Source organism: Taudactylus pleione, unplaced genomic scaffold, assembly GCF_031769625.1.
Source record: "Taudactylus pleione unplaced genomic scaffold, aTauple2 ptg000256l, whole genome shotgun sequence".
Lineage (NCBI taxonomy): Eukaryota > Metazoa > Chordata > Amphibia > Anura > Myobatrachidae > Taudactylus > Taudactylus pleione.
The window spans coordinates 11,605,068-11,889,407 of NW_028284658.1; the positions used below are offsets into that span (position 1 = coordinate 11,605,068).

Genomic DNA, 284,340 nt, shown 5'->3' on the forward strand with positions numbered 1-284,340 from the left:
GGCAGTGCGGCCGAAGAAGAGTAGGAGGAGGTCCGTCCCCTACCCTCTCCTCACCACACCCCCGGCGCTTCTTCTCTAAGTTGGTGTGACACCGCACTTCCTGCTTAACCAAGGCGCCCTCGAGAGTTTGAAGTCCCATGCACGAAGACCACCATGGTAGCCAGTGAAGAGCCTTGCCCCTGCCTGCCAGACCATCTCAGCCCTGTACATCACATCACAGCCCAGCTCTGCCTGCTAATGCAAATAGTAAATTTGCATCTTTTTATTTGTGTGTGTGTGTATGTATATATATAACAAATAAGCAAACATACAATGAACAAGGGTGCTTACCTATATAGGAGCTTACATCCAATGGGCTACCTGGAGCCGGAGTCGTGCTGGGCATGCCGTCCAGGCGATGAGCGGGAGTCCCACAATGATGACGCCGTGGCGCCAACAGGCCGCTATGGTAACCCGAATGGTTGCCGGAACTGTCTCCCCGGCTCCAAGGCCACTGTAAAACACAATAACTAAATATGTCAATGAATCAAAGAATCAAATGCAGTGAGATAGGAACAGAAGCATAAATGGCACCCAGGGCCAATGTATATAGTAGAGTGCCAGTCCGCCCCCCAACATATATATATATATATATACTGTATATAGCATACCTTCTCTTCTAACTGTCCCCATTTCAGCGGAACAGTCTGACTTTTTGGACATTGTACCACCTGCAGGCCACAGTCGCGCATGTGCCTGTCATCTGCATTGTGATGGGGCTTCCCCACAGCTCCCGTAGCTCTGGCCAAGGCCCTAGCATGACAAGAATGGAGTCATGGGGCCTGATTCAGCAAGGATCGCAATTGCAAAGCTGCACGCAGGCTGTAGGTATATGATGTATGCACGCAGGCAACTTTGCAAATTTGATCCTTGCAGATATGGTAATGCAGCAGGAGACGTCACGGCTCCTGTGCATTACTTATCCGAGCCGCATTGGATAAACTGCGTCACATTGCCCGAGTAAGGTGACCAATGGCTTCATGCAGCCGACCGGAGATCCTGGCCTCTTTCCTCCCCTCAACGGCGGTGACACGCCTCCGTTTCGGGTAACAGAGGCTGTTACCGCCCCATCCCCACCCCCAAATGGCAGCAAACTGTCAAGTACTGACAGTCTGCTGCCAGTTTACTTGGGGGCTCGCAGAACGGTCATGCACCTGCACAAATTCTCGAACACTAATGAATCAGGCCCATGATGCACAGCCCCACTCCCAAAATGTGCTCACGAAGCGGCGGGGCTGCGAATCAGAATCACAGAGTGGGGGGGGGTCGCTAAATTACTCTAGTTTTGGTCCTGGTTAGGAGCTGATTGGCTGGTACCTTATCACTGTTCACTTTATCTCCTAACAAAGCTTAGTAAATAGACCCCTAAGAGCAGTACTTTACCAAGATGTAAACAGGCAGTCAGTTTAAGGCACCTAGTTTGTACACTAAGGCAGTGCACTGTGATGTTCATGTACTCCTGTTTATCTGATAAGCAGGGGTGTATCTATAATGGGTACAGGGTGTGCGGGCACACGGGCCCCTGGGTCAAGGGTGGCCCCGCACCGCACACCCTGCACCCATAGTATTACTTACCTCTCCGTAGTCCACGTCGGCGTGGGGGTCCGGCGCTGTAAAATCAAATGGAAAATGGCCTCCGCGGCCATTTTCCCATCATTTGCACATGTGCAGTATAGGGAAAATGGCCGCCGTGCCCATTTTCCAGGTGACCTGCGCATACTATATAGACTCTGGTCGCACTCTGGTGCTCAGAGACTATAACTCCGGCGCTGGCCGCGCACAGCTCAGTGCGCTGCCGGCCGCCGGACGGAGAGGAGGGGGCCCGTGCCGGAGACTGCACACGGGCCCCCTCCTCTCTAGAAACACCCCTGCTGATAAGGTTAACATTGCATAAAGTAGCATTGAATTACATCAAACTAGATTCAGAAGGAAAGATCAATACAATTATATGGAGCTATTAAAGTGGTGTCTATGGGAGTTGTATCTTATACCAGGAGAATGTAAACTTGCCTTCCCCTTTGCAAGTCACAATGCTTACAGAACAGAAAATGTCTATAATGATCAGGCACACGTATTTTGTGCTGCTGTATGCTCTCGCAGAGCTAATAGTCTTGTCCCATCTTACACATTAGCTGTGGCTAATTGTGGGGTTATTTTTAGACTGCTCCATTTCCCTGCCCTTTCTATGTTTTCTTCATTTTATATGTGATGAAGAAGAGTTTATCCCCCGAAGGGCCATCTTTGCTTAGGATCAAAGTGTTTTGTCATGTCACAGAGATTGAAACATGAAAATGCTTTTTAGATCTTAGAACGTGTGTCATCTCCTTTTCCCAATCTTAATTAAAATGCAAAAAAAAAAACCAAGAGTACAAGTAATTACTCACAGTAATATATGGAATGCTGCTGTTCCGCAATAGTTTGCAATCTAGTTTCACATGTCCTCAGCACACCTATCTTTGTTTTGTTTTTGTTTTTAGTATGTCTGTGTGTCCAGTACTGAAAGATTTCTGACATGAAAGTTTAGGTTTCAAGATTACACATTCATTTTAAAGAAAGCCTGAGAAGAATATGAGCCTCAATGATGCTGCCCGCCCCTTTTTGCCATCATACCGCTCATTCAGCTTCCCTGTGTCTAAACAACTCTTAATATACGGTAGGCCTTCTCTTGTTTTTGGTTTCTACTTGCAAAATAGGTGTTTTCACAGGCTATATGGATTCTCCCTATTTACTATCACCTGGAGGCTGCTATAGCCATCGCCATGTATTGCGGTCAGTGTCCATAGCATGTAGTCTGAGCATGGGGAATCTATTACCAACATATTTATTTCTAACGTAACCTGTCTTCCTATTATAATCGCCATCTCAGGATGACAATAGCAGAAAATAAAAACTGCTTTCCTATTAAACTAAAGCAATTTTCATTCGAAAGTTGTATTTTTTTTTTCTTGTTTTTCCTTTTTATTATTTTTTTTTAAAAATCTGCACCATGAAGCCTGAGACAGTTAGTTCTATTAACTATCTTTAATTTTAATTTTTCTAATCACTAACAGTACCACCAATATTCCCACATTTAATGCTATTTATCTTGCAGTCATACTTGACTCTGCAGCCGGGCAAACATTATGCAATTATTGTCCCGATCCGTAGATTATCGGCTGATTGGGCAGACGATTGCATAGTATATGGCCGTGACCGATCAGTCATTATTGGACATAGGAGAATGAAACATCTTTCATCATGCCAGACATCTGATCATTGGTCGGCCGCATCTGCCAGTGTATGCAATGGCTGACCGTCCAACATTTCCTCTGTTGCTTCACAGGGGAGGATCATGGAAATGTCTCCTCCCCAGGGGAGGAAAGCAGAAATCGAAGACCATACACTATGAAATATCTCACAATGTATGTCTGTGATATCTGCAGGGTGTCAGTCTGTCAGATAAAAAAATGTCTGCCTGTCTGACAGACATTTTATCTGACAGTGTACTATGATGGTGGCTGCAAATTGCTGGCGAAATGGTCCTAACAGCAACAATTTACAGCCATTGACGAGAACTGAATTGCCCTCTTTAAGACACAAGTGACAGAATATGTCAGAATCACCTTTAGTGGAGCTCATGTATAAGTCTACGGAGTAATCTTCCTGACATCAAACTGATTTGCTTCACTTTAAACCACTCTACTGAAAACACTTAGGTCTGCATGCAATTCAACATCAGCATGTGTCACCAGAATGTGCTGTGATAATTAGTGAGCTTTGTTAGTCTAAAGGTGCATACACACGTAACGATTTTTTGAACGATTTAGTTATTACGACGTCGCTATCGTTCAATCGTTGAAAAAATCGTTCAGTTTCTGAGTTATAACGATGAACGCGTTCCCGTTTGTAGTTTGTTGTTCATTCTGACTGACCAACTGAACAATTTTCATTAAGGGAAGTTACAAAATTCGTTTGTAGTTCAAAAAATCATTCATTACACTTTAAAAAATTTGACAGATAATCTGACAGAAAATCGTTCAGAAAATTTTTGATAACAAAATAGTTACGTGTGTATGCGCCTTAAGATCTTACTTAATAAAACTACATTTGCTTCAGCTGAATCTAAACGAGTCAGTTAAACCTCTCCAGCTGACATAGCTTATGACATCAGCACATGATGTCATAGTAGTGAGTTAGTTTAGTCTGGGACCTTTTATGAAACATTAATGTTTAGGCACCTTATGTTTAGCAATGATTATAAACTGCTGATCCAGCAGACCCAAGCAAGATTTGCGAATGAGCCATATTAAGACTAAAGAGTGAGACTAAAGAATGAGACTCTCATGGCCACATATGGATGTATTCTAGGCTCTTTTACCTGATGAGGTTAGGAAATACCTAGTCAGTGGACAGCACAAATGATGAAGACAAATAACTATCCTGAGGAATTCTTAAATATCTGCAGACCTGTCAGATGCTAAGGAACAGTGAGGATTCATAAGTCAACAGCAAATCCACACCATAAAGACTAACTCAAGTTTCCAAGAAAAGGTAGGTTTAAAAAATGTGGGTTACCACCTCATGAATAATATATAACAGCACATTGTTATAAGTTCTCTGTTTAAAACAATTTCATAATTGATTTTCACCATTGTATTCTCTATTATTGTTTGTTTGTTTGTTGCTTAATGGCTATTAGATTGTACCATGCATGCCATTCTAAATTGTGGAGAGATTGAATTGTGTAAACTATGTTCTGTTTGTTAAAGGACCACTGTTTGTTGTATGCAGAGTTGGATTATAGACAGGGAAAGAGCCCGTAAGCATTCGTATCATAGATACCATTGTATATCATTGTATTTGTGTGCAGTGGCATTATAATGACCCTATATTATTGCATCTTGCTATATGGTATAGTTGTTGTAATACTATGGTATTATCATTTCGTGTTAGCATTATTAGGCTACCTGGTTGTATAATGGGGATATATTGTAGCATGTTGGGAGATCCATGCTGGCATAATGGAATTGTATGGTCACATGATGAGTTGTAAATGAATATAATGTATGGGTCTTTTATAAAGTCAAATTGCCGTGCCATGGGAACGCTCCCGTTTGGGCTGCCACCCCCCGGCCCGCCTTCCAAATGGGGCGAGCTGTCAATCAACATCGACAGCTCGCCCCCTTTGGATCGAGACCCGCTACGACCGGCGCTGTCAGTCGTAGCGGGTCTTACGCATGCGCACAACGGCGCCATCGTGCGCTTGGTCTGTGGGGGGCCATCTACGCGGCCCGAGCGCATTGGCGCTAACGACTGGGTCTGAATGACCCCCTGTGTCTTTATATAAGACTTAGCAGTCCACAACAGCAATCCGCAACTGTTCATGGGTACTATCTGAGCATGGCACTAGGGTGGCCTTATGTGGCTTTACAGTGACTTTATAAATACACATTTTGATGTATTTAATGTGTTAACCACTTAACTGACTATTTTTCCAGCAAAATCGGTCAGAAATTGCCGGGTCCACAGGAAAGTCCGGGGAGTCAGAGAAGATCCATTCTGCACATTTTCTCTTCAAAAACACAGCGGGCCGGTGCGCTCACATCTTATCAGTTGAAGCACAGCTGGCTGTGTATACATTCCATACGACCACATCAATTAAGTGGCTAAAGATGTATATGCTGTTTTAGTGTAACATTTGATTCACATCCTGCTCCCTTAAAACAAACTGAGTATTGAATTAGACCTTGGTCAAAGTCACTGTAGGGAGTTGTGGGTAGCAGCTAGATTTAAAGCGGCATTTTGTTTTAAAATAAAACCAGGTTGGTTTTGCCTTTAAAAAATTGCCACTTTAAATCTAATAGCCACATCTCTGAAATCTCGTCTTTACACCAACACACAGACTAATACATTTGAGACCATAACTCTTTCTCATTTATACATAATTTTTCAAAAAGAAAGAAATAGCATTTAAAACAGGTTCAGCAGTCAGAAGATATGGGTAGCTAATAATACAGTTGGGTGATGATAACCATTATCGATAGTCTCTATGACCTTAATTTAATGTCATTAATTTGACAAAATATTTCCCCAGTCCTATTAAAATGTAGATTGCTAGTTGTTTGGGCCTATATGAGCAACAGTTTGAGCTAAAGAACATAGATGGCTATTGGAATCAGTGTGTGCATGACATGTGTAGGGCCTCATGAGAAAGATAGTATAAGATGGCTAAAGGAAAATTTCTATACACATTTAATGAATAACCTTTATAGAATTGCGTGAAACAACAAATATATTGTACCAAGAGTAGGTATTGCTATTGTGTGACAGCCTTTCATGAAACTATAACAAAAGCTCACATACTATTAAGAACAGATATACACTTAAAATGGTCCTATCTAATTTATTTTCTAGAAAGTGGATGCACTGTCCTGCATGATATGACATGCCTAGTTCACTGTACAGTCTGAAGAACTGATGAAGTGAGGTGCGCTCTTATTAAAATGTGTTTATTGAGGGTCAGAATCACCTTCACCTCTTGCAGGCACAGATGTTATAAAGCTTGGATGGAGAAGGGAAGAGAACTAACTGTAGCCAAACAGATCATCTGATTGTTCAAAGTAGCATAAAGTATTTGAGGAGACGATTGTGTTGATCTTTTAGAAGGCAGCCGCCTTTCCACTGTAGCGAAGACAGCCTACTTGCCCACTATTTCAAGAGTCTATTGGATGCCCCAAAAAAGTGTCAGTCTTTGGAAGTGGGCAAGTATGGAGGACATGGCTGCTTGTGATGGGGAGTGTCATGATGTGAATAGCAGAATGAAGCAAAGTAGGCAGCTACAGACTGGGAGTTTAATAAGAGAAATAGTAGAGCCTGTAAAAAGTGATTGGGATTTTTAGAAGCATGGTAAACAGGCATGGATTGGCCATCTGACAATTCTGGCATGTTTAAGAACTGATATGTGTTAGAATATTAATGGGCATCTAGAGACCCAAACTTTTGTCACCTTTACCAATCAGGACCATGTCTGTGATTGTGCCAATAAAGTAAACATTACTCAACCTCTGTATGAGTCCCACCATTAATGATGGAGCGCATACAGTACTGTGTTATTTTATCTTACTTTTATGTATAATAGTACAAGCTTTCGTGTTTTTGTAAGCCAGGACTGCTTTTTGGTCCAAATCCAATCCTGCTCCATGATAAATTTCCCAGTGATAATTTAGTACTTTTTAAAACTCCCACTTTAGGGCAATTGAATTGATAAAAAAAAAGTGACAAATTTATCTTTATTGCTCTCTTATTTTACAAACCACCATTTAACGAACTTTGCAGCATATGACATTGTACTCAAAATGGGGTATTAAATTAACTAGATAAGATGTTAACATTATGCATTTTTCTCACATTTTCTTTTGTACAAAATCCTATCAACACAGGCTTATAACAAGGAGCCCAGTTAAATCAAAGCCTCCGGAGCCTAATTAAAAGGTCTGATTTATTACAGCATAAGTAGAGAGATTTTCATTTCAACATTTACATAAAGATCATCTTTGTCTTATGAGATTTTGTAAGGCTATGGAAAGCAAAAGGATTTTCCCCCTTAAATTCTCTTGGCATTAAATCCCCCAAACTTGAATTTTATTTGTGGCCGTAAAAACGTAACCGGATTATGAATGGGTCAGATGGCTCAGAACGTTAAATGTGAAACTATGCAATTTCTACTGTCTCTGGTTTTACACTCAGTGGCAGAGTTTAACACTTTATTCTATCCTCCTGCCATAGCATCTGACTGGCTGTCGGAAACTGTGCGGCAGTGATACCTTTAAAAAATAGTTCAAGTTTAGGACACAGTAATGTTCATTTGTGTGCAAAAAATGCAAGCCTACAGCACGAATGCTATTTTGTGACAAATGCGTCCAGTTTTACAGGCTTGCTACGTATGGATTAGGTGCATGAATAATCCTACTATAACAACCATGTGCAAAATTACATTTCATTTTGCAGGACAACTTCATTTAAATGAGATAAAGGGCAAAATTTACTAAACGGCGGTTTGACGGCGGTTTCTATTCTAAACCCCAGCGTTTTGGTGGTGGGTTCTATTCTGTTCTAAACCCTGGGGTTTTGGTGGCGGTTTTGCAGCAGTTTCTAGTCTATTCTAAAATGTGTTTTGACTGTGGTGTGGCGGCGGTTTTGCTATCTGCAGATTTACTAAGGCCAAAACCAGTGCAAAACTGCCATCAAAACACATTTTAGAATAGAATAGAAACCGCTGCAAAACCGCCACATGTCATTTAGAAACCGCTGCAAAACCGCCACCAAACCCCCGGGGTTTAGAACAGAATAGAACCCGCCACCAAACAGCCGGGGTTTAGAATAGAATAGAACCCGCCGTCAAACCACCGCTTAGTAAATTTTGCCCAAAGACAGACAGGATACATCTATGTGGTAGCTCCCTGTCTTTCAGGCAGGAGAAGGGCCTTTTATGTCCCAAAACGTTGCTTTTCGACCATATCTGAGGGACCACAAACCAAGACTTGTCCTAACTATGTAGGAACATATTTACTGATTATCAGGTTTCAGACCCAATTATTAGAATTTCTCATTGCGGCAATAAGAAAATATCTTTCCCCCAAATGTACTAAGATTTACATGCAGGGACAGAGGCTGCAAAAGCAATCACTTCCCTTCTATATTGGGAGCCAGGGCCGTTCTGCACATGTGCAGTCTGCAGACCATGCATGCAGGTCGGCCATTGCCGGGGAGTGTGCCAGAGGAACCCTCTACCAGTAACTTTTAGTGAAATAGTAGCCCATAGGCTAAGCTCTGAAATGCTTCTCATTCCGGGGCTTGGTGAATCTGACAGCTTCGCAGCCACCAAAGAAATATATGGGGGTTGCGGCTGCTGTCGGAAATGGATGGACCACTGCAGATATGGAGATATGTGCTGCGGTCCCTCCTTCATACATTCGGGGGATCCTTTATAGTTGCGAGTTGTCCTTCGAAAATAGGTGTTTTTGGGAAACATTTTGCAAATATAATTTGATAAATATGCCCCCTAATGAGATGCCCTAATGAGATGTATTTTCAACTACAAGTTACACTTCTGTGTAAATGTCTCTGCACACTTCAACAAATATAATATTACTCAAATATCCAAAGGTTACACAGTTAATAAATAATTCAGACGTTCTATAATCCTCACAATGAGCAGTTTGTTAGAGTTCAGATGAATAAATGGGGTGCTTCTGCATTATTAGAGGATTGGACTATGAAGTGACATGTAACTTGTACCAAAACCATTGCCATCAGATGCAAGCCATCAATGGTTTGCATCTCTCGGTGGTTGATGTCCATCTCTACCACATGCACATTTTGAGGTGTTTATACAAACCCACAAACCTTTCTTTGGCCACATACACTCAACAATACAGGATCAGCTCAGCTTCGTAAACACCATATCCCAGAAACAACTTCCCCATACTTTCCTACTCTCTGGGAATGTCCAGAATTCTCAGCTTCTCAAATCTCACCCACTATTCATGAGAAGTGCACAGTCCAGGAACTTGATGACAGGATTTGCAGTGAATTGTATCATCATGCTCCCCTCCCCCCCTGCCCAATTCCCATCACAAGGTCACAATGATGCAAGTCACAGCACCACACACTTCTCATCTTTATCTCACCTTCTGGGATCTCTTGGAAGCAGTATGAAAAAAGTTGGAAAGTATGAACTCCCCAAGTGGGTTATGTTCAGTGTAAAACAAATTATTTGGCTATTTTAAAGGGGGCTAAAGAAAAAAAATGGATGAAACCCGGGAGGACAAGCTGTAGGAAAGAAAAACAGAAAACATGGAATACAATATGCCTCTTTATTCGGTAATACTGTATTCCTCACCTACAGTGACTAACGCAATCTGTAGTCCTTTAGGAGAGCAGACATACAGTATGACTTGTACAACGCAGTTGATAATGCACTTAGACCCCTGTTTTTGGTGGTAGTCAATGTACTAAGCCTTGGAGAGAGATAAAATGGACAGAGATAAAGTACCAACCAATCAGCTCCTAACTGCCACTTTTCAAACACAACCCCTAAATAACACAGTAGGCATACGGAATCTGTATGTAATACCGACACACGGGACCCAGGCAGTCAGAATCTTGATGCCTGGATCCCGACAGGGTTAACATACTGACACTTCGGCATCCCGGCGGTCGGGATGATAGCGCCGGTATTGTAAGTGTTGTTGTCATCCCCTCCGCCGGGATGCCGAATGCATACCAGGCATACTATGCTTCTGCAGGAACCTTGGCAATAGATCCTACACCTACAAGACAATTGGCAAAACAAAATGCTTGTCTGCCTTTAGTTTGACAGCACTTCAAATATGTTTTGTTTCAGTTTTTATGTCTATGTATTATAATCTGTAATTGTGAGAGAGCTGATACGTCTTGATGGAAATGTCTTTATCCTTTTATTTCTCAACACTTCAATACACACCTTCAAACATCAAGTGAGTGAAGAAGACGTCAATTGCAAAGTGGTTTCTCTTCCTCTATTCACTAATAGAGGCCTCAGTTTCTGACACACTTTGCAGCTCCTCAGAGGTCTGTTGACTTGATAAGCAGCTCTTTTTTTTAGCGTCAATCTGCGTTCTGTTGAGTATTTCATGCTCTCCCAAATATCTCATTTATTTTTATATCTCCTGCCCAGAGAAATGTTTGCTCATAAACAGCTCGTTGATTTTACGTCCAGTGCCTGTAATGTTGACACTTTCGTCTGTGCTGTGCTTTGGTTATTCCCACAATCTTCTCTATGCTGGTAACTATGTAATGTTACTGATTCGTGGGGTACTATAAGAGAGAGAATAAAAAAAGAAGACTTATGGAATTAAATATATTTTTTTTATTTATAGTATGTTTGCCTTTGCAATATGAATCACAGTCCACTCATAATTTTGTGAAAATAGGATGATTTGTTCTGTGTAGACAGACTTCTATGTTTAGGGGGAAATTCAAATAGATGCAATAACCCATTTACGCAGCTAATGTGGGGAAATGCGATTTAACTTGGCCGGATGTAAATTTTTCACTATATATTTTTCACTATTCAATTAGCTGCACAAGATAACCCACGTTAACTCTCCACAAAATTTATCACACATTGACCCCATTTGTCAGCGATGGTAAACACCAGTGCAGTTTTTCATTTAGTGTCACTGTTATATAAACGAAAACTCGACTGGTGATTACCAATATTTACCTTTCCGGTGAGGTTCCGTGAAATCCTCCTCCTCTGTAAGGTCCTCCGCTGGGCTGCTGGCAACCTAATGCTGCCCGTGACAGGGCTCCTGTGTTATGCGCATGCGAGCTGGTCCGTATGCGTATGTGCATGACACGGGGACCCAGCAGTGCCTGGAAGGCTTTGCTGAAGCTGGAAAGGTGAGATGCTTGAGAAGCAGCGGTATTCTTAGATTACCACTGTTTGTTAAAATCCCGAAAGGGTGGCATAAAGCGCTAAAGGGGTTATGCTCCGTTGATAAACGAGGGCCATTGTTATTTTCAAGTGAAAAGTTGGGGAATATCCCTATCTTAAGATAAAAATGTTAGGACTTGATTCAGAAACCTTGGGACCCCCCCCCAAATGGTTATTAGATTAATTTCACCAGTAATACCATGTCATTTTTGGGATGATATGTTGGTGGACAGGTATATGGGTGTTGTATTGATGGGACAGGTGTTTTTTTTGCTTGCAAGAAGAGTTACAGGTGTTTTTTTTTTAACACTTTTTTAAAAGTGGTCTGAAATGACACATGAATCAACTTACATGCATTTTTATGCACCCCAAATATATTTAGAGTATTTAATTTGCTTAACCACTTAACTGGCTAATACTTTTTCCAAAAAACGCTCAGAGATTGTCAGTGTTTTTTTATCATTGAATTAGGTCAAGAACATCTATTTATAACTTATCCAACATGATTTTATAAAACAAAAAAAACCCAAAAAAAACATATATATAATTATATATATATAATTTTTTTTTTATTTATTTATTTTTAAACACATAACATTAGTATCGAATTGTTTAAAAAATATCGATCAATGATATATCGTACTATCGATGATAGGAGCATTGTGACATTGCGACTTTTCATTTCCAGCACAGAAACAGGCAAATCTCAGGTGCACAACTTCAAATTACTGATAATATACAAATGCAATAAAATTTTGCAATCAATAGAGGTTTTTAGCATAATCATGGCCAAGGTTATGGGCCTACACACCATATCCAGGTAACCTCTTTAGGGTAGGTCCCTAGCATACTAGGGTTCAAATCCAGAGCGCACAACAACCCCAAACTAGCCCAGCTAAGCCGCCCCAGGGCACCGCCATAGTAAGAAAAGTGCAGTGTAAAAGAGATAGTTAAGAGCAGCCACAGCTGCTGCTCCACTGAGAAGCTGCCGTATATGCACTGGGGAGCTGAGGGCTGCTTCACTTACATTTTCCCAGTCGGCTGCTCCTCTCTGCATTCGCTGGGTGTGGATTGCTGCCAGGCTGCCCGATCAGCAGTGACCAGCAGTCCGGCAGATACTGGGGGAGGGTGCAAAGATGCAGGGGAGCCGTGAAGTCCCTCTGTGATTGGCGGCTGCTAGAGGATTATTTTACGGCAGCTGCCCAGTGGGTGAGTCTGACTGGTCACATCAGATGCGACCATGTCAGGGAAGGTCCAGCCTGGCATGGTCACATGATTAACAACTTTTTGAAAAGTCCTGAGAATTATACCTGCTTTTCGTTTCAAATTTGTAATAATTTTGTAATCGAATGAAATAACCGTAAATGTGCTCCACATTGCTGATTCCATTCCTATGCAGGCAAGCATTCTAAATCACTTATAAGCCACATAATGTGCCTTATTCATAGTCAGACGACAGGCTCGAGAAATGTGGATCTTTGCAACCTTTTTAGAGTCAGCCACAAACGCATTACAGTTAATGACCTGATAGAGCAGATAGTAAGTATCAAAGTGGTTTGGAGCCTGTGATATGCGAAGAGTAGCAAACGCAACAAATAGCAAATTGTATTTTTTTATTTAGCACATCCACTGTTCACCCTCTGCCTGTGATTGCATACCAGCCCCGATCTCAGCCTCCTAGCCATACATAATCACGAGCCACTTATGTGAATGAAAAAAAATGTTGATTGAGAAAACTTACTCGTACCATAAAGTGAAAACGCAACTTAAGACAAATCGCATTACTGACTATGAATAAGGACTATTATGTTGATGCATGGAATATTTTATGTTGCACAAATGCTGCTTGTATTCTGGCTCTTGCACAACAAATAGCATGCCCACATTCCAGTTTGTGGAATTACATGCATAAAATCAGTCTCTACCTACTTTTGTGGAGGTGGTCCATCCAGCTATACTATTTTGTCTGCAATCTCATAAAAGTACACTTTTGTGCAATAGCAGTATGCGACTGTGGGTCAATAGTTTTGCACTTTCATAAATAACACTTAAGAGAGTGCGAGTTTTTAGAAATTGAGTTGTTGCCGATAGCAACCAATCAGTTTCTAGCTATTATCTTCTAAAAAGTGCTAGATAAATGATAAGTTGCTGTGGGTAACATCCCCACTTCTATAAACCCACACTTTAGTAAATATAACCCTAAGTGATGACCACTAATCTTGAACATCCAAATAACATGTTTTATCTGGAATAACTTTTATTTCCTATTGAATTTGTCTTTAACCAGGTAAAGTTTGGAAACACCGATCTTTTTCACTGCATATTTTGTGTGCTCTCTAGAGTTGTGACTCAATAGTTAATCTCTGTCAAGGTGCCGCCCATGCTTCAATTTCATATTCCAAACAGCGACACTTTAAAAATGTGAATTCTGAACAACTCAGAACTTGCTCTGTACCCTTTCACATTCTACGTCTGTTTTGTTTCCAATTATAATTTGTTAAGCATGAATTGCAGGCTGAGTAATTAAATTTGTCTTAATTAGTATGTATTGCCACAGAAGGCTTTTCCAGCGAGAGTTTTTTCATGTGCAGCTGAAATTTGCCTCATGCGTAATCCTCATTTCCATAATTGCCAACGCAAGATGTTGAAATATTGTAACCAATCTCTAATGCACTGTTTTAAGTAAGTTGATTAAAAATGAGGAATGTTTTTGTGAGCTTCTGATTTAAATACATTATCAATGTAATCTTTTCTAAGGCTATTTACTTATCCTCGGGAGAAGTCAGGCACTGAACTTTGCTTTTTATCAATAATTATGCAACCTTCAATATTGTTTTAAATCTAAATGTGTGTATTATTCTTTATTTCCTAAAAAACATATTTTCTTCTTGAACTGAATTCTAATACCATGGGAACGTGCAACTGACATGATTTAACTTCGCTAATCCAGATTTAAATCTCTGCAGAACATATTGCAATATTTTAGATTCCGACACAGAGCTGGATACATTACACTCTCTGGACGGGTGTCTGCAAGCAGTGGCTTTGTAATTGTATACAGAAACGGAATTGGATTTTTATTTTTCCAGGTTCAAAACTTATCTTATAAATTTGTCTTATCCAGAACCTCTTAGCTCCTCTTTTGCAGACTATTTGTTTATTACCCTCTTTGGATATCTGCAGAACAGAGCACTATTCCAATTATTCCTTGATATATATTTATACATTTTGAAGGCACCTCATAGATAAAAATAAGTAATAGCTTCCAAACTGCAGTCAATTTTATTACTTACATCTGGAGTCCTTAAAGTGCACGTGGCATCCATACTGCAACATACAGCAACTTCCTGCTCCTCAGTGATGCCATTGTTTTCTTGTGATATTAATGATAGGCTGTATTCTTATAAACATTTGTCCAAGCATGCAAGATGGCTGCCACCACTGTGCAAAGGACAAAAAGGTACACTTAAATGGAACATTTCCTGCCCAGTCCCACATACTTAGGGCCTGATACAGAGCTGTACGCTAATGCCGCTACTGCGTCTGTGCATGCAGCTGCTGTGCGGTAATATGCAAATGTGGCAGACACCGAGAAACATATTGAGACGCCCAACTGCGGCTATTGCAAGTCCAAGCATCTGCGTGCAGAAACGCATTATCGGTCACATATCCTTCGATATCGGACTTCTGAGTAGCCCTACGGAAGTTAAGGAATCTTTATTAGAACCTCTATACACTCCTTCCTATACCTTCTAATATCCTGTCTATACCTTCTAATATCCTTCCTATACCTTCTAATATCCTGCCTATACCTTCTAATATCCTGCCTATACCTTCTAATATCCTGCCTATACCTTCTAATATCCTGCCTATACCTTATAATATCCTGTCTATACCTTCTAATATCCTTCCTATACCTTCTAATATCCTGCCTATACCTTCTAATATCCTGCCTATACCTTCTAATATCCTGCCTATACCTTCTAAGGATGACGCTAATTTGCGTACGCAGTCATACAGTAAATAGAGACTTCAGACCTGGAATCTGTGGTTCCAAAGCACAAGTGTTATTTAAGTAAAAGTACAGACAGTTACACGCTATTGATCCAGACACCATTCGGCGCAAAGGAATTATACAGACCCAAGTACAGTATACATACGCAGCGCTTCCGGACCAGATGTTAGGCATCAGCAAGAAACCCCTTCGTCAATCAGCATTCAGCACAAAGACTAAAGACCCAGTGTTGGAGCACACATATTTATACCCCCCAGAAATATACAACACAATAGAGAAGTTTGTTGCTGATGCCATTGGTTGTCAAGGGGGACGCATCTGTTACAGAGCATTTAACAGGTTGATTCAAATGGACACAGAAGAGCCTCTAACAGCTTGTTGTCTCCTCTATTTCCCCTGCATGCACAAAAATACATTTTGGTTCTTTATGTCTTTACGGTCCATAAGCTGCGAACGCATGTTCCGATCTTCACACCGTTGATACCGGGAAGCTGTGGATAAAGTGCGGAACAGTATAATATCAAACATGACTTACTTATCATGTATTAAACCTTAGATACCAAAATAGTCCTTATTTCACAGCATTTGTAATAAATGAATAAAACCTGAATCTTTTACTTTATAGCTATGGAACCTTTTGTGTAAGTGTGCATTATGTAAGTATTAGGGATATGGGTAAAGACACTAGTTAGGTTTATCTGATTTGGGGCAGATGTGCACGCATGCAGCTAATAAACAGTGTTCGCATGCAGGATATTGTGCATTCGCTACTGAGCGTCATGTTAGCAGCTCAACTGTGCGGTGTTCATGCATGAGATTCCATACACACATATATATATATGTGCATACATACATATATACATATATATACATATATATATATATATACACACACACATATCTCATTCCTTATTTACAGTTTCAAACTGTAATGCAAATGTGTTACTCCCAGCTGTGAAGCTGGGGCCATTCTGTCTGGGTGTGGGACTAAAACCTGTTTAGGATTCGGACAAATTCAATTGTGTAGATCAATGCCTGGGTTATATTACAATTGCCACAACTATACTTGCCTACATACAGGGATTCCCAATTTGTATGTAAAACACTCACAGTATTCTGGTGCATTGTCTATTCTATTTACTTTTTCTCAGGGGCTGTTCTTCCAGTTGCCCTTGGTAGATTATCAAAAACATTGCCATCTGTACTTAGCTGGTGAGTTGCAACTTAAAAATGGCGCTGGTCGCAAAATGGTGTCTTGCAGACTCTTGTTTCTAAAATGGAGTCTAGCTGTCATTCGCAAGATGGCGTCGCGCACGCTAATTTCTACGCTGATTCCGTCTCAGCCACTAATCCAGCTTCGACAAATTGCAGAATAGCTGCATGTACAAAGATGCCGGAGCCACCTTTCATTGCGTACGTGATTGCAGATGCAGGCTATGACACAGCTTGAAACTGGTCGTTTAACGCCTGCGCTCTTTGCTGCCACTCCACGTTACTTCCCACAAATGCTCATTCACACTGTGAGTAAAAAGTTGCTGCAAGCGACTACAATAATGTACCTTAACACATGCACAGTGCAACTTAGACGCATGCGCAGTTACGGATAGTCGCTCAACTGCATCAACTCTGAATCAGGCCCTTAGTCCACTGTTTAAATAGTGTGTATTAACTACCAAATTATTATACATTTCTATGGTGCCGCCAATTTTGCAGCACTGTACAAAAAATATTTGTCACTCCCATCCGTCCTTGTCCCAGATGAGCTTACATCCCCCAGCATTTAAGTCAACAGTCAATTAAACTACCAGTTTTTGGAGTGTGGGAGGAAATAGGCGTACCCTAAAGAAACACTCACAAACATAGGGAGGACATGCAAACTCCACACACATAAGGTTGTAGTAAAAAATCAAACTGATGTCTATGTGCTGTGAAGCAGCAATGCTAGCTTATGTGCCACCATGCTGCCCAAATGTGAACACCACTGTACAGTATATTGACAAAACAATTTTTGGGGGTATGTATATGTAGTGATATGTAGCTTGAAAGGTTTGGTTATTCAGGCTCTTAGAATAAGTAATACCAAGTGGCTTTTAAGAAAGTTCTAAGAGTGCAATTGAAGATACCGGCCTGATTTGGATTTATACGCAAAACCAATGGGTTACGTACAAATCTGAGGTTTGGGGACCTGTGCATGCGCAGGAACTGGTCTGCACATATGCAGAATGGGTCCTGTGTGATCGCATGCAGACCCCCTTAGCCGCAGCATGATTGAAATGCTGCTGCGCTTGGGGGGTGGAGATCAAGACTATTCTACAAAACGGGGGGTTTTCAAGTGACTTCTCACTAAGGAGAAGGGATATCCTCAGTCACCAAGGGTTCCCTTTCAGTGCGATCCGTCCACGCCGTATTCTGAATCCTGAGAAATCAGCGGAAGATACACCCCCTCATTGCCCTGGACCAGTAACCACAAGGAACTAACCACTGGAAGAGGAGAATGGCTGGAGGCAGGGTAATATACGGAGAGGGACATTGCTCATACTACACCACTGCACTATTACAGGCTACTCTAGTGCCAGCCACAAAATAAACTACTGTACAGCAGGAGCATCATTGAACACAATGTACAAGTGTCACACTGTATCTCTAAGTAAGGAAATTATTTATACATCAACAATGCTATGTGATATTTGGTGCTTTTCATTTAAACTTGGGAACCGCTACTGTTTCTATATAAATACTAAATACAGTAGTATGATTAGATTGCACTTGTGGACAGAATATTGAGTCCCACCTAAGACGGCAACAGTATGATTATATTAAGAGGGTGACAATAATGGTTTTAACACTGCATATGAAACTTTTTAAGATTGTTTATTTGTTTAATAAATACTCACATATTTTGCCTATACTCAGCGCCAATTACTATTTTTTTTCTTGTTTCACATCCTTGGAAAGGGAGTTCCTGGGGGGTGGACCTCATCAGCTTCCTTCATTCTCTTTGATCAGGAGATTCTTGCACATTTGAGGGACAACCCACTGCTCTGGACTTGAGTTTGGCAATTGCTCTGCCATAAGCATGGGTACTGGGTAGAATGCACACAAGTCTTTATTTCTCCCCTTTCTTTTTAATCCTGATTCTCAGGACGGACGTGCCTTTTAGCCATGCAACATTTGGCGAATTAATGATATAGGTGCTCTGGTACATAAAACTTTGAGGAGGCCTCTTATGTTCCTGGAAGCTGTAGATAAATTTGGGGTGTTGGTGTCCTATCCCATGGTGTTTCTCCAAGTGCTGCATTATATACCATTATAGCAGTCTCATGTGCTGATTGGCAGAACCCTGCTGATCATTTGTTGCGGTGTATGACTAAGAAGGCAATCTGAACCTATTACATCCACCATAGGTATTTATTGGATTACTCTAGCAGGCCATAAACTGTGCAATGTCCCAACATTCAGATATGTTTTACGATTTCCCTTGAGAATCTTCCCTTGAAATTCTCTATATGATTTGTCAAATGGTGTACGATTATATATACGAGCATACGATACAGATGCGTCGTTTCCGATTGTTAACCGTTAAGGATGGATCGTTTGCAGCAAATAACCTCACGATGAATCTGCTGGACTTTCAATAGCGGAGGGATTATCTAGGGGGTATAAAAGGCAGCCCCCCTTTGCCTGTGCATACTCTGTGACTAGTGAGGCTTGGATTTATACCTGCTGAACGCTGTACAGTGCTCTTGTTCTTTGCTTTGTTTTAAGGCTTGCCTTTACAAAGTGTGATTATTCTACTTTCTATTGTCTGCTGATGGATTCCTATCGCTATAAGCTTCTGCTAGCCTATGGCTATGTGAACCTGAAAGGTGAAGGAGCTGAGGAGAGAAGGAGGATGAGGTCCTGCTGGACCAAGCAGTGGCTGACGAGGAGGGAGACTCGCTCCCATATACACCTGCTGATGGAGATTAGGGAGAACAATCCGACGATTATCGCAACTACAGTACCTGCGTATGGATGACGCCACCTTCCAGGAGTTGTTGCGTCTGGTGACCCCCTATATCCAGAGGCAGGACACCAATATGAGGAGGGCAATCCCGGCTGAGGAGAGACTCATTGCAATGCTTAGGTACCTGGCTACAAGGAGGTCCTTTGAAGACCTGAAGTTTGGGACCCTCATTTCCACCCAGGCTTTAGTATGCATCATCCAAGACACCTGCAAAGCCATAGTGAATGTCCTGAAGTGGGACTATTTCAAGGTGAGTAAAAATACTACACTTTTTTTATTTTTTGGGTGAAAGAAAAAGTTTTTTTTTTATTTTATTTTTTTTTTCACATTTGTTAAATTAAACAACCAACATTGTTGTAAATAACCAAGAAAATGTTTAAAATTCTAAACAAAACCAACATGGCTGCTTTTTAACTTTTACCAAAACCAACATGGTTTGTATATTAAAAGAACTAGTATATCAACCAGTTTTTGTCGCCCAATAGATAGCCAGCTGCATGGTATACGGTGTGTCAAATGATGGATTGAATAAGCCAAGAAGCACATGGCGCAAGTGCAGATTGAGGCAAACAACAATCTGTCCTTTCGCCATGCGTTTAGTGACCCTGTCCAATCCGCATCATCCGCACCGCATACCATGCAGCAGGTATTGGGAGAGAAAAACTGGCTGATACTGTAATTTTAATATCATTTAAAAAATTAACCAATTGAGGAGTCTCATCATCCTCTGCCAACATGGTTCTGTACATAACCTGAGAAGAGGAGGATGTGGAGGGCTTGGTGGTTTCGGGAGTAAGGTAAATGGGGCGAGATGGGGTTGGCCGCATTTCTGCTGTGGCCTGGTAGCTTGGTGGCTGGTAGGAATGGGATGCGGTATACCCATGGGACGTATGGGACGTAGACGGGAGCAGAGGCTCACTGGTCAACCTCGTTGTGCTGCCCAGAATTTTTAATTTGCCACGCACAATCACATCGTAAATTATACGTGGAACCCATGTTGCTAGCTATTTAACTGGTCAGGTGGTTTTGCAAGGGGTTGGCTGGCTTCTGGTGGCTGTCTTCTACTTGTTCTTGGTGGCTCACAAACTTCAGCTCCAAATTGGCTGAGTTAATTGCAGGCTAATACTCCACTCCAAGTCAGGCGTAAGAGACTGTAGGAGGAGTGAGAAAAGATTCATGTTTACATACTGTAAAGTATAAATCTTTTTTTCTTTTTCTTTATTTTATTCTAGTTTCCAATAAATGTTGGAAGACTGGCAGACCATTGCTGAGGAACTTGATCGCCGGTGGAATTTCCCCAATTGTGGAGGAGCTATTGATGACAAACATATTTGCATTACCCCACCTGCCCACAGCAGCTCCTTTTATTTTAATTGTACGGGGTTTCACAGTATAGTGCTGATGGCGGTGGTAAATGCCAATTATGAATGTATTTTTGTCGATGTGGTAAAAAATGGCCATGCTTCTGATGGTGGATCTTTTAAGCAAACTGAATTTTATGAAAGATTCTCCACCAACCATCTGAATTTGCCAACAACAGCGGTTACGAAGCACGGACTGAACTATGTCTTTGTGGCAGACAAGGCATTTGCTCTACATGAGCATTTATTGAAGCCGTATGGACAAAGGGGACTGACAAAATAAAAACTTATATTCAATTACCGCTTATCCAGGGCCCGGCAAATAGTTGAAAATGCATTTGGGATTATGAGCAGCCGGTTCCAGATATTCCATATGGCTATAAACCGTGTGGACAAAATAAATTCTGTCGTCTTGGCCTGTTGTGTTTTGCACAATTTCTTAAGGGAAAAAAGTTTGATTCAACAGCGGACAATATGGATGGTCATCGACATCCAGGAGCAACCACACGAGGGTATAGAAATTACATCTGTCGCCACACCCACAGTAACGGAGACAACAGCGAGTGCGCGGGCTAAACAGGTCAGGGAGCAATACCTGGACTGCTATAATGGAGTGGGGGCAGTACCATGGCAGGAGGACCATATCCGCTAAAGACCTTCAAAAGAATGTGGACTTATGAACAATTTCCAAACAATTACTAATGTATGTACTTACAACATCAAAAGAGGACAGTGGTTCACTCCCGGGGTTCTCCACACACTGCTCCTCGGGGACACTATCTACCAAGAGGGTAGTTGATGCACGCTGCGGCTCTTGTTCATGAAGGAACTTCAAAAGGTCGTAATACCACAGCGTACTTCTGTAAAGATCATCTGGCCCTGCTCCAGATGCCCGTGGTTCTTGCTCATTCCTACCTTACTTAACATAACCGTTTGCAGGTTTGAATGCGAATTTTGACCCACTTGGGACATGCCTCATCGTGGTATTTGAGGCTAAAATTCACCAGGTCATCAATGGCTGCTTCTTTTTTTTGTTTATTGCTATAGCCTTTACTTTTCACTCACCATAGACATTCATGGGAGCGATACAATTCCAGAAAACCCGTAATATATTGCTGCTCCCTAGCGCTTGTCATATCTGTGAAAATACAAAACATAAACTACTTTAAAATATATGTTTAATGTTGGAATGTTTGCAAGTTTTAATAAACATTGATGGCACAGTGGTATAAATAATGGTGTGCCAGGGCTTGGCAGGGTTGTACAATGAGGTTGTATAGTACAGGCGATTGTATATACTCACATGCCACTGCTCACAGACCATGTATAGGATGCTGCTGTCTCTTCTCTGTTGTGTCGTCTGTGGAAAAATAGGGGAGTGGCCACGGATTTTGCAAGACCTCGTATATCGCACATCGGATCTTTCGACTGCAAAACAGCGTACGATGTGTGTCAGATCATACACGATAGGTCAAAATCCTACCGCTTTTCCATAAGATCTACAATGCAGATTTACGACGGCGGGGACGCGCATCGTAGTCGTACAAATACCACACACGATTTACACGATTGGTCGATACGATTGATCTAAATCAGCCATATCGTGCAAAAATCACACCATGTATGGCCTGCATAGATCTTCTCAGGGGGCTTACTAGCTCTCCTACTTTCCTTATCTACGATTGGAAGATTTGCTCATGACCTATGTACATTCCTGCATATGACTGCCTTCCACAGTGTATACTAAAATGTTGTTAAATATCTTGCATAAGACTTGCCTCTCTCCCCACAGAGGTTTTGTTATTGGGCATTCTGCTACACATAATTGCTATAGGCGTGGAGATCACATAGTTGATTTGTATCATTGTTTGTGGCAATGCCCTTTGATTAGGAGTTTTCGACTGCAGGCTCAGGTGTACATGGAGTCTTAGTTTCTGCCGTTCACACCCTTGTGGGTTGTTTACGGAAATATTCCAGCACATCGCCGTATTACCCCTGATGGCAGACAGCTGCTGATGGCTGTTGGTGCTGCAGCTCGATAAGCCATTCTCCAAATATGGAATCATCCTAATTCTCCCTCCCTAGCACTGCTTGAGGCCAAGCTCTATTTATCTCTTCCATATGAACTGGGTGGAGGTAATTCTCAACATAGAATTCAAAACAGCACAATTTGTCTAACTGGTAGATGGTGATCCCCCTATTTTACCCTGATGTAATTAGTGCTGTAGTTCGTTGTTGTGCTGAGGGGGAACCTCAGTGGGGTGGGTAGGGGATAAGATGAGAGACAAGGTTTTCTGCCTTGTTGTTCTGATATAACCTATTTTTTTCTCTATTTTGTTTTAACATACTATCGAAAAGCTTTTCTGCTGATATAGCGTGCTCTATTTGATGACAATGTGACATGTTTTTTTCTTTTGTTTATGTTGAACTCTCATCATGTATCATTGTTCCACTTCATATTTCTATACATAGTAATTCTTCAATAAAAATTATTTAAAAAGAAGGAAAAAAAATCCTTACATCACGGGCCCTAGATACCATTCAAAGCCGCAATGGCATCCATGTACGGGGCAAGGTTAGTGGCTAAGTAAGAAGAGAAAAAGAAAGAAATAGGGGATAGGTTACACAACTCCTCTTGGCGTGTCAAGTCCTGTGCGACTCTGCTAGTGCCAAACGCACAAGGAGACTGTGCTGATCAATATTATATGCAATACTGGTATATCTGTGTGTGACTGAATCTGTGTACGAAATGCTACCATGCAGCAGCCGCGGTTTTTTTTTTTCTCCAAGTTCTGTTGTGCTTCATATACAGACTTAGTTGCTCACAGATATACAAGTGCTGCATATTAAATTAATCAGCACAGTCGGCTGGTGAATCACAGTCGACTAAGACGCTTTTCGAGCAAGAAAGATGCCCCGCATGGGACCTAGTGGCTCACTCGCGCCATGTTCCTTGCGCCACATGGTGTATTAAGGTCAGATGTATGAAGACACATCTGTTGCCTCACTTTACTCCTAGAGATTGAGACAACCTATTCAGTACAATTATATTACATTGCATCTTTTTTCAAGTCATGAAAGTATCCCTTTAAAATAGTTTGAAAGTTCATCTTCTTGACCTTAACATAATTAAAATGTGTTTCTAGGAGGAAGAGGTTAAATCAAGCTGCAGAAAAAAGATAATTGGGGCATTTCTTGCTGTCTGTTAAATGTCTCATAGCAGAGGGAAATGTGACATAAGATGCCATACTTTGTGGCTCTGTTGATTCGGAGGCTTGCCTGTATTACTGACCCTGAGTATGAGCCTTGCAATTAAATGCCAGGGGGACGCAGCAACATGTGGATCTCACATTCACACACTGGGGTCATATTTACACCAATGGCTTCTGGTCTCGGAGGAGGAATAATCACATCTTTGCTCAGCAGAATAACCATGTAAAATGTGTCTGTCTCCCTTTCCACTATCTAAATATAATCAGATTTCTGTCTACTCTAACAAATATGATTTATTTTTAAAAGTAACTACTTTATGTATTCATGGTATACACAGTTCAATCAGAGGTGTTTGATCTTTTGCATTGAAAATATGTTTTGTGTTTAAACTAGCTTAAATGTAGTCCTTTAATTGGGAATTAGATTTCTTTGTTTAATACTTGTTACCTTCCATAATTACTTTGCAATCACAGCTTAGCCTTGACCATTACTATTCTATCTATGTGTATAATAGAGATAACAGTATGTGTTTGATAGATATAACAGTCCCCACTTATCGCGGCAATAAGAAATTAAAGATCGCCCATATGTATAAAAAATCACATCCAGGGACAGGGACTCCAAAAGGAGCCCACCCCTGCAATGTGTAAAAAGTGAAGTGATCACTAATGCAATCACTTAGCCTCTTCGAGGACCCCGGCGCGACTGCGCATTCGCAGACTGCTGACCATGCATGTGCGGGTGGCCATTGCTGGGGAGGGATCTACGGATCCCACTCCAATTAAATTGTGCATTATGTAGCCCATAGGTTACAATGGCTACTGCCATATGAAGATGGCATTAGCTACCGGGCCAAACTTGGTACATAAATTCGGCAATAAAGAAATCCCCGTGGAAACCTGTGGAGGCTGCGCTTTGTGAACGAAAACAAGGGATAGTAGATACAGTATCTCTATCTGCTGCAGACCCTCGTACTGAAATTCGGGGGAAATTTAATATTTCCAGGTACCCCTCTAAAATGGATGTTCTTCACAGGATAGCCTGCAGATATGATTTGATAAACTGGCCCCTTAATCATCAACTTGCTCCATGCAAAGCTCCAGTAATAGTGCATGTACTGCTTCGTGCTTATTAAATACAGATAACAATAGCCCCATATACAACTTTTGAGAAATTCTAATTGTTACTTAGTACAAGGACAGACATTTATACAATAATGTATGATACCTATGTTTAATTAATCTTATTGAGCATAATGAACAAATATATTAATTTACCCAGTTCAGGAAATAAAATGCAATACATTGAACACCATGTAAGCACACATATAATAATTAATTTGATTAAATCTGCATTTCCATGTAGTTCATTGCAGTGGAGGTTTATACAGAGAGAATAGCAACATTATATAATTGCGAGGTGCAACAAATGTTGCAAGGACAAATAGATATTGGTGAGCTTATTACATAGCCTCTGGAGATATTTACAGGAGTGATACCAAGAAAAGATTTGTATTTATGTGTGCTATTCATGAATTCCTGTCACGGAATTTAGAAATATTTTCTCTCCCTATTCATGTGAATATGATACAATATATATAGGGTATGTGGATATGTTAATATTAACTTATTGGTGTTGCAATTGTTTTAAATAAATTAATAAAAGTTATATTTTAATGCATTGAGGTGACCAGTGCACCACTATACTGTTTCTCTTCCTCATATAAATAAACTACTGTAAACTCCTTTCTTGCTCTCTCTCTCTCTCTCTCTCTCTCTCTCTCTCTATCTCTCTCTCTCATCTTCAATCTATTCTAAATGCTGCTGCTTGTAAACCCTTATTATCCTCTCCTGTAACATGGCATCTTCCTCCCTTCTCTGCAACATGCTTCACTGGCTCCCTATCCCACAGAATTCTGTTCAAGCTACTCACCCTCACTAACATGGCCTTAAACAATTCTTCCCATCCCTATATCTCTAACCTCATCTCTCTCCATACTCCTTCACGCCATCTCCTCCTCTGACTATAGCCTTTCCTTCATCCTGGACACTTCCTCTCATACTCACCTCCAAGAATTTGCTTGAGGAGCCCCCATCCTCTGGAACTCACTCCCTCACTCTCAACCAGTCTAACTAGCTTAAAACAAACAGTTTTATTAAAACATACTAGCTCTCCTTATTACTCAATACTGTTCTTTTTCACCTCTCCACAATATATCCTTCCTAGTTCACCCTCTAACTGGTCACCCATTTCCCTTAGTATGCAAGCTCTTACTAGCAGGGCCCCCACCCAGGGGCGTAGAGAGCACCGCTGGGCCCGGTAAGAGGGGGCGTGGCCTAATCGCATGCCCCCTTGAAAAAAAACACAAAAAACATACTTTTGCAGTATGTGAGCCCATCAGCCTGGCGCAAAGCCAGGGGGGGGGCACGATCAGTATGATTGCTCTCTCCCTCAGGCATAGAAGATTTCTGTGGCTGCTGCTTAGTAGCCATGAGCAATCTCTCCCTGCCTCCCAGCACACGCTGTGTGCAGGGCTACTGCGAGGGAGGAAGGGGGGTGGGGGAGCCGCCGAACCCGGGCCCCCACCGGGACCCTCTGGAAGCCCGGGCCTGGGTAAATTGTACCCACCCACCCCCTCTCGGCGCCCCTGTCTCCACCCTCTTGTTCTTCCCTAGCACTAACCTTGTCACCAGTGCACTGCTCTGTCTTCTACTCCCAGTCAGTGACTCCGACTGCTTGCTCAGCCATATATTGAGTACAGTATTGCTGAGCATTAAATTGGCTTGCTTCTGTATGCTCCTGCTAGCTTCAACAAGTTGCTCTACCCATGCCCCTGTAATCTTTCCTACCCAGTTCTGTGGTGTGTTTGGCATTTTTACTGTACTTATACTTTGATTTGCTGTTGCATATCGTGTTTTAGCTCTGATATACTGTTACTGTTTTCTAAGTATACCTTATACGGCGCTTCGTACACTTTGTGGCACCTTAAAAATGAAAGTTAATAATAATTATTATTATTATTATGCTTTATTTATATGGCGCCACAAGTACAAAGTACATAAACAAATAATTTGACAAGTGACTTACAGTACAATACAGCACAAGGATATGGATAATATACATTGCTACATTAGTGACCATAACACCTAGATATGCAACAGAGCATAAGCAACTAGGGGCCGTATTCAATTTGAGGCATTAAGTCCGGATTTGCGGTAATTTACCGCCGATGACGTCATTATCGCCTATTTTAGTTTTCCTCTGTATTGAATTTGAAAGACTTTCCGCCTAGGCGTTAAGTCAATGCAATGTAATAGGCGGTAAAGTATCGCCTATGAATGGCAGGCGTTAAAAAGTGCAGAATTGGGGTTTTGGGGTGCAACATTTCAGGAACCCCCATGCAGCCTTCAGACAGTCCCCCAAAGGTAATCTGTGTTAAAAAAAAAAATTAAGGGCACATCAAAAATTTACTTTGAAAAAGGGGGCGAAAAAAAAAAGTTGGGGTACAAACTTAAAAAATAGCAAACTTAGGCCCTCATTCAGAGCCACTCGCTAGCGGCAGTACGCTCGTTCCGAGCGATGTTCGCACATCTGCGCATGCATACGGTTTTTAGTATGCATGCGCGAACCAGTCAGTGCGGCTGAAAATCGTTTGTACGCAATATAGCGAGTGCCTGCTATTTTGAGTGACAGAATGAGGCGTATGTGGGTGGTAACAGGGGAAGGTGCTTGAAAACGGGGAGTGGAGATCAGAACGCAGGCGTGCTTAAAGGTCAAAAACGGGCGTTTTATGGGTGTGCATAATTAATATAGCAGCGTCATTGACCCGTCACTTGGTTTTTTTTAACTCAGAACTGCTCGCAAAATAGCGGTTGAAAAAACCAACCACAAGAATAGCGAGCAGTTCATATCCTGTTCGATGTACTCGATTAATCTAATAAATAGCGGACATGACGTATGGTGCGAGCGGCCAGGGGGCGTTTTTAACAAATAACCGAGCGTATGTTTTGCTCGCTCGTTCAGACTTAGAGGTGTGAACAGACTGCAATGTGCGAACGGATCATTTGAATAGCCACCCCTTGTTTTTGAACGAACGCAAATAGCGAACGGCTCTGAATGAGGGCCTTTACTCTGGGGGGGGTCCCCAAGTATGCCCCAAGTATGCCCCAAGTATTTTTTTGATTGCAGGTGTTTGCGGCAGGTGGGTTTTTTATGTTTTTTTTAAGTCACTTTAGCAACTTTAAAATATGCTGAACCCCATTTTTAAGTACCCCAAATTTGATGCCCATAGTTGTTTTGGCCCAAAAAAACTTCTAAATGCTCTTCTGCATGACCTTATTCAAAGCCGCATTTATGCACCTGCCGCGGCTATTAGAAACCCCGACTTCCTTCAGTAGTAAAAAATGGGTGTACCCATAGTGATCCCCCATGTCTACACATCTTTAGGGGGGTCCCTAGAATATTTCCCGAAAATTCCCATTTTTTTTAAGCTGTAAAAAAATGTAAAAAAAATGTACAAAAAAAATGACATGAGGTCCCCCCCCAAAAGCCAAACCAGCCCCAGGCTTGCCAGCCAGTGGCAGTTTCTAAAAATATGGGGAACAAAATGTGTAGGGTTCCACCGTATTTTAGAAACCAACACCAGGCTGCAGGGGCTAGTGCTGGTTTTAAATATAGGGGGCAAAAAAGACGTGGGGTACCCCCTATATTTAAGACCAGCACCAGACCCGACCGACTGGGGTGTAATGCCACAGCCCGGAGACCCAATCACCGGGGCTCCAAGTCCAAAGCATTACACCCCAAGTCGGTCAGCACAAGCCGGTGATCTCGGGGGAGTCGGGGACCCCCAAAAAAGGGTCCCCCCTCTCCCGAGCACCACAGGCTTACTCTTCCCGATACCCCTGGAGCGGTGGGTATGGGGGATATAGGGGGGCCATATAATGTAACACTATTGTATTTTACAGTGGAACTACAAGTGCCAGCATGCCTGCCATTTTGCACTTGTGGAACTACAAGTGCCAGCAGACATGCGGCACCTGTAATTTCACTGTAAAATAAATATTTTAAAAAAGACAAAACACACACCGTGACAGTATAATTTTATTACACACACCTACCCATTCACACATACTTACCTATACCAGATGAATCTGTCCCCTTCTCCACATAGAATATCCCAAAACATGGCCCTGCAAATAAAAAATCATACTCACCTATAGCCTTGCGCTGGTCCCCACAGTAATCCACGTACTTGGCAAAAAAAAAAAGACTACACGATCCACAGACTAGCTATGAGTATGTGTGTTGCCACACATACTCATAGCTCCCGAATGCCAGCTGACGGCACATCCACGGAGCTGGCAGTCCCGAGAGCCAATCAGCGGCCACGCTGACTGTAGAGCGGCCGCTGATGCCTCCGGCTACTGACAGTTCCCACGTGGGCGAGTCACACCACGTGGGAACTGGCAAAGCTATTTAAAAACCCGACTTTCTTTGGCAGGCAAAAACAGGGGTACCCATAGTGATCAACCATGTCTGGACATCTTTAGGGGGGTCCCAGGCATATTTCCCGAAAATTCCCGTTTTTTTTTCCGTAAATGGGGTCAAGGGTCATTTTTAAAAAAACAGGGATCATTTTTTAATTAACTATAGCAAGTGAAATAAAGTTTAGATTTGGGGTTTAGAGGTGCAGGCTTATAAAAATTAGCCTGTACTTTTGGGAATGCCCCCTTAAAACGAAATGTTGCAAAAAAAATGTAAAAAAAAAAAATTTGGGGGTGACAAAAAAAAATGTCAAACAAAAAGCCAAACTAACGAATTTAATACTGGTGGGGTCCCCAAGTATGTAGCAGGTGTTTTTTTTATTGCGCAGAGTAGCGGCAGGTGTATTTTTGCTGAATTTTTAAAATTACCTTTAGCAACTTAAAAATATGCTAGTACCCATTTTCATGTACCCCAAATTTGATGGGACCACTTTTAAAAAAAAAAAAAAGCTAAATGCGCTTCTTCAATGTCGGGAAAAAAAACACCAGACGCGGCTATTTAAAAACCTCGACTTTCTCCTGCAGGCAAAACGGGGGTACCCATAGTGATCCCAAGGTCTAGACATCTTTAGGGGGGTCCTATCATTATTTCCCAAAAATTCCCGTTTGTTTTTGCCGATCCAAGTATCGCCGGGTGCCATTTTCGCCTACTTTCAAATTGAATACGGGGATACGCGGGCACGCGCGAGATATTTCAACGCTTGGAAAACAGGCGAAGCCAGCATTAAGTCCGGGCAGCGTTAAGTTAACGCGGCTCGGCTCAAATTGAATACGGGCCTAGGTGTTAGGTGCCCTGGTGGGGTTAAGAAGTAGATGAAAGTAAAGTAAGGAGAAGCAAAAGAGGGTAGAGGCCCTGCTTTTAAGAGTTTACATTCTAAATAATAATAAATAAATAATACTACTCATAAAATTAGCCACAGATCAGAGGATTAAACCAAGTGTATAGTTTTACTCAATTAACAGAGATGCAGGGGCGGATTCTGAGTTGAATGGATCTCTATGTATAGAAACAGCTCATGCTCAGTTGCATATTTACGCATCTTTCGTATGCCCGTCATATTATGAGTCAGACGGAACTTGGACAAATCTGTCTTTCCATGAAATTGGGTGTTTTGGGGCAGGAAGTGGGCGGTGACAATGTGATTGCATGTTACCGCCCTGACTTGTGAGAGTGCCATGTTAGTGATGTGGGCATGTATAGATGTGTTTTCACATATCTTTGACAAAGTCACACCAAATAGCCCCTCTCGGCGCACCAAGTCCCGCTAGCGCAGGGCATCTTTTTTCCATCTTTTTTTTCCCACAAATGTATCTAAGTCACATTGTGACTAGGATGCACCAGCAGACTGTGCTGATTAATTTGATATGCGACACTTGTATATCTGTGTGCACCTGTGTGCACCTGAGTCTTTGAATCTGTATACGAAGTCTCATGATGCAGTGGCAGCAGATTTTTTCCATGTCAAGTTCTGTTTACAGACTCATTCACACACAGGAGAGCAGCGTGATATCAAACCCAGCATTCCGACATGGTACTAATGCAATGTAAAGCACTGCAACCATATCAGCTTTACAACTTTAATCATGATGCTTTAAATCATGCTCACAGTTATCAAGCCGTCACAGTCACATTAGTCAACATCAAATTATTAATATGTCAAGCGTGTCTGATTCCACATCACTCTGCCCCCTTCTGATTGTCAACATTGTGATGTTCACACATACCGTACTCATCCCTTTCCTTTGAAAACCTTGCAGTTTGTGGGACAAGCCCCACTCACCCATAACAGTGAAGTGTTTAAGGAGGACTGAATTGTATTTATACCATGCAAAATTGTGTGAGCCTAAAAATGGGACATTTTATATATCCAGTATAACATCTATTTGCTTATACAAAGGCAACCCTTCCCCAAAAACAGATACTAATTTGAATATATGATACAACAATGCAGCTGGTTTATTATAATCAGTTGTAGTGAAGTGGTACATATGATACAGCAATGTGTCTGGATCATTTTAGTTATTATTAGTAGTAGTAGAAGTAGTAGTAGAAGTAGTAGTAGTAGTAGTAAATATAGGTCTCATAGGTGTATTTATAATGGTTGTAGGGTGTGCAGTGCACATGGGGCCCTGGTTCCAGATGGCCCTGGCATTGCACACCCTGCACCCAGATTATAATTCCAGAACCTTGTGCTGGCAAGCAGGTCCCTCCTCCGTAGTGCTATCTTCCCAGTGACCTCGTTCACACAGTGAAAGCAAAGACTCTGGCACATGCGCCATCTTCCCGAATATCACTGGGATGATGGCGCAATGGAGGAGGGACCTGCTTGTTGTCCGGCACACAAGGTATGGGCGCTGCTCAGAGAAGGGGTCCAGCAGCACACAGGCCCACTTGGGCATTAATATGACTCTAATAGGGCTCCCATCATTTTAAAGTGAAAAATACAATCCATAAAACCCATGTGACATGAAGTCTCCTTAGTGCATACAAATCTATACCATAGTTCATATTAGACCTCAAGCAATGTAAAACATTTATGAAAACCTGTCCCCCCGTATCCTGTTAAATTGGATTCACGAGGAGATAATGGGAAAATAAGTATTTGTTTTAAAGGTTGGACACAGTTAGTGTTTACTGCTATATTTTTTGCCTACAGTTGAAATTGATGGTATCTACCTACTGTATGAAGTGTAATTATTTATTTAAAACTACTTGCCATAATCTTTTGATTGACATTGTGTCCACGAGGATGTAAGCCAATTCCTTTGTGGTTGTGAATTGGGACAACTATTGTACCAATTCAAAAAAACACCCTTTTCTTAAGCAAAATTCAATTCTGATATAAATTCCTGTCTACTCTGTTCTAAAGTTGCTTTACTTTGTAGGAGCAATTGAATAGTTCTTTCAGTAATTCACCTTGCCATCTATGGTAGAGTAATCATTAGCTGGAGCATTGATAGCAGTGGTGTATCTATATTGGGTGCTGGGTTAATACAGGTTGAGTCTCCCATATCCAAAATGCTTGGGACCAGGGGTATTTTGGATAACGGAATATTCCGTATTTTGGAATAATTGCATACAATAATGAAATATCTTGGGAATAGGAACCAAATATACACACAGAATGCATTTATGTGTTATATACACCTTATACACACAGCCTTGCTGGTAATTTTATACAATATTTTCAATAATTTTGTGGCTCAAACAAAGTTTTTGAACAGAAATGAAATTAATTTGTTTCATATACACCTTATACACACAGCCTGAAGGTAATTTTATACAATATTTTTAATAATTTGTGCCTTAAAGTGTATGTACACTGAACCATTAAAAATCAAAGGTTTCATTATCTGAGCCATGCCAAAAAAAAAACATATTTCGGAATATTCCGTATTTCGGAATATTTGGATATGGGAGACTCAACCTGTATTCACCTCTCCGGTGTCCAGTGTCGGTGCTTCAGTAGTAGCGCAAATTCTTGGGATAATGGCGCTGTGGACATTTTCCCGGACATTTGCACATACGCAGTAGGGGTGCCCCCATGACCATGGCATGGGCACCATGTTGCCGGAGACCTGCACATGCACCATAGACTCTGGCATCTACTGCACCACATATTAGTCTGCACACTGCCCCTACCTCTCTTAAACCTCCTTTTTAGAGCCCCTGATTGATAGGTTTAGAAAAGAACAGTTGTACTATCTGCACAATAAAAGTTATCAACAACCATTTACGGAACATCTTGTTACAAAAACACTGGTGTCTGACTGGTCTTATCAGTTTCTTAAGAAAACAGCTTCCATGAAAAATCATCTGATAAACACTATTGTTTGTTTCTAATACATTTTAAAAGTAAAATAGTGATCTTTTCTAAGTACAATGCCTTCCCAGCTACTACATTAAGTGACAATGATTGAATTGCCATCGCTTCAAGGACACTTTGCTGCTGCACAGGTGCACTTAAATACAATGGGCCTGCTTCAGAGTTGTATGCCATGCCAATGTTCTCGCAGTTGAGCGATAATTGTCAGTTAGCGCATGCATCCAAGTCGCATAGCGCATGCGTCAAGGTACATTACTGTAGTCGCTAGCAGAGACTCTTTACTGACGGTGTGATTGGCAGTCAGGGAAAGTTTGGGGGAGGTAACGGAGAGTCACGTGTCACAACTGTTTCAGGGGGTGTCACACCCAGCGACTGCGATCCCATACACAAGAAATATGGCTCCGGCGCCTCAATTCCCGCGGCCGTTCTGCGGGAGCATAGACTCACTCAGGACTGCAATAATCGAATGATCTGCGATCGATGCTGTGTCTTTGGACGCAGATGCTGCAACAGTTTATGCAGATGCTTGGATTTGCAAAGCCGCAGGTGTGTGTCTCAAGACATCTCCAGACAGCTGCGACATTTGTATATTTTTAGATTGCAACTGCATACACAGACGCAGCAGTGGCGGCAATAGCATTCAACTTTGAATAAGGCCCAATGTTTGTTGAGTTGCAGACGTATAAATCTAGAAGCCATAAACTACTGTAGATCTCAATGAGGCTTATTTAGATCTGAATCCATTAGTATCATAGGTATGTGGTGCAAAAAAACTTTAATTTTAGTTTTATATTTAGAGTGCAATTTCATTAGGCATGAGTATTAGGAAGAGCCCTTATTTTTTTTGAGGGTTCAATTCCTGTTGAAAATTCAACTCCATGCTGCACTGGCTAGGGCTGGTTGACATTAAGAGAGGGTGTTCCCATGCCAAGGATTTACTTAACACTGTGTCTCGCCAGTCCAGCCTGTCATAGCCTAGAGCTGGTAGCAGCTTTCTCAGGGTGTACTGTGCAGGCACTGTCTGTTACAGGCTGGGAGCAATTGGGAGGGGGGGGGGGGGGGCGAGTGTATAATATTATTATTATTATTATTATTTATACACTTATTTAACCAAACTTGATGATAAGCGACAACTCAGGAACACGCAAATAGTGTAATATGGAGTGGACACAGAAGTATCAATTTTCATGCCCAGCGCTATAAAGCATATTTTATGGTTACGTCTTTTGCGGGCCAATTTTTAATTGCAATATCACTGGAGCAGCCAAGGGATACTCAGTTACCTGGTGATACTGACTGGCAACGATAAGAAACTTGCAGCTTTGCTAACCAGATACAACAAGAAACGAAAGATTCCGCACAGAACAACTTCTACTTAATGAAAACCAACCATATACCATCACAGAATAAATTGTATCATTAAGATTTGTTGGTGGTGCTCCCAAAGCTCAAGATTAAACATGCAAAGACAACGAAAGAAAGAAAGAAAGAAAGAAAGAAAGAAAGAAAGAAAGAAAGAAAGAAAGTAGAGCTAGTCGCTGGGGCACGCTTGTAAATAATTAGTTTATGAATAAATGGATGTTTTTAATAAAACATAACTTTTAATATTCATCAATAAAATAATGAGGCACCTTGCATTCTATACATAAAGTACAGATGATATAATAATCATCTGCTGGGTGTAACGGCAAAATATTAAATAAATCTCTATATCAATGGATACAAAGAGATATTGGTATTGAACAGATGAAATTAAACATATAATAGGTTTAGCTGCTCTGCCTGTGCATAGAAATCCCAAACATCCTCTTTTAACCTACAGCACCTGGTATTCCCAGGAGGTCTCCCATCCAAGTACTAGCCAGGCCTATCACTGGTTAGCTGCCAAGATCAGACGAGATTGGGCAATCATGTGATGTAAGGCTGTAGGTATAATAATAATGGGTTGCAACAGCACTGGGTCAGAGCAGTAACCATAAATGTAGGGCTATCTTAGTGAATAGTCCATTTATTGTTTTAAATATAGTGTTCAAAGAAAGTGTTGCATAGGCACACCTCAATTGTTACACGTGCATGCATCAAATAGGATTATCCATATAGCGATATAACGTGTAACATAGGGTAGATAAATAAATGATTATCAAACACAGACTTATTTATAATAGTCAATACATAGGTGTAGCATATGCCACTTTCGATCGATAGAAACTCACAATGAGATGCTATAAGGTTGGTTCTGTAGTGTAATTACATTGAATGATGCATTCAGTAATTAGGATTTAAGTTTAAACAACAAATCTCACATGATAAATCCTCATGCATGTAACACACTCGGAGTCACCCACAAACCATGTTTGTATTATTGGATAACAAGATGACCTTAATCAATGATCATAATTTATAGTAATACAATCTCATATAAATATAGCATACACAAGTGGTACTGTAGGACGGTGTTTTCCTAATTAGAGAGGTATAAATCAACTAAAAATAAAAGCATAACCACTAAAGTCCCAGACCACATTGGAGTTCTTATACAATACCAATCCCAAAGTTGAGATAGCCAGGAGTCCGATCCGTGCACAGATTGATTCCCCCAGCAAACTGTATACCACAGTACAGGACGTGCGTTTCGCCCGAATGAGGGCTTGTTCACCTCATGCATCCAATAATACAAACATGGTTTGTGGGTGACTCCGAGTGTGTTACATGCATGAGGATTTATCATGTGAGATTTGTTGTTTAAACTTAAATCCTAATTACTGAATGCATCATTCAATGTAATTACACTACAGAACCAACCTTATAGCATCTCATTGTGAGTTTCTATCGATCGAAAGTGGCATATGCTACACCTATGTATTGACTATTATAAATAAGTCTGTGTATTGACTATTATAAATAAGTCTGTGTTTGATAATCATTTATTTATCTACCCTATGTTACACGTTATATCGCTATATGGATAATCCTATTTGATGCATGCACGTGTAACAATTGAGGTGTGCCTATGCAACACTTTCTTTGAACACTATATTTAAAACAATAAATGGACTATCCACGAAGATAGCCCTACATTTATGGTTACTGCTCTGACCCAGTGCTGTTGCAACCCATTATTATTATACCTACAGCCTTACATCACATGATTGCCCAATCTCGTCTGATCTTGGCAGCTAACCAGTGATAGGCCTGGCTAGTACTTGGATGGGAGACCTCCTGGGAATACCAGGTGCTGTAGGTTAAAAGAGGATGTTTGGGATTTCTATGCACAGGCAGAGCAGCTAAACCTATTATATGTTTAATTTCATCTGTTCAATACCAATTTCTCTTTGTACTCATTGATATAGAGATTTATTTAATATTTTGCCGTTACACCCAGCAGATGATTATTATATCATCTGTACTTTATGTATAGAATGCAAGGTGCCTCATTATTTTATTGATGAATATTAAAAGTTATGTTTTATTAAAAACATCCATTTATTCATAAACCAATTATTTACAAGCGTGCCCCTGCGACTAGCTCTACTTTCTTTCTTTCGTCGTCTTTGCAAGCTTTGCTAACCAGTCCAGGGACGGGATTCTTAAAGAATCAGATTTTGATGCATATTGGGAATGCGGACAAATCACCGAAAACAGCATTTTCGGGGATTGACCGCATTTTTGAGGATAGTGCAGCCTGCCCTAGATTCCCTATGAAAATGCGTGAGTCAGCTTTCCCAGGCCACACATGCACACTGCATTGGATGCTTGGCCTGGGTTTCAAGTAGTAGACTCTAGTTTTAAAAAATGGAACAAATGTATTTGTATATATTTAACAATAAAAAAATGCTTTATTTCACTAATAAAAGTATCTTTCCCGTTAATGCTCCCCACTTGCGCCACCACCATCCTTGTTAATTGGTGATAACTAGCGTCCCTGTACATTGCATGGGAAAGCTATTACCTGAGATAGCTACATTAGAATTATGCAGCCAAAGCCATCATTGCCTATTGAAAAAAAAAATCCTTATTACAAGCTAAAGCAGCCATCTTTGTCCCTGGAGATAGGTCTATACCCACACCTCCCCACATTAGGAGATTGCCAAATCAGGACGGTGGCATGGCCACGCCAATCTGGGTGCATGTTTAATCCTTCAGCAGGATTTTTTTCTTTTTGCAAAACATCATTTTTTTTAAAGATGCATTCTACCAGTGCCAGATTCATGTCCACATGGGGCTGGAGCTGAAATTTATGATGGGCCTATTGTGTGCTGCTACAGGGGGTGTGACAAGTGCCGTGGTAGTGTGACTTGTCATTTGGGGTCATGACCAGTGCGGTGTGGTTGGGTTTACATAGTAGTGCAGCGTTCTCCAGGCAGTGCTGCATTTCCAAGTGCCGGTGGCCTCAGTACCTCTGCGCAACAGCATTATGCTCATTTATCAACGAGTTTATCACTCAAAACTAGTGATAAATATCACTTTTTATGATAAATGCTGCTCCAGCCAATCCGCTCCCAACTGTCAACTGTTAGAAAAATGACAGTTGGGAGCTGATTGGCTGGAGCAGCATTTATCATAAAAAGTGATATTTATCACTAGTTTTGAGTGATAAACTTGTTGATAAATGAGGCTGTTTTTAGGAGACATGGGGCCGACACACGGCGCTCCAGAGCCAGTCCTGCTACGCCGCTGACTGTGTATGTGTAGGCCGGCACTCCTGTGCAAAGTATAGTGCTATGGCATCTGGTGCCCTCCTAATTACCTCTACCTGTGAAGGGAGGGAATCATGTAGCTGTCGAAAGGGCGGCACTCTGGACGGCTTGTAGAAAACACACTAAAAATCCATTTAAGTTATCAATATTACAGAACTTGTATTCGACCGTTCAGTAACCCTGATGGAAGAATGAATACTGTACAAGTTCTGAAGCATTGATAACTTAAACGGATTTTAGTGTGTTTTATAAAAGCCGCCCATTTGACTAATGTCTGCTAGATATATATATGTGTGTGTGTATGTGTAAATATATTTATATATATATATATATATATATATATATATATATATATATAGCAACAAAGTCCAAATAGGGACAAATCCAGCACATCCAGTAAAAAAGGTTCTTTAATGCAAAAAACACCAACAGGGATACATAGCCATATATCACGAAAATGTATACTTAGCATATAGTTTCAAGTGTAAATAGCCTCCAATGGGCTCGGGGAGCCATGCTCATGAACCCGATAAGTCCCGACAGCAGCCGTTTTGCATCCTTCGTCAGGGGACTATCCAGCTATAGTGCCACAAACACCACTAAATACCCCTACCAATCACCCACCGATGAAGCTCACCTGTACCAGATCACAAGCCGCGCCATCCGGCCACCGGGATCCCCGCATCTCCAGAGAAGCACATGACGTGTCTCACCACCTGTCGCACCGGAAATGGCGCAACAGGCAGAACCAACACTCCACGGCAACTCAGAAGGGAAGACACAAAGGTTCCCTGGCACCGGAAATGACGCCGGCGGACCCGATAAACATACACCAAAAATACCTAATAATAATAACAAGTAGCTTATAGTGTCTCTAGACAAGACATCTATATAAATATCTGATACATTATTCAATAATTATCTATAAACACAGGTATAGATAACACAGATATATAATGCGCTGCAAGTCTAGACAAAGAATAAAGCATTAATGAAGGGACAAACAGATGACACACAGTACATGGAACACATAGCACAAATATTAAATATTTTGTTAATATTTTTTACAATGTTTTAGAGGAGTCAAAATAAACTCATCAAAAGGAAAAACTGAATCGGCACGGGGATCAACCTATAATACAGACAAGCCTTTAAATATTTAAGAATGGAGCAAAAGTGAACTCCTCATTAAGTCCATGGGAAACCATGGTTCCAAGTTTATGGATCCACTTGCATTCCTGTCTAAGCAAGAGTCCATGTCTATCGCCTCCTGTACGAAGGGGTGGCACATGATCGATAGGCATGAAGACAAAATCTCTCAGGGTATGACCCTCTGTAACAAAATGTCGAGCAACCGGAAGTGTACTGGGTTAAATTTTCACATAGGCTTTCTTAATGGAGGACCGATGCATCGCTATTCTCTCTTTAAGCATCCGGATGGTTTTGCCGACATAGATCTTATTGCAGGGACAAATAATTGTGTAGATGACAAATTTTGTATCACAACACATTTGGTGTTTAAGGCGAAGGGTCTGAACCGGATACCGGGATCTATTAGATTTACCTATAGATACAGTATACAATATACTTTTGGCCCCTTAAAAAGTGGGAGGCACATATAGAAACCGTTGTAATTCCTACATCGTTCACCTGATTTGGATGTAATTACCCTCAAATTAAATCTGAAAGACTACAGTTAAAGCACATCTTGTTTGTTTAATTTCAAAGCCATTGTGGTGGTGAATAGAGGCCAAAATATGAACGTTCTGTCAATGTCCAAATATTTATGCACCTGACTGTGTATATATATAATTATATATATATATATATATATATATATAATATATATATATATATATAGTATATTATGTACATACATATATACACAGGGGCCAGACGCACTTACCTCCATGGTCTGCTACAATGCCTGCCAACCATCCCGCAATTTGGGACAAAAGTTCAGATCATGGCATTGCAGCACTGTCCCACTGAAATCTAGAAGGTTGGGATGTATGCCTTAATAAATAGGCCTCTTAGCAGCTAAAATGTCACTAGAATAATCTACACTGAATGAGAAGGGTAATGCTAGTTCAGAGATCTTCCTCTGTATATTACACATCACCTCTTCCTTTCAGAGATAGTGGGGGGAGGGAGCTTTTGATCTATACTTGTAATTATCACTGGGAGTTGTGATAAATTGTCAGAATGTCACTGTTACCTGAGACAGGAGGACATTACTCTGACACTGACATTGCAGATAACTCAGTGCTAACTGCATCTTTTTTTACAAGTAAATAGAGAACAGAGAAAACAAAGGGAGTGATTCAGCACTGGACGGAATTGCAGAGCTGCACACAAGCAGTTTTGCAAATCCGTCTTTTCTATTATGTTAATGCAGAAGGAGGCATCAAGCTTCCTGCATGCATTAATGATCAGAGCTGCGCCCACAGACACAGCATCGGATCATCTGTGTGATCCTTGGCCGACTGAGTGAGCATGGGTCACATAGGCTGGCTATCGCAGATGTTGAAAAGAGGCCAGGAAATCTCCAATGGCAGCGACATGCTTCTGTTTTGGAAAATGGAGGCCGCTGCTGCCCTACTCCCCGTTCCCAAACGGCAGCAGACTGTCAATTGCTTACAGTCTGCTGCCACTCTGCGTCCGATCACACAGGACCCGTTCTACACATGCGCAGAATGGGTTCTGCGCAGGGGCAGATTCTCGACTATTGGGAATCTGCATTCATCAGCACACTGCTGTCTGCTGCTGATTGAGGCCCAAAGACAACAAGAAGTGGATCGTACTATGGACGGCACATCACAGCCAGCAATATTGCAAGTACCCTAAGTGAATCGGTCACTTAATTTGTGGCCTATGGGCCTGATTCACCATGGAACACAATATTGTGTGCGCACGCATTTGAACTGCGATAGTATGCTAATCCATTGCATTCGCAATGCAATCTCAGCACTACAGAAGGACGCCCACTGTACATTGCACACAACCGTAATACTTCACAGAATAGTGAAACCATCGGTACAATCGAGTACCATCGCAGCCTCACGCACACTTACACAAGCTCCGACCTTAATCAGATATTGATAACAACCACGCACACTGAGACCTCACACTGCGTATGGCATTGCAGTGGATAAGTTATGCACGCCCCTGCAACAGTGTGCGAACGCACTGGCATGCCTGCATTCAGCCAACCACCCCACCGTCTCCACCCACAAACAGCACTTTCTGTCAATCACTCTGCAATGGGTCTGCGTAGTCACTGCGATCACAGTCCCCATCACATCGGCCGGTTTGCGCACTGCGATGCGTACGCATGCACAGTGCAAAACAATCGGCAGATGGTGGCATACTCACAGTTGCATATACGGTAGTGAATCAGGCCCTAACACACTTCTCAGTAATACATTTTGTATGTAAATATATACAAATTAACTGTACTTCATATCTTTACTGTTGAAAACAAAATGAGTTCAATATTTCTGACAATATGGTGTAGATCTATACTATATGTCTTCAGGCAGTTATTGAAGGCGAATGCAATGCATAGTTCTCCTTTTGAGGAAATTAAGTATTAGAATACGTTTATTATTTAAAATAAATTAAAAAATTATATAAAATACACTACAGCGGAGGAACTTTTCATCTAGATTACCACAGACTGGAGTTTATTGAAAATAAGTGTAAGACATTAGCATTGAGAACTATCAGCCAAAATGTGAGACGGTATCTCATGTGCTGAGGTATAACCAAGATCAAGCACTGCCTACCTGTGTGCCATTTGCCCAATCTTCTTCATTAAGGGGTCTATTTATTAAGAATCACCAAAGTGCCTCAATATTTTTTCAGTTTGTTTCGGGGCGTCTGCTTCCAATTCTTACAAAGTTTTCCCAGCTATGTATTAAATAAATATAGTAGAGACAGTGGTTACAAGAATCAGCTGTCTCTGCAAACTACATCCTGGGACATTGGAGGAGTCTTTCAGAGTTTGAAAAGACTCCTCCACACTTTCTGACATTGCACATGTGCACAGTGTCAGTTCCCGAAACACTTTGGCACAGGACCGAGGCTGCGGGAGAGGGATCACAAGATCCCTCTCCTCTGAAAACACCTCCATAGGCATAAAGCAGCTACAGTACCATCATCTGATGATGGTGGCAGCCTTGAGACTAAGCCCTGAAAGGCTACGCTTTTTGGACCTTTTTAGATGGTTTCAAAATGCAGTCCCCATTGAGAATAATGAGGACAGCGCTGTGTTTTGAAGCACTGATTAGCCTTTTGCAGATTTATGTAAAATCTCCTGCATTAGGCTGTTGCTTCTGCCCCAATTCTTTAAGTAGTTGAAATTTTAAACTGGTTTTCTGCATGATTTTCAGTAAAAAAAAAGTTTGATACATGTGGGTTTAGATGAGGCATTACATGCCTTCACACCACAATATGTTAGATTTGTTTAATATGCAGAGTAAAACATTTGAGTATGAGGGTCACTGGTTGTTTCATTTGCAATACTGCTTTTCATTATTTTACAAACTTCATGTCATCACAAAACTTACAATATTCCCTGTATGCTCTCCTATTGCAGTGTTTTGTTTTGTTTTCCAGTGAAACTTTTTACTTTTTTATGGTGAAACTTTTAGGACACCAACATTATTTTGTCAATCATGAAATTTTATGAAATATTAACAATCATTTATAAAACGCAAATTCTGCAAAACCGCAATGCTGCTTTGCTTATTTGCCTAACGCATGTCAAGGTTTACACACACTGCACAATCTTTGGAAATATCCTTGTACAATCAATCTACATCTAGCTTTGCAGGCTTGCGAATAAACCATAGAATGCACTTGGGGAAACAGTAAAATGTCACATTAAAGCTGCACGAGCATCTAGTAGAAGGTGGTCGTGCATGCTCCCCTAGCTGGAACCCCTGCTCTAGGTTGCTTGGTTTATCAGTATCTAGCAGCAAGTGGACATTGTTATCACATATAAACCTGTTATAAAACATGAAACATCTCAATTAACCTTAATGAGCTTTTAGCTTTGTGCAAAGCTTTTTTTTATATTTTAAATTAATTGTGAGTGGAAAGGGACATCAGGATTGTCTTTATTACATGGTATTTGATATGCATCTAAATTCTCTTATTCATGGATTGCTAAAGAAAAACTCTCAGTATAAGCCAGCTCCTGGTTATATGCACTATGCAGTCACCAAAAAAAAAAAAAGAGTTAAAAACAGCCCTTTTGGCCAGCTTAGTGGCTCTGCAGGGCTATTCAGACAAAGGGCTGAAGTAATGATGGAAGCCCCACTACAGGATGAATACCCAGCTGCTTCATTGCAACTTTACACGTCCCATTGGCAACAATTGTATACAGCCTTATAGCTACTCACATTGAACATATCACATTGCCAGTTACATTATACAGAACCCATGCACAATTAACCCTTTTCACAGCATCTAACCCTTTTGTAGCTCTGGCTTCAAATGCCTGCACAGTTGATTTCAATTTTGGTTCAGTAAATATCTAACTGGACAGGCTCCAGAGGCACTTACAGTAGGAGCAAGCCTTAACAATGTATAGGAGTCTACAAGTAGTACTGCCTCATATTTGCTGCAAAGTTTTATCCAGTTGCAGATTCATATCTTGTGTCGCGTGTAACATTTAAAATAATATATGGTGCCTTAATAAACATTAAGCCATTTCTGCTGCCAAGTCAAATATGCAGTAATACTTAGTGCCAAGTCTAATATACAGAGTCATATTTGGTATTAAGTCTAATTTACAGTAATATTTACTGTCAAATGTAGTATGCAGAGCCATATCGGCACTAATTGTAATTTGGATAGTCATATCTGATGCCAAGCGTAATATGCAGTGTAACACGTGTTGCCAAACTTAATATGCATTGCCATACCTGCTGCTATTTTTGATATAGAGCCATACCTACTGTAGCACAAGGTTTTTATACAAGACCATGGGCAAAATGTAATAATGGTCCAAGTTTGGAATATGTGCGAGTATAGAGCTATACTTGCACTTTTTCAGAACTCACCCTATGTAATAGGGTGCGAGAACATGCAAACTCGCATGTTTCTTACACCCCTGCAATTTGCAATGGCAAAACACGCATCCAGACGTTTTGCTATTATGAGGATACAAGTTGAGCAATGTAATAGAGTATGGGTGTTTAGCTCACACAATATTACTGCCTGAAAACTTGAGAGAAAACAGACCTACTTCAGGATAGCGAGTCTAGCCTAAGCAGGTCCGAGTTACACAGAAACATGCACATATCCGTGATATCCATGCATGTTTCTATTTGTTAAAAAAAGTAAACAGTAAATTAAAAACAAAAACTACATGCGTGTGTCCCTCCCTTCACAAGCATAACCAGCCCCGGTCTCTGTGAGCCTGTCGTGTTCATAAAATATAGGGGAAAAAATGTGTAGGGTTCCCAGGCTGTTTCTAGCAAGGGTGTAATGCCACAGCTGGGGAACCCTTTCAACGGTCCCCAGGCCAAAGCATTATACCTGACTGCTAGTCAGCCCAGGCCAGGGAAAATAAAGGGGTTCCCTTTCTCCAGTGCACCCCAGGCCTGGGCTGAAAGCCCAGAGCTATCCCCGACAACCCTGGCATAAACAAAAAGTATGGTGGTCGCTCACATCAGCTTAATGACATTGCACAGGTGCTTGTAAAGGGCGGGGTTTACACTGAACTACAGAAAAAAAGGGAATTTCCCCCCAGCACACTGCAGCAATATCAGCAAAAAAACTTGAATCCTACATAATAATAGAAATTCAGAGGTATTAGTTACATACATTTGCAAATATATGAATAAGCGCCAGGCCAACGTCAAGGCTCCTCTATACCAGCATCCCTAACATTATGGGGTTCACGTCCGAGGCGCAGGGAACCCCAAAAGAATCTAGCCAAGGACCATCCCCAGGGCATCACACGAAAAAGGGAAAAAAGGTGATAGTGAAGTGTAAAGTATAGATGTGTAAAGATAAATCAATAAGTGTTAATATAATGAGAGAGAGTTAAAATAACATAAATAATAGACAAATAAATACAAAAGTGATGAAAAAATAGCTATGTGAATTAAGTGGTGATGCCCTGAAAAAGGCCCAGCCAGAGCAACTCCGTGGGCCCCACGCCCAAATGCTCACCCCAAAATAATTCTTGCTACCTAATAGTAGCACCCACTCTGGGTCATATAATTACAAATTAATGTACTGCATGATAACAGCACATGTATAAGCCGAGAGCTGACTCACCTAGGAGGTACCCCAGAAACCTCCAAATGGCACTATACGGACTGATTGTGTAAATGTGTGTGTACAAAATAAAATTAATAATATTGTCTTTTGCTTAAGAACTAGAGGTCCCAGCAAGCCTCCCCCGCATGCTGGTACTTGGAGAACCTTAAGTACCAGCATGCGGGACATTAAGGGTTGCTGGTACCTCTAGTTCACCTGCAAAAGCAATATTAAAATAACCAGAAGACACACACACCATGACAGTAAAATTTTATTAACGCAAACACTCACATTCACATTCACATTCACGCATACTCACCTATAATCCTTGTAATCCCTGTAGCCATTCATGTCCACTTGTCCATTAGCATCGACATCACCTGTAAAAAATAAAATAAAATAAAACAACCTCACCTACCCCTTTTACCAGTCCTCTTCTGTCCGTGTAGGCATCCAGCATCTTCAGAATATAAAAAAAATATAATTTAATGAACCCACGTACAAGCACTGTCCTCTAAGGACGGTACCTAGTGAACGAAGGGCTCAGCCACTGCATTTCCTTTATGAATGCATTGGCTGAGCGTTCATTGACTTAGAGAAGCGGTTCCCACCATTGAAGTCAATGATGGGAACCGCTCATTGGCTGAGAGAGGCAGAGGCCCACCTCTCTAAGTCCATGAACGCTCAGCCAATGCATTTATAACGGAAATGCAGCGGCTGAGCCCTTCGTTTACTAGGTACCGTGCTTAGAGGACAGTACTTGTAAGTGGGTTCGGTAAATTGATTTTTTTTTTATATTCTGAAGATGCTGGATGCCTACACGGACAGAAGAGGACTGGTAAAAGGGGTAGGTGAGGTTGTTTTATTTTATTTTTTATAGGTGACGTCGATGCTAATGGACAAGTGGACGTGAATGGCTACAGGGATTACAAGGATTCGGTTAGGTTACTAAAGGTTACAACCATGTCATGTTATATAGTGGTCCCCCTGCATAGGTGATTACCTTACTTTAAGTTACACTGCGCTTATCTGTTTCTGGACTGCAAGGCTCTTCAAACCTTCTCCAGTCTCCATTGACCAGCACTGGCAGCGTCGCAACGTGATTACATTATGTCATCAATGTTGCCAGGGGACTGTCTCAGGACCTATTAGGGAGCCTGGGAGTGCTATCAGGAGCCGTCCCAGGTCCCAGTAGCATCGGGAGACTGGTAGGTCTGCTACTGAGGTGCTTAAAGATCATCACAGACTTTGTAGGACAAATAAAGGGGAAGGGGAAGTCAACACTCTGTAAAAAGTATACATTGGTTATAATGGCAGGGGTGAATTCAGTACCCAACAAGTCATTACAGGAGAGTAGAAGACAAGGGAGCGAAGCTCTGGTGACATCACTAGTGCAAAGGTGCGAACAAAAGGGAAGAGGGCCCTCATCATGAGGGCTTACATACTAAGGGTAGGGGTGAACAGTTGGAGGGTAAACTGGGAAGGATACATGTCATTGGGGTAGAGTAGATGAGTGGCTAGCTATTCTGAGGGTTATTGGGAGTCAGTGAAACAGGCTGCAAAGGATGGAGGCAGCCACCATACTGTGGGATAAGAAGATGAGACGAACAGTAGCATTAGGAATAGACTGAAGTGCGGATAGGTGAGTGAGTGGGGGAGGCCAGAGTGGAGTAGGATACATTAGTCTATGTGGGAAAGGATGAATGCATGGATTCATTAATAATAATTAATGCTGTGATTAGTAAGGGATGATTATGAAAATATTTTTGACAAGTTTGAGAGATGGCCTGAATGTGGGGATTGAATGAGAAAGACACCAAGGCAGCAGACTTGGGAGGCAGAAGAGATGGTAATGTTATTAGCAGAGACACTGGGAGGTAGAAGGACATTGGAAGGGTGGAAAACATTGAGTTCAGTGTTAGCCATGAAGTTTTAAGCTGGCCATCCACTATACAATTTTCTGTCAGATATCTGTCCAATCTGGCTGGTGGGAATGAAAACCTGGTAATGAATGGGAACAAATGACAGTCGTCCATTTGCTCACAAACACTGGAAAATAGCCAAAAATGGTTGTTCAGACAAATTGGTTAAAACACACAAATGTAACCAATTTGAACAATTTTTTTTGTCCTTTTTTCAGTGTTTAAAACAATATGATCGACTGTGGTGGGGGAGGGGAAGGGTAGATTTGAGTGTCATCAATGTACTATATAAATAAACAGTATCAATGTATGTATAAATAGTATTGGAGGCCAAAGGAGCTGATGAGATTTCTAAGAGAGGAGATATAAAAGGTGAAAAAAAGGGGCCAAAAAAATTACCCTGTAGATACAGGAAAAGAGAGGATTATGGGCCTGATTCAGAGCCGCTCGAAAGCGGCCGCTCGTTCGCTCCGAGTGATGTTCGCACAACTGCGCATGCGTACGGGTTGTAATACGCATGCACGAACCAGTCATTGCGGTCGGAAATTGTGTGCTCGCAAAATAGCGAATGCCTGCTAATTTGAGTGACAGAATGAGGCGTTTGTGGGTGGTAACAGGGGAAGGTGCTTGAAAACGGGGAGTGGAGATCCGAACGCAGGCGTGCCAAACGGACAAAACGGGCGTTTTAAGGGTGTGCATAATTAACAAAGTAGCGTCATCGACCACGTCACTTGGTTGTCTCTTAGCCTGAACTGCTCGCATGATTGCGGTAGGAAAATGCTGCCACAAGCACTGCGAGCAGTTCATACGCCTTTCGATGTACTCGAGTAATCTAATAAATAGCGGAGATGACGTAGGATGCGAGCGGCCAGGGGGCGTTTTTTAAAAAATAGCGAGCGCATATTTCGTTCGCTCGTTCAGACATAGAGGCGTCAACAGACCGCAAAGAGCGAGCGCTCAATTTAAATAGCCGGCCCCTTTTTCTGAACGAGCGAGCGCAAATAACGTCCGGCTCTGAATCAGGCCCTATGACGCCAGAGGTAGACATTGAAAAGGAACGATTAGCAGATCTTCGTATCTTTAGATTCAGAACTGGTGGATTTTCTACGAGGTACTTGTACTCTTTGAATTTGTTACTTCACTTTGTTCCTTAAAAAATAACCATACACCATCCTTGTAACATAATCCACACAACTGAATGCACTAATTCCAATGGCACTTGTTCTCTAGATTCAAACTTGGGTAAGCTGCATGTGCTTGCCTGCCCTTCATGCAGCTTTCACATTCTGGTCTGACAGGATTGTCCACTGACATCCCAGTCACCATTTCATTCTTGAGTTTATGTATATTTTTGTAACCTAGGTGTCCTAGTCTCCTGTGCCACAGCTTCATTGATTGTTTGGATTCAGCAGCTACCATTGCATGACATCCCACTGTGTCTAGGGTATAGAGTTGTTGGTACCAGATTGCTGCAGCAATTATATTCCCTCTTTGTTTGTACACTGGGCCAGATTCAGCAAGGAATGCAGTTGCTAATACGCACGCAATCAGCCAATTGTTGCGTACTGCGCATGTGCGAACTAGCTATTGCAATCTTGACTGTGATAGCAGAGGCTACACAGACCCCTTGCAGATTGATTGACAGGAAGCACCATTTGTGGGCGGTGACGGGGGAATGGTTGGGGAAACGCAGGTGTGCCAGTGCACTCGCACACCGTTGCAGGGGCGTGCATACATTGTCCACTGCGATGACATAGGCAGCCTGAGGTCTCATAGCGTGCATGATTGGGGGCAATTTCTGAGAAAGGTCAGGGCTTGTGCGAGTGTGCGTGAGGATGGTACTCGATTGTACATTTGTTTTTGCAGTCTAGCTAAACATTACGGATGTGTGTAAGGTAAAGTGGGCGTCCTTATGTAGTGCAGAAGCGGCATTGCAATCGCAATGAATTACCACACTATCGCAATTGAACTGCTTGCATACACAATATTGCATTCCATTGTGAATCAGGCCCACTATGCACTAACCTTCCAAGATTGGACTCTGTAGCCTCTCCTCTCAAGTCCACTAATGGCAATTAGATCAGTTCCTAAGTCCCGCACAAATAGCACATGTTCAATGTCTGTGACAATTGCTTTGTCTTTAACTTTCAAGCATATAGTAAATGTCCCAACATTTGTGGCATTTAGGACCTTGTCTCCTATTCCTCTGACTTTTACTTACTCGTACAGCTTTAATGACTTGACCCAACTTTCATTACAGCTAAAATACCTTGTGGCTCCTGAGTACATATACCAGAGGTCCTTGCAGTAGCTATCTTCTCACATTGAAGACTGACTCATTCCCGCTGTCACATTCAAGTAATGAGGTGCCACTTGAAACACTTGATCTGCAATGTGCTGCCCTATGTCCCAACTTGTCAAATTTAAAACACCCATAGTTAGGCTTTCTGTGCTTTGAAGTTTTATACAGTAGGACAGAATTTACATCATTTCTGAATTATTCGCTCTTGAAACTGCAATAATTTATCATGTACAGTCTCAGTGGTTAGCATCGTAGTACTAGACTTTAATGCCACTTCCAGAAAGTTGTACTGTTGCATAAAGTTTTCCAACATAGCCATTGCAACCTCTTTATCATCTATTATGATGCCCACTGAAGTCAATTGCTGAGCGATGGATAACATTTTGTCAATAAACTGATTCGTGTTTATGCATGCACTAAGCTTTATTGCATATAAAGTGTGCCTCAGGTTAATTCTTTTCAATAGCCCTTTATCTTCATAAGCCTTGCACATATCATGGGCCTGATTCAGCAAGGATCGCAACTGAGATTACGCACGCAATCGGCCAATTGTTGTGCTCTGTGCATGCATATGCATTGCAGTGTGCATGTGCAAACTATGCAGACCCATCGTAGAGTGATTGACAAGAAGTACCGCTTGGGGTAGTGACGGGGGGTGGTCAGAGAAAAGCAGGCGTTTGAACGCCATTGCAGGGGCATGCATAAATTATCCACTACGATGCCATACGCACCTTGTGTACTCACTGCGTGTAATGAGGTTAGCAATTCCTGAGTAAGTTCAGAGCTTGTGCAAGTGTACATGATGCTGCGATGGTACTCGGATGTTACCAATAGTTTTGCAGGCTTGCTAAGTATTATGAATGTGTAAGGTAAGGTAGGCGTCCTCATGTTGTGCTGCGACAGCATAGCGATGGCAGAGGTTTAGCATATCATTGCAGTGAGACTGTGTGCGTAATTGCTTTTGCGATCCGTACTGAATCAGGCCCCATGCGTGGTCCATTTACCGTGGATGATGGAATACAGTATACGTGTGATTTCACAGCTAGACCTATTGTCCCCATAGCTCTATCTACTTCTTCTGAGCTTGGATTATCACCAGGATTGCTAGTAATTTTGCATACCTTTTACTGTTTTAACTGCATCTCCTAGCAAACTTCCATGTAGCATAATTTTCTGCACCTGTAAGCTTCTCAAAACTCATGCTTCTCTCTGCACTTTACATTCTTTATAAATGTGATTAAGGGTCTCTCTTTACTCACTCAGATACTCTTATTCTGTGTCACTGCAGTTTGTTAATCTTGGTAAAGGCTTGTCCCACACCAAGGTACCTGGACTTTTGGCAGCCGGAATCCTGCATGGTAATGGCCTTGGTTCAGATCAAACTTCGTTAGGCTAAGCCTATGACTAGGCTGATTGCCTATTAGAAGAGTAGAGTACTGGGCTTATAACCTCATAGCCTATTAGCAGAGTATAGCGGAGTGCACCTGGGCACATGACCTATTGGCAGAGTGACCAAGTAAGGACACTGGGGTCCGTAACTTGATGTAAATAGATGTATACAACCACAGACAATACACTGGGAGTGCACTGGACTCTGGGTGCAGTGAGTTGCAGAGCAAAGGTGCTGGTGGCATTTGGTCCACATGTGGTACAACTTAACAAGGTTTCAGGTTTATTTAACCAGTTACGGCAACAAGGTGACATAGAGACACAAGGTGAACAGGTACAATAACCATGCTGGTACTCTGTAGGGCTGTATGTGGCTCTTATGGCTGGGAGTCTCAGAGGGCATGTCCAGTCTCCACAAATGTTGAAGAAGAAAGACTTACCAACAGGACTCATCTGCATAGGAGTGCATATCGAAGGTCAGGCTTCCTGCTGAGCCATGGCACAATTTGTTGATATGCATCGCCAGTGAGCTGCAGAGGGAGTGACTGGCACCTATGCCGATCTGAGGTCTCGGTGCTGGCAAGGACAAGGGGTGCTGCCAGAGTCTGACTCCCCATGAATGTAGCAAGTGACTGGCAGGATCATATTCCCAGTCCTGGCAGTGGAAAAGCTCTGATATGGGGAAACCAACTGAACCTTTATCCTGCACAACCATTCCCCCCAGACTAAATCTGCTGACCACGCATTGGCTGCCACACAGCATGAGCTCTGAGACCTACCTAGCTTGGTGCTACACTGAGCTAGAGAGACGGCGACACTGTGGAGATTTTACTCCATTAATGTACGGGCTGTTTCCAGGAAAGACTGAAATGTTGGGTACCGATATGGTTTCTAGTCTTTATTTAACCAAGCTGCCAGAATGCTTTTTAATCTCCTCTTTTCTGACTAACACACCCTACATATTAATACTCTGATGGTGAAACTCTATTACCTGTGAACTAGTGTGGGTCATATTTCATTTCAATCTTACTAGAGGAACACACCTCTGGGGATCCTATTTTTCTATGTTTGCACTCCCTCATTTCAAAAGCTGGCAACAGCACTGCTGTGGATGCCTGTGTAGAGAAGCCTGACACACACACAGTACCCGCTGTGCAACCCAAGAGATGACAGGTTAGATTCCCTCCTCCTATGACTGTTGTCAGGGAATGAGACCTAGGGGTCTATTCAAAATTCCTTAATTTATGCAAAAGCAGGTGAAAATTAGCTTTTTCTCCTACTTTTGTATACATTAAGTATTGGGGCTACTAATTATAAGGTAATGCAGGAGATATCACTGATATATACTGCTTACCTTTCGACCCCAACCTGGCCCGCTGTCCTCATACACTAGTATGGGGACCTAAATTCATCAAGCTCTGAAAATACAACATTTTCGGAGCTTGACTTCGAGAACATTCGCCATCTTCAGATGGAGTTTGTTCCTTCACCCTGCACATTCCCTATAGGAAAGAGTCCCGGGTTACAAAGATAGATCTGGCCTCCGCCACTGCCCGGCTCCTGACGCCGGGTCTCTGTGAACCCCAGTTCACCCCCAACCTACTGACATCTCTATCCAAGCCTTCCTGGAAAGTCTTCATTTGCCCTCCCTGTCTGCTGATAAGCTTCATTATTCAAATGCTCTTTAGTCTCAACAAGAGGTGGAACTGGTTATTAACCCCCTCCTACTTGATAAGGCCTCTGGCCCAGAGGGGTTTATTAATAACTTTTATATTTCTTACTGGGACCAGTTGGTTCTTATCCATACCACTTTGGTTGATGTGGTCACTGGCTCTGGTGCGTTCCCTCCGTAAATGCTAGATGCACAACGTAGAACCATTCCTAAACCTGGGGAAGACCCGACAAATTGAAAGATTTACCGCCCCATTTCATTTTTTAATGGTAATGTCAAGATCTACGCAAAATGAACTGCTAACCATCTTAGCCCCCTTGCTTCCCACTTTAGTACATTCCGACTAAGTGAGGTTCGTATCAGACAGGTGAGGATCAAATAATACCAGCAGGGTCTTTAATGTGATTGACATTGTTTCTGTGTCACAGGAAGGGCATGGGTTTTGCTTTCTCTGGATGTGGAAAAAGCTTTTGATACTTCCACTGGTGGTACATGTATGTTTGGCTTTTGTAATCAAATTCTTACCTCTATCTTGGTCTTGATTAATGCTCCTTCTGCTTGTGTATATAATGTTAGATTCTTGTCTGATACATTCCCCATAACTAATGGCACTCGCCAGGGATGTTCTCTTTTCCCTATTATATTTGTTTTAGAAACTGAACCTTTGGTGGCTAGAATTTGAGTTCTTGGAAGTGATAGTGGGCATATGACTAAAATTTTGTCTCTTTGCTGACAATATTCTCCTCTTTGTCCCAGAGCTACTGACCTCATTACTCTACTTACAAGACTTGTTATATAGCTACAGTAGACCTTCTTACTACAAACTGAGCATCTCCAAGTTGGGTGCCTATATTCCAGAAGCCATTATGCTCTGTCTTCTGGCTGAATTTAATTATAATTGGCAGTTAATCTCACTTTGCTACTCACTTTGGGTATTTATATTATTTATATTCCCTCGTCTCTTTCTGTAGTTTATGTTAATTTTCCTGCCCTGCTTACCCAACTGGAGACCCTCACTAAGGGGTCTATTTACTAAGCCTTGGATGGAGATAAAGTGAAGTACCAGACAATCAGCTCCTAATTGCCATGTCATAGGCTGTGTTTAAAAAATGACAGTTAGTAGCTGGTTGGCTGGTATTTTATCTCCGTCCACTTTATCTCCATCCAAAGATTAGTAAATAGACCCCTAAATCCTTGCTTTCTTATGATATTTCATGGTAGTTGCTTCTAGAATATTATTACTTCCTAAACTTATGTATATTTATCACACAATTCCATATACTTTCCATAGGAAATATAAGGGTAAGTGTCAGTCTATACTGTTTAAATGTTTGGAAGAACAGGTCCCCAAAGATTGTTTGTCCTAGGATGGTTCTCTCTAAGAAACACGGTTTGTTGGCCTTTCCTTGCCTAACTAGTTACTGGGAAGATTCCCTACTTGCTCAGCTAAGGAATTGGGCTCACCCTATTGCAGCTAAATGCTGGGTGGCTCTGGAGACAGCAGCCTATGAGGGCTTTCCATTGGTGAACCTCATGTGAATATCTAAAAGCCATCTTTCCACTCTCATAACACAGATACATTACCCTTCCCACTGCTAATATTTACTTATTGGCATTGTCCAAATTAATCCATGACCTGTATCTTTCATCTCGGCAACTTTGTGGAATTGGGTCTCTATGAAATCTCCTTGATGGTGACTTCCTTCACTCTCATACCTTCTTACAAGACCGCTATTCAATTACCCCATGACTTGATTAAGTATTGCCAAATCAGCCATTGGCTTAAAAGTGTTGCCCGCACCCAGGGACCAAAATGCTTGCCTCCTCAGTGCTTTATATAGTATACCCGTCTAACATCAGGTAATGATATATCCTACTGGTACTGTTATTTCTTTCATTTAAGACTCCTGGACTGTTCCCCTTCCTAGTCCTGATGAACGCTTGATTTGGATCAAGTCATTTCTGATGCTCAATGGGAGTTAATTTGCACTACATCTTACATAAGTCTCGATGTTTGAACCACTCTAAGATGCATGTTAAATTGCTCTATGGGCTATACCTTACACCTTGTTGTTTGCATACTATGTGACCCTCACAGTCCAAATAATGAAGAAACTGGAGAAGTTGGTCATATCTTGCATGCTTTTTTGGTCTTGCCTCCCTCCTCCGCAGTTACTGGGCTAAGGATTACGGGTTGGTCTATAAAGTGTTACAAGTACATTTTACCCCTGCTCCTGAATATGCTTTACTTCACCTTTATCCTCCTCTCCCATCATAGATATGTTCTTGGTCACATTTGTACAGCTGCATGGGCGGCTATCACTCAGTAAGACCCATTGCCCCCTTCATTGCTCAAAGTGTGTCTCAAGGTTCAGTTCCACTTTGAAATGGAGACTGTCTGTGCTCCATATTCACAGCGGCTTCTTCACCTAGTAATGGTTTGCCTGGATTGAATTTGTCACAAATGATGACAGTGCCCCACAAGCCTCATTTGTTTGATCCTCGTCCTTTTAGCCTAAAGCGATGCTTCTAGTATATTATATATATTAGTTTGCATTTTTATTGTTCTTTTTCATTATTGTTTTATGTTCATCGGATTTCCCATATGTATTCCCACCCTGAATTCTTCGTTTTTTTCCTTTCTGTACCCCAAAAAACTGAGTACCCCAAATAACAATGAGTGTGTTGGATGACCATTAGATGAGACACCGTTGAACATTTGTCAGAGGTTGCTAATCTGTAGTTTGGATGGAACAGATGGAATCCCAAAAAGAAAGTGTTTTATGGAATCCAAGTTTCAAAAATTCAAGCAGCAAAATGTGGAATGAGCAATAAAGACAATGTAAGGTCACCAATGTTATTAGCAGGTTATGATAACAGGTTATGCCACAGGTTATAGAAAAGTCCACTATGTATCGGCGTGTAATAAGATACACATAAGAGAGGATAAGCTACTGTACATGGAGTGGTTGCTATGAGTTATAAAAGATGAATATTTGCCTCCCTTATTTTCTCTAGCTTTGCATGATCATAAGTGTACTGTACCTATTGTAGCCTTTATAAATGCAGGTAGGGCTGCAGGAGGCATTGTTTCATTAGAGGCCTCTCTCCACTTACATAAGAGTAGTTTGCATATAAGTAGAAGTACACTCATTTGCTGTTGATTAGATCTTTCTAAGTACTTAATTTGCAATTCTGTTTACCTCTGAGCATTGATTAGGCCATATACTTAACAACATTATAATGAAGGCGCCCCTAAGAAAGTTAAAAATATATACAGTGTGCCAATGTTAGGATTTGTTTCTAGTAACTCATACACTTCCCCTTTACTGGCAAATCAAAAATCTATAGGCATTCTAATTTTTAGCTAAAATTCTAATAGCTCTAATTTCAGTATACCCAGTGCTGACTTCACTAATTTAACAACCTGTTAAAGTTACCATTTGAATCACTACTATATCTGCTGGGCAGCAGAACCATGTATATTATCCATTACTCCTGTCGTTTTTAACTACTACCTAAGTAAGTCAACACACTACAACTTTTTAAAATACTTTTTTCTTGTTATTTATCTGTCATTATTTAAAAACTGTATTTTAAAAAATAATGGACAAATCATTTACTCCATTTATGTTTAGATAAACCCCATAAACAGAAAATATCTCAAATATTCCTTGATTTTTCTACTAAACTTTTTTTTATTCCTAATTAAGTAGGATAAAATACAAAAGTAGTAATTGATGGAGATGGCATAGATTCTTCAAATAATTTTGTTACATTAAAATTTTGAAAACTTTTAAAAGTTTCCAGTTAATTATCCTACTATCTTACAAAGGGCTTGATTCAGAGATGTACGCTAACTCAATGGTTAGCGCACATTGCCGATTGTTAGAGCACTGCGCATGTGCAGGATGTGTACTGCGCATGTGCAGCCCTTCATCTGCAAGTCCATTCACAGTGCCTCCCAGTCGCAGCCTGATTAACAGGCTGCAGCATTTAGGAGGCGGAGCAGTGGCGTTCCTTGGCAGCATTGCCAGAAACGATGGGGGGGGTCCACATTTTTCAGGAGGAATGAGGCCAGGGTCTGCGTCGTTGGACGCAGATTTTCTGGCCTCGTTAGCTGCCAGGGCCCGGTCAAACTGCGGTAAGCTTCAGCTACCGCAGCCTGACCGAATGGTATCACAAAGGTGGTCCTAGGCTCAATCGCAGCAATGGAATCACAGATGTAGCAAGCATTCGGATTTTAGATGGACGGAATTGCACAGCCACCTGTGTGCAACTCTGCAATTCCCTATAACTCTGAATCAGGCCCAAAGTCCACTAATTACTTCATACATCTAATAATCCTTTTTTTGCTAATGCTGGGTACACACTTCAATGGAATGGGCGATATATTTGTAGTGCATCGGTGGGTGTGTACAGATGTGCATCGGCGGGTGTGAACAGCACATCGGTTCCAGCAACACCACTTATCAGTAAGCAGGAAAACTTGCGATGTTACTGCCCAATGTAATAGGCACATCACATTTAATTGAATCAACCCTAATGTGTCAAATTAGCATATTGCTTAGCCATCAAAGAACAAATATACAGATAACCATACAGCAGCACTATCATGGTAATTCCCAAGTATTATGCCGATCTCCCTCTTACACTTTAGAACACATTTTATTTGTCTTTAGAAGCATCCTGACTGTTGATCCTATCCTCTAGAATAATTGAAATAAAATCAATAAGATAAAAGATGTATAAAGTCTTTTTCAGTACAATTTTTATAAAATAGTGCTGCAAAATCATGAATAGCAAAAGATAAATAGAGGATAATGCTGTCGTTGGCCATATGAAGAATATTTTGGGATACATTTCTTGTTGAATTGTTAAATAGTATACATCACTTCACTTCAACTTCTCATGGAACATTCAACCTACGCTGTAACACAAATAACATTATCAATTATTTTCAGACATTCTCTGGGAGCTCTCTTTTAATTAATTTACGTTGATCATTCAATGTCTACAGTTTTATTAAGAATATATCATTTGTGTCCTACTCTTTCACACGTAGGGCAAGATGTATCAAGCCCTGGAGAGTGATAAATAGAAGTTGCCCAAAGCAACCAATCATTTCAAAGACTGCGCTAGATAAATTACAGGAGATGATTGGCTTCTATGGGCCACTTCTCCACTTTTCTCTCTTCATGGAGCCTATTCATCATTGGGGGCCACATGGCCCATAATGATAAAGTTTCCATGTCACCGCGGTGAATACTTAATTATTGGCCAATTTCAGCATTGCTCTGGTGCAGGGACAGCTGCTCCGAAAAACAGATGCCCCCTGCAATCAGTAACACTGCTACCGAATTAGCAGTGATAATTAAAACCTGTGTGCCAGCCTTGTGCACATGCATAACCTGAGATCACGTATGCGCACGGCCACAGGCGGTGGAGGGATCCACTCGGATCCCTCTTCACAACCGAGGACCACCTTCCAATAGGAAGGACTGAGGCTCTGGAAATCAATGCCATCTTAAGATGGCGTTCGTTCCAACTTTCAGTTTTTGGAGTTTGCTGAATGCTAGGTGCCCTATCAGACCCCTAATAATGAAAGGGCCCATTACTTTGTAACGTGCCCCATTAGTGATGACGAATAGGCCCCAAAGGCTTAATACATGATCTACCCCATAGAAAAATCGAACCAGTCATTAAGGAATTATATCAACCTTATTAATCATAGCTAAGTTTAGCATGACAATTGTTGCAATATTTTATATATTTATTGACTGCGCGCATAGATACTGCTGTGCCTATTAAGACCTTTTAGTTTCTCATTAGTGATCCAGATGTCAATGCAGTCGTTCAATACACTGACCATTACGATGATAACAGTATACAAATAGACATACTGACTTCAGTTTGATAGCCATAAACAATAAAATTACACCTATTTGAAGTAATTTGTAATCATTACTTGTGCTGGCCAATAAAGTTTAAGTAATCTTACACACGATTCTAACTACAAACAAATTAAGGGTACTAACTGTTAACCTATCAGAGATGATTTTGTCACTAACAATTAAACCATTTGATTGGCTATCAATCTGCTGCATACTATTGGCGGTTTCTAAAGTAAATATTTACTTCCTCATTTATTTGCCAGTTTCCTTATCCACTCCATGTTTCAATATATCAATTACCTCATGTAACCTCAGCACTTCAGGGGATCATACAGGAAGCGTGGGGGGCCTCGGGAGCTACCTAAAAGTCTGTGTCCCCCCCCACTTATAATAGTTGTTGCTCAGACCTGGGAAAAAATTCCCTTTTCTTGCAGATTTTTGGATCGAGACTGTGACAGCAAATAAGGAGTAAATTTTAAATTAAATTTAGAATGTAAAAACTGTAATTGAAAAAATAAATAAAAATAAATATATATATATATACACACACACAGGTTGCTAATTCAGACACCGTAAAGTTCATAATAAGAAATGCACATGACATACTTCTCAATAACAATACATTAGCTAACAAAGAATCTGCATGTTTCTTAAAATAATCTAAAACCTTTTCTTCATCACAGACATGATTGCTCAGTCAGTGACGTATCTATAATAGGAGCAGAGTGTGCAGTGCACATGGACACCTAGACCAAGATGGTCCCCTCACCCCATCCCCTGCTCCCGAATCATACCACTCTGTGTACCATGCAGAGGATCCCCCACTATGTAATCTGGTTGGGTATGAAATCCCGGCGGCTATATACCCGCCGGGTGAAATACCGACACTGGAAGCCCCAAGCCCCAGAATCCCGATGGGGCAGGTAACTAGGCTAACCCTACCCTTCTCATCCCACCTAACCCTCCCTTGGTGGTGTCTAACCCTAAAACTCCTGGGTGGTGCCTTACCCTAAGTCCCCCTGGGGGTGCCTAAGCCTAACTCCCCCTCCCCGCACCTGAACCTAACCCTCCTGGGAGGGGTGCCTAACCCTAACCTCCCCTTCCCCTAGCCTAACCCTCCCTGGCAGGTGCCTAACCGTAAGTCTAATATTCCCTGCTTACCTTTGTTCGGAAGCCATCTGTCGGGATTCCGGCATCAGGCTAAAGATAGTCGTCGGTATTTAGATGCCTATCTTTAGGATGCTGGGATTTCGTCAGACGGCTTCCCGAGCATCGGCATTCTGACTACATCCCATGTAATCTGCTGGCAGTACTTTCAGGGATATCTTCGGAAACATGGTGCTGGGGCAGGTGATAGCTAAGCCTCTAGTATTGTGCCTTTGCTATCTTCTGTGCATCCGGCATATTTCAGAGGATATAGCTGGAAGGATGGAGTCATAAGATAGGGTGAGGACTCTGCACAGATGGGTTCTGCTGCACACTGGTTATTCAATAGCATTTCTGTCTATTCAGCTTTGCTCAAGCTTTCTTTGGTGAAAGTAACTAGACCTAGTATATGTCATTGAAAAACTGTGTTAGAATTTATATATACAACACATTTCATATTTAATTAGGACATATAACATTTCTTAACATTCTGCTCTAATAAACTTTGATCCTCCCTCTATATATATAAAATAAAGTCCCTGGTTTAGGGGTCTGTCTGTTCGCAAGACAGCATCTAAAACCGAGGCTTCAGCAAGTCACAAAAAAACTGAAGAGCCATGTGAGTGACTGACTGCTGCTGCAGGGCCAAGGGCTGCACTCTGAGTGGCTCTCTGAGACAGTGAGAGCCAATCAGAGATAACAAAGTGCCATTTTGCTTAGCAGCAGCATAGAGAGGGCAGGGAGTCACACCTGAGGCAGACAGAGAGTGAGAGACCTGAAGATGCCCTGATGCAGACACATTAGTCAGGAATGAGCCAGGGAAGGCATAGCTATCACCCTCCGGCCAGCACTCCACCGTGAAGTGCTCCCTCTCAAGCATGATGTTTCCGTTCAGCCACACAGCCTCAGTGAACAGGAGGCACCTCCCATGGAAGTGAGTACTGTTCTTGGGCAGGAGCACCATGGCGAGGAAGCTCAACAGGAAGCCCAGGAAATAAAGGGTACAATGTGCAATAAGGACATTGCTCATCGCCATGTTTGACAGGGGTGTGCATAGAGGCTGTCGAAATATACACAGGTGCCCCAACGACAGGGATATGCTGCTGATAATGCTCATGGTAGCTGCAATACAAATCTCTCATCCATGGTCCTCCTGCCCTTCCCAGCACATCCCAGTGGACGGGTGCCAGCCAGCTGCAGGGAAGCAGCAGTGGGGGTTATGGTGACACTGGTGAGATGCAGAAGGGCAGGAGTGAGAAGCAGGGGGTTGAGTTGAGAAGCAGGAGACTGTGATGACACGATGTAGGTTGTTATGAGAAGCAGGGGGCTTTGGCAAGATTAAATTGCTCCTGTGCAAAGCCATGGACTCCGGCCAGCACTCCTCCACTGTGAAGTGCTCCTTCTCCAGTGTGATGTTCCTGCTCAGCCACATGCTCTTGGTATTCAGGAGGCAGCTCCCATGGAAGTCAGCGCTGTCCGCAGACAGGAGCACCATGGCGAGGAAGCATAATAGGAAGCCCAGGAAATACAGGGCCTGATTCAGACCCGGACGCTATTTGCGGACGGTCGTTCCAAAAAAGGGGCTGTCTATTTAAATTGAGCGCCCGCTCTTTGCGGTTTGTTGACACCTCTATGTCTGAGCGAGCGAACGAAAAATGTGCTCGCTAGTTTGTAAAGACGCCCCTTTGCCGTTCGCATCACACGTCACCTCCGGTATTTATTAGATTAATCGGGATCAACGAAAGGCATCAGAACTGCTCGCAGTGCTTGTGGTGGGTTTTTCCTACCGCAATCACTGCGAGCAGTTCAGGCTAAAAGACAACCAAGTGACGTGGTCGATGATGCTCCTTTACTAATTATGCACTCCCATTAAACGCCCTTTTTACCGTTAGGCACGCCTGCGTTCGGATCTCCACTCCCCCGTTTTCAAGCACCTTCCCCTGTTACCACCCACAAACGGTACATTCTGTCAATCAAATTAGCAGCCCCTCGCTGTTTTGCGAGCTCACGATTTCTGATCGCAATGACTGGTTTGCGCATGCGCATTACGACCCATACACATGCGCAGTTGTGCGAACATCACTCAGAGCGAATGAGCGCCCGCTTACGAGCGGCTCTGAATCAGGCCCACTGGGTACATTGTGCAAAGAGGACATTGCTCACCACCATGTTCGGCAGATGGGGAGAGGTGTGCATGGAGGCTATGAAAATATGCACAGGTGCCCCAGTCCCGGGGACATGCTGCTGATAATGCTTTTGGTAGCTGCGATACAAATCTCTCATCCATGATCCTCCTGCCCTCCCCAGCACATCCCAGTAGCCAGGCCCCAGCCAGCTCCAGGGCAGCAGTAGGGGAGGTTGTTGTGACACTGGTGAGATGCAGGGGGCAGGAGTAAGAACGGGTTTGTGGTGATATGCAGGGGACTGTGGTAAAAAACAGAAGTGAGATAAAGGATGCTGTGGTGAAATGCAGGGGGCAGTAGTGAGAAGCAGGAGGCTGGTGTGAGATGCAGGGGGTTGTGGTGAGATGCAGGGGGTTGTGGTGAGATGCAGGGGACTGTGGTGCAGTGACGTGCGGTGCCTCCCCAGCCAGGTAAATGGCTGGGGAGGCACTGGCTAGTATCAGAGCCAGATTTAAACATACATATATTAACCCGAGGGTTCATGTGGGCATTACAAAGGTGCAGCAGTATATAGTGTTGGAAATTTGGTGTGTTTTGATCAGGGATGTGCGGAAAATATTGACATGGAAGGCAGTGCCTCATCTACCATAGACTCTTTACTCCAAAGTCTTGAATATAAAAATTATTAGAATGATACAAAGCAGATATTTATAATATTTTCTTCAAAGTTTTGATTATAAAAATGATAAGAAAAAATTAGAGTATACCTGAATATGACAGGAAAGGATCTGCAAACCTGCCTCACCTGACCGCACGTCACTGCTGTGGTGACATGGCGTAGGTTGTTATGAGATGCAGGGAGCTGTGGCGAGATTAAATTGCTCTCATGCGAAGCTGGGGCGGGTAGCCAGTTTTATATATAATGACTTACTATATATGAAGATGATCAGTGTAAATACCTTCTGTAGCTGTGATTATTATTGATTTTTACTGTTTTCTTCTAGTTTATCGTGATACAGAGTTATGTCATTTAACCCCTTGATTATTCCAGCAATTAATGAGTTAGACTAGAATTCTCTCAAATGGTTTACGCATCTCATTAGCAGAAGCATTCAGAGAATGGGAAGTTACCCTCTAGAGAGATTAGCTGTTAATTAAAGCCATTTCTGGCACTTCAATAACTGCACATTACAGTAAAATCTGTTTAACAAAGGAAGGGAAAGGAAAGGCAGCCGGGAATGAAAAATAGCTATTAACAGGAGGAATGGTTCTTGAGTTCCGATACACTGGACATAACATGTATCAATGCTGCTTAGAGCTTAATAAGAGGAATGTCTGATGTGTCTTTATGAGGATAGGTTGAAATGTTGGAGATTTGTGACATGGGACCAGATTAGAGGCAATCCCCATTGTCCATTCCTGCATAATATGCCAGCTGTTTAGTTACTGTACATTGCCTCTAATCTGGTCCCATGTCACAAGTCACCAACATTCCAGCCTATACTCATAAAGACACATCATAATCCTTTTATTAAGTGCACCTCTTTGTGGGTAGGTCTAGCATATGAGAAGCACCCACTCACAGGGGCATGGCATAGCACCCAGCAGCTGGGACAACAGTATTAACTATTAGGATGGCGGGACAATCCCATAATATCTGCATTTTTAGCTGGATGTATTTAGATGCCATAATGTAACAGACAATAATTCAAATGCAACAACTTTATTTTGTAAATAACATAAATAAAATCTATTTTTTTTCTAGAGATAGATGAACGAAGAACTTAAGCTGGATATAACATAAGGTCATCTTAAAACACACATTCTGCAGCATATATCCTAACTCACTGCTCTATGCTCCTTCCTCACTATCTACCCCATCTGCCCCTCGCCTGTCTGTCTGCCCCTTACCTTTAGAATGTAAGCTCTCGCAAACAGGGCCCTCGTCCCTCATGTGCTTCTCCTCCCCCTACTTATACTATCATGTACTCCTAACTCCCCAATTGGAACCTAACACCTGGTTGCTGATGCCCTGCTGCTTGTGTTATGCAGCTGTATAGTGTATAGTACACAGACTGTATAGTGTGTACCCACCTTAAGGCGCTGCGGAACCTTTGTGGCGCCATATAAATAAAGGTTAATAATAATTAAGCTCTAAGCAGCATTGATACATGGTTGGGACTGACTTGTTTCCTATCCTAGATAGATTAAGAAACAGGTTAAGGCATCTCAATAGCGACCCTATTCTAAAAGGTTAACTTCAATATACGTTCAGTAAGAACGATTGTTGAAAGCAAAACTCCTCTAGAAAAGAAATGCAATATCTTCCTTAATATTGTCTTATATAATTTGAGAAAAGCCATGACACGTAGATAACCTGCAGTCATTGCCCTTTGCTGCATGTGATAAGTTACATTTTTCATTGCAGCAAAATAATACCTGGTTTCATTTTGTGAGTTTTGCCTAATTTAGTAACCACCAAACTCCTCATATTGTCGCTGTATTCAGATATCATGGAACAACATGTGTTCCCTTTTAATGTAGTGAGGGAAACAGCTAAACAGCCACTTATGTGTGTGTGTCGATATGCAGTCACCATGGTGACATTCACTATGTCAACATTCAAAAAGTTAACATCATGTCAGTGTTGACATGGAAACATTTTTGACATGTGACATGTTAGCATTAGGGTTAGTGTCGTTATGCGTATATAGAAATACTGAACATTATGCCCATAAGCTATACTAGGTGTACTCTGGAGTATTCAATAGTAGATACTAAGAGCCCTATTTATCACACTCCGCACCAGGATTCACAATGCAATATTTGAATACATTGCAGGGAGGTCTGAAATATTGTATTCGTATGCGGAGCAGAGCTTGTGAGAAAGCTCTGCCTTGCGAAACCTGTCTGAACACTTTTCAGGGTATTTTTTTCCCCGCAAAAAATACCCTGACCGTGGTTCTGCACATGTGCCATTCCTGCCGCAAGCGGGGGGGAGGGCAGGGAGCTAAGCTCACACCCTAATCCCTCATTTTAAACATAATAAGAGGTGCTGCCATGCTGACACTTTGCCTTAAAAAAGAAAATACAGATGCACACTTTAAGCAAAGGACTATAAGTCTCAGCATGGTGGCACCTCTTATTATGTTTAAAATTAGAGCGTGCAGTCTACCCCCCATTTCCTCTGTATTTGTGTGTATTAAGTACACTTTAAGGTAGAGACACCTTCAGCCTTACTAGCACCCCTCCCGCCTGCCCTTAGGTGTTTTCATTAGTAATATTAGTATGGGTCCTTGCATTTCAAACTACACATTGAAATGGGCTCTATTGTACTTAAGTCCTAAAAAAATGATATATTGTGTCAGTGTTAGGGACCCACCTGATGAGGTTCACCGTGACGTTGTAAGTGGGCATGCAATTTTGGCCAAACGTGCTTAGAAACCTTTTAAATACTTCATGAAACTTGTAGAGTTTATTATAATTGTTTTGATTGTCAGTATTCTTAGTGCTTTGAGTGTACACCTGCATTTTCTTTCTTCAGCAAAGCACTATTAGCACACGTGCCTACTCTCACGGAATGGCCGGGAGGCTCCCAAAACTCGGGTGAGAGGGCAATTCTTACAGACCGGCCACCACCTTGCCGCACCTACCCCCGCCCCCCCCCCCCCACCACCACCACCACCACCAATCACACACACTTACTTGCCAAAAGTGGGCTGTTCAAAGGGGGCCCGAAGACAAGATTCACGCTGAATCGCTCCATCTTAGCCCTGCTCCTGAATTACAACGACAGTAATATTTACATTGTATAGCTGGGCGGGGCCACAATGATGCCACGCCCCTGCACCGCCCACCTATGCTGCTGCCAGAAAGTTTGCAAGTATGACTATAAGCCTCTTACTATGCTTAAAATCAGATGTGAGGTAACAGCTGACAGGTTCCGTGTAGCTGCCACCCATGCTGCTCTAAGCCCTGCACAGGTTTTCCCCTTCCATCACTTCTTTTTATCTAATACATGATTGTAGTATATCCAAAAAGCATTCTTTAAATATTTTTCATTTCTCATATAAGTGTTCAAAGACCACAAACACTGTACTGCTTGCTATTGCTATGTCAACAGGTGTATTGTTTTATGGAAGTAATTTTTTGACAGAGTGGAGGCAGTCAGTGGGGTTCTGGAGCAGTACGAGTACAACAGACCTTTGTGTCAAGCGCATTAGAAAAAAAACAGTTTGTTTCTTAAAGGAGGTAGGAAATATTCTAAGAACAAAACAGATTGCTTTTAGGAAATACGAGCTAATCCAGAATATGAAGATAAAGTAGTATATTTGGTTATATAGAATGTGACTATGAAAAATATCAGATGTGCAATGGATCAGTCTGAGGAAATAAATGACAGTACTGTTGACAAACTCCCTTAATGTCCTTGGGGTGGCACGGCCGGAGCCCCAGCCCATGATGCTGCTGCCCACCTTCTACTGTTGGCCTGGTACACTGCAATACGGGGGCAAAGCGCCCATCTCTCCCCTGCTGTGGGCAGTCTAGATGACTGTGGGGATGAGAATGATTTTATGTAACTTTCAAATTCAGCCTCAACTCAATACATGTACCTATCCTGCACTAACTAACACAGAGGTGAGAAATTATTGGGGGTAGATTTACTAATGCTTCTAAAACAGACAAGCGGTGATGTTGTCCATAGCAACCAATCAGATTATAGCTGTAATTTCTCTATTGCATTCTAGGAAATGATAGGCAGAATCTGCTATGGGCATCACCCCTTGTCTGTTTTATAAGCTTTAGTAAATCGACCCCTTAGTCTCTTTTGATTCAATTATTTGCCTTTCAGCATTGGTAGCTCCTAGCTTTTCACTTGAGAGGGGCTGCTGTCACCTGCCCTATCCATTGCGTATGCACCAAAAAACTAATCGGTAAAAAATATGCAATCAAAATTGCAGCATGTCCACAAAAATCTGATTCTATTTACTGCATTGGCTGCAGCCCCTAGAACGGGATGTAGTTATTAGACCGCCGGACAAGATGCCGGTGGTCTAAATGCAGACGGTTCAAGCCCGACGCAAGACTTAAGATAGGCGTCAAAATACTGACGCCTATCTTAATCCCGACGCCAGAATCCTGACAGACGCCATCCTGAACGAGGTAAGTTCGGGGCATCTTAGGAGTTAGTCATGGGGGTGGAGGGTTAGGTTTAGGCACCCCCGGGGGGGACTTAGGGTGAGGATAGGGAATGGAGGGTTAGTCGCCACTGGGGGGAGGTTAGGGTTAGGCACCCCCTCGGGAGGGTTAGGTTTAGGGTGCGGGATGGGGGGTTAGATTTAGAAGCTCCCAGGGGGTCTTAGGATCTGATTCAGGCCCGCTCGCTAGCAAGCGGTTGCTCATTGCAAACGATGTTCGCTAATGTGTGCATGCGTGTAGTTTACAGTGTGCGTGCGCAAACTAGTACGAGCGATCAGAATGTGCTCGCTCTCGCTGCAAAGACAGCCCAGTGGAATGAGTGACAGGAGAGGCCTTTTGTGGGTGGTAACAGGGGCAGGCCAGTAGTAACGGGGCAGTGGAGTTGCGGACGCAGGCGTGTCAGAGTGTTTTCATGGCGTTTCTGGGGCGTGCATAATTAACAGGCAGCATCAAAGTACAGGTCATCTGGTTGAATATTACACTGAAGTGCTCGCAGTGCTTGCGGTAGGGTACAGTCAACCGCAAGCGCTGCAGACAGATTCGAGGAAACCTGATGTACTGATGATTGTACATACTTCCTGGAGATGATGTACGCTAGTGGGCAGCTAAAGACAGGCTGGGCTTCTATAAACACAAAGTGATTGCTCGCCAAGACATAGTGGGCGTACTTATGCCTTGCCATGTGAGAGGCTGCCTTGACGTCACATAACTGAATTTCCGTTTGCTGGAAGCGAGCGGCCGCATCTTGTGAGCGGGGCCGAATCAGGTCCTTAGTGTTAGCCACCACCCCAGAAACAGCCGCCGGTATTTCAATCCCATTCCCCTAGAACAGGCATGTCAAACTCAAAATCCCTTTTGGGCCAAATAATCAAGGTCTAAGATTGTGTGGACCGCAAGAAAAAAAAAGTCTTGTATGCAATAATACCACATATCGGTGTGTGCTGGGAGTTGATAATTAAATTAATACTGCCTCCCCTTACCATCTCTGCCAGGTAGAGGGGACACAGGGGGCATGTGGTTGGAGGGACACATGTTCCCTGTTAGAGAGAAACCACCATATACTGTAAGTAAGGCTTACCTATATGGTGGTTTCTCTCTAGGTGTCCCTTCCAGCCCCCCACTATCAATCCAGCCACATACCCGATGTGTCTTCTCTTGCTCCCTGTGTCCCCTCCAGCCACAAGCCCTCTGTGCCTCCTGTCCTGTGTCTTTTCAGCCTCTAACCCCTGTGCCAGCCCCCTCCGATTTACCTTCTTCTTCGACAGCCATCTGCTCCTCTTTTTTGCAGAATGCAGAGGAAACTTCCTGCTCTTTGCGGCCAGCCGGGACACACACTGAGGGTGCGGACAGTGTGAAGTCACCAGTGCTACTGGCCCTAAGCAGGCAGGATGCGGAGGAGGGCAGAGGATTGTGGAGTAGGAACTGCAAAGGTCCATGGGAGTAGCTGTTGCAGCCGGGCATGCGCAGCAGCTCCCCCTGTGGTCATTTTACCGTCTCTTCATAAAGCTTCTGCGCAGAGGCTTCCTGCGCAGGCAGAACGATGGATGCTGCCTGATCGGATCATTCAGGTGCATATCCACTTATAGACATACAAGCGAAAGCATGATTACAACATTGCAATCGTGCGTTCGTTTGTATGTCTTGTGATGTGCCTAGACTGAACGTCCACTCGTTCAGTCCAGGCACATCCATCATCCCCGCACATGCTGAACCTGATGGGAACGTCAGGTTGATCAGCTTGTACGGGCGATGATAGGCGGCAAAAACGACCAGCGGGCACGCACACCGCTGGTCATTTTTGTCATTTACATGCCCGATTTGCGGGCAATTGCACAATAAGGACGTCGTTATCATGCAATCGCCTGTCAAAATCGCCTAGTGGATACTCGCCTTGGGCTACAAAAAATATGCATTTGGGGCTGCATGAGGCCCATGGGCCGTCAATTTTATACGTCTGCCCTAGAAGCACAATAAGGCTGGTAGAATAGAAAAGTGGTTTCCTATTGGAGGAGCTTTCTGCTATTGGCGACCCGGGATCCACCTGTGACTGCTTGTCCAGCGTGTGATTAGCTTTGAAAGGCTTCCAATGTGATTTCAACCACTGCCAGTGCACATACTGGAGGACTGGGGGCTCAGTGATGGCAGTGCTTGTACAGGGGACCAGCAGCTGCAGCACAGTATCAGATTCATTAGATGGTTTTCCTGAAATCCCATCTGCTGCCTTAACATTTTTCCTATGACAGCTTTGTGCCCTTGGCTCTAAGATGTTTTTTTTATCTATCTTATGCTGGACATACACTATACAATTATCCATCTACTATTGGTGGATCATCCAGATAATTGTATGTGTATGTGAGCAACCAATCTGAAAATATCATCCAGCATGTCCGTCTGAAGCAATATTTTGAAGTCTGCTGCACCTGGCAGTATATGCACTGCTGCGGCCGACCGCTGGGCATATCCTGTTTCTTTATAGGGAAGGAATGGGAAAATGTCTTCTCCCCAAGGGAGGAAGCCAGATATTGTGGCCAATATGCTGTGAAATAGCTCACAGTGTGTAACCTGATATCTGAGTGTTAGCATGCCAGATAAAATGTCTGTCAGTATCGCACACATTTTATCTGTTAGTGTATATTCAGCATTAGATGTGGTTAGTTAGCCTAATTGTTTACTGTTCTTTAATAAAATGGTACTATTTGCAATTGCATTAATATAACTAATAGCAGCCAAACAGGGTGATGTATCAGGTAGTGTAGTGAGTGAGGGGTATTTCTGTTGTGTTTGATGGATGGTATCTGTGAGAAGTAGTGGGTGGGACATCCAGGGCAGAATCGGAATGATTTACTGACGGACCCCTGGCCGGCGGTTCAAATCCCGACAGCGGCTGCCCGAACAGGATGAAAATCCCGATCATCCCCAGGTAAGTATTCACTAACCTAACCTCCCCCCCTAACCCTAACTCTCCTTTAGGGTGCCTAACCCTAACCTTCCCCCCAGTGCCTAACCCTAATCCCCCCTCTAGATGTAGAAGCCGGTCATTTAACCCTCGACGGGATAAAGCAGTCGGGAAACCGGCTGTCGGGATTAGGTCCGCCGGCTTCCCGACTGCATACCATCTAGTGTATGTACCCTGGGCTCCTTCATGTGGTGGTGGTGGTGTGGTGGTATCAAGACTTGGTGAGCATGCTGATCGCCCCCCCTGGCATTCTATATCCCTCGAACAGAATGCCCACGGCGCCGTACTGCATGCTCACAGTTTTCCTTTCCAAAAATAAGACTCTGTCAGGTCTCAGACTGCCCTCCAGTATTTCTGTGACAGGTCCCACCATCAGGACCAGCCACCGAGCTGCTTTTCTTTTCTCCCCGACCCACCTCTACTTAACTCCTCTCCTCCTATTTTAATTTCCCTTCCCCTGCATTTACATTATAAGGCTGCTGACCATAGTTGCCAATTCCGCTTACAACAAGCGGAATCGGGCTTGCTATTTTCTTCAGGTTTTTTTGCCCAGTCGCAGGTTGCATTTTTTGGGGGCATGTGCTTTTTTTTGTGCATAGGGCACAAGTGGCCGCCATTTGCCAGGCAGAGGGGGTGGAGCCAAAAGGTCATTTACGTTACACAGGTATGCAGAAAGTGGGCTCATGGGTGTTCCTGACTTCCTGTAGCCAGATAAAGTTTAAAGGAGCAGGCAAGAGGGGGAGGTACATGGGGGTTAAAACTACTGAGGTTGTTAAAGAGAGGGGATAATGGAATTAGGCAGTTGAAAGAATGAGGGGGGTAAAAAAGAGGCAATACAGTGGGCCCTAGGTGTCTGTCTGCCACCTGTATATGCTGACAAGTGTGTGGCCAGTCTGACATGAGGGAAAGGGGTGAGTCTGAGGCACCTGTAACCGCACAGCTTGCTGACCAACTGGAGACCAGCGGTGGGAGACCCCGACCGTGGATGCGCCCCCGGCAAAGAAACTGCACTGAGCACGACCACCACTGGAGCAGGTAAGCAGAACAAAGTGAACTGAGAATTTAGGTATCAAAAGAACATTGGGCAAACCAGATTTGTTCCAGCGGACCACATTTGATATGCTTGTTTCAACAACTGTGCAGTAGGGAATTATTTTTATTACAGTTCAATGGGTTAACCTTGCTGGATTCCCTGCTTGCCGTTCTATTGTTTTAATAAAAGAGCATGTATTTGTTGGAAGTATGAACGATGGGTTGTTTTTTGTTTGTTTCCCCCATGCTACTGGAATGTGATGTGCAAGCACGAATACAAGGGGGATGAGTTAAAACAAGAACATGTTTTATGCATCCTATGTGCTGATATAGAGTAAGCATACTCTAAGGCTTTTAGACTAAGGGGGATTTTCTCACATGGGAAAGTAAGACACTTTCTTAGGAGAGGGCTGGTATCCATTTATTAGCAATATTTCCTGCCAACGGCATCTTTTGTTTAGTATCACAGTGATGCTAACAAATATGCTAATGGTATTTATCATTAATTATCCCTCCGGCAAGGTCTCTCTCCCCCATGTCTCTGTCCTGTCTCTCTCAGCGCTGACAATAGCTTCCACCCAGCCATCAGTGCAAAGGATGTCTCACCAGAACCCGCGGCTTCACTTGGCACCTACATTTTCATCATCTCCTCGGCCTGGCCAATGGGGATGCTGCTCAGAGTCTGAAATGCCCATTCTGTTTCTTGCCTGCTCATAGCTGGTGCTGTCATTCTTTGGAGAATGGTTTGTCCTCCCAGACTGGAGGCTCCTTGCTCTGAATGTCTGCTGAACTTCAGTTGGGGAATATATATATCACTACAAATGGAAGCAGTCCTACATGGGGGGGTGTATTGGGGGCAGGGTCCATGGAGGGGAACTCCCATCCCAGATGCAAGACATTTTTTAACATTGAAACTGGGAACTGACAATTTTTGCTGTCCTGGAATCTTTTGGCAAACTGTACGAAATAAACTCTACTTGTAGTTATTCTCATCTACATAAAGAGCATAAACAGCATAATCCACCACTTTTAACCCTCACTAAATACACCTCTTGCTTAATGAAATACTTCTCATTTATCTGTCAATACCCTATTCAGTACCTCTTACCCACTTCTACTCACAGACACCACCACCCAACCACTGTAATACCCCTCTCTCAGTACCGATCACAGACACCATAACTCACCCACAGACATACCCCTCACTCAAACCCACTTCCTGACAACTTACCTCATCTACAGAAATAACCATTACTCACTTCACCATTCCCTGAACCCATACCTCACAAACCGTAATTCCATTCAATCACCACCCTGACCCTATACATCACCCTGATTGGCTGCTATTGAGCTATATTAATGCATAAAATACAATTTCATTAAATAACAGTAAACAATTAGGCTAATTAACAACTAAAAGATCAAGAAAAGCATCTTAGAACTTACTGTTTGGCAGAAGTCAATATGAGCAATGACCAGCAACTTTATACTAGTTCTATCTATGATACTCAGGACCTCATTCAGAGTCGGTCGAAGCGGCCGCACGTTCGCACGGGAAAAGGGGCCGGATATTCGAATGATTCCCTCGCAAGATGCGTCCCTAAGTTCGGATCAGTAGCTGGCCGACCAAGGGGAGGAAGCGGTCGGAATTCAAAAAAATACGCCCCCTTCTCGTACGCATTGCACGTCATCTCCGGGCATATAAGGATTAATCGAGACCATCGGGAACCATCAAAACTGGTCATAGAGCTTAAGGTTGACCATACCCTCTCTTAAGCTCTACGATCATGTCAGTGTAAAAACCTCCCATGTCACATGTGCCATGACGCTACTTTGTTAATTATGCACTCCCATAAACCATATGCACTCCCATAAAACGCCGTTCGCATAATTAGGCACGCCTGCGTTCGGATCTCCACTCCCCCGTTTTCAAGCACCTTCCCCTGTTACCACCCACAAACGCCTCAATCTGTCACTCAAACTACCGACCTGGCTGTGTTCAAGCAGAGAGAAATTTCTGATCGTAGCAGCTAGTTTGCGAACACGCATTGCGAAATTTACGCATGCGCAGTATAGAGAACATCGGTGGAGTACGACCGTGCGGCCGCAACGACCGACTCTGAATGAGGTCCTCAGTGCTTTCCAAAAATATTCTAAATACTTTTTTGGCAATTATTTTTTCTCAGCTTCTGTGTGACGCATAAATATTTATGTAGAAAGAAAATATAAATCTATGGGGTTTTTGTGTTCTTCCATGAGTATCCCATTGATACAGTGAGTATTTTCTAAGGGTAAGAATGTACATATTTTACATTAACTTATTATCTGTCTTCAAACAAATGAATTCACATTAATCTTTTGGCAAGAATACCTGATACCTTATTAATTGAGCAAACAGACTCCTCCCATGCTTTTCCCTTACCCCACACTTGTACCCACCAAGGTAACTGCACAGAACAGTAACCATGATCTCAGGAGACTTTCCATGATAAACCTACTGCTTGATTCTCTATATAATATACACAGGATGTAATTACAAAAATGTAATATTTTGTTTAGACAGTCATACAACTTTCTAATAAAACAGTGTGCTCATAGAAACACAATATATACTGTATTTGTTTTACTAAGCCTGGTGGGAGAACAGGATGGGGAGTCATGAGATCAGACTGGGGCAGGATAAGACCACACACAAATGTAAAAGTTTTATTTTCTATATAATTTTATGTTTATTGAAGAACAGTGCAAAGGGAGGGATGTGAGGTACAACAGACAAAGTAGGATGACAGTGCGTGTATTGGGGCATATTTATTACAATCCACATTGGATGTGATACATTTTGTATGCCTAAAATCCGGAAGATTCCTCTCCGAAAGAATCCTTGATAGAGTACCCCTAAGGCTACAATAGGATAACAACATCTTCAGATGGTCAAATACCAGGGCCAAGCTTGGTAAATCCGATTACATAGCAGCCCCCATAGAAACCTAAGGATAATGCTCTGCAGTTGGAAAAGGAAGAACCACAGAAGATATTGGAAATATCTGCTGCGGTCCTTTCATGTTAAATCCCCGAGAACCTTAATATTTGTGGGTACCCCCGAAAACGGGTGTTTTCCTGGGATATTCCGCATATATTGTTTAATAAACATGACCCACTGTGAGCTAAAAATGAGAAAATAATGTTAAATTATTGAATGTGGTGTTCTACCAGTTATTGCAGCAATCCTACAGAGTTGCAATTGCAATGATTTCAAAGTAATGCTACTGTAGCCTAAGTACACCCTGTGCAATAATTGGCCGATCAGCCAATTCTTGGCTGGTCAGTCCATTCATTGCACACATCATCAGAAGTGCTGCAAGACATTCGTTGGTCCCGACGAGCCAATGTCGTGCAGCAAGTGCAGTGTGTCCAGACGGGATGCGGTCAATATCCAGACGGTGGGGATTCCGGCGCTCAGAAGGCCAGTGGTAAGTAGCGGGGTTGGGAGGAGGGTTAGGGGTTAGTGTTAAGCACTAGGGGGGTGTTAGGGTTATACACTAAGGGGGAGGTTAAAGTTTAGGGTGCGGGGAGGAGGAGGTTAGATTTAGGCACTAGGGGGGGATAAGGTCAGGCCCTGGGGAGGAATGGTTAGGGTAAGGGCAGGGAGAGGGGGAGGGTTAGAATATTGACCGACAAGTGTCGGTATTCTAACCCTGTCGAGATGCTGGCATCGGGATTCTGACCGCCGGAGCCCCGAGCACCGGCATCCCATACCCATCCTGTGCAGACATCGTCTGACAAACTGCATGAAAAAACATCATCTCAATAATCTATAGGGGGCGGGATGTACTAAGCTTCGCATTAGCATTGCGGTACATCCCCTCTGACTGTGGGTACATACCCATAGGCTTCTATTGGGTAATGCCACCCTGCATCGCATTCCAAGTGCTTAGTACATTAGGGGAATGCCGTAAAACCCCCGAAAATGTAATTTACCCTTCCTTCTGGCTTTTTACGTGGATCTGGCTTTTTCAGTATATTTTATGTGAATCTCGCTTTTTCAGTGTATTTTATGTGGATGTGGCTTTTTCAGTGTATTTTACGTGGATCCGTTTTTTTCAGTGGATTTTATGGGGATGTAGTTAAGTGACCAGTGGCCACAATCCCAATGAGGTAAGTCTGGGCGCCCGTCCTCTTAGTCGCGGGGGGAGAGGGTTAGCTTAGAGGGCTACTGGAGGGACTTAGGGTTAGGCACCCCCATGGGAGGGTTAGGGTTAGGCTAGGGGAAGGTTTAGGCACCACCTGGGGGAGGTTAGGGTTAGGCTCCCCCCCAGGAGGGTAAGGTTTATGGAGCGGGAAGGAGAGGGTTAGGTTTAGGCACCCCTGCGGGGAGGTTAGTGTTAGGCACCCCAAAGGAGGGTTAGAGGGGAGGGGGAAGGGTTAGCGTTACTTACCTCCGCTGTCGGGATTTCCTCCTTTCGGCCTCACGTTGTCGGGATTTGAGCCACCGGCTTTACAATCCCATTCCTATTTTATGTGGATGCGGCTTTTTCAGTGTATTTTATGTGGATCTGGCTTACTAGTTGTATTTTATGTGGGTCTGGCTATTTCAATGTATTTTATGTGTTCCGGCTTTTTATTTATATATATATATATATATATATATATATGGATGTGTTCCTTGCGCAATACTGATATGGTATGCCATCGCACCCTGTGGTTAACTGCAGATTCAGCACTCTCACAGAGAGAGATTGCTGTCATTCACAAAATAGTGGAGCTGCTAATTCACAGAATTGTGTGCTCATTGGAATGCACACATGCAGTCTATGCAACTGAGGTCTGAGCAGTTATGTGGCTCCCACATCCCACTCAGTGCCCACAATCTTCCCATTCTATCATCACAACAATCTCACTGGGTTCCAACATCCTTCTCACTCCATACATCCATCTTGTTCAAAATACACATTCAGCTCCCGAATTGCTAAAACTATCATACTCTATGCATGTAGACTTTCTTCCCCTATACGCCTCTATGCTGCTATGTCTTCCCCATACCCTACTGCTGTGTGGCCTCCCAACTGTTCTAGTCTGTGTTCCCTCATCCGTACCAATCTGTATATCCCCATCTGCGCCGTCCTGCACCTGTGCCACTCTGTTTCCTTCAGCACCATTGCCTTCTCCCCAGCCACGCCACTCTGTCTTCCTCTCATGTGTGGCACTCTTTCTTCCTCCATCTGCACCACTCTGTCCCCCCCAACCTTGCAACTCTGTCTCCCCCCTCCCATCCGCACCACTCTGTCTTCCTCCCCTTCCACACCAATTTGTTTTCCCCAATCCCTACTGTTGTGTGTTCTCCCATTTGTGCTACTCTGTATTCTCTCATCTGCACCAATCTGTCTTTGCCAATCTGCACTGCTCTGTCTTCCCATGTTTATGCCACTCTCTTCCCCCATCCACGTCACTCTGTCCCCCAAACCGTGCCACTGTTTTCCACCCATCTGCATGACTTTGTTCCTCCCCCCTATCCACACCTCTGTTTTTCACCCATCTGCATAATTTTGGCTCCCCCCTTCTGTACTGCTTAATCCCCCCCCTCTACATGCCTTTCTGTCTCACCCATCCATGCCACCCTGTCTGCTCCCCCTATCCACACCACTCTTATCTCATCTGAGCAGCTCTATCGTCTGCTCAGACCTCAGTTGCATAGACTACATGTTTGTATTCCAATGAGCACACAATTCTGTGAATTTAGCAGCTCCACCATTTTGTGAGTGACAACAATCTCCCTCTGTGAGAGTGCTGAATCTGCAGTTAACCACAGGGTGTGATGGCATACCATATCTGTATTGCCATCATTAAGGTGTCAGCCTTAATGATCAGAATTTCATTACTTTTTTAAGTTTGATTGCCAGAAATTCCATAGGTTTTGTAAAATTTAAGATCATGTCTAAGAAGCCTTAATGGAACATGTGAACCGTAAGGTTTTTTGTATATGGAAATTCATTGCTTTTTATAATTTATTAACCATCAGGGATGGGAGCAGCAAACCAGGCCACCTTCAGGAGAGAAGGGGCAACAAATGGTACACTAGCGCTGGTGGTGGAGGGGACAGCACACAGGAGGTGTTTTGGGGGTGCAGAGGGAGAGACAGCTGAGGGGGCAGGCTGCAGGCATGCAGGGCAGTGGCAGCAGTGGGGCAGTGCACAGGGGCAGCAGCGGGTACAGAATGGCTCAGTCCCAGCCCTGAACTACTTCTTAAGATCCCTACACATGGAATGATGTGCTCATGATGCGATATTGTGAACAATTTCTCTTGAACACTCCCCAGTACTCCAGGACACGATATGGTGCTTAAACAGCACATTTTGACTTGGGAACTATCGTGCAAGATCTAAAGACAGCTGACTGCATACACGGATCAGTGAGAGCCATGATGCAGGCATCTGTGTAAAATAAATGATTCCAAGATGCACGCACGAATCAGTGCAATCTGTGTGGCCTGCATCTGAAAAAAAAAATCAATAAGACACAGATGCATGGATGGATCAGTGAGATCCGTACATGCATCGGTGTTAAAAAAAAAATGAATAAAAGTATACTTTAAAGAAAAACTGCGTGCCCTGCCCCCCAGGAACAACCAGTCTCGGGCTCTGGAGTTCTGGTTGTGCTATATACAGGAGACAAAAGATGTAGGGGTCCCTCGCATGAGGCACAACCAGCACTGGGCTTGTCAGAACCAGTCCTGGTTGCCAAAATACTGGGGACAAACGATGTAGGGGTCCCCCGTATTCAGCGCAACCAGCAAAGGGCTCTGAGCTGGTCCTGGTTCTGGAAATACAGGGGAAAAAATGTGTAGGGTTCCCCTGTATTAACCAGAACCAGCATCAGACTTTTTCTAGCGGGGGAGTAATGCCACAGTCAGGTGAGCCTATCACCGGGCCCCCCAGCTGAAGCATCACCCTTGACTACTACTCAGCCCAGGCCTGGGATCCTTGGGGAGTTGGGGACCCCCCATAAAGGGGCCCCCCTCTCCAGGGCACCCCAGGCCTGGACTGATAGCCCAGAGCTATCTCCGGCACCACTGGCTGGTGGGTGCTGGGTTGATAGTGTAGTGTGGTGTATATGAAAGTACGAAGTCAATGGTGAGAACCACTCATTGGCTGAGAGGCGGAAGGCTCGTCTCTCTGTCAATGAACGCTCTGCACCAGGATTTATATATCGTAAAATCCCACTACAAAGCTGTCATTCAGGTAGTACTGCCCTTAGAGGACAGTACTAATGTCCGTGGGTCCGCGTATTTAATTTTTTTTTTTGCCAAGACCCTGGATTGCCTACTTTGGAACGAAGAGGACCTAATCCACGCATAGGAGGAGGGAAGTATGGATTTTTTTATTACAGGTGCACCATTGGATTATCTACATGGACAAATGCACGTGATTGGCTTCAGGGATACATACTGTATGTGAGTATGGGCTCTGTTTACTACAATCCACATTAGTAATGCGGATTGTAGTGTGATATTATCGACTGAATTCGCATTGCGAATTCAGGCAATATCACAGGGCTTTACTACAGCGAAAAAGCTCTGTCCCTGTGAATCCTCTCCGCACTCTAGTCACGATATTTTTGCAAAAAAATACCATGACTAGTGCCCCGCGCATGTGCCGGCCGGCCACCGCTGCTACCCCCCGGCAGCACTAAACCTCGCCCCATCACTAAGCCCCGCCCCACGCAACCACCCCCTGCCTTAATAGCACTTACCTGCAGTCATCGGTGCTCCGGTGATGTCTTCCATGACTCCAGTCAGCAGATATCCCATACCGCACTGGGACCCGATCACCTGATGACCGGGCCGCAGAGCAGCATGGGAGACCAGCTGACCGGATGGGAGTCATCACCGGAGCCCCGACCACCGGTCCCTGAATTTTTTTTTTTTACTATTTTTTTTTTTGCAGTGTATCAGCTTGCGGTCTGATTTCCACACAGCTGATCACTGGGACCGGCTCCGGGCTCTGCTCTGCCTTTTAGAGCAGAGTAGGAGTCCAGTAACCGGGGGAGACCCTGGATAACGCCACCTCCAGGTGGCGTTATTATCACAGGGCTTTCCCCGGTATTTTTTTACAATTTATTTTTAGTAACTTTGGTCCGATCACATATGCTTACTAAAAATAAGTGATGCTAGGTTGGAGTAGAATTCTACTCCAATTGCCCTGTAATAACTATAGGTGACACTAAAATAATGTGAAAACACCCTTTTCACTTTATTTTAGTAAAAATAATGTTAATAAATAGGGGTGAGAGGGTTCGGATTTCTGAAATCCGAACCCCCCCCGAGCCCCCCCGATCCGAGGCCGATCCGAGTCAGGCTCGACTTTTCCCGTCTGACTCGGATCTGAAATCGAGGCAAAACGTCATCATCCCGCCCTCCGGGTCTTGCGGGTTTTGGATCCTATATAAGGTACCCGCGTCGGCGCCATTTTCTCACTCGGCTGTGGACAGTGAAGAGGGAGGGTGGGAGTTAGGGCTGGCTGGGCTGTGTAGTGTAGTGTAGTGCAGTGTAGTGTTGTGCTGTGCTGTGCTGTGCTGCGCTGTGCTGCTGTTGTCCATAGGGGCTGTGTCCACTCCTCCAAAGTCGATAGGGGCTGGCTGGACTGTGTTGTGCAGTCAGTTGTCCATAGGGGCTGTGTCCACTCCAAGGTCCTGTGCAGTGTCCCAGTCCTAAAGGGGTGCTGTAGTGTTGTCCAGGGGGTGCTCTGTCCATCAGGGGTGCTCCCACCAAGTGCAAAAAAAATAATAATTTCTGTGTTTGTGAATTGTTTGCACAGTAGTCGCACGTACATCAACAAAGTAGTGCCAAGCGTGCGCCTGTGTCATAAGTAAAGGGCCGGCTGGCTTGACCGTTAAAGGGTGCTGTAACCCCCAAAGTGCACTCCAAACAAAATAAAAAATATTTTCTGTGTTTGTGAATTGTGTGCACTGTGGCTGCACGTGCATCAACAAAGGAGCAGCGCCAAGCGTGTGCTTGTGTCCCATTTGTAAAGGGCCGGCTGGCTTGTCCGTTAAAGGGTGCAGTAACCCCCAAAGTACACTCCAAACAAAAAATATATATATTTTCTGTGTTTGTGAATTGTGTGCACTGTGGCTGCACGTGCTTCAACAAAGGAGCAGCGCCAAGCGTGCGCTTGTGTCCCATAAGTAAAGGGCCGGCTGGCTCATTTCTTAAAGGGTGGTGTAACCCCCAAAGTGCAATAGTGTCCAACAAAAATAAAAAATTATTTTCTGTTTTTGTGTGCGCCTTAGCCGCACGTATATATCAATATAACATAAATGGAGGACCAAACTTTCTCCGATAAAAATAAAATAGGGAAAGATCAAGAACCACTTCCTCCTAGTGCTGTTGCTGCTGCTGGGAGTTGTTCATCATCCCAGAGAGGAAGTAGGAACACCACTACTTTTACTAAACAATTGACCCTCCAACAGTCCCTAGTGAGGAGGATGAAGTACGACAGCAGTCAGCCTGAAGCAAAACGTATAACTGAGGCCTTGACTGCTATGTTGGTGTTAGACGTGCATCCGGTATACGCCATTAGTGCAGTGGGATTAGACAATTGATGGAGGTAGTGTGTCCCCGGTTCCAAATCCCATCTAGTTTCTACCTGCATCCTCAAAGCAGTTAAAGGGTGGTGTAACCCTCAAAGTGCGCTCCACAAACAATAAAATTTCTTCTTTTTTTTCTGTCTTTGTGAATTGTGTGGGCTGTAGCCGCACCTGCATCCTCAAAGCAGCAGCGACAAGCGTGCGTCTGTCTGTTAAAGGGGGGTGTAACCCTCAAAGTGCGCTCCACAAGCAATAAAAAATAATTTTTTTTCTGTCTTTGTGAATTGTGTGGGCTGTAGCCGCACCTGCATCCTCAAAGCAGCAGCGACAAGCGTGCGTCTGTCTGTTAAAGGATTACATCGGTGACAGTATCCAAGTAGGCATGTCAGACAGTCCGTACATGTACTGGCAGGAAAAAGAGGCAATTTGGAGGCCCCTGTACAAACTGGCTCTATTTTACCTGAGTTGCCCCCCCTCCAGTGTGTACTCCGAAAGAGTGTTTAGTGCAGCCGGGAACCTTGTCAGCAAAAGGCGTAGGAGGTTGCTTCCAGAAAATGTGGAGATGATGTTCATAAAAATGAATTATCAACTCTTCCAGGGAGACCAGCCTCCAGAACGCACAGAGGGACCTGTGGTGGTGGATTCCAGCAGGGACGAGTTAATAGTCTGTGACGATGAGGATGTACACAACACTGAAGAGGGTGAGGAATCGGTGGATGAGGAGGATGAGGACGACATCTTGCCTCCGTAGAGCCAGTTTGTGCAGGGACAGATTAATTGCCAGCTTGTTTTGTGGGGGCCCAAACGAACCAATCATTTCAGCCACAGTCGTGTGGCAGACCCTGGCGCTGAAATGATTGGTTTGTTAAAGTGTGCATGTCCTGTTTATACAACATAAGGGTGGGTGGAAGGGCCCAAGGACAATTCCATCTTGCACCTCTTTTTTTTCTTTGCATTATGTACTGTTTGGGGCCTAGTTTTTCAAACTGCCATCCTGTCTGCCACTGCAGTGCCACTCCTAGATGGGCCACGTGTTTGTGCCGCCCATAAAAACATTATTGTGAGGTGTTCAGAATAGACTGGAAATGAGTGGAAATTAAGGTTAATAATAGCATAGGAGCAGAAAAACCAACACATTATGTGATTTTAGCTGTTTTTATTCTTTTTTTTTTTAAAATACAGATCCAAAACACAAATCCCAGAACCCAAAACACGGAAGGGTGGTTTTGGCAAAACCTATCCAGATCCAAAACACGAAGAAAGATCCAGATACAAAACACAAAACACGAAAAGTGGCCGGTGCACACCCCTAATAAATATAGCCCTATTTGAGATAGTATGTACATGTGTGCATGCATGTATGTGTTAATAAACTTATACTTTGTATGGTGTGTGTGTATCTTGTGTTTATTTTAATATTTCTTTTGCTGTGGAACTACAGGTACCAGCGGGCCCGCAATGCCCCACATGCTGGTACTTGTGGTTCTCCAATTACCAGGGGTGCCATGGATAGCCCTGGGCTATCAGCCTGGGCCACCCTGAAGAGGGGGACCACTCTATTTGGGGGGTCCCCAGCTCCCCAGGGATCCCTGGCCTGAGCTGACTAGTGGTCAGAAGTGATGCTTCAGCTGGGGGGCCCGGTGATAGGGCTCCCCTGGCTGTGGCATTACCCCCCCCCACTAGAAAGGGTGCAGTGCTGGTTTTGGTAAATACAGAGGGACCCTATGCATATTTTTCCCCTGTATTTCCAGAACCAGGACTGGCTCAGAGCCCAGTGCTGGTTGCGCTGAATACGGGGGACCCCTACATTGTTTGTCCCCTGTATTTAGCACCACCAGGACTGGGTATGCAAAGCCCGTGAGGCCATGCCTCCTTCTCACGTGGCCATGCCCCTATCTGCGAGGCCACTCCCCTTTTCATCAGCACCATGCGCATTACGTCCCTCCCCGCACCAGGTGACACCGATGGGAGGGATGCCACTGCTGTGAGTTTTGTATATTATATTGACATCATGTCGACATTCATTTCGACATAAGAATGTGGACAATGGTCATTATGTCTACATTGTACATGTCAACATCTTCATAATGTCGACTTTCACATCGACACTGATGTAATGTTGACATGGTCGGACTGTCGACAGTGTTTTTAATATGTGTATATCTCTAACCTTAACAGTAACCCTAACGAAAGTCCTACCGCTGATCCTAAGTGTAATGCAAATGTTGACATTTTCAAGGTGTCAACATTTATGATGTACATTTTAACCATGTTGACATCATGAATATCAGTCTTCTGGAGTCAACATTTTGAATGTCACCATTATCACTGTCCACTTGGTGACTGCATCCCGTGCAAGCATGTTTATGACTGCCAAAGCATGCTGAAACATGTGGAATATTATACATGCAACAGTTACAGATATATAGGAGCTTATATGTGATCTCTTCAAGCTTCATGCAAATTTAACTAGAAGCGATGTTCACTTTAATTTTTGCCAATCCTCATCGTCCAAGGATTCACCAAGATCTGCCTCCCAAGCTAACTCACTGGACTCTCGAGAAAGATCTGGAGGGTCTAAGGCCCTGATTCAGAGCCGGTCGGTCTGACAGAGCACTCGCTCTGAATCAGGGCTGGTCTTTTCTTTTTTTAGAACGGCCTCCTGGCCACTCGCATAGCTGTGGGTGACCACCCACAGCTATAGCGAACGGCCAGGAAGATGGTCGCGATGGTCGCGATGGTCAAGACCATCGCGACCATCGGGCTTGTGACAAGACCCTTGTGGTAGGGTCTCGTTGCCGCAAGCCCCAGAGAGATTTCGGCTCTAACAGAGCCAAAATCTCTCCCACTGACATCATGAGTGATGTCAGTGGGGCCGGCCCCAAGCTGAGGCATTCACATGGGAGCGCCTCCATTTGGGCAACCACTCCCCCGGCCCACCCACCAAAGGGGGCATGCTGTCACTCAACATCGACAGCACGCCCCCTTTGGTACGAGACCCGGAGCAACGGATTGCCCGTTGCTATCCGGGTCTCACGCATGCGCATGACAGAGCCGGCTCCATCGTGCGCATGCGCTCTGGGCCACCATCGACCCGGTTGCGAGCGCTCAGCGCTTGCGACCGGGTCTGAATCAGGCCCTAAGCTCAGTATATAAGGTAAAGGCCAACATTTAAGGTGAAGCCTATCTCAAGCAGAATGGTTTAAATATAGGGCCTGATTCACCAAGGAACGCAGTTGTTTATACGCACGCAATTGGTCGATTGTTGCGTACTGCGCATGTGTATGCATCGCAGTGCACGTGCACAAACTAGCAATTGCGTTCGGAACTGCGATTGCAGAGGATACGCAGACCCATGGCAGAGTGAATTGACAGGAAGTGCCGTTTGTGGGTGGCGATGGGTGGTCAGGTGAACACAGGCGTGCCAGTGCGTTGCAACGCCGTTGCAGAGGCATGCATAAATTATCCATTGTGTGGCCATAAGCAGCCATAGCACTGATAGCGTGCGTGGCTAGTAGCAATTTCTGAGTAAGGTCAGAGCTTGCGCAAGTGTGCGTATGGGTCCGATGTTAGTCGATGTTACCGATTGTTTCGCTATGTTGCCCTAGTATATGGATGTAAGGGGAAGTGGGCATCCTTTTGTCAGGATGCGGTTGCAATATGAATGCATACATTTAAATAGCACCGCTGATATTAGCAACTGCGCTACGTGCGTATAAGCAGAATAGCAATCTGTAGTGAATCAGGCCCAGAGATAGCAGCTGGCTGTTTAGTTGGTCTTTAACTTTACCTTAGAAGTGTTTGAATTGTAAATATTAAAAATAACAAAAAAAATTTTATTTAAGATTTTAAATTTCTCTTGTAGTTCAGAAAAGGAAGGAAATTAGGTGCCACAGGAAAAGACATTCATGTATTCTATACCACCCAGCTGCCATGATAAGGAGGCAGGGTGCATTACAGCCAGGAGAGAAACCAGGATTATTATTTTATAGAACATTTTATTGTAGCATGCTAAGAAGACAAATATACATTGAATAGTTAATAGGCAGGTGAAATAAGAAATACTCAAATGAACAAATACATCAAGTAATGAAGGTTAGACTAGTCAGGATCACTAAAAGCCTGTGCAACCATACTTGAGTACTGTTGGACTTGGATGAGCGCCCGGTTAAGAGGAGTTATCCCTATATAGGCCTCACATACCTGACTATGATTCAAGGGTTTTTTAGATTGCTTGTGCAAGAGCTAGCCAACAGTATGGATACCCATAGCTTTGCAATAAGCCAGGGTTGTTAAGGAGGGGTAAATGCACAAACAAGTCTTGATGTAGCTTAAATTCGTGATGTAATATGAGTGATGTAATATGAGTGATGTAATATGAGTCAGACTTTTCTTGTGGTCATTAATAGAGGGTTAGAGATAACAGAGAGCGGAACCTCATATAGAAAGGACCAAAAAATCATATTGAATGCATTATTGGTGTTTAGTAAGATACTGGGGGGAGGAAGAAGGATGGGAAGAAGAGGTTATGGCTTCAATCGCCATCCATATTTTCTTGACTGAATGCCATCCTGATACAAAGCAGAGCTTTTGCTCAGTCAAGAGAGCTTGGAAAATGGACTGGAGTCTATTAGAGTCTATCTATAATTTAGCCAAAAGCTCAAAGTCTAAATTTAAGAGTGTGATGAGCAGAAATGAGGAGTCAGACCAATGGTCCTTTAGAGTCTTTAAAAGGAGAATAGTGAATGTGAAATTATAGGTAGGGTAATCCGGACAATGCCTTTCGAAGATGTTGCAAGAGCTCATGCAAAATAGTGACAAGGTCCTGTTGAAGGATCTTGTAATATTCCACTGACAACACATCAGATCCAGGATATTTATGTAAATGTAGAGAGGAGAGAATGGCTGGCACTTTGTCAACTGTGATATTAGTCAAGTAGGTCTGTTCTGGGACTTTGTTAATTTAGGAACCTGTGCTTCAGCTAACAAATGGTTCATGAAAGGAACATGCGGCAGGGGGCTAATATAGAGACAGATATGATAATAAAAAAGGTCAGACTTAGTGGGAGCACTCTCGGTGACAGGGTCTCAATGACGTAATATTTTTTTTTTGGCCAAATTAGCCAAAAGTTTGCCCATGCGATTACCCCACCAATAGAATTGATTCCGGGAAATATCGAGACAAGTCCTGGCTTGGGATAGTAAAAAAACTTTCAATAAGTTGTCTTGCCTATTTATAGGTCTGAAAGTTTGTCTGTCTGAATAGAAATATAAGTATTAAAACTAAGAGAGACATTCAGATGAAGAGAGTTGTATTTAATCCTATTTTTCCTGGCATAGTAGACACCAAGATATAATATGGTCATGGAGGACCGCCTTAGATGTCTCCCAAAATAATATCCCAGTGTTCCAGATTATCATTTTGGTATTCAAACCATTTGTGTCTAAGGCACAGGTTCTCAAACTCGGTCCTCAGGACCCCAAACAGTGTATGTATTCCAGGTCTCCTCACAGAATCATAAGTGAATTAATTTAGTCCACCAGTGGATTTTTTAGAATGTGTCAGTGAGTAATGAATACACCTGTGCACCTGTTAGGTGACCTGGAAAACGTGAACTGTTTGGGGTCTTGAGGACTGAGTTTGAGACGCATTGGTCTAAGGTATCTACAAAAATCCTCTGAATGATACAGGTAGAGAGGAAACCTCCAGAAGTGGGACCCCTCACCAGGATTAGGCAAACTGAGCTGAACAGGAATCAAAGCATGATCTGAGATCAGTGATGTCAGTCAACTTTTTTTCACTAATTTGGCAGAAATATGCGGTAAAGGGATTTGTGGACCCCCGAATAATGAAAAATGTAACCGTCGGATTAAGTAATCTCCAGTGGTCTACAAATCCATGTGTAACTTTTGGTCGGGAGATGGGCCGGTCCCTGTAAAACTGTGTGATGGGAGGAACAAGGTACAGTCATCAACTTGATTAAAGTCACCCCCAAAGGTAATGTTTGTATTATCCCTCTGCAATGAGAGATGGGAGAGAGATGAGCAATGGCTAGATTGGAATGAGTTGGGTGCGTAGATATTTAGTAAAGTTTATTTGGTAGTATGGATCTGGACAATAGTCAAAATAAAGCGGACCTCAGGATCAAAAATACGCTCCAAGATGGTGTAGGGTAAAAAATGTTGTGCCAAAACTATTGCTACTCCTCTAGCATTAGTACTATAAGGAGCATAAATACAGTTATCTTCCTCTTTCCAATGTACGGGGAGGGAGGATATATGTAAGAAGTTCATATCTTATTTATAACATTTTAAATATGCAACAACTCTCTTCTGCTAAATCTGGGTATTAAACCCCCTTACATGGGCCCAGGGTAAACAAGGGCCCAGGGGACCTGAATGGAAGAAGAGGTATCTGAGAGGGCATAATTCATCCAACACAAGTAGGAGGGAATACAAAAAAAAGGAACCCATAACCTAAAACTGTGGCCAATAGTGTCCCAGCCACCGAGCTGTGGCCCTACTACATACAACCTACAACAAGATCCACCATAACTTAATGGAAACAATAACAAAAGCGTAGAGTTATATAGAAGACATAAAGGCCCTCATTCAGAGCCACTCGCTAGCGGCAGTACGCTCGTTCCGAGCGATGTTCGCACATCTGCGCATGCGTACGGTTTTTAGTACGCATGCGCGAACCAGTCAGTGCGGCCGAAAATCGTTGGTACGCAATATAGCGAGGGCCTGCTATTTTGAGTGACAGAATGAGGCGTATGTGGGTGGTAACAGGGGAAGGTGCTTGAAAACGGGGAGTGGAGATCCGAACGCAGGCGTGCTTAAAGGTCAAAACGGGCGTTTTAAGGGAGTGCATATTTAATACAGCAGCGTCATTGACCACGTCACTTGGTTTTTTTTAACTCAGAACTGCTCGCAAAATAGCGGTTGAAAACACCAGCCACAAGAATAGCGAGCAGTTCATACGCTGTACGATGTACTCGATTAATCTAATAAATAGCGGACATGACGTATGGTGCGTGCGGCCAGGGGGCGTTTTTATCAAAAAAACGAGCGTATGTTTTGCTCGCTTGTTCAGACTTAGAGGTGGGAACAGACTGCAATTTGCGAACGGATCATTTGAATAGCCACCCCTTGTTTTTGAACGAACGACCACAAATAGCGAACGGCTCTGAATCAGGCCCCAAGTCTGATTCAGAGTTTTAGCATCACTGCTGCTTCTTTGAACGTAGCCCCTATGTTAAAATATGCTAGAGGCGAAAGCAGTCTGGCTCAGCCCATAGAAATTGCTCCATGGCTTCCCAAAATACCAATTGTTAGACATCCCACTATAACACCAACATTACGCGCTTGGCAGAAATTGCGACGTCTCCCCCATATTTCATCTAATGTTTCCCCTCTCACTTCCTTTCTTGGGAGTTTGGACTTCCTTCCTGGGCTCTCCACACTGTCCTTTAAAAACTGGATGAGCGATGGTCACTTTCGACTGGGTCAGATGGTTTGTTCGTCGGGGGTGCGCCCGTTTTCAGAACTCCAGGAATCTTGGCATCTCCCCCAATCCGAATTCTGGAAATATCTCCAAATACGGCATTTTATCACCACTTCTTGCAAGCTTCCTGATCTCTCCAGGACACTTACCTTATTTGAATCCTTATGCTCTACCTCTCAAACTCCATCCCATACTATATCCAAATTGTATTCACTAATTATTGGAAATTTGTATAAACTACTTCCTCAATTTACTGTAGTGTGGGAAAAAGAACTCCAAGATACAGTTCAGGATATTGATTGGGAGATTGTTTTTAATAACACCTTTGCCAGTTCTTCTTGTATAGCTACTCTTGAAACTCTCTACAAAGTCTTAACACGTTGGTATAGATATCCAGTACTCTTAAATAAAATGTACCCGCAGGTCCCAAAAGTCTGCTGGAGATGTAACTCTGCACCAGGTAGCCTTCTCCACATATGGTGGGATTGTCCCTTCCTGGCTACTTTTTGGTTGAACGTATTTGAATGTTCCAAGATAATTCTTGGGGGAGAGGTCCCTAGAAATCCTGGGTTTTGGCTTTTAAACATGACCTCTTCTCATACAGCTTCGTACAAGAATTCCTTACTGAGGCACTTAAACAATGCAGCTAAAGCGGTAATCCCTGTTTTATGGAAGTCCACCTCACCTCCCTCCATTAAAGATTGGTTCAAGAGAATCAATTATTACATGGATATGGAGGACATCATATCCTTTTCTAAAGGTAATCCCACCGACTTTACTGTTTTATGGTCCCCTTGGCTGCTGTTCAAGGGCTCTACACAATATTCCATGTTTAATGGCTCTAACTCTGTACCCGTATCTGTCTCTTCTTGATTCTGATATAATCTATTTGAGATTATGAAAATTTGCCCCAATAGATCACCAATTCATCCCCCGCTTAGTTCCCTTCTCTCCCTCTGACCTTCCTTCCCCTGAACTTTCCCCTTTATTGTTTATTTATTGTCTATTTTTGTTTTTTTTCTATTATTATTATCGTTTATTGTGTATTTTATTCTATTGCATAATCTATTATATGTTTTGCTTACATTGTATTGGAATTTTGATTGTATTATTCAAAATGGAACCTCCAATTGTCAACTGTTTGAATCCATGTGCTTTTTCCATTTTGCTCTTTACAAAATGTATGACTTTTTTTTTCAATAAAAACAGTTTGTGTAAAAAAAAATATGCTAGAGGCATCTTGTATATATAGATGCCTCCTTCTGGCTTCTGTAATCCGCTGCTGCATCTGAGGACGCAGCCATAGGATCACTTTCATGGACATTGGCAATCTGAGTAACCCTCAGGAGGATGGAAAGGAATATAGTGACCCAGGTAATAGGGACCTCCTGGGGGTAGATGGGACAGCACTTGTGACAATCCGGAGACCCAGTGCAGGCTATCACAGGAGTGCAGAGTCATCAATTCAAAGGTCCACATGACCAGAGCAGCCACAACAGCAGTCAACGTGTATCCAAAACAGCAAGTTAAGTGGGCCACCCTCCTGCAATGCTTGATCCCCGCCAGCAGAAATCTCCCTCCTGCTCTGTACCAGAACCACAGCAGAGGCAGCAGACTAAGCAGTCAGAGCAGTCGGCTTAGGTGACAGTAGGACAACACGCCACTGGACACACACAGACAGGCACTATAATAGATGGGAAGGGGGATTAAAGTCCAGCCCAGCCAGCAGATGAGGGACAGAAATTATCAGCCCATCCCAGACAAGAAGTGGTAGGCTGCAATCAGGGAGCAGAGCAGTAAGCAGGTCTGCAGGAGGAAGGGTCTTAGAGTTCATAACTCTAAGGAAACCACATCCTCTTCCACGATGACCCGAGGAGAGCAAGAGCAGCCGATGTGGTCAAGAATGAGCAGGCGATGAAGCTGCCTAGCTGAGCTTAATATTCACCAGCAGAAATCATCCAGTGGTCCGCAGAGAACCCCCAGCCAGGGGAGCAGATTGAACAGGAAAGGAGGCAGAGGCGGAAACTGAATCCATATGGCCAAACACACCAGTGGGTACCCCAGGAGAATCACATCTAGCAGCAAAGCCCTGACAGGCAGCCAACCCTAGCTAAAAGACCTCTAATGTCACAACCATGTGACCCACAAAGGCAGGTGGAGGGGCAAGGTCGATGGACTTGCAATTTTACTATTCACGGGGATATCTATTGGGAATACTAACCTGCGGTGAGCAAAGCGGATCAAGCCAGCCTGCCTGAAGTGTGGCGAGCGAAGAAAGCACACGATGGCACACGTTGGATCCCATGTTCTGAACTTGCTCCCCCCCTTGTCATCGCAGGTCACATGGTTGTGACATCAGAGCTCCTTTAGCGTACTTCAATTTAGTCCTAACCGTAGATGAATAGGCGGCAGAGGAGGGAGATGTCAAAGGACCAACACATGGTGGCCCAGATGCATGCCGAACTCCGGGGAAAGAGGCAGTAGCATGGCTCCACAATTAATAAAAGTACAGCAGTGTGCAGTAAGCTTACAGGGACCAACCTGAGGGTAGTAAGGCAATGCTGAAGGCAAATACAGGCAAGATTGCTACAGATTAGATGCCTGTGTGTGGAACCCAGTTAAAACATGGCCATCATGGATGTGCCACCCATCAGAAATCCATCTTAAGGATGGTCATCGACCATTGATAATTACAAAGCATAGATGGTTATCCTCCAATGGTTGATGGTTTTGCCAATGGTTCTCTGCCATCAAAGACACACAGCCCTTCCCCTCCCCAATATTTTTTCTCTCTCCCATACCTGGTGCCGGCACATGGAGCATAGCTCCAACCCCCAGCACTACCTGCAAAGCCCTGCCCCCAAATCTGATTGGCCCACTGTACCATAGATCAGGGCTGACTAATAGAGTAGGGCTGACCATCAATGGGTGAAACCATTGATGGTTTTATGTTGATAGTTACACACCATCTATGTTAACCAACAATGATACCATCAATGGTTAACCCATCAATGGCCACCCCTAGTCCAACCAGGATTATTAAATAATGTGATTAGACCTCCAGGAAAAAGGGCCAAACTGAGTCATCTGTTGGCAAGGTCCCTTAAAGCAAAAGAAAGGGAGACCAGTTGGACAATGAGGAAGCTAGCCACAGTAAAGAGGTAGGAAGCTATCCCAAGCCCCTACCCCACTAACAAATGGTCATGCATATATAGTTCATGTGTAATTGATTTAACATTTAAACATTTTCAGAGAGAGTCTGATCAATTATAGTAAACATGTCAGCAGTGTGGGCAGTGTTTCTCCCTGACGCACGTTTCGCTTAAACAGCTTATGTTTAAATGTTGAATCAATTACACATGAACAATGTATGCATGACCATTTGTTATGTACAGGGCAACTGTTATTACTATCAGTATGGAAAGTAACAAATAACTGCTAATGCTGACAATGAATCTGCTATGGCTATAAAATAATCCTGTTGTTTATACTCTCAGTGCTGTGTGATATGAATGTATAGTACTGAAGAACACTGTAAAGAGCAGATACTGAATGGAAACAGGATAGATATATTGTTGCAATATAAAAGGCAGCACTGGGCAACAATTTAAAATGAGCACTTAGAGCCTCTCATGATCACAGAGGGTAGACATATAAAGGAGAGCTAGCCCAGTGCTGGATAGGAACGAGAGGATTCTGTATACTGGGACAGTGAGTCATAATATCTGACTGATATATATCAGTGTGCCTGACTAATTAAAACAATGCCATATTTTACAATCCCAAATAATAAGTGTGATAGTGTTTATGACATGCCTAAATATACATCCATACTGGTTGACTAATATTAATGAAGTTGCTAATCATATGTACTGCAACTATCCTAGTACAGTAGGTACCTTTTATGGGGACTAAAGGAGGAATATAATATTAAAAATGAAACTGGATCATATTGGGGAAATGATTGTTTATCCAAAACCACTACTGATTTAATTTGTGGATTATTTGCCCCTATTTTGGGATAATCTAATGTAATCAAAACGGTCACTGACATATAATTAGCTATGGCTAACAACATCATGATGTTTTGAGAACCAAAATCATATATTCTACTGTCTCCTTGGACCAATTCAATCTTAATAGAGAACACTCTATAAGAATTATTATATACAATAACAACATACTTTGTTACATTATACCCAAAATGGGAGATGTGCTTCATGTGTAATACAAACTAAATCACTGAGGAGTTAATACCTATAATTAATAGTCTTGAGATCATCATAATTATTTTATTTCACTTTCACTTTTTGATTCACAATTGATTTTAATTTCAATATTTCGCTGGCATTATTTTAAGATAAGACATTAAAAGTTATATTTTAATATTATGTCATATTCCTAATTTGCTGTAATGTTGCTTTAGATTGCATTTGCATAATAGCAAGGATAGAATTGCTAAGATGCCTGCATACAGGTTGCAATTGCGATCCTTGCTGAATCACCCTCTCTATGTACGCAGTGGTATTGTGAATACATTCTAACGCCGCAGCCGAAGAAATTTGCACACTGGCTGCATCTCCAATCCGCCACTTGCGTTCAAAGATGCACCATTCGTTTTACACCGTCCATCTTCTGAGCAGTCTTAAGGTTTCTCAGAATGTCTGTTGGAACTAAGCCCCGGGACTTGAAACTGCATTCACAGATGCAGACGCTAGCTGAGACACGCCCACGAAAGGCTCATGACATGCCCATGTTTGACTAGCCACCCCCCTGTTACCTCCCATAAATTCACACTGACTACCAGTATAAAAAACATTGCTCAACTGTGCAAACCTCTGAATCAGGCCCTTTGTCTCATTTGTAATCTGAGAGGAAGTGATACTGTTCAATTTCCTTAGAAAGGAGTGGTGAGGCAAAGCCGTGTCTATTGCTCTCAGGAGAATATCTTCTGTGTACATTTTGTATTCAGACTTCTCAACTGTAATACCATCAATCACTTGGTTATTCCACATCTCTTTGTCAAAGGGTTCTATCAGCAGATCAGTAATATTGAGGAGAGGGGCAACCTTGCTGAGTACCATTAGAGGTAAGAAATAAGGAGGAGGACTTCACATTGGTAGACACTGTTTCTTAGGGATGGCGATACAGAGCTGAGATACAAAATAAGAGTTTACCATGAAAGCCCATGGACAGAGCACTGTAAATATGAAGGACCATGAAACTTGACTGAATAAATTTTCTGTGTCTAGCGCTAAAATCAGTGTAGGCCAGATGTTCCCAAATGCAGTCCTCAAGGCACCCCAATTCAGGTTTTAGAAATATCCATGGTTGAGCACAGGTGGTTAAATCAAATTGACTGAGGTACTAATTAAGTCACCTGTGCTCAACCATGGATATCTCTAAAAGCTTAACTGTTGGAGAGCCTTGAGGACAATGTTTGGGAACCTCTGGTGTATGCCATTAGTTTAAATGAATGAAGTGAAGCAGATCTATGGCTCCTCTGATCAAGGGCGTCTTTAGAGAGGAGGGGGCCCGTGTGCATTCCCCGCCTGGGGTCCCCTCCTCTCTTCCCGGCGGCTGGCAGCCAACTAACGCAGCTGGCCATCCACCGGAGCATTAGTAGACTTTGGGCACTAGAGTGTGCCCGGAGTCTACTGCGCATGCGCAAAACGCCGGAAAAATGGCAGCTGCAGCATTTTGTACAGCGCTGACACCCAGCGCGGGACCTCGGAGAGGTAAGTTTTAAGTAATATGGGTGCAGGGTGAGCGGTGCGGGCCCCCCCCTGGACCTGGGGGCCCATGTGCACCACCTCTGATATTATAAAGGACTTGCCTGCCTACAACAAAGGTTCCCAAACTCCGGAATTATAGTCCAGGTTTTTTTATTTTAGAATATCCATGCTTGAGTCCAGATGGTTTAATCACTTTGACTGAGGTACTAGTTAAGTCACCTGTGCTCCAGCATGGTTATCCTTAAAACTTGGACTGTAATGGCGGAGTTTGGGAAATTCTGGCCTAGATTAAAGCCAGTTAGGTAGGTTTGAAAGTGTAATGTCTAGGACAGTGGTTCCCAATCTCGGTCCTCAAGGCGCCCTAATAGTCCAGGTTTTACAGAAATCCATGCTTGAGCAATGGTGACTTAATTAGTGCCTCATTCATTTTGATATAACCATCTGTGCTCAGCCACTGATATCCTTATAACCTGGACTGTTAGGGTGCCTTGAGGACCGTGATTTGGAACCACTGGTCTAGGATGTTGCCTGCAGAGAGCAAAAAATTGTTTTTGTGTCTAAAGAGTTTACCTAGAGTTTGCTTTATAAAAAAGTCTGAATATTGTTTGTCATTTCACACCCTTTGGTACATAGTTTAATATTTATTCTTGGCACTGAGTTAACTGCTGATTCTGCTTCAAACTAATTTTTGTTTATGTTCCTCAAATTATTTGCATATCTCACTTATTATGTACAATACCTGCCCCTGCTGGTAACAGTCCATCTGTCTGGTCATGTAAGGTACCATTTAGCACTGGAATGCTGCCGTCAGCATTTAACCATTGATTATGAGCAGATACATAACAACCAGAGTTCTTTTTGCAACTATCTACTGACTGCCAAATAGACATTAATGTGAATCCAACTGCATGAATTATCATTTTGTGATTAAATAGTGCTTTAAACAAATTTAAATAGCTAGCCATTTGTTCTACAAACTCTTTTTTAATTAGAAAATACAAATAAGGTGTCTGCGCTAATCACTATATAAAAAACATAGGCTGTGAAAGTTATAAATATATTGTTATTTTATTGAACATATGAAAAAATGAACTGCAGTTCAACTCTAAAAACATATATAAACATTAAATGAAAAAAGAAATTAAATGTTACATTAATAATCTAAACACATACTGTTTCCAATATATCATAGGAAAAAAGATAGATGTTTTAAACTCTATGTAGAGCCTTGATGGTAATCAGCATATGTTGCTATTGGCAACCAGAATGATATCAATCTGTAAAGTAAGTAGAGTCACTCTGTTGAAACCTGATATAGGGTATCGTGACTCTCTAAATACCGGAACCGTGGAGCTAACAAAATCTTGGTATGGTGGATATAATAGCGGGGGGTCTCCAGACCAAAACCCGCTGTCCAGTATCTCACCTGTCCCAGTGGACTCAAAGCTCCAAAGATTCCCTAGGAACCAACTGGTCCTGCGACTCCAAGACAAATAGAAACAAGTAGGTGTGATGTTGGTCCCTGTGACCAGCGCCGCTCCGGCAGCTAACTGCGGGACTGTGCGTAGCTCCAATGGCTCACAGGCAGGGAAGTCGTGCAGGATGGTGAGCCGTTCACACCTCAGCGACTACCAATCAGGCCGCAAGGGGTGAATCCTGGACAGTCTGCCCCTGTGGGGATTCCCCCATCCAGCGGATGCAACAGATAGCAGAAATGATGGTCCATACAAACAGGCTCAGCAATGTCCCTCAGTGTACCCAGCAATACTGGGAGGTAATTAATATGCAGGTAGTGCAAATCACCAAACAATGGTTCCACAGATGGAATACAGCCGCCGGAGCGGCGCTGGTCACAAGGACTAACATTCAGGGGTGCCGAGAGGGGGGGGAGCGGGTACAGATTACCCGGGCCCGGGCTTCCTGAGGGGCCCGGCGGGGGCCCAGGTCCGGCGCCACCCCCCCTCACAGCAGCCCAGCACACAGCGTGTGCCGAGCTGCATTTGGAGACTGCTTGTGGCTGCTGAGCAGCAGCCACAGCAGTCTCCTATGCCTGTGCGGGGGAGTGATCACACTGATTGCTCCCACCCTGGCTTTGCACCGGGCTGAGGGGGCTCAGAGCGCCCCCCTCCCCAGCGCGCAAATTTATTTATTTTTTTTCCTCTCGGCAAGGGGGCGTGGCCACGCCTCCCCTATTAGGCCATGCCCCCTATTACCTGGGCCCGCCATGGCTCTTGGCGGGCCTGCTAACATTACACCTACTTGTTTCTATTTGTCTGGGAGTCGCAGGACCAGTTAGTTCCTAGGGAATCTTTGGAGCTTTGAGTCCACTGGGACAGGTGAGATACTGGACTGCGGGTTTTGGTCTGGAGACACCCGCTATTATATCCACCCAAGGCTGGATTAAAGGCAGGGAGACAGGGGGCCCCCACACACTGTCCCCGACCCCTGGCCACATGCCTCAGGTCAGGTCCGGCTAAGGTTGGTCGCGATCTACTAGAAGCTCGCGGAGCTCCTGCATGTAGATTGTGACCAACTAACTGGGAACGCTGGCCTCTGATCGCTTCAGAGGCCAGCGTTCCCAGTGATTCATTGCGCGGGTGACGTCATGACGGCACCCGCACGATGAGAGGAGCCTTGCACGCCTTTGCTGGATCTAGTTAGATCCAGCAGGCAGCGGCAGCCACGACGGCGGGACCCGGGAGCCCTGACAGGTAAGTTTTTCACAGGTGTGTGGGCGCGGAGGGGGGGTTAATACTGGGGGCACTACTTTAGGGTGCACGACTACAGGGGGCATTGCAGGGGGCACAACTACTGGGAGCATCGGACAAGTGACACAACTACAGGGAGCATTGAAGAAGAGGCACAACTACTGGGGGCATTGCAGGGGGCACAAGTACTGTGGGTATCGGACAAGTGACACAACTACAGGGAGCATTGAATAAGAGACACAACTATTGGGGGCATTGCAGGGGGCACAACTACTGGGGGCATTAGAGAAGGGGCACAACTACAGGGAGCATTGAAGAAGAGGCACAACTACTGGGGGCATTGCAGGGGGCACAACTATTGGGGGCATTGGAGAAGGGGCACAACTTCAGGGGGCATTGCAGAAGGGGTATTATATGTGTGTATATATGTATATATATATATATATATATATATATATATATTTTTTTATATATATATATATATATATATATATATAAATATAAAACCTTTATTGATAGGGGCCCCCACAGAGCTTAATCCGGCCCTGTATCCACCATACCAAGATTTTGTTAGCTCCACGGTAGGGAGTCACTATACCCTATATCAGGTTTCAACAGAGTGACTATACCTACTTTACAGATTGATATCATTCTGGTTGCCAATAGCAACATATGCTGATTGCCATCAAGGCTCTACATAGAGTTTAAAACATCTATCTTTTTTCTTATGATATATTGGAAACAGTATGTGTTTAGATTATTAATGTAACATTTAATTTCTTTTTTCATTTAATGTTTATATGTTTTTAGAGTTGAACTGCAGTTCATTTTTTCATATGTTCAATAAAATAACAATATATTTATAACTTTTACAGCTTATGTTTTTTATGTAGTGATTAGCGCAGACACCTTATTTGTATTTTCTGTTTCCTTTTGAGGGTGATTTGCAGGTATCCCTCTGGTGTCAGCAGCAAGTCTCTATATTAGACAACACCTGAGTGATTAGTGCACCAGTTTTTCTTTCTCTTTTTTAATTACTCTGCTCTCTACTAACATTAGAATCTATGCAGTGGAAAGAGAAGGGCCACAATAGGCAGGCATGTATTATGTTTAAAAAATGACCTTAAACACTGTGTTGCAGAAAGTTGTAAAAGGTACTTTATGAAACGGTTATGTGTTCTAGAAATATATACTTCTATATTATTATTTTGCATCTGTCTCTCCTGTGTTTGCCGGTACACCTTAACACCAGTGACATTCTACGCAAAGGAGATGGAGATGGAGCAGAGGGCAAAGAGTCAGGAGTTTAGCAGTTTAGAATGCAGATGGTTCCTACACCTGCAGCTTTGGGGAAAAGCAATAAAAGGTGATTACACATATAGGGCCTTCATATTTTTGTTCTCACTCATTACTAATCTTAAATGGTGCTCCAACCAATCGGCTCCTAACTGTCATGTGTTTGAAAAATGACAAGAGCTGATTGGTTGGAGCATCATTTAAGATTAGTGGGTGATAACAAGCATATCACTCATTGATAAATAAGGCCCTCAGTTTTAACACATAGATAATAAATGATTATTGGATGTTTTAGCACACCTATGTGGTTTTATCTGATGACATATGCAATAGAAAGTAGACCCATAACCTGTACACAGCAGCAGGACTGTATGCCACCCTGTACCGGCCCCGCCTCCAAACCTGTGATTTCATGATGTCACGCCTAGGAGGTGGAACCCCCGGCACTAGGAAGTAGCACCCTTAGGACACTCCGGAAATCTCTACAGGCTGCAGGTTGTGTACCCGGAGCATCCAAGGGACGATCCTGGGAGCTCTGCAGCAGTGCTACTGCCTGCAGGGTGCCATTCCATGCACTTTGCAAGCCAAATTAAGGTGCCTTGGGGCAGTGACAGTGCTGCCCCCAGGGCCCCACATACTGGGTGATGGCACTGCTCATATACCCCTAGTTACGCCACTGTACAGTGGTGGCAGCCATTTTGTAGACTGGACCGAAATACATGAGGTCTTGAATATAAATGCACTGGTTTACTGGAATCTCATGTCACAGTGATGTCATTACTGCAAGTGAATTCTCTAGGCTGCACTATATCATGAATGTTACAAAATGCATAAGCCTTCTTTCCTGTAACTGATATTATATAAAATAATAATTGTTCAAATAGGAAAAACAAACTACCTGCATATTGAAGGGAAGCTGAAGTGTCCCTCATCCAGACTGACCTGAGTAAGTTTAAGTAAGTAACACATAATATGACCCAATAATGCTAGTGCTACAGTGCAAGCCAGGGACAGGTGACTGGTGAGGAATACAAAACTAATGTTGGGCAGTGGTGTATCTACAACGGGTACAAGGCAGGGTCAGACTGGCCCAGCAGGGTGCGGGTAAATCCTGCTTAAGAGCCCCGCCCTCTACTATGGGGAGCCATGGCCCATAGTGCTTCACAGAGTGGACCGTGCCGATAGTCACCATACATCTCTACTATGCACTGCCGACTGTCAGGGCTGTCACCTTGCAGAAAATCAGAAACACAAAGTGGACTGTGCTGTGAGAGGGGAGGGGAGGCGAAGAGAGAGGGGTCTGTGCTGTAATGATAGAGGGGTGAATGCTGTAAGGGGAGAGCAGTCTGAGCTGTGAGGGGAGAGGGGTCTGTGCTGAGAGGGGTCTATGGGGAGAGAGGTCTGTGCTGAGAGTGCAGAGGGGTCTGTGCTGAGAGGGCAGAGGGGTCTGTGCTAAGAGGGCAGTGGGGTCTGTACTGTGTGGGGAGTGGATCTGTGCTGAGAAGAGAGGAAGGCTCTATGCTGAGAGGGTTCTATGGGGAGAGAGGTCTGTGCTGAGAGGGTAGAGAGATCTGTACTGTGAGGGGGGTCTGTGCTGTGAGGGGGTCTATGCTATGAGAGGAGGGGGTCTATGGGGAGAGAGGTCTTAGCTGTGAGGAGAGAGGGGTCTGTGCTGTAATGATAGAGGGGTGTATGCTGTAAGGGGAGAGCAGTCTGAGCTGTGAGGGGAGAGGGGTCTGTGCTGAGAGGGGTCTATGGGGAGAGAGGTCTGTGCTGAGAGTGCAGAGGGGTCTGTGCTGAGAGGGCAGTGGGGTCTGTACTGTGTGGGGAGTGGATCTGTGCTGAGAAGAGAGGAGGCTCTATGCTGAGAGGGGTCTATGGGGAGAGAGGTCTGTGCTGAGAGGGTAGAGAGATCTGTACTGTGAGGGGGTCTATGCTATGAGAGGAGGGGGTCTATGGGGAGAGAGGTCTTAGCTGTGAGGAGAGAGGGGTCTGTGCTGTGAGGGGATGGGGTATGTGCTTAGAGGGGAGAGGGGTCTGTGCTGTGAGGAGAGGGAGGTCTGTGCTGTGAGGGGAGGAGGGTCTGTGCTGAGAGGGCAGAGGAGTCTGCTGTGAGGGGAGGGGGTCTGTGCTGAGAGGGAAGAGGGGTCTATGGGGAGAGGGGTCTGTGTTGAGAGGGCAGAGGGGTCTGTGCTGTGTGGGGAGGGAGGTCTGTGCTGTGAGAGAGGGATGCTGAGAGGGAAGACGGGTGCTGAGAGGGGTGTTGTGCTGTGAGGAGAGGGAGGTCTGTGCTGTGAGGGGAGGAGGGTCTGTGCTTAGAGGGGAGAGGAGTCTGTGCTGAGAGGGCAGAGGAGTCTGCTGTGAGGGGAGGGGGTCTGTGCTGAGAGGGAAGAGGGGTCTATGGGGAGAGGGGTCTGTGTTGAGAGGGCAGAGGGGTCTGTGCTGTGTGGGGAGGGAGGTCTGTGCTGTGAGAGAGGGATGCTGAGAGGGAAGACGGGTGCTGAGAGGGGTGTTGTGCTGTGAGGCAGGCATTGAAGGGGGCAGTATGTGGTGTTGTGAGGTGGGTAGTAACTAGGTTAGTGTGTGTGCTGTGGGGGGCTCAGTGTGCTATGAAGGGGCATGAGTGAGCTTGGGATGGAGGTCAGTTTGCTGACTGAGTGATTGCTGGGAGAGGGCAGTGAGTCAGTGTGATATGGAATTGACTGGCAGTGAGAGCTATAAGGAGGCAATCAGCAGGCCAAAGCGTAGCAAAACTTAGCAAAATTCAAGTGTATTTTACATTCATAGTCAAAGTTTCAAGGCTGCGGCGGACCTTTTCTTCAGGGTGCTGTACAGGGGCATGAATCAGGAATGAAAATATAGTGCTATGGATTGTTTGAGGGAGGGAGGCCCCAAAACTGGTATCTTGCCTAGTGTCCAACGAGGTCTAAATCTGGCTCTGTTGCCAGTTGTCCTGAATCTGATGGGCCAGTCCTAAGAATTGTCCCAACTGCCGAGACAGTTTGAATTATATAACCTGCTTGTGAAGAGTGAACTTTGTGCAAATTAAGTAGTACACACTGCACTGCCAGTGTATTGGTAAAGAAGGATTAGGGGTGACCTAGCACTTAATAAAGCGATATAAACACTTTGCATACTTGACATGCCCACTCCAACCATGCATTAATTCCCCCGCATCACGATCATTTTAACCTATCATTAGGCCATTTTCAGAATATTTTCTAGGGTCACTTAAATATACATACCCATTAACATGTTATAAAAGCAAATCATTTGTCTCTATTGAGTAACAAAAGGCTAGTTGAGGTATCAACGTGTGACTAGGGTGATCATATCACTGATTTACATCATAAATAGGTATTGTGATGTCACTTAGCTCAAAAGTTACTGCTTGCACAGAACAGCCAATTATCAGCACGTGTTTACTGCACATATTCCCTGTTTATTGCTTTGACAATTATTGTCCTTTAGTCTGAGGTGAGGTTATTTTTTTATTTAAAATTATATATATGACCAAGGGGGAGATTTATCAAAACTTGTAGACAGATAAAGTACCAACCAATCAGCTTATAACATTTTTTTAACACTGATTGGTTAGTACTTTATCTCTTTCCACTTTATCTATGTCAAAGGTTTGATACATCTCCCCCAAGTACCTTACTTATAACAGTGTATTAAAAGAATTTAGAATAATCATTTTTTTTAATTGTTACCATTAGTATGAAGTTATACTTTATTACAACTGTATCCCATAATTACAGTGTATCCAAATGGTTAGATTTGTGTAGATTCTCATATAATTGTAGCTATGTCTAGGTGAACAGTTGTAATTGATCCTACACCATGTTTAATTGCAACTAGTTGGCTGGTTGGAATGATATTCGGGTAGTGTGTGGGAACAAATTATAATCATTTGTTAGCTCCCACATGCTGAATAATGGCCAAAAACGTTCAATCCAACCAGTTGCCCACTAATCGTTCTAGTGTAGAGGTAAAGTTTCCAACTTTCCACCCATCTGAATGATAAGTAGGCGGTGTCCACCTGCATTATCATCATCCTCATGGCCATCACTGCCTGGGTTGCTCCTGTCAGCACAGGATCCCCAGAGGAAAGTGGTGCTGGATTAGCCCTGCTGCATGTCCGTCAGTAAGCGAGTGTCTCTGAATTTTTGTGGAGTGTTCATGAACACTAGTACACTAATTTCACCCCTGGAATCGATTATCTCTTGAACCACTGGATGTATTTTGATGGGATTTTCTCTGTTCTATACAGCATTGGTTGAGGAAGGTTTATGTGTGTGAACCATTCATCTGTGACAAAAGAAAGCCAAGCAGTGACTATTTTAGTGAAGCAGTCACAGAAAAAAAATCTAATAGCTATCAGAAATTGAATAAAAACAACAATCGGAACACCATTAAATAATTTCCATTTGATGGTGTCAAACATCGGACCGCCATCATCAAATGGTAAAAACACTACCATCGAAACACAAACATCTATGGTTAGTAACCATCGGATTCCGATGTCCATCACTACGCTGAACCTGTAGGCTGCTCTGGCCAACACTCCACCGTGAAGTGCTCCCTCTCCAATGTAATGTTCCCACTCAGCCACACACCCTCAGTGAACAAGAGGCATCTCCCATAGAAGTCAGTGCTGTTCTCAGACCGGGGCACCACAGCGAGGAAGCCCAGGAAATACAGGGTACAGTGGGCCTGATTCATTACGGATCGCTATTGCGATCGCAGTTTCGATTACACACCCAGACCAACTGCGAAAATATGCTAATGTTTGCAATCGCAAAGCCATCGCAGCCTAACATAAGGATTCCTAAATCCCCTTACGCACATCCATAATACATTGCATGTCTGCGAAACCAACGGTAACATTGAGTACCATCGGACCCTCATGCACAATAACAACAGATCTGATCTAACTCAGAATTGCTAACCTTATGGCATGCAGTGAAAGCTCAAGCTGCCTATGCCATCGCAGTGGATAATTTATGCATGCCCCTGTAACGCCATTCAAACGCACTGACGCGTCTGCGTTTTGCTGACCACCCTCCCCGTCACCCCCCCCAAATGGTCACTTCCTGTCAATCGCTCTGTGATGGGTCTGAGTGGACACTTCGATCACAGTGTGATTGCAGTGTAGCCTTCGTGCACACGCACTGCGATGCATACACATGCGCAGTACGCATCAATCGGCTGTCTGCATGCGTAATCGCAGTTGCGATCCGTATTGAATCAGGCCCATTGTACAAAGAGGACATTGCTCATCTCCATGTTCGGCAGATGGGGAGGGGTCTGCATGGAGACTGTGGAAATATGCACAGGTGCCCCAACCCCGGGGACATGCTGCTGATAATGCTTGTGGTAGATGCAATACAAATCTCTCATCCATGATCCTCCTGCCCTTACCACATCCCAGTGGCCCAGCTGCAGGGCAGCACAGTGGGGGTTGTGGTGACACTGGTGAGATGTAGGGGGCAGGAGTGAGATGCAGGGTGGTGTGATGCAGGGGGTTGTGGTAAGAAGCAGGAATGAGAAGCAGGGGCCTGTGGTGAGATGCAAGGGGCTGTGGTGAAATATAGAATACTATTGTGAAATGTAGGGGCAGCAGTGAGAAGCAGGAGGTGGCTGTAAGATGCAGGTGGGCAGTAGTAAGAAGCAGGAGGCTGTTGTAAGATGCAGGGGGCTGTGTCGACATGAACTTGCTCCCGTGCAAGGCGGGTCACTAGTGTGTGTATATATGTATAAGAGAAAATAAGCAGCACCTCAAATCGGGACCCCTGTTAGTGGGCCTCAAAAACATACAACACAATGATATAGATTTGAGAGCGCTGGAAACACACAAATATAAATAATGTCCCTTTGTCGTAAAATTGACAGATTATTCTCCTGACGGAAATAATTTCTTCCTTTATTGTAATCTGATTCCTAAGTGGTAGTTTCTTCCTGTATCAATTCAGGAGGTGTCCCTTAAGTGAATAAACTGGAGCATCCTGGAATTAGACCCTCTCACCAGAAAATCACCCGAAACATGGCCGATTGGCCTCTTATTAGTAAAGCAGCATAATATTTACTCTTGATAGAAAAATTATTTTCAAATGAATAAAATGCGCTTACATAAAATAAAAATGGTAACCAAAACAACCAACGTCTTTGTGGGGCAGATGTAACTTCACACCAGCACCCCTGTCAATTTCACGACAAAGGAACATTATTTATATTTGTGTGTATTTCCAGCACCCTCAAATCTATATCATTATGAATATATATGTATATATATATATATATGTGTGTGTATATATATATATATATATATATCTACTTATGTGCCACCCCGTGTTAGGATCATGCCTTCCCCCGCAACACATCCAGTCCTGTGTCAGACATGCTGCAAGTACCCAGGACCTTGTATAGTGTCAGTGTGTATATGGATCCCTGTGTAGTGTCATTGTGTGTATGGAACCCCGAGTAGTGTCAGTGTGTATATGGAAACCTGTATAGTGTCAGGGGTTGAGTATGAAATCCCGGCTGTCGGGATGCCGCTGGTCAGAATACCTACAGCGGCATCCCGACAGCCAGGATCCCAACACCCATAGGGAAGATCGATGAGTGTTTTTCTAACCTGTACCCTAACCTTCCCCTCCTCACACCCTAAACCTAATACACCCTACCCAGTGCCTAACCCTAACCTCCCCCTAACACCCCGATACTTGCCTTCGGGATGCCGGCAGTCGGGATACTGGTGCCGGGATCTCGACCTATTGGGATTTCGGTGCCGGTATTCAGACTGTCGGCATCCCGCATGCCGGGATGCCGACTACATCCCAGTGTCAGTGTATATGTGGAACCCTGTATAGTGTCAATGTGTGTATATAATGAACCCCTAAATAGATATACCCCACGAGAACCACCAGCAACAGCACCTTCAGTGCCACCTGCCTGCACCAAGCCCCCCCTTCCACGATCACCACCCACAGTGGCACCATCAGTCTCCTCTGCTCACACCCCGCAATCACTTCCCCACGATCATGCACACCTCTGCAATCACCCTATTGAACATGAATTCATATTTTCACTTGAATTTACCATTCTGCTCTTGCCGGGAGACAGGGTCTGATAAGAGCCAGTGGCGTATCTATAATAGGTGCAGTGTGTGCGGGGCACACGGACTCCCAGGTCCAGGGGGACCCCGCACTGCACACCCTGCACCCAGATTTTTTTAAAACTTACCTGTCCGAGGTCCCGCGTCAGGTGTCACTGCTGCTCAGAACACGGGAAAATGGCCGCCACGGCAATTTTACGGTGTTCTGCGCATGCGCAGTAGACTCTGGGCACTAGAGTGTGCCCGGAGTCTACTGCGCATACACAGAACGCTGGAAAATGGCCGCCACGCCCATTTTTTTGGCATTCTGCGCACGCGCAGAAGACTCCGGGCACACCCTAGTGCCCGGAGTCTACTAATGCTCCGGTGGCTGCCAGCCACCAGGGAGAGAGGAGGGGGCCCCGCACGAGGAGTGCATACGGGCCCCCTCCTCTCTTAAAACGCCTCTGATAAGAGCCCATCGCGCCGAAGAGCTGGAAGCAGCATGATAGCTTATGCTATCACAAAGCTTCCTGGTTTGGGTCCTTGGCGCACACTGCGCATTCGTTACTTTAATCCTTCATTTTGTCCTGCTGTCCAGAAGTAGACTAAAGGGTACATTTTAACAATTTAAAATAATAAATAGATATGCAACAAAAAAAAGTATTTAAAAAAAAAATTATTCAAATCAAGCAGAAGTAGGCAGAACCTGTGCGCCTTCTTCTGTGACATCACAAGTTTGAGAGAAGTTGGCTGATCTGATGAAAAAGTTGGTTAGGTGTGTGGGGCACCGTTTTAGTTGGATGGTTGGAGCAAAGTTTCTGAGATAAGGCCAACATAACTGGATACTCTCTGAATTAACCAGTCCTTTATCTTCCTAGGTAGCCTGTGGGCTGAGACACAGGTTTCTTTATTAATCCTTTATTTACACAGTACTGACATATTATACAGCGCTGTACATTGAGGGAGATCATGATACTAACAAATTACATACTGGTGATACCATACTGGTAGTATGATACTATTGGAAGGAGGGGAGACAGTGTGACATGGAGACATAAATCATGAACCAGTCTTTGTAGATATCCTAAAAGGGTCAGCTGCTGGCAACCACAACTGTCCTATAGAATTTACCATAGCTGAACCTCCTATCTCTTCCAGTTCAGGATATGGCTATTGGTTTAGTGCAGCACAGGTGCTCTAGTTGTCATACGGCTGCATGGTCTTAGCTAGTGTTTATCTCTATATCTCGCTTTCTACTGAAAAGAGAGACAGGACACCTATTCATATTTCTGTGGCAGCTGCTGCCACAAGGGAGTAAATGGAGATCACCAAAGGAGGAACAGAGATGGCAGCAGCAATGACAGCTTACAGAAACAGTTCAACTCACTGGGTTCAGCAGAAGAACTGAGATGGCAATCAGCAGGTCTTCCAATCAACCTTGTCCTTGATATGATGATGCTCCTAGGCATTACTCTGTAATTTCCCACACATTTTTAACTGTTTTATATCTGAGATGTTTAGAGATACGACAGAGAAATGATCTGTAGTGTAGTCATCACTAACTCCCATCCAAATGTAAATAATCCTTTACTGCCTATCCTATTTGGGCCCTGCATCAATATTATTAAACCTAGCAAACTGGACCTGCCATTCAAAAAAAATAAATGGGTATGTATGAGCTGTACTTTTGTTTGGATCTGCTCGGGTAAGTGTCAGTGACTGTATTCCCTTCATTCCTGGCAGTTCTGCTCCTGTTGCAATACTCAGAGTGTGCACCTGCATTTGTTGCACAGGAAAGTAGTAAGAACAATGATAGTCAAAATAATCCTGATAAACTCTACAAGTAACATGTAGTATAAGTGAGGTACTTAGTACATGTTTGCCCATCAACCACGTCAAGGTGAACCCCATCAGATGGGTCCCTAAAATAACACTTGAAGGCTGAGACTCCTTCTGCTTAGCACCCTCCCATCTGCCCATAGGTGTTTTTAATCAGCACAGGTTCCTACATTGCTGCCTACATATTAGAATGGGCACTAATATAGGTAAGTCCTGGATAAATAGACATTATGTGTTAGTATTAGGGATGTTAAGGACCCATCTGATGGGGTTCACCTTGACATGGTGGATGGACAAACCTCTTTAGCCAAACATGTACTAAGAACCTCACTTATACTCCATGTTAATTGTAGAGTTTATCAGGATTATTTTGACTATCCTTGTTCTTAGTACTTACAGTGTGCACCTGCATTCTCTGTTTGCTGCAAGTCCCCCTTTCCTGTTTCAACAAATGTTAGACAAATAAGATCCTCTTACAAATGCCTCATTAATATAATATCAGCTGATGTGTGTGGTAGATTTACATTTAAAGACATTGCAATGTGATATTTTCTGCCATGTAAATGAATTTCAGAGGTGTTTAGCATTGTGTTGTTTGACTGATGTGCCACAGATGCAATGCAGTCTTGCCTCTAATTTTATGCTCCTTATTGTATAACATATATTTAGTAAATTAGATCTTGCACATCAGCACAAGCTGTCATGTCCTGCATAAAATATAAATATTTCTTTTGAAGACTAGATGTGGTACAACAGCTCCCTCTAATGATCACTAATAATGATGACAGAGCCCTCAGTCTGTCATGTTAAAATCACCAGGGACAGTCGATGACACTAAACATACAATGTTATTCCTGACTGTCAATCTGAAAAGCACCAGTGGTTGCTGACAAGACAAAGTGACTGACTCGCATGCAGAATTTTTCCAATTGTTAATCCTACAGCTTTTCATTTTTTTCTTTTGAGTTAAAAGAGATGAAACAAATATATATAAAGTGGATACATTGTATACAGCACATACATTATAGGTAACTTGCACACAAAATATAATACACAATGAAACAAGAAAATTCTAGGCCTTATAATTGTGATGAATGAAAACTACCAAGGGCCCTCGGGCAGTGCTCAGTTCACTGACCCATGCATCATAGTTGTTTTATATTCCAGCAGCCACGGAAGCATCCATCATTTTTTGGAACCTTTATTACAATACCCAGTAGGGCTTATACTGCCAAGTAAGTACTATAAAGCGCAAGCCCTACAGCCGGAGGTCAATATACTGTCCCTATTATCATACAACATATGACAAACACAGGTCGCAGGCAGCATAGTGCAAGTGGTACTAGCGGTTTCTTACATTGTCTATATTTGTAGTACGAATTAAGCTTGTAAAATAATTGAAATACTATTATTAGGCTCTAGAATTGAAAGAACATTCCACCAATCATCATTGTTATTGCAGATATCACGTGGTTAGGATGGAGGTGAGCTACACCCAGTTTCACCAGAACAAGGATCAAGTCAAGGTTACAGTGGTTCAAAGGCACCAAAGACATTAATTTAATTTCATTCTGTCCTGCCAGAGAAAGCTGTAAACAATGTTGTTAGGACAAGTGGAAGGCTGCTTTGGTTTCAATTGCAAATGTCTGTGTTTATAATTATTAAGGGGTTTATATAAAGAATAGATAAATATTATCAATACAATTCTTGCCACTTTTTGCCGCATCTTCCGCAAAAATATTCATATATTTTATAATGCCTGGACAGACCAAGTGCTGTCTGTTCAGTGGGCTCTTTATCACTAACGAGCTGACATCTTTCGCATTTTCTAAAGACGATGTTAACATTACTGTAACGGTGAAGTCAGATGTTGATCCGAAATGCATGAGTCAAGATCCTAGAAGGGAGATCAGGAAGACATCATTTTAATTTGTGGAAGTGTTCAGAACCCTAGGGGCACCGAGAAAGGGGGGGAGGGGAGCAGGTACTTATTACACAGGCCCAGGATTCCCGGTGCTGCAAATACTATTTTTATATTTTTTCTTTGGTATGGAACCGCTATCCCTGTGAGTTTGTTAAAAATTAAAATATCACCGCGATATGGATCCTTAATAATCGTGGTAGTTCCATAATTATTAATACATAGGCCCCTAAATATTAATAAAATGGACTGTTTTACACTATCATAAATAACCTCCATATTGTAAATATGAAAATACTGAGTTGGGGATAAGGATGTGTTTCAATATGGGCAAATGAAAAGATTAGCGTGGCTTGTAATCATTACGTAATGTGCTGTCTGGTTTGCACTGCCAAGACAGATAGTTTAAGATCTCCAATCCTGTTCTTGTGATACAGTACTGTATGTACAGCGCTGTGGACCACTTGTGGCGCCCAATAAATAAAATGTAATAATAATAATAATTGCATGAACAAAATAATCTTTTATTCCTGCTATAGGCTTTGTGGTATAAGGTCAGAAATGTTTTCATTTTGGTAAAGCTCTTCTGCCTGGAGGGATAGTTATGCTCAGTACATAGTGCTGAATGTTTAGGTAAGGTGGTCAGTTGTTCTAATGGAGAGTGTACGTTTCTTATGCTCTTTACACACTGACAGATATATTGGCCGATCAATTGATTGGCCAATATATCTGCTGCACGTCGGCCAGTGTGTACCAGCGATATGTCTGTGAACAGCGTTGTTCACAGACATATCGCATTGGCTGTGCTGCACAGCCGATGTACAGATATGTCTGCAGACCGCCCGCACACACCGGCAGCCACGGGGAGGGTGCCGCCCCCCGGGAACCGCAGCAGCATGCAGATGATTGTTGTTCAGTGTGTATGAACGACCATCATCTGCAGATTACTCGATCTGCAAACATATAGCTTAGGTGTGTACCCACCTTTAGTGTTAAATACAATGTGTTCATTCCTCTTATGTGAAGTTTGCTATATAGTAGGTTGTGCTTCAAGGCTGGCCCCAGGTCTACTAGCACCCTGCATTTTCGGACCGTCCTCACAGTAAAAAAAATAAATAAAAAAAAACACAGGCATTGCCCCCCCACAGGAAAAGAAACACACACATTGCCCCCCACAGGAAAAGAAACATACACATATTTCTAGTGGTGCTGTGGTGATAGGAGAACATACAAACTTCACACTGATAGAGGCTTAGTGGGAATCAAACCCTGGGGCAGATGTACTAAACTCTGGGAAGTGATAAAGTGGAGAGTGATAAATGACCAACCAACATACTTGCCAACCCTCCCTGATTGTCAGGGAGACTCCCTGAAATAGTAGCCATCTCCCTGACTCCCTGAAGAGTTCAGCAATCTCCCCAATAGCTACATAATGGGGGTAAGGTGCAGTTATATTTAAAAAAAAAATCTGAGATATATACATGGGATCATTAGCATCCCTGCATTGGTTAAAATACAATGGACAGATGTATGAAGCTCTGGAAAGTGATAAAGTGCAGAGTGATAAACGACCAACCAATCAACTGTCATGTTACAGGCTGTGTTTGAAAAATGACAGGTGGGAGCGGATTGGTTGGTCATTTATCACTCTGCACTTTATCACTTTCCACAGCTTCATACATCTGCCCCAATGATCCCTATGGCTACATTCATTTTCTGAAAAGGATCAGTTTGTTTTCATCAACACGTGGATTTTACTGACTGCTTTGGGGCTCATTTCCATTTAGACGTAAATCAATTTTATGACATGTGTCTCAAATATAGCACCACACGTTCACTGTACTGCCGCACTCATAGGTGTTGCTTTTACAAACTCCCTGAAATGCTTTTTGAAAAGTAGGCAAGTATGCCAACCAATCAGCTCCCAACTGTCATTTTTCAAACAGCCTGTAACATGACAGTTCGGAGCTGAGTGGCTGGTCATTTTATCACTTTCCACTTTATCACTTTCCAGAGCTTCATACATATGCCCCCATGTGAGGCAGCGATCTAACCATTGTGCCACTGTGCTGCCCAGTTTTACATTTTGAGAGACAATAGTATACCTCCCAACTGTCCCGCATTCAGCTTTTTCTGGAACTGTCCCGCTGTCCCACCCGCGGGCCGTAGGGTCCTGTGGTGGGGGGGGGGTTGTTGGGGAGAGCACATACTGCTGCTCTGCATAGCAGAGCAGTGGGTGTGCAGAAGGTGAACAGATGCCGTGCGTGTAAGGAGAGCCTGGGGGCTGCCCAGCATCTCGGAGAGTGCTGGGCATGCCCCCTATAGTGACATAAACGGGGTTGCAGCGAGGCTCTGCCCCGTTTCTGAGACCACGCCCCTTCTAGCAAAGCCACACCCCCTTTTGGGGCACGCAAAGCATCCCTCTTCCTAGATTACTAAAGTTGGGAGGTATGCAATAGAGCTATTTAAATGCAGAGCACAAACATTTAAAGACCTGGAAGACATAAAAGATCATGATGGGTTTGAACTCGGTCCATACCAAGAAGTTATTTCTTGATTCCATTCAATATATGCCATGGAAGGAAATAACATACAAAAGCACTTTAAACTTGAGCTTTTAAATGACAAACAATGAATGCGATATCCTAATCTTAACTTTTAACATGTTTGGTGTCCAACCTATTCCAATTTTAAAAAGATAGCTATTTATTGGCTGTATAACACCTCAAATTTAGAGAGGAGACTAGAATCTTACATACAATCCAAGTTAAATCAGGCAACATTTGTAGTTAGGTTCAGAAGAGTGGATAAGGGTGTTTTTACCATGCACCACCCGGCAATACGTCCAAACCTAGAAAGTTAGTGCACTCTGAGGGGTCTATTTAGCTTCTGATCGTGTTTAAGCCCAATATTTAAAAGGGCAATGCTTTTTCTAGCCCTGTCTTGCTAGTAAAACATTGCCCTTTTAATATCGGCCATAAACACGGTCAGAAGCACAGTGTTTTACATCCTGACACTTCGTAAGTAAACCTCTAAGTGAAAATACTGTAAGATGGAAAATATTCCGTGTGATGAACCCGAAGTTTTCTGTACTACCAGAACGCTGTGGGGATCTCAAGCCGCGTATCCACTAGCAGATAGTGGAACGACAGTACGATTATAGCATTGTAATCGTACAGTCGTTCCTCTTCCCCTGCAGTGCCTACACTGAACGATATGTAATTCAGTGTAGGCATCCTCCCTCATCCCTGAACATGGTCAATCTGTCGTTATCGGCGGCAGATTGACCAGCATGTTCCGGCGATGATTGATGTCGAAAACGAGCAGCGGGAACGCATATAGCTGGTCGTTTTCACCATTTTCATGCCAGATTAATGAGCGATTGAACGCTCATTTTAATCAGCAAGTGGATATGCGGCTTTAGCCTCATCTTACGGCTTTGAACTATATGCCACTTTTCTCTTGCTTTGCAGGGGTAACATTTCAAGTTTGGTCCAAGTCCTCAGGTTTCTTTAAGTTGATGGCGTTCCTATTATGGGTGGTTTGGATACTTAATTTATTTATTTATTACCAGTTATTTATATAACGCACACATATTCCGCAGCGCTTTACAGATAATGTTTGACCATTTACTTAACTGGTAGACCCACCTGAAATGTATGCTATGGTGCTAGAGTTAATTAGTAAGAGGTTTGAGAAGACATATGTCTAAAAAGGTCCTGGAATAATTGGATAATATGTGCATTAGTCAATCTCATCCAATATCTTAAAAAATAAGTCCTCACGTACCACGCTGTAATTTATTCTGCTGTTTAAAACACAATAGTTCCACTTTGTAGACCTCATGGATGAAGGGCTCTATGGGGAAGATCAGGAATGACTTGCATATCAGGTTCTTGTGCAAGGGATCTTTGCAAAGATGCTCATGCTACCCAGTGCCTGATTATCCTCAAGCATACACTACTCCTCGCTTGGCCAGATAATCGTAACAGCATTGCAAGTTTTGCTTGGAAAAAAACAGCGAGTCTGGCAGCAACCCAGGAGCTCTCAGTTTGAATCATCAATTTATTATTTACGGTGTCACAAAGACATTGGGGGTCATTCAGACCCACTCGCGAGCGGCAGTACGCTCGCAAGTGGGTCGATGTTCCCCACTGTGCATGCGCGAGACCCGGCGAGCGACGGGCTTTCCATTGCTCGGGGTCTCGCACCAAAGGGGGCGTGCTGTCGATGTTGATTGGCCCCCTTTGGTGGGCGTGCCGCGGGCGTGCCTGCCAGACGGAGGCGTTCCCATGGGAACGCCTACCGTCTGAAGCCGGCCCCACTGACATCACTAGTGATGTCAGTGGGAGTGATTTTGGCTCTGATAGAGCCAAAATCACTCCTGGCCTTGCGGCTGGGAAACCCGACCGCAGGGTTTCCCTCGCAAGTCCGATGGTCGCGATGGTCAAGACCATCGCGACCATCTTTTTGCACGCTCGTATATGCTGTGGGTGGTGACTCACACCTATACGAGCGTCCAGGAGGACGCTCCATTTCAATGGAGGAGGGCCCTGATTCAGAGCGAGCGCTCTGGTCAGAGCGTCCGGCTCTGAATCAGGGCCATTGTTCACTTTCAAAGATGTCATGCATGATCGGTAAATATTTAAGAAATTAAAGAATTTCTATACTTTCCTCTCTCACTCAAGTTTATTTCTAATTCAGCTATCTGACCTCTTTCTGGTGGGTGTGAGTCAGAATTATTACCTGATATCGCATGGAGGCTGAGAGTCTGAGGTTTCAAGAATTGCCAGCTTTTCTTTTGTATGCCTTTCTCCTCTCCTCCAATGCATAAATAACAGCACCTTCCAGTTTGTGTTCTGAAGCTATATCCGTGTATCGTGAAGGGAGTTGAAAGCAAAATGCAGCCCCTGTTTAAGTCACAGATAGGGAAGCCAATCCAGGACCATTTTTTTTTTAAATCCCAGGATTGAATTGTACACTTTAAACTTTATGAGGTCCTGGCCAACGGAATCGGTATGTAATGCCGTCGAAATCCCGTCAGCTAAAGGTAAGTAACCTAACCCCCCCCTCCCTAACGCCCCTCCCTGCAACCTAACCTCCCGGGGGTGTGACTAACCCTAACCCCCCTTCCCTCAGCCTAACCCTGACCTTCCCAAGGGGGAGGGTGCCTAACCCTAAGTCCTCCCCGGGGACACCATATTGGAGACATTACAGAGATTGTAATAGTGTTAAAGATATATTTTATTAATTTATGCATAGAAGGTTTAAAGTATATCACCTATTCAAAATGGAATCTGAAAACACAATCTTTTCCAAAATTCTGCACGACAAATAAATAAGCCTTATGGATATTCCCAGAACGGTGAGGCCCTCTAGTGGTTTCCAAAAGATGAGACAGATGATTTTTGTTTTTGCTGGAGCTATAGGGCCTAATTTAGAGATGTATGTAAACCTGATATTCACACACATCTCCAAATTTTCTTGATATGTGGCTTCAATGCCACTCGTAGTACCCCAAACTCTGCAGCATAAATGACATGTTGCTGAAGGTTGGGGGCGGCAGCCCCGTTTTCTGGGTGTGCAGAAGCCATGGCGACATCCTTGGACACCGCTTCACTGGCCCAGGCAGCTTGATATGGTCTGACATCCTGAGTAATCCTCAGATGTCCAATATTCATGCAGGTGATCCGATGTTTGGGTTTACAGAAGTCGGCATGGGCGTGTTTTTGACACCACCTGCGACTATTGCATATTTTAGCAGCTGTGTTACTGCGCCCATCTTTGAATCAGGCCCATAGTCATGTATACTTGGAACAATGTAGACGAAAAGGCCCAAAATAATAAACTAATGCAGCCACCTGAAAAAAAAAAAAAAAAAAAAAAAGAGGACCACCTAATCATCTAACCAGAACTCTAACACAAACAAAGACAGGTTTGGTGCTCAGTTCAGTTCCAAAACTGTAAAATATATACAATGTTACCACACAGAAAAAATGGCCATATATATGATGTAAATGTAGTTTCTGCTAGTCCCGGGAGTCAAAGTAGTAGTTCGAAGACACTTGACACAGAGTTCACTCATGATATAAACACAAAAACAGAGAGAAAAAAACCTCAGTGTAGTAGTTTATATTTTCAAATGACACCCCCAGTGTTTTGGCAACTAGGGAAGTTTTAATAGGTGAAGAACAAATCAAGCCCGTCCGGGCAGTGCCCTTGGCTATGTATGTATGTATGGAGAGGAGATACTCTCAGTATCAAAGAAACCTTGATGTGATTCAACCCACCATATGATGTGTGAGTACGGTATGCTAATCTTTTGAAGAAGTCTGCTTGGTATGGTTTTTTTTCACATGGTGGAGAACTAATACAGCTTTAAAGATACCTTTATGTGCACTTAATACTCCATTGTGAGTAGGGCAGTGGTTCTCAAACTCACCAACACATTTTACAAGATTCACATGTAGCGCTAATTATTTAACTTGTGATTCTGTGAGGACACCTGGAAAACATGCACTGTTTGGGGTCCAGAGGACAGTTTGACAACCTGTTGAGTAGGGTATGCTATTTTGTTCATCTATAAATTTGGATTAGCTGACTAATTTAAGTGGGCTTGATTTGTTCGTCATCTATTAACACTTTCCAAGCTGTTAAAACATTGGGGGTGTCATTTGAATATATAAACTACAACAGTTTTTTTTCTCGTTTTTTTGCATTTATATCACGAGCAAACTGTGTGTCTATGAACTACTACTTTGACTTCCGGGACTAGCAGAAACTGCATTTACATCATATATATGGCCATTTTTTCTGTGTGGTAACATTGTATATATTGTACTGTTTTGCAACTGAACTGAGTGCCAGACCTGTTTTTATTTGTGTTGAGTCCATAGTCATGTATAGCTTTTATATTAAAAACATGAAAGTCCCAAGGTATTTATAGAGGTCACAAAGGGGTGATGCAGTTGATATGCCGGCAGTCGAAATACCAACGCCGGAATTCCGTCCCCCGGCATAATGCCGACGCCTATAGCCCTGATGGACGTCAGGATATCAGCGTCGGAAGCCAGAATGTCCGGATGGCGGTAAGTATGCACGCTCAGCCAGGGATGGAAGCAGGTTAGGATTAGGCACCCAGGCACCCCCCCCCCCCCCCCCCAGTATGGTTAGGTATCATCAGGGGGGAGGTTAGGATTAGCCACCACTAAGGGAAAGTTATGGGGGGGAAAGGGGAGGTTTAGGCTATTTACCACCTCTAGTCAGGATCTTCACCATTCGGCCTTTCACTGTCGGTATTTGATTCAGCCGCGGGCATCTCATACAGATTCCACAAAGGGAATTTACAAGTCATGGCTCACCAGGGCTGAAAGATCTTGTAGTGTGCAGGGGAACTTAATCGCAAGCTGAAATGTGCCTCCATGAAGGCTGCAGTCGGCACACAAAGCATTGTATTGACTGGCTGCAGAACTTTCAGGTGACCATCATGGTGGATGATTGTTAAATTGTTCAGCTGGGAAACCCAATTCTGTATGTAGATAACACACTCACCATCTATGTGTAGTAAGGGTCTGTGTGCACTGGTACATGCTGCTAACTAGCTGTGCATTGTAACAAAATGCCCTCCTTCATTTTGTATAGCAAAAAAGATTATAAAACTTTAAGAACTTCATTGAAAACACTGTCAGCTCTATTGGACAATTCAATATCTATATTCCATTGCTAGAGCCTATCCAGGAGGCTCCATTCTAAATGTATAGAATTTTAAAGTTTAGGCCTGTACTGACTACTGTCCTGTTTATGCAAGGACTATTTAGCAATTTGCCATACCCTTCTCCCAGGCCGCTCCACCCAAGACTAACTTTTAAGGCTCAATTCTTTATCCATACGTTCATAGACCACAGGAAGCACTATATCCTAGTACTACTCTATTTGGATTAATATGCCGTTTTCTTTATCATGTACATTTGATACTGCTGCCCCACTTATTGATGTCACTGGATACTGGTTAGGTTTTTCTGGTTTCTTTTAATTGCATACTTAAAAGTAAAACAATTAAATTATGTAAAAAAACAAAAAAGTGATTCACAAAATAAATAAGAATTTGGCTAAGGGTAGACATATCCCATCTACTGCGATAGATCAGGCCACAACCTCCAATGAATAGGAGAAAACTAATTCACATTTTTAAATATTTTATTTTCTTTCATGAGTGAAAGCAAATGCAGTTTAAAATTAAATTGAAAATGTTCTAAACAAGGACATAGTATTGCAAAATACATTCACTCCATGTACAAAGCTAGATTTGTGCAGCCATTAACTTTATAGTTATGTCTATAGGTTACACTCACCTCTCCCAGGACAGTGTCTGCTCATCCTATGTTTTAGTCATTACAAGGATCTTCGTTAATCAAATTAAGGGCAATTGTTCCATAAAACAAAAGGAATATAAATGACTTAATACAAAGTGCTATTTCCCAATTAATATATTAAAAAAAAAAAAAAAAATTACAAACAAAACAATATCACTAGTGTGAAATGTTTTTTTTTTCTTATCTATTTTTAAATTCAGCTTGAAAATGAATGTAGCATTTTTTTTCTTCCTAAATTTACCCCTTCGCTGCCAGAAGATGCTGCAATGTTCTGCTAATTCCAGCAGAGAAGAGGAGTTTGGTGAATGAGGAAAAGCTCCCGGATGCTTGTAAGCAAGCTATTAAGAACGTTTAACCTAAAAGCCAGCGTTCGTGTAGTGTTTAATAAATATGCAAGGCTGGAAGATAAAATACAATTTTAACATTGAATCAATTTTTCTGAAAATTTGTTTGAGTGGACAGCGCGAGCTCTCAGAAGTGTATTGAGAAAACATATTGTAGAGTGCAGTTTCTGGATTGTGGTTAAGTTTACAACTACCTAGTGGCCTGCAACATGTACTATTTATCAGTGTGTATGTGTGTGTGTGTGTGTGTGTATATATATATATATATATATATATATATATATATAGCACAACATAATTACATGTAATGTTACAGTTTGATGTGTATACTTGAAAGCATATACAAATATAGCCACATAACATTGCCTGCACATTTACATATCTATGCCGATTCTGTTTCCATCTGTATTGAGGCATTTATTCTAGTTTGTAAAAGATAAATTTTAATCCCGTGATGCCCAGCACTGCAGCCTTCCATGACAGTATGACAGAAACAGAGGAAGTGTGCAGCACTAAGAGGGACAGGTGAACATAACACATGGAAACGCACAGTAATATCTGCAGTGTCCTCGCATAGAAATCTCCCCTACACAACCTAGAAACCTGTGCTCTGTATACTGCAGGTTACATTAGCATACAAGGCATCCATGTGAGAAACAGGAGAATGAACATTAGGATCTAGGGAAGTGATGTAGTCCAAGATTCAGAGCACAGGCATTTCAGGCCAAGCAGCTAGATGCAACAATAATCCAGGTTTCCTTGATGATCTGGCTGCCCGATATCATTTACCCAAACGCTGGGCTTGAAGATTTGACGCTGGAGTGAAAAAGGGGACAAGGGGAGGAAAATCATAACCATATGAAATTAGGCCAAAATGTGAGCCCAGTCATTCTCATTTGTTTTATCCAAATGCACATTCCAGGCTTTGGACAGAGAAAGAAAGAGTGGTGGAGAAAGAGAAAATTGTAGTTCTTTTCTGTACCCCCTCCCCCTTTCTTCCCACATATATGTACATCCAACTCCAACAGGTGATCAGTGTCTCCATCTGTGCACTTTAGACATCTGCAAAAATTTACACGCCAGCCCAGTTTTCCAGTTCTCTCATATCATCATCATCCTCTTCTTGCTTTTTCTTGACTGAAAGAGGAAAGAAAATGTTAGTGAAAATTTAGCACCTCTCCCTACTTTTAAATTTACTATTGACAAACATATATTAGCCATGCCCACTGCTTAGTATTTTACCCTTACTCCCTGTATTAGACACTACACTGCCAGGCTCAGTACGTTGGCGAGTCTTTCATTCGCTACTTTAACAAGACAAACTCAGATCTACCCTTCCAATACAACTACTAATGTGTCAACATTGCACATATAAAATATAATATGCAGCCCACGATAGCCATAAATACTGATGTATGCTAGCTGTCAGGAACTGGATTAGGCAACTGGCTTGCCATTAATATGTATTTGCATAAAGGGACAATAATTTTAAGTTTATTTACATGTATACTGTGAGAGATAGAAATCTGGTAAAACAAATTCCCCCTACAAAACACACACTTCTGAAATGTACCCTGTTTACCTGGCTTTGCGGGTAGAGAGGCTGCAGGCACATTGGGGAGTGGCACGGTTTCTGGCCCATGGACCTCCAGAAGATTCTTGTCTAGTTCCTCCTGTTCCAGCTCTTCCAACTCAGCCATCAATTCATCCTGGAGATACGGAAAAATGGTACATTACAGTGTAGTGCTTTTATTGTGGGCAAGAAGAGGAGTACACATCATAGTATCCCCGGAAACAAAAAGACATGGCTTATCATCTTTCCCCATCATGAAGCGGTATCCATGGCACATATACATAACTGAGGGCAAGCTTCCCCAACTCATCCAGATGTGAGATGCCCCCCCCCCCATCTAACCTGAATGAATCCCCAGATGATGGGTCTGCCACATAATATTATTGATGTTATATTCTGTGTGCATTATCGTAAATATGGTTCTGAAAATGTCTTTGTGTCTTTTACTTTCACCCATTCTTGTATTAAATATTTTTCTCACTTAAGAATGTCTTGTTCCCCCCTTTTTTTTTTACATATTCAATAAAAAATGTGATATGTGGTGGGGAGGGGGAGACCCACATGTGTATGGACTTTTCCATAAATGGCTATTACAGGTTTTTACTAACAATAATCCATAATCCTGCAACTGATACAGCTACACAAAGTAAGTGCTGCTGCAGGAGAAGTAAAGCAGGCAGTAAGGATAGTTGTATCAGAACTGTAGGAAATGAACTCCATTGAAATAAATATAAAATGAAAACAAATAAAACAGTTCACAAATGTTTGGCATGGGGAATATTATTTACTATCCTTTATTTGTATTGTGAAAACAAATTGCATAGCACTTTACAAAGAACATTTAATTATTCACATTTCTGTCCATTGGAGAGACCAGTCTAAATTTTCTACCACACATACAAGAGGATAATGAGTATGCTAGGGTTAGATTTGTCAGAAGCCAATTAACCTACCAGTGTGATTATGGAACATAGGATGAAATCTGAGCATTAAGAAGAAAGCCATGCAAACACTGGAAGAAAAACTTCACAGATCTAAGGCATGGCGTAGCAATGCCAGCCACTGTACCACTTTGCCACCAATTAAAAAAAAAAATTATTAGGTATTTTGCAGCAATGTAAAAACCGAGAAACTAATCACTCTTACTGGCATTATATTGCTCCAACTTGTACTACTCCCAGTAAATGGTGTAAAAAATAAAAATTGGGAGATGTAAAAGGTGTGTGATCCAGTTTATACTATAGTATAGAGCTGTGCTTGTATCTGTACTAATGAGTGCCCAGTACCGTGCAGGGTTATTCCAGGTACTCATCTGCTAACAAATTGGACATGACAAATGGCTGCTCACTACATTAGCTTGCTGGAGCATCGTGCTTACATAGCATTACAATGAGCTCTGACAAGTTAGTCTATATTCAGTATTTCACAAGTTACTGTAATCTTGATGCCTACAAGTATTGCGTTTAGTGTGGAATGGTTGATAATTAGAAGGACTAAGCACATACTCACTAAAAATAGTAATTGCTGCTTACATCAAAAGCCTTTAATCCTATTTTGCACAAATTGAACTAATCAAACATGAGATACAAGGCAGCAAAATGCCAGAAAATACGATTATAAAGGAAACGTGTAAAAGGTACTGTCGTTTTCTTTTCACATACTGTGGATGCAGATGTCTATTTTTATTCTGCAAGGTCTACTATAGCGAAGTAAAATATTACCAAAGACATAAGAAAACACACTGGACCTCAAAAGCATCATGCCCACAATCATTAGTACGACAAGCTGCTATGAAATGTTCTAGATACACAATTTAAGATGTTCCCGTTTACATTCTCATGTTATACTGTATGTATATGTAAACAAGTGTTTGCTAATGTTCAAATAAGCTGCTGTATTGAATACTGAGAAAGCCCTCTTAAAGGTACAATAACTGTTGTTCATACCTCCAAAAGTAAATATTTTTATTTTATCATTTTAGGAGCATAATAAAAATATGAGATACGGCAAGAACTTATCCTTGCTATCTCTATTTCTACGAAGTCCATAGGGTTCCACAGGATACCTTAGGGTATAGGCAGATGACGTCAGACATCGGGCACCACAAAGTTAAAGTTTTCAGCCTCCCAGGATGCACTGGGGTCCCCCTCCTATACCCCGCCCCCAAGCCAAGGCAAACCAGTTACATAATAAGCCATAGGCCGGAGTAGGAAAAAAAGAGAGAAGAAAGTCTGGAACACACAAGAATCACATTCTCACCAGAAGGAGACGGAAAAACCGGTGACCAGATCAAATCCCTTCTGCAGTACAGATGCGAAAGGGCGGGAGTCCTGTGGAACCCTATGGACTTCGTAGAAATAGAGATAACAAGGGTAAGTTCTTACCATATCTTATATTTTCTACTTCAGAGTCCATAGGGTATCCCCAGGATACCTTGGGGATGTCCCAAAGCAGTATCCTTTAAAAGTGGGGACGCTCCTGTGCTGAAAGGAGAATCCGCTGCGCGAAGGAAGCATCCTGAGAGGCGAAGGTATCGAATGCATAATACTTTACAAAAGGTATGGACAGAAGACCACGTGGCTGCCTTGCAAAGCTGAACAGCAGAGACACCACGTCGAGCTGCCCACGAAGGACCCACAGGCCTAGTGGAATGAGCCCTAAAAGAGGATTTAACAGGAAGGCCTTCATGAATATAAGCCTCAGAAATAGCCATGCAAATCCATACTGCCAAAGTTTTCTTAGTGGCAGGCCAACCCTTCTTACGGAAGCCAAAGAGGAGAAACAAGGAGTCCGACTTCCTAAATGAATTGGTACGGTCAACATAAATCATTAGAGCCCGTACCACATCTAAGGTGGCCTCACCAACTGAGAGGTCTGGAGAATTAAAGGCCGGCACTATGATTTCCTCGTTAATGTGGAAACTAGATACCACCTTCGGGAGAAAACTAGGGCGAGAGCGAAGCACCACCCTGTCCCCAAGAAAAATGAGAAAGGGAGGCCGACATATGAAAGCCCCCAATTCTGAAACCCTTCTAGCAGTTGTCTGACTGCACCTGCACGGGTTTTCCGTGCAGGACATGTCTTGCTTGCTGGAGAGCTTTGAATACTGCCCGAAGTTCCAAGATGATTATCGGAAGCGCAGATTCTGCTGGCGTCCAACTTCCCTGGAAGAAGTGCGGACCAGTCACCGCTCCCCAGCCTCGGAGACTGGCGTCCATTGTCAGAAGGACCCAGTCCACAATTCAAAAGGGGCGCCCCTTGTTCAGGTGAGCAGTGTGCAGCCACCAGGCCAGAGACAGACATACCTCCAGGGAAAGCACCATTGTCTGTGTCTTTATCCAATGGGGCAACCCATTCCATCTGGAGAGGATCAATTTCTGCAGAGGTTTGGAGTGAAACTGGGCGTACTCCACCATGTCGAACAGACACCATGGATCCCAGAAACCTCATCGCCGAATGAATAGACACCCGGCGACTCTGCAGGCAACTGCGTACTTTTGCCTGTAATGCAGAGATCTTTTCCTCAGTCACTAAGATCCTCTGTTGGTGAGAGTCCAACAGGACTCCGAGATGGAGCATCCTCTGTGAAGGAACCAGGTAGGACTTCCAGTTTACAAGCCAGCCATGAGTCTGCAACACAGAGACTGTCAGTTGCAGATGGCACTGAAGTATCTCTGGAGACCCTGCCAACAACAGGAGGTCGTCAAGATAGGCCAACAAGCGGACCCCCTGAATCCGCAAGTGGGCTGCCATGACTTAGGTAAACACTTGAGGCGCCGTGGCAAGACCAAAGGGCAGCACCTGAAACTGGAAGTGTTGGTCGACCACTGCAAACCTGAGGAAACGGTGTGCTGAAACAATGGGGATATGCAGGTAAGCGTCCTGAATATCTAGCGACACCATAAAATCCCCAGGCTCCATCGCTAAAATGATGGAATGCAGGGTCTCCTTCCAGAACAGAGGAACCCTCAAGAATTTGCTGAGGGATTTGAGGTTGAGGATTGGCGGTAAGACCCATTGGGTTTCTGTACCAGAAAAAGATTGGAGTAATACCCCGATCCCCTCTGGGACAACGGAACTGGCACTATAACTCCAGCCTGAAGCAGAGAGTGTAACACCTTCCGGAATTCCATGGCCTTATCTTGATCAGATTGATGGCCCGTGGTGAAAAATCGGCTGGGAGGCCTCCGTCGGAAGGAGAGGGCGTACCCCAGAGAGACCACTTCTCTTACCCAAGTGTCCATGGTGCTGAGACACCAGCAGTGGGCGAACTGCTGAAGCCGGCCTCCCACTTTGGGGTCCCCCAAAGAGAGGCCCGTCCTGTCAGGCGGAAGGCTTATCATCCGACTTGGGAGCAGGACGTCTTGTACTCCAAGCCTGCTTCTTAGGCTTGGCGGATTTCTTGGCCCCTGACTGTCTTGGAAAGGACTGTACTTTGGACTTACCCTGGGCCCTATAGGGCCGAAAGGACGAAGAACCCGACCCTGATGGGACTGTAGCCGATGGCAGACACGCAGACTTAGCTGCTGCCAGAGTGGCCACAATTTTGTCCAGATCAGGGCCAAACAGGACCTGTCCATTAAATGGCAAGCATTCCAAACCCTTTTTGGAATCCGCGTCCGCTTTCCAAGAGCGCAACCATAGGGTGCGGCGAGCCGCCACCGCTGCCGAGGAGATTCTGGAAGTGAGGAGACCTATATCCAAGGCTGCCTCATTATTGTACGTGGCTGAGTCTCTGAAATTACCCACTAACTCCACCTGCTCAGGTGAAGAGTCAGTATCCAGAGACGCCACCAAGCTATCAGCCCAATTGCTCCATGGCTCTGGCCACCCAGCACACGGCCATAGCCAGTCTGGAAGCCCCCCAGCAAGGGAATAAATGGATTTCAGGCATATTTCAACCTTGCGATCCGTAGCATCCTTTAAGGAGGACATGGGCAATGTAGCACTCCTCACTAGGCGTGTTACATGAGAATCCACTTGCGGAGGAGTTTCCCACTTGGAAAAATAATTATCCGCAAAGGGGTATGCAAAAGGCAAACGTTTTTGAGGCTGGTACCGTTTACCTGGACTTTTCCATGCCTCCTCTAAATGACCCACTAACTGACCAGATAGAGGAAATACAGTGGCATCTCCCTTAAAAAAGGCTTATTTGGATTTAGCCACGGGGGATCGTCATCCTCAATAACAAAGGCCGCACGGACTGCCTGTATAAGGCCAGGTATATAGACTTTAGACTTAGACTCCGCCTCCTTAGTACGGAGGGGCTCCTGGTCTGAAAAGTGAAAAATTTCACCGTCATCAGGCGACATATCATCCTCATCATACTGAGCCGTCTGAGACGCTAAAGGCCGCAATGATGACTCCCCCAGTAAAACGTCCAACAGGTGTTGCACCGTATTGGACAATGAATTCACCCACGCTGGCTCCTGCAATACCTGGGGGGGTGAAAGCAGGAGACAATGGGGTACCATCAACTGTCTGGGGAACCCCTGCATGGGTGACGACACAACCGACTGCTGTGATAACCCCATCTGGGGGAACACAAGGGGCGTCGCTAGCTGGCCCACAAGGGTTGTAAGTACCTTAGCAAAACAAACCCAGGGCGGTTCCTGCACAGGCGCAGTGACAGAAATCGGGCGTGATATAATATAAGTACACTTTAGCTGAAGAGGAAAAATCACGTTCACTCTCAGACATGATGAGTGTAACGGAGTGTATGTGACTCCCCTCACAGATAAATGCTTTTACAGTGAGGCAATGAACACCCTGCAACACCGCACCGCAAGGGCTTTAGCAGAGGAAGAACAGGGATAGCAAAATGGCTGACAGTCAGAAGTGAAAGTAAAGGCAGCAGCGCTAGCAGTAAGTCATACAATGCAGAAATAAATCTCTGCACTACCATCACTATGATCAACTACACAGACACAGAGCCTGGTAGGAAACAGTGCAGCATACTCTGACCTTAATCGCAGGAGAAGTATGCGGGGGGACCCGGACAGCAATGCCACCTGTAATCAGCGTCCAGCAGCGTTTGCACACTCTCTAGAAAACGGCCGCCGAGGAGCAGAGAGGAGGCGGGCCCAGGGGAGGAGCGCTGACACAGCCCGCCAGACCGCTTAGAGAGGCACTGTGCAGCGGGGGAGGCGCCGGCTGTGAGACAGGGAAGGCGCGCTGCCCTGGCATGCAATTAACCCCTGGGACGCCAGAGCTTTGGCGCTCAGCCGCGGCCCGCTGTCCCTGGTGGTCTAGTGGAAGCGCAGGTTAATACCTTGCTCCACGTGCAGCCAGTCCCCAGGGAGCCCCCTGCCTGGGACTTAGGACTGTATGTATCGGCGGGTACCCTCCACGGGACCCCGCTGCTTACCTGTCCCCTTGAATCCGGCCACAGTCCGGGTAATCTGTGGTCACTGCTAGCTGTGACCCCAGACACCCACCAGCATCCCTGGATCAGTACCGGCGTTCTGGTCCGGCGGGGTGGAGGAGCGACAGCATAGACGTCAGTACTGACTGTCTATGCTGTGCAGCTCATCATTAGCAGTCACAGCTGCCTAAAGAACTTCAGGGGCCATTACAGCCCCCGTCTGTTAAACGGTGATCCGACTCCAAGCCAGGCACCTACGAAACTGGTTTGCCTTGGCTTGGGGGCGGGGTATAGGAGGGGGACCCCAGTGCATCCTGGGAGGCTGAAAACTTTAACTCTGTGGTGCCCGATGTCTGACGTCATCTGCCTATACCCCAAGGTATCCTGTGGATACCCTATGGACCCTGAAGTAGAAATTATTATTTAAATTACCTACAAAATGGACTACCGCTGTGTTTCCATCACAATTTGTTACAAAACAAGCTATGATAACTAATTTGAATAGATGCAAAAATGTTATTAAGTAGTGTCGTTCTTCGAAATAGTGGAATGCAGGTAGATAGAAAAGCAGTCACTATAATCATAGGCTGTATAACATATTGCACTTTAACCAGTTTGGGGCAGATTAAATTAGCCATGAGGTTCTTACGAGTTATCTGGGCTGGAAAGCCTTGCCTGTTTATTGCTTGTGTCCTATAGTGGTGCAAGCAAAAACCAACCAAGATTTCCTACAATAGTTGTCTATTGTATGTCCTTTAATATGAATATGGATTTATTCTTAAGTGAGTGTCTGAAATTAGATTTCAAAAGCAAAAAGGTACACCCTGACAAATTCCATTCTGTTACTTACGTCATCAAACTCTTCCCCAAACCCGACAGGCTTGGAAATTGCATCTGAGATTTCCTGAGCCAACTCTTGCTGATCAGCAATGTCCTGCATTAGTTCGTCAACCTTATCAATATCCCTGTGGATACAAGAACATAGACAATGATAGATATCATAGGGAAATCTACCTGTCTTTCACTGTATGAAGTGACAGTTGTAAACCAGTTGGTAGATATTAGCTGCTGAAATGCTAGGTACATCTGTATCTGGGCTTATAAAGGTCTCTTAAAAAAATATTAAAAAGTGGCATTACACAAGGGTGCATTTATATACACTGGACAATGTAGAAGGAAAACTCACTAATGGAAGGTTAATTCAGTCATTATCTGTTTAAACTTACATTTTACTATTTAGCTATCAATTGCACCATATTGTTGCTCAACTTCAGGCTGAAGTCATGTTTGCTGAAAGGGTCAGTTTGTGCAGAAAAAGCCTTGTACGGCTTTGCAGAAGAAAACAGAGGCCCAGAAAAACAAAATACAACATTCGTTACATCAGACCATTACTTACATGTTGTCATGAGCGGCTTTCATGGCTTTAGCTGCAAAGCCCATGTTCTTGAGAACCTCTGTGTTTGTATTGGCATTTTCCAAGGCTTCCCTCTGGAATTCAATAGTAGATAATGTCCCATCAATCTGTGCCAACTGCTTCTCGTACCGCTTCTTACGTTTAAGTGCCTGAAGAGCAGCTATGGACAGAATACACAGAACAATTTAATTGCAAAAATAATAATAAAAAAAAAAATCTCACATCATACACTACAAAAAATTCACACATTCAGCCTTCAGGCATAAAAACTGTATTGCAACTCGTATAGAGGTTCAAAAACTCGGTTCTCAAGGTACCCTAACAGTCCAGGTTTTTGAGGATAAAAGGTGACTTAATTAGTGCCTCAGTCATTTTGATTTAATTACCTGTACTTAACCGTGGATATCTCTAAAACCTGGACTGTTAGGGTGCCTTGAGGGCCGCGTTTGGGAACCGCTGACCTAGTACATTAGAATGTATATGCATGTCATAATTTATATTATTGAAGACCTGTTAAGAGCACAGATTGTGACTGCCTCACGTGTGTGTGTGTGTGTGGGAGGAAACCAGGACGCCTCGCGGGAACCCACAAAAATACAAAGACAACAATCAAAAGCTGAACTCTGGACGCCTGTTAAGCTGGGTACACACTAGAAGATATATTGTGCTGACTGTATAGTGTGTATGCCCGACTGCGCGAGCAAGGCTGCACAGGAGATGGGACGATGCAATGAATGACGCCATGCTGTTACATGCAGTATGGAATTATAAATCGCACACCAGGTCGTGCAGTGTACACACCTGGTGCTATATATCATTACGTCGCTGGGTACACACATTGTATAGTGTGTGCCCAGCTTTAGTAACACGATTTGAGATGCTAGGAAAACACCTAAAATCCCAACAGGCACTAATCCAAAATTATTGCCTCATTCATTCTAAAGCTGCACTTCCATCAAGGACAACATCTACTATGCTCACTTACAGTATTAGAAGTAACTTAAGGAGCCCATGCACCTAGCCATTATCGTGGCAATTCTGTTCTGCCGACGGCAGGGTTTGGTAATAGAGGGATATTCAACATGTTGAAAAATCTCGATTCACCGATCCAGACCCGAAAAAGCTCGGCATCGGGGGCTCAGGAATATTTTACATGTTGAATTTCCCCAAACAGTCAACGGATCGTGGATCATCGATGACTGCTGATCTGGAACTTACATGTATGGAACCAATTACTTGCGCTGTTACATAACCATCTTATCAGTCGTAAAATAAGTTGATAGTAATACACTACCAATGCTTCTACACTAAAAAATAAAAAAAAAATATGTATACACTTTAAATTTGCACTAAGAATGCAGGATATATACAAACCCATCTTTGCCAGTCAAAAAAATAAAATAAAATGCCCTAAAGTTCATAAGAGTGTTTGCCTCTAACTTGATAAAACAAAGTAAGGGGTTGGAACTGCGCAACACACACACACATATAATTAGTGTAATGCTGTCCCGTCTCCTCAATGCGCGAGTCCGACAGCTCCCATTGCGATGGAGATGGGACAGGCTTAGGAGAGGAGGTCTGGCCACCGGGGTAAGTATGGGAGGGAGTCAGAACGCAGCAGAGATCTATATTTTATTTAGAGAGAGATTTTATTATGTAACGTTAATTCTGCATGTAGACATACACTGAAGTGCCAAAAGTTATGGGATAGACAGCAAGGAGTATATTTACTAAAGTGTGGGTTTTTAGAAGTGGAGATGTTGCCCATAGCAACCAATCAGATTCTAGCCATTATATTCTTGAAGATGCTAGATAAATTAGAATCTGATTGGTTGCTATGGGCAACATCGCTGCATCTAAAAACCAGCACTACAGTAAATATACCCCCTAGTATCATGTAGGACCCCCTCTAGCCCAGCGAAGTGCAGCAACTCAATGTGGCATCAATTCCACAACTGGGCGAAAGACCTCAGGAGAGATGTTGACCCATGCTGTCTGGATAATTTCCCACAGCTCCGTGATATTCGTATGTGCAGGATCTTAGGTGTGAACGGACCTCTCCACCACGTCCCACGAAGGCTGCAAATGGTCATCAAGTAATGCAATGTAGCGGTTACCAGTCAATGACGTGTTCAGGTGGACCAACGGACCCAACCCATGCCATGTGAACACACCCCACACTATTCTGGAACCACCACCAGCCACCATGGTGCCTTGCTGACAACTTGGGTCCATGGCCTCATGGGGTCTACGCCACATTTGTACTCTACCATTAGCCTGAAACTACTGTTGCCAGTCCACAAGGGTCCAGTTAGCAAAGTCGCGAGCCCAAGGTGAGGCGCTGTGTCCGATGTCGTAGTGTTAATCCCGTTACTCTGGAGGGTCTTCTGCCTCCATATTCCATGGAAGCTTAAAAATGCTGCTCTGGCCTGCTGGATATGCATCTCGTGCCTCCTGCATTGAATGTGGATGTGTTTTGAACAAGTGTCACTTATCTGTTACCACGGACAATTCTGGCTGGACACCGCTAATCAAGATCATTAAGCAATAATGGTCGGCCACTGTGCTGTCCACGGTGGATGGTAATTTCTTCAATGAGGAATTCCTGGTACAGGTTTAGTCTCCTATATCCGAAATGCTCGGGACCAGGAGCATTTCGGATTTTGGATAATTTTGGTTTTCAGACTACCTTGCGGGAGGGGGGTTCGGGAGATGTCACAGGAGGCCTGGCGTGTGCAGCAGAGGGGTCCGGCAGGTGTCACAGGAGGCCTGGCGTGTGCTGCTGGGGTGTTCGGTGAGTGTCGCAAGGGATTCATCGGGTGGAGTCCGGCAGGTATCATGTGAGACCCGGCATGTGCGGCGGGGCTTGGGTCCTGCGGGTGTCACTGGGGGGCAGGCGGGTGTAGCAATAGGGTCCGTGAGGTGCTGCGGAGGAGTCCGGTGGGTATCACAAAGTGCCTTGCGTGCGCTGCAGTGGGGGGGAGCGCGGCATATAGACCACACCCACGCCGCTAATGATTGGTCATTGATCTGTGAAGTCATGACGCCAGGTCACGTCATGACGTCACCGCTGCCACAAAATACTTTCGTTTTTTGGAATATTTTGGATAATAGAATCACGGATATGGGAGACTCAACCTGTACACATGTGACTGCATAGATCGAGGAATGTTGAATTTCCACACAACTTCGGAAATCATCCCCGGTTTAAACCCCAATAATTCACAGTGCCTTACCATGAGCAGTCTAGTCGGTGTTCAAACTGACTCACGAGATGTCAGATTACAACTGATGCCAAGACGTCATAGTACGGTGACTCCACCTACCATTACCCGTACAACTGCTATCCCATGACTTTTGGTTCTTCAGTGTATATAAGCAATGTTAATAAAATGCTTTTGTATGGAAAATGTAAAGCATGATCAAACATGACAATGATAAACAATAAAACAAAGAAGCAGCTTCTATAAACCAGGATGTGATGTCGTTAACAGTCGATAGGATATAAAATATAGTCTTTGTCAAGTTTCATAGGGAGTTTTCCTCAATGTATGATTGCCAAGCCTTGAGTAAAGTTTAAAAACACAATCAAGGCGCATGTACATTAAGTCCGCCATGCACACACACAATGCCAATGAGAAGCAGAAGAGCGGGCAGTTGGGAGAAAGAGGTTGACTGAAGAGGGATGAATATAGTGAGATGAGGCAAGAGACAAAGGGGTCAAAATCCTATTAGTCGCGATGATCTCGCCGATCCAAGTCATCGCGTCAGTGACTTTACGGCAGCCCGGACTCGCCAGATTTGCTCGCAGCCCTGTAGGGCAGCGAACAAAGTTTATTGAATTCAGGGTTGATTCCGGCTGTGAAGGGTGCGATGTGCCGGTCCGTTGCCGGCGTTTTAACACCATTGTAACGGCACATCGCACCCTTCGCACGGAATAAGATTGACCCCAAAGTAGTGGCAGAGAAAAAAAAGAGGAATAGAAGAAAATGGATAAAGAGTGGAAGTGTATCAGGGAGAGCAATAGATAAGATGGGCAAAGACTGAGTAAGAGGGGGAGATAGAGGAGAAGAAGGGGGCCGGACACTGAAGAGACAACCCAGTCTGCATCGTAGATGACAGCTAGCTGAAACAAAATTAAGTTAAATTGCTAACTCTTCGACAGTCACATGATTGATGCACATAAAGACTGAGTATTAACAAAACCAGCGCCACAAACTTACAAGAACAGGAATGTGTCTATCACTGTGGTGGACAGACAGCTGTGGTTAACAGGAAATATTGACAAAGAATAGGTATGAATGTTCACATGATGAGACAACCAAAGTAACATTTATTAAAACACTTTTACCTCTTTACAGTTCAGTTACATTATGTTTAGAGATCTATAGTCTTAAGTGAATAATCAATAAACAGAATAATGAATATAGAAGAGGTCGAGGAGGCAGATCAGCAAGCTCTACTAAATTGGGCAATAAGAATTACATTTCCACAAGAGCACTGAACACACAGTTTCCTTACACTGACTTTCCCAATGGTACACACAGAAGGCAACAGTAAGAAGTTCACGGCTTTCCACTGGGGGCGATTCAAATCAGCGTGCTGTTACTAGTGCCGGAAAGGAGATCCCAGAGCTTTTCAATTCAGCGCGCTGTTAAGTCCGACTAAAGCCACTTAAGTCGGAGTATGACAAATAGAAGGATTAAAATTAGGTGTTTAGGCGCGCTAGCCGGCATTCTCTGACTAAAGTGCTGGCCCGCGAGGCTGTTAGTAACGTGCTGAGACGGTAAACAGCCTCGCGGCCAGCACTATAGTTGGATTTCTGCTCGCACCCTCAGTAGCGTGCGGGAAGAAATCCTATACTCGGGCTAACAGAGCAGTGAATTGAATAGCTCTAGGGACTCCTTCCCGGGGCTATTCAGCATTGCTCTGAACTGAATCACCCCCACTGATCCCTATGGTAAAAGTTTTCTATTTACAAGTTTTTCAGTTCAAATAATTTTGTTGTGGTACATAATCCGCAGTTCAGGTGTGCCACAAGGATACCTAAACTGTCCATTTTTCTGTATATGTTCAGTTAGGAATACTGGGTAAGAAAAGTGATCATATCAATGAGCCCTTACTGTAGATCACATCATTTTTTTCCAGACTGGCCTTATTCAGCTCATCTAGCGCTTACAATGCATGATAGCTATGATGTGTGGCTGGCTCCATCCCAAAGAGCCCGAGGTATGTGCATAGACAAAGAGGTGGGGGTGGGGGGGGGGGTGGAATATATAATTTTTTTTATACAAATGTAGTGACACATGGGGGGGGGGGGGAGGACACTAAACTGGGGACCTATTGTCCTTTGGGGTGAGGGTGGGGGGCTCATATTGCTGGGGATCTTTTGACACTGGGGAGCGCCATTTTTGATTAGGAGTTGGGAAGTGAAATTACAATGAAGGCCTATGGACACGGGGGTTGGGGGGGATGCAAAACATCCCCTACGTATTTATTTTTAAATATTTGAATATATTTTTCAAAACACTAACCATTTAAAAAAAAACTAAAAAAAGAATTTGTGCAATTTTGCTGAAAATTAGTTAAGTAGTTAAATAGGAACTACGGTTATGAGAAAGTAAAGTTGAGTACACACAATACAATATGTGTACCCAGCGATAAGACGGGTGACCCCCGCTGGACGGGCCGATATATCGGAGCGCCGGTACACATTCGACCTCCTGGCGCCCGACTGCCCAATATGTCGGCCCCTTCCGCATCCCACTGCATGGGGGTCGTCAGTCTCATTGTCAGGTTGAGCTGCATGTAGGGACGACCGTATGATGCGGCTGTTCACGAAACAGGACCGCACAACAGCTGACATAGTGGGTACACACTAGTCGATTTTGACGATATGTTGTTCCGATCCGTGGGATTCGGGGATATCGTCTGAGAAATCGACTAGTGTGTACCAGGCATAAGGCATGAATGACAAAAAAAAATAAAATAAATTGGCACAGTAATCTCTAGAAACAGACTTACATAAACATAGTGTAGACAGCCTTTACTTGTAAGCGTTTCAATAAACCCACATGACATGTTAAAAGCCGATTGTGACACAAAACATAACCACATTTATAGAGTAAGGCTGCATTTCCTACTTGACAGAGTTATTAGAACCCCCGTCACTGTAGAACTAAACCTAATGTTGCAGCCTCTCACTAAATCTCTGCTGCACTTGTCAAATGACATGACTTATTGTACCAACAGCACAGTTTTATTTCTGTACTCTCGCAGGCTGCTACACGCCTAACTACTGGCCTAACAACGGCCCACCTCCTCCCTGTCTACATACAGATCTAATGTTACTGCCAATACAACCACCTCCCCACCTGAGACACCAAGGGCAGATCAATACAAAAAGAGTATAGCACAGGACTTCAAGGAACTTTGTGGATGGGAATAAACATTTGCATGGACGGTGTAATGGTTAGCATTACTGCCTCACAGCATTGAGGTTGTGTGTTCGATTCCCACCATGGCACTGTGTGGAGTTTGTATATTCTCCCCATGTTTGCGTGGGTTTCCTCCCAAAATCCCAAAATATACTGGTAGGTTAATCAGCTACGATAAAAAAATGAATCTAACTATGTGTGTACATGTGGTAGGGAATATAGAGGGAATATAGCCATTCCCTGCTCCACTGGGGCAGGGAATGGCTAAATGTTCTCTGTAAAGTGCTTCAGAATATGTGCGAACTATATAAATAACTGGTAAAAATAATACAATTTTATTAGAGAAGTACACCGATATGGATATAAGTATGCCCCTCACAAACAGAAAAATAAACAAACAGTTATAACTCCATTTACCGAAAGATAACCCTTGGTAACTCAAGGGGAGATATTTGTCTGCTTACAAATATCTTACAAGTATAAATACCTAGTATTTCTCCTCCAGCAGAATGAGTGGACGCATTTATTGCTTGTGACTTTAAACTTATTTTGGACATCTGTCATTATCTTAATTCACTACTGCGTAAAGGTGCCCATACATCTGACAGGTTTTTCCGCGATCCTAAGACGCGATCGGAAATGCAGATCTGCCGGGTGGAAACGCCAGCCGGCCAACGGATCGCTGAAATATTACATGTTAAATGTCCCCGATTTGACGATCGCGATCATTTTTTGATCGCGATCTTCAAATTGGGAAAATCCAACATGTTGGGATTTCTGTGATCCCGAGTTGCAGCATCGCGGGAATCCATCGCTGATGGATGGGGCCCATTAGTTACATTAATTCACTAATAAATGCACACATATTTGTCTCAATAGAGCATGCAGCCTCATCTGTGCATGCAGTAATTTACCTCCCACACTTCGCTCATCAGAAGGTAAATCTCTGTTCAAACTCACATTACACATATTACAGAAAACAATAGAGGATTTCTGTTTAAAGTCTATGGGCAGAATTCAATTCTTTATAGCCGCTATCGCGCCCGACGGAGCTATTCAATTCTTGCTCCTGTCGGGCACGATGAGCTGCCAGCGCTACATTTCAGCTCGCAGCCCCTGGGGGATGAGAGCTGAAATGTGCGAAAAGTGACATGTTTGGGCGCCCAAACATCACTTTTCGCGATCGCGCCCATCACTTTGGTCGGGTTTAGCTGCTTTACGCGGCTAAACCCGACCTCTATGGGTGCGATCAGCACGAAAATCTTGGACAATTATATAGCGGCCCGCGATCTCCTGTCACTTTAGACGGGAGATGCGGGCCGCGAATACAATTGAATTCCGCCCTATGAAAGAGCTTGTACTCTCTTAAGGCTAAACTAATTGCTTTCATAAAAAAGGGGGTGAGGGTGGGGGGTGAAGACCTATAGTGCTAGAGTTTACCTACTCTGGACGATAAGGTGTTTTATAAACATTTTATGATACACCAAGTAAACAGGATTTATGGTCTCATAAACAAACCCTGTAGCCAAGTAGTATCTTACTACAGCATTCTTTCCGAAAGCAGGTCACAGGCACAAGCTAAGCCCTTCCCACTCTGTTTGTTGTAGAGAATTAACCACAGTGTTGTTATTTCATTGTATTACTAGTTAAGTTTTATATTCCATGTCCAACTCGGCACGCTCCACCTGTTGCAGAACTACAAATTCCAGCCTACTATTGGCCTAAAAACCTATACAACCTCAACATTAAAGATACTATCATCGCCATTAAAATACAGTATGCTACCTCTATTGCTCTGGATTCAAGTCTTATGATCTAAAACAAAAGTTGTTCATTTGTCACCCTTTGAAACTGTTCACTGCACTGAAAGTTTTTTTTTATTATTTAGCAAAGAAACACATCTGAAATACAAAGTGCTGTCTTCCTTGTTAATAAATATACATATTACGTCATATGATGTCCACCTCCGATGAAACAGCAATAAAATAAATAAAATGACATAGCCTGACAATTTTATTAAACTCTGCAATTCCACCCACTAATTTTAACAAACATACAGTACACCCTAAGTTACTCAGGAGTTGTGTTATTCACAGCACTGAGGTCTTGGGTTCGATTCTCACCACGGCCCTTTGTGGAGTTTGTATACTCTCAATCCAAAAATATACTGTAAGGGTAATTGGCCCCTGACAAAAAAATTAATCAAGTGAATCTAGTGTGAGTGTGTACATTGATAGGCAATAGATTGCAAGCTCCACTGGGGCAGGGCCCAATGTGAATGGCCAAAAATTCTCCGTAAAGCAATACAGAGTATATGTACGCTATATAAACAAATGGTAATAAATAATAACAAGTGAAATAAATGGTACACTTTGCAGACTGTCCTGTCAATAGCAGTACTTCTCTGCCTGGTATTTCCAGTATCCATTATCCCCAGGGTGTCTGTACTCTGTCACACGGAGACTAAACTCCATTTATCTCTCTGTTACAGCAATGTTTATTGTATTTCACTATTACGCAAAAGCCTGCCCAGAGTAGACACAGCTCTTCTCACCACATGGATAACAACGATCTACTCTAGTTCTCCTATTTGCACTAACCTAGGCTAAAATTACATAACCTTAAAGACAAACCAACTTTAACATTAATTCGGCTCCTATCTCCTACCTAGAGTCCCTATCATTAGGGGGGGTAACAGGTGTGGCACCTAATGTCACAGTAACCTGTCCTCACATCTGCCTCTACCGGGTAAGGGGGGGCACCCGCTGTCGGTGCCAGAGCTGTAATGACCGGTGCATGGACATGGCCTGCCCCCGCCTCACCTCGCTTGTTCTTAGTGCCGTGCTTCCTGGCCGTGGACAGCTCCTGCTCGATCTTCTTCTCCAGGAACTCCTGCTTCTTGGTCAGCATCTCCTCTGTGTCCCGAAGTTTCTGGATGGCCTCCTGGGGGCTCGGGCCTTTGCCGCCCTTACCCCCGGTACCGAATAGCTTTCCAAACACCGACATTCCCCCGGTGCGAGGCCGATAGTCTGCTGGGCCTGGTCTCCGTGTGCGCAGGGCCTGGCGAGCTTCTCCTGCTGCTGACTCCTAGCGCCGGCGTCGCTTCCTCACAGGGACAACAACCAGAACCAGCCCCGGCCAGCCAAGCAGCCACGTATTGACGTCATGCGTCACGCGCTCACCTCACCCGACCGGAAAGGGGTCGGGGCACAGCGCCTCTCTCTGAGTCACCGGCGGCCATCTTACCTTCGGGCACACCTGCACAAACAGAAAACTGTAACATGATAACGGCATTTACCATTATGCGACCTAGCACCAGCACTGATAATGCTCCATCACCAGTGGCCGTCTATCTACCAATATAGTTCCACCTTCATGATAATGATATGCTTTGTGTTACATATTATATTAGTATAAATACATTATAGTTTGAAGGCTCTCGTTGAACAACTCCCTGTGATTGCATAACATTCAGGAATTACTCATGAAATATTTTGTAAAGAGGTTTACTAGCTTCAAATATGGCCGCCGATACCTGGGCCAACCGACCTCGCATCACTAATACATAGCGGAGAGGCGCAGGTCACTCGTGGTTTGTGACGTCGTCCAGGATGAGGAGAGTCTGACTGACAGCCAATGTAACGCGCATGCGTGCGTCATGCAGGGTGTGTGTCTGTGCAGTGCAGTGACTGGCTGTGATAGAGGTGCACATGATGGAAGCAGTGTATCAGTCAGTGTCATGTGTGTATGAAGTCATACTGCTGCATTTACATACTACATTTTACCAAATAAGGGACCACGTGACTGAAACTAGTTTGCAGGCTCATTATTATTACTAATGGCCATTGTTAACATTTGCAGATTTATATGTTACATTGGGGCAGATGTATGAAGCTCTGGAAAGTGATAAAGTGGAAAATGATAAACGACCTACCAATCAGCTCCTAACTGTCATGTTACAGGCTGTGTTTGAAAAATTACAGTTGGGAGCTGATTGGTTGGTCGTTTAGCACTCTGCACTTTATCACTTCCCAGAGCTTCATACATCTGCCCCATTGTCAGGAATTTATAAGATAATAGAGATAACATTTGAATGGAAAGATTTTTTTGTCTAAGTGGGGCATAACAGCACAAACTATGGAGGTGGGCTAATGTCTCCTGAAGAGTGGAGAACTGGACAAGTTTTTCACAGCAACCAATCAGCTTGCAGCTAGCATTTATCAAGTACAATCAATAAAATAATAGGAGCTGATTGGTTGCTATGAGCAACATCTCCACTCTTTAGGAGGCTTGATACATCTCTCCCTATGGGTCATGATGTCCAACCTACAGCTAAGTACATGTAAGATATGTAAAGCCCCAGCTTGATTTTCCCTCTTAAGTAGGGATGGACATCGGAAGCCTGACATCGAATGGTTGCTGGGCTACTGACATCAAATCAAGTGGCTATTAGCCATTGCATCAAAACCATTCAAAGGTATAACATTTGGTCAGAAGTACTTTGAGCTTTGCGCATGGGCACAAAAAATTAGCTGCAGATAGCACTTCCGGGTGTCTGCAGCTGCGTTCAAGCTATCAGTCATCGGAAAGGAGCATCTGATGGCTGTCAACCATCAAGAACCCGCAATTCGATAGAAAAATCACTTCAATAGTATCGGGAACATCGATGGTTGCTAACCATCAGCTTTCAATGTCCATCTCTACTCTTAAGAACTGGCCCATAAAAACTGGTAGGTCCGCTACCACATGATTTCTGTGGGCATGGGACAGCGCAGCATGTGTTCCTCAGTGCTCTGAAAAGCATTACCTGTAGGCAGCCAGTGTAGTGTTTGCGTGAACTGCACATGAGTGAGCCTTATTATGACTGACGTGTTAGTGGCAAGGGCCCCACAAAAGTTATGTTCCCTTTTGCGCGCACAAATATCCAACTTTGAGTACTTTACTTTCTTATAAGACATTTGTATGAAGGGGAAGGGAGCAAACAAGACTTTACATGGCTGTTTATTGTGAGCAAACAAATTCAGTACCCTTAAATTATTAATCTGAAAATAGAACCTAAATACAGGCTGTATGTTTACGTTTCCTTTACAAACATGAATACAAAAAATATATTGAGGTTAGTGTCCGTTGTTTTAACCGAGATAAACAGCGTTTCCTCAGCAGCCACTAATGATTTGTTTGTTTTGTTTTACCCTCCTAATGTATTCTGTACCTCTTCTTGGTGGCAAAGATGGCCCTACACTAGCAACGCAACCACAATTCAACAAATGCTAAAATCATACCTACTTTTGAAAAAGCATTTCAGGGAGATTGTGAAAACAACACCTATATGTGCGCGTTAAGTGGGCGTGTACTGCTACATCTGAGAGGCGTGCCATAAAATTGTCTTACATCCAAATGTAAATGAGCCCAAAAGCAGTCAGTAAGATCTACTTGTTGATGAAAACACACTGATACTTTTCAGAACATACATGTAGCCATAGGGATCATTGTGCCTTATATCCAATGCAGGGAAATTATACTAATGATCCCATTTGAATGTATATATCTGGTTTTTTTTTATATAACAGCTACATAATGCAGGCAATGTGCAAGCAGGGAGATTACTGGACTCTTCAGGGAGACAAGGAGATTGCTACTATTTCAGGGAGTCTCCAGACAATGAGGGAGAGGTGGCAAGTATGGCTAAAATACAAAATTTTAAAGTAAAACACAGCATGTCAGTTTTAGAAGATAGGAACTTCACACACTAATCAATCCTTGTCTTGTAGCAGACTAGGAGCCCGCTGCTCATTTACCAGTTTCGCCACACTCCTTCTTTGGTGGGTTCCGACAGTCACGTATTGTCTTTCCCTCGGTGGTCCTGTTCCTCCACAGTGGGAGGCATGCGGCTATACCCATCTTACAAAACTATTGTCATGTGACCACTGTCATCACTGCTCTGTTTAAACCTGCTTTCTGCAGTCTGGTGACAGTGTATTAGGTCTTTATCCAGCACTCCCTGTTTCTTGTGATCCTCCTGTGTGCCAGTGTTCTGACTTGTCTAAGGCTGTGATCTGTCCTTGTGTCTCTGAGGTAGAGATTCAATTAACTGCAAGTTTTCCCTTGAAGCTTGGTGTGCCTATACTACGTAAGTTACCTAGGCAAGAAAACTTTGGGACTTTTTGCTCAGAGCCCTAGAGGTGTGAGCAAAAAACAAGCAGAGCTTCCCTTCTGTAATGACCCAATATGGCCACAGTCACACATATTGCCAGGGATGTTCTGGCAAAACCTCACACTTAATTGAAATTGACCTTTATACATGTTTCCTGTAGGGCAGAGGTTTGGTTCCCAAACTCTACAATTACACTCCAGATTTTAAGGATATCTATGCTTGAGCACAGATGACTTATGCCACTTCTATACCGAAAGTCCGGGTCTGACCCGGAGGTTGGAACAGGGTTCCAATCCGGATCAGATCCGGAATTTCCCTGGAGCCGACCCAGTATATTCCTGAGTCGGCGCCGTTCACACCGGAGCCGGGTCTGCTGAGACCTGGCTTTTCCGGCGTTGAAGTGGACACTTGGAGATGACGTCATCTCCAAGCACAACTGAAGCCGGCCAATCGGCAGGCATGCGGCACGATCCAGGTCACCCGTGTTAAACCCTGAAAGTTACCTGGGTTGGATTGCCGGGTCGAGTGACCCTTTCCCCTTTTACACCAAGGAGCTACCCGGGTTAACCCTGCAATAACCCGGGTTTTAGCTCTGGTGTAAAAGGGGTAATAATTAGTACTCCAGTCAATTTTATTTAACCATCTGGGCTCATGCATGGAAAAAACCTGGGGCTAAATGTAATAGCTGCCATCTTCAGCCGCTGCAGGGATTTATGCAAGTCTCCCCGTATTTTTAAAGCGGTATTAATTTTAAAGGCTAAACCAAGCTGGTTTAGCCTTTAAAACAATTGCCACTTTAAAAATATGGGGAGACTCGTATAAATCCCTGCAGCGGCTCAATATAGCAAGCTCTTACATTTAGCCCCTGAACTCAGGGGCATATCTATAATGGGTGCAGGGTGTGCAGGTAACACGGGCACCTGGGTCCAGGGGGGCCCCGCACTGCACACCCTGCACCCATAATATTACTTACCTCTCCAGAGTCCCACGTCGGCGCGGGGGTCCGGCGCTGTAAAACGATTGGAAAATGGTTGCGGCGGCCATTTTCCCATCATTTGTGCATGTGCAGTACAGGGAAAATGGCGCTGTGGCCATTTTCCCGGTGACCTGTGCATACATTATAGACTCTGGGCACACTCTAGCGCCCATAGTCTATAACTCCGGCACTGGCCGCCGGGCAGAGAGGAGGGGGCCCGTGTCGAGGCTGCACACGGGCCCCCTCCTCTCTAGAAACGCCCCTGCAAGAACTGTAATGGCAGAGTTTGGGAACCTCTGCTGTTGCAGAGTATCTCTACCTTACACCAATAATTATGAAACATTCTCTAGATGGGATTTTGTTTCAGCAATTGCTTATATTATTGGTTTAAACTCAGCAGGTAATGCAGCTGCGCAAATGGCCACAATATAAATGTTATTCTAAGAAGTGTCATGTTGCTTATTCCCATATATTTAAGTGGCAAAAAGCAGCAAAATACATGTACTTTTCTTTTTGATGAATGCTCATTAATTTATTACCACATAATGGTAATGGAAGAATATTTTTATCAATACCTGTATATGAAAATGAAAATAAGTAAGAGCTGTCACAGAGGAAGGCTGGTAAGGCAGGCAGTAACATAATCCCCAGCTCATTTTTGATTTTACAATTGTGTAATGGTGCTTAGAAAGTGCACTTCTTAGCATCGGCACTGTATATTGCACAAATGAGGTCACTATATTTACACAGGACCATAGCTGCAGTTATGCAACAGATTTCCTGTGTTACAGGCTGTCAGATTTCTGAAGCTTCTCTCAGACTCCAGAGTTTGTGTAATTCTTGACAGAGGGCCTAATTCAGAGATATACTGTATGCAACCCCGATGGTTTTTGTACATCGCCATCACCAATGTTTTAAGATCTGTAGATGCGCAGGAGCTCACTGTCCATGTGCAGATCCGGGGCTGCTTTGTCGTGCCCCGTTTTCTGAGCATGCTGAAGCTAGGGGCAAGGACGCAGCTTCACTGACAGCAGCAGCATGAATATCCCTGTCATCCTGAGGGTTACTAAGATGACTGATGTTCACGCTGATGATCCGATGCTGCGTCTTTGGGCACAGCAGCAGATCTAAGAAGCCGTCGTGAGTTGTCTATTTAAACAAGACACCTCCTGCAGCATTAGCATATCACACATCTGCAGCGTAAAAAGACGTACCGGCTGTGTGATATGTGTCTATCTCTGAAGCAGGCACAGATAAAAGTGGTCAGGAATGAGAGCTCAATGACGTGTATTGCATCATCACTGCCCCACCCTAATGCTGTAGACCTGCAATTTGCATCTTCTCAGAGGGTTAGTCTGCACAGTCAGCAAGCATGGTTTAGGAGAGTTATTATGCCTAACCATGTTATATCTAGATGGCATGGGTACCAGCTCATTCTGAATTGCTACCTCTTAATCGCATTCTAGATGACTGTCCCACCGTCCTGATTGGCAGAATTTTTCCCCGACTCCTAGGATTATACGCACAACAATTTACATTTTTGTTATGCGTGGGGGAACGGGTTGGGGGCATATGCCCCAATTTAAAAGCAGCTATGCCTCCCTATTGGTAGGACTGCTCTCTTAAGTGGACAGTGAAAATTTCGGAAGGTAAGCAGAACATAATGAAGAATTTATTTCAAACTTGGACAAGAATAAATAATATCATAAGACTGTAATAATATAAAGAATAATAGTGTTTTAAGTTTTTGGGTGGACAAATAGACTAAGAAAATGTACCAGAAATAATTGAATGTAATCTCCTATGTGCACAGTTCCAATATTTACAAATCATCTAATTGCAAGAATAAGAAGAGATAGGGATTATTATATTTAATTTACACAAGATAAATTGAATTGTACAGTAATAGAGAAAAAAATTCATACTAGAAATTAAGAACATTTGGGAACTGCGTATGTACATTGATTACAGTGATGTTTTTGGTGCAGCAGGAAGATATTACATTTTGCATCACCATCATGTGACATGGAAAATGTGCTGTCTGGTGACTCAGACCTGATATCAAAAGGAGGAAGTGTTCAGTCAGTAGCAGAGTGGTGTAATAACACAGCAAATTCTTAATGGAAAGTATGAGAATGGGACCTAAAATCCCTCCTTATAACAAAGCCGCAGGATAAGCAGCACAAACAAATGTAGTGTTTAAGTTTTCAGATCATTTCACATTGCTATCAGTCTAGAAAAAAACACTTTGAAACAGGTACAGTAGTCATTCAATTCGCTCATCTGCACACCTCCTAACTTTTGATAGGATTCCTGGGGAGTCTTCTACACATTCGGGGATTAGTAGGTAACTATGCCCCAGTCCCTTTTCCTAGTGTATGGATGATGTGCTATGTAGCGCAGCAGGTGAGAAACTTCCCAACCAGTGGCATCACGTGGACCTCAGCAGGTGACACCATCCGATGGGGTGACCTCAAATTGACGGAAGCCGGGAGCGGGCACTGCACGTTAACGTCAAAGTGCAGCGCCTGGCTCCCATCACTGAGAAGAAGCCGGCAGTGCATGGAGAGTCTCTGGGGGCAGACATCATCTCCGTTTTTTGGTGCGGACGCAGGGTCTATTTACTGCACTGGGTGATACCAACCCTAGTGATGCCACTGTTCCCAACTTTGCCCCCATAGAACACTGTCCGAGAATCAAGACACTACTGCAAAATCAGGACTGTTGGGAGGTCTGGATCTGGGGTAGTTCCTAATTATTGTTAAGAAAAGGTGATATAGTGCACAATGTTTTGGAGGAAGAAAGGAGAGTATAGTAATATAGGGGGTGATTTAGGGGATAAAATGGATGGAGATAAAATACCAACCAATCAGCTCCTAACTGTCATTTTTCAAACACAGTGTCACACTCCGGACTATTAAAACTACTTTCTTAACGCTCCGATGCCTGTCCAGGATAGCACAGAGATACACTCACACTGCACATCGTGAAAAGTTTTCAAGAACCGCCGAGCAACAGTGGAGAAGATCACGCTCTAAGGCAGATTTTCTCCACTTCAAATTTATGCTCTCATCCTACAGTACTGCCTTTTCCCTCTCTAAACAGTCCTATTTCAAGAACCTCATCTCCTCCCAGTCCTTAAATCCCCAGCGTCTTTTCACCACCTTCAACTCCCTCCTCTGTCCACCCCCTCCTCACTCACTGTCCTTGACTTTGCTACCTACTTTACATCTAAAATTGATTCCATACATCAGGACATCATATCCCACCAGTCCCCCTGCTCTACACCTCCTCCTTTCCCGGATCACCCATCTCCATCCATTTCGCCAACTCTGACATCCTTCTCCCCTGTATCTGGAGAGGAAGTCATGGCTCTCATCCGGTCCTCCACCCTTGACCCTATCCCTTCACGTCTCCTCCGCTACCTCTCTCCTTGTGCCTGTTCCCATCTTACCCACCTCCTTAATCTCTCCCTCTCATCTGGCACTGTCCCTTCTGCATTCAAACATGCCCTTGTCTCCCCCATTCTTAAAAAACCTACCGTTGATCCTAACACTCTCTACAACTACCGTCCCATCTCTCTCCTCCCTTTTGCCTCCGAGCTCCTTGAGCGTATTGTCTACAACCGCCTTACCACCTTTCTTTCCTCCTACTCCCTCTTTGATCTTTTTCAGTCTGGCTTCCGTTCTCTCCACTCCACTGAAACTGCCCACACAAAAGTCAGCAATGACCTCCTTCCCGCCAAATCCAAGGGCCACTACTCTCTGCTTATTCTCCTTGACCTCTCTGCTGCCTTCGACACTGTTGACCACCCTCTCCTGCTGCAAATCCTTCACTCCCTTGGTCTACGTGATACTGCTCTCTCCTGGCTGTCCTCCTACCTTTCAGACGGTCCTTCTCTGTCTCTTCTCATGACTCCTCTTCCTCACCACAGCCTCTTACAGTAGATGTTCCCCAAGGTTCCTCTACAATTCTCCCTCTATACGTCCTCTCTAGGTTAACTCATCAGCTCTTTGACCTCCATTATCATCTCTATGCTGATGATACTCAGATCTACCTTTCCTCCCCTGACCTCTCCACCTCTCTCCTCACTCGTATCTCCAGCTGTCTCTCTGCTATTTCTTCCTGGATGTCCCAGCGATTTCTTACACTTAATATGTCTAAGACTGAGCTGATCATTTTCTCACCCTCCAACATAACCTCACTTCCCACTATTTCTTTAACAATTGATGGCACAACTGTCTCTTCTAGCCCCAAAGCGCGTTGTCTTGGACTTATCCTGGATTCATCCCTCTAACGTTTCCATGTGTCATTGCAAGTGTATTTTTTTTAATTTGTAGTGCAGGGAAAGACCTGCTACTTCATGATGTCAGTGACCTGTGGCCTCCTACCTGGCCCCCCACCAGTGCTGACAGCCGACGTAGGCAAGATATTTATTTTTAAAATGTTATTCTTCTACTTGAGTGTAGGTGACGAATCAGACTAATCCTCTGCACTCTGAAGTATGTGGAAGATGGAAGTTTGTCACTCTCGGTTTGTTTTTTTGTATTTAACCCCTTGAGTGGGACTACTCAAGGGGTTAAATACAAAAAAACAAACCAAGAGCGACAAACAGCATGATGGATATAAGGCCTGACTCAGAGATGGAACCAGTAGACCAGCCAGCAGCGCAGATCCGAGTGTTGTGTCCGCAGACTCAGCATCGTACTCATTGGATGTTTTGTAGCATCTGTCAACTGAGTAAGCTGAAGCTTGCTCAGACTGGCCACTCTCTGCATCTTGCGAGGCCAGGAAATCTGCATCCTCCGATGCAGATCCTGGCCTCGGTACTCCTAAAAAACTTGCTCGATATCCCTGTTTCCAGGAGCGCAGGCCCCCTCCCCACCCCCAAACGGCCGCAGCTGTGGCTTGGGGGCACTGCGTGCTAACATACAGTACTCGTTCTGCACATGGGCATGTGCAGACGCACAAAAAGGGTTTCTTTACATCTCTCAATCAGGCCCATGGTCAAGTGTAAACACTACAGTTATTTAATGTACATTATATAGAATGCACAACCTTTGCTATATATTAACGGATTCAGTATGATTCAAATCCCGACAGCGGCATCCCGGCAGCAGTGAAAATCCAGATCGTCGTAAGGTAAGTATTCACTAACCTATTCTACCCCCTAACCCTCCCTTAGGGGTGCCTAACCCTAACCTCTCCCCCAAGTGCCTAACCCTAATCCCCCCTCTAAGTTCCTAAACCTAACCCCCCCCCCTTCCCCGCCGCCTAAACCTAAGTCCCCTGAGGGTTGCCTAACCCTAACCTTCCCCGGTGGTGCCTAACCCTAACCCTCCCTTCCCCTAGCCTAACCCTAAACTCCCGGGGGGTGCCTAAGCCTAAGTCCCTCCCGGGAACCCTAACCCGGGATTTCGACGCCTGTCATTTAACCTCTTGCCGGGATTAGACAGTCGGGAAGCCGACGGTCGGGATTCCGTCAATCGGCTTCCCAACTGCTTCCCATATTAACTTCACTTAATATCACTTAGGGGTAAATTTACTAAAAGTAGGTTTTATGTCGGTTTCCAAACCAACAGAAACCGACTGCTAACGATGGTGTATTGCTGTCTAAAAAAACGCAGATTTATCATCCGGTGGGTTTCAGCCCAGGACCTCAAATCCTGTCTGTTACATAAAAATAGGAGGGGGGGACCGTTGCAGGTCCCCCTAGTTCCCTATAACCAGCAACTGATGAACCAGCCGGGGGGGCTTACACTTTAGCAGAGAGACATACAACTTGCGGCCCCCTTGTCATAATGTAAAACCAGACCCAAACTGGTTAGCCCAGGGCTGGAAATCTTTAGAAAGTGGGAACCCCCAAAATAAAATGGGGTCCCCCCTACCGTGCATCAAACAGCCCTGGGGTAATCACCTGTACCCCTGGTGGCGGTGGGTGCAGGAGTAATGGTGTAAAAATTAGATATTAATATTGTTCTTTACTGTGGGACTAAAGGTCCCAGCAAGCCTGCAACGGCATGCCGGCACTTGTGGATATACAAGTGCCAGCATGGCTGCACATTCTGGGCCCACTGGCAGCTGTACATCCACTGCAAAGAAAATATAAAACAAAATGACAGGGCATGCATGCCGAATGTTTTAACCCTTTATTAAAAATTAGTAAATCATACTCACACTTTATACTTATCTACTCCTTAGACATACTCAGTCCCCTTGTCCATGTAGTAGTCCACGGGTCTTGGTAAAACAAAAAGAGACCAGATATCACGGGCACGCACTGGTACAGTTCCCACGTGGGTCACTGTCATAGGAGTCTAGGAAGAAGCGCTGATTGACTCAGAGCCAGACACTGTCAGCCAATCAGGGGACAGTTCTAAGGCAGCGTATGGTTAAATGAGTACAGAGCCTGTATAATTTTTGTTTTATTTAAATGGTGTGGTAATATACAACCGCAAATGGTTGAGTACCGTGGATTAAAGCCTATTGTTTAATACAATTTTGTGGTCACATTTTCTCTTGCACCCCGTTTCCTGTCTGTAAACCAATTTTTGTCAGTTAATTTCCAGGTGCCTATTAATTGATGTGCTTGGGGGAGGTTTTGTCTCTTTAAGCCTATGAGCTAATAGACCCATGAAAAAGCATAATCAGTATATAAAATATGTGTAATTCCTAGTGGCAGAGTGCTTCTTGTGTTTTTAGAACACCTATAGCCCTCCCACCATCTTCAAACTAGACCTCGGCTGCAGTAGTCAGTGAAGTGGCATGCATCTGAGAGAACAGCAGCGTGTCTTCTGAGCTCCTCTCTGCGGTGTGTGTTCTGATTCTGTACATTACAAGTGTCTGCTTAGCAGAGGTTGGGACTGTGTGCCTGATTCAGCATGGATTGCTGTTCTGGAAGAATGCACGAACCGTTGCTAATATTAGCTGTGAAATGCAAATGTTTGCAATCGCACTGCGATCACAGCTTACCATAAGGACGTCCACTTCCCCTTACACACATCCGAATACTTGGGCAACATAGAGAAATAATCGGTAACATCGGACACATACGCACAGTTAAGGCAGGTCAGACCTCACTCAGGAATTGCTAACCTCAGCACACGCTATGAGCCCTCAGGCCACATATGGTATTGCAGTGGATAATTTATGCACGCCCCTGCAACGGCGTTGGAACGCACGGGCACGCCTGCGTTCGGCTGACCACCCCCTGTCACCACCCACAAATGGCACTTTCTGTTAATCAATGTGCTCTGGGTCTGCATAGCCTCTGCAAACGCATTTCCCTTCGCAATTGCTAGTTCGCGCACTGCGATGCATACGCAATGCGAAGTAATCGACCGATTGCGTGCGTCTTTGCTACTGCGATCCTTACTGAATCAGACCCTGTGATTGGAGGATTGTATATTTTATTAGGGCTGACAGTCTGACTTTTAAAAGTGGATGCTGTGTGACAGTCAAGCAGCAGCGTTGATTTGTTTCTCACTAACTGCAAACATATTTTTTTTAATAGACTGTTTGCTCTTTAGACAACTGGAAGGCAGGATAAATTGTATTACCTGAAAAAAATTTATCAGGTCTGAGGAGACCATGGGCCAAATGTAATAGGTAGTCAGTTTTAGTAACAGTAGAAACTTTTCAGCTCGAGGCTACTACATATGCGAGTTTAGGACTATGAAAACTGACACCTTTTAATGCGAGTAGCATTAAAAGGTGCGAGTTTTAGAGAAGCCATCACAGATCAGCGAGATCCGTGATGACTTCTGTGTGTGTTTTAAATAAAAATTATGTGCACTCCGTCCCCAAAAGCATAACCAGCCCCGGGCATTATAAAGCCTGTCCTGGCTCCAAAAATACAGGGGCCAAAATGCGTAGGGGGCCCCTGTATATTAAGAACCAGCACAGGGCTTTGTTGAGCTGGTCCTGGTTCTGGAAAATCAGGGGACAAAATGAGTAGGGGTCCCCTGAAAATTCCAAAACCAGCACCAAACTCTTTCTAGCGGGGGGACAATGCCACAGCCAGGGAAAATCTTTCACCGGTTTCCCCGGCCAAAGCATTACCCCTGACCGCTAGTCAGCCCAGGCCGGGGATCCCTGGGGAGTTGGGGACCCTCCAATAAAGGGGTCCCCCTCTCCAGGGCACCCCAGGCCTAGACTGAAAGCCCGGGGCTATACCCGCCACCCTAGGGCGGTGGGTGCTTGGTTGATAGTGTTAGTGTAAAATAAAGGGTTAAATATTGTCTTTAGTTGTAGAACCACAAGTACCAGCAAGCCTCCCCCGCATGCTGGTATTTGTAGAACCACAAATACCAGCATGCGGGGCATTACGGGCCCGCTGGCACTTGTAGTTCCACAACTTAAGAAATATGTAAAAAAAACACAAACATGCACGTATCTCATGGATATGTGAATGTTTCTGTGTTAATCTGACCTGCTCAGGATATACTCGCTAGCCTGAAGCAGGTTTATTATTTGGAGACTTTGGTTATCTTTATTTTGCAAGTCTAAAACAGACACCCTATTACATTGGGCGAGTTGATTGTTTTCACTGTGAAAACATCTGGATGCGAGTTTGAGAATGGAGATTTTTAGTCACTCTGAAAAATGCGAGTTATAGTGAACTGACACATTATAACATTGGAGAGTTGTGACAAATTGCGAGTTTAGCACCAAACTCGCAATTTACCAAAACTGACACCCTATTACATTTGGCCCCATATCTTTATATTTAAGGCCCTTAAGGGGGTGTGATATGATTTACGGCTGGACACCAGCATGCCGAAGAGCGCAGATCCCGACATAGGTAAGTAACCTATCTAACCCTCCCCTCTCCCCCCCTAACCCTCCCTTAGGGGTGCCTAACGCTAACCTTCCCCCCTTAGTGCCTAACCCTAACCTCCCCCCAGGGGTGCGTAAACCAAACCTCCCCCCAGGGGCGCCTAACCCTCCCTCACCCCGCGACTGTCCGCTCGCGACACCCGGCTTACCTTTGTCCAGTATGCTGGGCGTCTAGACTTCGGCGGGTGGATAATGATAGGAGTCGTGATTTGGACGCCTATCATTAGTCCCTTGCCGGGATTTCCAAGTCGGGAAGCCGGTGGTCGGCATTTCGACCGTCGGCCTCATGACTACCTCCCCCTTAGGGGGACTCACAAAATTTTTCTTTTATCAGAACACAGCTATAAATATAAGTTATCTGCTGTGCTGTCTTTGTGTAATAATCTGTTTAATTGGGGCACTATACCACCATTTATATAATAACTTACTGATGTCTGTCTTGTCTCCAACATTCATGCGAAGCCGGGGCGTGCGCACCACCCCTTTAAAGGCTCTCACTGAGAAAACGGGACAGACCTTAGCAGGAGAGGAGGACCCGTCGGGCGGTAAGTATACACCTGGAAAGGACAGGGCGGCAGGACATGGCAATGGACGGGGCAGAAGCTGGACAGGCTTATGGAGACCTGGCTTTACTGTATATAGTTATATTTAAAAAAAATGTGCGCATGCGGTCTTGTCCATAAAATTATTTTCTCTTTATGTTAACACATGAGGTTAACATGTTTTTAGGATTCTGTTTTTTTTTTTTTTTTAGAGAGATTCACCAGGTGTTTGGCACAGTGCTCCGGACCCTCTTCTCTCTGAAGGAGCCCCCCCATCCGGAGCACACTGCTGAACTGTGCAGTCCTGTGCATTCTCTAAGGACCAGACAAGTGAGGGTTGGCCAGATGACGAGTGGGGGCAGTCCGCATGATGAGTGGAAATAATGCAGATGAGAAGGGGAGTGCCAGAGGAGTGGGGACGGGCCCACCTATCTGAGGGGTCTATTTACTAAGCAGTGTTAGGAGACAGAGTGAAAAGTGATAAGGTGCCAGCCAATCAGCTCCTAACTGCTATATCACAGGGTGTGTTTGAAAAATGATAGTTGGAAGCTGATTGGATGGCACCTTATCACTTTTCACTCTGTCTCCTAACAGTGCTTAGTAAATAGACCCCTTAAATTCCCAGGCCACCCAAAAGGCTTAATCCAGTCCTGCATGCCTGGTGACATAACTTACCCTATACTAGATGTAAAATATACGCCTCCAAACTGTTGTCTTTTCACTTTAGTCCGGGTCTGCGAAGACCACATTGAGTTTGCCTGCGTGAGAACACCCTGTTTCACTTCTTCAGATTTAAATGTAGAAGTGATCAAAATGCATAAGACTGCATCTCCCGTACATATGTATGCTCATTACAGATTACAAATTCATGCAAGATAAGCTCTGCAACACTGCATCAGACTCAACATGTGGACCTTTTGTTTTGAATTAACATTACTTGCCAGAGATGAGTTATCCAATGGGTTTGATAAAACTATAGCTAATAAAAAGGTCACTCTGAATGGGCTTTGCCCTGGTACAAGCCATCGATAAAGCCAGTATGCCAGCTCAAGCACAACTGACCATCATCCTTGTATAAATATTTATGTTTAATAACACAAATGTAAAAATTGCACATTACATGTAAAGTGAAAAAAATATAAATACATTTGCGAATGTACAGTATGTACATATATACATTGTTATTAAATAGCAAGATTGAATAATCTAAACAGATTTGTGTTCTGAGCATGGATAAAGCCTTACTATAGAAACTTTGTGGGTGTCCTTATATAGTTTCATTGGTTGGACAGTTTGACATAACAGGTTATTGGCCGATAGTAAAGGCTTAGTACTGCTGTGACTGTGTGTGCCTTCACTCCCATCGCTGCAATATTCTTTTCCCCATTGACTACTGTAGGGGAACATTATAGTTTTACGACTACAATTTAGTTAAAAAAGTAAAAGCAGTAAAAGAATCCTAGTAAAAGAATCCTATCACTGTGGGCTCTGTATATAGATGGGCACTGCCAGCATAGAACAGGAAGGGTCTGTGGCATTCTGCAGCTCAGCTAGGGTCACAGTAGTGGACGTTGTACTGTTTGAACCAGATGGTACCACCAAGCTCTCTCTTGAGCCTCCAGCTCCGTCAACGACAATAGAGAGCACAGCATCTGATTGCTGAAAACTCTCTTCCCCAGGACTAGTTTCATCAAGTTGTTCTCTGCTGCTCTTCAATTCTGTCAATGTTGTCTCTTCTTTCTCTGAGCCCGCCTCTTCATCTTGTTTCCCTCGCCCTCGCTTTCTCTGACCCTTTCTGACCTAAAAGACATAAATTAGAATACACCTGAATATATGAAGGGAGTAGCTACAGTAAGTGGGGTTGTTGCTAACTGCTCAAAGATACAGTACACAAGCTGAAGGTAGAGAACATTGAGTTAGTACTATTAAATATCTTTTCGGTACCGTGTCTAGTGAATGTGACACACTATACTATGATACTATATAAACATTATGATAAGGCACAAAATTACAGATTCCAAGAATGGTACAATTGATTGACAAGAACCTGACAGTACACAAATGTGTTCCAGGTCTTCTGCTATCGAACTGCATGATAAAAACTGAGATTTCCATGTGTGCAATCAGAAATAAACCATCTTGTCACAGTAACAAGATTTTGTTTCCTGATATAACAGCTGACATTGCAACTTTAGTGATCAGACGGGTGGGAGCCATGGAGCGGCTCAGATAATTGAATTCATTATAAGCTAATGGATAGAACGAGGAAGATTTCTAGAATCAGAACATGTTTTAAAACTGGAGTAGCGTTCTATAGTGCGCACTATTCCTGCTAGACACTGATTAAGCTCTGAGGACACCACATGTAACGGATTCTAAGACGAATTGCTCATGTGTGTCTGGGGAGGACAGATACCCCTTTTTGCTTTAATTTGTCCGATTGAGCAATATGACTGCTGACCAATGGGTATGTTAAAAGCGCCCCCTAGGGCTTCCCTATCACTGAAATGTAATGCTCTACAACAGTGATTTTCAACTTTTTTCAACTTGAGGCACACAACGCAAGATTTTAAAATTGCCAAGGCACACCGTCCGGCGTTCGCAACCGTTGAAAAAACATGCACATTGGCTCCCACATAAAAAAAACACACTACATTGGCCTCTACAGGAATAAAACACACACATTGGCCCCAGAGGAATAAAACACAGACATTGGCCTCCGCAGGAATAAAACACATACATTGGCCTCCGCAGGAATAAATCACACATACATTGGCCTCCGCAGGAATAAATCACACATACATTGGCCTCCGCAGGAATAAAACACATACATTGGCCTCCTTAGGAATAAAACACACACACATTGGCCCCCCAGGAATAAAACACATACATTGCCTCCCACAGAGAAATATAACATTGGCTGGCCCCCTCAGAAAAAAAAAAAACAAATCATTGCCCCCACAGGAAATATAATTACATTGGCTGGACACACAGAATAATTCTAAACTACATTGCTCCCCACACACGAAAAAACACTGGCTGACCCCTGCAGAAAAAAAAAACACATTGCTCCCACATTTCCCCCTCCCCTCCAAAAAAACTGTAAGTCACATTGGCTCACACAAAAATATAATTTTTTTTGACACCTACCTGTGCCTCATCGACTGACAGTGCAGAGCTGTCAGCACAGCAGATTGCAGACCGGCGGGTGGAGCGGGCGGGATGACTGGCTGGCTGGGCGGGCAGGCGGGATGACTGGCTGACTGAGCGGGCAGGCCGGCGGGTGGAGCGCGTGGGATGACTGGCTGGCTGAGCGGGCAGGCGTGACTTGTGATTCACGCCACCACGCCTACAGAGGTTACGGCCTGGGCCCGCCTGAGCTTCCCAGAAGAGCTCAGCGGCAACGCTGCCCGAGCTGCACTGATTGCACTGAAGCAATCTGATCGGCGGCGCCACACTAAACAACCACCAGCGGCACACTGGTTGAAAACCGCTGCTCTACAATATTCTATGTACTATTACAATCATTTCAACCTTGCTAGGTTAGTGCTTTAGCTGGGATAAGAAATAAAACAGAGGAGAGATAACTTTACTCAAAGTTGCAAATCTGCACTAAAACCATAGCAAACAATTAGATTTTATCAAGCATACGGCTGAGTGTCGGCTATGGTTTTGGTGCAAAAATTTACTTTTGAGCTTTGTTAGTAAAAAAACATTATTTCTAGTGTTAACATGTGTTGGAGTTTCATTAGCATTCTGTTAGCATTTTTTAAGCAACACTACATGATAAAATTTTTGTATTCACCACATATAAGCACACTGGGGAGCTAACAGTAAATTCTAAGATGCCACTAAAAATGCTAGTAACAATGCACCGAGGAACCATTAAAAAATGGAAGCAAAATGACAATATGTAGGAGGTCAGTGTTTAACTATAGCCATAGGTGTCCAAGCAACTGCTATGTTGTTCCACATCACACAGGGAACCCTTTCCTAAACAAAAAAAATGTGCCTTACAATACAAAATGAATATGGCTGGATAACAAATTTGTGCAAGCAGTTATAGATTTGGGAAATTAATTGGGATAAGGGAAGGGCCCATTGTCGTCTCCTAATATTGGTGTGCCACATCTTGCCGAACCCTAGAAATAGCCCCTGATGAATTGGTTCCAACCATGGCATACTGTAGTACACAATGGAGTAGATTTATTAAAGCCTCTAAAAATTAAAAGTGGTGGTGTTGCCCCAAGCAGCCAATCAGATACTAGCTATCATTTCTCAATTGCATCCTTAGATGTGGTAGACAGAATTTGATTGGTTGCTATGGTTCACCGCACTACTTTTCATTGTTAGAAGCTTTAGTAAATCTACCCCATTATTTTCAAGATCTTTGTTGTAAAGTAGAGTTCTTCATATATACAACGGTCTACCTCAATTCTAGGGACACTATCATACAAACATACCAATCTCTCATTTCTGCTCAGGCTTCTAACTCCAAACACCTTTTTAATATATTAATTCTCTTTTCACATCTCTGACATCAAACCTGCTGACTACCATCAGTATAAATTGATAAGATCTGACATAAATCTTCTTCCTCAGTGACCAGCTCAATTCCATCCCTGGACCCTCTGACACCTTGTCTTTTTCTGATCCCATCAATGAAGATAAAGTATCTACTCTATTCTCATCTGCCTACTCTACAACCTCTCCATCCGATCCTATACCCTCACAAATCAGTTGTTCACTGTCTATTGTACTCATCCCAACCTTAACTAATACCTGTAATCTCTCTATTGGTATCTTCTGTCACTAATTGAATATTCAGTGACTAGTCCTATTATGCAAAAAACTAAATTCTGCCCCAAGCTCTTTCTCAAATTACTGTTCCAATTCTCAGCTTTCTTTTTCTTCCAAGCTTCTTGAGAACCTTGCCTACACTCACCTCATACAACCTATTGGACCCACTTCAGTCCGCCTTTTGCTCCGAATTATTTGATCACTGCTAAATCTAAAGGCCATTACCAACACTTTTAATTCACCTGGTTCTCTCTGCTGCTTTTGAACACTCAACATTGGATCCAAGAAGACATACCAGGGGGTTGAGGTCCCGGTCGGACCTCCTGTTGGGGTACGCTTAGCAGAACTTTGACCCGGGGAGCCTGTTCTGGGTCTCCCACTGGATGGATTTGGATGAAAACTTCACAGAAAGGTGGCAATTGGTCTGGGATGCCTAATGGAGAGGTTTGGGCCCCAGTCGACCTCACGGCAGAGTGTGCTGGGAAGAACTTTGACCTGTTCTGGGCCTTCCACTGGATGGATACGATATCACATAATAAAACTTAATAACTTAGATTTAATCCCAGGCAATGCCAGGTACTTCAGCTAGTAAGCTATATAAATAAGTGGTAATAATAAAATACCACATAATTCAAAGTATAACTTGGGACCCCACTCGAACTGTGATATTTAATCCAGAGAATCTATATAGGGATACCCATAGATCACAACTCACATCATAAACATCCTATTGTAATAGCAATATTTCACTGAGGGTGGAAGACACGATGATTTGATTTATTCGGCTACATATACTATACAGTTTAAATATAGCATTTCATTACTAATTGATGAAAAGTACGTGGTAAACAGTTTTATTACTTCACATTTTCTTACTTCTTTTGTCACTATGTTGATCTGTAATATTTTAATATATTTTGATGAATATAGAATTGTTAATATATAATAGCACTACCTAGAGCAAGATTGAGAGAGATATGTCTGGATCAAGGCTGTTTAAAGAGGCCTCTTTTATATGGATTGATTCGTTCCAGTGGGGATGTTCACCCTTCCTTTTTTTAAACTCCACCCACATAACCTCCATAAGTTATTTTACCCAATTTTCTACCCTCTACAGTTCCATCAAAACTTACATGTTCTCTTTCTACACTCACACAACGGACTGATCCCAGGCCTACATTGCTGTGTGACTGGATCATGTAACCCACCAAGAGCAATTTACCCTTGCAATCTGGCAAAATATGTAGCACAAAAGGAGAGTTATGGTAAAACTTACCTTTGTTAACTCTCTTTCTTCATATTCCATAGGGTCCACAGGGAGACAATCGGGTGTAGGTGGTACTTGGAGGACCGGACACCAACAGCAAAGCTTTTTCTGTCCCAGGATGCTCTGGTCCTTCCCCCCATACCCCACCCACAGCCTGAAGGCAACTCAGTTTTGTCAACAAGCCCAAGGCAAGAGCAGGATAGGAGAGAAGGAAGACTGGTACACTGATGAATCACACTCTCACACAGAGAAGGAAACAAGTAACCAAGAGGAAAAAAACCATAGAAGCCAGATACGTCAGGGCGGGTGCCCTGTGGACCCTATAGACTCCGAAGACAGAGAGTTAACAAAGGTAAGTTTTACCATAACTCACCTTTTCTTCTTCAGGGTCCCTAGGGCTCCACAGGAAGACAATGGGGATGTCCCAAAGCAGTTGTTCAAGGGCGGGGACGCTCCTGAGCTGAGAGGAGAACCCTGTATCCAAAGGAAGCATCCTGAGAGACAAATGTATCAAAGGCATAGAACCTAAGTTAGGTGTGGACAGAAGACCACATGGCCGCCTTGCATAGTTGTTCGGCAGACGCGCCACAGCGGGCTGCCCACGTAGCCAGCACAGGAAGGCCAGCCTGCTTATAAGCCTGGGAGATAGTCATGCGAAGCCATCTGGCCAGAATCTGTTAACTGGCCATCCCTTCTTGTGGAATCCATATAGGACAAAGAGGGAACTGATCCCCAGTCTGATCCCCTGATGACTAAAATTGGCCGCCATAACTGCCATGATCTCGGTATAGACCTGTGGAGCTTCAGAAAGCACAAAAGGCAGTGCTTGAAATTGGTAATGTTGCTGTAGGACAGTTATCGCTGATGAGAGGGCGCTATAGGTACATGTAGGTAAGTGTACAGAATGTTCTGAGACACCATAAAGTCCCCAGGCTCCATAGCCAGGACTATAGAGTGTGGAGTTTCCATACGAAACCTGGGCACCCTGATAAACTTGTTCAGAGACCTGAGGTTGAGGTTAGGCCGATGAGACCCATCGGGCTTCTGAACCAAGAAAAGGGTAGAGTAATAACCCGTCCCTCACTGTGATGATGGTACCGGAATTATTACCCCCAAGTGCAGCAAGGACTGATTGGCCTTCTGGAGGAGCAGGGCTTTGCTTGGATCCGATTGAGGGCCTGTGCAAAAGAACTGCTGTCGGGGCCGCTTCAGGAATTAGAGGGCATACCCATGGAGAGACCACTTCTTTTAACCAGGCGTCTGTGGTGATCTGACGCCAGAACTGGGCAAACCGAAGAAGTCGGCCTCCCATCCCCCAGGGGGAGGCCCACCCTGTCAGGCTGAAGGCTTGTACTCAGATTTGGTAGCTGGACGTCTAGTAGCCCAGGGCTGTTTGTTTGGTCAAGACCATCGCGACCATCGGGCTTACGACAAGACCCTTGTGGTAGGGTCTCGTTGCCGCAAGCCCCAGAGAGATTTCGGCTCTAACAGAGTCGAAATCTCTCCCACTGACATCACTCGTGATGTCAGTGGGGCCGGCCCCAAACGGTAGGCGTTCACATGGGAACGCCTCTGTTTGGGCAGCCACCCCCCCGGCCCGCCCACCAAAGGGGGCGTGCTGTCACTCAACATCGACAGCACGCCCCCTTTGGTATGAGACCCGGAGTGACGGATTGCCCGTCGTGCGCATGCGCTCTGGGCCACCATCGACCCGGTTGTGAGCACTCAGCGCTTGCGACCGGGTCTGAATTAGGCCCAGAAATCTTTGGATGTCAAATGTCCCGCAAAGAAAATTTTACAATTTACCGGCTTATGACATATATCCTCGGAGGAATCCTTTAATTAGCGATGGTCTCACACTGAAGTTTATTCCAATGCAGGCAGGCGGATCCTGTAGCAAGTAGCTGGAGATAATGCACAGCATCCCAAGTTCAGACAGCGTCCCAATAGCTTGTAAGGTGCTCAGTAATAAAGTGACAAGTGCCAAAGAGTCAGGGCAGGTCCACCAACACATTTCACTGCATCCAAGCAGCTTTTTCAAGGTCTTGAATGGGATCCTTTGGAGCTAAACCTGCTAAACAGGACAAGAAATCAGAGTAGGAGCAGTAGCACAGAGGGTGAGGGAGGAACAGCTCAGGGGCAGCAAGACCGCAGTGGAATGTCACCCTGAGCTGGGGGAGGGGCCACAGGGAGAGGGCTGTCTCCCCTATGCTGACATCAACCATCGGGTCCCTGGCCTCAGCTATTCCCTACGCCAGTATAAGTTATGCCCTGGTGTTCTAGTGGATTCCCGGATGGACCGGTGTCTACATCAGCGCCTCCAGTCTGTCTCCAGACACCGGAGGTAAGACTGCGCATGGACGTGAGCGGGAACCCACCTTATCTGTCCCCTTGAGTCCTAGCTGCAGTCTGGGGGCCAAGGAGCCAAACTAGCTTGGTCTCCCCGATGCCCCGCCGAGAGTACCTAGTCTATAGCTGGAGTCCCGTTGCCGCGGAGGGGTGATGGAGCAGCAGTGCAGACGTCAGAGGACTGTCTAGCACTGCTTTCTCTGTTATAGTAAAATAAAATAAAAAAGTAAATCATAAAATAAAGCTTGGGCTACTTAAAAGCAGCCCCACTGTGTAACGGTGATCCATCTCCTGCCGGACACCAATGAAACTAAGTTGCCTTCAGGCTGTGGGCAGGGTAAAGGAGGAAGGATCGGAGCATCTTAGGACAGAAAAAGCTTTGTGTCACGCCTGGCTCAGGAGGGTCTCCTACTAAGGAGCTGAAAACTGAGGTCCGGGGTTGTGGAAAGAATCGAAGGCAAGGGGCCTGGATGTATGACCTACTCATCCACAAGTATGGGATGTTGGCGAGACCCGATCAAAGGCGCGGAGTCTAACCTGCTGGGAGGTGTTCAACAGTGATCCCTCGAAGCGGGATATGGGTTTAAGCTGCACCCAGCAAGCAGGTCACAGACCTTTGATCAGGTATCCAATAGACGTGGGAAATGGAACACATATGAGGCCCTGGAGGTTTGTACTTCAGAGAGAAGCACCATCGAGGTCACTGTACGAGGATGTAGAACCAAGTACAGGCAAGGTATCAGATGACCGCTGGCACAGGAGGTATACATGGTAGTTGCACTCGAAGAATGTACTGATTATGTGGGCTAGGTGTTCAGGTGCACCACTAGCACAGGAGGATGACACTGTGATTGTATTTGCAGGAAGTACTGAGTACGCGGGCAAGGTGTTTCAGACGCACTGCTGGCACAGCAGGATGTCACTATGATTGTACTCGCAGGATGTACTGAGTACGCGGGCAAGGTGTTTAAGCAAACACTAGTAGTAACGATATTGTACGGGCAACTTCCTGTTGTCCAGAGCCTGTTAAATACCCAAAGGTAGCAGTCCATTGGAAGGCAGCGTCAGCTGACAAAGATCATGCTACCATTGGAAAGAGGGTCAGTCAGGTGATGAATACTGTCATGGCTGCGACCATGATGGCAACCTCGGTAACCAAATCACGGAGCAGCAACTTGAAGACAAGTGCACCTAAGCAATAACACTTAGCGCGTCAGTCGCTGCTGCACCAGAAATCTGACCGCGCGAGAAGTCAGGGGAAGTCGGTGCTGAGGTGAGTAACAGACGATCCTAGACCGGAACCTGACACTTTGCTGTTGGTGTCCGGTCGTCCAAGTACCACCTACACCCCATTGTCTCCCTGTGGAGCCCTATGGCCCCTGGAGAAGAAATCCTATTGAACACCATATTTCCCTATAGATTGTAAGAAGTGCCATCTTACCTCTCTGTCTGTCTGCAATTACCCAGTCTAATTCTATTACAGTTTTGTTCCAAATTCTAAAATGGAATATGCTGGCACTGTATAAATATATGTTAATAATAAATGTTATTTATGAAAAGATTTACCTCTTACAAAAGTAAAATAAACATTTCTGGCATATATCACTAGCAAAATTTGTAAAAATAGTGACAGCACTTTAGAGTGTTTCAATAAATGGAAAAAAGGAACACACAAAGAAAGGAAAGTGCACTTTAAAATGTGTTGTTAAGTCTACGTTACAAAAGGTTCCTCTCATGCGGCTCACCTGGTCCTTCTCAGTCTCTGGGTGTAGTCGGCACTTGTGTTCTTTCAAATATTTTTGGCGGGTGAAGCCCTTGCCGCAGTTGGGGCAGCTGAATCTGTAGTTCCCTGTATGGCTTCTCTGATGTTCTATCATATGTGCACGCCGACTGAATGACTTTGAGCAATACTGGCACTTGTGCATTTTCATCCCTGATTTGGAAACAGCACATGGATTGTTGTTATAAGAGAACACTACTAAGAGTGATTCAAGCAACTGTTTGTTATAAAAAGTTACTGCACGCCAAAGAAAAAAAGAAATACCATTTAGAAGTCACAAATAAAATGTTAAATACATAAATTAATTATACTTTGTAAATCCCAGTGTGCAATGCTTAGTTCACGATGTTTCCAGTACAAAAGAGGGTTCAATTTATATTTGGATTTGCACACCTACTCATTCAAAAAATATAAAGTATAAGTTATTCTTCAAAAGTGGTACTTAAAATATGGCTGTTTCTTACAGTCCAAATATCTGCAAAGATACTACAGTGATTCTGCTCTAGGTGAAAACTTGGCATGATGGGAATTGTAGTTTCCATTATAGAAACTGAACTGCCTGGGAAAAGGAGGCAGTACAGAACATAAATTGTGCACATTTGTCTACTTTTTCTACGTAGTCCATCTTATACAGTGGCGACTGCTTGTCCAGTCATGCTCCACATGTGCTTGTGGTCATTTTACCATCCAAATACACACCACTGCTGCGTTGTGCCAAGTGATCAGGGCCGCCATCAGGGGGGGACTGCCGGGACTGGTGTACCGGGCCCGGAAAGAGAGGGGGCCCGCCCGCAATGCTGGCTGGAGAGATACAGGAGGGGGGGGTGGCTGGGGAGACAGAAGAGTGGCTCACTGAATCTGGAAAGACACTGTATGGCAGGAGTTGCAGAAACAAGGGGGGGGGGCTGCCTATATTGCCAGTCCCGGGCCCCACAATTTCGGATGGCAGTCCTGCCTGTGATCATAGCCACAAGCCTTTACAAGTAACCACTACTGTACTGAGGATTCCATTAATATCAGGAATGTATTATGAGTGATTTAAAATCCATGATTGACTTTGGTGATTCATATGTACAGTATAATGTAGACTTATATATCATAGCATGTTACAAGTGTATTTGTTTTTCTTAGTCTTGCGTACTGTGTCACGTTCAGTCTATTTTCTGTGTTTTTTATTCCTTTTTATTCCTTGTAAACTACATGCCACAAAATACCAATAAATTACTTTTTGAACATAGGCAAACTTCTTAAGTTACAATGAAAATAAATCCTTTGATTTAAAAAACAATTATGTCGGCGGCGTGGCCTGGAGTAGCTAGGAGAAAGAAGCATTTTGCCAGCTCTCCTGCATATAGCCTTCAATTATCCTGTTTTTTCTGGTTGTTTCTCCCCCAAACTGGATATTTCAGTATGTTACCTTCTCCAGTCTAACTGGGCACCGAGGTGGAAGTTTGCAAGCAGTGTTTCCCAGTTTATTTCCAGGAGTTTGCAGCAGCCAGGTCCTCTCCCACTGGGGCCTGTTTTTCCTGCCTCCAGCTCCCTGGGCTGACTCCTGTTATTATACTTACCTGTGGACTCTATCCTGGTGCCTGACTGTGTCCTGCGGGATCCGGTGTGTGTCTCCTGCCGGCTCTTGTCTGTATCGGTTGGGGAGTATTGGAAGCGGACGTCAGCCATCTTGTCTTCTTGGGCTGTGGCTGCGAGTCTCCCTGCGCACCATCTCTGCTGCTGCGGCTGATCTGCCCTGTTGTTCCCGACTTCAGCGGTCATCTGAGGATTTCTCCTGGGATTTCTCCTTTATACCTGCTTTCTGATACTGTACCTCCCCAGCTGTTGACCTCCTTGTGGCTGTGTGCTGGTAAGCTCTGGTGGTGTGCTAGCCGCCATCACCTTGCCACTGATTTCCTTCCAGGCTGCTGCTCAGGTCATCCTGTCTTGCTGAGACTACTACACTGGTGGCTACGTACCTCAAAGATGGCTAGTTCTATGCAGATAAAAAGAGATTTTGTACCATGCGCTCACCTTGTCTATATATCATATTATAGAAAATGTAGCTAAGGTAAAAAATGTGGAGATGACAACAGATCTAATGAATGTTATAAACAATCTTTTATTTATATAGACACCATATACCAATGCGTCTAGTGATATGGATGGCTATTTTAGACTCTTATATATCTCCTTTCTGGTAGTAGGAGTATGATGGTAAAATAATCTAATAAAAATTATATATGATGATTAAGTCCTATATGGAAGGATCAAGGTATGTCTGGGTGGCAGGTGTGCCCTTTGAGGGGGTTACCTTTCCGTAAATATATACGGTACCCTTATGTTATAATATCAGCTCAGTATTTGTCCATACCGACTAGTAGCCAAGAAAAAGTCAGCCAATAGGACTGATCCCAAGTGGGTAAATAATGTCCGGGTGGTAGGTGTGCCCTTTGAGGGGGTTACCTTCCCGTAAATATATACGGTAGTTCTATGCAGCAAATTATCCAGGCTATTAATGCCTTTACTGTGAGGCTGCTTACCAAGCTTGAGGATGTGATGATCGTGTCTGTGAGTTCTGCAGCTGCTGTCCGCATGTCTCCTGCAACAGTGCAACATTTGGATATATCCTGTCCGAGGTCTGTATTTACCTCTGCTTCTGATGCCCTATCGGTTTATGGATGTTTCAAATTTGATGAGGTTTTTACAGAGATCCGTTCTTCACTTCCAACAGACAAGTTATAGTTCTGGGACTTATCCTTGCAGTACTCCATGACCCTTTTTATCTACTCTCCACTGGCAGAAAGTTTACAGTATTTATTGCTTCCATGCTCCATAGTGTGTTCTTGGGGAGATGGGGACGGGACTATTTATATAATCCTACAAGAGGCTGAGGCCTGGCCAGATTAAGATTAATATTTTCAAACCTAATATTTTGCTCTAAGGTCTTTGGATATTTTATTTTTGTTTATTATTATTTATCCAGTTGTTTGAATTACTTAATTACTCTGCTAATTTTTTTTTCATATATAGAAGTATAATGCTACGTATTTTATATGGAAGAAACACCATTCCTTTAAAATGTGGGAGAGCTGGGCAGAACCTAGTTTAAGGTCATTAGTTTATTGCTCTCATCAGATACATGAGTTTCTGTTATACTGTATTTCTGGATGGAGGGGGGGGGTAGGTAGTTAGGGTAGCTTATTGTGTTTGGGGGGTATTTAGGGATCCAAGTATGCCTGAGTTGGGATTAGGTTATACAGGGTGGGGGGTCCAGGGAAGGGGTTGTTTTAATAATTATTTTTATTTTTTAGAGATATAGGTTTTAGTTTGATATTTGGGTAGATGTGGATGTTTTATTATTTTGATCTTGCTCGGTATTTTGATATGCAATTTTATGTTTAAGCTAGTTGCAGCAGGTTGTGTGTATCACTTTTATTTTGAATACTGTATTTCTCTTATCTCCGGATTTATGTGTTCGAATGGCGCCTTCGAGTCCCTTTTGTTCTAAACATATATGATAAGGAGTATTCCATATATCCTGTTATTCTATACCATAATATACTATTATGTGCAATATTACACACTTGCTCATTGTATGCTATATTTATTTTCCATATTTAATCCTGCTTAATTGCTGTATATTCTGTTTTTGTTTTGTATGTATGTTAAAAAATGTTAATAAAAAATGATTGAATTAAAAAAAAAACAATTATGCCGGGTACACACTAGACGATATCTAGTGTGTCTGACATCTTCAGCGACGGCAACCGGCGGGGGAGCCGGCATCGGCAAGTGCATACACACTTGCCGATGCCGGCAGCGATGACGGGGACCATGCCTCATTCGGCAGCATGGCCCTCGATAATAACATCCCTGTCGGCCCTGCATGTAGGGCCGATGGAGGATGTCGCTGATGACGCGTAAGAGTGCGCATCTTCAGCGACTTAGTGGGCACACACTAGACAATGTGCCCGATATATCGGTCCAATCCGCCGGATCATATGACATATCGTCTAGTGTGTACCCAGCATTAGAAATGATATTGAGAAGCTGATTGGTTACGATAAGCAACTTCTTTATCTGTCCTCTTTAGAAGGTTTATACATACGGAGTACAGTCTTGTAATTACAGCAGGTAGGTACTGCGATATACAAATTACATTTTCAGGACAGCCAATTACACTGTGTTTTTAGGTTTGTCTGGAATAGTGGTTAGTGGTGCTTGGAGAGGTCATGCACAATACATTAAAACATGTGCATACACAAAAATATCTATTTCAACAAAAAAACCATTGTCTTCTAATGCCTTAATATACATATCTGCCACCTACCTGAATGTGAGAGGACGTGAGCTTTTAGCTTGTCTGGACGATTAAATTCCTTGTTGCAGCCAGTGTGGGACCTGTGGAGATTTAGGCACAGTGTAGCTACAGACACTCCTACATTTACATACATGTTATGTCAGAGAAGGTTATAAGTAAGCCACATTGTGCCTATGCCAGAAATGCCAAACCATGTCAACTCACTGATAAAGTATAGTGTAACACATTTTTAATAAAGCTCAATAGTGTGTGAGCATAATGTTTATTTGTTGAATATACATTAACCTTGTGCAAGCACTATTACTGTATGTATCTGAGCTGTCACCAGGAATTGTTTTAGCTGTGCAGACAACATTAGGTAAGCGCATACGACGAAATAGACAACGAGGACTGAGTAAAGTCATATTGTGTAAAGCAGGAAGTATCTGTAGTTTTATGTATAGATGCACTTGGAGGTAAACTAAATGTGCTCAAACTAATTTAAGTAATTGTTACAGTAAAAGGAATTATCCACTTCAGATAACTCCTCCTTAAATAAAACACCACCCTCTACATCTATTAAAAGGGGTGTCTTGTTCTGCTACCTGGATCTGAGATCTGCACTTCTACAGAACCCTAGCTTAGCTCATCCATACTGTTCTATTGATGAGCTATGGGTGGCTTGCAGTATACTAGTTTTCCTAAGCTAAACACAATACAGGACAAATAATGCTTGGACTCACGTAACAAGGGCAAGGGGTGGAAGGATTCAGTTATAAGGTCAGCATTCACAATGTCAACAACCATAATGTTGACACCACAATGTCGCATTTATTTCAACAATGTTGAAATGTCGATAGGAAACATGTCGACATCCTCAGAATGTCAACATCTGAAATGTCAATATGTGAAATTCTGACACTCAGAATGTCGACATTTGGGTTAGGCTGCGGGAGGGTGAGGGTTAGGCACTAGGGGATATTAGTATTAGGTTGCGGGAGGGTTAGGTACTAGGGGAGATTAGTTTTAAACTGCGGGAGGGTTAGGCACTAGGAGAGATTAGTGTTTGCCTGCGGGAGGGGGAGGGTTAGGCACTAGGGGAGATTAGTGTTAGCCTGCGGGAGGGGGAGGGTTAGGTACTAGGGGAGATTAGTTTTAAACTGCGGGAGGGTTAGGCACTAGGGGAGATTAGTGTTAGCCTGCGGGAGGAGGAGGGTTAGGTACTAGAGGAGATTAGTTTTAAACTGCGGGAGGGTTAGGCACTAGGAGAGATTAGTGTTAGCCTGCGGGAGGGGGAGGGTTAGGCACTAGGGGAGATTAGTGTTAGCCTGCGGGAGGGGGAGGGTTAGGCACTAGGGGAGATTAGTGTTAGGCTGTGGGAGGGTAAGGGTTAGGCACTAGGGGAGATTAGTGTTAGGCTGCGGGAGGGGGAAGATTAGGCACTAGGGGAGATTAGTGTTAGTCTGCGGGAGGGTGAACATTAGGCACGAAGGTAGATTAGTGTTAGGCTGCGGGAGGAGGAGGGTTAGGCACTAAGGGAGATTAGTGTTAGGCTTTGGGAGGAGGAGTGTTAGGCACTAGGGGAGATTAGTGTTAGGCTGCGGGAAGGGGAGGGTTAGACACTGGGAGATTAGTGTTAGGCTGCGGGAGAAGGAGTGTTAGGCACTAGGGGAGATTTGCGTTAGGCTATGGGTGGTGGGAGATTAGGGTAAAACACTGGGGGAGTGTTAGGAATTATGGTTAGGGATAGGGGGAGAATACTCACCAGAATGCCGCTTGTCAGATGTTTGCGCCAAAACTGCTCCACAGGTGACCTCTGGGATTTAGAAGCCACCGTTGTCATCGGGAACAGGTAAATCACTGCTAGACCACCAGGGACGGTTTGTAGACATTCTATCATGTTGAAATTTCAGCAGTGTCCACATGATGAATGTCGACATTTGGCCATGTTGACATAATGAACGTCGACATTGTATACCACACCCCAAGTGGGCACCCCCTTTATTGCAATGTATTATTTTTAACATTTTTGGAAACGGGGATTAGGGTCCCGGTCGGACCTCCCGTTGGTGTACACTGGACAGAACTTTGACCTGGGGAGCCTGTTCTGACCCTTCCACTGGATGGGTTTGGATGAAAACTTCAGAGTGGTAGCATTGGATCCCAGAAGACATACTAGGGGGTTGAGTTCCCAGTCGGGCCTACCATTGGTGTACGCTGGGCAGAACTTTGACCCAGGGGAGCCTGTTCAGGGCCTTCCGCTGGATGGATTTGGTTGAAAATGTCACACAAAGGGAGGGCAATTGGCCTGGGGTGCTTAATGGAGTGGTTGGGGTCCCGGTCCGACCTCACGGTGGAGTGCGCAAGGTAGAACTTTGACCCAGGGAGCCTGTTCTGGTCCTTCCACTGGATGGATTTGGACAACATCACATAACAAAACTTAATAACTTGAAGATCCACCCCTGCACCAATTGGAATGAAACCAACGCGAGGTGGTCCAGTTGGATACTGGCCAGATTTTAGGGGGGTTAGGGTCCCTGTCAAACCTCCCGTTGGTGTACGCTGGGCAGAACTTTGACCTGGGGAGCCTGTTCTGGGCCTTCCACTGGATGGATTTGGATGAAAATTTCACAAAGGGGTGGCAATGGCAATTGGTCTGGAATGCCTAATGGAATGGCAGAGTGCGCTGGGCAGAACTTTGACCCAGCGAGCCTGTTCTGGGCCTCCACTGGGTGGATTTGGACGACATCACATAATAAAACTTAATAACTTGAAGATTTAAACCCAGGCAACGCCGGGTACTGCAGCTAGTTATCATATAAAGCATTAATATGTACTGCTCTATGCAAATGAGGTTTATGTATCTGGTGCCTGATGCAATTCCCCTATTAGCAAGCAAAGCATTTTGTTTACTTATGCGAGGTGGAGACTCCGCACATACTTTACCTCCCCTACTGTCCCTCTATGCTGCTTGGACATTTTGTCTGCATGCAAAATACTAGTCATACAGCAGAGAATGTATTATTTAAGATAAGGCTTGTCAAAATTGGGTAACTGGATGCCATGGTGCAGAACCTCTGAGGAGCCATAGCCTAGATGAAGTACTTATCATTCTCCAAGTGCTGCTGTGCCATGCTGCGTTCTGAGAATAAGGTTTGATGTGTGTGGCTGCATAGTGCTCTGTAATAAGCTCTCTGTTCTGATCACCAACACCCTAATTGATGTCCCAGGAAGGCTGTGTTAACTGCCTGACATTCTCGAGCACAAGTCCAGTGATCAATTACTCTCTGATCAAGGATGCTAAGGCTCCACAGTGGCACCGAATTACTCACCAGGTGAAATAATAGGATGACAAGTTAATGAGAAAAAGGTTAACAATAGCAGATGAGGGAGTAAATGATTCTGTAACAGTATAATACACAATGAAGTAGTTAGTAATGATTGATGCAGAGGTTAATGATGGAATGGTTTCTAACAGAGAACTGGAGTTAGTGAAGATGCATGAAGGAGGGGTTAATGGGGATATTATCAATAACAAGTATTTACATAATGCCAGCATATTTCATTGCTCTCTACAATTGGGAGCAAAACAGTAAAAAATATGAGACCGGATAATAACAGACATCTAGCGCTAAGAGGGCCCTGCTCGAAAACTTACAAACTATAAGGGAAATAGGAATTTAATATAAGTGCATGGGTCACTTGACATGTCTTTTTCCTTTTTACCCATGGATTGTGTACTTTTTCCTCAATTTTGCGTCTCAGGTAACTAAGTGTACTAGGTACTTAAGATTAGTGTTTAGCAAAGTCCATTGCGCGCTAAACAGGGCAATTTGATGATTGGTGTGTGTGGACTCAAACTACAAGGGTTATACCTAAATAACAAAACTCTATTTGTAATGTAAGTCAATAAAGTTCTATGAAATATGACCACACACATATTTGTTGCTATTTCGGTAACACTTTAGTATATCAAGCATTATCTGAGCCAATGGTTCCCAAACTGGGTGCAGCGGGGCACTTGCAGGGGTGTCTCTGGTTGGTGGTCCAGAACCAAAACAAATGTATGATCAATGTGAATGACAGACACCAGCACGGGTTCGCCTATCATAAAATATGTGGATAAAACAGCCCACCACATAACTGGATAAGCACAATTTACTTTATTTAATAATCTTTGCTGAATTTGTCAGGACAAATTTTTTGGCTTAGGGATGCTGTGAAAAAATTGCTGATACTCTAGGGTGCCGTGATCCAACAAGATTTGGGAACCACTGATCTGAGCGATAAATCTACTTACAATTAAAAGTGACTTTCCATATTTAGGCTCTGATACAATTAAATCTATATCACAGGAAGTTCACGTTCACTAACAAACAGCTGGTTAGTACATAGGAGTGAAATAAACACATACGCAAAGGGGCACTTGTACTGTTTGTAGGGCTCATGGATCAGCATGTGTCTCTTCAGCTTGTCCTTGCGATTAAATGCAGACTCACACAGTGAACATCGGAATGGCTTTTCACCTGCCGTAACATGAAATGAACAAGTGAAAGGTAGTACATTTGGTTTCAATGTAAAACACTCCATCATGTGTTAATTTTATACCTTTTAATATGCCACGTCATGGCATTGAAGCAGCATAATTTTGAACTTCATGTAAAATTAATCTCTATACACCTGTACACAACTGGCTCTGGTATTTTGAACAATATGTAATGTATCTGTAACTTGTGTCCCATTGCGCTTCATGAGACAAATCATGGGTGTTCCTGTGCAGTGCAATAAAACGACATGAACATGCAATGCAACCATGCCTCTTTGAGAAGTATCTTAGTTTGGATTACACGTTTGAAATGTGCTCCTTGCCAAATGTTAATTTGGCATCTACTAGTGTAATTTCTGAATTTATGAATGTGACTGCTGTATTTGCTCCGGGCACATCTGTACACTTGATTTAAGATTCCACATGTGCTTATCAAGTTCCAGAACCATCCACATAACCTCCAGACTACTCTATACCACTATACAGTCAACCCCTTTACACAGTCCATACGTAAATTTACATATGGATTTTCCTAGCAAAACGTTTGCTGCTGCTCCACTCTATGGCCCTGATTCAGAGCCGGACGCTATTTACGCTCGCTCGTTCAAAAAAAAGGGGTGCCTATTCAAATGAACCGTTCGCTCTTTGCAGTCTGTTCACGCCTCTAGGTCTGAACGAGCGTACAAAACATGCGGTAGTTTTTTGGAAAACTACGCCCCCTGGCCGCTCGCATCCTACGTCATGTCCGCTATTTATTAGATTAATCGAGTACACCGACCAGCGTATGAACTGCTCGCTATTCTTGTGGTTGGTTTTTCCTACCGCAACCTTGCGAGCAGTTCTGACTACAAAATAACCCAGTGACGTGGTCAATGACGCTGCTGTATTAATTATGCACACCCTTAAAACGCCTGTTTTGACCTTTAAGCACGCCTGCGTTCTGATCTCCACTCCCCGTTTTCAAGCACCTTCCCCTGTTACCACCCACATACGCCTCCTCCTCTCACTCAAAATAGCAGGCATTCGCTATTTAGCGAACAAACGATTTTCGGCCGCACTGACTGGTTCGCGCATGCGTATTACGATCCGTACGCATGCGCAGTTGTGCAAACATCGCTCGGAACGAACGAGCGTCCGCTTACGAGCGGCTCTGAATCAGGCCCTATCTTGGCTATCTGTATCTTATCAAATCCAATATAAATACTTTTGCTAACATACAAGACCATACACACTAAACCAACATCTATTCGCTTATGTCAATATATCTCCCAGCTCAACCTCTTTGCTCTACCCAAGATATGTGTCTTTCACCCACATGTATTACCTGCTCCCCTTCATGGTTACAGGACTTTTTCAGGCTGCACCCACTATAAGGAATGCCCTCCCTCTCACAACACACTATAAGGAATGCCCTCCTTCTCACAACACACTATAAGGAATGCCCTTCCTCTCACAATAAGACTTTCTTTTAACCTCCAAACCTTCAAGTTTTCCCTGAAAACTCACCCACATAACCTCCAAACTATTCTATCACACTATTCAGTCTATCCCTTTATACAGGCCACATGTAAATTTACCAATCTTCTTTCTGCACTCACACAACCCACTGATCCCAGGCCAACAATGTTGTGTGCATCTCAGGATTTGTGGAATCTTAAGATATGTGGAAGCTTATGTCACTTGAAATACAGCAAAGTAAATGTGCAGGAGCATATTGCACATAAAAATAGGAATCTTTTCTTTTCCCTCCGATGGAGGATACTGGAACCTGGAGTATAATGAGTAGAAAGATGAGCCTGGGCACCTTCAAATGTTGGTCTGTAACAGGCTCTTCTCCCTCTATATACAGCAGTAACAGTATACAGTAAAACAGTTTTGTTTTTAGTGCCCGGAAGTCGGGCACTTGTGGAGGCTGCAGAACAGTCGCCATGAGTTCATTTTTTCAGTAGGGGCAGGTTGTTCTCTTTAGGAAGATGAGTTAGGTAAGAGTGTCCCCTGCTTCAATCCTGGGGAATGCCCGTTCTAAAAGGATCTTGCATGAAGTCTGGGCCAGCAGTGTGGCCTACATACAGGTTTTCCTCCCCTACTATTAAACTAATAGGTTAAGGTTGAAAAAAAGAGAAAATAGTGGCGAAGTCCTTCTCTCAAGACCACAAGTTGAAATTATACGCTTGTTTATTGACTAGTGTTAATGGACCAAACTAATAATTATTCTTGTATTTGACTATTGTTGATAACAGTGTATTTTTCTTTTTTTTTTAATAATACAAGCTGTAACATTTTGATAATTCCATTGTTTCCTTGATATTATGAATGTGATATACTTTTGTGGTGTATGTATTTTTGCATTACATTATATCTGTTGACTTCAATAAAAGCATTTTTGAAAAAAAACATTTTTGAGAAAAAGAATAGTGTTTATATTTTGCAGATTTAAAGGTATTTGATCCTTTTTTCTCCCATTTATTTTTGCCTTTTTGCTGTTTCAGTGTTTTTAACTATAAATGGGAAAGGGAGTACTCTCAACATTATCTGAAACAAGGGGGCCATTAAGGTGTTTACTTGTTGTAAATGTCAAGTAAAATTTCCATCAGCAAGATCTGAACCAGGGTTTTTTTTTTTGTGAACTGTGATACTGAGGTGACTACTTCAGAGATAGTTGACCAGTTTTGGCTAAAACTTTCTCTATGGCTGTGGAAAGTCTTTCCAAACAGTTAACAGCCAGGAGCCAGGGTCCAGTCCAGTACATTTCCTGCATTCCTTCCGGAAGAGGAGGTTATTGCAGGGTGTTCACAGGTCTCCCTTCAGGGAAGAAGGCCCAGAGGATGACCCACAAACCAGACTGGTCGCAGGGGCTTACTAGACCAGTCCAGGGCCTGGTCCAGGTATCTACATCTTTAGAAAAGATGTTGCATTCACCCTTAGCCTAAGGCCTCGAAGAGACAGCCGCCGGCTGCTATGCGGACTAGGGCTTCTTCTTCATCAGACCTTACCTCTTATGGGGATTTTCGCAGGTTCCTTGGAATCAGACAAGGAGTTATCTTCTTTTACAGTATAAGATCCTAGGTATTGCATATTCAAGATGTTGAGGATCTAGATAGTTTGGACAGAAATCTCTTTAAAAAAAAATAAACAGTTTCTTTTCCAGCTTCACCTCAATTGAATGAAATGCTCTGAGAGGATTCATCCAGATAGGAAGTTCTGTAATGCTAGGAAATTCAATTTATTTTAGCTTTTGCATATTTCAGGAAAAGTTAAGTGTGAAACTCTGTCTAAAGGTGGATGTCCCTACTGTTAGATGATCGAAAGGATAGCATGGATGAGAAAGTGGAGGCCACTTTGAATTCTTTCTCTAAACCAGCCAGGGTTTCTTTGAGACCCATTCTGGCTTCCATCTGTGTAAATAAGGCAGTGGTAAAAAGGGCGGACCAGTTAAAAAAGGTTTTCATTCTGGCAGTCCCAGAGGTGAATTACTTTCCTCAGTAGAGCACATTAGGGAAGCAGAGGCCTATCTTAGAGATGTGATCAAAGATGCAGGGCTGGTTCAGGCCCACATCTCGGCTACGGCACTTGACGCACGATGAGCTTTATGACTTCGCTCTTGGCAAGTGGATTCCGAATTAAAGAAGACCTTAGAGGCTCCTCAGTTTACAGAAGAAGTTTTGTTCAATCCAGAGTTGGACAAATAATATCTTTGGTCACGGGAGGGACGGGTAATTTTCTTCTTGCTTCTGCTCCCAGACAGAAAAGCCTGCCTTTTCAGTCCTTCCAGATCTCAGAGATGAGGCAGAGGTCAGTTTTTTTCCAGAAACCAATACCCAGCTTGCCGATATGATCAGAAAAAGAACAATGAACCCTGGGTTACTAAAGGCCTAGACTGGCCTGGTATTCAGATCCGCTAGGCATGCTAACAGCTTCTTCGTGGGGGCTTCCACTAAGGGAGGATTTGTGAAGTCAGGGTCTGTTCTATCATGCAAGTTTATTATGGCTGGCTTTGATGTCGTGGTTGTTGAACCTACAATTTTGAAAGTGAAGGATTTTTCAGATGCTGTTATTTCTACAATGTTGCAGGCTAGGAAAGAGTATGGTAAACTTATATTTGCTGGTGTGAGAAGAGGAATCTACCTATTTCTACTTTTTGTCCTTCCAGATTGCTTTTAGTTTAGGCAGGACTAGACATTGGTTTGAGTATAGGTTCTTTAAGGATGCAGGTTTCAGCTTTATCTGTTTTCTTTCAAAGCAAAACAGCAGATTTTCCAGAGGTCAAGACTTTTCTAAGGGAGTTGTTCACATCTTATCTCCATACGTGTATCCGGTTATTCCATGGGACCTGAATAGAGTTCTCACTTCTAAGCAGCAGCCACCTTTGAACCTTTACAAGTAGTGGGTTTTTTAAAATTACTGACATGGAAAACTGTATTTCTTTTGCCCATTGCCTCAGCAAGGAGAGTTTCAGAAATAGGAGCTCTCTCTTGGAGATCACATTTCCTCATTTTTCATGAGGATAATGCAGTCATAAAGACTAAACCTTTCTATGTTTTCAAGAGATCGTAGTCCCAAACTTCCCTAAGGATGGTCCAGAGGTAGAAGAGGGTTCCATGCATCTTTTAGATGTAGTTAGAGCCCATAAAATTTACGTTGTTTGCCAGATGTATGAACTCTTTATATTGTAAGGTTCTGTCAAGAGAGGCTGGCTAGCCTTCCAAACAGTTAACTGCACAATGTACAATGGATGGTTTATTTACATGCATGACATGCGCTCCAGATATTCTTAAGGCTCATTCTGGGCTATAAGACATGGAATTGCAGTGGTACAGTTATGCAGAGTGGCCACTTGGTCTTTCTTGCATACATTTAAAAAAATTGATAGGTTTGATACCTTTGTATCAAGGGATGCTTCACTTAGACAAAATGTATTCTGCACTGCCCAAGAGTGTTCTAACCCTGCTTTGTGAACTCCCCAAGGTTCCAGTATCCCCCATCAGAGGAAAGAGAAATCAGGAATTTTTCTTACATTTAATCCCTTTCTCTGACTTCATGGGTAATACTGGAAACCCTCCCTAGTATTCTGTGTTCTTTACTAGTTTCGGTATTACTTTTCTACTCTCTCCCATCTACTCACTTCTATCTATTGAGCTTTGTTAATGTAAAGCCTGGTGTTGCTGTAGGATTATATAGAATTGGAGGTACCTGTTTTCAGTGCCACAACTTGAAAGTGCCCAGGCTCCTTCCTCTGCTCATTATAACCAAGGTTCCAGTATCCCCCATGGAGTCAGAGAAGGATTTAACAAAAGTTAAAAAAAAAAATCCTGATTTTACATTCAACTCTAAATCGCCCTCTTTACATGTACAGTGAACAAGACACAAAACTATATTAATATCATTTGTGAACAGGTTTAATGTCAAAGTAAATGCATTTATAAAATGTATGTTATACTATATAAAAAATGATCCTGAAGGATCCTAGATTTGGTGTTGTTTCAAATTTCAAAGATGTTATATAATACATTTGAATAAACTGATCGGTATAAGCGACTATATGAAGACATTATTGGACCCTGCCAATGTCCTAGAAATTAGTACATAATGTATTATTTTTATACTTCGCAATGTGAACTGTATTTTAAGATTCTAATTTCTCTGTCCTGTACACAAATGACATATAACTTGTACCTGAATGGATGTGACTGTGAAGTTTTAGGTAGTGCTCCCGTCTGAATAATTTCTTACAGATCTGACACTTGTAACGCCCGCCTCCCCCGTGGGTAGGTAAGTGTCTTCTTAAATATCTCTCACATGGAAACATCTGGCAAAGAGGATATTGAAATAAACCTTCATAACGTTTCCAAACATAATGAAGTAACAGGAGCTTTAAACTTACATTAATTCCCTGTACACAACTTCCATTAGGATTTTAGCACTCAAAAAAAAAAAAATGGTTTGGGTTCCTTTCTTTCACCCTATCCTTCAGGGAACTCATTTATGTTTGCAACAATGTCCCACTGAAAAGAACCAGAAAGAAGCCGGAGCTAAAGGTGCATATCCACTACACGATATAAATGGACGATTGAACGATAACGTCATCATGAACATACTGCCCATGAACATACTGCCCAACCTGATGATATTGTCAGGTTGTGCATGTTCAGGGATGAGGGAGAGTGCCTGTACTGAACGTCATATCATTCAGTGTGGGCACATTATCCACTGCACAGCATGATGAACGATAACGATGACGTTATCGTACAGTCGTTCATTAGTCATGTAGCGGATATGTGCCTTAAGAGAGGAAAACAACATAACCCCTCAAAAAACATTTAACTTTTGTAAACTACTGCCAGTAAAATTAGATCATAAAAAGGCGCTCAGTATCCCCCAATGAATTCAGAAGAATATATATATATATATATATATATATATATATATATATATACATAAAACAGATCCCACAGAATCCAAGAGGTAGGCGGTTTTTTTTTTTGTCACAGCACTGTTTTGTGACTATGCAGCACTTACTGTAGGGAGTACCTGTTTATTTATATACACTGGGGAACTGGGGGGAGTGGTTAAGTTACATTTCCCCGCCAGCTGCTGCTCTGTGCAGCTGTAGGGTGGGGGATCCTGACATGCTGACCAATCAGCTGTGATCGGCAGCATGGGGCAGGGTGCAGGGATGCAGAAGGCTCGGGAGGTTTGAATTCTCTGCTAACGCATTCTTTTCCTGGGATGAGTCAGACCCTCTTTATCCTGTGCGAGCTCCAAAAAATGTCTTTGTCATGAGGCAGACCCTCCACAGAAAGGGACTAAAGCAGAAGTCTGCTGCATGTGAGAGGAGGAAGCCTTAACCCACCTAGCCAGGGCTTCTGGCCATACTGGCATATAAGGCCGGGGGCACTCAAATGCATGGTGTTCTTTGTTGAAATTTCATAAGAAGGAGATCCTTCGCATGCTGCCTAGGGAAACTGTTTGTAAAGAAATAGACTGAGTCAGGGATTTAGCCCAAGCTGGCCATATCAGTTGTGCAAAATGTGTGGCAAGTGGCTGTTAACCATGCATGCCTCACATAAGACGTCTATGCCAGACTATCCACAGGACAACTTAAAGGTGGCATTTCACACATGTATAAAAGGTTAAATATGAAACATTTCCAGACCTATCCTGGAATCACTCCTCTTCTCAGACATGACAGAAACGGAGACCGAGACAGATATACAATACACTAATAGAAAAGGAATCATGTATGTAACAAAGAACTCAGTAACAGGAGTGAAATACACCAAAAACACACTGTGAAAAAACTCCCCAGCTGTAGAATACTTTGCTACAGTTGGGATGCAGGTGAAGCAAAGTATGTGCACAAATGAATGCCTGTTTTAGTGGGCTTCAGTCAGTGAATTACAGTGCACTAAGGCTAACCAGGGTTTCACCTCCCCCCAGAGCACAGCACATCACAGACTACTGTCCTGCTAAGGATGGCCCCATTGTAGTACTAGCACTTCCTCAGCCTGCTCTGTTTTGCTGTATTTCTGTCGGCACCGTTTACTCAAGTGGACCACTACAGTGGTAAATCAAAAGAGCGCAAGTTTACATAAATACAAATATAAGATGCAAAAGAAGCAGCCTGTCCAGTGGGCACTCTAAAATCTGAGCTCCCTGCAGGATGCAGATACAGAACAGGGAGAAGCACACGCTGATTGGTTTTATGGAAAGTGCCAAATTGCTGCAGCATGAGGGCTCTGTAGGTTATGATCCAGAGTCCCACAAGAAGATGTAAGAGAAATGAATATCAGATGCAATAAGCAACATTTACAAAAACCTGGGGCCAAATGTATTAGTGTGAGAGTTTTACTGCTAAACGCTCACATTTTCTAAACTCTCACCCTATTACATTTGACACCTTGTGTTTATTAAAATAATGCTGTAAAACATTTAGATTATGCAATTTTTCCTGTTTTCATTATCAGCATAGCAGATTATTTGCTATATTTACCAACAGGTTTACTCACATCTTATATATAAATTTCATTGGTCTATTTGTTTGTTTGTCCATCTGTCCGGTTATAAACTTGGACACCCCTGCACCGATTGGGATGGTAACACTGGATCCCGGAAGACATATTAGGGGGATTGAAGTCCCGGTCGGACCTCCCATTGGTGTAAACTGGGCAGAACTTTGACCCAGGGAGCCTGTTCTGGGCCTTCCACTGGATGGATTTGGATGAAAACTTCACAGAGGGGTGGCAATTGGTCTGTGATGCCTAATGGTCGGACCTTATAGCGGAGAGCTCCGGGAAGAACTTTGACCCAGACAGCCTCTTCTGGGCTTTCCACTGTATCAATTTAATGATAGCACATAATTTGGACAAAAACTTCACAGAGTGGTAACATTAGATCCCAGAGGACATACTAAGGGGTTGAGGTCCCGGTCGGACCTCCCTTTGGTGTACACTGGGCAGAACTTTGACCCAGGGAGCCTGTTATGGGCCTCCCACTGGATGGATTTGGATGAAAACTTCACAGAGGGGTGGCAATTGGTCTGGGATGCCTAATAGAGTGGGCGGAGTGCGCCGGGAAGACCCAGGGAGCCTGTTCTGGGGCTTCCACTGGATGGATTTGGATGACATCACATAATAAAACATAATAACTTGCAGATTTAAACCCGGGCAACACAGATATAGTTAATGTAGATGAGTGAATCACGATAATGCAGAACATTATTATTTATGGAAGAGTTAAATGGAGGATAATGATGGATGGAAAGCAAGATGTCTCACCTTCTGGCAGTGTGGACAGGGGTAGCTGTGTGTGGCTGTCTGTAGATGTTGCTCCAATGCCTCTGGGGTGGAGTATTTATTCATGCACTTCAAACACCTGAGCCAAAATGTGGGAGATAGTAACTAAATATCCCTTTATCTAGGACACAAAGCTAAGACATATTTTGGTATGTTATAGAGCATGAACAATATTTGCTCATAAGACACTGCTATATTGCTGTAAACATTCATACTGCTATATCCTAAATTAAGCTGGGTACACATAATGCAATCAGTGTGATCCCCATACACACTGAGGTATTTCTAGCTCAGTGGGCATGTTCTTTAATGGATCGGGAGGTCAGACATCTTAAATATTAAACTGCACATAAGATGCGAACTCCCGATCTGACCGTTTGCAGGAGCATTGTAAGCTGTTTATGGGCTAACGATCCTGCATACACAAGTATGACTGTAAAGGTGTGTTCCCAGTTTTACTGAAATAATAAATAAATAAATAAATAAATATAGAGCAGGACAATGTTTTTGAAAAGTAAGAAAACATGTGGATGGATAAATATTTAGTATTTTCTGAATCTCATAATTTGCTGAACATTACATAGCATTGAACAGTATACTTCACTTGTACACAGCCATCTCCTTCTTGGGAGCAATCAGGGGCAACAAGCTATGTGAATACTGGTGGACGCCCATCTCATAAAGAGAGGAAAAGTCTTTGTTGCAGATGTGGCATCGATAGGTCAGCTCCTCCTGGTGGGTTTTGATGTGCTCCAGGAACTGGTCCAGTTTCTGGGATGTATGAGTGCAGCCCTTGACCACACACTTGTATACCTGCAAACATTTTACAACCACAGAAATGTAAAATAGTGGTCAATATTCAATTGGAGAATATCAGTGGGCTATAAAAGGGCAGTTGTCACTGAAGGATATAATGTTTACATAACTAAGCATTCTAGGATGACAGAAAACCAGTGTTCCCCAATGAATTGCCTCAAGAAACAGAAACTTTAATTTTTCTATGTGGGATAGCAGTGAGTTAGGAAACACTACGGTTACACTACCATAAAGGGAGTGCCCTGTCTATGATCTGTTGGTTTAGGTGCGTGCGCAGGTTTCATTCCTGTTAACAAAAAACAATAACTAAAAAGATAATCCTGAATGACAGACATTAGGTTGATACCAGAAGATAGACATGCAAAAGGTCAACAGGTAAACGATCGACATGGACTTAGGTTGACAGGGTCAAAATGGTGGACGCAGAAAAGGCTGACACATTTTTTTTTTTATTTTAACCCTAATCCTGACCTTCCCTCTAGTGCCTAACCATAAACCTCCCCCTGGTGCCTAACTCTAACCGTCCTCTTCCGCAGCCTAACCCTAAACTCTCCACCAAGTGTCGAGCCCTAAAAATCATGAAAAACTGTGTTAACCTTTTTTGTGACGCCCTGCGGTGTAGAGAGGCCGGCCGGGCCCGGTGAAGAGGGCGTGGCATAATCGCCGGAGGCATGGTAACGCCCCCTTAGGATTTTTTTCATATAAAAAAAGTTTTTTGCAGCACCGCTGGGGAGGACGGTGCTGTGAGCCCCTCAGCCAAGCGCAAAGCCGCACTGTGCAATCAGCGTGATCGCTCCCCCACGCTGAGCGGCAGCCGCAGCAGTCTCCCTCTGCAGCCCAGCACACAGCAAGGGGCACCGAACCCACCACTGGGCCCCTCCAGCAGCCCGGGCCTGGGTAATTACTAGCCGCTCCCCCTCCCGGCACCCCTGGTGACGCCCATTTGCATGTCAACCTTTTAACCCTGTCGACCTATTCACCGTCTACCTTCTGGTGTCTAACTACTATCTAGTTACTGTCCATCTACCAACCATATACAACAGGAAGAGATTTCATATTACATTAACAAACATATAGTTTAGCCACATAACCGATTTCATACCTGTCTTTCCAAATAAAACTATAAGCACTTATTTCTTTAAGATATAGAGGAATATTCCTGAATGTGGCAGACTTTATTATATTACTTTGTTCTCAGAACTGTGCAGGTGATAAGGAAATATACACTTATCAGCATAGGGTGAGCTGGAGATAGGCAGTTCTTTAACTGAATTTAAAAGTGGACTGGGTGCCTTTCTCACAAGGAAAAATCTCTCTAGCTGTAAGCAGGTGAATTGATCCAGGGAAGTCATCTGAGAGCTATTTATGGGGTCAGGAAGGAAGGTTTTATATGTCTTCTTCCTACTGTATTTCAACTATATGTATCAATTTAAAATGCACAACTGGTATACACATATTCTATTAACTAGCATACACTTCTCATTGCCTACCTGCTCCTGTTTGTGTTGAGTCATATGCGATTTGAGCTGGAAATAGCTATTGAACTTGCTGTTGCAGAATTGGCAGTGATAGGAGCTGTCAATCATGGTCACCTGCTTAGCCTCAGACCCATCACATGACTCACTCTGCGCTGTGTCTATGTCCTGAGAAGAGGAATCTTCAGGTGAAACCTGGCTGGGCACTGCAAAATGTACATGTAACGGCATAATGTAAGGATTCCTTTCCAATGAGGGGAACATTACACATTATTCTGCGGACAACAAAACATTTCTATAGCAGAGATATTTTCATTTATATTCAAAGTATTTTACCTCCATTCTCAACAGCTTCTTCTTCTGGCTGCGAGGGATTGATCGTCCCCACCTGTACTGTCATGGATCCTTGTGAGTTGGTGGTATTTGGGGCTCTTGGCCATACCTTGTGGGTCTGCATGTGTTTTTTTACATTGGATTTCTGTGCAAACGCACGACCACATACAATGCACTGAAAAGGCTTCTCTCCAGTATGACTGTAACACAAAACGATTGCCAGTCACATACTATAACTTTTAGCTGCAACAAGGACTTGTGTGAAGAAAAACCAACTTCATTGACTGTCAAGATGTGCGCAGCTTGGCGTTTAATCTGTCCAAGAGAGAGAATCACTCCAGGGGACATATGTAATAGGCTTGGACTTACAAGCATCGGCAAGTCCCATGCAAGACTGCCTGATGTTTTAAAGTAGCCGTCATTTAAAAGGCAAAACCAGGATGATTGTGCCGTTTAAATGACTGCTACTTTAAAACATTGGGCAGTCTCGCATGGGACTTGCCGATGCTTGTAAGTCTGCAGCCTATTACATATACCACTTGGTGGTTGTCTTGTAATGTAGAAATGACTGGTTATTGGGATATTGACATATCTGGATATTCATACAGACATAGGGCCTGATTCAGAGCCGGACGCTATTTGCGGTCGTTAGTCCAGAAAATAGGGGTGGCTATTCAAATGAACCATTCGCTCTTTGCAGTCTGTTCACGCCTCTATGTCTGAATGAGCGAACAAAACTTGCGGTCGTTTTTTGAAAAAATACGCCCCCCTGGCCGCTCGCATCCTACGTCATGTCCGCTATTTATAAGATTAATCGAGTACGCTTATGAACTGCTCGCTATTCTTGTGGTTGGTTTTTGCTACCACAATCTTGCAAGCAATTCTGGCTATAAAATAACCCAGTGACGTGGTCGATGACGCTGCTGTATTAATTATGCACACCCTTAAAACGCCCGTTTTGACTTTTAAGCACGCCTGTGTTTGGATCTCCACTCCCCGTTTTCAAGCACCTTCCCCTGTTACCACCCACATACGCCTCATTCTGTCACTCAAAATAGCAGGCATTCGCTATTTAGCGAACAAACGATTTTCGGGCGCACTGACTGGTTCGCGCATGCGTATTACGATCCGTACGCATGCGCAGTTGGGCAAACATCGCTCGGAAGCGAACGAGCGGCCGCTTACGAGCAGCTCTGAATCAGGCCCATAATGAGCCCAGTATAGGACACCACATAGAGCAGAGATTCACACTATGGGCTTGATTCAGAGATTTTCGCAAAGCTGATATTTAAGCAGATCAGGCGATTGTTTGCCATTGCGCATGCAAGAAATCAGCACTGCGTACAGAGAAACCACTCGCAAAATGAGTGACAGGTAGTCAGCATTTGGGGGCGGTAACGGAGGAGTGGGTACAAAAATGCAGGCGTGTCTGACCATTTAAACGCAATTTCATGGGCATGCATAAATGAGGCATTTGCAATCTCCTTCACAGCATGAGAGCTCTCTGCGTGTCAGGAGAGCTGCAGTGTTTGCGGCTGGTCAGACTTGACTTACAAGCTGTGTGGCCACCTCGTTGTGTGTTGAAGTTGCCGATGTTTACACTGTTGCATGTCGTCAGATGGAATGAGAAGGTAGCAGTGGGCGTCCCTATGCGATTACAGTAGCGTAAATCTCAGAATCAGGCCCTATGTGTACAGCAACACTTTTTTTAATGCAGATACCATAAACACTTAAGTATTTCTGTCCATTGCGGCTTAAATAAATATAAAAGGAGGAATCTCACTATGGGTGATAAATACGAGGGTATCCCAAAATATATTTTCTCTATACCAGGAAAGAAAACTGAAAGATAGAAAAATTATGAAAATTATGTATTTTACTAGTATGCCCGTGGCGAACATTTCACCAATTTGAACCCAGAACATACGTACGGAAAATGCTTCGCTAGATAATGGCTAGATGATATGTTAATGCGACGGAATCGGGTAATAAAAGATGTGTGTGAAACATAACCGGTTAAGCCGCGCCCCTTATGGTTTTTGGGGATTTTTTTGTAACATTTCGCCAATTTGTAAGTGCGATGATATATCTGGCCATGGACTCTGAAGCAAAATGGACCATTTCCATGGGGTATTACAAGCTGAGCCCCTATAGATGCAAATAATAATGCACTGTTACTCCTCCTCACCGTCTCCCGGCCTCCTGCCAATCAGCGGCTGCTGGCAGCTGTCGTGGAAATCAGAGAAAATAGGCGTTGCTTTGGAGGTGCAAACCCGGTGCTGATTGGCTGGGAGTTGCGAGCCTGGTATCGATGTGTTGGAGAAAGTAGGTGAGGGAAGAGCGCCCCCTACGGCAGCAGCCTCACTTGTTGTGCTGCCCGCGCGCCTTCCCTCATTATGTTAAAGCTATGTCACGCAGCCAGGCGGCCTATCAGGAGCCGAACTGGGCAGAACGTAAACAGTGTCCGCGCATGGCTAGGGCACCAGGTCCATGTGAGAGCACAGACCACTAGTAGTGCGTGAGAACAGCTGCTGGCGGCGGTTACCCCTATCCTGCTTCCCCTGGGTCACTGTGCTATACTAAAGCATTTATTATGGTGTTTTGTTGATTTTTTTTTTTTCATCAAATTTTATAGTTTTATTGCAAATTCTGTAATTTATTGCTGATTGAAATCCATCGCAAAATAATCACATTAATATCTTAATTAGTCTTTGAGATATTCAAATTCAAAGAGTATTCCAGACAAAGGGACTAAGCAAATTATATATATATATATATATATATATATATATATATACACACACACATTTAAGCTACTTTTCAAAATAATCACAGTTCAGATGTTAACACTTGTCACAACGTGACATCAGTTTTTCAATACCAGTAGTGCAGGAAGATGTGTCCTTGACCACAATGTCACCTCAGCATGGACTTCATCCTTGATAATGAAACTTTTGCTGCCCAAATGTCCTTTGAGCATTGGAAACAGATGAGCGCTCGGTGCGATGTCTGGAGAGTACGATGACCAAAAATCACTTTTGGAATACCCCTCGTATACATGGATGTTGTTGACCCTGTCTACAGCAAAACCCAATCCTAAATATCTATTTTTATATATCAGCATTTGCAAATGACATCCTCTTTCCCATACACTGTACTTACGTAGGTGTATCATGTTTAAGAAAAGCTTTGGGTAACTCACAGGGTAGTCTGTCAAATGACATTCAAACACAGAAAGCTACAGATTATCCACATGCAACCATCCTCAAATGGCACCAAATAGCCCCTTTCAGCGTGCCACAGACTTTGCTGCTTAGCTGCATCAAAACATTAACCATATGTACCTAGTACACTGCTATATGTGAACAAAGATGCAAAATTAAGAAGAAAGTAGCACAATGGAGGAAGTAGCAAAATGGAGAAAAACGTACAATCTAAGGTAAAAAAAAGGCAAAAAACTGGTCCAATAAAAGTGACCCGCAGCAAGCATCGTTATGTTTAATCTATAACTATATATCAATTCCTTTGCTATAGAAATACTAATCTTTAATTTCCTAGTACACTATAAACAAAGTAAGATGCAAAGTTGAGGAAAAAGTATGCAAGCTGTGTAAATAGGCAAAAGACTGTTCCAGCACGAGTGACCTGTGGCTTTGCATCGTTATGCTTTAGCTGTAACTTTATACTAATTTCTTTGCAACACAAAAACCTAATCCTAAATACCTAGAATCCTATATGCAAATTTAGACTCAAAATTGAGGAAAAAGTAGAAGAACTGCAGAAAAGGTAGCAAAATTGAGGAAAAAGTGCATAGCACTGGAATCACACTTAGGCCACGAATTCAATTAGCGGCGCTATTATTGCACCCACGATAATATCGACGATTTTTCATGTGAAAATGGAGAAAACTTTTCTTCATTTTAAAAAAGGGGGAAAATGTGCAAAAGCCCTATTTTTGGGCAAAAATTTGGGGATTTCTTACAGAACCCTTTGGACAGCCCCCTAATGATACTTTAGCAAAAAAAAACTATTTATAAATTGCATACTTTGGCGAAAAACAACCGCTGAAATTTCGTTCAAATTTTTTTTTTTTTTTTGTGAAATATGCTTTTAATGTACTGGGGCTGGTATTTCGGAGGGCCATAAAGATGCGTCAAGCGTTTTAAACATCGCACGTGGCTGTCGCAGGGATATTTTAAGCACTTTTATAAAACCACCTGCGCCAGCCACAGCCCATTTCGCCTCTAAATGAATACCTTAAGCGGCTCACGCCATTTGGCACACACAAAAAGCTAAGTGTATTGCCTTAAAAAGCCATAAATCTGAACGGTACATATTGAGCAGACCAGATGAAGCACAGGGGACGGATATTTTACCTCCTAATGTGCTGCTGGAGATCGAAGTTCTTCCCAAAAGCTTTATCACAGAAACTACACTTCAGTTTGGGGGATTTCAATTTTCCTGAATAAAAATAAGAAGACAGAATGTGGGATACACTGATATTTTTAAATGTTTTTTAGATGGGTTCCATCATAAAAATGTTTGTGACTTTTAAAGTTTAGCTGTCACATCCACTCAGTGGAAGTAGCCATTTTGTAGGCTGAACAAATATTCAGGCTCTGGGCCTGATTCAGAGCCGCTCGTAAGTGGCCGCTCGTTCGCTCTGAGCGATGTTCGCACATCTGCGCATGCGTATGGGTCGTATTGCGCATGCTCCAACCTGTCATTGCGGTCAGAAATCGTGTGTTCGCAAAATTGCGAGTGCCTGCTAATTTGAGTGACAGGATGAGGCGTTTGTGGGTGGTAACAGGGGAAGGTGCTTGAAAACGGGGAGTGGAGATCCGAACGCAGGCGTGCCAAACGGTCAAAACGGGCGTTTTAAGGGTGTGCATAATTAACAAAGCAGCGTCATCGGCCACGTCACTTGGTTGTCTCTTAGCCTGAACTGTTCGCATGATTGCGGTAGGAGAATCCTACCACAAGCACTGCGAGCAGTTCAGACGCCTTTCGATGTACTCGATTAATCTAATAAATAGCGGAGATGACGTATGATGCGAACGGCCAGGGGGCATTTTTACAAAATAGCGAGCGCATATTTCGTTCGCTCGCTCAGACATAGAGGCGTCAACAGACCGCAAAGAGCGAGCGCTCTATTTAAATATCCGGCCCCTTTTTCAGAACGAGCGAGCGCAAATAGCGTCCGGCTCTGAATCAGGCCCTCTGTTCACTAGAAACTAGCGACATCTCTGAGGCACAAAATGAATGAAGCCACGAGGCACACTTGTTCCTAGTGAATTGATAGATTGAATGTTGGTTCAGCCCACAAAATGGCTGCCTCCACTATGGGTGGTGACAGATTCGCTTTTTACAAATAAACCCTTCAAAATACAATATAATTACTTGTGAGGAAAAGAGCAAGAAAACCCCGGAGCAGGCATAGGTCTGTATTCAATATCTCTTATTAAGAGCTGACTGGTGCGCTAAAGCAGCAGTGTAATAGGGAATATCTTGTATGTAGTAAGAATATACACAAGAAAAGAAATTTCAGATGCACTATGCAATCATTGCAGTTTATATTTAAATGTGTTTTGTAATTAGATATAATTTCAGAGGTAGCTAGCATATCAGTGGCCAATGATACGGGCCTGTCCACCAGCGTCCAGGTGACCTCGTCGAGCAGGTCCCTAACACTCTGGGGTTCCCATCTGGGGTGCAGGGCACCACAATAGACAGCCCAGCCAAAGACCTCCCCAGGGCATCACATGAAAAAAAGAGTGACAGTGAAGTGTTATAAAGTATCAGGTGTGTGAAATAAGTGTTGGAAATAATAATAAAGGTAAAAAATATATGTGACAAAAATACATGAATAATAAACAAACATAAAAAGTGATATAAAAAGTGACTATGTGTATTAAGTGGTGATGCCCTGAAGAGGACTTACTTTAGATTATGCCTGTTACCTATTGTGTTGGGCTGTCTTTTGTGGTACCCTGCGCCCCAGATGTGATCCCCAGAGTGTTAGGGAGCTGCTCGACGAGGTGACCTGGACGCTGGTGGGCAGGCCCGTATCATTGGCCACTGATATGCTAACTACCTCTGAAATTATATACAAAATACATTTAAATTTAAACTGTAATGATCGCATAGAGCAGGGGTTACCAACCACGGTCCTCAAGGCACACTAACAGTCCAGGTTTTAAGGATAGCCATACTTGAGCACAGGTGACTTAATTAGTACCTCTGTTATTTTGATTAACCAACTGTGCTCCACCATGGCTATCACTAAAACCAGGACTGTTAGTGTGCCTTGAGGACTGAGGTTGGGAATCACTGGCATAGAGCATCTGCAAATTATTTTCTTGTATATATTACTTTAAGATTTCAGCATTATAGCGCCTTTTATTACTATTAGGGTGTGCAGTCTAGAGCCCCCCCTCCATGTACTAAGAATAGTAAGAAAGTTTTGTACGAACAGTCTCACCGCTTGTTGAAGGGAGCTTTTATGGGGAACAGTCTCCCCTATTGTTTATTGTGTGTGCTGTATATAACATTTTTTTATCACACTTTGTGATATTTTAAAACCAAGATACTTGTTATACTAATTTGAGACCGCGCATCCTTTTCTTTATTATTTACAACAGAGATAACGGTGACAGCCTGACAATGCAAGACATAGCTATAGTCAATAAAATGGCCCATGAGTGTAAAGGACACACGTGTTGTTTTTCCCCCACTTTGCTTTGTTTTCCCTAAACAATAGCCATAAAATATATTTACACAACTATGTTATTTACAATTATAAAAAATTAATTTAGTCCACTAATTAAGGTTTAAAATCCCTCCTTTAATGAAATGGTTAAGAATCTGTGTTTCAATACAAGCAACTCATTCAAAACCCCCTGACAGGATAGAGTATAATGTGTCCCCTGAGCTGGTCTGTCTGACCTATATCTTTCTAAGGCTGGGTACACACAAAAAGATTTTCTGTCCAACCATCCAACTAGTTGATTGGTTGGAATGAAAATCTGGTAACGTATGGGAGTAACTGATGATCAGCAATTTGCTCCTAAATGCCAGAAAACAGATGAAAATGGTCGTCAGACAAGTTTGTTAAATGTTTGATCTAAACAATTTGTTCAAACAACAGTTTTTGTCCATTTTCTGGCGTTTGGGAGCAAATTGCTGATTGTCATTTGCTTTCATTCCTTACCAGGTTTTCATTCCAACCAATCAACTAGGTGGATGGTTGGACAGAAAATCTTTACGTGTGTATGCAGCATAACACTGTCAGCATATTGCACTCAGTACACTCACCATTCTGCCCACTGTCAGTCTTTGGGCGTCGAGTCTTGTTAGGGAGGGTGTGTTCCAGGTCCCCCATACTGCTCCCATTTACATCTGCACATGGTGAACAGCTACTTGTAGTTTTTGATTTAAGCCCCTGTTTCCCTGGGCTGTATACAGGGGGAGTGTTATAAACTGTACTTTCAACACATTGACTCGGAACCTGCAGATAAAAGTAGTCATAAAATTAATTGTATCTAGTATTAAACTGCTACTCCTTTCCTAGAAACTTAATAGTCAAATAAAGTATCTCAGTAATGACATAAGTGCCCCATACGGCAGCTTAGTAAATGTGCTTGGAGCCTACTGCGCACTGGGGGACAACTGGCCACCCTCAAAATTGTCAAAAATGGAGCTCCTGAGTCCGGTATGTCAATATGTTGTCTCATTGGTCCTTTTCCTAATGATTTTAATGCCGATAGTGCAGTGTAGTCAATGTCTATGTAGCAGGTTGGTACATGATTGGATGGCAATATCTTCTCACCAACTTGACCAGTTAAACATAGGTTAACATTGTACTGTGGATGTTTGAACACTTAATACAAGTGCAATATGCGTTGACTAAAAATGTAATGTATTGGCCCTTGTGGAGAAAAAAGGTGCTGCCAGTCATTAGCCTAACAAACTATAACTGTAATGCTGCCCATCCACTAGGTGATTAAGAGATAACGACCGTCATTGTCTCTCAATCGCTTGGTAATCGCCTGCAAATCATGCAGTTTAATGTCTAATACGACCAGCGATGCATATGCACGCTGGTCGTATTGGACATCTATCATCGGGCAAACAAGCTGGTCAACCTGACATTAACGTCAGGTTCAGCATGTTGCCAGATGATTGATGAGCCTGCACTGAACGACTGCTCTTTCAGCGTAGGCTTATCACAGACATAGAAACGACAGCACAATTACAATGTCGTAATCGTGCTGTAGTTTCTAAAGGTGCATACACACTAGACGATATGCTCCCTGAGCGATATCGTCTAGTGTGTCCCCGGCAGGCTGTGCTCAATGTCGTTCATGACATTGAGCACAGCCGCTGAACGATATCATTAGCGATATCGTTCAGCGCCGGGCTCTCTCACCCATTCCCTGACATGCAGCAACCTGACGAGGTCGTCAGGTTGGCCTGCATGTCAGCCCGATGAACGAGGATGACGAACGACCCGCGGGAACGCGCGTCGTCGTCATCGTTCATCTTTTTTGTGTTAAAAATGGACGATAAAGTGGACGACTGAACGATAACGATATCGTTATCGTTCAGTCGTCCACTTTAATCGCCCAGTGTGTACGCACCATAAGTCGTGTAGTGGATGGGCAGCATTATTCAGCAGATTCCAGGCTTTTAGGATGAAGTTGTGCTGCTACACTAGGTCATTAAGTACAGATCATTATTATGTAAAAACAAATGCAAGTGTATTTGTATTTAGTATATACTGCCAAATTCACATGTATAAATTTAGGAAACATATCCCAAATAACTTTTTCCTCAGTGCAAAACTCAAATAACAAAATGATAACATGAATTTAAGACAATAACATCCTGCTGATGGTGTTTACCTCTATCTGGGTGTAGGGTGCCATGCCCAGACCATGGATCTCCATGCCTGTGTTCCCTGGCATACTAATGGGTGAGCTGTAGACTTGCACTACAGTACTGCAGCTGCTACTGTTGGCTTGGACAGGAACCCCCATGAGGCTATGTCCTGGAGCAGCCACTGCAGATAGAGACAGTGGATGGGGAGGTCGGTGTGACAATGAGGGTGTTTGGAGATAGGTGCCACCACTGTGCATACTGAGGTTACTCTGAAACGTTAATAATTGAAAATGAGAAACGGTGACCTATTTTGTACAAAGAGGAAAATGAAAAACCAGGTAGAAAAACTTTGGCTAAAAATAAGCACTGCAGCTAAAATATAAACACTAAAAGAAAGACAGGGAAAACTGTGACACAAGGGAGAATAGAGAAACATATGCACAAACAACATATGGAGTAACATATTGTGAAGAGTGACAATTAGCTATAATCCATGGCAGCACATTGTGCTGTTGTACAAGCTTTACAAGAGTACCTGTGTGAGTTGTAGGGGTATCATAAAATACTGACCAACTAAATAAATAAATATATGTAACACATACATCAGAAGAGCAAGTAAAGCCAGTATTTCACATTAATATCAAATGCTGTGTATTACTTAGCAGGATAATAAGGACTCCTCCATAGCAGGCTGCTATGTTGAGAAGGATGTGCTCCTCTAACTAAAGAGGCAGACAGTGACTGATAGTTTGGAAGACTTGCTTTGCAGAAAAGTACTGTGGATTGGTTGATTCATACATAGGGCCAGTGATGCCACAGCAGCTCACATGAATGTAGTCCCAACTTTTTGGCCTGTACCAGTATTTGGACATGGTACTAAAGATGAAGAGGACTTCATCTGTTTGTAATAATGTCGGGAGCAATACTTGATCTTTATTTCCACTACAGCTGTGCTGACAGTAAACACTGCATAATGTATATTACTTCCATAGTTTATTATAACTGAAAATGTTGGATTTGGGGTTTAGTGGGCCTTTAAGCAAGCAAAAATAAACTTAATTTTAAAAAGCAAGCTAGTTTACATATATCATCCACTCTTGTAAGTAATAATGTATGTATAAGTTTCACAACATTAGATATTTGTTCTGAAGGTAGAAGGGAAAGTGTAAAAAATTGGAAGCCACATTTAACAGGTGAAACTCACTAAATAAAACAAGGTTTTGAGACAGGGGAGTATCTTCCTATTGGCCTGGATGGCCCTTGCCAGGGGCGCCTGCCGAGGGGAGGGGAGGGGGGGGGGGGTGGGGTGGGGTGGGGGGGTGACATCACTAGCACATGATCTCCTGTCTTCTCTGCTCTTAGCAGTGTCCCACAGTCAGCTGCAGCAAGGATCCCTGGTCTCCTTCTGTCTCCTCTGCTCTTGTCAGTGTTCCCCATTGATTGCTAGTATGTATTAGCCTTCTTATATGTCCCTTTATATCAGAAACATTTAAAATTAGGGAGAGTATATTTTTTTTATTTTTATTCCTAATATATCTCTTCCCCCACAATACCTAACACATATCAATCACCACTCACTAATTCCAATATGTCAACTGTGCAGGAAAAGAGTGCAAACACCACATCAATCGCAAAGCTTTATTCGCAAGGTGATTTGCATATATGCAAATTATCTTGCCCACAATGCATCTTGTTTGTTATTGATGCCCTCTTTTCCTGTGTTGTTGACATATAGAAATTAATAAACAGTGCTTTTCATGTAGTAAGTGTTATAACTGAAAAAAAAAAATATAAAATAATTATTTATATATATATATATATATATATATATATATATATATATATATATATATAAAGTCAGGTGCATAAATATTGGGACATTGACAGAATTTCATGTTTTGGCCTCTATTCACCACCACAATGGCTTTGAAATGAAACAAACGAGATGTGCTTTAACTGCAGACTTTCAGATTTAATTTGAGGGTAATTACATCCAAAACAGGTGAACAGTGTAGGAATTACTACGGTTTCTATATGTGCCTCCCACTTTTAAGGGGCCAAAAGTAATGGGACAAACTAAACAATCCTAAATCTAACTTTCACTTTTTAATACTTTGTTGCAAATCCTTTGCAGGCAATTACAGCCTGAAGTCTGGAACGCATAGACATCACCAGACGCTGGGTTTCATCCCTGGTGATGCTCTGCCAGGCCTCTACTGCAAATGTCTTCAATTCCTGCTTGTTCTTAGGGCATTTTCTCTTCAGTTTTGTCTTCATCAAGTGAAATGCATGCTCAATCGGATTTAGGTCAGGGGATTGACTTGGCCATTGCATTACATTCCACTTTTTAGCCTTAAAAAACTCTTTGGTTGCTTTTGCAGTATGCTTCGGGTCATTGTCCATCTGCACTGTGAAGCGCCGTCCTATGAGTTCTGAAGCATTTGACTGAATATGAGCATATAATATTGCCCGAAACACTTCAGAATTTTGTCATCATCATCATCATCATTTATTTATATGGCGCCACAAATGTTCCGCAGCGCCTTACAAAGCACATAAACAAGTTGTAGACAAGTGACTTACAGAACAATACAATACAGGACCAGGACATGGATAATATATATTGCTACATTAGTGACCATAACACCCAGATAAGCAGCAGAGCGCAAGCAGCCAAGTGTTAGGTGCCCTAGTGGTGAGTAAGAAGTAGATTAAACTAAAGTAGGGAGAAGTACAAGATGTTAGAGGGCCCTGCTCATAAGAGCTTACATTCTAAAAGGGGAGGGGAAGACAAACAGTGGTGACACAGATGGGGAGGAAGGTGTATGTATCAGGGAGTTAGAATGACAGCTGGAAGGCTTTGATGAAATAATGGGTCTTGAGAGCCCGTTTGAAGGATTGCAAAGAGGTGGAGAGTCTGATGGGGAGTGGGAGAGAGTTCCAGAGGTTGGGAGCAGTGCGGGCAAAATCTTGGAGGCGGGAGTGGGAGGAAGTAATCAGCTGACATGAAGGGCGGCGTGCATTAGTTGAACGAAGAGAGCGGAGAGGAGAGTGAAGGGAGATGAGATCAGAGATGTATATGGGTGAAGATTGGGTAAGGGCTTTGTAAGTGAGTGTGAGAACCTTAAATTGGGTTCTAAAAGGGAAGGGGAGCCAGTGGAGGGCTTGTAGGAGAGGGGAGGCAGATGTAGAGTGTTTGGAGAGGAATATAAGCCGTGCAGCAGCATTAAGGATAGACTGGAGAGGAGAGAGATTTGATTTGGGGAGGCCAGATAGGAGGAGGTTACAGTAGTCCAATCTGGAGATGACCAGTGAGTGTATGAGGGTTTTTGTAGCATCCTGGGTGAGATAGGGTCTGATCTTAGAAATATTTTTGAGATAAAAACCACAGGACTGTGAAAGGTTCTGGATATGTGGTTTGAAGGAGAGGGACGAGTCCAGGATAACTCCAAGAGAGCGCACTTTGGGGCTAGATGAGATAGTTATACCATCAATTGATAAAGAAATAGTGGGAAGTGAGGTTATGTGGGAGGGTGGGAAGACGATCAGCTCTGTCTTAGACATATTAAGTTTAAGAAATCGCTGGGACATCCAGGAAGAGATGGCAGAGAGACAGTTGGAGATACGAGTCAGAAGAGAGGGGGAGAGTTCAGGGGAGGAAATGTAGATTTGAGTATCATCAGCATAGAGTTGATAATGGAGGTCAAAAGTGCTGATGAGTTCACCTAGAGAGGAAGTATAGAGGGAGAATAGAAGAGGTCCAAGAACAGAACCTTGAGGAACACCTACTGTAAGAGGCTGTGGGGGGGAAGAGGAGTCATGAGAGGAAACTGAGAAAGATCGGTCAGAGAGGTAGGATGACAGCCAGGAGAGAGCAGTGTCACGTAGACCAAGGGAGTGAAGGATATGCAGCAGGAGAGGGTGGTCCACAGTGTCAAAAGCAGCAGAGAGATCAAGGAGAATGAGAAGAGAGTAGTGGCCCTTGGATTTGGCAGCAAGGAGGTCGTTGCTGACTTTTGTGAGGGCAGTTTCAGTTGAGTGGAGAGAACGGAAGCCGGACTGAAAAGGATCAAGGAGGGAGTGGGAGGAAAGAAAAGTGGTAAGGCATTTGTAGACAATCCGCTCAAGGAGTTTGGAGGCAAAATGGAGGAGAGAGATGGGTCGGTAGTTAGAAAGAAGGTTAGGATCAAGGGTAGGTTTTTTAAGAATGGGGGAGACAAGGGCATGCTTGAATGCAGAAGGAACAGTGCCTGATGAGAGGGAGAGGTTAATGAGGTGGGCAAGATGGGAGCAGGCAGAAAGAGAGAGGATGCGGAGGAGGCGGGAGGGGATAGGATCAAGGGGGGAGGTGGAAGAGGGGGGGGACCGGATGAGGGCCATGACTTCCTCTCCAGATACTGGGGAGAAGGATGCAAGAGTTGATAAAGTTGATTGGGAGGGGTGATCTGGGAAAGGAGGAGGTGGAGAGCTGGGGGACTGGTTGGATATGGTGTCCTGACGTATGGAATCAATTTTAGATGTAAAGTAGGTAGTAAAGTCAAGGGCAGAGAGCAAGGAGGGGAGACGAGGAGGGGGTGGGTGAAGGAGGGAGTTGAGAGTGGTGAAGAGACGCTGGGGATTAGAGGACTGAGAGGAGATGAGGATCTTGAAATATGAGTGTTTAGAGAGGGAGAGAGCAGCACTAGAGCTTCGTGAACACTTTTGCAGGTATCTGGTGCATTTGGAATGCCAGGGTTGAGGAGTAGATCTGCGAGTGTGAGTAGTGATCGCCGGAGCAACAGAGTCCATAGCAGAAGTAAGGGAGGCGTTGTATAGGGAAGTGGCTTGGTTAGGACAGGAGAGAGAGAGGATAGGTGAGAGAAGTAAGTCAAGCAGGGAAGAAAAGGAAACTGTGTCGATAGCATCAATGTTACGCTTAGTGATGGTGGCTTTTGGAGGTAGAGAAGGGGAAGGAGAGAGGGACAGGTTAAAAGAGAGAAGGTGATGGTCAGAAAGTGGGAAAGGGGAATTGGAGTGATCAGAAATATCACATCGGTGAGTGAAGACCAGATCAAGCAAATGGCCACTCACATGTGAGGGTGAGGAGGTCCATTGGGAGAGACCAAGTGAAGATGTGAGGGTAAGTAGTTTGGAGGCAGAGGATTCTGTGGGGATATCAATTGGAATATTGAAGTCACCTAGGATAATGGAGGGAAGGTCTGAGGAGAGAAAGTGAGGGAGCCAGGAAGCAAAGTTGTCAAGGAACTTGGAGGGAGGGCCAGGGGGACGGTAAATGACAGCTACTCTGAGGTGTACTGGGTGGAAGAGGCGTAAAGCATGGACTTCAAATGTAGAGAATGTAAGGGATGGTTCAGAGGGTATGGGTTGGTATGAGTAACCAGGGGATAGGAGGACCCCAACACCACCACCATGGCGACCCCCAGGGCATGGGGTGTGGGAAAAGGTGAGGCCCCCAGAGGAGAGAGCTGCAGGAGAAGTGGTGTCAGAGGGTAAAATCCAGGTTTCAGTAATGGCTAAGAGATTCAGGGAGTTGGAGATGAAAAGGTCATGGGTTGGGACCAGTTTATTACAGACTGACCTGGCATTCCAGAGGGCACAGGATAGAGGGACAGAGTTTGTTGTAGAGATTTGGATGAGATTATCAGGGTTGCTATAGCGTGGAGGTGAGATTAGTTTGGGGGACCGAGATGAATAGAGTGTAGCGATGGTGCGGTCTCCAGTGTTAGAAGGGGAGCCAGCAGAAGGTGGGCAGGAAGGGAGCTTAATGATATGTGGATGGATGTGGGGTGAAGTGACATGGAAAAGGGGGTGGGAGGAGGGATTAGCAGTGAGGTAGAAGGACCCCGGTGGAGTATAAGAGAATGAAAGTGGAGTAATGGGAGAAGATGGGGAGGAAGGTATACAGAGGAGAGGAGATAAGGGGAAGAGGAAGTGGAGGAGACAAGGGGGAAAGCATAAAGGTGGAAGCAAGGGGCAGGACAAAAGATTAGGTAGACACTGAGTGAAGGTGGGAGTTGAAGAAAACATGGTAATAGTAAGGGTGATGTGAATAAGGGAAGAAAAAGTTGAAAGTAGGAATGAAGAAAGAATGTAAGAGAGGGTGCAGATTTCCAGAAATGTAAGTAAGAGTACAGTGTGGGAAAAGTGTGTATTTAAAGCAAAAGTTTATTATTGAGTAAAGTAAAAGTGGAGATTTGGTGGGAGCAGAAGTTAAATAATAAAATATACAGTGGTTGGAGCTAGATGATATAAGACTTAGAAACAGAGCTAAGGTAAAAGTACATTATCATAGAGGTAAACCGACATAACACAGATAAGTATACATTAGTATTATATGTAAAGCACAGAGCCAGCAGCAATAGTAGGAAGGGAAGCACCAGGTTTATGCAGCCACCAGACAGGGAGTTCAGTGATGAAAGTCCTGGTTATGTATCCTCAGGAGCTAGTAGTATGGAAAATGTGAAATCACAATTGTTCATTCCACTTTGTCCAAGTAATGTTTGGCTTGCTGTTTGATTGTAGATCAGTGGGTTTCCCTCTGTTTCACTTCTGTGTAACGCTGATATAACGCCAATAATCGATTTAAAATTTAATTGGCACTTTTAAATCGGGCACTTATAAGATAGGGCACACCAGCCAAAGGCTAACCGGCCTTACTATGAACCTTACATAGGAGATCTGGCATGTGAGGCCACTGATTACTAACTACCCCCAAAACACTCCCACTAGTATTGCCAGCAATAAATTACCTTAAACAAACAAATAGCACATACCATTAAACTAGCATCTGGGTCTATATAACTAAAAGCTAACAAAGGACACAAAAACAAACAAACAAAAAAAAACTATATTCCAAACCATCAGCTACAGATAATATGCATTGATAAACTACTTAATTTAACATTACTGCTAAGTTAATTGTTCAGAGCAGTAGTCAAATACCTAGTACAGCTGAGGCAGGGACATACAATTACAATTGCAGCAAGAATATGCTGGGAGCAGTAGTCAAATACCTAGTACAGCTGAGGCAGGGACATCATCAATAAATACAAGGGAACCAGTTCCATTGGCAGCCATACATGCCCATGCCATGACACTACCACCACCATGCTTCACTGATGAGGTGGTATGTTTTGGATCATGAGCAGTTCCTTTCCTTCTCCATACTTTTCCCATCACTCTGGTACAAGTTGATCTTTGTCTCATCTGTCCATAGGATGTTGTTCCAGAACTGTAATGGCTTTATTAGATGTTGTTTGGCAAACTCTAATCTGGTCTTCCTGTTTTTGAGGCTCACCAATGGTTTACATCTTGTGGTGAACCCTCTATATTCACTCTTGTGAAGTCTTTTCTTGATTGTTGACTTTGACACATATAGACCTACCTCCTGGAGAGTGTTCTTGATTTGGCCAACTGTTGTGAAGGGGTTTTTCTTCACCAGGGAAATAATTCTTCTGTCATCCACCACAGTTGTTTTCCGTGGTCTTCCGGGTCTTTTGGTGTTGCTGAGCTCTCCGGTGCGTTCTTTCTTTTTAAGAATGTTCCAAACAGTTGATTTGGCCACACCTAATGTTTTTGCTATCTCTCTGATGGTTTTTTTTTTATTTTTCAGCCTAATGATGGCTTGCTTCACTGATAGTGACAGCTCTCTGGATCTCATATTGAGAGTCAACAGCAACTGATTCCAAATGCAAATGTCACACCTAGAATCAACTCCAGACCTTTTACCTGCTTAATTGATAATGAAATAACGAGGGAATAGCCCACACCTGTCCATGAAATAGCTTTTGAGTTGATAGTCCCATTACTTTTGGCCCCTTAAAAAGTGGGAGCACATATAGAAACCATTGTAATTCCTACACCATTCACCTGATTTGGATGTAATTACTCTCAAATTAAATCTGAAAGTCTGCAGTTAAAGCACATCTTGTTTGTTTCATTTCAAAGCCATTGTGGTGGTGAATAGATGCCAAATATATGAAAATTCTGTCAATGTCCCAATATTTATGCACCTGACTGTATATATATATATATATATATATATATATATATATATATATATATATTTATTTTGTCTCCCTATTTCTACAGGCATGTAAATTGAACTACCCCCAGTGTAAGTTTAACAAATTAGTATTTTCTTCAGTTTGGGGGAACTGGCTATGATCTTTATAGGTTGTGGCTAACCCCGTGTTGGGAATAAGACATGATCCATATGGACTGTCTTCATTCTTATGTGGGATGATATAAAAGATTCATGTGAGTTATCATCCCAGCAAATTAATGGTGGAGTGAAGGTATCAGTTGTTAAAAAGCATAATGCTGTATAGAAAGCCCAAATTGAATATATGTAAATTATGTTACCCACATGCATTTTGTTTGTTTTTGATTCACTGTTTTTAAGCTTTTCCTGTGTTTTTTTTGCGTAAAAAAAATGTATATATAGTGGTTTGCAATAGAGTAAGTTCTATAAAAGATATATATACAGTATTAAAAAGAGAAATAAAAATTATACTCTCCCTATTTCTTCACGTGTGTGAATTAAACTACCCCCAGTGTGTGTTTTTTTTTTTTAAGTAGAAGCAGTCATTGGAGGGGGGCGCCAGTCCCTTAGTTTGCCAGGGGCGCTTGGACCCCTAGATACACCCCTGTTTTGAGATAATGCATTGCCTTGAAACCACACTTGCAGTAATGCTATGGTACATATTTGTGCATTGTTTTTTTATATTACATTTTATTTTGCTCTTTAGCTTTATCAGACTTATTTGCACATTCTACATGTGATACACACACACAGTGAGAAAGCAGACATGTCTCTAGGCACATTGGCTCACTGATCTGTCTTGTCTCACCTGCACAGGAGCTGGTGCTGGTGGCATGGACTGGTCCAATGAGGTAAGGGCAGACATTGCAGAGAGTAGGACCTCATCATTCACCAAAACATTGCCTTGTACCAGAGTCTGGATAAGCGGTGAGGGTGGAACCGCAATATAAGTAGAGATCTGTTTGGAAGTTAAGGACATGCTTAGATCTGATATAAATTGTATATACAGATTTTATTATAATGTATAGAAACAAAACAGGTAATCATATGATATAATCAGATGCTTATATTCCCAGACACTACAACCCAATTGATATTTCTTCAGAGATTCCCACTAGTTTGCAGCAAAATATGAACCTTTATCCTTGGATTAAATATGTGATGTAAGCGGCCTCTATAATATATTAGTGTGGTGTCTGATCTGCCAATGTCCTGTATTTCCACTCCTCACATTCTCACTACCACTCTCTTCTCTACCAGCACCGCTACTTAGTTTTAATACTCCAACCAAACCCAACTTCTTTGCCCTTTTTTCTACCCACCTGCCTGTTAACTTGTGGTTGTTGCACGGAACTGACCGGAGGGGTATATACACTGTGATTGTCCAGGGAGACAGATGCCAGAGTTGGTGCGTTGCCATGACACTGCTCTCGCTTGTGAATCATGAAAGCTGGCAGAGAGTTGAACTGTTTTTTGCACTTCCCGCACAGAAAGACATCTTCATCGTCTGTAAGAGAAGTAACAATATAAAAGTTAGTCGGAATCACTTACGATTGTGCAATGAACCACTGTGGGATTGTATCTAGTATTTGTTACCACATCTTGCTGTGATTTCCTTGTAATTGTCAATTGTTATGTTTGACTGTAGATGACTGGTTCAACTGCTATTTAGCAGAGGTTATAAACCCCAACATGGTTTCCGATGTCACAAAAGGGAGACAGCAGCCTCTGTACACTTCATGTTTGTCTGTGAAAAGTATTGCTATCATATCAAGGGAGTTATGTAATCGGTTCCAAGTTCACAGTACCGGTGAGATTTCATCAACTTGGATGCTAAATTTAAAGTAGGGATGTGCAGGCTCGGATAGGTTCGAATTTTCCCTCCAAAAATCGGGTCTCAGAAAGAGGCAAAACGTCATTTTTCATGGACAAACATCATCATTCCTGGTCAAAAGTCCATGGAAGATGATGTTTGTCCATGAAAGATGATGTTTTGCCTCTATCTGAGACCCTATTTTTAGCGGGAAAAATCGGAACTTGGAGGGAAAATTCAAACCTATCCGAGCCTGCACATCCCTAATTTAAAGTGGCAATCAGTTATAAGATAAAACCAGCCTTATAGCTCATTACACTGGCAGAGTCCAACTCACTGAAATATCGCCATTCCATAATCTAGTATCTCATTACATACTCCTGCAAATGTTGATATATTATACACAGTAACTTAAATGAAAAAAAAAAATTTAAAGAAAATATTGTCTCTATTTGACATATGTTTAGTAATTCCATACATAAATAATATCTGTCATAAAGTAAAGATTAGTCCAAGAAATGTGCTTTTGTTTTATTTTTGTGACCCAGAAATATCTGTTCTGGGAGCTTCTGTGAATCACAGTAACAATGTTCTGCCTTTTTAGTTGTTTTAAATGCAGTTTTAGAGGGAAAAGGCAGCTGACAGTTGCAGCACAACTCTGTACCCTATAATTGTGGCTGTATATTACACTCACACTGGGCCTGATTCAGACCCGGTCGCAAGGCTGCATTCGCATGCAGCCTGCTGATGTTTGCAATCTGCGCATGCGTACAAGATGCAGTGCGTGTGCGCGAACCTGTCGCTGCAATCGGGAAGCGTTCGCTGCCAGTACACAGACGCTCTGCAAGCATGAGTGACAGGACGTGCCGTTTGTGGGTGGTGACAGGGGGTGGTTGATGGTAACCGAAGTGTGGTGATGCGAACGCAGGCGTATCTGTGCGCCTGAACGCTGTTTCAGGGGCGTGCATAATTAAGACGCATCGTCAGCGTACACGTCACATGGCTGAATTAAACACAGCAGCACTCGCAGTGCTTGCGGTAGGGTATGGTCAACCACAAGTGCTGCATATGAGTCCGATGTCAGCCGATGTTACAGATTGTTTAATACACTTCCTGGAGATGATATATGTTACTAAGGGAAAGTGGGTGTATTGTGTCAGGTTGTTCGGCATCTAAATTCATACCTCGATCGCACGGCAAAACTTAGTAGGCGTGCTAATGTCTTGCTAGCGATAGCGGCACTGGCATACGTTTATTGCCAACCTCTGTGTTTGAATGCAGCCTTGCGACTGGGTCTGAATCAAGCCCACAGTCCACTGCAAAAATGCCTCCAACATCAGTACTAAGCACATTCAGTTTCTCTTTTGTAACGGCTACATCATTACAGCTTCAGCTAATGTTGACAACCTGCAAACAAGCGCTACAGAAAAAGGAACACAAAATGGAGTTTTGAAGTGGAATCGTTTAAGATGGACCACAGTAGCAGTGTCGTTTACCTCCGAGCCACCAAACTAAACACTAGTGCCCTACAGGAAATTAGGTGTTGCTGTGTAACTCACAGGTGTTGTATTGCAAAATATGTATGTTTGAGTATAATGTACTTAATGGAAACCAATTGTCTGAATGTGGAATTATGTTTTCATTTTAAACTAATTAAAATATATTTTTTGTGCTTTCCTATTTGTTTTATGTTGACCATCATTTTGGCACCTATTGTTGACCAACTCTTTGTCAATAGCCTTGTTTAGGGCCACAGTGGCCCAAGTTCTCACGTTACTGAGGCCAATCTCAAATGTAAAGATACCAAAAACTAATGTCATACACTAATTTACACCCCCTCCACAGGCAGTAGACAGGCAATGTGCAAAAGAAAAGCATACCAATATATTATAGAAAATAGATATAATTATACACCAATACCTTTGAAAAACAATTTATGATTGCATTGGAACAGACATTACATCACCTGAATACTCTGGGTATATAGGCACTTAAAGTAGTAGCAGAATGCAAGATAATACACATTTATTAAAAAGGCAAATAAATTGTATCCCCAAGGGCCAAATTAAGGGCCACATGAGCCTAGGGCTGAAAATATTCAAAGGCCTATATTGAGGAGTTGAGGAGCTGTGACCAGTGCTGTGTGGGTGTGGCCAGTGCCACATGGGCATGTACACCCCCTACACTATCATCCACAATATCTCACATACATAAAAATCAAAAAATTGCAGAATTATGCGAAAAGAATAAAATTTTAATACTTATGATTATGGCCAACTGTTTGGCCAGCTAGGCAGCTGGTCATCATTATGCTGCCATAATAATGGGCCTTGTGAAGGACTGGAGCTGTAGCTCCTTACGCCCCATTGTTAATATGGCCCTGGTAACCTCTGGTACAACAACCCCAAGAACCAGCTAAGACCTACGTACAATAGAGACACATCCTCAGCAGTCCTGCCCACAACATGAAGGACCTAATGAAAGGTACTAGCTTTTATTGTAACTATTCTGATAATTGGAAACCAAAGATAAATAAATAAAATATCCATACCAAGTCCCTGGATGGATCCAGAACTGTTAACATTTTGAGCTGTGTGGTCCGACACACCGCCCTGACCATCCAGCAAGGACTGAACTGCTAGGACTGTCTGGTTGTCCATCCCTAGGAAAAAAGAAACAGGGTTCTCACGTAGTTTCCAGCACAGGTCTCTGGGAGTGGCAATGTTATATATGAGATACGTGTCACTGGTAGAGTTACACGCACATTTACACATGATATGTATGTCAGTGGTAGCATTACGCACACTTACACATGATAAGTATTACACTGGTAATATGTAGGACAATTTACACACACACTTGCACATGTAATGCATGTCCCTTGTAGAATTACACAAGTATTTCTTACTTATACAAGCACCACCCTGGACAGTGCTAAGTAAGTTCAGCACAGACAGTCAGGCCAACATTGGGTTTTTGGGTGACAGTGGGAGATTTAAAATCAGCTTGCGCTAAGTGCATGTGTGATTAGATTAGCACAGTGGTTCCCATGTCCAGTCCACAAGGGATGCAATCGGGAAGCCGGCTGAAATTATACCGACAGCCGGCTTCCCGCGGACAGCCGCGTGGCTAAGGTTTAGGGCTTTCGGGGGGACTTAGGGTTAGGCACCCCCCCCCCCGAGAGGTTAGGGTTAAGCTAGGGGGAGGGAGGGTTACGGTTAGGCACCCCCGGGGGAGGTTAGGAATAGGCACCCCTAAGGGGGGGTTAGGGTTAGGGGGGTAGGTTAGTTCATACTTACCTGGGGACGATCGGGATTTCCAGCGCTGTCAGGTTGCCGCTGCCGGGATCTGTTCCTCTGTCGGCCTGACGCTGCCGGGAATCGAACTGCTGGCCGTGCGGCCAGCGTTATTACATACCGATTCCAGTCCACAAGGACCACTAACAGCCTCACGGCTGAATTGTTGTTACTCCTAGATGTTTCCAATTCACAACAGCAGCATGCACAATTTACAGTTCTCAAATTTCTAGCAAGGCAGAAAGGTGGTCTTCTGTGTTAGTGCCATGTTGAAAATCACTGAACCTACAGTAAGACCCATTTCACTGCTAATGTTTGACTATGGAGACTTCATGGCTGCATAATTGATTTTATGTACAGGATAGCAATTTGTGACTGGAATGGGCAGTAATTAGAATGTGTGTCCACATATTTTTGGCCATGTAGGGGGTTATGTAATAGTATCAAAGTTTTCAGAAGCCAGTTTTGCTTTTTAAATGATTGCCGCTTTAGATCTGTAGCCAAGACTGCCATTGCTTCTGAAAACTCAGTTTCTAATACATAACCCCTGTAGTGTATTTCCCAGTACTTTTTATTAACTGTTATTTACATAGCAACTAAGGCTAGTATCCTATTAACAGCACTAAAGTAGCGCTGCTAATGGATCATCGCAGGGCTATCCAGTTAGCCCCGAACTGCCGCCCAATGGCGGCACTTATCGTGATTTATTTTTGGGACCTGATGTGTCCTGAAAAAATTTCCACGAAAAGCGCAATTTTTTCACCTCCGCAATGGTCCAATGGTAACATAGGTCCGTGAATTTATCACAGATCAAAACAATCTATTTTCTTGACAGTTACTTATTTAACATCAACATAATAAACAGCACTTTACAGAGACTATTTAATCATTTACATCAGTGGAGATTACAATATATACAGTGGTTGGCAAAAGTATACAACCCCCTAAAACGTTGACAGATTTGTCTTTATTACCAATGAGATTTAAACAGATTGTTACAGAAAGTATTATTATTGTGAACCATTAGGCACGTAAAGTAAATTTTCAAACTCATAATTCATTATTTTTCTGAAGATTTTTTTTCTTTTAAAAAAAAAATGGAAAAGGGTGTTTCCATAACTATTCAACTCCTGTACTGTGGAAGCTCCAGGTTTACACAGATAAAGATATTGCCCTAACAATTGTCTTTGAATTAGCCTCTACCTGTGTATCATTAAACAATCAGCTTTTTGTGGGGATAAACAACCCCCTAATTTAAAAAATGTTGGTCATACTGTGAATCTGAAGGAAAGCTGTGACAATGAAGCCCAAAGAGCATTCTAAGAAAATTTAAGTTAAAGCTATAGTTATAGACATGCACTAGTTAGGGAAGGACTACAAAATAATATACAAGTTTTTTGATATCCCGGTAATATCGCAGTGATCAATAGTGAGGAAATGAAAGCTGTGTCATACCACCCAAGCACTGCCTACACAAGGTTGTCCCTCAAAACAGATCAAAAAGGAGACTTGTGAGAGAAGCCATAGAGAGATCAAAAATCACCTTGAAGAAGCGACAGAGTTCAGTAGCTGAGAATGGAGTGAAGGTGAAGGTGTACCAGTCAATTATACCAAGAGCTCTGCATACAACTGGCTGGGCATGAAATCCCGGCGGCCCCCCAACACTCCCTTAGTGGTGCCTAACACTAACTTCCCCCCGGTGGTGCCTAACCCTAACCCTCCACCCAGGGGTGCCTAACTCTAATCTATCCGCTGGATCTGGTGACATATCGTGTAATGTGTACCCACCTTTAGGATGGACTGACATAGTGAATTAAAACCTGCAGGCTTGATCGGACTTTTGCACATAGTCCAGTGTGAACCAACAAGTAGGAAAGACTCTCTGGACGGGATGTAGTGAGTATACTGCCGGCTGACGAAATCCCGGTGCCGGAATGCCATTACCCGGCCAGAGGACCGGCACAGAATACCGACAGTAGATGACATGCTGATGTCGGAATCCTGATAGTCGGGATGCCGAACGTAAGTATAGAGGGGCTGTTTAGGACTTAGCCACGGGGAGCAGGGGGGGAAGAGTTGGGTTTAGGCTTCATGGGGGGGTTAGGGTTTAGGCTAGGGAAGGTTAGGGTTAGGTACTCCTGGGGGCGGGTTAGGGTTAGGCACCACTTGGGGGTTTAGGTTTAGGCACTAGCAGGGAGGGTTAGGGTGCGGGGTGAGGTGGGTTAGTGCTAGGGTGTAGGAACAGAGGGTTTGGGGTAGGGGGAGAAGCGGGGAGGCTTACTATACTTACCGTACCCTTGTCAGGATCCTGAGAATTGGGATGCCGCTGTCGTATATCTTGACAGCAGTCATCCCAACTGCCATTTCATACCCATTCCTCTCTGGACCATGATGGCTACTAAACCAAGGTACTGGAACCCACCAGCCTGTCCCTGGATCTCAGCTCCAGGCCTGAACCCCAGAACTGTGAAGCTGGAACCTTCAGCTAGGAACTTAGGGAACTGAACTAATGGGAACTCAGTGAACTGTGACCAGGCTGGAATCTGATAAATTGTGAACTTCCCAGGAACTCAGTCTGGGCAGTTGACATATGTTCCCTAATATAGGAACAGATCCAGGACCCACACCTCAGCACCCAGGGCTGACCCAACCACCAGAAACTCAGCACAGGCCTCAGCAGCCAATCCATGGAACCAGAAGTATAAACCACCACCATCAATAGTGCCACCGATGGTCCGATGGATACCGTCTGTCTCATAAACTGGTAATGATTACGATGTATACTTGCTGACAGGTAAGGCAGAAGCTGAGTGCTGATAGTACAGTTGGTAATGCAACTTGAGGAAAACTGCAATGAGCAGGTGAGAAGACAAAACTAGAAGTGCTATGAAACACGCTGTAATTGCTGAGCACTGGCAGGTAACTTGGTAATTGAGCAGGTTAAAGTAGTGATGACTGTAGACAGGACTATAGCCTACAGAAGGGTCTCAGAATACACGACAGAAATACTGGAATCCGGCTGTTTAACAGGAGCGCTGGCACTGAGTATAGGTAGCCGCACAGACTGACCAGGAGTCAGTGAACACATACACAATGAAGTGAGCATAGATGGTAGTGCTGCGGAAAGTTCAGGCTGGTAACTGGAGTGCTGGTCACAGGCAGGTAACAGAGACGCTGAACTCAGGTAGATAAAAGGAGCGCTGGTACTGACAGGTGACAAATATACTAGACTAAGGCTGTTTAACAAGAGCAGTGGAAAAGGCTAAATACTGGAGTGCTGTGTACAGGCAGGTGACAGAGGTACTGGATTCAGACTGATAAAAGGAGTGCTGCTACAGCGCTCCCCCGTATTCACCAAAACCAGCAACAGACTCTTTCTAGCAGGGGTGTAATGCCGCAGCCGTGGGACCCTAACCACTAGACAGCCCAGGCCGGGGATCCCTGGGGAGGTAGCGACCCCCCAATAAAGGGGTTCCCCCTCTCCAGTGCATCCCAGGCCTGGGCTGATAGCCCAGGGTTATCCCCAATACCCCTGGGTGGCGGGTGCCGGGTTGATTGTGTAAAAAATTAGATTAATTAATATTGTCTTTTACAATAGAACTAGAGGTCCCAGCAAGCCTCCCCCCACATGCTGGTACTTGGAGAACCAACAGTACCAGCATGCGGGGTATTAAGGGCATCTAGTTCACCTGCAAAATAAATATTAAAATAAAGACAAGACTCACACACTGTAAAAGTACAACTTTATTAAACTCACACATACTCAGCTACAATCCTTGTAGCCATTCATGTCCTCTTCTCCATGTAGGCATCCACGTCTTCAAAAAACAAAAAAACGACAATACCCGAGACACGGATATAAGTACCGTCCTCTAAGGATGATACTTCCTGTATGACAGCTCAGCCACGGCATATGCATTAGTTGAGCATTCATTGGCTGAGAGAGGAGAGCCTCCGCCTCTCTCAGCCAGTAAGCGGTTCCCACTATCGACTTCAATAGTGGGAACCGCTAGGTCTCCTTTAGTAACCTATTGGCTCAGAAAAGCCCAGTGCTGGATATGCATTTAGGGGGGGAAAACGTTTTTCTTTTATTTTACAATTAATAAGTTTATTCACACAGAAGCATTTATGAATCTCACTGATCTGTGCATGTTTCTGTGTAACTGGCACCTGGTCATTCTAAAATCACCAGCATGAAGCTGGTCTTTTATTTTGGGGATTTTGATTCAATTATGACATGGGCATCCAAACTTGAACAAGAAATCACTAGTCAGAATCGAAAAACATTTGATTTAGAAAAGGCTTACAAAATCAGTAAGCCTTGTGGTAAAAGTGGGATTTTGACAGTGATATCTACATTCGATTTCATTCAATTTCAGGTGAGCTAAATAAAAAGTAAAATCAAATTCAAAATTATACTTTGATAAATATACCCCCAAATCGAATTGAGAATCTGTGTCACTATTTGAAAATTTAAATCCACAAGCCTCATCCAACTAACCAAAACAACCTAGAGCAAATCGGCAAGGAAGAATGGGCAAAAATCATTCCCAAACATTGTTCAAACGTAGTAGAAACTCACCTCAACAGACTTATAGCTGTTATTGTAGCAATTGGACCAAGTACTGGTCTGCAGGAGTTTAATACTTATGCAAGCAGCATTTTTAACTTTTTTTTTTTTTAATCTGCAAAAAAATAATGAATTTTGAGTTTGAAAACTGGCTCTAAGGAGTCATTTTACTAAGAATCACGTTTGACCTCTATTCCCTGGCTTTTGTGAGTATTGGAGAACGAGGGATTTGCAGGGAAGTGGTTATTTATTAAAAGTATATAACAGTTGATGTCCATGTACTGTCTTTCTTTTAATATTTTTACGCGCGGACTACAGATACCAGCGGGTCCTTAATGGCCGGGCATACTGGCACTTGTGGTACAACAAGTGTCATCATGCCGGGGAAGACTTGCTGGGACTTATAAGCCACCTGTAAACTATAATATTGCTTAACTATTTACCATTAGCTACACACCAACCGTGCGGGGAATAGCCCTGGGCTTGTTGTCCCTCTGGACGCCACGCTGTGTGGCTTCCTGCTATAGCATTATATCCCGGTTGGTTCAGCCCGGTACTGGTCATTGGAAAATAGGGGGAACCCCATGCTGTTTTGTCCTCCGATTCCAATACCAGCCCAGGCTGGGAGTTCCGGGGCTAGTTATGGATTTTGAGAGGGGAATCTTCACACAATTTATTTTGTTTTTTTCACATTTAACCATTTTAAACATAACGAAGCATGCACAGATCAGCATTGCTTTTTTTTATATTCTGCTGCAATTTTTTTGCAGGTTCTATTAGGTTAACATACCCGATGGCTAGTAAATCCAGAGTGTCTATAGTTTCTATTGTTCTCTATATAAAATAATCTAGCCAATTGTCTATTACAAACTACTGTAAAGTCAGTTTTTTTTGCGATTTTCTGCCAGATTTGCCTTTAGTAAATGTCTAGATTGCAAATTTGCTGGAAAATTTCAAGAAAGTTGATAATGACATTTAGGGGATGGAATACATTAGCAAACCACTGTATTTTTTCAGAAGAAATTAAGCTACCAGTATCTATTTGGAGGGTGGGAAACCCCCACAAACATGAGGGAAAAACAAATGCCACACAGATTGGGACAATTTCACAATAGAACCCATGATTCCAGCACTGTGAGAATGCAATGCTAACTACTGTGTTGAGGGACAATACACCAGGTATGGTGATGGTAGCACATAGTGATAATGACTGAAAAAAAGAAAAGTTGGTGAACAAGTATAAAACATACGCATTATTATTATTCGAGTAAAGGAAATAAAAGAATTCAATGAAAGATATTCCAAAGGGTTGATTTAATTCACAGCAATGGCCATGGGTTGGTGACATTCGGACTGTTTCTCTGCCAACTTTAGGCCACCAACATCACAGTTTTTCCTTTGGACCCCATAGAGGTGTTTAGGGAAATATGTGGTATTGCTGCACTGTACTGAAGGGGCCCATACATCAGCAATCACAAAAAAATTTTTTTTTCCAGATTTAAAGCTTTCCCAATCCACCAATCTACGCTCAGACAAGATTTTAAGTGATTTACAAATCAATGACAGCAAATCATTGATATGCCAATCTTAAAAGATTCAACATATTACTAGTAACAATCGGCTGTTAGTCTCCATACACTACCAATCTACGACCACGATTGGTCGGTGAAACCTGATTTAGCGATTCTGATCAATTTTTGGTCAGAATCAGTGAAACCCATACATTGCAGATTTTTTGGGACAATCATCTGCAAAACACTAAATTGCCACGATTAATCGCATATGTATGGGAGCCTCAGTGATTTGGAGAACTGAATTGTCCTAAAGTGTCACATAATTATTTAGAGTGGAAAAAACAAGCACAAAAGCTTTGCCATCTGTCCTCTTGACTATTATGATAATCTGATTGAAGTAAAAAACTACTAGTGTGGAGTGCTGCCACTAGTAAAGGAATATAGTCACAATTCAATCTATATATTAATTTAATAATGAAAAAGATAAAATAAAACAAAATAAACACTAATAGTCAAATTACATTAATATGGAAACACGATAAATAATATGACCAATAAAAGAATTATAGTTCAATAAAAAAATGACTTATGCTGGGCATACACTATACAATTATATGTCAGATATCTGTCTGGTTGGAATTAAAACCTGGTAATGTATGGGAGCAAATGACAGACAATCATATGGTCTTAAACACTGGAAAATGGACAAAAAACAATTGTTCAAATTGGTTACATTTGTGTGTTTAAACCAATTTGTCTGAACAACCATTTTTGTCTGTTTTCCAGTCTTTGTGAGCAAATGATGTATGTCATTTGCACCTATACATTACCAGATTTTCATTCCAACCACCCAGATTGGACAGATATCTGACATATAATTGTTTAGTGTATACCCAGCATTAGCAGTGGGGCCCCAAGATCTTATCAATATCACATTAATACCAACTGAAACAAATGTGTCTCTACTTCAGCTGTTACAATTGTAACATAATGTCACACAATCACAGGATTGGATTTTACAATGAACCTTGTTTAGTGATGCACGATTATATGTTGGTAAATGGTTTTAGATGAAATATAGGTCCATGCATTAACCAATAAAGGTTTCTAACAGATTAACTGCCTCCAGTTTAAATAAGTTACTTTTATCCTACCCTCTCCCCGGCTCTGATAACCAGTTGGAATGGCAGTGTGACCACGGTCAGAATATAGTACTCTGGTCTCATACGTGGAACTGTCGGTGCGGCTATCAGTCAGACTACAGGTGGTTCATTAGGGCTCTTTACTATCTCATTCCAGAAGGATCATATAGTGTTTTAATTAAAAAGGCTGACATCGGTGTGAACGGCGTCGACTCTGGAATATCCTGGGTCGGCGCTGGCTAAATTCCGGGTCTGATCCGGTTTGGAACCCTGTTCAACCTCCAGGTCAGACCCGGAATTTAGGTATAAAAGCTGTATAATTGTATTGACTATACACAGAATCTAAAACCTCCCAGGCAATTTAGATAATTATGCCTAAAGTTACAAGAAGAAAGGAGGACATATAAGTTTCTTATGGAATCGTTCCAATCTAATTTCAGATTGAGAGGAATTAAGTACCTATTGAGGGAATTGTCCCTCACTTGGACAGTGAATCCATAAATTATACTGTATTATTATAAAGTAAGCTCGTAATGATCCTCTTCTAGAACGGATCACATAGCGTTAATATCGGTGGATCAGAGAGATGACACCTTAGTTACCATTGTTAGTAAAATAAATTAAATACGTTACATGACAAACCTTAATTGATTAATGGTATATAATTCTTCCATTGTTTAATACTACAATTTGTAATTTAAATACAGAATGTGATATTAGTGTGAGAAGAGAACACATATCATTTAAATTCTTACATCTAAACATTGAAATTTAAAAAAAGAAAAAAAGAAGAAAGAAGAAAAGAGAAAGAAACCCAGCTTAAATATCCTCTAAATACTAAGTGGAGACTCATTTGTTTCAATTGGTATTATTAATGCGATATTGATAAGATCCTGGGGCCCCATTTCTTTGACGTTTTTTATTGAACTATAATTCTCTTATTGGTCATATTATTTATTGTGTTTCCATATTGATGTAATTTGACTATTAGTGTTTATTTTATTTATGTTTTTCAATATTAAATTAATTAATATATAGATTCCTTTACAAGTGTCAGCGCTCCACACTAGAATAGTTTTTTCTCCCTGTTGGTAGAAGGTCAGCTCCACGGTGGTAGCAGCAGCACATGTGAAGGATTTTGAGGAATTGTTAACATACATATTTAGTATAGCACCTCCTATTTTTGTTTTTCTGTTATCTGATTGGAGTATACTGGTTTTGTTAGCCAATCAGATCATCCCAGTCAGCAGCAAGAAATGTGTGTAATGATCTTGTGGGGAGAATGTTATAGTTTTGTCTGTCCTACAAGAAATAACTTTAGGTAAAAAACGGTAATTCTTGATAAATAAAGTCCTTGTTTATTGTCCAGACAGGAGACAGTCGCAGGGACACCCAATTCTGACAGAGATTTGAGGACGCAGTCTCTTACACAAGTGATATACAAGGTGTAGCTATTAAATAATGAGACTGTACTTGTAAAAAATTAACCATTATACTGTGTGAGTGAAAAGGGAGTGGGGGGGGAACATTGAACTTTGACTATCCCAAAGCGATTTTGCAAGTTTCACCCCTTTCACACAGATAGTTTGCTGACACACAGCATTCAAAGAAGTTGTGTTTTTCCCGTGCGTCAAAAGAATGCTTAGTTAAAAAGTAGAGCAACATGATCCACGGCAGTGGATCATCTTGGAGGCAGGTCCCAGCCGTATTAGGCAACTTGGATGCTGCATCATGCTTTGATTCCTGTTCCCGCTGATGCATGCAGCTGGAACTCTATTTGTGTCTTTGCAGCTCATTACTGCATTCCAGCCTATCAGTTTGTGTGCAAAGCTCAGCTGCATACTATCCTGTGGATTAGGAAGGCTTTCTGCAAAGATTGCGCTGATTGGTCCCTGCTTCTGATAAAATACAGCCAGCCCTACACTTCCTGCCAGTGATATTGTCTGAGTTTTAGCCGGTCTTACCCCGTTCTGCAATTCCTGCGTGCTTTGATTATTCCTCCTGTGCCCTATGCCATCCTGCCTGATTAGAAGTTACCTGTGAGTCATCTTCTGTGATTCCATCTGCTCATGTCCTTGCTGTTGGGACATCCCGGAGCAGTGACTTCTGATGCTGGATTCTACCTCGCCTCTACCCGCGGCATTTCAATTAGTTAAATTGAACAAAATGCCCACCAAATCTTTCCGTATGCTAACCGAGGCTTACAGGGCAGATTGTATGTCATGTGCATGTGTGCTTGAGTGGCACATAAAAGATCTATGGGGGCAACTAAATTCAGCGTGAGTTGAATAGCGCCGGGAAGTTGGTCCCAGAGCTATTCAATTCAGCGCACTGTTTAGTCCAACTATTACAAGTTAAGTCTGGAAATGCTGGTTCTCGCGACGTAACTTGGGTGTTTAGTCATGAGAACCGGCATTCTCCAAATAAAGTTACGGCCACGTGGCTGTTAGCACCACGCTAAGCCGGAAAACAACCTCGTGGCCGACACTTTAGTCGGATTTCTCCTCACAAACTCAGGACGATGTGAGAAGAATCCTGTAATCAACCTAATAGCACTCTGAATTGAATAACTCTGGAACCAACTTCCCGGCCCTATTCAACTCCCACTGAATTGAATCACCCCCTTAGTGACGGTCGTGAGGATGTCAAAGGTGATAAATGTCCCAGGAGGCCTTGCACATCAAAAACAAATGAAAATATGGAAGCATTGATCGCCAACTCAGCATCCAAATGATAGCAGAAATGGTAAACATCGACAAAGTAACTGTTAGGCAAGTTTTGCATCAAGATCTTAACATTATAAAAGGCCAGAGTTGTGGAAGAATGGATTCATCCTCCATCAGGACAACGCATCAGCCCACTCGGCTCTCTGTGAAGCAGTTTTTGGCCGAGAAACAGATTGCAGTGCTAGAACACCCTCCATACTCTCCAAACCTAGTACTGTGTGGCTTCTTTCTTTTCCCTAAAGTCAAATCTGTACTCAAGGGAGCCTGTTTTGCATCAGTTACGCTGGGCATACACTATACAATTATCTGTCAGATATCTGTCCAATCTGGCTGGTTGGACCGAAAACCTGGTAATGTATGGGAGCAAATGACAGTTGTTCATATGGTCTTAAACACTGGAAAATGGACAAAAAATAATTGTTCAAATTGGCTAAATCTGTGTGTATAACCAATTTGTCTGAATGACCATTTTTGTCTGTTTTCCACTGTTTGTGAGCAAATGGTCGATAATAATGAGCTACAGCACGGCTTTGACCAATGGAAAATAAGAATGCAGCGGTGTGTGGATGCAGAAGGGGAGTGCAGAGGCAGGGGAACAGAGTTAAAATGTACTTAATATAATTAAACATAAATTATAGCATCAGTCTTGTTAGTTATTTAATGGTCACATCTCGTATGAAATAAACGCGCTGTAATCCCTAAATAAAAAGCTATCTCTGAAATGCTGTATATGAAATACCTTTTTATTTAAGGGAATACTGCTCAGGTTTGTTCTTAAGGCTAGGTACACACTGGAGCGACAGGCCCTCCTTCCGACATAGGGCGGTATTCAATTAGTTTTGCGTATGCAGAAGTTTCGCATGCTGGACTTTCCGCCTACATCGCGTGTTTTGGATGTGGAAACTTATTCGCCATATTCAATTTTAAACCATGCAAAAACTACAAGCCGCAAAGTCGGAACAGGCGGAAATTGTTGTAAGAAATGGGGAAATCAACCTGAACCCCCGTAAAAGTCGCACTAGCATTGGGGATCAATATAGATGTGCCCGAATAGCCCTAATATAGCTATTTGGGGTACTTAATTTGTTTCAATAGCTTCCTATTAGCGTCTTTGTACAAGTGGTGAAGAATGGCATTAAGCAGTATTTTTGGGTGAAAATAAGTAGTCCTGGCAAATTTGGGGTACCTGTAAATGGGTACTAGCATATTTTAAGGTCTCTAAAGTTAAGTTTTAATAAAAGTGAAATTCCTCCCTCATACAAGCGCCTGCAATCCCAAAAACATTTGGCCCCTTCTTAGAGCACCCCCAGAACCTTATTTCGCTAGTTTTTGAAGTTGTCCCTCCACTTTGTGCTTTTTTGCCCCCAAAATGAAAGTATTTTTTTGAGATGTTCTTAAGTTTTTTCTGGTAATTTTTGGACGCAGTTGTCCTTTTGGGGGGTTTTTCCCAAGGGTTCTGAGTGGTTTCCCCACCTTTGCACCTCAAAATATAAAAACTCCACTTTTCTCCTGTTATTCAGGGGCAAATCTTTTTCGCCTATTACATTGCATTGACTTTCCGCATATGCGAAACCCGGCTGGAATTGAATACAGAGATAAGTTTCCGCCACGCGAAGAGCCCCGATCCGCGATGCTTTTCCGCAGATCTCGGCTTTTCGCGTCTAATTGAATACGGCCCATAGAATGAATGCCTGCGGCTGTGCTGCCGGCCGCCGGAGAGAGAGAGGGGCCCCCTTCTCTCTTAAAACATCCCTCTGCGGATATATCTGTTATTTCTAAATAATCTAATTGTGTTTGGTTAGCACCACGCCTGGGTTAATCGTTGTTAATATCTGCTTTAAATGATGCTGGCTCTTTTGCTGCATATGCAATAAAATAATATTTACTACATCATATAGAAATGGTAGGGCAGGCTCTGATCATGGTAGTTATCATTTTGCTGTAGTTAATGGAGCACATTTTATTAAAGTTTGTGTTTTGTCTATATTTGACCTCATTGCGTGCTTACAGTATATGCAGCAAAATGCTTCTAGTACCCAACAGCGTGATGTGACGAGACTGAGGTGATTAGATATGATTAGGATGTCCAACGTTGCTGTTCCAGTTCTCTAGTCTTCCACCCTCCTCCCCCACAGCCACAATACAGCCAGCTTTTCCCGGAAGCCTTTCCCCCTCTGCTAGACCTAACACAGCCTCTGTGTCCCTCCTCCAGCCCTCTGTCTGATCACAGCTGCTGCTGACAAGGGGAGCACCACGCCACACACACCTTACTGTGAGGGCAGGCAGTCACCCTTATATATGCACACATAACATTCATTCCTTTTATGCTTTTACCTTCAAATGCCTCAAATATTGCTTGCGCCATCTTGCAGGCTGCAGATGTCCTATGAGCAGCATTATGGGAAATGTGCAGTGGTGTAATCCAGCGAATGACCAGCAGAAGGCGCCAGATACCAATAGATGTGGTTATTGTGCCCTGTTAACACTTTACACTAGTATACATACTGAAATCATATGACTGTCCCGGGATACCTATATAGACGTAAACAAGGAGTATATTGACTTAAGTGTTTAGAACAAAGTCGTGATCTGAATTATACCGACAGTGCACATATATATGTTGGTGGGATATTAAGGACGTTATAATAATGTATACATCATCTAATACACTATTGTCCCTTGTTTTAGTTTTTTTTTAATGCTGGTTATTGGTGAGATTGTTTTTTTGTATTATTTAATTACATATTAAGCAAGAAAATAGAAAACTACTAATACAGCCTACGGACTGTATACAAATGTTACTTCCTCTAGTTACATTATCCGGAACTGCGTGCGCATAGCTCTGTTGCTGCCGGGTCACGGACGCTGCACCACTGGCTGGCACCTGTGCGAGGCGCAGACATGCGGAAGTGTCAGGCAGTTCTGTCCCGGCAGCAGGATGGCGGCGGCTGTGTTACCCCGATCTCTGCTCCGTGCCGTGAACGAGCTGCTGAAGAACAAGCGATACCGGGCTGCCCTGGCTGTGATCAAAGGTTTCCGCAACGGAGCAGTGTGAGAGCAGACCCGGGTTGAGGGGAGCTGGGGGCTTTATTATGATTGAGGCAGTGCTAAGTTTAGGGTAGTTCTAGATTCCCTTCGCGGAGAGGACCCTGACGTCATTCTAAATTTAGGTGTAATTAAAAATACAGCAGCGTCCCCCAGTCTGGCATTGCCCACACCCATCTGCCCCAGACTCATGCCATCCTAAATGTGCAGCAAAAATTACTTTCCTCCCTTCAAGTTGTGTTCTGAAGTAAAGTATGAGAGCTAGTGATGGGCATCGATTAGTGGTGGAGATGCCACCATCGCAACATTTCTTGTGATGGTTATATAGTGTGCAGGTGTGCTTACACACCCTTTCTGGGTGTTCATTCCTGAATGGACTAAATTACACATCTAACATGCATTAGTGGCAATCTTGATATCAAATGGATAACCCATTTCCATTGAAGCAGGAACATCGATGATTGCAACCATTAGTTTCCAATGTCCATCCCTATGGGGAACCAGTGTAGGGTTTTGCAGTGGACATGTCACAGCATTGGGATATGCAGAGGAACACAATGGATGTGGCACTTGGATGCACTCCTCTGCGAATCTCCACTATGGCTCCCCATATCCTTCAGAAAACCATTAAAATGTATCATCCTTAACTACAAATACCTCGGCAACACCCCTTAATACATCTCAAAATGTTTTCCCGTACATACGCTGACCTCCCCACTGATGACCACCTCTCACCCTGCATACAAGACTCCTTCCATGCGGCAGCCCACTTACGGAGTACCCTACCACTTATGAACAGCCTCTTCCCCAAGCCTTTAAATCAATAATTGTACTCTGAGAACCCACCTTAACTAAAGCCTACCCTATTCCCACCTCTACTGCTCACACTAATACTTTCACAATTGTCCCAATCTCCACTGTGAGACACGCTCACTCATTTTGTGTTAGGTTTGCCCTTTTTCCATTATGTGATAAGCTCCCTCACAAGCTGGGCCCTGCGTACACTGTATTTTCACATCAGCATTTATTTTGTCCACCTTATATGCCCCTGTTTTAGGCATGCTCTGTTTTCCACCTTTTGTGCACTCAAGCATTGTCGTGACTTACACGTTAATGTCAACTATAATAATGTTGGTACAATGAAATCCTTTATAAATGTGGCATTACTTACATGTTATAAATGAATGTTTATTTTTTGTTGAAAAATATATAATTAGCATGTGCATTATATTTATGCTTAAAGCATATACTAGGCACTCTATGCAGCCTAGTTGAAAGGTATATGCTTAGTTTGTTAAGGTGCATATCGACTACACGATAAAAATTAAACGATTACGTTATCGTTCATTAATCATGCAGTGAATATGCCGGCAACGACCAACGATGGGCGCTCCCGCTGGTCGTTGCCGGCATCGGTCATCGCCTAGACATGCAGGCCAACCTGACGAGAGTTTCAGGTTGTGCATGTTCAGGGATGAGGAAGGGTGCCTGCTCTGAACGTCATATCGTTCAGTGAGGGCACATTATCCTCTGCACAGGATGATGAACGATTACAATGCTGTAATCGTAGAGTCATTCTACACTCGTGTAGTGGATATGTACCTTTAGACATGAAATACCTATGCAACCCAATGTCCAGTACATCCCCTATGCCAACTACATAATGCCTTATTCTCCACTGTATTCCATTATATGACTATGCCAATGTTAGCACTATCATGCCACCATATTACTCATAATTCACTGAACTACCTTTGTGTTACAGCCATTTAAAGCTGGGTACACACCTATTCAATTACTCTACCGATAGGGTAAACGCTCCCGATCAGCTGAATGCTGTGTCTCCAGCTTGACTCCCTGTCAGCTGCTTACGAGGCCTGTACACACTGTGCAGACATAGCTCAATCAGTAGGATCAGGAGGTTGGGTCAACAAATTTTAAACAGCCCATAAGATGCGACCTCCCGATCACAACCGTCGCATGATCGTTATAAGCCATGTGTCGACTAACACTCCTGCAACGGCCCTACATACACACCTATACAATCGTCGGACCGATCACTGACTAATGTATAGGTGTGTACCCAGCTTTAGGCTTTGTCAGATGTATAGAATTTTCAATTTTAGCTTCCTTCTGTTATGCCATTATGTGGCACCATTGTTTATTTTCGTTACCCTAGGAAACAGAGCTGGTGTGCTTTCTGCTTTATATTTCTGTGTACTGGGCAGCTGTGGCCAATATCCCAGGACAGGGAAAACAGACAATGTTTTCTGATGATACTAATAGGTAGCTAATAAGTAGTACACACTAACACAAAAATAACAAAACAATGTATTTAGTAAAAATTCCAGCAGTGCATGGTCAAGATGATACAATAAAGTAATCCAAAGGTGGATACCCCTTCAAGAAGAAATTCATAAAATAATGGAAATACATCTCCATACCATTACCATCTATTGAGTAGAACCAGGACAGTCCCAAACCTTGTACTGTTGAAAGGTTAATGATGAGCTGATTAGACAAGCTACAGCAGCTTCCATTGTCACAACGAAAGCAAAAATAAATCTTGCAAGTTTAATTGCTGCCAGCGGTTGTTCTTTTGACTGTGTGAATTAATGATTTTCTGTTTTCTTACTTATTTTTAAGATATGGAGCTAAGATTCGAGCCCCGCATGCACTGGTGATGACATTCCTGTTTAAGAGTGGAGGGTAATTTATTTTATGACCTTTTCATATCATTACTACTGGTCACTGAGTGGTTTGCCCGTACATCATTTGCACATTTAAGGTTTTGCTGGATCTCGTGATGTTTAAGTATTTAGGAAAGGACATTTTATTTATTTTTTATTTAATAAAAGTGAGAGTTAGTAGCTCATGCATATACATAACGTTTGATATATCTCACATTGTGCAATGAAATGTGACTTTGTACCTCTATATTTGGAGAGTTTCTGCAGAAAGTATATAACACAGGACAGATAAAACTGAGAAAGATCCCTTCTTCTTGTTTAGCAGTTCAACAATATTGTGATCCCTCATTTTTGTCATTTCTACTGTTAGCTAGTAAACCTAAAATATTTCTGTTGTGTAAATATAAATGTATTTAATTATAAAATGGATTTAATGATGATGCCCCTTGCTTTCATTGATATGGGTACATTGTATGAAGGTTTCATTGGTCTTTCCTCCAATGTGGGACACCGGATCTTTAAATATAGTCATCTATAGGTAATTTTAGCTCCTCCGTCTTCCATATCGGAAACTCTGTGAGAATACTTACCCAAAGGATTTGTGATCTCACCAGAGCCCAGTGTTTCCCATTGCATGATGGAGTAAAATAGATTTTATACTTGCATTATATACTTGGGGGAGTCTATTGAGGGACATTGGCCACCAACTTCCTGTTAAAAGGTAACCAAAGTAAAAAAAAAAGCTCAGGGATAAAGATGTTTCTTTCTTGTTTTATTGGTTTTCTGTGGTTCTGGCATGCGAGGCTTGGTTAGAAAACTTCTGAGTGTTCAACAGGATGGAGATATGGACGGAGGAGGGTCTCAAGCCTGTTCAAGTGGCAGTGTCTTATAGGAAACTCTATATCCCCAGAGCCCAGTGGCCCCCAGATCATTCATAGAAGAGAATTTAACTTGAGTGTAAAAAAATAAAATGTTTGCTTACTGAAGGTTTAAGCAACAATTAATACATCCCCATACATGTAGTACAATGTTCTAATTAAATATATTTAAACTATGTTGGTTATGGTTGTATATGATTACTAAGTTTGCACACTGCTTTCACATTTAAATAATTTTAACCAAATCTTTTTAAATTCTTAACTTGTTGCTGTCCATTAACTGAATATAGATATCCTGCTGCACTATCCAATCATGCAGCATGCCATCTATACAAATCATCCTCTCAGCAGCTCCCGTGTTGCTCTCTCTATTGTGCACAGGTTCTAGGGGTACCGTGGTTACTCCACATTGGATGAGAGTAATCGTAATCCCTTTGTTTGATTACTGCCTTATCTATCATTGAGGGGTTTTTAGAGTGGTGGGTGGCTACGTAAACATTTTTTTTGTGTGGGTGAAATAAGTAAATACAATAAACAAAATTTTTGTGACTAAACCAGACGCACAGCTTATTATGGCTGTACCAAACTTGCGCTAAAGTTGACAAACTAGGAATCCCTATAAGTGTTGGAAGTCTGTCAACAAACTCGGGTATATTTATTCTGAAGCCCAAAGTTCATGAAAATGAATAGCAGAATTTGTCATTCTCCTACTTTTCCTTTGTATCGTATACATAAAAGGCAAACCTATTTATTACAGTATGGAGGAGGTTCTTTTTTTTTCTTTTTTTCATGTCATAAGTTTGAAAACTGTTCTGTAATAAAGGTATACATTGTTGTGTGGGTAGGTAATGGATTAACCGGAGCTGTGGATGAACAGTTACATTGTTTATAAATGACCATATCATGAGTTTATATAGAATATGTGAACGGTCTGTGTTGTCTTCTTAGTTTGAAAGATAAGTTAAAAGCCATCCTCGAAGCAACGTTCACCCATTCACGGAATCTGGCTTATTTCGTCTTCACGTATAAGAGCCTCTTGGCCGCTCAAGAGAAGATACATGGGAGCAAATGGCAGTTTCACTCCTTCCTGGCAGCTTGTGTGGGGGGATGGCTGGTATTCGGAGAGAATAATAACATCAATAGCCAGGTAAGGCTAATAATTAGCTTTAAGTTCCTTTGGGACACACTCCTGAAACCAAACAGTGAATTATTGAATTTATTAAAATTTATTCCCTTAATGGCACAATATGCATATAATAGCTGTAACATCATCGTAATTTCCAATGACCTGGTAACGGCATTGAGGTTATGAATATTACCACTTTAGTACAGAGTGCCACAACAAAGGTCATTATGCACTTCCACTCGTCTGACTTCACCAAAGTGTTGTCTCTGATGGGGAGTGGTTATAACCACTATAGAGCTACTAGTAAACTGATAGACGTATAGTGCGATTCGCCAAGGTGCTGGGAGAGATATAATGGTTATGACAGCTTCTACAGAAAAGAACCTGACGAAGACCACAGGCAGGTATTGGGAGTAATTGTTGCCACCACAGAAATGTGCAGTGTCTTCTGTTGTTATTTTGTCATTTACTATTGAAATAAGTTTCTGATTCCAAGGTCCATACAGGGGATGTAGTCAGCATCCCAGTGTGCCGGGATGCCAATGGTCAAAATACCGGCGCCGGAATCCCGACCAGCATAGTGATCCCGGTACCAGAATCCTGACCGCCGGCATCCCGAAGGTAAGTATCGGGGGTTAGGGGGAGGCTTAGGCAGGGGGTGGTCAGGGTTAGGCCCCGGGGAGGGGCAGGTTAGGGTTAGGCACTAAGGGAGGAGGTTAGGGTTAGGCACCGGGTAGGTAAGGGTTAGTCTTACCTCACTTACCGAAGGGTGTCGGGATTTTGACTGTCGGGATGCTGCTGTCTGTATTCTGACAAGTGGCATCCAGACCGCCGGGATACCATACCCAACTCTACAGGTGTAGAGTTTTGAATAATGGGCCTAAATGTATTAAACAAATTAATATTGTAAAGCAACTGGTTTGCTGGAGAAAATTGAGCAGAGCCATGGGTCTTGTGCCTGAATATATCCTATTCAAGTAACTCTTCCAATGTAAATAAGAGACATAGGGATATATGTACTAAAGTTAGATATTTTAGAAATTGAGATGTTGCCCATTGCAATCAATCCGATTCTACGTAACATTTAACTAGCACCTTCTAGAAGATAACTAGAATCTGGTTGCTGTGTGCAAGATCTCCACTTCTAAAAACTCTCACTTTGTAAATATATTCCATAGAAAGATATAGCCATGCAGCATAGAAAGGTTACTAATTGTTGGCTTTCTACTTCAGGGTCCATAGGGGTCCACAGGGTTGACCTTGGGGTATAGGTTGGGAACCAAATCCGGGCACCACGCAGTTAAAGCTTTTAGCTCCCAGGATGCACTTGGGTCCACTCTCCCTATAACCCCACCCCCAGCCAGAGGCACCTCAGTTTAAGTTGTGCCCGGCCGGAGTCGGGTCACCGTTTAGTGCAGTGGGGAGCTGATTAGCAGCCCCTAAGCTTTATTTTTTCTAAGTACAGAGTTTTTTTTTTATTTTTACTTTGGACTTTCAGAGCGGCAGCGTCAGACTGTCCATAGGACGTCTAAGCTGCCGCTCCGTCACCCCGCCGGCGCTGAGACGCCAATACAGATCTGGGGATCTCAGCGGGACCCCAGAGTCTGTACTAGCCGGACTCTGCGGGCGCCCAGGACTGCTGCCGGATCTACGGGGAGCAGGTAAGGTCGCGGATCACCGCTTGCGGTGATCCGCGCATTTAATATGCAGTCCTGTGCCTCCGGTCTCCGGGGACAGACCGGAGGCGCCGGCAGTGGCGGCGGGCCCCCCATACCCCGTGTGTCCACTAGACCACCAGGGACTTACTGATCGGCGCTGGGAGCCGGCGTCCCGGGAGGTTAATAGCCGGCCAGGGGAGGAAGCTTTCCCTGTTACAGCGGCTCCTCCCCTCAGCTCAGCGCGCCTTTCAGTATGTATAGTCTGGCGTCGCTGAGCTGCTTCCTCCGCGGGCCACGCTTCTGAGGTCTCCAGCGGCCATTTTCTTGTGGTGCAGCAGCAGAGCTCCGGAGATGGCAGTGAGTCCAGTCCCCCTGCGTACCTCACCATCAGGTCAGTGTACACAGCGCTGTAGCCTTCCCAGACACTGAATCTGGGTAAGTTGAATGCAGTGTAATAGTGCAGTATATTATATGACATGTTTATGTATATATGTATATATCTGCATGGTATGTGACTTATGCTAGTGCTGACTGTCTGTATTTAATTCTCTCACCTGTCAGTGTATATCTATCCCTTTTCCTTATCTGCCCTAATACAGCTGTACTTAGGGTGGTTCTGAGACCTCACATTTATATACTCGTTGATATTTGTGAGGTTTGTCACATACTGTTGCGTGCTGCACGTTGCCACATTTTCGTTGGAACTGTGTGTTGCATACGCTGAAAATGAGTCCCTGCGGCTAATTTTAGCATCAGTCAGGACCAGTATAGCACTGCTTGATATTTCCGCCAAGATTGGTCAGATATGTTTGACCAGGAGATAGAGCGTTATACTGCACCCATTTTTGCTATCCTGCAAGTCATGTGCTGCAGGTGTTAGTGCGGAGGATTTGTTTCATAAAGGGTTCTGTGTGTGGCGTCATCTGGTGCCGGCCCCTTTCACGACCCCCTTGGGAGGTTTGTTTTCTCGGGATCCTCTCAATTGCGGATCGCCGGGTGGGCCCCATTGTTGTACATCACTTGGGGTTACTTCACCATACTGCCCTTTTCATCTCAGGGTATCTCGCAGTTTCTTGCACTCTTCCCCTGTGACACAGACTATCGCTCCCTGCAGGGGTTTTTCGCAGTATATGAAATCCCCCTGGTGCCACCATAGTCTGTCATTCCCCTTGCAGGGATTCCCACGGCCACCCTGGGTGGATGTTGTTTTCTACGAAACGCAAATTGGCGTGGTTGACGCCCTGTGGTTACTTCCCAGTTGGCTCTGCGTGAACTGGATACTGTTTTGGGCTCTTTCCCTCTTACACGGGGGGAAGCCTATTTCAAGTATTATTATCCCTGCTTTGGGCTGGTGGCAGGTCCATTCTGGTTAGAGTGAATGTTGACCTGCACCTGTATCATACACCCTCAGTATTGCGTGCCTTCTGGTTCCCTGTTGCTGACTAGCGGGGGGATCGCATGGCGGGACTCTGGCTGTTGTCAGTTATGAGGTATTACAACAGTGTTTGGCCTCCTGTCCCAAATTCCCTGAGGGTCATCACGAGCCCCTCATGGGGTGGATGGGCGTGTTACTCGTCAGATTACAGACGTTACTATGCATCCCATTCCTGCGTGGTCGGATTCTTCTGATCCGTAGGTGGTAACTCTGCCTGAAATCAGTATACTCGCTTTCAGGGGTTGTTACCCATCCTACCATGGCTATAGCATGGTTGGTTAATACTATTGCATACTGAGCTGATGCATTTGTAATGTTTTTTTCCCCACCAACACGTCTGGGGTTCAAATGTATTTGGTCGCTCATGTAATATATGCAGCTGTCATAGGTGGACATGCCTATATTGGATACCAGTCTCCTAACTTTCAGAGTTCCGGCTGCGACGGTATCCTCCGTAATACCCTATGGCTGCGCTCTGGGAATGCAGAGGTGCAGATACCATCTATAGGGTAGATCTTGTTGGGCCCTGACCTTGACAGTGGCAGTACAAATTTCCCGCCTTCAGCTATGCCCACTACAGGGCCTCAGACTAAGTCTATTAAGTCTTTTTGTCCTCTGGGTCAGCCTAAAGGTCTGTTTCTTCAACCGAGCAGGCCTGGACTGCCAGCCGATCCTGCTTCTGAACCTACGGATATATCGTCAGCATGACGAGACAGGCCTACCACTGGGAGATGGCGATTTTCTCAGTTCGCCTGGTACTAGTGTCTAGTTGCCGCGGCTACGTGGGTAGGAGGGTACGCCCTCTCTTTGCTCAGGCGGCCTATTTCCATGTGATGGTACGCAGGCCCTTATTCGGATCCGAACAGGGCCTTACGAATCCAGAAAGCTATACAGTTGTTTGGGTAAGCGGAGCTAATTGGGCCATCCCCACTTTCTCAGCGAGGGACTGGTTGTTCTGCTTTCTTTCTGGTGCGGTGGCTGAATGGTCCTCTTTGGCCTATTCTCTGTCTCAATTCCCTGAACCAGTTCCTAAAGCTACCTGGGCTCAGGAGGCAATCCCTATGCTCCATCATACTATGTTTGGAACCTGGGGACTTTATGGTATCACTGGATATACAGGACGCGTGCCTACGGGCACTTACAGAGACCTTGCCTCAGCATGGACTGAGGTTTGCTGTATCACAGCACTTACGGTTTTCGGGCTCTGCCTGTTGGGACTGTTCTCAGCCCCACAGGGGTTTACCAGCGTTTTGGATTTTCTGACAGTTCTTCTGTTCAGTATATCCCAATGCTCCTGTACCTGGATGGCCTCCTGCTCTTAGAAGGATCACCGGGGTACTTTACAGCCGGGTCAGGTTGACTGTGGCTTCTTCAGGGTGCAGAAGTTTAATCAATGGGGAAAAAGTCCTCCCTGCATCCCTCTCTGGGTATTCTTCACCTAGGAGCCCTGCTGAATTCTCAGAATCTGAGAATTCTTCTGGCGTAAGACGGCATCTCCACTCTTCCATTATGAGTACATGGATGTCTGCGCAGTCGACATATGTCTTTGCACTCTGGGAGGCATGGTCCACTATTCAGTGTCTGCCTTTGGAAGGGTGGAATGGGCTTCGTTCCATTCCAGGCTTTTCCATAATTGGCTTATCTCCAGATGGAACAAGTTTTTTTCTGTCTGATCACTGTTCAAATGATGCTGCTCTCCCCGGAGGCAAGTCTGTCCCTTTTCGGGTGACTATGACCATCTCGTCCAGGGTATTCTTTGCTAAGGACAGTGTCTGGTTCGCATCCATTTCAGTGCAATTGGATGTCTGTCGATTCCACCCTGTCAATTAACTTATTGGAACTTTAGCCTGTCTTGGGCCTTCACTCTGACATAGCCCTTGTTTCCCGGTGAACCTGAAAAAGTTCAGTCCGACAGGGTCAGAACAGTAGCTTCCTTTTTAGCAATACTGTTCGTTGGGTGGCAATGTCAGGTATGTCATACATTCGGACATTGTCTGAGGGTCTCCTCCCGACCATCTCGACAGTGTTCATTTCAGGTGCTCTCCATTGGGAAGCGGGAGTCCTCAGCCGTTACGACGTGCATCCCGGGGACTAGTCTCTTCCCCAAGAGAGGTTTCATCTCCTGGTGAGCAGGGGGGGGGGGGGCCCTCCTGAGGTGACACTCATGGCCTTCTGACTCTATCACACTATGGTGTTACAGTCCAACTCTGGGGATTCTGAAGCAACCTTCAGTGACTCTTTGTCGGTGAAGGGGTTCTTCCAATTTGCGTACCTGTGTTCTCCAGTCTCCATTATTCCTCGAGGGAAGTGTTTCAATCGAGACAGAGATGCTTTCCTGCTGGTGGCTCCTGATTGCCCCAGATGTCAGGGGTACTTGGTTTTTCGGAGTCTCTCCATCGATACTCCATTCCTGATGCTTCACTACCCAGACCTGTTGTCTCAGGGTCCTGGGGTTTGCCTTGGACCTGGGTCGTTTGTCTTTGACTACGTCCCTACAGTGGTCTTACGGCTTCCATGGCTTTGTCATCGTTGGAATGATTGGAGCACATGGATCAGCTTTTGCTGGGACCTACCACAAACTGTGGCAGCCATCATTCTTATGGTATTATACCTATCGATACGATCCTCTGGTGTCCAGGATTTCCAGATATTCTGGCATTCCTTCCGGCTGGCTTGGGTTTCACCCTCGGCCTGGCCTTCCTGACAGTGCAGATCTCTACACTGTCAGTATGATTAGGTTATGGAATTGCTCCGCTCTGATATCCAGTTCATTCTTTGGAGTGTTTTCTGGATTATGCCTCCATTTGTCCTCCCTAGGGACTCCTTGGGAGTTAGGAGTGGTTCTTTGTTAACTCCGGGGAAAGTTAATGGAACCGCTGGTTGTGATAGCCATTACATGGTCTATTGCTTTGGCTTTCTCTCTTTCTATCAGGGAGTTTATATCAACCAGGTGAGTGTCGGAATTGGGAACGTTCTCATGTGGCTCCCTCTTCTGGAGGGCATCTTGTCAGGGTGTGAGTTGCTCTCACCCTGTGTTTCTTCTTAGTGATTTTCAGGTTCCATATTATTCTGGAACTTATGGTGCGGCCATTCAGTCCCCAGTCCTCTCGGCTGGTGTGGCCTCATTGACTGTGGTCCGGCCTCTGTGGATTTATGTGATCCATTCAAGTTCCTGACGGAAATCTGACTCCTTAGTGGTGGTCTGAGATTTCTGGTTTTAACAGGAAAGGATGGCCGGCCTATGGCCATATGTTGGCTGGACGGCCTCGTATGTCTTCTTCAGGGGCCTACCCATGGGTAGGCCTTTCTGTTGTTGCTGCTTGTTTTTTCTCGGGCCATGTAACCCTCGTGGGTGGCTCGCTGTGGCGCCTTGGCTGTTTTGCCTTGCTAGGTGGCCACTTGGTCTTCTGTCCACACCTTTTTAAGGTTCTAGGCATTGTTTTCCTTTGCCTCTCAGGATGCTTCCTTTTTGGCGGCGGATTCTCCTCTCAGCACAGGAGCGTCCCCTCCCTTGGTTGAACTGCTTTGGGACATCCCCAAGGTCAACCCTGTGGACCCCCTATGGACCCTGAAGTAGAAAACAAGAGATATGGTAAGAACTTACCTTTGTTATCTCTGTTTCTACGAAGTCCATAGGGTCCACAGGGCGCCCGCCCTGACGCACCTGGCTTCAAATGGGCTGTGTGACTGGTCACCGGTTTTCCGTTTCCCATTTCTGTGAGTATGGTTATCGAGTGTTCCAGTTTTCTCTCTTTTTTTCTCCTCCTCCGGCCTTTGGCTACTTACAAACTGAGGTGCCTCTGGCTGGGGGTGGGGTTATAGGGAGAGTGGACCCAAGTGCATCCTGGGAGCTAAAAGCTTTAACTGCGTGGTGCCCGGATTTGGTTCCCAACCTATACCCCAAGGTCAACCCTGTGGACCCTATGGACTTCGTAGAAACAGAGATAACAAAGGTAAGTTCTTACCATATCTCTTGTTTTTTTTATTTGTGTAAAATAAAATCACTCTGTTATATATTTGCCCACAATCTGTCACAAATGTAATGTTATTGTGGCATTTCACTTTATGGCCCTTGTATTCTGGTAGGACAATATTTATGTTAATTTCTTCAAATTTAACACCTCTCAAGGGGATTAACTAACACATTTGTAAGTGATGTACTATAAATTTGACAACTCCCATCAAGAATGGACGTAAGTATTTCACAGAGTAATTTTTTAACCTGTATTAGTATCAGCACCAAATTAGTACATGTATGGACTACAGAAAGTTTTGAGTGTATGTGGATAGATAGATCCTGACCTGGCGCTCCAGAGTTAATGTCTGGGTGCACAGTCCATTGTGAATCCATGTATACTCATTATAAGGGATGGTACACCAAGTCTTTTTTTTTCAAGTGAATAATGTATTAAGATTACACCGTAACATCAGATCAAATGGATACAATTGCCAACATTTCGGTGGGCAATGTTTTCAAGATAATGCACCCACAGCAATGTGAATAAAAAGACTGACACACAAATCAAACTTACCTTTAAGTACGCAGCTGCTGACCACATGTTTTTCAAGTCATCGGGGGAGCAGGATGCAGACTGACAACGTCAAGTCACATTGTCAAGGCAACCCTCAAACCGCCTGGTCCGGCCTTCTCCGGTGCTGTCATGCCGCGGAGATAAAGAAACACTTCAAACAGAGTGAACTCATGCAGTATAAACTGCCAGATATGGTCATTGACCATAAATTAATAAATAGAAGAAGTAGCTAATACAAAAATAAATAAGGAGAAAGATTGATGCTTTACACATAAGGTGGTGAATCCACTGAGCAAATCTGCATATAAAGGATTGTACAAACATCTATATTACAGTGGCCAATAATAATATGCAACACTTCTATACTGTATCCTGAACATACTAGAACACAATATAGGGCCTGTATATACAAATAAGTTATTAGTACATGATTGTTATGTGTCTGGTACCAAAATATTAGGGTCCTAATTGTAAGGCAATGTTCCACACAATATAACACACTGATCAAGACTAAAAGTAAAGCTCCTTGTTGTGTGTGTATATATACTGTTATTGGACAAATCACAGGAGCCAGGTGGCTCCTTCGACAATCGACATATCATATTATTATTACTATTTCTATCCCACTATATGCTACTGTATTCATTAACTCTTTTGTGTAAAATCTTAAGAATAGTTGAAAAAAACACAAAAAGTGCTCCTATTTTTATTGGCGACAAACCATTATTTTTTACATAGAGTAAAAGTTTTAACAATTGTGTTAGGAGAACTTATGGTGTCTACACATATGGCGATATTTTACCCGATCTGGCCGATTCCGACGCATCGGAACGACAGATCGTGTAAAATATGCCCAAATCATGAGTCCCCACTCACGATCATGATGCAATGTGCATCCCCGCAGGTCACACATCGCATCTTCAGATCTCCCGTACTGTAGGGTAGATCTGACAATCTCAAGTCACGATGCACTGGATAGTTTAGGAGGCACGATAGATCGTGTGTCAAATTGGCAGCTTTCTACTTCAGGGTCCATAGGGGGTCCACAGGGTTGACCTTGGGGTTATAGCTGGAACAGGATCCATGGGCACCACACAGTTAAGCTTTTAGCTCCCAGGATGCACTTGGGTCCTCCTCTATACCCCGCCCCCGAGCCACAGGCACCTCAGTGTAAGCTGGTGCCCGGCCGGAGTCGGTCACCGCGCAGGGGGGCTGCAGGAGCAGCCCCCAGAAGCTTTTTATTTGAAGTTAGATTTTATTTATTTTAATCTCTTTTTACTACAGACGGCAGCGAAGGGCTGTCTGTACAGACGCCCACGCTGCCGCTCTGATCCCCGACTGGCGCCGCGACGCCAGTACTGATCTGGGGATCGCGGCGGGAGGGCAGAGTCCGTACTAGCCGGACTCTGTCTACCTCCCAGGACTGCTGCCGGAGTCGCCGGGGATTCAGGTAAGCCGCGCGTCGCTGGCTAGCGGCGGCGCGCGGAATGCCTTAAATGCAGTCCTTTAGCCTCCGGTCCTGGGGACAGACCGGAGGCTGCTGGCAGTGGCGGCGGGCCCCCCCCATAACCCGTGGGACCACTAGACCACCAGGGATAAAGGGGCAAGCGGGAAGCCAGCATCCCTGGGGTTATGGCCAGCCAGAGGAGGAAGCCTTCCCTGTTCAGCGGCTCCTCCCCTCAGCTCAGCGCGCCTTTCAGCACGCAGTCTGGCGTCGCTGAGCTGCAGATACTCGGCCCTCCTCCTCTGAGGTCTCCAGCGGCCATTTTCCCAGTGGCAGCGCAGATCTCAGGGAGCACGCGGACCGGTCCCCCTGTGTACCTCTCCCCTGATTAAGGACAGCGTACACAGCACTATAGCCCTCCCAGACACTGAATCTGGGCAGGTTGATTGTAGTGTAAAGGTGCAGTGAGTATATCTTCCTGTATGGTATGTGACTTTTGCTAGTGCTGCCTGTCTGTGCTTATTTTCCGCTTACTGTCAGCTTATACCTATCCCTTTACTTCTCCTACAAGCCCTACAGGTGTGTGGGGGAGGGGCGTTTCTACTGACCTCACTTATATAGATCACGTATTTGTGAGGTCCGTCACATACAGTTGTGTGCTACTCAGTGCCATATTGTGGGCTGTTGTTCAGCACACCGGTGAGTGCGTTTTACTTCTACCCTGGTGCCAGATATATAATATATTCTGTCATGTCAGACGAGGAGGTTGAGCGCTCAGTGGCTCCGGTGTTGGCCTCCTGCGGACGCTGTTCTGCAGGAGTAGATAGGGAGGATTTGTCACAGGATGGCCTGTGTAGTCGATGCCAGGTGGCTCCTGGCCCATCCAGACCTTCTCTGGCGCAGGAACCACCGTGGGCGATGTTTTCTCAAGTGCTGGTGTCTATTGCGGACCGTCTGTCGGTCCCGACTGCTCTCCCTACTAGGGCGGTGCCCCAGCCGACCATCCCCCATTCCCCGGGTGTCCCGCAGTTATTGCGGAGTCCTCCTGGGTCTCAATCAGTTGGTCCCTATGCGGGGTTGCCTATGTATATACAGGCTTCCCCTGTGCCGCAGCAGCCTGTGGTACCTTTTCAGGCCCCTATGGCGACGCCTCCACCATGGGTGGATGTGCTCTCCAACTCCGTGCAAAATTTGGCGGCCGCTTCCTCGGCTTTTCAGTCAATGTTGCAGACTGACATGCCTTCTAGGATTTCTAAACGCCCACTCATGACACGGGCTGCTCAGGTATCGGACTCAGAGGGTTCCTCAGATGATGGGGAGGTCCCTGATGACACTGACTCGGACGCCTCGGTCCAGGAAATGGATACCAAGTCGTCCATTAATGTGCGAGCACTAGTTAGGGCGGTGCGAGCTATTCTTCTTATAGAGGATGAGGCACCGGTTCCTAAGTCGAAGTTTCCTAGTTTCAAAAAAACTAAGGTGGCTTCTGCGGTGTTTCCCCTGTCGGATCAGTTGACGGATCATATGGCGGTAGCTTGGCAGGCGCCCAGTAAGAGATTCCTTCCTCAGAAGCGGTTGGCTTCTAATTACCCCTTCCCTGAGGCACATTGTAAAAAATGGGAAACTCCACCGGCGGTGGATTCCCATGTCACCCGTTTAACTCGGGGCGCCACCTTACCATTACCGTCGATATCCTCGCTGAAGGATCCCACGGACAGGAAAGTTGAGACTTGCTTAAAGTCTATTTACTTCCTCTCCGGGGCGGTGGCCCGACCGTCCATGGCCATCTCCTGGGTGGCCAAGGCCATTGAGGGGTGGGCCAATGCATTGGAAGATACCTTCCCAGACGACGCTCCAGATGTCCAGCGGGCGTTGTTGGGACAAATGAGGGACGCTGCTTCTTACATTGGTGAAGCTTCTTTAGATGCTAGTCTGCTGACCTCGCGGGTATCGGCTGCAGCGGTGTCTGGCCGCCGATCCTTGTGGTTGCGGTCCTGGAGAGCGGACTCTGATTCAAAGAAGGGTCTGGAGGCCTTACCTTTCAATGGTGAATTACTATTTGGTCCGGACTTGGACAAAATAGTGGACACCCTGGCTAAATCCAAGTCGGCCTTCCTCCCTTCGGCGGCACTGCCTGCTAAGGTTCGGAGTTCGGCTTTTCGTTCCTTTCGGGTTCAGGGTAAGGCGAAAGGTCAGTCCTTCCCGAGACAGTCTGCGAGTAAGACTGCCTCTAAACCCAAGAAGCAAGCCTGGAGTGCTCGGCGCCCTTCTTCCAAGCAGGAAGATAAACCTGCGGCCTGATGGGACGGGCCTCCCTCTGGGGGACCTCAGAGTGGGAGGCCGACTTCTTCTATTTGCCCAGTGCTGGCACAATACCACCACGGATGCCTGGGTTCGAGAAGTGGTCTCCCAGGGGTACGCCCTGTCTTTTCGGCACAGACCACCCCACCAGTTTTTCTGCACAAGTCCTTCTCAGGACAAGACCAAGGCGTTACAGGTTCAGGAGGCTATAGAGTCCTTGCTGAAAGCAGGGGTCATTGTTCCCGTTCCTCTATCACAACGAGGGACGGGGTATTATTCGTCTCTGTTTCTGGTACAGAAACCCAATGGTTCTCATCGCCCTATCCTCAACTTGAAGTCTCTGAACAGATTCCTCAGAGTTCCCAAGTTCAGGATGGAAACGTTACGTTCCATCATTCTGGCGATGGAACCGGGGGATTACATGGTGTCCCTGGACATCCAGGACGCCTACCTCCATGTTCCGATAGCATCTTCACACCAGCGGTATCTGAGGTTCGCTATCCTTCAACACCACTATCAGTTCCGGGCGCTACCCTTTGGTCTCTCCACGGCACCGAGGGTGTTCACGAAGATTATGGCGGTCATGGCCGCACATCTTCGGAACCAGAATGTACGGCTGCTGCCGTATCTGGACGACCTCCTGTTGCTGGCGAGCTCCCCGGAGGTACTGCTTCAACATCTCCACCTGACGATCGCTTGCCTGCAAGCACACGGGTGGTTGATAAATTGGAAAAAGTCCTCCCTGATTCCATCTCAGCAGATGGTTCATTTGGGAGCCCTGCTGGATTCGCGTCAGCAAAGGATCTTCCTGACTCCAGAGAAGGTCGCCTCCCTACAGCTGCGGATACACAGTTGCCTGAGCCGTTGCCGCCTGTCGGTCCATTCGGCTATGAGAGTTCTGGGGTCCATGGTGTCGACATTCGACATGGTGGAATTTGCCCAGTTCCATTCCCGGCCCCTGCAGGGGCTGATTCTATCACAATGGAACGGGTTACCTCACCGGATCCGCTCTCAGGTGCTGGTGTTGTCTCCGGACGTTCGGCAATCTTTGGCTTGGTGGCTTCAGACAGCTCATCTGGTCGAGGGGCGCCCATTCTGCTCACGACGGATGCCAGTCTCCGGGGTTGGGGGGCAGTGACCGGCTCTTTGTCGCTTCAGGGTCGTTGGTCAGCGGAAGAAGCACTTCTCCCCATCAACATCCTGGAACTGCGGGCAGTATACAGGGCCCTGCAGTCGTCCGGCCCCGCTCTTCACGGAAGGGCGGTACAGGTGCAGTCCGACAACGCCACCACGGTGGCGTATATCAACCACCAAGGCGGAACTCGCAGTCGGGCAGCGATGTCGGAGGTGTCTCGTATCCTGACTTGGGCGGAGGGTCACATTCCGGCGATCTCGGCGGTCTTCATCCCCGGAGTCCTCAATTGGGAGGCGGACTTCCTCAGCCGTCACGACGTGCATCCCGGGGAATGGTCGCTTCACCCAGAGGTGTTTCAGCTACTCGTGGACAGGTGGGGACTGCCGGAGCTGGACTTGATGGCCTCCCGTCACAATCACAAGTTGCCCGTTTACGGGTCAAGGACAAGAGACGCAGGCGCAAGTCTGGTGGACGCGCTGTCGGTGAAATGGACGTTTCACCTGGCGTATCTGTTTCCTCCGCTATCCCTGCTTCCTCGGGTTCTGCGGAAATTCAAGCAGGACGGCGGCATGCTCGTGCTGGTAGCTCCGGCGTGGCCCAGACGTCCTTGGTACTCCGATCTCAGGAGCCTCTCCATCGACGCTCCGTACCTTCTTCCTCAGCGTCGGGACCTGTTGTCTCAGGGGCCCTGCCTTTACCCGGATCTGGGTCGGCTGTCTTTGACGGCGTGGCTCTTGAGACAGCCGTCTTGAGGTCTCGGGGCTTCTCCAGTTCGGTTATTGGTACCATGCTCCGGGCACGCAAGCCTGCTTCAGCACGGATTTATCACAGAGTGTGGCACACTTACTTTCAGTGGTGTGAGTCCAGACATTATGATCCTCAGGTGTTCCGAGTTTCTAGGATCTTGGAATTTCTTCAGTCAGGATTGGATCTCGGCTTACGCCTTGCATCTCTGAAGGTTCATGTGTTTCAACGGCGGATTGCAATACTACCAGACGTTCACACCTTTTTCCAGGGTGTTCTCAGGATCCAGCCTCCCTTTGTGCCTCCTGTGGCTCCTTGGGACTTGGCGGTGGTGCTACGGGTCCTGCAGGGTCCTCCGTTTGAGCCTCTTGAGGCGGTGGAGCTCAAGTGGCTGACATTTAAGACGGTTTTTCTCCTGGCAATTGCTTCGGCCAGGAGGGTGTCTGAATTGGGGGCGCTTTCCTGTCGCCCTCCTTTCCTGATTTTTCACCAGGACAGAGCGGTGCTCCGCACTCGTCCTGAGTTTTTGCCCAAAGTGGTCTCGAAGTTCCACATTAATCAGGAACTTGTTGTGCCAGCTTTTCAGTCCCCTGGTCTTTCAGCTGGTGAGACTTCCTTAGATGTGGTCCGGGCGCTTAGAATTTATGTAGACCGGACGGCTTCGGTTAGGAAGTCTGATTCCTTGTTTATCCTCTTTGGTTTTCACAAGAGGGGTTGGCCTGCCAACAAACAAACGTTAGCCCGTTGGCTTCGTTCCGTTATTTGTGAGGCTTATGCACAAGAGGGTTTACCTGTGCCAGCCTCTGTTAAGGCTCATTCCACTCGTTCTGTGGGTCCCTCTTGGGCTGCTAGACGTGGCGCTTCTGCTGTTCAGCTGTGTAAGGCGGCCACTTGGTCTTCTATTCAAACGTTTTTGAGGTTCTATGCGTTTGACACCTTCGCCACTCAGGATGCTTCCTTTGGGCGCCGGGTGCTCCTTTCAGCACAGGAGCGTCCCCGCCCTTAGTTGAACTGCTTTGGGACATCCCCAAGGTCAACCCTGTGGACCCCCTATGGACCCTGAAGTAGAAAACAAGAGATATGGTAAGAACTTACCTTTGTTATCTCTGTTTCTACGAAGTCCATAGGGTCCACAGGGCGCCCGCCCTGACGCACCTGGCTTCAAATGGGCTGTGTGGCTGGTCACCGGTTTTCCGTCTCCTATTGCTGTGAGTATGGTTTCTTGTGTGTTCCAGTCTTCCTTCTCTCTGTTCCATATTCTCCTCCGGCCTAGGCTGCTTACCAACTGAGGTGCCTGTGGCTCGGGGGCGGGGTATAGAGGAGGACCCAAGTGCATCCTGGGAGCTAAAAGCTTAACTGTGTGGTGCCCATGGATCCTGTTCCAGCTATAACCCCAAGGTCAACCCTGTGGACCCTATGGACTTCGTAGAAACAGAGATAACAAAGGTAAGTTCTTACCATATCTCTTGTTTTTTCAGACCAAATCGTGCCCACGACTGCCGGGGAGAGTTCAGGGAAAAATCGTATACATAGTGGGATTGTGAGCACATCGCTATGTGTGTAGGCACCTTTAGTCAGAGGTGGATCCTTGTTTCTCCTGAAAAGTATTCGAACTGCAACAATGTAACAACGTTCAGATAAAGATTCTATGAGGAAAAACAATGCTCAGTATGTTGCAATCTAGCTAATTACACTGTGTCACAATTGTTTATATTTATCTTTACCATTCCTGAAGAAATCTCCAACCGGGTATGTGTGTATGTATGCGCGCGCGCACACACACGCATAAATATTGGGACATTGACAGAATTTTCATATTTTGGCCTCTATTCACCACCACCAGATTTAATTTGAGGGTAATTACATCCAAATCAGGTGAACGGTGTAGGAATTACAACGTTTTCTATATGTGCCTCCCACTTTTTAAGGGGCCAAAAGTAATGGGACAAACTAAACAATCCTAAATCTAACTTTCACTTTTTAATACTTTGTTGCAAATCCTTTGCAGGCAATTACAGCCTGAAGTCTGGAATGCATAGACATCACCAGACGCTGGGTTTCATCCCTGGTGATGCTCTGCCAGGCCTCTACTGCAAATGTCTTCAGTTCCTGCTTGTTCTTGAGGCATTTTCCCTTCAGTTTTGTCTTCATCAAATGAAATGCATGCTCAATCGGATTCAGGTCAGGGGTTTGACTTGGCCATTTCATAGCATTCCACTTTTTAGCCTTAGAAAACTCTTTGATTGCTTTTGCAGTATGCTTCGGGTCATTGTCCATCTGCACTGTGAAGCGCCGTCCAATGAGTTCTGAAGCATTTGACTGAATATGAGCATATACTGTAATATTGCCCGAAACACTTCAGAATTCATTCTGCTGCTTTTGTCAGCAGTCACATCATCAATAAATACAAGGGAACCAGTTCCATTGGCAGCCATACATGCCCACGCCATGACACTACCGCCACCATGCTTCACTGATGAGGTGGTGTGTTTTGGATCATGAGCAGTTCCTTTCCTTCTCCGTACTCTTCTCTTCCCATCACTCTGGTACAAGTTGATCTTTGTCTCATGTGTCCATAGGATGTTGTTCCAGAACTGTAATGACTTTTTTAGATGTTGTTTGGCAAACTCGAATCTGGTCTTCCTGTTTTTGAGGCTCACCAATGGTTTACATCTTGTGGTGAACCCTCTATATTCACTCTTGTGAAGTCTTTTCTTGTTTTGTTGACTTTGACACATATAGACCTACCTCCTGGAGAGTGTTCTTGATTTGGCCAACTGTTGTGAAGGGGTTTTTCTTCACCAGGGAAATAATTCTTCTGTCATCCACCACAGTTGTTTTCCGTGGTCTTCCAGGTCTTTTGGTGTTGCTGAGCTCTCCGGTGCATTCTTTCTTTTTAAGAGTGTTCCAAACAGTTAATTTGGCCACACCTAATGTTTTTGCTCTCTCTCTGATGGGTTTGTTTTGATTTTTCAGCCTAATGATGGCTTGCTTCACTGATAATGACAGCTCTTTGGATCTCATATTGAGAGTCGACAGCAACTGATTCCAAATGCAAATGTCACACCTAGAATCAACTCCAGACCTTTTACCTGCTTAATTGATAATGAAATAACGAGGGAATAGCCCACACCTGTCCATGAAATAGCTTTTGAGTTGACAGTCCCATTACTTTTGGCCCCTTAAAAAGTGGGAGGCATATATAGAAACCGTTGTAATTCCTACACCGTTCACCTGATTTGGATGTAATTACCCTCAAATTAAATCTGAAAGTCTACAGTTAAAGCACATCTTGTTTGTTTCATTTCAAAGCTATTGTGGTGGTGAATAGAGGCCAAAATATGAAAATTCTGTCAATGTCCCAATATTTATGCACCTGACTGTGTGTGTGTGTGTGTGTATATCTATCTATCAGATAGACACACACTATTTGACAAACATACAAATAAATGAGAAACACTGATCTGAAGCACAAGGTTGAAACAGTATTTATTGACTATAATATATATAAGATACATACAATGAGTTAGAAATTTACATATTCCAATAGTGAATACACGGACCTGTACTGGCGTAGATATAAACTTTTATAACACCGTTTCAGAACTTTAATCACACTTTTGAATCGCCTGTCTTTCCTTAATTTTTTCTTTTTAATATTTCACGGACTGTATTTCATTATGTACATTTTAATGATAAGAATAAGTTATATTTTAGAATTGTGCATCAATAAGAGACAACCTTTTCGAGTCTATCTATAAAAAGTGGGTTTCAACTAGATAATTATTCTTTACATTATACTTGTGCGGATTAATGCATCCCCTTCCTGTTTATAATCCTTTATTAATCAGAATGGTTCGTCTGAGTTTGAAGCCAACTTTGCCTTGCCCAGACATAGAAACAATGATGGCCTTTCAGTAATTTACCATGTTGTAATGGTTTTTTTAGCCTGGAGAGCAGCTGATCAAGAAATTAATAATTTTTTTTTTTTTATCCTTGTGGATTCCAGGGGGTATATTTACTAAAGTGAGAGTTTTAGAATAGGAGATGCTGTCCATAGCAACTGATCAGATTCTAGCTATTATCTTCTAGAAGGTGCTAGTTAAATGTTAAGAATAATCTGATTGGCTGCTATGGGCAACATCTCCACTGCTAAAAACTCTCACTTTTGTAAATATACCCCCAGGAGTCATGTCCAACACAATGCTGGAAACTTTACACTATTAACCTATTTATATCAACCCTTTCTTGCAGATCAATATGTACTTGCTGTCTCGAGTCCTTTTTGGTCTGTCCCGGTTGGCGGTAGAAAAAGGTTATATTGCCCAGCCGAAGCAAGATGTATTCCCTTTCTTTTCCGCCTTAGTGTGGGGATTTGTTCTTTGGCTGTTTGAATATCACAGACATACGCTTCAGCCCTCGTTGCAGTCCTCGATGACTTATCTGTATGATGACAGCAACATCTGGCATGACATCCAGGATTTCTTGATATACAACAAATCCAAACCTGCTGAGGCAAAATAATGCATCTCTCTAAAGGACAGCCTTTACGCACAAAAGAATGTACCTTTCTAATGGTGGGGATTGTTGAATTACTACAATGTAATGTCTAAACATGGCCACACATGGGCCAATACTGCAGCTTGACCCAATAGTCGATCAACTGGTTTATAAATTGTTTTGACCAGATTGGACAAGATTCAGTCATTTTGTATCTCAGGGCAAGCAGCTTGATCACTTCCAGATTAATTGTGGAGATTGGAAAATGACTACATACCTAGGCCTTTAGCGGTCATCTACTTACCACATTTGTGCAGTATTGATAAGACCCTTCATTGTGGTCATTTTAAAGCCCTCACATTCTTTGATATTAGGCCATTTTCCCAATATAGGCCACAGAAATGAAACATGGCTGGCCATAACATGGGGGGGGGTGATACCAGATGGCAGTATATTTGTAACGCTACTGTTCTAGGTTTTCTATTTCCTGCTAGTTACTAAAGTAGTAAAAGCTACCATCCCAAGCATTAAATGGTATTTCATCTGCGAATCTGTCAATTGTTTTGTGCCTGTGAAGCTGTCTTAGCAGTATTTCAGCAATACCCTGTAACTTGAAATTGTTAATTATCTTAATTTATAAAATTTATATTTTGCTAGACTGATTATATAAATTACTTAAAGGAACCGGTAAACCTACAAATATAACGTCTTCATGTTCTTGTGTCCTGATAGGAGTTGTCCACGTGGGAAGAATAATCACACTTCATTCCAAATGGAATTCAGCACAAGTATACCGTCAGGTAAATACTGCTGTCTAGGAGGGGATCTTTTGATCCCTATGCCATGCCTTTCACATTGTCCACAAAGACAGCAATGAAATCACATCGTCTATATAATTTTCTCAAAGTTCTAGTGAGTGGAACTACTATTAATAGTTTAGCTTAATTTTTTTGATTAGTTTAATGAAAGAAAATGTTTTTCTCTCTTTGGGTTACAGCACATTAGTGGTATTTGTACTGACTTATTGAACATGCATCAATGAACATATAAAATAGATTTAAAATGTATGCAAGAAATGTGCAAAAGTGATTTTTGCAGAGTGCATGCAGCACATGTGAAGGTCATGGTTTAATTTCAACTGTTCTGCAAGGGACAAGGAATACAGTCAATGAGGCAACTCATTACTAATGTTTGTTCCTTGAGCAATAATCGGGGACACAGTAAAACCACAGCTGCATGTTTTCCACAGGTATGAAAAACACAGGCTGAGGCTCTCCGTGCATGCTGGGGGTTTTAGGCTGGATACACATCAGAACGACGTGATTACCCCAGCCAACCCGACGCCCGATGGAAGGATATATCGGGTGGTCATGCACATTACATGATCCGGGGTCCGACCGCGCAAGATACCCTTTTATCCCACATTCATCTGAATGCCATCAGCGGCATCATCGTCCCATCTGACGTCCAGCACATCAGATTGGACGACGTCGGTGACCACGCACGTGAATGCGCAATTAAGGATACACACTGAGTGAGATGGACGATATATTGTTCCAACCCGCTTTGGAACCATCGTTCAATATATCGCCTGTTGTGTACTCAACCTTATTTGTACTGTGCCTGGTCATCTACACATTACCTAAGGAAGTTTTAGATACAAAACCGTTAAAATTGCATGCAATTATTGTCAGTCTAAAAAAATTGTTTCTGAGCTGCCAGATATATATGGTTCGTTTTATAACTACATTAAATTGTAAATAATTAAGTCAATTTTTTCTTTTAATAAACTGATACATTATAATATTTCTGTGTATTGGATTTTCTTTTTGTTATTTTTGTAACGTGCACAGCAAAATAAAACATATCTAAAATACAGCAGAAGAAGAGGAGGAGTAATGGTGATCTAGTAGCTGGGAAAATAATCTTATGCCTGAGAGAAAGTAGATGAATAAAGTGAAATGGTCTAATATGGTTATCAAAATGTTTGGAGAGGCGCAGATGTTTTCAAATGTTCAAAATATACTGTCCAAGTGAAAGTAAATGATTTTTCTGGATTTCATAATACACTTTTCTAAAATTCCACTCCACCGCCCATTACCCTTGGAAAGTTGTTGTATTTTCTCTTTCATCCATGGGGGACACTGGAATACATTGGGTATATGTGGAGCAGGAGAAGTCTGGGCACCAAAAGATTACATTTTTGCACAGCCCGGGCTCCTCCTCCCCTTTACCCCATCCCCTAGCTGTAGCTTTCAATTTCTTTTTGGTGCAGCTGGGTTTAAAAAAAAATAATAATAATAATTTATGTTTACTGGGGCGGCGATGCTGCAGATGCAGTGCTCATGACAGCCTCTCCATCACCCTGCTTTGGTGGCTGGTGCACTGGCGCCTGAGTCAGTGGCACAGACTGGTCCCAGAAGCACACAGCAGGGACAAGCCGTTACTGGAGCATAAGGGGCAGCAGGTAAGTGGCAACGACCTCACTTCGGCTGGGGAGGCTGCCGGAGGGGATGGCTCAGTGGCAAGGCCAGTGCGGCTCATGCCATTCTCAATTTGGTTGTGGTGTTGAAGTGCTTTGTGAGGGAACTTTACATCTCTTTAGGATTTTTTTTTTCTTTTCCTCGTGGGTACAACAGGGGTTGGCTTTTCTTGAGCTCTGTAGACGTCCCTCTTTTTTACTTTCTCCCACTCAAGGTGAGTGGCTAACTAGTGGTGTACTACCTGACCTACGAAGTGGACAGGTACTACTATGGAGAAAAGCCTCCGGGTTTTCCTTCTGGTAGAGGTATTTTCTGTCTCCTGGACATTTATTCTCCGGTACATCTTCCTTCAATGCCCTGGCTTTCCGTGGCCTTCCCTGGCATTTCCTACTCAAGTTGGTCTGGCTCCATTCTGAGATCTTCCTAATCTGGTTTGACAGGGTGGCTGATGGGACTGCTCTCCTGAGGTTTAGAGGTTCCTCCGATACTGTTGTGTAAATGGTGAACTTTCTGCAGATGTGGCATATCTACTGGTATTCCATCTGATAGTTGGATCCTGCAGTTTTCCTCTTCTCCAGGATTCTAGTTTTTCCTACAGACTAATTTGGCCAAGGGCTCTTTTATATATTTCCTCTTAAAGTGAGGGTTTTTGGGCCTCTCGATCCCGGTGTGTGGACAGGTTGCTGTTTGTCCTGCGGTACAACCTTTCTCCAGGAGTGCTTCTCAGCCAGCTCTACTTTGTTTCTCCGAATGGTCCCTTTCGGGCCTGGTTCTGGGCCTTTGAGTTCTTCAGCACCTACTTTGTTAGCATTTGGCCTCAGTGGACTTTCAATGACTGTGTTCCTTCTGTCTCTTTTGCCAGGGGAGATTCTACGTTCACTGGCCCTGTTTCCAGGCTCACTTTAGGGATGTTTCGTCCTGTCTGTGCGATCCTGCAGCCCCCATGGGTTTTTCTCCACTCATCTCTTGGCTATATCGATGGGGACATGGTGGCCCTGGCTCTTCCTGTGGTGGAGCAACAGGATAATTGGGCATCATTCAGGTTCTGGGACGTGGTGTGGAAACTGTGCTTTTGTGGACAGGTCTCACGTTTTGAAGGTGTGGACCCCTGTTTGGACTCTGTGATATCTACAGATGGTGTGGGCCTGCCTCTGAGCAGAGGATGACCCATGTGATTAGGTTGTTCTTCAGTCAGGCATCTCTTCATGCGTGCCTGTTCTGAACTCGCTAATGGGCAATTTTTCCCGCTCACTTGTTGGCTCAAGTCAGTATCACCTTGGTGTAGCAGTTTTACAATCACGCTTCTTTGTCCTCCAATTACACTTCCGTAATTTCTAGCAATTGACACCTTCGTGGAAGTCTAAAGGTGCATACACACACAACGATTTTTTTGAACGATTATCCCTTGAAATAATCGTTCACTTTCTGAGTCAAACGAACGATTATTGTTCAAGCGCGTTCACGTTTGTAGTTTGTAGTTCAGTCAGACTTGTCAACTCAACGATTTTCATTAAGTTAATATGCAAAAATCGTTTGTAGTTCATAAAAATCGTTCATTACATTTAAATGAACATAGTAAATGAACAACTTTAGTAAACAATTTTCGTTCATTTTTTCAAGGTAGAAAATCGTTTACTAAAATCGTTCACTATCTCAATCATTGTGTGTGTATGCAGCTTAAGGCGAGGGGGTCCTTTGCACAGCATGGAAGTGTTTCCTCCCGTCAAGGAACTGTTTTGGGACATCCCAGTATGTTCCAGTGTCCTCCATCGATGAAAGAGAAACTTAGATTTTGGTTAACATGTTAAATCCTTTTCTGAGTCTATGGGGGGCACTGGATGCTCACCCTTTTGCTCCTGGCTTTCCTCAGGGGTGTTACCAGGGTATTTGCAATCCAGGCCTCTGCACTCCCTTTCTGTGTTTGTGCCTAATCTCCCCCTCCACCATTGCTCTCCTACTCTCTGTCCTTTTGGGCTTTGTAATAACTAAAAGTTTCCAGTATGGTATAGGGGAGGAGGAGACTGGGCTGTGTAAAAACATAACCTTTTGGTGCCGAGACTCCTCCAGCTCCACCTATACCCAGCATATTCCAGTGTCCCCCATGGACTCAGAGAAAAGGATTTAACAGCTAAGAACCAATATCCCATTTTTCACACTTTTGATATCTATAACCTTTTTTTTTTCTACCACATCATCTTGCCCTTGGATTCCACTCTATTTTTATATGATCTGGCCTGATAATTATACCTTCTGCTCCATGTGAGGTTTCTTTCCTCCCTGAGCTTGCCTTAGGACTCCTGCATTACGGGTTGACAGGTGTAATGTCCCAGTCAATATCCCAGGTCTCAGACAACCTGAGACCCTGGGATGTTATGTAGCTGGGAGAAGACCCAGTTGCAAATTGGTGAGAAAACTGTAATGGAAAATATTGTAGTTGACTGTTCGAGAACACAAAATGAGTACAGATCTCTGCAAAACTTGAGATGCTGAGTTGGGAAACATCTGAGACTATTAATATTCTTAGTTGTCCATTCCTCACAGCATTTGGGATGCAAAGCTGGGAAACCAGCTTGGTTATTTCAGAATAGAATGATCTGTGGAGCGAAAGTTTTTTTAGTTGTTTTTTCCAAATACTGCAGGAGAAACAAAGTGCTGGTAGCTCCTTACAGATTGAAGGACGCAAATAGTGAGCAATCCAGAGTAGTGCAGGCCATTGACTCCAAGGGTGGCTTCATTAGAGAGCTTATATGTGCATTTAAGTCTATAATGTTCTTTGAAAAACTTTCACGGACAAGTTCTAGAAGAGGATTGGGGGCAATATAGTAACTTTTTCACAGAGGGTCTGATGCAAATCTAATACCAAAGTTTATGCAGTTGAACGATTGCTAGTGATCTGCGTATGCATCGTTTCATTACCGTTGGTCGCAGTGAAAATTTATTCACAAAGTGATTGACAGGCAAGAATCGTTTAGACGGTAACCGGAGTTGTGACAAGCGCAGGTGAATGGCAACAGTTTTTGGAGGGGGGGGCCTCAGACTGCGATCCTATATGCAGTAAAAATGGCTCCAGCGTCTCCGTTCTGGCTCCCATTCTGAGTAACCATAGTGTAATTAGAACTCCGATAATCGACAGATCAATGCCTCGTCTTTGTGCTCAGCTGTTTGGTTTTGCAAAGCTGCCGATGGGCGTCTCAATAAAAATCCTTTGCATATTTTTGCACAGCCGCTGCGTACAAATTTGCAGCTACGGTGACATTTGCATCCATCTCTGAATCTGGCTCAGTGTTAATATGCCCAATCCAGGATGTGTAAAACCTATTTCAAGTTATAAAGTCCATTTTAATCTTCCAACCCTGCATGTAGATGATCATACAGTTAGGTGATCTTAAGTTATTTTGTTTTACTAAACTGCCATTCAATGTTAAAATTCAATTCTAACAGTTTTTTGTTTTTTTTTAAATAGTTGGGCTGAATTTATTTATTGAATTTGTGCTGTTTTTTTTTAATTCAAATATTTTTGTTGAATTTTCATTTCAAAAGTAACAAAACATCCAAACAATAAAGGAAAAACAAAAAAATATATACAAAATATAGGAGCTTAATAACACCTCAAAAAACTATAGTGGTAAAAAGGACATTAACAGAAATCGACCTGGGTATACATTCACAGCAATTAGAAAATAACGAAAAACTACAGCATAGACCTGAGATCAATCAAAAATATAGACATTATCAAACAATATCAATAACAGTAAAAAACAGTGAGGTCAAAAACAAAACATTTAAGAATCATTAGAAGGAGTGATTAAAAGCATAGCGGGATTCCAGCCTTTATCAAACTTTACATGGCATTTTTGCTTCTAGTACAAACAAAACACTCATTGGAAACCGTTACGTTGATTAGGGCCACCTAGGAAGGAAAGGTTGGGGGGGTTGGATCAGAAGCCATCCATGTTTGGGCAATACACAGCTGGGCCAGTGTTTAGAAGATTATTCATGTATAATCGTGAAGGGACAGTGAGGGATTCCTCCAGGTTAATACCAAAGAGTCAAATGCATGGGGGTCAGTAAGGGAACACTGACACCCATATTCCATATACAGGTAACCACCCTAAACCAAAAGAACAAAGCCAAAGAAGATGCCAGAAATCAGCAGAAGGGGGCAGGAGTCGTAGAAACCCACCAAACTCACAAAGCCTAATCGTGGTCTAGTGGACCTTGTGCAGAATATAAAGTTGGATCTGCTAAAACCTGGCATATGACATGGCATCTTGAGGAGAGCCCAGGATAGATTTCTGATTATCAGATAAAACACCGAAATCTACATCCCAATGAGATCTAAGGCTGCACATACCTGCCCCACAAGACGACAAAAGAGAAGAGTAGGCCAGGGAAATAGATCTCTGACCAGGGAGGATACAAATAATAGTCGAACTGGAGCTTCAGGAAGGACAGGGGCAGCCCCCTCCACTGTGCACAGAGTGCAAGCCGGAGCTGTAGGTATGTCACGCACGGGCACTTGGAAGACCTCTGTTGAGGTCGAGAACCGGGGGGTTAGGATAACCTGTGAGACAAATGATGGAAGACAATGACAAAGTCTTCTAATTGTGGCCAAACCCAGGTTTGGCTAGACTTGTCCAAAGATGCGGAGTCTAACTCACTAGGTGGTTTTCTAAAGTGACCCCTCCAATCGGGATTTGGAATTCGCTGCACCAAGTGAGTAGGTTGTGGCCCTTTGGACAGGTACCAGGGAGTGACAGAAGACCGGATCTATATTAAATGAATACGGGAACACTGGTGATGAACGGAATACTTTCTACTTAAGGGTCCATAGGGTATCCACAGGATACCTTGGGGTATAGGTGATGGCGGCAGACATCCGGCATAACAGAGTCAAGTTTTCAGCGTCCCAGGATGCACTGGGGTCCCTCTTCTATATCCCGCCCCCGAGGCAAGACAAATCAGTTTCGTAGGTGCCCGGCTCGGTGTTGGATCACCATTATTCAGAGGGGGGCTGTGGACAGCTCCTGAAGTTATTTTAAGGCAGCTTTGCTGCACTAGATGAGCTGGCCAGCATAGACAGTCATCAAGACGTCTATACTGCCGCTCCTTCACCCCGCCGGACCAGAACGCCGGTACTGATCCGGGGATGCTGCTGGGTGTCTGGTGACCCTGCACTATCCTTGACTGTGGCCAGATTCACAGGGGTTCAGGTAAGCGGTGGGGTCCCGCGGTGGGTACCCGCCGATTCACAGTCATTGTTGTCTCAGACAGGGGGCTCCTTGAGGCAGGCTGTGCGTGGAGCCAGGTACTGATCCTGCGCTTTCCACTAGACCACCAGGGACAGCGGGCTGCTGCAGTATGGATCTGTTCCAGCGTCCCAGGGGTTAATAGCATGCCAGGGGAGCGTGCCTTCCCCGCTGTACAGTGTTTTTCCACAGCGGTCTGGCTAACTGTCGGCACTCCTCCCCCGGGCCCGCCTCCTCTCAGCTCCTCTGCGGCCATTTTCTATAAGGAAGTGTGCGAACGCTCGTGATACAGGTGGCATTGTGGTTCGGGTCCCCCGCATACCTCTCCTCCGATAAGGTCAGAGTGTGCAGCACTGTTTCCTACCAGGCTCTGGTCTGCGTAGTTGATAATAGTGCTTGTAGTGCAGGGATTTATTTCTGCATTGTATGTGACTAAATCTAGCGCTGTCTGCCTGTATTTTCACTTTTGACTATCAGCCATTTTTACTATCCCTGTTCTCTGCTAAAGCCCTTGCGGTGCGGTTTTGCAGGGTGTTCTTTGCCTCACAGTAAAAGTATTTTTCTGTGTGGGGAGTCACATATGCTCCGTTTACACTCATCATGTCTGGGAGTGAACGTGAATATCACAGGCTGGTGTTGCAGATGCAGCAAAGAGGTGTCTAGACACCTCCTTCTGCATTTGCGTTTGAGATGGATAGAATTGCACAGTCACTTGTGTGCAGCTCTGCAATTCCATCCATCTCTGAATCAGGCCTTTGGTCTTTAAATATTAAATTTGGGGGGCAATAGTTAAAAAATAAAATTCAGCCGGAGAGTGGGAGATCCATATACCTAAGTATTTAAATTGTGTACACCACCTAAGGAGTGTCACGAATCGGGGTCTTAGAATTTCTTTCAGAATCAAACATTCTTTAATTTCTATTTCCAAGACATCCCAGGAATGCCTTGCTGTCATTAACTAATGCACCTGTGCGCTCACCTGGTCAGTCTGACCTGTGGCTATTCACCGCCTCCTATTTAAACCAGTTCCTGTGAGCAACCTATTGCCTGAACAACGTGTTCCTTCCCAGGATAGTTCTAGGCCAGGTTAACCCATGTACCACTGTGATTCTATCGTCTACTTTGTGGATTTTCACTATTTATCATCTGTAGCACCGTAGTTTTCACGCTGCTTACAGATCTGCCTTCTATCTGCTGCTGTGTTCCATTACCTGCAGCACCGCAGCACCCATGCTGCATACAGACCTGCTCCAACCACTTCACCTCAGCCAGCAAGTATACTGCCTTCCATCTGCCACTGTGTATTGTCATCAAATAGCGCAGCAGCTTCCACGCTGCATACCAACTTTACAGTACTTCTCAGAGTACAGTAGCGGTCTTCATTCCATCATGCCACTGGGACGGTGCATGCAAGTTACTTATGCTGTGTTACTCTGTGCTTAGCGGTGTCCAGGTTATACTATTGTGCTGACTCTATTGGTTTCCCTGGACTATGTGTTATTGTCTTGGGCTGGTACAGAGAAGGGTGCTGGTTCCAGGACTAGGGTTCAGTGTGCAATATATAGTCTGTACATTTGTCCAGTAAGCTGTATTACTACAAATAATAGTGTAAATGACCTGCAACCCGGGACTGCAGCCCAGTCCACGCTCAGGTGCACCACTCCACCAAATTTACAAATAGAGATATGAGCGGTCCAAAAAGGCACTGTCCCCAATCCGAAATATACACACGTCCTCTCAGTCTGCCAAGATGCGATACTCTCAACAAGGAAAAAAAATATGACAAACGATTATGCTTCAGTATATAACAACCGCAATCACTTTTGGAAAAAGGCCACTCTGATAACTCACCTAAATAGGGTGAGATACGTTCCCATAAAGGTATCTTTTAAATACTCCCACACAGTCACTCAAACGGTCATAAACCAATGCTTATTTCCTTCTGGGTATAGCCACCAGATGTATGTAGTGTTATGCTGGCCATACACAGGACGATTGATCATACTATTTGGGCAGTTTCTGCAGGTTGGACAAACCAATAATTTGAAAATAGTTGTACTTTGAGTCTTCTGCGACCCCGATGCGCGTCCCCGCCGTCGTCTAGTTGGATCGCAGATCAGATGGTTTTGCAGAGAGATCTCAACTGATCGTGTAGGAATTGATACACATTATGTGATGTGATTTGATCAAATTGTATGGTCTTATGTGAAATAGTTGCATTTTAAATACAAATCGTCCTGTATCTGAAGGGAAGAATTTTCAAGGGAAATCATACAACTGATCTGATTAACTTTTGAATCTCACCGTGTATGGCCACCTTAACTTTGAGTAGGCAGGAAAAACCATGAGTGAGCAGGATACTCTCCATAAAATAATTTATTTCCATGTAGATAAAAAAGTTCATTTAAAAGCAGAACATAGTCCCTAAACTGGGGTCCTTAACATTATACAGACATCCCTGGAATAAACAACCACATCAGATGGAACAAGATGTATAGGTAGGTCCACAACAGCAGAGAGTTTCCCTTTGCCACCAACGTTTTTCTGACTATTCTAGTCCTTCCTCAGGGTGTATTAGGACCCTCAATCAATAAAAGAGGAGGGGTCATAATTAGTGTAAACTAAAACATGGAAAACATATCCTCCCATACTGTATAGAAAAACATAAAATCAATAAAAGATAAAATAGTCCCATATAATACAATGAATACAGTATCAATTTATACATAGAACAAAAAAGAATTACCAATAACATCCACTACCACCTTAAAACAGTATCCCCAGAATCCTTAATTCAGTCCATATATTGATAGATAAACCTACATTATCGGTTTCTATCAGTCAATACTGGCGCCTACACATCCACGGGCGTCCCAGAAGTTAAACACCGCGGATACATCCGGTCCGCGTCTGTAGTTGATATCAGCTGTTTCAGGACTATGAAACGCAAAACTGGAAGTTATGATCGATGACTTCTGGTCCCTGGACCACAGGCATCAGAAGATCTACATTAGTTGACAGTGCGTCCTCTAGTGATGAGCGGGTGCCATTTTGCGGGGGTCTGGAATCCTATACAGATGTGGATTTGCTTGTTGCAGACATAACACAGCGATTGCTCCAACTTTCATAAGAGACATACATAAATATAGAAATATATACATTTAGTATAGATTTTGACAAATATTAAAATCATACCTAACATCCTAAATGTAACCTATATAAATAAGTGAAAAAGTGCATATATTATATAGCCTTTCCTCTATGGAAAAAAGTTGGGTGCCACACCATCTCTTGCAGCCATGCAGGTATTACTGACCTCTCTGCAAGCCCCAGGCATTTACCACATGGGTTTCACCCATGGGTAGACCTATGATCCTACCTATTCTGCTACAGCCTGTCAGCCCAGTCCGCGGATCCTGACACTGGGCTTGATTCACTACAGATCGCTATTGCGATCACGGCTGCGTAAATATGCTAATGTCTGCAGTCACAAAGCCATCATAGAGATGCCCACAACCGCTTTGGCACATCCATAATACCTTGCAATCCTGCATATACATTGGTAACATTGTCCCCTCACGCAGAATTACAGCATGTCTGACCTTACTCAGAAATTGCTAAACTCCTCGCACACAGTGAGTACTCAAGCTGCTTATGGTGTCGCAGTGGCTAATTTATGCATGCCCATGCAACGACGTTCAAATGGACAGGCATGCCTGCGTTTCTCCAACCACCCTCTCGTCACCTGCCCCAAACGCTGATGTCCCATCCCTTGATCTGTGATGGCTTTGTATTTGCATAGGTGATCGCATTGCCAACTATGCACGCGCACCAGGTTGGATTTGCCTTTTGAATTATTGCCCCTTTAAATAAAACACCAGAAACTTGCTGATGCCTGCAAGTTGCAGGCTATTACATTTACCCCATAATCTTTATAGGGGGTTTTGTTTTTCTGCAACCAATAGGTAATGATTTTCAAAGAGATAGTAAGGTTTCAATATTTCCTATCAACTTTTATTTCTGATATTCTCTATTATGATATTGGCTCAGGCTCCCAGCTAGCCCCCGATTACTCCCTTCACTGTTTTGTGACTTGGAGGCCCATTTATTATTATTGTATATTTGCGTCTTAATCCCAAAAAACAAGTTTTTCGGGTGTCAACAGCAAATATCAAGTTTGCTCCAGATGTATGAAGGAGGGACGGCAGCATATATATCCTATACCTACTGCGATCCCTCCATTCCATTTCCAACGTCCAGAATGCGATGCATTCCTGAGTTTGGCGCCCTCAGCTAACGTCATCTGAAGATGGCGTTAGCCCATTGTAACCAATGGACTACACATCGCAAAACTTACGGGGAGAAGGTTCCATAGGAACCCTCCCCCAGCAATGGCGGCCGCGCATGTGCAGTCAGCGGGGCTGCGCATAAGCCCTGACCACACTCTGGGCGCATCGCAAGGAAGGGCTCCTTTCGAGGCCCCACGATCCTGTGGGGTCTTCAGTCGCATCGACAGGTTGATTCTGCATGCAGCTCAACCTGATGATGCGGCTGACGACCCCAATGCAGCGGGATGAAGCAGGGGCCAACATATTGGGTGGTCGGGCACCGGATTGTCTAATGTGTACTGGCCGCCTGATATATCTGCCAGTAGGGGGATGCTGGGTACACACATAGTTTAGTGTCTACCCAGCTTTAGGAGATTATTGGTTGGAGATGGCCCGTTTTTAACTCAGGACATGTTACGAAAGTGGTGGTCCGCGTTTAAGGCTCGAAACGCATTAAGGACTGTAGACTTTTGGCTACAAGAAGGACTTTATACCTGCTACCAGCACTGCTTGTGAGACACTGTGGGCAAATCCGGACTGTCCACAGTGCACCCCAAAGCTGATTTTCTAACATCATCTGGTACGCAGGCCTTTTGACCACCTTTTGCTGCCTTTTCCATTTATGCATATATTTGCTAAATTTGAAACTACTGCATGTGTCTTCTGACTATTTTATGAGGATGGTCAATGTAGACCCTTTTATATACAGTATCACACTATGCTTTGTGTTTCTTCTCTATTTTATGTATATGAAACATAACCAAAGTGGGCAATCGAGAGAGAAACCGTAATCTATTTATTTATTATTCACTATGGTTGTTTTTATTGTCATTCCCATCATTTCCATTTTTTATTTCTGTATTCATTGGTTTAGCGCCATTGGTTCTACAATTTTTTTTACTCTGTTTGCATATGTCATATTGGGTGTTGGAGGTAACCCACATGTTTTAACCTTGGCTGCTTTCCCAGGTGCGCTACAGAGGTGGTATTTTAATATATCTACTATTTAAGATTAGTAACGAGTGATAACGAGAATATCACTTGATTTATTTATTTATTAACAGTTTGTTATATAGCGCAGCATATTCCGTTGCACTTACAATTGGAAGCATTTATAGAACAAAACAGGGTAATAACAGACAGACATAGAGGTAAGAGGGACCTGCTTGCAAGCTTACAATCTATAGGGAAATAGGCATTGATTCACAAGAATAGATGCTATATATTGCAATTTGGTCCGGCCAGAATGCAGAGTTTCTTGGTGGGCTGCATGATCCAGTCACACAGGAATGTAGGCCAAATGTCAGGAGTACAGTATGTAAAAGAAAGACAATATGTGAGGTTATGTGTAGACTGTGAGAGGGGATGTAATAAGACATGGAAGCTATGAAGGTTATGTAGTCAGTTCTGGAATCTGATAAGCTTGTCTGAAGAGGTGAGTTTTCAGGGAAAGCTTGAAGAATTGAAGACTAGAGGTAAATCTTGTTGTGCGTGGTAAGGCATTCCATAGAGTGGGTGCAGCCCGAAGAAAGTCCTGTAAATGGGAGCAAGTAATGCGTGGGGATGAGAAACGCAGATCTTGTGCTGAGCGGATAGGTCGGGTTGGGAGATATTTTGAGATGAGTGAAGAGATGTATGTTGGTGTAATTTGGTTAATGGCCTTATGTGTAAGTAACAGTACTTTTGTATTTAATACGGTAGAAAACCGACAACCAATGTAGGGACTGACAGAACATTTGGTAAGGAAGATAAGCCTCGCAGCTGCATTAATAATGGATTGTAATGGCGATAGCCTGTTTTTGGGAAAACCAGTAAGGCGACTATTGCAATAGTCAATTCGGGAAATAATGAGTGCATGGATTAGAGTTTTTGCAGTGTCTTGTGTGAGATATGGTCGAATTTTGGATATGTTTTTTAGATGTATGTAACATGATTTTTAGACAGATTGAATGTGGGGAACAAAGGACAGTTCAGAATCAAGGATGACAAGGCACTTAGCTTGTGGGGCAGGGTGGATTGTTTAGTTATCAACAGTGATAAAGAGATCAGCTTGGTAACTGTTATTGGCCGGTGGAAATATAATTAATTCTGTTTTAGAAATATTAAGTTTCAGGTGGCGAGATGACATCCAAGATGAAATGGCAGAAATACATTCAGTGACACGGACCAATACAGATGGTGATAAATCTGTAGAGGATAGGTAGATTTGAGTATCATCCGCATACAGATGGTACTGAAATCCAAAAGAGCGAATTAGTTTGCCAAGAGAGGTGGTATAGATTGAGAATAGCAAAGGGCCTAAGACAGAGCCTTGCGGTACTCCAACTGATAGAGGTAGCGAAGAGGAGGCAGAATCCGAAAAACGAACAGAAAAAGGGTGATCAGATAGGTACGAAGAGAACCAAGAAAGAGCTATGTCCTTAAGACCTAGGGATTGTAATGTTTGTACGAAAAGAGAGTGGTCAACAGTGTCAAAAGCAGCAGAGAGATCTAGAAGAGTTATGAGTGAGTAATGGCCTTTAGCCTTGGCAGTGACCAGATCATTTACTACCTTTAGTCAGTGCTGTCTCTGTGGAGTGCTGGGAACGAAAGCTAGACTGAAGTGGGTCCAATAAGTTGTGGGTGTTAAGAAAGTGTGTGAGGCGGGTGTAGACAAGTCTCTCCAGTAGCTTGGAGGGGCATGGGAGCTGGGAGACAGGACGGTAATTTGAGAGAGTGTTAGGGTCAGAATTTTGTTTTTTCAGAATGGGAGTAATCACTGCATACTTGAACAGTGATGGAAAGATGCCAGTACAGAGAGAGAGATTACAGATTTTAGTTAGGGTTGGGATGAGCACAGGAGACAGAGCTTTACTGATTTGTGAGGGTATACGATCTAGAGGAGAGGTAATAGAGTAGGAGGATGAGAAGGTTGTAGATACTTCATCTTCCTTTGTGGGGTCAAATAAAGAGAATGCGCCAGAGGGTTCAGGTAGGGAATTGAGTAGGTCACTGTCACAATTGGTGTCTGGGAGTTACCTGACTCAGGTGATAAACTGGATTCAGCAGAGACCGGCTTGACTGGAATCATGGATGATGTTAATAGCTCTATTGCATAAGAATTGTGTAGCAGTGAGAACTGCCTTTGATGAGAAATGACAGGAACTAGAAACTTGAAACATTGGAGTGGGACCAGTAGGAAACTTGGAGGAACCAGACTGGGACTGGCAGGAAGGCTTGCTGAGCTGGACGGGGTACCAGTAGGTAGACTTGGTGCTGATGGGAAGCTGTAAGGAGAATGATGGTAGCACGGGAGCTACTTGATCCGGCTGGGAAGCTGTATGGAGAAGGATGGTAGCACGGGAGCTACTTGATGCGGCTAGGAAGCCGTATGGAGAATGGTGGTATCACGGGAGCTACTTGGTGCGGCTGGGAAGCCGTATGGAGAATGGTGGTAGCTCGGGAGCTACTTGATGCGGCTGGGAAGCCGTATGGAGAATGGTTAGATAACTGGACTCCAGGTATAATGGAGGACTGTAACTTCGGTTAGGACCGGAGGGTAACTGGACTCCTGGTGTAATGGAGGATGGCAGGAACTCCGGTTAGGACCGGAAGATAACTGGACTCCAGGTGTAATGGAGGATGGCAGGAACTCTGGTTAGGACCGGAGGGTAACGACTCCAGGTGTAATGGAGGATGACTGGATTATCAAAAGCACCAGCTATAGCTATTAGCAGGACTGCTAGATGAACTGGTCTGGGAACCAGCAGGTTTTCTGGGTATGCCAGGTATTGCTGTTAGCAGGATTTTCTGGGTATGCCAGGTATTGCTGTTAGCAGGATTTCTGGGTATGCCAGGTATTGCTGTTAGCAGGATGACTGGTCTGAGAACCAGCAGGTTTTCCAGATGCACCAGGGGTTGCTGCCAGCAGGAGCCTGGGATACACTAGTACACAGAGAGACAGATATAGCACAATCTGTACACCACGGGAAGAAACTAGATGTTCAGGCCCGGAATGCTATAAGAGGAGGCTGTTTATACCCTGGGTCTTGCAGGAATTGGTGGATACAGTCAGGTGGTCTGGCAGTAGCATTCTGAGTAATGGAGGGCACAACATGCAGAGAGAGCAAACATATCTACAGCACTGAGAGTCAGAACTACACCTGCAATTCCAATCAAGACTAGCAGTGTTCACAGACAGTAAAGGATCCAGGTGAATAATCAAGGTGGATAGGAGAGCACAGTCGAAATGCACACACAGAAGTTTTACAGCTAATATGATTTAGAGCAGATCTCCCAGGCGAATTGCACACAGATCCACAAAGCAGCTGGCAGAGGTAAGTCTCATGGCAAAAGGTAAAAAACTAGCCAGGGTTGTGACAGTCACTAGCTGAGGAAGAACATACCATTTCATTTTGGATATTATCAGTCTTGTCCTTGAAATAGGAAGCAAGATTTTAGGCACAGATAGTAGCAGTTGGCTTGGGTGATGGAGGGGTAAGAAGCAGTTTAAATGTATTAAAAAGTTGCTTGGAGTTAGAAGCTTGAGCAGACATAAGAGATTGGAAATATGTTTGTTTGGCAGTGTCCAAAGCAGTGCGATAAGAGTTGTAGATAGTTTTATATGTGGGGAAGTCACATGGAGTACGAGACTTTCGCCACTGACGTTCTACTTTACGTGAGAGTTTTTGTAGATGCCTTGTTAAGTTAGAATGCCACGGTTTACGTCTAATGGAGCGTACACACGGTCAGATTTGTCAGACTTGTCAGATGAACGATTGAACGATTAAACGATTTGAACGATTTTACCAAAGTTTTGAACGATTTGAACGATTTTTGACTGCATTAAAATGAATGGAATCGTCCAAGTCTGACTGCAAACACATCAGATGTCAGAAATCGTTATCTGACCATCGGGAACGCGCATCGTTGATCGTCCATCGTTCAGGCATGTCAGATATGAACGATTTTCCTTCAGATATGAACGACAGAACGATTTTTAAATCGTTATCGTTCATATCTGAAGGAAAAATCTGACCGTGTGTATGCACCATAAGTCTACGCGGAATGTGATGGGTAGCTGGAGCTAATTCATTAAGTGCTTTTACTAGAATCTGGTTTAGGTGTGATGCAGCAATCTCAGGGGAAGTGAATGTAGAAATTGGTGAGAGTCGATGTTGTAGAGAGGTAAATAGTTGTTGAAAGTTAATCGCATTAATATTTCTGCGGGTTTTAGGAGGTTTGGTTGATGTAATTGAGGAGAGTGTGCAGGTGATAAGGTTGTGATCTGAGAGAGGGAAAGGAGCATTAGTTAAATCAGAACCTGAGCATAGTCTGGTAAATACAAGATCAAGGCAGTGGCCCTCCTTATGAGTAGAGGAGTCAGTCCATTGGGAGAGGCCAAGAGAGGAGGTTAGAGAGAGTAGTTTGGAGGCATGAGGAGATTGTGGACACTCAATGGGGTTATTGAAACCACCCATAATGATGGTGGAGATGTCTGAGGATAGGAAGTGAGGGAGCCAGGCTGAAAAATGTTCCAGAAATTGTTGCGGTGGCCCAGGCGGCCGATAGATAGCAGCAACTCACAGAGAGAAAGGGGTGAAAGTCCTAATAGCATGTACTTCAAATGATGGAAATGTAAGTGAAGGTACCTGTGGGAGAACTGTGAATGTGAAAGATTCGGAGAGTAATATTCCTACCCCACCTCCTTTACAATTACCAGGCCTGGAGGTGTGTGAGAAGTGGAGGTGTGTGAGAAGTGTAGGTTACCATGTGAAAGTGCAGCAGGGGAGACAGTGTCTGATTGTGTGAGCCATGTTGCTGTTATTGCAACATGGCTTGTAGAAGGTTGAGGTTAGTTGAAATAAAGAGGTCATGGACGGATGTTAGTTTGTTGCATACAGAGTGTGCATTCCATAAGGCACATTTTAGTGACTTGGAAGGGTGAAGGGAGGCACACAATGTTTATGAGGTTAGCTGGATTTATAGTTTGTTGTGGATGTGGCATGTGGGTCGGGCCTGGATTTGGAGATATGTCACCAGCTAATAGAAGCAACAGAGCAAGATATAATATATTTGTGGGATTTGTCTGAATGTTTCTTATGGCGAGAGGTTGTGGATGTTATTGTCAATGTGTATAGATAATTTTAGAGCTCATGTGTGTTTGTAAGAGGAGAGAAAAGTAATGAAGCAGCAATATGTACAGAATGATGAGCTGCAGGGAGAGTAAAGGATGTAGTAGTCTTATACCCCTTTCAGACATACAACCCGGGAAATTTCCTGCACAGAGCCGGGAATTTCTCCTGTGCAAATTCCCGGGTATTTGGTCGAGACCCACCTTTCACACTACAGTTTCTACCCAGGAAATTCCCAGGTAGACCCCTTTCAGACAAGAGCAGGGTTTTTTAGATTACCTGCCTCTCCTCTGCCATCTGCTCCTCCTAGCCTGGTGATGTCATCGATGTCATCATAGGGCTGCCGGTAGCCGGCCAATTAAAATGTAGCATTTTTTTAATTGATTATTTAATAGCAATAGCAGCAAATTCAATTAGATGCCAGGTGAAGCACCTGACTGACAGCAGCTGGAGAGGGCGGAGCAGAAATACAATGAGCCGAGAGTGGGGATGATGATGATCTGTGTGTACAGCAGGGAAGGGGTTACTGGCCAATCAGTGCAGCGGTAACAGAGAGCTTCTCCCGTCTGACCAATGAGAAAGTTGCTTCCATGAGGGTAGCGGCTGTTACCTGAACAGGACGAGGATTCCGGGATCAGCAGCCACTGTCACCTGCAGCATCATGGAGAGGAAGATCGCCCGGGAGTTCAGACACAAGGCGAGACCCTTCCCCACTGTGCCACCCCCTGCCCGCGTCATCACCTATCGCAGCCACCGGCGCGGGGGGGGGGGGTGATGAGCGGCAGTGCTGAGCGTCCTATAGGACGCTCTGCACTGCTAACTATGCAAAAGCTGCTTGGTGCAGCCCGGGAGTAGTAAATTCCCGGGTAGCACCATTCCGACACGAGCAGGGTAATTTCCTGGGACTTCAGTCCCGTCACAAACCCTGGTCGATAGAAGGGGCGGTTACCCGGGAACGTGTTCCTGGGTAGGTACCTTTCAGACAGACGCGGCTACCCGGGAATTTGGCTGAGGCAGGCCAAATTCCCAGGATTCTCGAGATGTCTGAAAGGGGTATTAGAGATGATACCATGGAGTGAGATCATCAATAGAAGTTTTTGATAAATTTTTTCAAAACATTCAAAAATATACAACACAAACTACTGTTAAGGAATGATATTGTAATTATCTTGTCGTAGATGTTGTTCAACTGTTTTTAAACTGTTATATAAATTACACTTTGTTATAACACACTTAGGGCCTCATTCAGAGGTGGTCGGAGGATGCAAGCGGTCGCTCAGAAACTGGGCGGCCGCTTGCATCCTGACCGCCCGCCTCTGTTTCGGTCGTTAGGCTGTGGGTTTACACCCACAGCTCTAATGACCGCTAAGGTGATGGTCGCGATGGTCAGAGACCATCGGGGCTTACAACGAGACCCTAGGGTAGGGTCTCACTTGTCGTCAGCCCCGGAGAGCTTCTGGCTCTGTCAGAGCCGGAAGCTCTCCACTGACATCACTAGTGATGTCAGTGGGGCCTCCCCCAAACGGCAGGCATTCCCATGGGAACGCCTCCGTTTGGGCTGCCACCCCCCCCGGCCCGCCTTCCAAACGGGGCGAGCTGTCAATCAACATCGACAGCTCGCCCCCTTTGGAAAGAGACCCGCTACGACCGGCACTGTCGGTCGTTGCGGGTCTCACGCATGCGCACGAAGGAGCCGGCTCCCTCGTGCGCATGCACACTTGACAAACATCGAGGCGGTCGTGGACCGTACGGCCGCCTCTGAATGAAGGCCTTAGTGCTTATAATACACTTGATAAATCTGGGCCTCTGTTCCTTGTCAATGGTGATGAAGGAAGGTGACATGTTATCTATAACTGAAATTCTGTCATATTACAGGTGTGTCCTTATATATCTAGCCTCAATACACCATTTAGCACGACTTGCCTGGCGGGAGCCACCGGACCCCGTGCTACTCTGCTAGCGTTGTGTGTCTTTTCTTTGCCGAAAATGTTCTAAGTCACAATGTGATGCTACTAGGATGCTCCAGAAGACTGTGCTGATGAATTTGATATGCAACACTTGTATAGCTCTGTGTACCTGAGCTTGGAATTAAAAAAGCTTGTATATCTCTTTGTGCACAACGGAACTTCGAATGAAAAAAGCTGTGCCTACCACATTGTAGTTATTTATCCCTTCTTAGAGCCTGCCAGCAGGGCCATGGGGAGATTCTACATTGAAAGTATATTTCTATTCGTTATTATTTTTTACACTTTATGGGAAGAAGTTGCTATGAATATTACGAAACAAAAGTGGAATAGGCGCTCCTGCAGCTTAGATGCTGCTGCACCAGCACTAAGCATGAGAGGCAGCAGCACGGCCGCCCATCTGGCAAACATATGTCATTCCCCATCCCATTCATCCGCAGTTGTGTTTTGTGCTCTGTCTGTGTAGTGCAGCACTCTAGGAAGAAGCATTTTTTTTTTTATGTCAGGAAATAATACCCGCCCCCCGCCACGCATCCATTCAATCACCGCTGTTGTTTCTCTCCCCTTCACTAGTCCATTGGCTGTCCCGTACCTCTATCATCGCATCTTTTCCCGCCCGCCCCGTTCGAACATTTGGCTGACCAATCGCTTTGCGTTCCGACAGTCATCAGCATCCAATAGCAAGTTACTGATGACGCATGCTGTAGTTTCGCGGCAAAAATTGGCGCGCAAATGGGCGAGCGCTGGGGGATCATCAGCTGGGACGTGATAACAATAGTGATCCCGGGAGAAGACCCGACCGCTAGCGCTCCGACCGGCTTCCTACAGCACCCCGGCTGGACGCTGTGCCCACAGCAAAGAGTCACTCCATGGGATGTCTCAGTAGAAGGATCAATCAGGTTTTTATGGGAGATGTCCCAGAGAGCTGAATGGAATCTGGACTAAAGTTGCAGCAACTTTAAGAACAAATATCCGTGTTCTATAGGTTTTAGTCGCTCGTCTCCGACGTTTTCCCATGGTCCTGGCTTTTTTTAGCGTTTGCATTCCAGGTTATATGTATATGTGTGTATATTGGCATGGTGGTGTCGCATCTTTTAATCTGTTTAATTGAAAATGATTTGTTAGCCCTTTGTTCCGTAGCATAGCACTTCCATTTTGTGCAGCTTTTTTTTTTGTACTGGAGCTGTCATTCCAGCTGTTTTCTCCTTAGATAAGGTTTGTTAGCTGTGACTCCTAGGATGGGTAGTGTTATATTTACGTTTTTGAATATTGCACTTCCCTTCTGCATTTACTGATTTAAATGTACTGCAGTGCTGTACTCTGATCTCGTTATTGGGGCAAGATGTGTAAATGCTGCCTTGGGTGTGTGTATTTATCCCTAATTATCCAGGGATGAAGCCTACGTTTCCTTATATTGCTTATAGTGGGAATAATCTTTTGCAGTCTAGTGATCCATAAGCTCAATATCCTCCATCTTTCAAGCTGGATAAACAAGGAGCTCAAGTGGACAGTTGATGGGAGTGACACCTTTCTGTATACAGTCAGCTAGCTGTTCAGATGTTTTAATCTGTCAATTTCTAGGTGTATAAACAAATGTGACTTTTTGCAAGTGGATTCCAAACCTTCTATCATATTTCCTGTTATCCTTGTACTATGGGTTCTGTTATTTGATGGCTTTTGGGAGCCTTTGACAGATAAGCCTAATTTTTATCTTTGGGCAGAGGTTTTTTCTGTCTTCCTGTTTGGTATTTCCATATAGTGTTGGCTGATGTCAAGTTGAGGACATGGAACCTGGATGGTCTGCGAGACAGAGGGAATAACCCCTCTGATCATGTCCCAGGACTTTGGGGTGTCTTATGGCTGCGTTGAAGGTGAACTAGGGTCTATTTGGGAAGCTGGCACCATTCATGTCGCTGAGCAACAGATTGTCATTATATCAACTCCGGATGTCCCAGGAGAGGGACCTGCAAACCCTGGCCTCAGTGAGGCTGAACTCATGCTATTCACTACCCCCCAGGGGTCCAGTCCAGGATGTGCTGGGCAGAAACCAACCCTTGGACGTCCTCCGGTAATATCTTACCAGTTTTACCTCTCTTGCCTTGTTTGTCATTTTTTGTTTTGTTTTCCAAAGCAATGGTTTATAGACTAGGTTTCTAAATTCTGTACCCTCAAAAGGAAGTTTTCAGCATTCCTCTCCTTGCAAACAAGGGGTGGAGTTCAATTGTTTCCAGCCCCCTTTGCACCCGTTTGAGCTAATTGTTGCTCCTGTCGGGCGCGATCAGCTGTCGGCGCACCATTTCAGCTCTCACCCTCAGGGGGGTGCAAGCTGAAATAGTTGAAAAGTGACCCATTTGGACACCCAAACTGCACTTTTCACGATCGTACCCAGCACTTTGGTCCGGGGTAGCTGGTTTTTTTTTATGCAGCTAAACCGACCTCTATGGGTGGTATAATCTGAATCAATCGAATAGCGCCCCACGATCTTCCGTCACTATAGACAGAGATCGGCAAGCTAAAACAATTGGGCGGAATTCAATGTGCCTAAATTGAGTGAGTAATGAAAATATGGCCTGTTGATTTGAGAAATAATCCCAGCAAGTTGAGGTTTTGACTGCTGGGATAATGAAGTATATGCAGCATTACAGAGCTTCCAGTATTAAGTAGTAAACCCAGTAATTGTTGTAGTGCAGTTCGACATTTGCCTTTATAGTCAGTGTAGGCTAACACTAGTTGTAACCTGTACCTTGGCTTTGTAACCTATTTGTTCGTAACCATCAAATGTTGTTGCAAACTTGTTTTTCTTATCCTACAATATTGTGCCTGACAATGAACAGGGTTAATATGACAACACTTATTGCCTCATCTTGCAGCTGGCTTTTTTAAATGTTAAAAGGACATTTTTGTATGTGAATTAGTCATTAGTTTGTGTGTATTGTGAATATTCTAGTAAATATTATTTATCCTTGTACAGATGTGTCCTCATGCAGCTTTGCTGCAACTTGTGGCACGTATGCTGCGAGTTGTGTGCCCGTGAATGGATAAGTTTGTCTTTTCCGCTCCTGTGATCCATAGGATTGCATGGTGCGAATGGGGCAGCGGCCTGGCATATTGCGGTATGCTTGGTAAATCGCTTGCTGCAACGTGTGCACGTCTGATGCATCTGTAGTCTAGTTTAGCAGTGGTTTCCCAAACTCATTCCTCAGGGAGCACTAAAGGGCGATACACACTAGACTGTCTATAGTGTGTACCAGCCTAGCTAGCGACTGGAGCTGGCGGGGTGTCAGCTCGGCAAGTGCATACACATTTGCCAATCCTGGCACCGACGTCCAAGCTACATTCGACAGCATGGCCCTCGCTAACTATGTTGCCATCGGACCTGCTTGCCGACAGGCGATAATGCTGACGAAGCGCAGGTGTATTGTCAGTGAAGACTATGTGCCCGATATGTCGTCAGATCCAGCCGGATCAGACGATAATAGTCTAGTGTGTACTCGGCATAACAGTGCGTGGCTTCCATTTTTCCTAGTTGGTGCACAGGTGTATTAGTTGCTAGCTGACACATTTTAAAAGATCCACTGGTGGAGCTAATTATTTCACTTGTGATTCTGTGAGGAGAGATGGAAAACATGCACTGTTGCAATTGGTATGATATGCCGGCTGTCGGGATGTCTCCTGTCAGAATACCGACAGCAGCATCCCGATGGGTCGGGTAAGTATAGTTCCTGAACCTAAAGTCTCCCTCCTTCGTGCCTAATCCTAATGCCCCCCCGCCATCTCATATGAATGAATCCAGTTTACAAAAAATTGTCATAACCAGAAGTATCTCCAAATGAGCCACTACAGATGTGCTCTTAGGAATCCCAAAAGGCAAATGCCACCAGTCTGTTTCTCACCACTTGTGCGGTCGCCTAAATTTTGCTTGTGTTAACAGCCTTTGTGAATGTAAAATACAAGGTCAACCTCCTCCTATAAGTAACTGCATTTCTGGAGGGGGTTCTCACTTCTGAGCAATGTGATCCATTCCCTCTGGCAGAAAAGTGCTTGCAAGGGAGCGTCTTTCAGACGTGGGAATACAAGAGGTGTAGGTTGGTGAAAGGCTCCTGACTTGGGAAACCGGTATGGGCTGTGATGGGAAATATAATTTAGCAGATGTTTAAGGTGTGGCTTACAGGACAGATGTGGTGTTTGAAAGAAGCCGATTTGAACCGCCGGCCTTGCTACTGATTCCTTTCATGCAAGCAACCAAAATGCATAATCACCCCTAGAAATCTCCCATTTCAAAACAAAAATGATGTTACACATGTCAAAATATAGAAATTATTTTCAGTTTTGCCAACAAGAATCTTTGATGGGGATCATATTTTGTTTAAGGTGAACAGGCACATGAAACTTGCAGAAACAGTTCTGCATGTTTTATGTAAGTGATCCATTCATCAGTAGTGGTCTAATATGGCCACTGCATGCCCATCAAGCTCCAACGCAAAGTTTTTGGAGTTTCAATTTAGAAACTGACACCATGCCTGCTCCCGCCTATTGGACTGAGTTCCAGAGTGCAAAGTTCTGTTAACTCTGTTCCCACATGTGTACTCAAGATTAAATGATATATCGAACGGACGATATATAATTTGCGGATCAGCAGGTGTGTACAGACAATGTATGATCGGCGTTGTTCAGACATATTGCATCAGCCAAGCAGCACAGCCGACGCCCGATATATCTGCAGATATATTGCCACATCTTGCTGTGTGTATGGCCAATCAGCCGCCTGCCCAGGGACTGCCAATGATTGTCATCTCAACTGGGTGAGCAAATTCAAATACTCAGTTGTGATGTCAGCACACACATAGAGTTGCCTAGATTGTGTATAACTTACCTGGTCGTCCGCTCTGTCGGCAGATGACTATGCCAGGTTTGTACCCGGCATTACACTGCCTATCGTATATTTGATGCATTTATGTCTGGGAAAACTTAACATTCTCCTGTCATTGCTAAAGTTTAATCTTTCTGCGCAGCAGTGTGTCTGGAATCTTACTATTCCACTAGCTATTTGGTAGGTGCCAATCAACTCTGGAGTTTTACTTTGTCTTTTTGTAGCATTCTGGAACATTTATTTTACATTAAAGTGGAACTGTTATGCACACTGGAGCCCTTCCTTTTTGGGCTGATTCAATTAATAAATACTAAAGCTAAACTAGAAGTTGCTTTAGGAGATAATTATCTATATTAAATTGCTTTCAGAAGTACATATGTAAAAATATCCACACATTGACAGGATTTTTCAGCTTGTTTTCTTGAGTGCAAGCTATTTTTTGGCATATGATTGTCTGCAGTGTCCTTAATGGGATTACTGAAGGAAAACCTATTGTAAACCTCTGTCCCAGTGGAGAAACTAAACTTTCTCATATCTTCATTTATGATAAAATCCCGTTTTCGTGAGACATTTGTGAATGTTAATTAATCTTGAATAAACTAATTTTGTTTAATGCTGCTTTTAATCTTTCTTCTAGCACGATTATACTTATTTTAGGAGTCTGAAAGAACTAAAGTCTGTCGTCATTTATCTTTCTCTTTATACATGCCGTGTACTATGTTTTCAGACACTCACTGTAATAAGTTTATTTTGAATTGAATTCAGCATCTATTATAAAGTTTCCTTTTCTTTCAGGTGAAACGGAAATTGGATTTGGAAGCAGTACACAGATATGTTCCAGAGGGGCTTCAGACACCTCGTGGGAAGACAAGAAACCCTGGAAGAGGTTTGTGAAACTGAAATTCTGTTTGCTTTTGAATGGGTTAGCCTTCTGGGAGATTGTCCTGTTCAGCACTAAAGGTCTATGCACTAATTGTTGCACTGCTGCGATTATTAAGTATGCGTATTGCAGGGGAAATTTAAAAATTTAATGACAATATCCCCGCTATGTACAAAGGGGACCTTGGGGGACAGTTTGTTGCAACCGCTGTCCCTGCAACTTATATCCCCGGCAAATTGTAGAAAACTTTTATGTTTGTGAAAGACTTCTCCTGTGGAAGCTGACACTGCGCATGTGCACACTGTCAGCTTCTGCAGCTGGCCGGAGGCTGCATGACAGATTGGAAGATCTCTCCCCTACTCCTAAAGCTGGGTACACACCTAAAAGATATCTGCAAATGATGGTTGTTCATACACTGAACAACCATCATCTGGCCGCGGAATCCGCTGGCCTTGAGTTGTGACGCAACCACCTTCCCGCAGCCTCCACTGCAAGTGTATGGGTGGTCGGCTGATCGCCCGTACACACAGCACGATGCCGATGCGACATTTCTGAACGACGTCGTTAAGACATATCGCTGGTACACACTGGCCGACGGGCACACAATATTGATCGGCCAATATATCTGGAAATGTGTACCCACCATAAGCCTCCATAGGCTTAAAGCAGTTGACACCATCTGAAAAGGTGTAAACTGCTGAGTCCAAACTTCGAAAAGCTTTGCTTTTTGAAGTTTGGTACATTGGGTCAGATCGTAGTCCCCAATGATGATGATGGGGCTGCAATATGCAGTGCTTATTAGCACTTTGCTGGAGATTTCTGTTAAATCTCCATTGTGCCATTGGTACATAGCTACAATACATACTGTAGTAAAACAAAAAAGCTTGATTCATAGGCCTCTAAGTCTGTGGTAAAATATATATTTCAAAACACTTTGATCAAGTATGTTCCTTGAAAGGGGGTGTTTTTTTTTTTTTTTTTTTTTTCCTTAGCTATGTGCCTTACATATAGATTTACATCTGACTAATTACTTCTGATTTTGTGTTATCCTACAGCAGTGATGGGGAACCTCAGGCCTGGGGGCCGTATAGGGCCTGTTGAATCATTTGGTCTGGCCCTCTTGAGCTTTTTTTCTGCTAGCCTCATTTGGCTAACAGGGTGCCTAGAATGGCACCCTGCTGCCAGTATATGTGCAGCAGTGCCACCTGGAGCATCCTTACGATGCTTCAGACAATCACACCGCTGCCCTTACAGCTCCACGGAGCACCCTGAGGATACACCGGGCATTGCTGTAATAACTGGCGATTGTGACCCGCCCCCATGTGATGTCACACGGAGGAGGTGTGGCCTGCACTGGGTCCGCAAATGTTAAATATATCGAAATGGCCTTCAGCAGAAAAAAAAGTTCCCCACATGTGTTCTACAGCATATACTGGTTCATTTCTGTTTAAAGGAATGATAAACACTAGCACATGTTATACTTGCAGGCATCCACAACAGACATGCGATGCCTAATTCTTATAGGCCGGAACACTGACTTTGGGTTTACTTGCAGACTGAATAGACAGTGTGAAATTAGCCAATCTACTTCTGGTTATCTTAAGTGAGCACACATTTACATCAACCTGAATCCTTTTCCTATTTAGGGTTATCATAGTTTTGTGGCTATGGAATGATGTGTAGCTTATCGCTTGCTATCCTATTGTTCTTTGCAGGAGTAAAATCCCCAGGGGAAAGGTCTCGATATGAGACCTCTTTGAACCTCACAACCAAGAGATTCCTGGAACTTCTTAGCAAGTCTGCTGATGGTGTGGTGGATTTAAATTGGGCTGCCCAGGTGCTAAATGTGCAAAAGAGGAGGATCTATGACATCACCAATGTGCTTGAGGGGATACACTTGATTACCAAAAAGTCTAAAAACCACATTCAGTGGCTGTAAGTGGAATAACTGTTGTTCACTCATTTATTCATTAAATTATTCTGATCAATTTGTGTTTTAATGTTAACCAGTCTTACCGTATGTACTACTTTTCCCGCATAGCCCTAATTTGAGACAATAGCATGTTATTGCGTGTCAGTATCAGGTGCACATCAGGCAGACTGCTGCTGATCAGTAACATTGGACTCCCCTGACCCTCTCCAGCCCAGCATACAGCACTGTGTGCTGGACTGGGGAGGGACGCTGCTTCCTCCTGTGCAGCAGCAGTCTGCTCTCTCCCTGCCTGATGTGTTGCTGCGCTGTTATATAACATCCAGTGGTGGTAGGCAGAGAAGTGTTGCGGCAAAACCCCTGGACCCACCTTTGGTTAGTGTACACTTTATACACTACATAAAGTCAGTAGGGTGAACTAGACATTATCTCCGTTCTCTGCCCTTGACTTTGCTACCTACTTTACATCTAAAACTGACTCCATACGTCGGGACATCATATCCCACCAGTCCCCCAGCTCTCCACCTCCTCCTTTCCCGGATCACCCCCCCCATCCATTTTACGATCTCTGACATACTTCTCCCCTGTATCTGGAGAGGAAGTAGTGTCCCTCATCCGGTCCTCCTACCCCCTTGACTCCATCCCTTCACGTCTCCTCAGCTACCTCTGTCCTTCTGCCTGCTTCAATCTTGCCCACCTCCTTAATCTCTCCCTATCAGGCACTGTCCCTTCTGCATTCAAACATGCCCTTGTCTTCCCCCATTCTTAAAAAACCTACCCTTGATCCTAACACTCCAACTACTGTCCCATCTCTCTCCTCCCTTTTGCCTCTAATCTCCTTGAGCATGTCTACAACTGCCTCATCGCCTTTTTTTCATCCCACTCCTTTCTTCACCCTTTTCAGTCTGGCTTCCGTTCTCTCCTCTTCACTGAAACTGCCCTCGCGGAAGTCAGCAACAACCTCCTTGCTGCTAAATCCAAGGGCCTCTACACTGCTCATTGACCTTGACCTCTCTGCTGCTTTTGACACTGTGGACCACCCTCTACTTCTGCAAATCTTTCACTTCCTTGGTCTACGTGATACTGCCCTCTCCTGGCTATCCTCCTACCTCTCTGACCGATCCTTCTGTCTTCTCTCAAGACTTTCTCCCCCACCACCTCTTATAGTAGGTGTTCCCCAAGGTTCTGTTCTTGGACTTCTCCTATTCTTACTCTATATGTCCTCACTAGGTGAAATAATCAGCTCTTTTGACCTCCAATATCATCTCTATTCTGATGATACTCTGATCTACCTTTCCTCCCTGACCTCTCCCCCTCTCTCCTTACTCTTATCTCTTAACTGTTTCTTTGCTATCTCTTCCTGGATGTACCAGCGATTTTCTTAAACTTAATTTGTCTAAGACTGAGCTGATCGTTTTCCCACCCCCAAAATAACTGCACTTTCCACAATTTCTTTATCAATTGATAGCACAACTATCTCCCCTAGCCCCAAAGTGCGCTGTTTTGCAGTTATCCTGGACTCCTTCCTCTCCTTCAAACCACATATCCAGACTCTATCGCAGTCCTGTTTTCATCTTAAAAATATTTCCAAGATTAGACCCTTTCTCACCCAGGATGCCACTAAAACCCTTATACTCATTGGTCATCTCCAGATTGCACTACTGTAACCTACTATCTGGCCTCCCCAACTCCCTTCTCTCCCCTCTCCAGTCTGTCCTCAATGCTGCTGCTCTACTCATCTTCTGCTCCCTTTCCTACAAGCTCTCAACTGGCTCCCCTTCCTTTCAGAACCCAATTCAAGGTTCACACTCTTACAAAGCCCTCACCCATTCCTCTCCCACTTACATCTCGGACCTCATCTCCCTTCACTCTTCCTGTCTGCCCTCTTCTTTCAACAAATGCACGCCTTTCAAGCCAATTGATTACTTCCTCTCCCTCCAAGATTTTGCCTGCACTGCTCCCCACCTTTGGAGCTCTCTCCCTCTTCCCATCAGACTCTCCACCTCTCTAAAATCCTTCAAACGGGACCTCAAGACCCACTACTTCATCAAAGCCTTCCAGCTATCATCTTAACTTGCTGCTACATACTGCTTCCTCCCTGCCTACGCCATCTGTCAACCTGTTTGCCCCTCCCCTTTAGAATGTAAGCTCTGAGGAGCAGGGCTCTCTACCCTCTTGTGTTTCTCCTTCTCTACTTTAATCTACTTCTTACCCCCCACAGGACACCTAACACTTGGTTGCTTTGCCCTGTTGCATATCTAGGTGTTATGGTCACTTATGTAGCAATGTATATTATCCATGTCCTTGTCCTGTAATGCATTGTACTGTAAGTCACTGGTCAACTTATTTGTTTGTACTTTGTAAGGAGCTGCAGAACACTTGTGGCGCCATATAAATAAATGATGATGATTAGCGCTATGGCTGATTTCATCTGCCTTTGTCATAGGGGGAGCCGATCTGTGGTGGAGTCCAGCAGTAGGTACCAAATGTTGGTTAAAGATTGTCAGGATCTTCTAGCCACAGAACAGCAACTGGATGATCTACTCCACATGTGCACCACGCAGCTGAAACTGCTTACTGAGGAGTCAGAGAGCCAACAATATCCTTTGTGTCGTGTGTTGTCATAATCATGATTCTTCTACCCTTCTTGAATTGACAGAAACATAAAATACTGAGACAAAACTAGTGTTTTCTGCATTCTCCCTCCACATTATAGTTCCACACTCCTCCATTCTTTTCTAGGCACACAGATGCATAAAATTAACATAGCGCTGTGATTCTATAGATTGAAATGTAATAAATTTTTCTTGGATAGTCAATGGGGATACATTTAGGAAGCCGGCGGCCGCAATACCGACCGCTGGCTTCCCGAATACTTAATACCGGCTAGGGTTAAATGAGAGGCGTCTAAAATCTAGACTCCTGTCATTTTCCCGACGCCGGGAGACAGGCGCCTGGCATCCCGATCGAAGGTTTAGGGCACCCGGTGGCGACTTAGGCACACCCCGGGAGGGTTAGGATTAGGCTACTGGGAGGGAGAGCTAGGGTCTTAGGTTTAGGCAGCGGGGAAGGGAGGGTTGGGCACTTAGAGGGGGGAGGTTAGGGGGGTTGTTTAGGTTGGTTTTTACTTACCTTAGGGACGATCAGGATTTCCAGCGCTGTCGGGATTTAGCAGCCGGGCTCTGCTCCATTGTCAGGCTGCCGGGAATGGAACTGGCAGCTGGGATTTCATACCGAATGCAGGCAATGATACACAAGTATTTTTATTAAAAATAAAATTTTTGGTAGTCCTTTTCCTTAACTGGTTTCACATTGGGTTATGTCACCTGCCAGGACCTCCGCAGTATTGCCGATCCCTCAGAGAGGATGTTGATGGTAATCAAAGCTCCACCAGAAACCCAAATGCAGGTTTCAGATCCCACAGAGGTAAGTTGAGCAATTGGTATACACACACTGGGGTCCGCCGCCTCCCTGTTGACAAACCCAAAACACTGAACATCTCTCCATAATTCCTGAAATTTAAGTTTTCGTTGTTCCATGGGGGATACTGGAATAATGGTTATAGGTGGAGCTAGAGGAGCATGGGCACCAAATAGTTAAGTTTGAAGCACAAGCACAGGCTCATCCTCCCCTATACCACACCACCTGTATCCGGCAGCCAGGTTTTTTTAAGTGGTGGCAAACTAAGCTGGGCATGTTTATTCAGCTACATCTGAAAGTTGTGTGTATGTATCCTTGCAAAAGTATTCACCCCCTTGGCTGTTTACCTTTTTTGTTACATTACAACCTGTAATTTACTGAATTTTTTTAATCTGAATTTTATGTGATTGATGTGCACAAAATAGTCTAATTTGGTGAAATGAGAAGAAAATATATAAAGAATCTTTATAAATCAAATTCTGAAAATTGCCATGTGCATATGTAATCACCCCCTTTGCTATGAAGCCCCTCAAAAGTTCTGGTGCAACCAATTATCTTCAGAAGTCACATAATTAGTGAAATGAAGTCCACCTGTGTGAAATTAAGTGTCACATGATCTGTCAGTATAAGCACACCTTTTCTGAAAGGCCCCAGAGGCTGCAACACCACTAAGCAAGAGGCATCACACCATGAAGAGCAAGGAGCTCTCCAAACAAGTCAGGTACAAAGTTGTTGAAAAGTACAATTCTGGGTTGGGTTATAAAAATAAAAATCCAAATCTTTGATTCCCCTGGAAACCATCAAATCCAGCAAATGGAAAGAACATGGTACCACAACAAACCTGCCAAGAGGGCTTTCTCGCCAAAACTCACAGACCGGGCAAGAAGGGCATTAATCAGAGAGGCAGCACAGACCAAAGGTAACCCTGAAGGAGCTGCAGAGTTCCACAGCCGAGACTGGTGTATCTGTGCATGTGACCACAATAAGTCGTACACTCCATAAAGCTGGGCTCTATGGAAGAGTGGCCAGAAAAAAAACATTACTTAGTGATAGAAATAAGACACGATTTGAGTTTGTCAAAAGGCATGTGGGTGACTCCCCAAATGTATGGAGGAAGGTGCTCTTGTTAGATGAGACTAAATATGAACTTTTCGGCCACCAAGGAGAACGCTGTTTGGCGCAAACCCAACACATCCCATCACCCCAAGAACACCATCCCCACAGTGAAACATGGTGGTGGCAGCAACATGCTGTGGGGATGTTATTCAGCAGCAGGGACTGGGAAACTGTTTTGAGTTGAGGGAAAGATGGATGGTGCTAAATACAGGGATATTCTTGAGCAAAACCTGTTTCAGTCTTCATGTGATTTGAGACTAGGACAGAGGTTCACCTTCCAGCAGGACAATGACCCGAAGCATACTGCTAAAGCAAACACTCCGATGGTTTAAGGGGAAACATTTAAATGTGTTGGAATGGCCTAGTCAAAACCCAGATCTCAATCCAATTGAGAATCTGTGGTCAGACTTGAAGATTGTTCAAAAGCGGAAACCATCCAACATGAAGGAGCTGGAGCAGTTTTGCCTTGAGGAATGGGCAAAGATCCCAGGGGCAAGATGTGGCAAGCTCATAGACTTATCCAAAGTGACTTGCAGTTGTAATTGCCGCAAAAGGCAACTCCACAAAGTACTGACTTTAGGGGGGTGAATAGTTATGCACTCTGAGGTTTTCTGTTATGTTGTCCTCAATGTGTTTTTTGTGTTTTTTTTTTTGTTTGTTTTTTTTTTTTTTTTTTACTTTTTAATATTGTGAATCAAACAACTTCACAGTAGTAGGCATGTTCTGTGAATGAAATGATGCACTTCAAACAATCTATTTTAATTCCAGATTGTGAGGCAACAAAACATGAAAAATGCAAAGGGGTGAATACTTTTGCAAGGCACTGGGGTGTGTGTCTGTGTGTGTATATATAATCTATATATATCTTCTCACATCGCCAGCACTACCGCAGAGGCAGCACTCACGCCAGCCGCTCCATTTGTACCCTGCTTCGGTGAGCAGTGCACTGGCAACTTGGTCAATGACAATGACCAGTCCCCAGAACGCACAGCGGGGACACAGTTGTGGCTGGAGCACAGGGACACAGGTTTCTGTTGTGGCTTACAAAGTGTTTGACACCCACCAGAGTGTTATCTACACAATACATAACTAATGCTGCTTCTCTCCTTCCTCCCTGGCACTTTAAAAAATTTAGTGTGAATGGCTCTGTGCCCACCCTTAAACCCCTGTCTGGCATGGGGTTCTTTGGCACATTTAGGTCATGGGTTTCAACCCTTCTTTTTTTTTTTTTCTGTGACAGGTCTTTTCTTCCTCTCCTCCTACTCCGTGTCCTTGGGCTTTGTTAGTATTATCTGGCTGCAGGAGGAGCCTCTGCTGCTGCTTTAAACTTAACTATTTGGTGCCCAGGCTCCTCCAGATCCACCTACATCCCATTGTGGACTCTGGTATAAACAAAAATCCAGTTTATCGCAAGAACCACTATGAGCTCTCATCTGGTAGCAAAAAAAAAAGACACTGGTAATGTCACTCTTGGATCTAGAATAGCTAATACTGACAAGATTCCAGTGCTTCAGGCTGTGGAGCTCACTCTTGACATAGGGCCTGATTCTGAGTTGTATGCTATAACATTCACAGCTGCGATGGCGCACACAGTTTATGTGCAATAATATGCTAATGCCTCCTAACACGTCCGACTGTGTGATGGACTGAGCAAGTGGTCACAAAAATAAATTTCACATAAATGTAATGCAGATGAGAGCAGTAAAAGTAATTCAACAGTTACTGAGGTAGCACCTCAGAGTATTTTCACACAACAGTACATTGGTGGCCTCCATAGATCACCAGGGAGACACTGTAAGCAAAGCTATGATGGTACCAAAACCAATATTGCAGACGGGGACAATGTTGTGGCCGATATCTGTGCTGATAGCAAGTTATTCCAGGGGATTTCCCTCTACATGTGGAACTCTTTTGGCTACTGATAAAGGCTCCTCAAGTGGACATTATGGCGTCAAGCCAGAATGCTGACTTATCCAAATGTCTTTTGAAACACAATGATAGGGACAGAGGAGTGGATGCAGTTTTAATCCCATGATTAAAGAGCTAACTAAACTTGCACATTAGTTTACAAGACTAAAGAGCGTGTTTCCTGCAAAAAAGAATGAAGTATAAAGAACTGTGTAGTCATTGCTCTGGGTGCAAAGTTATTTTGCAATTAAACTGATGTACAGTGTGTTCTGAGAACATGAAGTGGTTTCTTGCAATCACATTTTTATTTTCCTTCCTAGGGTCTACAGATTTCCCTGAAAAGTACTCGTGGACCCATCGATGTGTTTCTTTGTCCAGAAGACACTTCTGGGGTCTGCAGCCCTGTCAAAACTCCTACAAAAGCCACACGTTCATCCAATCCATCTCCCAGCGCACACAGTTCTGATGAGTCGTCAGCTTTGACTCCCTCCCATGACATTGGTTTAGGCTTACGGCCTAGTGAGCAAGGTGAGGTTACACCTCTTCTAGACTGAGTACAATATGTGAATGTAAATTTTGGTTGTCCTCAGGTGTCATAAAATATCTGAACTCCATCATACTTTAATCTGCTAGGAACATAACTTGATATCATACAGGCCTAACTGTAGTGTGTAGGCATTTGTGTGTACATTTATTTTCTCCTGCTACGGTCTGCCGTTTCATCTGCTACTTTGTGTATTGACAACAGGATGGGAGCCCCTAATTGGCTATCACCTGCAGACATGCTAAGTGACATGAGCAGTCCTACTTTAGACCCAACCTTGCATTAATTGGGGTGTCTGTGTAGGGATTCCTTTTACAGTCTATATATCCCCCACTGATGCAGCTTATAAAACGTAGGAGCTAGATTAAAACTCTTAAAATTTCAAGTAGCCAAATGACTTGTGCAATGTTGAGCACAGGAGGGTGTCCCACATGATTTTGAGACCGCACTGCAATATGACGCCTTACATTTTGAATGGACCAGTTATGTCGTTCGAAGGAGGTAATTGCTCACTTATGTATACACTTTCAAGGTTTGCCGTTCAGGTTACATTTATAGAACTAGTCTGAGTCATGTGAATAGTCTGGTGCTCTTATTCTGTAATCCATGTCTTTGCATGTAGCCCATGTTTTCTTTTCACACTCCATTCTGTTCCTAGAGTCATTGCTATCACCGGAAACAGATCTTCCATTGGGCTACACTGCAGAAGACCTTCAGCTTTCTCCTACTGCTGCCCTGCCAGACTTTCTTTCCGATGAGTTCATCAGTTTGTCTCCTCCCCTTTCTAATGAGTACCACTTTGGGCTGGAGAACACTGAGGGTGTCAGTGAACTCTTTGACTGTGATTTTAGCGACCTGTCATCATTTGACTTGTGAACTGGGAAATGCAACCATATTTTCCTAGCATCTCCACCAAAGTTTGTCCTGCATGAAACTGCTCACACTCTGCGAAGACTCCATGATATTAGGAAAACAAGATTTTCAAGAGTGTCTTCATTCGGTAGCAGCAAAAGGATCTTGTTAGGATTATGGAGAAAATGTAATATATATATATATTCTGAGCCCTTGGTTTTCAGGCTGGTGTGGTTCTGTAGCAGTCATAGCACTTACTTTGAGCTGCTGTAGACATAAGCAAGAAAAGCTTTTTGTTCCATAAGACCTGCATGGTTCCTGCAAACCCCAGGAGCAATGCAATTCTTCCCTCCCACAATCTGTTAAGTGGTGCACTTAATTATGGCGTTCATACAAACTAACCTGCTGGTTATTGAGGGTGCTTTGCTTTACATGTCCCTTTAAAATGAGTTGTAATGTGTTGCCTTATAATTTATTTGATTATAAATAATTGTTTTATAACCTGCCAATTTAGTTGTAGTAGCCATTTACTTAATGTGTTTCAGGATTCTACAACCAGAGTTCTGACCAACTATGCTCCGAGTTCTTCTGTCACATTAAAGCGTTTCAAAAGAAACCGCTATAGTGTAACGGGAACTTCCGGTGTGCAGTGTGTCCTTATTTGGGCTTTAGAATGCTGACTGCTACATTTTTGTAGCAAAAATGCAGAATTCCTAAAGGTTTGACATTGCTATAAGCTGCATAATACTGCTTTGTACAGTCCTTGGTCAGATAAATTTGACCTTTTACCCTTAACATCCTGCTGCCCACAGAAAAGGCACAAAGATTTATCCCCCATAGCTCATTATATAGTGTCCTCAAAACAGTATTTATAAGTGTTTTGTTTTGACCCCTGTACTCTGGAGGATTAGAATGGCACTTTTTCATGACTATTCACCTAAACCGTCAGGATCAGTGTGTTTGCAAACAACCTTGCTTAATTTATCTGTTTAATCCTGTTTTGTTTTCCTTGTTTGCAAATAAAGATTTTTCAGCTGGATGGTTTGTTCCCGAATAAGTAACATTAATACGTTAAACATAGTATATAACTTTTGTAGCGGTCTGAAAACTAGAACTCCAAACTCTCTGGCTATAGAAACTGATGGCAGCTATAGTAAGATGTAGTAAACTAAAGGCCCCCATACACAGCACAATATACGTGCCGATCCGACGGATCAGCACGATATAGGTGCTATATCGTGCTGTGTATGGGCACAATATCGTATCTGAGAGCGTGCTGTGCGCTCGCACGGAGTCGTACATCGTATCCCCAGGTCTTCCTGCAAAACAATCTGATCTGTGATGCGATGTACGATCCAATTAAAATGAAGGAGGGGGAAGCCGTCATATCATGTGGTTTGCGGGGACCACACGACCACAGATCGGCAGTCTCCCTACACAGTGCATTGCACCGTGTATGTGCACCTTAATAACCATTACCTGACATTGTATTCCCTTGGGCTACACATTCAGGGAATGCCTTTAACTTGTGACACGGACATTGCTAGCCTGTTACGTCGTCAAACACATTTTAGTTCAGCTTTTTTCCATTTCATCCTCTTCATAAGTTATCATAAACTGATATAAAGAGGGAGGACTTTTTAAATATTCACTTAAAATATAGGAACATGTAAAGTAGTCTGGGTAAATTTCCCTGAATGAAACTTTACTTTTAACGACTCTATACCCCACTACTTTCCCTGCTGCAGTGTTTTGTATGGCTTTCTTTACAGTACTTATTATTTTTTTTTTTTCCTAATTTTAAGGCTGTTGGGTGTGAGAACCTTTTTTGTTACCACTCTTCAGCTTCTGTTTTTTTTTTTTTTTTTTTTACCATTGGGGATATCCAATTGGATATGAAAATTTTAAGTTTTTGCCATTGAAAACATTTTGCATCTCTCGCCGAAATATATCACTTATTGCAGCTATGTCCGTTCCTGTTTATCAGGCTATCCTATTGCAGAACCGGCGGTAACCAGTTTGCACAATAAATCTTGCATGGATGACCAGTGAGAAGTACAGGTGAAAATGGGGAAATCGGCCTGTAACACCAAAAATGGTAAACTATTATTGGGTAATAGAAGTCTGTTAGTGGTCATACGCAAAGGGTTTAGGGTTCTTAAATTGTGCAAAATGGCAGTTACAAGCCTTTTCTGAAATGATCGAAAGCAACCAGTGTGGTTTGTGAACAGTCAGGTGTCAGATAATTTGACCAGCTCTGTGGAAGAGCCAGCCTGGGTCAAGTAATATGCACGGTCTATAGCAGCTGTTATGAGAGAAGCATTGTCTAGTTTGGTGGCTAATCAAAATGTGAAATAAGATCCAGCATTTTTTGAATTCTAGTTCAAAGAAAACAGGGCGCTCTTCTCAAGGGGAGCATCCTTCGTGGGCCAGATCCATGAAAAGGACAGCTCATCTCTTGAGAATGTTGATTTTGGCCAGGCCCAAGTCTCGAAAGAGGCTGGGCATAGAGTAAGGGGATGAGAATTTCTTTCAGAGGTGTCCTCTGAAGACTGTTCTGATATTGAGGATCTAACTTTTTCTGAAGACTGTATGTGTATACAAGGTATAGATGACTTTGTTAAGGCAGTATGTCAGAACCATTATTTGACGGATGATATGAATCAGGACAATGTTTTTGCTGATTTGTTCAGTCTAAAGTTGTGTGTTTTTTTTGTGTTTTTTTTTCCCTTTATCAGAACAATTGTATGGAATTATTGCAGCGCTTTGGGGAAAACCTGAGAAAATCCAGGGATTGGCTATTTTTATTATTGAAAAAGCAATGTATTCTATTCCTAATAAAGATATAATGCATAGGGAACAACCTCCAAAGGTTGGCGTTCCGGTAGCAAGGTTGTCTAAAGCCACAGCACTGCTTATTCTGGATGGTGCATCTCCTAAAGAACAGGCAGATCTGAAATGTGTGGGCATTCTTTTTTTTTTTTTTTTTTTTTAAATGGCAGGATGTGCTCCACTTAGGCCTAGTGTGGCTTCTGCTTGGGTTGCAAAAGCTATGGAGAAATGGATTGAGATTCTGGTAGGTGGTATCCAGTCGGATGCATCTAGGTCTCATTTGTGATGCATGGCTGAGCAACTCTGGGTAAGAACAGAGTATTTAGGTCATGCTGCCTTAGATTATTTGATGCAATCTAATGCCGCATACATACTAGATGTGTGCATGTGGCGATTTTGTCTGTGGCGGGACCCGGTGGGGGTGCCATCATTGGTAAGTGTATACACTCTTACCAATTTGGCCAAGACTACGTTGGGGGGGGGGGGGGGGGGGGGGTCAGGGCCATGCTGCATGACATCGTTAATGATATCCCCAGATTCAGCTGCATCTTTAGTCGACTGGGGATATTAACGACCTGTGTGAGTGCATTTTGTTGGTAGTTTAGTGTATACACACTGGATGATATGAACGATATAGATATAGTTCATAAAAATTGTGTAGTGTCCTGAATTAAAAAGAATTTCGGAGGTTTCGGGAGGAAACAGTCCTTTCTTGCCTCTGAGGAAATCAGGTAACACAAGGTTGTGGTCTTTTAGGCCTTCCTTTAAACAACCTAGGCCCCAGTCAGTCCTTTTGAGGAATAGGGCACTTCTTTTACAGAGTAATTGGTATCAGCGGTAAACCCAGATCATTTGGACCAGGGTAAGCAGAATGCTAAATACCAAGACAAGCCTCTTTGATGTGGTGGTCATAGCACCCAGAGACTTATTGGGTAGGTGCCTGTCTATTGTCATTTACAGAACAGTGGAGGGAATCTTCCACAGACAAGTGTGTCCCGCGCATCATACAAAAGTTTGTTCTTAGGCCTAGGCAAGAAGATTTTTGTGGCAAAATATCCGAAAGATACACATGTTTAGACCTAAATCAGATTATAAAGGGTCTGTTGGATTTGTAATCCCGGTACTGTTTGGCCAGGAAGAGAGAGGATTTTCAACCGTTTTATTCCTGATACAAAAGCCAGATGGAAAGCACAGACCAATCTTAAACCTAAAGGAATTAAGTTTAAGGATGGACAAATTCAGAATGGAATATAGGATAAAGTACTTGCGGTTATATTTGCCCTCAAGTATTTTTGGTACCTGAACAAAGGTTTACTTTATTCAGTCCTATATAGTATCCTGAAGTCCTCCCACTTAACTTTTCAAGATGAAATGTCTTCCCTTTTAAAGGGCAAATATTCTTTTAGAGACTCAGCAATATATGATTTAGTTCTCCATACATAAAAACGTGTGTGTGCAAAGCAATCCCTCCGTGTGTGTGTGTGCGCATAGCAATCCCTCCGTCTACGAATACCACTGATGCATTTCTGTACTCGGGGGAGCCTTTTTCAAGGTGTATAGTTATGGTGGCATTACCTGCTTAATATACCATGTTTATTCTGGTTACTATGGGATTATCCCAATTTATCCCGTTCATCTCTCTATATATAATTTTTTTAAATACTTCCTTACATACCCAGTATGTTCAGACATCTAGAGTTTCCACAAATAGATTATCCTGGTTAGAAAGTTAAATTTAGACCTGAAAGTGGCCGTGAAGTGGAATGCACGCAACTTCTGGATGGAGTCCATTAGCTCCGTAGTAACTGTGATGGAGGTAAATGAGGTATTGGCATGCATAGATATAGTGGATGTCTGCTTACATATACCCATGTGGGAAGGCCATCAGAGCCTGTTAAGATTTCCAGTAAGGAATATATATATTTCTGGGCCCTCACCAAAGTGATGTCAGTGGTTCTCAGGAAGGAGGGAATAAAGATTATTCCCTACCTGGACAGTTTGCTATTCAAAGCGAGTCAGTAGTGACACTTCAGATCTATTAAGAGCATTGGAAGTGTTACAGTACCGTGGCTGGGTGATCCACTGGAAAAAAAAAAAACAGGTTCATGCCATGGCCGACAGAATTTCTGGGTCTAAGATTCAACACAGAATTGTTTCTAACACAGGAAAAAGCAGGAATATTCAGAAACAAGGTCAAAAGGATTGTAAGACTCAGAAGTCCATCAGTACTTTGTTGCATGAGACTTTTAGGGATGATTGTCTTTTGAAATCATACAATATGTAAGGATTCCAGAATGTTTCAACTAAACATCTTGAGATCCAACCATCACTTAGCAAATCAATTCATTACCCTGACACCAGAGATGAGACAAACTCTTAGGTGGTGGACCAGGGAAAGAAATCTGAAAAGAGGCAAAAAATCCTCCTAGAAAGAATGAAGGCTTTCCATAAATATGTTGGCGCCAAGAGTGGACATTAAGAGTATACATTAAGGAGAGCAGAAGACGACATTATGGGGAAATCTATAATGATTCAATAGGACAATGCTACCACAGTTGCATATATAAATCACCATGGGGGGGACAAGAAGTTCCTTAGCCATGAAAGAGACTTTCCATTTTGTGTCTTTGGCAGAGATCAGGGTAGCGGCTACATCTGCTGTGTTTATATGCGGGATAGAGAATAGACAGGCAGACTTTTTGAATCGCCAAACATTTCTCCCATGAGAATGGTCTCTGCATCCGCAGGTGTTTCGGAGTCTGGTATAGATGTGGGGAGTTCCAGAGATCTGATGGCCTCTCAATTCAATAACAAGACTGAAAGGTTTTGTTGCAGAGTCAGGGATCCGATTGCGTATCAGATGGATGCCATGGATGTTTCGTCTGGCGTACATATTCCCATCAATTCTGGTGCTTCCAAGGGTTCTAAGAAAGGAGGGCATTCCAGTAATACTAGTAGCACCAAACTGGCCAAAAACAGTCTGGTTCACAGCCATAGTAAGAATGGCAGTGGGTCCAGGATTTAGGCTTCCTCTATGTCGGGATCTGTTGTCACAGGGTCCGATTCTATGCCAGGCAATTCAGAAATTAAATTTGATGGCATGGTTGTTGAAACCATGATTCTCTAAAAAAAATAAAAATAAAAAAATAAAGTTTTTCAAATACAGTTATCCAAACAATGATTAAAGTCAAGAAAAAGGTTTCAGCAGATTATCATAGAGTCTGGAGAAGGCATCTCAATTGGTGCCAAAAAGAGATTCTCAGACTCTGCCTTTTTCCATACCTAGAATTTTTTTATTTTCTATAGGACTGGTTCTCCATAGGCCTCAGTCTAGGTTCTCTAAAAGCACAGATATCAGCCCTGCCTGTTTGCTTTCAAATAAGGTTAACAGTCATTCTAGAAGAAGACTTTTCTGTAAGGGGTTATACACATTCAACCACCATATAGGCTCCTACATTTGAGTCAGTGGAAGTTGTAGATTGAATGTAATTATACTGGATACAGGTTTAAGCACAGTTACTACTTTGCTCTTAAGATACCTTTTGGCAGCAGTTAAATGGTTGCAAGCCAATATATATCTAATCTTTACAATATACCATTGCTTATATTTTATTTTTGTTCCGTTTCATGCGCCTGGGGCTATATATATTTCTATTCAGGTTGTACATGTATATTAGTTTGTGTGAAGGGACAGAAAGGGCACCTTTTCATTTGCTGCGTCAAGCAAACCAGTTGATAAATACCCTTACTGTTTGGTTGTATAACAAGTTTAAGATGTTCCTGGGTACCCATGCCAAAAAGCAGGATTATCCAATTTATAGGTTAACAGCCCCTGCATTATTTATCTCACTTCATTCACCACTGTGTTTCAGACAGACCTCTAATTAACATTTTCATATGATTCCCATTCATAATTTATACCTACCCAGTATTTTAGCCATGATCCCATGTAGATCTGCTTCTATTGCTTAAATGATTAATTATAGGTACAGTACTGTGCTGGTAAAAAATAATCATAGCAGATGGGAGATGAAAATATTAATTATTCATATAGTTAGTGACCTAATTCATGTGGCGTTCCTGAAGTGTCACGTCTTTCTAGGAAGCATTCTGTATTAACAAGGCAGTAAAATGGGGGTAATTTAACACTGTAACACTAATCAGGATTAGGTTAGATTAGCAAAAGGTTCATTATGGGATTTATTCTTAATAAAATCTGTGTGTCTTTTATACAGATATCTCAGTTTCAGAAGCCTCACACAATTAAATATCATTTTTTTTACCCATTCGGCAGAGCCGTGAGTAGTCATTAGGGGGATCGGCTGACACCAAAATAGCAGAGCTGCTCTACTATTTTGGTGTCACTGAACGTCGCGCAGCAGTGATGGATGATGCATCCATTACACACATCCCTGTGTCAGGAGCGGCTGGGGGCTTCCCAGCAGCTCTCGGAGCTCTGGGCAAGCCCTCAGCATGACGACAATGGGGGTGTGACATGCAGTCTCCTCTCCGAAATGGGACAAAACAGGAAGAGACCAGAGCCATTTTTATTGCGTACAGGATTGCAGACGCAGGTTGTGGCACACCCAGAAAACGGCAGCGCCACGCTTGCGTTTTTGCCATCATTCCCCGCGTTATCTCCGACCACAAATGGTCCCTGTCAATCACAATGCAGGGGAAAAAATTGCTGCAAGCGACGACAATAATGTTCCTTGACACATGCGCAGGACATCTTAGACACGTGCAGTTTACCAATAATAGGTCAATTGCGTAAATAGCAGCTTTGCGTACATCTCTGAACAGGGGTATTTCTATAGAGGAGGGGGATCGTGTGCAGTCTCCATCACGGCCCCTCTCTGTCCGGCGGCCAGCGCCATACTTATAGACTCTGGGCACTAGAGTGTGTCCAGAGTCTATAGCGCATGTACAGGTCACCGGGAAAATGCCAGTGGTGACCATTTTCCCTGCGCTGCGCAAATGATGGGATAATGGCCGCAGACACTGGCGCCGATGTGGAACTCCGGAGAGGTAAGTATAATATGGGTCCCATGTGCCCCACACACCCTGCACCCGTTTTAAAAATGCCCCTGTCTCTGAATCAGGCCCTGTTTGTGTGAAATATCTCCGTGCAGTCTCAGAGAACCAGCGCACACAAATGCAGCTATGAAGAGATGTAAATCGAAGTAGCAGAACTGTGATGGAAAGAGATGTTCTCATGTAGGCAAAGTTTAGTGAGGCTCTGTTAACATAAATGCTGACAATGTAGACATTAATATATTGGCAAATGCGCCTGATGGGAGGAGTATCTTTGCACCTGCTATAGGGAGCTGCAAGTATACGCTGATGATGACTTGTAGGAAAATGGCCTCTTGTGCTGCCTATGTAAAGGCATACACATCTTGAGGCTGATTCTAAGCTGGGAGTAAAGAAAAAAAAAATAAAACAAGTAGCTTTGCACCTTGGTAAAATGATGTTTCATTGTAGATGGGGCAGATTTAAAATGCAGAGAGATTTAGATTTAGGAGGGGGGTGTCCAAACTCTAATCTAAATTACAGTGTAGAAATAAATCTGTCCAGTATTTGTGGGCTACATGCACAAGCAGCCAGTATTTACCCTGCATGCAAAAAATAAATGTATTTGCACCCCTTGCAGTGCAACATGGTTTGTCCATATGCAAAATTACTTGCTATTGTTTTTGCTTTGCTACCAACTCAGAATCAAATACACATCTTTTGAAATAACTAGTGGTGGTTTTCCCACTAAGCACTTGCTGTACATGCCTAGGGGCGACACCTGCTTGGGAAGGCACATCACCCACCCACCCCCATTCCCTCTCCCGATCAGAGCAGCCATGTATGCAGGCCCGGCGACATGGGGACTACGGGTACACCCGTACCGGGCCCCAAGGTCCAGAGGGGCCCTGAGGACCGGACGGGCACAAAACAAGACCGCAGACTTGTTTTGCCGGGCCGTGCCGCCGTGACCCATAGCCACCACCCAGCCGGGCATGACCTGACCTTCAAGTGTGCAACGAGGCGGCATGATGTCATAGGTCATGTCACCGCACGTCTTTCCCTCTGGGCCATCAGGCAGGCTGCACTGCGTTGTTCTGTGCTGTTGAGGGAAGTATAGGGTGATGATAGAGGAATAGGGGCTGGGTGCTGGGGATGGAAGGTGGTAAAGGGCCGTAGGACGCTGATAGGGGCTGGGGCAGAAGGTGACATTGGCTGGAACAGAGGAAGGTGATGTGGGCTGGGGAGGGAGGAAGATGAAGGGGAAGAGGACGGTTATGGGGCTGGAGACTGTGAAGGGGTCTGGGGATGGAGGAAGGTGATGGGGGTTTCTGGGCTGAGGATGGGGATGAGAGGTGGAATTTGAGGAAGGTGATGAGGGCCTGACGGCTGAGGGTGGCTGGCTGCAGACATCATCCCTCTTACCCCTGAGGCATCCACAGCACTGTCATCAAGAAGACCTTGCAAGAGACGGTAGACAAGAACTACAGCCTGCATCATCAGTGACAGAGAGAGAGTGTGGTAAGTAATAGTGTATTATTACTTTATTTAAATGCTGGCATATATTTCAGTTAACAATATCATGCTTCACATATCACACATGCAGGGGAGGGATATGCTGGATCCGGGGTGGTGGTGAGAAGATTGGGCCCCCAGAGACATCAGTGTACCGGGCCCCGAGATTTCTGTTGCCGGCCCTGCATGTATGTGCATGGGTTCTTCTGCATGCACTGTCACTCTGCCTCTGGCATAAAAAACAACTTTGTACGAAAGAGTGTCAGCATTGGCATATGTGTCATGGCTCCCATTATTTAGGTAATATGTAGTATGTTTTCATAGACATATATATGATGCTGTCAGGTTCAAATATGGCCATATATGTGTACTGGACACTATAAAAATGGCTCCTTCAAAGAGAACTAAGCTCGGACATTTATACTGACTTGGTTGGTGAGAATGTTGAGGCTGCTTACAGACCCTATTCTTGTGGCTTTCACTACCATGTGGTTATGATCCAGCGAGGAGATGGGGGGAGGTTGCGAGTGGTAATTTGTGTGTGCCGAGAGGTTGGGTCTACCTGCTGAGTCCCAGAGGCTTCAGATTCGGAACTAGCTGGCCTGGTTGTAGTGAGCAGACGGAGTCAGAACCACCCAGTAGCTGTGACAGGTGACTCTAAATAAACATGGGGCATGGCCTTCCCATGTAGTGGGTGTGGACACATCATATAGGGATCGAGCTATGACCCTTGCCTACAACACAAAGGAGGGAGGGAGGAAGGACATTTATTTATTACCAGTTATTTATATAGCGCACACATATTCCGCAGCGCTTTACAGAGAATATTTGGCCTTCACATCAGTCCCTGCCCCAGTTTAGTTTACACTCTACATTCCCTATCACATGCTCACACACATGCACACTATGGTCACTTTTTTGTTTGGAGCCACTTAACCTACCTGTATATTTTTGGAGTGTGGGAGGAAACTGGATTACCCGGAGGAAACCCACACAAGTACAGGGAGAAAATACAAACTCCACACAGGTAGGGCATAGAAGTACAATTTAGCAGAACATGCGATTTATGTTTTGATTGCCAGTATCAGCTGCCGTTCAGTGCACATTGATTGTTATTTGGTTTTGAGGGGGTCACTGCCATTAATAAGCCATACTTCATGGCACAAAAAGAGTAATAAACGACCAACCAATCGGCTCCCAACTGTCACGTTACAGGCTGTGTTTGAAAAATGACAGTTAGGCACTGATTAGTTGGTCGTTTATCACTCTTCACTTTATCACTTCCCAGAGCTTCATACATCTGCCACTCTGTCTTTCAAAATGCAGGGTTCATATAAAAACTCCCCTTAATTCCTTGTAAATATCATATTTTTTAATATACTGTATATAACATATATCATCTAAGAAGCAAACATTATCAAATACAATATAATTTTAAATCAAAAACTACATTGGCTCTATAAATCAATACACAGTAGAATGGGATGACTAGGAATCAGACTCGGGGGCCTCATTTATCAACGAGTTTTATCATTCACGAGTGATCAAACTTGTTGTTTATGATAATGTTACTCCAGCCAATCGGCTCCCAACTGTCATCTGTTTGAAAAATGACAGTTGGAAGCTAA

General features: G+C 43.7%; 4 protein-coding genes and 2 pseudogenes across 5 annotated transcripts; 3 read left to right on the plus strand and 3 right to left on the minus strand.

Annotated features, from left to right (window-relative positions):
• Nucleotides 1-35,275: 35,275 nt before the first annotated feature.
• LOC148514942 (5S ribosomal RNA) lies at nucleotides 35,276-35,393 on the minus strand (annotated as a pseudogene).
• Nucleotides 35,394-36,588: 1,195 nt separating this feature from the next.
• LOC148514943 (5S ribosomal RNA) lies at nucleotides 36,589-36,706 on the plus strand (annotated as a pseudogene).
• Nucleotides 36,707-116,937: 80,231 nt separating this feature from the next.
• Nucleotides 116,938-136,436, minus strand: CHMP4B (charged multivesicular body protein 4B). The gene is made up of 5 exons (XM_088480652.1): nucleotides 136,086-136,436; nucleotides 126,809-126,986; nucleotides 126,263-126,377; nucleotides 119,058-119,184; nucleotides 116,938-118,612 (listed from the first exon to the last, which is right to left on the minus strand). The coding sequence occupies exons 1-5, from the start codon at nucleotides 136,267-136,269 to the stop codon at nucleotides 118,548-118,550; spliced, it is 669 nt and encodes a 222-aa protein (XP_088336778.1). The 5' UTR covers nucleotides 136,270-136,436; the 3' UTR covers nucleotides 116,938-118,547.
• A 14,406-nt stretch (nucleotides 136,437-150,842) lies between these two features.
• Nucleotides 150,843-214,676, minus strand: ZNF341 (zinc finger protein 341). Of its 2 annotated transcripts, none has more exons than XM_088480803.1 (16): nucleotides 214,542-214,676; nucleotides 201,511-201,621; nucleotides 198,505-198,653; nucleotides 197,955-198,104; nucleotides 189,126-189,371; nucleotides 187,537-187,729; nucleotides 184,599-184,683; nucleotides 180,226-180,422; nucleotides 179,905-180,095; nucleotides 178,203-178,411; nucleotides 177,581-177,677; nucleotides 174,480-174,612; nucleotides 168,675-168,786; nucleotides 164,291-164,361; nucleotides 159,935-160,122; nucleotides 150,843-151,573 (listed from the first exon to the last, which is right to left on the minus strand). In XM_088480803.1, the coding sequence occupies exons 1-16, from the start codon at nucleotides 214,570-214,572 to the stop codon at nucleotides 151,250-151,252; spliced, it is 2,487 nt and encodes an 828-aa protein (XP_088336929.1). In that variant the 5' UTR covers nucleotides 214,573-214,676; the 3' UTR covers nucleotides 150,843-151,249. The 2 variants fall into 2 exon arrangements, with proteins under 2 accessions (XP_088336929.1, XP_088336930.1); XM_088480804.1 differs by having other exon boundaries at nucleotides 198,469-198,653; nucleotides 214,542-214,645.
• Nucleotides 214,677-215,032: 356 nt separating this feature from the next.
• Nucleotides 215,033-239,501, plus strand: PXMP4 (peroxisomal membrane protein 4). The gene is made up of 4 exons (XM_088480805.1): nucleotides 215,033-215,258; nucleotides 217,899-217,961; nucleotides 219,769-219,967; nucleotides 237,450-239,501. The coding sequence occupies exons 1-4, from the start codon at nucleotides 215,146-215,148 to the stop codon at nucleotides 237,717-237,719; spliced, it is 645 nt and encodes a 214-aa protein (XP_088336931.1). The 5' UTR covers nucleotides 215,033-215,145; the 3' UTR covers nucleotides 237,720-239,501.
• Nucleotides 239,502-258,522: 19,021 nt separating this feature from the next.
• E2F1 (E2F transcription factor 1) lies at nucleotides 258,523-274,385 on the plus strand. Its single transcript, XM_088480806.1, has 7 exons — nucleotides 258,523-259,900; nucleotides 263,498-263,588; nucleotides 265,298-265,517; nucleotides 267,959-268,111; nucleotides 268,824-268,938; nucleotides 272,277-272,484; nucleotides 273,159-274,385. Exons 1-7 carry the CDS (start codon nucleotides 259,628-259,630, stop codon nucleotides 273,374-273,376), a joined length of 1,278 nt encoding a protein of 425 aa, XP_088336932.1. The 5' UTR covers nucleotides 258,523-259,627; the 3' UTR covers nucleotides 273,377-274,385.
• Nucleotides 274,386-284,340: the final 9,955 nt, after the last annotated feature.

Excerpts from the sequence above, each read along its gene's own strand:
- CHMP4B (XM_088480652.1), bottom strand. The coding sequence starts at position 136,269 with ATGTCGGTGTTTGGAAAGCTATTCGGTACCGGGGGTAAGGGCGGCAAA. Across the intron at positions 126,378-126,808 it reads AAAGCCGCTCATGACAACAT|GGATATTGATAAGGTTGACG; the intron begins GTAAGTAATGGT and ends TTGTATCCACAG. Across the intron at positions 119,185-126,262 it reads TTGGGGAAGAGTTTGATGAC|GATGAATTGATGGCTGAGTT; the intron begins GTAAGTAACAGA and ends CCGTATCTCCAG.
- ZNF341 (XM_088480804.1), bottom strand. The coding sequence starts at position 214,572 with ATGGCGCAAGCAATATTTGAGGCATTTGAAG. Across the intron at positions 180,096-180,225 it reads AGAAGCTGTTGAGAATGGAG|TGCCCAGCCAGGTTTCACCT; the intron begins GTAAAATACTTT and ends TACATTTTGCAG. Across the intron at positions 160,123-164,290 it reads TCACGTCCTCTCACATTCAG|GGATGAAAATGCACAAGTGC; the intron begins GTAGGTGGCAGA and ends TTTCCAAATCAG.
- PXMP4 (XM_088480805.1), top strand. The coding sequence starts at position 215,146 with ATGGCGGCGGCTGTGTTACCCCGATCTCTGCTCCGTGCCGTGAACGAG. Across the intron at positions 215,259-217,898 it reads GGTTTCCGCAACGGAGCAGT|ATATGGAGCTAAGATTCGAG; the intron begins GTGAGAGCAGAC and ends CTTATTTTTAAG. Across the intron at positions 217,962-219,768 it reads TTCCTGTTTAAGAGTGGAGG|TTTGAAAGATAAGTTAAAAG; the intron begins GTAATTTATTTT and ends TTGTCTTCTTAG.
- E2F1 (XM_088480806.1), top strand. The coding sequence starts at position 259,628 with ATGGTCTGCGAGACAGAGGGAATAACCCCTCTGATCATGTCCCAGGAC. Across the intron at positions 259,901-263,497 it reads CAACCCTTGGACGTCCTCCG|GTGAAACGGAAATTGGATTT; the intron begins GTAATATCTTAC and ends CTTTTCTTTCAG. Across the intron at positions 265,518-267,958 it reads AAAAACCACATTCAGTGGCT|GGGGAGCCGATCTGTGGTGG; the intron begins GTAAGTGGAATA and ends CCTTTGTCATAG.